Genomic DNA, 288,358 nt, shown 5'->3' with positions numbered 1-288,358 from the left:
ATTTGCATTGCACAGCTCAGATTGATTATTTTTGTTGTTGTATATATTTCAACAATCCCAAACTTTGGAAATCAGTAGCACAGATGTTGTAAAGGTTTGGTGATCTGTTGTGGAACAACTCCATTGAAGAAGATAGCAGTGGTTACTCAGACCTCATTGCTGGTTGCAAAGGGGCCGCCATAACAGTTCAAGCTTCAGGTCCTCAAAAATGCAGGCCCACCCCTGATCTGGGGTCAACCGTAGAATCTGAACAATGGGAGATTTAGGGATGATAAAAGGAAGAGCCAGTGTGGTGTAGTGGTTAAGAGCGGTAGTCTTGTAATCTGGGGAACCGGGTTCGCGTCTCCGCTCCTCCACATGCAGCTGCTGGGTGGCCTTGGGCTAGTCACACTTTTCTGAAGTCTCTCAGCCCCACTCACCTCACAGAGTGTTTGTTGTGGGGGAGGAAGGGAAAGGAGAATGTTAGCCTCTTTGAGACTCCTTAGGGTAGTGATAAAGCGGGATATCAAATCCAAACTCTTCTTCTTCTTCTTCATACAGTGAAAATTCCTGTATTCAAACAGTGGTCCGTCAAAGGCAGAGGCTGCAAAAAACGCCACAGTCCATTGGAAAGTAGAGGGAAATTTGAGCACCAAACACCTTTTCTTCTTATATTCCCTAGTGGCATAAAGCTCAATTAGGAAACACTGAAATCAAACCATAGTATTTGTCTAAAATGCTGCAGACTTTGGTGAAAGATTCCACCCCCCACAAAAAGGTCATCTTGCAGCCAAACGAACAATGCCTTCATTCTCCTTTGTGCAAGAGGACACATCTAAGTAGGCACAAAATGAGAACAAATGGCCAACTTGCTCTGGAAATAAATTAAGCCCTCCCTTTGTATAGATACAATCACATGCAAAAATATAGAGAAACAAACATTCCCTGCCACACTGTCCTGCCCTTTTAGGGTTTCATTTGCTCATTCATCAGCCTTGGCTTGGTGACGCATTATCAGTATCATGTTCCACCTTGATTGTTTCCCTTGTGTTTGACTAGGCATGAGTTCTTACAGATCATTGCCTGTTTCCACAAAGGAGTCCATTTCAGCTGCAAGACAGCAAGCGTGCCGGCCGTGTGCTCCACAGAGCACGTAGAGCAGCATGACTCTGTCACCTTCCACTAGCAAAAGAACAAGATGTTTCAAGTGGCAGGTTGGAATTTCACTTCCCTAAGGAAGCAGATGGCGCAAAGGGTGTCACAGGTGGTGTGCAGCTCCTTTTAAGAGGTTAATTAATGTGGCAGTAAAGTGTGATATCCTTAAAAGGGTGGGGAGGGAAAGAGACCAGAATATCTATTGCCAACTCACACACAGGACATCTCGCCAATCATATTCCCACAGGGTAATGGAGCACTATGTACAGTGGTACCTTGGGTTAAGTACTTAATTCGTTCCAGAGGTTCTTAACCTGAAACTGTTCTTAACCTGAAGCACCATTAAAAAAAAAAATTAACCTGAAGCACCACTTTAGCTAATGAGGCCTCCTGCTGCTGCCACGCCACCGGAGCATGATTTCTGTTCTCATCCTGAAGCAAAGTTCTTAACCTGAAGCACTATTTCTGGGTTAACGGAGTCTGTAACCTGAAGCGTATGTAACCTGAAGTGTATGTAACCTGAGATACCACTGTATATCATTAGCAAACTTGGCTACTTGGGGGCCTAGGGAGAGCTGACTAAAATATCTCCCTTCATTTCCACCACCAGATTCCCTGTTCGTAGCATAGGCATGGCAGCCTCCATTGTGGAACTTCGTTGCCAACCAAGGCTAGTGCATAGGTGCTGGACAGAGGGCTCCTGGGAGGAGGAATAGCTGAGGACTACAAATTTATCAGGGGCCAGGTCTGTTCCAGGTCTTGCCACCATTCATTTACAAGATCTGTTCTCTGATGCTAGTTATATTTTATTTTATTTTTAATTTAGTTTGGCATATTTGCCCAATCCTGTGAACACCAGTGTTCTCAAATGTTTGGTATTATGCCTCCATCCCACTCTGCAGCAAGGCCCCTACACTATGACGTGCATCTCTTTGCAATTCCTTCCTCATCTTTCTTTCCTTGTGAGTTGTTTATTGCTGCTGAGATTTGCTATCTCAGCGGGACAGCAAGAAGAAGAAGATCATAAAATACTTGCAAAACATCAGTCAACAGAACATTTAAAACCATTGGCCAGCTGACCATAAACAAATCACTCGGCCTCAGCCTGTTGACAGTCTATACAGCATTTGCTTTCATGAAAGCAGTTCAGATATTGTTTGCTCTAAGCACAAACGCTACCACCTTAAATGCCATTACCAATTGGGCTTTTCCAAGATCAGCTGCTCATTTTCTGCCATTTGACTGAGCCGTGCACTGGCGGAGGAAGAGGGGGCGGGGGAAGCACACCGCCCCCGACAGTGCAATCCCGGTGGGGTGCCCGTCCGCGCTGGGCGCCACGCCCTCGGGACACACGCCATGCCCCCGGGACATGCGCCAGCCATGCCCCCGCCTGCTCTGCACCACCCAGTGCCAGAGCATGAAGCTCCACCACTGGGGTCGCATTCTGCATGCTAGCCAACCACTTTTTGTCTGATCTGCATTTGCAAACATGTTGATGAAAAATGGACTGGTGTTTCCATCTCCTTCAAACCCCACATTTGGCTCCCCCCCCCCCTTAAAGGCTATCTCAGCATTTACCCAGCATGTGCCACACAGGTGAAACTTGAAGAATACTGAAATTTCTGGAAAATGTTGGGGAACACCTGGGGAACATACCCCTAAGAGCTATGTTGTGCACCTAACACTATTGTAGGAGCATTTCTGTGAGAGAGTGAGCAGAACGATGGACACCTATGCATTGCCAAAAAAGAGAGAATGTATCAGCAATAAATAAATAAATAAATAAATAAATAAATAGACACATATTTACATAAAATCTGCATGTGCTGAATTAAATGCAAATCTAGACGTGCCTATAATTTAAATGGAAATACACATTATCTCCCGATAGTGGGCAGGACTGTGACCAGGTGACCAGTGTTACCTGCTAAATGTTGAAAGGCAACTCCAAGGGCCCTGGTCTGCCCTCTTAAGGTTTCGTAGATTGGTTATTTCCACAAATAACTTAAAAACCACCCACCATTCCAAAATATTGTGACAGTGTACCAAAAAAGGGGCATTAATTAAAACAACAACAACATATTAAATCCATCTGTAAAACCAACAACTGTTTTTCTTTAAACCAAACTTAGGCCCAACAGCCCTTCCAACAGAGCAGTGTTTCCTGATCTGTGAGTTGCAGCTTGCAAATGGATCAACCTAAAATAATCATTGCTTTTGGTCCTTAACTGGTATGAATATGACCTACAACTTTTTATTCCGTTGGCCTATTATAATGCTGTTTTGAAACTTGCAATTGAACATGAAAAAGGCTCAAGTCTTGCATTTTAATACTTGGGAACTGTTCTCTGGCCACAAGGTGCTTGCCATCAGAGGTGAATTGTAATAGGCACTCAAAACAACTCCCTGTATGGGTGCCTTGTGGTGAACCTCCACTGCACCCCTCTCCGGGATTAAAAGGTAAAGGTACCCCTGCCCGTACGTGTCCGACTCTAGGGTTGTGCGCCCATCTCACTTAAGAGGCCGGGGGCCAGCGCTGTCCAGAGACACTTCCGGGTCACGTGGCCAGCGTGACAAAGCTGCATCTGGCGAGCCAGTGCAGCGCACGGGAACGCCGTTTACCTTCCCGCCAGTAAGCGGTCCCTATTTATCTACTTGCACCCGGGGGTGCTTTCGAACTGCTAGGTTGGCAGGCGCTGGGACCGAAAGGCGGGAGCGCACCCCGCCGCGGGGATTCGAATCGCCGACCTTTCGATCGGCTAGTCCTAGGCACTGAGGCTTTTACCCACAGCGCCACCCGCATCCCAGGGTGATCTGAAGTCTACTGAGCTGAAATAAGAAATATTATCTTTGCCTTATGTATTAAAAATGATCTGAGACCATGTCTGACAACTATCAAATTCCTCATTGGGCCTTCTCGTTGGCAAAATGCAAGTTCAGCCATCCCACTGGTACTTGCCAAAGTGGCTAACTTATTTAAAATATTCATAGTTTCTTACATCCAACGCTGCTTTGTGTAACCACATATTTGTAGAATACCTTTTTATAGCTTACGAGGCAATATCCTGCAATCACATGGCTGGTGATCTTCCGTTCCCATAAACAAAACTGTGAATAACTTTCTAAGCACTATAAATATTTTAACAAATGCCACATTAATAGGAAGGTTAAGTAAATTTTTGCTTGGATGCCTCAAGTAATGGTTATAAAAGAGGCAAACTTTCATTAAAATACATGAAACCATTGGCTGACAAGCAACTAAAGTTGAAAATTCATGTGATAATAAGATGGGTCCATACCAAGGACATTTGGACTTGTTGGTTAACATAGCAAAATGATTGGGAACCACTGAAATAGAGGACTGAACTCGGTAAATTGGGGCTCATTTTATGGAAAATGTCCCCTGTCTGACATCCCAGAGAGCTTCTCCCAGTCAGTGCAGGCAATACTGAGCTCAGTGGAGCAATGGGTCTGGCTCAGTATAAAGCAGCTTCCTAGGTTCTTATGTACAAATTGCTCTCATTCCTGTGCTACAGTCACCCAGCAAAGGTTGTCTGCCTTACATAGTGTGTTTGGTTCTAGCATAACATTAAGAGATAAGTTCAGCAGTGGGCAAGCGCTAGCTAAAAATGCTGAGCCAGTCCTGGGACAGCAGGCAGGCAGGGTGGGGAGAGGTGGCTGTTTGCTTTCTTTTCTTCTCTAAACTTTGAACTTCAGGAAATCAATGGGCTGCAGGTGGCTGGAGAAGAACATGCTTTCCTGTCAAAATCATTTCCTGCTCAGTTCTGTGGATACCGAAAGCCAGCAAGAGGCTAAACAATTTGTTCCCTTTGTCCAATGGCCTTGACTCACATTTGCCTTCAGTTCCGTTTCTTTCTGGATGCTCATATCAAGTTGTGTGCAATTACGCAGGCAGGACAACAGGGCAGTCGGAGGAGATGCTATGACTATGATATCTGGAAATTTTCAAAAGAAAAGGACAAGAAAATAGCCCTGATTGGAACAGAACAAAGGGTGCTACCCGGGCCTCTTACTCTTCCAGTATCGGAAAGAAAAGTCACTTGGTTATTTGAAAACGTGCAGACATTATTATCCAGGCATTTAAATCCACAAAGCTACCTTCTTGATTCTGGGAAACTCAAATGACAGGAACCTGCTAGGTAGCACAAAGGAAAGTAATATTGCTATTCAGAACAGCTTCTGCTTTTCATTGACTTTCCTCATCTGTGGCTCTCGGTCTGCTTTGTAGCTGTCTGCCAGGTAATTTCCATTCATTACTTGTGGGATAGTATGTACTCAGCCCCAAGTGTGGGTCCCTTCCAACTCTACAATTCCTTGATTTTAAGACTCCAAAATTTATTAAGTTCAATAGTGATACTAAAGATGGGTATTACCTATCCTAGGTAAAGGTAAAGGTACCCCTGCCCGTACGGGCCAGTCGTGACCAACTCTAGGGTTGCGTGCTCATCTCACTCAAGAGGTCGGGAGCCGGCGCCATCCGCAGACACTTCCGCGTCACGTGGCCAGCGTGACGAAGCTGCAACTGGCGAGCCAGCACCGCACACGGAAATGCCGTTTACCTTCCCACTATAAAGCGGTACTTATTTATCTACTTGTACTTAGGGGTGCTTTCAAACTGCTAGGTGGGCAGGAGCTGGGGCCGAACGACGGGAGCTCACCCCGCCGCAGGGATTCGAACCACCGACCTTATGATCAGCAAGTCCAAGGCACTGAGGTTTTACCCACAGCGCCACCCACATCCCCTAAGAGGCAAACTTGCATTAAAATACATGAAACCATTGGCTGACAAGCACCTAAAGTTGAAAATTCATGTGATAATAAGATGAGTCCATACCAAGGACATTTGGACTTGTTGGCTACAGCAGAACAAATGAGGATCACCAAAAATTAACATTATCTGCTTAAATCTGCAAACAGCTGCAGTATTTATGATTTCAAAATGCACCTGGGGGGGTATGTCTAATTTCTATAATTCAATCAAATATTTCCTGTGACTGGATTTAACAACATGCACAGGGTGGTATCCAACTAAGTCCTACTCCAAGTAGACCCATTCAAATTAGTTATATGCATCTGTTTCAATGGGTCTACTCTAAAATTGGCTGCAACCCACAATACATAACACAATTTTGTTGCACTCGGGTTCTGCTTAGGGGCTTCCTAGGGGCATCTGAGAGGTCACTGTGAGAGTAGAGATGGGTCTTTGGCCTGATTCTGCAGGGCTCTTGTTATGTCCTTATCTACACATGCAGTAGTATTGCTTGATACAGCCATGGAAAGCCAAAGTCATTGATATGCATTAATGCAGTATGATGGAGGTTAAACCTTTACACGATGGCCCAGATGTTCCTTTGCTCATCTTTCCTTGGTTGACTAGCAGGCCTAACTATGGCTCATTTCACCAAAATCTTTTTCAGTGCTGTCGAAATATATAGGGTTTTTGCATAGTTCATAGCCGGAAAGGAAATGAACTGTTAATTTTGTGTGGAATTTTGGAGAGTTACACAAAGTTTAACACAGTTACATCCACTCTTCAACATATATATTTCCAGGGTAGCTAACAGAACTAACCCCTCCCCATCAGAGTTCTCTTCAGGACTAAACATGATACAGAATATAGGCTGGCCCTCCGAAAGTTTCTTTAAGGAGCATGAAGGAGAAAATGTAAGTTTGGGAATTTGGACAGAGGAAGGTTAATGGGGCTAGAAAAGATGGGTTGAAGTTGGTGAAATCTACCATTTGGAGTATTTCCAGCCTCTCCATTTCATCTCCCTCCCACCTCTCCACCATTTTCCATTTCTGCATACTTGGTCCCCTTTGGGCTATTCTGAGGTTTCCCCTCCCCTCTTTAAGAGAAATGCAATGTTGTTGTCCTGCAAACTTGTCCTTTCTCAAAGCAATATTGTATACAGTTTTGCCTAATATACACATTTTTTAAAGAAAAAAAAAACCTGTATCTCCCTAATATGATGTATTTGTTTCATTAACATTTGCAATTTACGCAAAACATTTGGACAGATTTTTTGGTTGAAGCGAGATAGCAAAATTCAGAGATGTTTGAATTTCCAAAGATTATGGAGTTTCAGTTTGCATATTGTTTAAGGAAGTACCAGTTAGGTAGCTCACATTAAACCAAAGCAAATTCCTCTCCCCCATTCATACCTATGCGCTTCAAAAAAACATTTAGCCTAGCTGTGTGCCATTCTCTAAGACCACTGAATAGCCACTTACTGAAGAGAGAATTATTTGCCCTGCATGTATTATTTATCCTTGTAGGCACAAGGATAAATAAATTCAGGCAGCAGTGGATTAAGGATGTATTGATTGCTACCATAGCTAATTCCAAGTCAGACTTCAACCTACATAAAGAAAAAGAAAGTAGGAAAATGTTTGCTTTCACAGTTTATTGGTTATGTCCAACTGAAGGGTGCACTAAATGTGGTAGAATTAACTCTAAGGGCTTTGCAGTTCACACAAGGACAATACTTGATTTGGTACTTGAAAATATGCCCATTTTTTTTTAGGTTACGTACTTTCATCTAATGCTGCTCCAGTTGGCTATACTGCACTTCTAATTAGCAACTAGTAATTTCTGCCTCCCATATCAACTCTTTTGAGCTGTCCTTGGTACAAAATGTGGCTGTAAAATGAGCACTTTCCTCTTCTCTCATCTTCGGTCTTATTCAACCCTTTGTTAGCTTTGCCACTAACACTTTGGTGAATTGATTAGATGCCTCATGACTTTCACAGCTGCGTAACTGTCAGAAATCAACTTTGCCTATCATTGCATCTCCATGAATCTGCCTGTTTTTGCCTGTTATGCAGCTGTCAGCTATCAATGACATACATTGCTCATATTAAAAGCTGGTAAACTTTCCATGCAGTCCCTGTACTACACACACACACACACACGTACGTATATGTATATGTATATGATGTATATGATCTTTAGAAAGAGATGGGGTTTCTGGATCTGTCTGGGTGTCCTCAGGCAACCTCCATGCATATCCTATGACTGTAGGGTTGTAGTAGTACAACCAGAACTACCCATCAATTGTGCGCACTTGTGCACATGAAACAATATTATATTGACCCTATCGCTTTTGGAAGAGCTGACTGCCAAGGAAAAAGGAGAACCAGTATTCGAACAATGGTACAAGTAATCCATTATTTTGGCTTCTTTTCAAGACCCAGTGTAGATTTGCCTTGCAAGAAACACAGTGATGAAACTGAGATAACAGGCCTCATGTACATTTGTTTATGAAAGCACATCATGCTACCCAATCAGCCAAAGACGGATAAGAATACAGTAACATGACAATAATTTTGACTCAGGTTTCAGGGTCAGTCATTCTGGTTGCGCTAAAATCTTCGTGTAGCTTGTCCTAATTTGTAAATGATTGGTAGGGAACCTTTGGCTTTCTAGACATTGCTGAACCAAAACTCCCACAATAACTGACCATTAGCCATGCCAGCTGGGCAGGACCAGATTTAGATGAAGAGAGACCCTAAGCTACTCAACTTGTGAGGCCCCTCCCCACCCACCATTTTTTCTTAGGAAAATGAAGTTGTAATTGACCTGGGCAGGCCAGTCTTCCTGTTATATACCTGCTGGGATTGACAAGGCATATGACCCTCACCTGAATCTCATAGCTCTCCTGACAGGTGATTTGGTCTGCAGCCACAGTGTGGAAATAAAGGAGAAGATTGCCCACCAGATACCAGGCACTCTATTATTCAAATTAGGCCCCAGTGTTTTTCTTACAATCCCCTTCTCAATGAATTAATCAATTTTAATCTAGCATGTAAATTCTCAAAACTTTCTTATTTGTTAATTCGAGCAACTACTGCTCTCACTTCATTACAAACAGTATTTCTACCTGCAACATACCTGCTCCTCTTCCTTTCACAAATATTTTGTTTCCATTTGCAACTGTAGCTGGTTCTGATGAGTTATCATTTAACTCTTTGGGGAGGATTAGCATCAGACGTCATGTGCACAGAAGTTGCCAAATCAATAAACAAACTAGAAGGGTTGCTGTTAATAGCACCAGTTTTCCTATAACTTGATATTGCTGGAAAGTTCTGTTTTATCTGCAAAAGCATTTTTAGTTTGCTTTCTGTTGCCACCCTGGAACTTTTCTTTATTAGTGCCACTTTGTTTTGTACAATTCCTTGCAAATGAAGGAAAAAACCTTTCTGCTTGTATATGTTGATAATATAATTTTGGTTACTGAGAACAAACAAGATTGTACAAAAACAAAATTGGGTGCAGGCCTGGCCAGGACATAGGCATCCTGTGACAAAGGTGACCTGTGTGCTTGCTTGCTTGCTTGCTTGCTTGCTTGCTTGCTTGCTTGCTTGATTAATAGCTGTTGGGAACGTCAAGGTCCCTTCTTATAGTCTTTATATTGGACCTGGAGACTCCAATAGAGAGCTTTCTCCATTATCTACACAGCAGGGGGTGTTCAGCCAACAGGGCAAAGGCTGAGCTGAAGCATTTCCTGCTGGTTACCTGCTTTCAGCAACAGGAGTCGCTGTTTGGTAGTACCCGATTGATTAGCTATCAGATTCTAGAGCTGCCTATTGGTGGCTCTTAGGTAATTCCAAAAATACAGAGTCCATTCATAAAACACAGTGTTCATTCATAGCTTACTTATAGCCTATTGTTTTATTCTCCTCTTTCTCTGCTCCTTCTTCTCCTTTTTTTATTTTCTTTTTACTCCTTCCCTGCTCCCTCCCCCTCTAAATGTGCCACCCAACGTGCCTTTCTCCTCTGGCTAGTTGTGCATCTCTCCTCTGATGGCCTGCCTTGCCCAGCCTCTTCCGTTCTGTTTCCCTCACTTCCATGGGTCTGACCACTGAGCTGACAACACGGGTGGAGAGCTGCTGTACCAGCCACTCCTGACAATGTGAATTTGAAAAACACAACTGTGCAGTTTAGGAATGGAGCCTTTCCCTTAGTAATGCTATCATGAGACATCTTGGGAATTGCCAGATGTAAACTTACCTCATGGATACCGCCACAAACCCATCTGGAGAGAGCTTTTCATTTTTTTTTTCTTTTGCCAAGAACCTGCTCCCATTCCAAATACTTCAATCAACTTACTAGTTAGGAAAGGGGAATAAGCTGTACAGGGCGTTCGCTCTTCCCATGCCAGGAAGTTGGGACTTCCATGTCATCAAGAGGAGACACTTTCTCTCCAGGTACCATTTGCTGACACCGGAAGGAAAGGGTCACACAGGTATTTACACAGCAGATGTGTCTGTGTGTAAGAGAGAGGGCGAGCTTCTGGAATCTATTAGTTAAACAAATAAGGAAAGGCTGATTAATAAAAGAAAAGCAAAATGCATTTGAGGAGGCTTAATTCACTCAGCTCACAGCAAAGGTGCTGGAGGCCTTATCTAGCTTCCTGTTGCTTCAGGGCCATGTTGGTGTGTGTCTCCCCACTTCACCTTATCTTACACAACATAATGAGCATGACAATAGCTTCTATCATCCCAGGACAGATCAAGTGACAGAAGTTCAATTTTTTTGCAATTATTTCACCCTCTGGTGGCTGCAGTCTAAAGAGGAAATGCCCCCTTATATTTCAATAAATCAACTATAAGTGACAGAAGTGTCAATCCCATGGTGGAGCTGATGTTAGGGCACAATTGTAGAAGCTGTTTGCTCCCATTGAAACTGGAAGGAAAGAGGCACATACACTCCACCAGTTTCCCTGGAGCCTAAGTGCGTCTCATTTTCTATCTATTGCATCTGTGTTCTATAATAATAAAAAAAGCAATGAAACTCTGTGGCAGCTTAAAAGCTGACTTCAAAGGAAGTGGGTGGCAATTGTTTTCCAAGGAAGGCCTCATGGCAGACCGAAGGCATCCAACAGGAACGTATGAAGAGGTTGGATAAAATTACAAGGTTACTACAGCTCTAACATTCTGTACTTGGTCATAACAAAAGTTACGGCCTGCTTTTTTATATTCTTTGATTTACCTATCAAGAATATAAAAGCATAAATCCATTCAACAGAATCTTATAAAACCAAACAATGCAGAAAGCAATGCCTGGAGATGTATCTACGCATGTGTATGTCAGAAAAAAAGGCTTCTTAAAACCAAAACAAAAACAAAAACCTCTTTCTGAATAATTCTGATGTCAGGCTCTGGCAGACTGCTTTTGGGTGGCAAAGTGTTTAGCTGACAAGGCTACATACAGTCCCTTACTGTGCTCAAAACACATTTTGGGAGGGAAGAAAACTTAATCACTCAATTACTTGTTAAGCTTTATTGCTTTGTCTCCCCTCTTTTATTGATGCAGGCAGCAAATCACTAAGTGCTGCTCATACAAACTAAAGTACCCTGAACTGCTCCAGGGAAACTTCCCAGTTACTCTAATCATGCAGTCAGTGCCATTTTGGAACAGCTTGAACAAAGGACCTCACAACCCTTTAAAACATACACATTCTGGTAATCCTCTGCTCCAGTCAATGCTTGGCCATTCTATCTTGGCCAACAGTGAACAAATACATAAGCCAAATGCAAAAACAAACTATACCAAAGACCTTATCCTCAGTGGCGTAGCGTGGGTTGTCAGCACCCGGGGCAAGGCAAGTAATTTGCGCCCCCTAACCCGTGTATTAGCGCCCCCTAACCAGTGGATTTGCGCCCCCTAACCCTAACCCCCAGATGTTGCGCCCGGTGCGGCCGGCCCCCCCTGCACCCCGCACGCTACGCCACTGCTTATTCTCACAACACTGACACAAAAACTCTGCACATACATCAAACAAAAGAAAAAAAATCCTTCCAGTAGCACCTTAAAGACCAACTAAGTTAGTTCTCGGTATGAGCTTTCGTGTGCATGCACACTTCTTCAGATTCTTCAGATATCAAACAAAAGAATGAAAGATCACCACCCCCTTCTTTCCCCTCCTCTTCCTGATTCTTCTCCCCTCCCCCCAGCCTCACAGTGTCTATGACAGCAGTGTCTCACACCGAATGTAACTGACCTGTAGAAAGGACTCCATTAATTGAAAACAAATGTTGTATGTACCCTTGCTAACTATGAAAATCATTTAATAAAAACATCAAATAAAAAAAATACAAGGCTTAGCATCATTTCTTTTGCAGCATTTTATGTTATGTTACTGATTCTTCCATGCAACAGACAATAAATAAAGTGTGTCAGTTTTTGCACCCCCATTTTATGCAAGACACTAACTAGATTGCCTTACTGTACCCAGAGTATTGTGCCAAGATTAGTAATGGGGACCCAGAACTTGCAGGACAATCCAATATATGTTGACTCAGCATGTGAGTCCCACTGAATTCCATTTGGTTGTTTATATGTTGCTTGGATCATGTGTAGGTAAATAGATACCAGACAGCATTCTGAATTGTGTTTTCTCATTATGCCTACTAGGACTCTTTCTTAAGTAGATGCTGCCAGGATGTTCCTGGACAATCGTTTCCATGAACTATGGTTAGATGAAAATTGTAAATAAGAAGATGATGATGATGATTTTTGCATGCATACTGGACTTCAGATAAGAAGTGTTTTGACTCAAGGCACCTCTCATATTTCATCATGCAGAGATGAGGAACCTGCAGCCCTTCAGATGTTCTTGGATTCCAATATAGGGTTGTCATGTTTCAAGAAGTAAAAATCCAGACATGCCCAAAATTGGGGGGGGGGGGGTTAGACAAATCCCAAAGTTATTGAGCTGTATTTTACGGAAACGCCAAAAAATGTGATTTCTCAGTTTACTTGCCAAAGATCCAGGACAAACCCCGGATGTCACTTCTGCCTAGGCATCACTTCCACCTTTGAAATCCTGGTAACATCCGGTAAATCCCAGACATAAGGCAGCCCTAAATTCGTGTCAACCGCCAAAAGGGAATTATGGGGTAGAACTACCTAAATAGTATAGAAATTTATTCTTGTATGCAACTACAGTGGCAGCAATGTTATTTGCCCCAAAATGGAAAAAAGGTGTCCTGACAAAAGAAGAATAGATACAAAAACTCATGGACTATGCAGAAATGGCAAAACTTACCAAAAATCAAGACAATAAACCTTTTATAAATGAATGGAAATTGTTTATTGAATATGTACAAATAAATTGTAAACAGATAAGGACATTGGCAGGATTATTTTAATAACCTGCAGAGTAAATAATTCAAGTAGATGAATAAGTTAAGGTAATTTAGAATATGCAGGAAATGATGAAAAATAAATGTAAGGAACCGCAAAAAGAGGAGGAAGGAAGTCGAGTTTCAAAATGTTAAAATGACTGTAAAACTATTGAAATGTATATAACTGAAAATCATAAATTAAAAATTAAAAATAAATTCCCATCAACCCTAGCCTGCATGGCCTATGGTCAGAGGTGATGGGAGTCACAGTCCAGCAGTCTCTGGAGGGCCATAGGAAAGCCAGTCTGAGTTTACACCCATAACTGATTAGCAAAGCAATATGGGACACAGTGCTTAATGCATGGGGAACCATTTCTTTCTCGCTAAATGTTAATACAGTAACCTCCTCATGTACAGCGTTCAATGTATTCCTTTCTTTCTTAATACATTTTGGAACTAGGGTTGTTTTCCTTTCAGCCTGCAGGCAGCCCCTCCTTTAAGACTTTTAAATGAAAATCTGAAAGCGACCTGATGTGCAGCCTGCTGGTTGCTGTTTGATCCATAGTGCTTGTCTAATCCATGGGGAAGATAATAATACTTTGATTCAAGTTCATCCCCTTGCCCTTCCAGCAGAGCGGCAGTTTGTTTGGAGTCAATGGATTCCTTTATCCCTGCCGGCCTTGTTTATTTGGTTGCACTCTGTGTTTACTCAGAGGATGCGTCCAGGGGGACTGCCTATTAGCTTTGGCAGACTATATGCCTGTTGCAATCTTGGTGGGTACTTGGTACATTCTGCTCCCCTGCAATGAGGAAGTTATGAAGTCTCCACATTTTCCAGCCACTGGAGAGAAAATCTGGTAGATCAGCTGGTGCTTTGAAAACTGGTTGTCCTGATCTGATCACGCTCCTTGATCTGCATGCAAATAAGATCTCATTATAGTTTAGTGGGTCAAAAGCATCTTTGGTGCAAGCCAGCACTGGTGACTAATTGAGCCCATCCTTGCTCAGTGAATATATATATATTACTCCTAATGTGATTAAGCTCTCCATTTCAGGACTGCGAGCATTTGCCGACAGGATGGGAAGTAGGCATTTATTTCCCTAGCTAAATAAAACTGCTTCGCCTAATGAATGCCAAGCAAGCAGGGAACAAATTTAAACACTGCAAGGCTTCTTAAAGCACCCTTTAAAATGGTGTCTTTTTTGTTGTCAAAAAATACATTGATGGCACATTATAGCTTGAAACTGTGGCTACACTGGGTGATTTGGACAAAATGTCCAATGCATTTAATAAGCAATGAATTGAGCATTAGGGTGGCTGCACCGAGAGAAAGAAAATATGTTCCCATGTGGTAATAGCTAGGCTGCTTATAGACCTTACCTAAGTAGCTGCAATATCCCACACCCCTTTAATTTCGCTGGCATATTAAGGGTCTCCAGTAGGGATGTCCTGCTCTTCTTTAAAAGAGGGTTTTACAGACAGACAGACAAACAGACAGACAGACAGACAGACAGACAGACAGACAGAGAAAGAATGCACTCCAGGGCTGTCCCACTAAGCATTTTTTCATATGGAGCAACTTATAAAAACTTTGTGTAGAGGAGGAGAATGATAGCCAGATGGATAGGTGTCTGTTAGGAGTCCTGTGGCAAGTCCCCCCCCCCCCACCACACACACATATAGTTTGGGGGTTGGTTTTTGCATCTGAGATCAGGGTTAATCTGACCTGGGATTACATGGACCAGTTCCAAAATGGTCCCAAACCAAACTGAGGACGTTGCACAGCCCTAAATGTAAACTGTAAATAAACACACCGGGGGTTTTTGCGGGGGTGTGGAGGGTGTGGAGATACAGGCAAAGGCTCTCGCCTGTGTCTCCATCTCCCCACCCACCCAGCTGCATATTTTATCAGAGTTTTAAACCCTAATTAAACATGCAGTCAGTGGTGATGGGAAGGTAAAGGCTAGGTGGGAGTGTCTGCCTGCAGCTCCTTATTCTCCTCTCCACTGACTATGTTTATTTAGGGTTTGAAACCCTGGTTAAATATACATTCACCTGATCGCAACCACTCTTTTTGACAGCCCTGGATTGCTCCCGGTGGACCCAACCCAGGGCTAAATGCGCCTGCCTTGACCCACTCCAGGCAAATCCTAGATGAACCAGAATCTGCCCAGTTTGGTTTGGGATCTGGGATTTGTCCAAAGCCACTGCACAGCCCTAGTAGCAAGTTCAGCATCTTGTTCAAGCCTAGAAACCAAGCACACCATAAGGGCAACTAAGAGTTGGATTAGTCATCAGATTCTTAGACAAACTTTGCTAAGTGCCACCTCTAGCAGCAAGTTTCAATGGAATCCCTATGTTCCTTCTTGGCATCCGACTTATTTGTATATATATATTACTCCTTCAGGGCAGATTAGCCTTTTGTCATATATAAACACCTGTTCTAAATGCCTGGTTTCATGTTCCTTTACTCATATTTTACAAGTCACAGATTCCCAATTAAATGTCTGTAAAATTAGCTATCCTGAAGCCTTTAAAGCAGCACAAGAATGGGATCTGTTTATTTTAGTTGTAAACAATTGGTCTTTTCCATAATTGTTGGCAAAATCTCACTTATAAATTTTCTTTTGTAGATGGAAACTCAGAAAGTAAGCTAAAAGAGCTTGTTTAGTTTTGTTGATGCTGCTGCTTCGTTAGTGTGACTAGTTTGAAACTCTTTGCAGCAATTCGACTCTAAACAATTTGCAGTAAGCCTGAAATTGCAGTAATAAGGTTGGTTTGCATTCATCTGTCGACTCAACAAAGGAAGAGTGTGCCTTCGTGGGTGAAGTCAAACCATTGGAGAGTTGCAGTGCCTGCTGTGGTTGTAGAAACTGATACAAGAGAGACATCTTTAGTTGAAGCTGGGACAGATGGAGGCTTCTGGTTGTGCTGATGCGGGTATACCATGCCGTCTCTTTTTTCTGTGCTCCTCCCAGTGGTCATTCCTCCTCTGGTCAGTGCTGTGGATACACGACCTGACTGTCTACAGGTACTGCGGTTGTAGGCAAGGGATTTCCACACAGCGGGGTTAATGTTGCCAGCCTTCATGTCACATCTGCCTCCATCTTTGTAACACAGAGTTGGTCTGCCATTGGGCCTGGTGCTGCCTGTAGAGCGCATCCTCTGCAATCCTACCATCTTCCGTTCAGTGGACAGGATTGAGCCAGATTAGAGACAGATTAGAGAACTGGGCCAAAACAAACAAGATGAACTTTAACAGGGAGAAATGTAAAGTATTGCACTTGGGCAAAAAAAATGAGAGGCACAAATACAAGATGGGTGACACCTGGCTTGAGAGCAGTACATGTGAAAAGGATCTAGGTGTCTTGGTTGACCACAAACTTGACATGAGCCAACAGTGTGACACGGAAGCTAAAAAAGCCAATGCAATTCTGGGCTGCATCAATAGGAGTATAGCATCTAGATCAAGGGAAGTAATAGTGCCACTGTATTCTGCTCTGGTCAGACCTCACCTGGAGTACTGTGTCCAGTTCTGGGCACCACAATTCAAGAAGGACACTGACAAACTGGAACGTGTCCAGAGGAGGGCAACCAAAATGGTCAAAGGTCTGGAAACGATGCCTTATGAGGAACGACTAAGGGAGCTGGGCATGTTTAGCCTGGAGAAGAGGAGGTTAAGGGGTGATATGATAGCCATGTTCAAATATATAAAAGGATGTCATATAGAGGAGGGAGAAAGGTTGTTTTCTGCTGCTCCAGAGAAGCGGACACGGAGCAATGGATCCAAACTACAAGAAAGAAGATTCCACCTAAACATTAGGAAGAACTTCCTGACAGTAAGAGCTGTTCGACAGTGGAATTTGCTGCCAAGGAGTGTGGTGGAGTCTCCTTCTTTGGAGGTCTTTAAGCAGACCATATGTCAGGAGTGCTCTGATGGTGTTTCCTGCTTGGCAGGGGGTTGGATTCGATGGCCCTTGTGGTCTATTCCAACTCTATGATTCTATGAGTCTAAGCCAATAATAAAGACATGATGCATATTTCAAGATGCTATATCATTGTTTAAGTCTGTAACAGATATAGGCTACCCATTGCTAAGACCATTCTTAGTAATGATGCTTCAGGTTCCAGCTTTAGTTGCTAAATCATTGACAATGTATTGAATTTTACAAATCCTTTAACAACTCCTACTCCCAGTTTCTTAAAGGGTAAGATCAATTATCTGTCTAAGCCACAAGTACAGTAGTGAAGAATGCTTAACACTGGGGATATTCTTTTCCATCTGCTCATCTCTCCCCAATGGTTGACTAGCATCCTCCCAAGAATGGCATGGCATGTGCAGCTGAAAGCAGTGCTTATGCATCCATTGACCCAGCAGCTCACCAGGGCTCTGCCAGTGCAGCCCCACCAGTTGTAAGAGTTCTGTGAAGCATCTGTGGTCTAACGCATGTACATGCAAAAGGTCCCTGGTACAATCCCCAGTATCTTCAGCTAAAAGCCGCAGCAGGTAGCAGATGCTGGGCTAGATGGACAAATAGTCAGAGCTGGTCTAAGCCAAATTTGAGTGTTTCTGTGGGTAGGAGCATCCCACAAGCCACTCAAACCACATGAGTGGGATTTTTGTAAGCCACCTTCATGAGATGGGACCAATGACAGGAGCAGTGGCTCTCACACCTCTTGCTGTGGTTCAGCCTGTACTGAGAGAATGCCATTAGTTTCAGAGCTTCAAGTTCATGTGTTCATTAATCATTGTGGTTAGTGATCAGCGGTGCAGTGTATTCAGGGTCACTGGGGGTTGAAGATCCATTACTATTTTTGCAGCAGGGTCTCAGCAGGGTCCCTGTTTCCCACATCCTAGAGCTGTCCCATCAACATGAAAGGGGAGCTTTGTAGCCACCGTGAGCTCCAAAGCTCAGCATTTAGGAACACAGAAAGTACAAGGTGCTTCAGTTTTAAGTGAATGGTGTGCAAGTTTCGTTGCATACAATGGAGCTTCTCAGAAAACACAACTTAAGTCATTACAAAAAGAGATATTGTAGCACGCCAAATCATTTTCCCATTTATGGGCACAGAAAATAGTAGGTCTGGCTGAAAGCAACGCAACCTAGGGGCCAACTTGAGTAAAATATGGGGGAGGACAGGCAAACCCCATCCTGAATAATCAATCACATGGTGTGGCATGCACAGACCATTTGAATGGCAATACCCATCAACACTGGGGGGGCTTGGCACCCTCAAATATTTTGGGGGGGGGGGGGCAAAGGGACCTTGGCCCCAAGAGTTTGTTCCTATTCAACACATGGAGATTTGCACTGATTGTTGCAATGCATCCCTCATCATCATTATTACTGTATAATGTTAATCTTAGAAGGTTGCATAATCTTAGAAGGTTGCATATTCTTAGGAGGGGTGTGGTTGTAAGCGGACATTCATATATATATATATATATAGTTTAAAAAAGTTTTAACATACATTATTATTTGCATTACTCCACAAATAATCTCAATACCTTTATGGGGGTTCTTCAAACCCCCAGACTTCCCCCCACCCCTCTCCCCAGTTTCCAATTGTTATCTCTTCTCTTTTCTGCATCTAAATACCTTTATCCAGAATATTAAATTTCCTTGCTAATATCTTTTGTCAGATTATATTACAAGTGCTAGTCCAATCCTGCTACCATTTTTAAGTGTTTGCAATGCTCCTTCATATATTCTACAAAAATAATCCATTCTTTTTAAAATTTATTGTCCTCTTGGTGTCTAATCTTCCTGGTCAATTTCACCATTTCGGCATAATCCATCAGTTTCAATATCCATTCTTCTTTCGATTGGGTTCTTTCTTCCTTCCATCCCTGGGCATACAACAATGTGTGTGTGTGTGTGTGTGTGTGTGTGTGTGTGTGTGTGTGTGTGTGTGTGTTTTGTTTTTGTTTTGTTTTAGCTTTATTAACAATCTCTTATATCGTATGACACATTTCATATAGCATATCTCATATAACATATACATATGTATTGTGCATCTTCTTAACATATATATAATCCATGTAAGCAAAAACCGTATACAAGTAGTATTCTGTTTACTTACATAAATTAAACTGATTCATATTTTTACTATCTTTTGTTGTCTTATTTTTTATTAACATGAATTAAAGAAAGAAAAAAACCAGAAAAAAAGAAAAGGGTGTAGTTGGACTTCCTCTCATTTCCCGGTGAATTTCCCTTATTCTAGTAATGAATATACCTATCATTACTGGGTTATTCTTTATATTCCTTCTAATACATTCTTACAACAGTTAGTACCTTTTGACTTATTTTTCATATGTTTCCTTATATAAGGGTCATTCAAATGCTGCCATAGATGTTATACCACTGTTATAATTTTGTAAATATTTCTTATATACAACATTCTTACCGCTGTCGTCCCATACATAAATAGGATCTTCTTCTCCTTCGGTAATTCTTTTCCTATTATACCTAATAGAAAAGCCTCTTGGGGTTTTTTAACAAAAGTTATTTTTAACATTTTTTTAACTCATTATAAATGATTTCCCAAAAGGCTTTTGCTAATTTACAGGTCCACCACATATGATAAAATGTACCTTCATTATCCTTGCATTTCCAACACATGAGAGCAGACATTTTCTTATACATTTTCACAAGTCTTGTAGGAGTTAAAGACCATCGGTAGTGAGGGGACATTCTTGTGACTGTCATGCAAGGTCCCTGTGCTTCTGAATTTGACACTCCACGACTGGTAGTGATACAAGGCAACATTTTTCCTTTGTCTTTTCCATAGGAATTTAAGGAAGAATTCTATGGCCCTTTTCTGCTCATGAGCTCTTCCATGGTGTCCTGCTCTTCGCATGAGGAGGAGTGTTTGTTTAGCCAGCAACGCTTGCACACAAGAAATTGGCAGGCAGTTCCAAGCTGTTTCAAGAGGACTTAACTTATTTAAAAGAAAACAATAACAAAACAGCCTCTCCCTCGCCAGAAACACATGCTAAAGTATTCTCCTGTGTCAAACTGTTGACAGAACCCGTGCCATAAGGTGAGTCACTCTGCAGCGGGACTGAAATAAACAGACTTCACGGCTCTGCCCACAAAAGGATTGCAAATCACACAAAACAGCCCTGAGCCAGGTAGAAAGATGCAATTTATTGCCTCCATCTTTCCCTGCATCCTTAGAAAGTGAGACGAATAAGTAGATGAGCATCTGTGTTTCTGAGCAGTCGTCTTATCATGAGAGCAGCTCTGTATTTTGTGAATTCACATTTGTTTTCCCTTTGTGCTTCCTTTCAGAGGGCAGTGCTTCACAGGAAGCCTACATCCACTTTCAGTCGGCAGGGTGATATTTTTTTTGCCGCTTATTCTATCCCTTCTGTACTGACTGTATCCTTTGTGTACTGGCAAACCATTGGCAGTTCCACAGCATGGGCAAGAAGATTGGCTAGGAACATAGGAAGCTGCCATATACTGAGCCAAAACATTGCCCGCTAGTCTTGATGGCTATGCTCTGCCTCCACAGGCTATAATGCTTCTGAACTGGTGTTGCTGGAAGCCACCGGAGGGGAGAGTACACTAGGGCTTGAATCCTGCTTGCTGGTTTTCCACAAGCATCTGTTTGGCCACTGTGAAAACAGGATGCTGAACTAGATGGACCATTGGCCTGATCCAGCAAGCTGGTTCATCTAGCTTAGTATTGTCAACACTGACTGGCACTGTAGATTTCTCTCAGGTTTCAGACAGGGACAGGCCCATTCCAGTGAGGCAAAAATAGGATGGGCCACCCCTGAGGCAAATGGGAATTGCTGCCTCCTGGTCCCCTGCCATGCCCATCCCTGCCCTGCTCTGGTTTGGTGGGAGCTGGGGCACTCCTCAAAGCATTTCTGCTCACTTGGTTTCTCCTCCTGGGGGTGGAGAAGACGAGTGGTAATGCCGCACTCTGGAATGGCTCCCTCTCAGCGGTGGAAGTTGTGGATCAGGCAGAGCGCTGCCTCTTGCACTTTCGCCACCTTAGGTTGGCATTTTACCCTGCATCATGGGTGGGCCGGCTCTGGATGTGGTCTCTCTCAATCCTACTTGGAAATAATGGGTGCTGATCTTGGGAATTCATGCAAAGCAGAAACTCTGTCACTTAACCATGGCCCTTCCCCAAAGGACACCCACACCCCACAAGCACCATTACCTTTTAGGGCTGCCATACATAAACAGTGCTGAAATGTCCAGGAAAATCTGGACATATGGCAGCCAATGTTGGTAGTGTAGATACTGGTGCATTTCCTTAGAAATAGCTCAAATATTCATATATATATATATATCGTGTATATATATATATCTCAAAAAGTGAAAATCTGGACACAAAAGTCGTTGAGCTTTGAATATATATATATTCAAAGCTCAACGACTTTTGTGTCCAGATTTTCACTTTTTGATATATGGTAGCACAGTTTGCATCATCAATGAGAATACTCTTTAGCTAATACAAGGCAATAATTTATTACATACTAGTTATCATTTTAGCAACATGCCAAGTTCTTTTCTGCCATGTTACCTACAGTTGTCCAGGGCAAGAATGACAAGGTGACAGGATCTGTTGTTGCTGCAGCTGCTGCTGTTGATTTACTGGGGGTGGGGGGGATATTTGCATTATTGCAGGTAGAGGAACTGGAAGGTGTCTCAGCAGGCTTCATGATAAGTCAGTGTAAATACTTTTAATACAGTTTAAATACACAGGGTCAACCTGCCCCATATGGCACTACAATGAAAGTTCATAAAGAATTTCAGGTTCACAGTTTTCCCCATATTAAATACGTACTGTTAAACCAAATGCAAGATGAATCTTTTGGAAAATTGGAACTCAGTTAATGAAATTACACATTCCCTTAACTGTTCTATTCTTCTGGGGTGGCATACAGTATATAAATGTTTCAAACTGGGCTATAGATTGCTGTTGACTTGGAGAGGGAATAATTGAAGCATTCTTCAAAAGCAACTGACCCACCCACCTCTGCCAAAAGGATGAGTCATCAACACTTCCATGCGATTGTTCTTCCTTTAGCTGCATATATCCTGAATTACTAATTCTTCCTATTGTCCTTGGATTAAGGTGCTGAAGTCAAGCACTTGCAAAACACAATGATAGAATCATAAATAAGTACTCAACTAGACAAAAAAGTGTTTATTTATCTTAACAGTTTTTACCTTGTTCTTCAGTCAACAAGTGTCAACGTACAATCAAGAAGGTGTGCTTCTAGATGGAGCTTTGTTGTGCATTCGGTGTGTTCCTACACATAAGTTTTTTGCACCATCCACATGATGTTGCCGTCTTCAGAATGCCACCCTGCACTTTTATGACATTTAATCTGGATTTCCTCTTACCACAGAAAATCTGTGGAGTAAAAACAGCCCATTATACACCCATAGTCACCGCCAAGGTGGAAGCTCATTAGTACTTTGAGCGGGGGCGTTGTCACATGTGTGGTGATGTTTCAGTGCCTGGTCCCTAATAGCCACACCCAAATTTCCATTGCTCTGAGCACAACCTATTCATTCTGCTTCAAAGGGGCCAGTGAGGACAGGGTGTGTTCCTCTGATACAAGCATACCTACATCAGCTGATTGCCACATTCTGAAGGCATGTCAAAAATTCAACAACCCAGCTCAGAGAAGCTATTCTCTCAAGATCTCAGGGGAGATTACCTTCAAGACTGTAATAGCAGCACACATGTTGGAACGTGTGTGTGTGTGTTTGTAGAGCTCTTGTCCAACGCCGCTTTCCAGTATTTGCATATCATTCCGAGAGAAAGAGAAAAAAGCATGTCTGTGCCCAGGTACAGAATTCCCTACGTGTATGCCCCAAACTGGGACGCAGGTGGCGCTGTAGGTTAAACCACAGAGCCTAGGGCTTGCCAATCAGAAGGTCGGCGGTTCGAATCCCGCGACGGGGTGAGCTCCTGTTGCTCGGTCCCTGCTCCTGCCAACCTAGCAGTTCGAAAGCACGTCAAAGTTCAAGTAGATAAATAGGTACCACTCTGGCGGGAAGGTAAACGGCATTTCTGGGAACTGCTCTGGTTCGCCAGAAGCGGCTTAGTCATGCTGGCCACATGACGCAGAAGCTGTACGCCAGCTCCCTCGGCCAATAAAGCGAGATGAGCACCGCAACCCCAGACTGGTCAGGGGTCCCTTTACCTTTACCTCATGCCCCAAACTGGAAAAGGTAATGGAGGCAGGTGGGGGAGTAGTGATTGAGAGAAAAACAACATGCAAATATTCCATCAAGGAGCACCCACCGGTGAGGACAGGAAGCAGCAGAATACCCATAAAAATATATGAGATTAAAAATAGAGCACATGTATGGTTCCATACCAACCAAGTTCACAGAGAAACTGGATCTAAACGGCAAGGGCTTGTTTGCGACACAGGCTCCATGTGGAAGTGTCCTAAGAATAACATTGGAACAGTAAACGTTTGTGTGTTGTTTAAATAGCCTGTATAAATAAGTGATGATGGTAACAATGACGATCAATGAAAGAGTGCTGTGTGTGTGCAGAAAAGACACCAGTTTGCATATGTATGTGCAGATGCAAAGCTAAGAATAATTACTGCAATTTAAATAGAAATACCGTATGTCTCAACACTGTGGCTAAGACAGGGACTGTGGATGAGCCACCCCAAGGGCCTCACTCTCTCTCTTCTCAAGGTTCTTTATTTTCAAATATGACTTGATCTGGGCTTCCCTCCATTGCAGAGCATGTCTTCAAGGAGGGGGCCTTGCCTTCTGTAACACAGAAGGGGGGGGGGTCACCCTGGTAACAGTTTGCCTCACTGGCTGCTCCTTTGTTCACTCAAACAGCAACTGGCTCTCCTATAACTTTCTCACTCTTTTGAGACCCTTGTGTGGTGTAGCAATTAGAGGTTAGGGTTAGGAATGGGTAGACCAGGTTCAAATATCTTTTCGGCCATGGTTCTCACTAGGTGACCTTGAGCTAGTTGTCATTTTTCAGCCTCACCTTTGACACAGAGTTTGCTGTGGGAAAGCTGGGATAATAAATATTTGTTAAACAATTTACAATTAAGCCATCTCTCCTTCCTTCCTTCCTTCCTTCCTTCCTTCCTTCCTTCCTTCCTTCTTGAGATATTATAAAGTTGATCCGCAGTAATTTATTGATCCAGATAAAAAAAAATTAAAGCAGTATCCTCCCAACTTTGCAGGGTGTTTTCACTTATATTAACTGAAATCAAATTGATAGGGATTTTTAAAACTAAGTTCATTTTTTTCTGCTGCTACTTGTCTGATGTTTCATTCTTTAATGCAAGTTCAGATACGACATTTTTGCCAATGGTAAGCCAGTCTGCTGCTTTCACAACAGGAACAATATTGTTTGCCATGAAAGGTTCCCATTCCTGCCAAGACTCATCCAATGTGTAATATAGAAAAATACAATACATTCCTTGAGCTTTAAGTTATTCCTATGAATGAGTGAGTGAGCTAATGGGTACTCTTCACATAATATATAGCTGTGATCTTCAAGTCATTTGTTCTAAAATGACCCTAAAATAGCTAGTGGCTTTACTCACTCCAGTGTATACAGATTCCATCAATCAGATTCCAGAGGGGTGGCTACAATAGCCCTGTGGCACCTCAAAAAACTAACAAGGTGCAAAACAAAATGCCATAATAAATTTGTTAGCCGTTAAGGTACTACAGCTCTCTTTTTGTTAATAAATCAAATGCATCATGTATATATCCATGGACTAGTTCTGCTGTCACCATGAATTACAAGACAACAAACATAAATATAGCAGGAAATCTTGACTCCTAGATAAGCTTTATCACATGCTATCAGCAATGAATTTGAACAACTGTGGCTGCAGATTTACAAGGGAATAAGGGCCCTTGAACTCCATCAAACCTACTTCCGAATAATCATGTATAGGATTGTGTAGTGTAGGAAACGATCCAATTATTTATTTACCTATTTTTTGCATTTTTATCCCACCTTTACTCCCAAGAGCTCAAGGCAACACACATGGTTCCTCCCCCTATATTTTATCCTTACAACAGCCCTGCAAGGTAGGTGGGGTTGGCAGCAAGCAGATGGCCCAAGGTCCACCCAATGAGCTTCATGGCTGTGTGGGAATGTGGAATATACAGGGCCGGATTTAGGTTTGCTGAGGCCCTAAGCTGCTGAAAGTAATTGGGCCTTATATATGTCCAGCTGTTCTTTGTCAACAACAAATTGTTGCTGGTTTTTTGTGTTGTCGCTTTTTTGTGTTGAATATATGCTATATGCGGGGCCCATTACTTACATCATAGGAGCCTACACAAAACACTGTTGCTGAATGTAAAGGTAAAGGTAAAGAGACCCCTGATCATTAGGTCCAGTCGAGACCGACTCTGGGGTTGCGACGCTCATCTCGCTTTATTGGCCAAGGGAGCCAGTGTACAGCTTCCGAGTCATGTGGCCAGCATGACTACGCCGCTTCTGGCGAACCAGAGCAGCGCACGGAAACGCCGTTTACCTTCCCACCGGAGCAGTACCTATTTATCTACTTGCAATTTGAGGTGCTTTCAAACTGCTAGGTTGGCAGGAGAAGGGACCAAGCAACGGGCGCTCACCCCGTTGCGGGGTTCCGAACCACCGCCCTTCTGATCAGCAAGTCCTAGGCTCTGTGGTTTAACCCACAGTGCCACCCGCGTCCCATTGCTGAATGTAGGTTTTATTTTATTTTATTTCTTTTTTATCTTATATTTTGGAAATGTACATCCAGGTTTTTTCCCCTTTAATTTTTTGGGGGGCCCCAAGAGAGTGGGGCCCTAAGTTATAGCTTGTTTAGCTTATATGTAAATCCACCACTGGGAATATATATCAGCTTCTCTCAACCATAACAAATATTTATTAGTGTACACAACCAATCCAATCTGCTGTTTTGATCAGGTGAGTTAAAATAGTTCTGCAGCAAAATCAGGCTGGGGGCAGTGGGATAAGTAAGCCAACATAAAACACTGAAACTGGCAATCCTGAAGCTTCCTCCTTTTTTTTTCACTGACAAACTCTGCTTCATAAAATGTCTGTTTTTAGAAGTTTGCTGCCACCTACAGACAAGTAGCCCAAGAGATCTGCATGACATCAGTTTTAAAGAAGGATATAAGCAGCCTACAGACGCTGTTGCTCCATTGGTTTGAATGGACTCTTTCCTTTTTACCCAACATTCTGCTTTGGGGGGGAAAAGATAATGTGCGCTGCTGGCAGGTCCTTTTATAAATTAACGCAAGGCAGCGTTTTAGCTTCAGGTAGCAAAGAATAGCTCCCAAACTAACAACTAGTGCAGTGGGGGTTCAATATAATGGCTTCCAGATGCTGCTGGACCACAACTCCCATCATCCCTGACCATTGGCCATGCTGTCTGGGGCTGATAGGAACTGGAGTCACAACTTCTGGAGGACACCATGTTGACTACCTCTGCATTAGAAGGCAGAATTTGTAGAGTAGGAAGGGTCCCTGAGGGTCATTTAGTCCAACCACCTACAATGCAGGAATCCTGCCCACAGACATCCATGGGTGGGCTCGAAGAAGAAGAAGAAGAAGAAGAAGAAGAAGAAGAAGAAGAAGAAGAAGAAGAAGAAGAAGAAGAGTAGTAGTTTGGACTTGATATCCCGCCTTTCACTCCCCTTAAGGAGTCTCAAAGTGGCTAACAATCTCCTTTCCCTTCCTTCCCCACAACAAACACTCTGTGAGGTGAGTTGGGCTGAGATACTTCAGAGAAGTGTGACTGGCCCAAGGTCACCCAGCAGCTGCATGCAGAGGAACGGGGAAGCGAACCCAGTTCACCAGATTACGAGTCCACTGCTCTTAACCACTACACCACGCTGGCTTGAAGCACCAACCTTCTGGTTAACAGCCCATTACACCACAGACTGAGAACTGTTAAATCCCGAATTCAAAGAGTGCTTCAGCCATGACCTCCTTATCTATAACAGAGAGATAAATCATAACTACACAGGCAATAACCTTACAGAGTTATTGCAAATATAATTGAAATTAGCAAATTAGAAATTTGCAAAGTGCTTGGAATACTGAGGGAAAACGTACATGTTTCTGAGGGGTGACAGCGGCCAGCTGTTATTTCTGAAACTTCTTTTTAAACCGACTTTTCCATATAATAAATAACAGCTTGTCAACTGCTTTTCTCTAGAATACCTCTTAAAAAGGTCAATAAAAATATCATTAACCTTTCTCCTAGAATATCATTAATAAATGTGGGTTTTATTCAATGGTTTCCCTCTGGTGACGAAAGGCTCCTAAATCCAGTGAAGCTCGTGTCAGCAGAACAGGAAGCCTATTTTTGGGAAAATCGGTGTCTTCCTCTGAAACACATACACCCCCTACACACACACCTGATGTCCATGTTGTTCTGCCAAGAAACACAGTCTCCTGTCGCGTACTGTTTCAGACCATTGGTCCATCTAGCTCAGAAATGACTAGCATTGACTCTTCAGAATAGGGTATCTGCCAGCCCTACCTGGAGATGCCAAGGATTGTACCCAATACCTCCTGTATGCAAAGCAGATGTTCCACCATTCATACCTTGCAAGTGTCATGGAATTAAAAGGGACATCCCATTTTTTATTTTTTTTTGAGAGCATGGCAGCCATTTTGTTTGCTTTGATCTCGTGCAATTTCATGGCATGTTTTCCCTCCAAAGAAAGCACTTTCTTTGAGGATGTGATCTTGCATGGTGCCCCAAAACATGCGGTTTTGGGTGCCGTGCCAAAAAAATAGCACTTTGGGGGGTAGGGAAAGAGCAGCACGAAATCACATGAGAGCATGGCAACCAAAATGCCTGCCATGCTCTCATGATAAAAACAGGAAGATGGATATGTGATGGTCTTGTAGTAAGGTTAAAGCTTACTGGGAAATGATATATAATGAATTAAAAAGGATGTTCAAAATAACTTTTGTAAAAAAAATAACAACACCAGAAGCTTTTCTTTGGGGAATTCGAGGGACAGAACTACCTAAATTGTATAGTTTATTTATGTATGCTACTACAGCAGCAAGAATGCTACTCGCCAAAAAATTGAAAGAAGCAGAAGTCCCAGCAAAGGAAGAATGGATACAAAAACTTATGGAATGTGCAGAAATAGCAAAACTCACCAGAAGAATAAGAAATCAAGACAACAAACATTTTATAAAAGAATGAAAATGGTTTATTGAATATGTACAAATAAACTGAAAACAGATAAGGACATTGGTAGGATTACTGTAATAACCTGCAGTTTCATAAGAGTATATATTTAAAGTAGATAATTAAATTAGCAAATTAAATGAATTTGGATATGCAGAAGATATTATAAAATAAATTTAAGGAACCGCAGAAAGATGGGGAAGGAAGTCAAGCTTTGAAATGTTAAAATGATTGTAAAATTAATGAAATGTATAAACTTGAAAAGTATAAATAAGTATCACATTTTGGCTTCAAAGTGTTGGAGGCTATGCTTTCTCCAATAAGATACCACCAGGAAGATCAAGGGCTTGCTTCTTGTGATCATGAAGTGTTACTTTCTATTAGATTCCATGTAGTGTTGAGACGGGAATCTTCTGCATGAGGAACTCCATGTGTGCTTTGAATGAGCTCCGGGAGTGAGTGGTTATATAGTCTGCAGGTGGCATGCATTTGTGGTATACAGGGAATTCAAACCCCCATCCCAGCTACAGGACTGCTGTGGCATAGCAGTTGGAATCATGCTGGCAATATTACAGTGAGCTCACCTGTGTGAGGGTTCTGTGGCATCTTTGCTTCTGCCAGTTTCTGCAGTGCACATATGGGGTTGAGTGATGTCATGGAGGTGTTGAACCATCATTGTGGGTGGATGGGATGTCACCAGAGCACTGCACCATTGTTGGGGAGTGTGGGCAATATTGCTATGGCTGCTGTGGGTCATCTGTGAGTGTTGCTGATTCCCCCCCCCCCTTTTTTTCTATCAACTTTGCTGCTGAGAGGGCAGGTGATCATGGTTACACCACACCACTGCTTTTTTTCTGAAGGTACGCAGGGTACGCATACTCCTAAACATTTTGTGAATCTAAGTTTGGCCTCATTGAGGGGCAGTATTTCAATATGAGTAGGAAAATGAGAGTACCCCTAAACACTTTTTGGGGGGGGGGAACACTGCACTACACCAATGTTATGCTGGCATAAGTAGCCATAAAACATTGGTGGGCTACAAAATCAGGCTGCTCAGGGCTGAAAACCTAAAGGAAGGCTGAACTGGAAGCTGAAAGAAGTGAGGTCAAATATAGTCCTGAACTTTTTGCTTGCAATGGTTTGGCATTCTGTTGGCATTCACAGCTGCCTTCAGCCCTGGCTACCCTCTCCTGCTTTTCCCATCTCCAGACCTACAGCCAGTGCTCTCAAGGTGCTGGCCCCATGATGGCACTAAACACTTTATCTCAGAAATTAATACCAGCTGACACACCTTTCTGATTAACCTTAGTGCACTGATTCCTGTTTCAGGAAATAAAACATTGAGGCCTGCTTGCAGGGTGATATAAAATGTGATATTTTTATTTATTTAGGGTCCTGGATTTAAAATTTCAGACATTTTAAATGGTCACCAAACACTGTAAAACAAGTCATATTGCATCAAATTAAGTACCAAAAGGAAAGAAGGAGGTGTTGTATTTGCTGTACTGTACAGGACAACACATTCACCATAAGAGGGAAGCAGAGATTCAATTTTACACTGCCACCCTTTCCCATCTTCCCTTTTTCTTCCAGCTGCTGGATAAGCACCTCGAGGAGATTGTGATTTGCAGAACAGCCTGGGATCTTGCAATGCAGTGGATGGGCTCTCGTACCCTCCAACGTTTCTCCGATGAAAATAGGGCCATCCTAAGGAAAAGCAGGCCAAAATCCAAAAGCAATGAGCTGTGAGAGCGTGGCTTGGCAGGTTCTGCAGTGATCACCTGTCCTGGGCAGGAAGCACTGGATGGGAAAGCTTGCATAGAGGAATCAAGAGCTGTTGGAGCAAGATGACAGGATGCATCTGCTGGAAGAGACAAATGCCAGCAAGGCCATAAGGCTGTGGACTTGGGAAACAGCCGCACCCCACTGGGTACAGCAAGGTACAGAAAGAAAGGAAAGCTGGGAGATGAGAGGGCAAGAGAGCGCATGGACAGAAAGACCAGAAGGGGAAGCCAAGAGAACAGACTCAAACCCCCAGGAGTGGGGAAACCTGGTGGAGGAGAACTAAAGCAGAAGACAGCTGGGCTTGTGCTGACAGTAACTACTGAAGAAAGGAGGGGAGGACAAGAAGATAGCTGGACCAGAGAGGCACCACAGCCTCTCTGGAGGAAAGTAGCCCAGTTGTATGATATAGGCAATCAGTTGACCCGGGGCTTCAGGTAAATCACCAAGCCATGACTTGGGGAGAAGGTTCTGTGCATGGCACAAATGGAGTGTGTCACGGTCCGGTTCATGGGCGATCGAAGTCCCAGCTGGGGACGTCAGGACCAGGGGCAAGATGACGGGGTAGGAGCAGGATCGGGAGTCCAGAAGCCAGGGGTCAGAAAGCCAAGAGTCAGAGGGTCAGGAAGCAAGGAGTCATGAAGTCAAGGGTCCAAGGATCAAGGAGTCAAACACAGCAAGGCAAGGAACGTGTTGCTGTGGCAAAGAGCCGAAGGGAAAATGCTACCTTGTATCCCTTCCCGGCTCTTGCCACCAGGTGCTGTGCGTTACCAATCAGCCTCACCTGTGTGGCCGCGCCTTGCCTCTTCAGAACAAACTTAGGAAATCCCCAGTCCTGCAGAGTCCTATTGGTCACAGGGCCTGGCTCCTGCATGCACACCTGACAGAGTGGGCCTGTAATTGTAAGCAAGAAACCAAGTAAGGACATTTTATGCAATGTTCTAGATTGCAGTGGGTAACATGTGGCCCTCCTGATGTTGCTAGACCCCAACTCCCATCATCCTTGACCACCGGTCATGCTGGCTGGGGCTAATGAGAGATAGATGCTGTTGGCATCCATCTGTCTCAAAAGACAATGAAGTGCACTTCTGGGGGTGAAGTCAAACCGCTGCATTAGCAGCATTGAAGTGACCTCCCTGAGGCACAAGCCTGGGCAGTATTATGGAGGTCCTGGGCTGTCCAGACATGAAGACCTCTCTCTCTCTTGGCCTTGTTGTGGTCCAAAGGAGAGCAGAACAATACATTTGGCACCAGCTTGGCTGCAGGAGTTGCCAGAAAGAAGCGTACAAGGCACTATCCAATCATCTTAGGGACTCCATTCCAGATATGTGTAGGGTCTACTCCTGAGCCTTTTCTTCTCCTTAAGATATCCTGCAAAGCAGTACAGGTTTAGGATTAGACTTTTCTTTCTCCTAGACGGGCTGCCTTCCCAGGTTGATCAGTCCTAGCTACCTGGATACACTGGATAATAGACCTTGTGGTCAGTGGGTTTATGGTCTAAAATTCTGTTTATATGGTCATCCACATAGTTGTACACTGTATTAAACAGGAAACGCCTCTGAATGGATTATGTTGTTTTTATTCTGTGTTCAGCATTTACTAGTGCTCTGAGGATTTAAGTTGTAAGGTCAAGATGATTGTGGAGGGTTTGTTTTTAAAATCAGAGATTTTCAAATGACAGGAACTAATAGAATGCTTGATTTTATGGCCAAGGATATCCTAATTTACCCACCTTATTTGTCACTTTAGTGGCATGCATCTGAAAACTTTCTTTTTTCAGCATGGAATACTTCTGGATGCGGCCAGATCACCTGAGGACTGCTTCTCCAAATGTCAAGAAAGCAATTCCTTGACTTGAGTACTGAAACATGAATATTGCTGCAATCATTTGAAGGACCATAGACATGTCTGACTTTAGAGGATCTGTAGGCAAGGTCCGCTAACAAAATAATGTGCCCACAATGTGGTTTATGTGTTGCTTAACACTTGCTTACACAATCAAAACTCAGGGGCTGTTGTTTCAGGGCTGTTGGTCTATGATGGTATGTCATCTGCTCAGATCTAATCAAGTATATTGTGTCTTTTCAAAAACCATTCCTGTTTCTCTTTGCACTCAGTCCCAGAATGATATGCGACCAATTGCAGGAAAAAGTGAAAACTTGGGAGGAAAGTATATCAAAAGGTCCAGGTTTCAGTACAGCGGTACCTTGGTTCTCAAACTTAATCTGTGCCGGGAATCTGTTCAACTCCGGAAACCATTCAAAACCAAGGCACGGCTTCTGATTGGCTGCAGGAACTTCCTGCACTCAAGCAGAAGCTGCGTTGGACGTTCAGCTTCTGAAAAACGTTCACAAGCCAGAACACTTCCTTCCAGGTTTGCGGTGTTTGGGAGCCAATTTATTCAACAACTAAGCCATTCGAGAACCAAGGTACCACTGTACTTAAGTGTTGGATTCATATTTACAAAGAAGAGCACATGAGCATACCAACAAATACCGTAGTTCACTCACGGGAATTCACTTTAATATCAGTATGGGTTTGATGACAGTTGCTGTTCAGGACAAGCCAACACACCTTTTACAATACATATCTACAGTCTCCAGGGAACCCCCTTGGGAATCAATGTGCTGCAAATAGTACTATTTTAAGAAAAAACCTTGCCATGTGGGAGTGTGAAATAAAAATCTGCAAATTGGGCATTGATGTTGTCACATATGGCTACAGTTGTTTACAATCCTATGCACTTCTCTAGGGGTTCATGGTGATCTCTCTTGTATGCTTGCATTTTTAATACTGTTTCAGTGTTACATAAGGAAAATATGAGAGTATTTTTTTTTAAAACAACCAGCACCACCAAAACAAATAAATGTTTTAGTGCATTTATTAGGGAGGAAACCAAGAAAACTCCACTAATACATTTTGAGGAACATCCTAATTGATGAATTAATTCAGTGCATGCCCTATGTCATTCTTGCATATTGCTAGACATAACCAGTGCTTTTTTTTCTTTAAAAAATGTTTAGGGGTACAGTACTCTCATTTTCCTACTCACATTGAAATACTGCCCCTCAATGAGGCCAAACTTAAGATTCACAAAATGTTTAGGGGCATGCGTACCCGTGTCCCCCCAGAAAAAAGCACGGGACATAACACTTAACTGAAATCATAGAAGTGAGGCTCAGATCAAAGTATCTAGTCTACACGTATGTGGACTACACACTGGTGAGAGAAAGGCACTCTAGTTGTGCTCAGAAACACTCTCCTGTCCAACCACCGGATGTGGGCAGGAGGAAGAGAGTAGCAGCTAATGCATGATGCTGGGGGCATAAGGGCTCTGATGCTGACAGCAAAGATTAACTCCAGATTGTGGGGAGGAGGAGGAGCAGAGATAGACGGAGGGGATAAAAGCCAGTTATCTTCTCGGGTTGTGGAGCCAGGGTCTTCTTCCAGAGACCATTCCTCTTTCCAGGGAGGTTGCCAAGTTGAGGCAATGATGTGACTGTGCAGAGGGCAAGTCCCAGGCCTTCCCCAATGGTTGCTTGGGAAGAGGGCGGAGGGCTTGACAATTCAGCCCCTTAATAATGCCACCTCGTCCCTCTTGGGACTCTTTCCCATGTCAGTAAAGGAGCCAAGCGATTGTGAAGCCCGGCTGGGGAGGAAAAAGTAAGGCTCCTGCGGGTCTCCGGCTTCCACGAGGCAGTCGGTGCTCGGGTGCTAAGCCACCACCAGGCTCTGCGCTCCGGGAAGTGGAATGGCTCGTATTTCCCTCGGCGCTGAAAAGAAAGAGGAGCTCCTCCCCGAGAGGCGGAGGCGGCGGCATGGCCGGGCAGCCCCACGACAGACCCCAGGACTGCCTTTGCTGCTGCTGCTGCCGCCGCCCCCTCCTCGCCGCTAGAGCTCCTTCTCCGGCCCGGGCGCTGCCGCTATTGTGGCGGGCCTGCCCGCCTTGACAGAGGCCGCGGCGGTGGGATCCCCGCTCGCCAGCGCCGGGGTGGGCGCCTGAGCGCAGGAGGCGGGCGCTGAGGCGGGGCCGGGGCGAGCGCAACAAGGAGGAGGAAGGGGGCGGCGGCTCCGGAGCCAGCGCGCCTGCCCGACCGGCGGCGAGAGCGACGGGGACGGAGGAGCTCGGGCGAGGAGGAGGCGGGTCTCCGGGCCGGGGCGGCCGGGCCCCATGGGCGGGTGTGTGGGCTCCCACCACGACTCCTCGGGCAGCCTCAACGAGAACTCGGACGGCACCGGAGGTGAGAGGAGGAGGAGGAGGCGGCGACGGCGCCAAGGGGCTGGGGCTTCGCTCGGCCGCGGCGGGGAAGGGGAGCGCGCAGAGGCGGCAGCTGCTGCTCCTCCACAATGGGGAGAGAAGCCGGGAGGGGCCCACACGCCCTCCCGCGGCTTCTCTGTCGACATCCCTCGCCTTCCTCGCTCTCTCTCCACCCCCCCAAGAGGCAGCGCCTCGCTTCCCCCTTCGCCCCTTCCCAGCGGAAGGGAGGGTCTTCTTTTCAACTTTCCTCAACTAAAAAGGGTCTCCAGGCGCTCGCTTAGGGGTATTTCTGGGCCCGGGGGGCAGGGGCTGGGCGTGAGGGGCAGGGCCCTGACCTGCAGGGGGCGAGGTGGACAAGGTGGGATAGCCCACCCCCTTCCTTTCTCGTTGCCCAGGTATGGAAAAGAATTGTTTCCCTTCTGGTACTCCAGTTGCCAGAGTCTCCGCCACCCACACTTGAGGCACCCACACCTTGAGAAAGGCAATTTAACAATCCTCTTTCTCTTCTGAATACTTTTAACTATTTTGAGCTTCGTTGTTATTGTTATTATTGTTGTTGTTGTTGTTATTGTTATTATTAAAAGTATATTGTTTGTTTTTATGGTACATCCTGCCATTTGGGGTGTGTATTGAGAAGTTGAAAGGTAGGGTATAGAAGTCTCTTCATAAATTACCGGTATGTGGGCCACTGCCTCCCTTCTCTTGACTTTGCTTATTCAAATGTACATGATGAGAAAGTGGCTTTCTTCTTGTCAGTATGGCTTTTCTTGAACCTCCCTTCCACATACTTAGCAGATACTGTAAACATATATTGTGCCAAAGGATGGAATTCTTACTGGAAACAATCATCTTCCTTAAAGTGGACTGAACTCAAAAGTTGTAGGTTTGTGTACGGTAATTCATATCTGCCTGTTATTCAGCTTTGCAAAGATTTATATGTTGATCAAACTGATGATGGTGGTGATGATGATGATGGTGGTGGTGGAGTTTTTTCTCTGAAATGGTTCTACTCTGTCACCTGAAGATCACTTACCTGCCACTTTAGGGTTTTGTACCCAGTTTTCTTCTAGTTATATGTTGATACATCTCCCCCGGTTTAAATAACTTTAAATACTGTCTACCAATTTTTCTTAACTGCACATGTATTTAAAAGGGCAAATCATGTGGCAACACCAAATTTCCATTCTCCTTTAACAGATGGTTATTTCAGTCACCATATCAGTATTGCTCTCTAGTCTATAGTATATTATTGCTTATGGATTTGTGTTAATATCTTGGGACTTTGTGTTGTTAGATGCATTTTTAAATGCCAGAGTGTTACAGTTCACAAACCTACTTTATATTACAATTGACATTCAGGGGTAATGTTTGTATGGGATAAATTTCTGAATTGTCAGGGTTGCATGGCATTTAGCTATAGAATTCCCATTAGAGGAGATTGGATTTCGGTACCTACACCCTCAAACAACTTGTAAAAATTGAAAAGACCTGCTTAATAAGTTATCAAAACCAAGGACAATGGGGGATAATGTAAAATTAACTAGGCTTAAAGTGGAAGCTGTGATGTAGCTGAAACCATGAACTGTACCTAGATAATTCACTATGCCTATGTAATGTCACCCATTATTAAGAAACTACCACACTGGCTAAGTATTATGAGGCAATGCAAGGTCATAGAAGATACACCTGTAAACCATGAACTTCCTGGCTTTTTTATGTTATCCTTCTGATCATCAAAGTAGGTTTTTCCCCCAACACAGGGTATGATATATCTTAATATAAATTTATAAGATAAACGATTCAGTGGAATTGTGGCTGCTTATCAAGATTTCCCTATTAAGGTTTTGTGAATATCTTACATACATATTATACATTGCTGTATTTTGGTGCAAAGAGCCTAATATCCGTGTTACAACAGCTGGATTTTCTAGGATGCCCATCTGTTCAAATCATATACTAGAGTGCAAGCTTGAGGATCAAAGGATAAATACATTTAAAGCTATTTCACTAAAATGAGATCTAGTATGATTCCACTTCAATTATGTGGCATCCAGGCATGATTCTTAAATGCATGAAAGTTTCTGCAATTTCTATGTGTACGCATGTGCGTATCCTACGTAAGGTTTTCTTTCCTAAAAATAAAATATATGATTGAGCCATTCTATTAAAAATTAATGTACCGTAATCTACCAATCAAGATGTCAAAGTACACCTTTCTCTTGTTCTCAAAAGGTTAAACCTTTCTTAAATATGTGATTGTGGTAAGTGTACAATCTGACTAAAAGTCTCTCAAGGGAAACTCTTTTGAAGTTTCAAGTGGGTTGCTGAGAACACTAGAGCACAAGTTTTGGAACAGCCTTACTGAGTTTGAGGCTAGGCTTGCTAGCCCACTAGGTCACTCTGTCTCTAATTTCACTTGCAGTGCTAGGTCACAGAATATCAATTTACAGGCTCCTGCAAATTATTACGATGAGATCTTGTGCAGTAGGAAAACATTTTAGAGGCAAATCTCAAACCAGAAGCAGATATAGCTTGTGAAATTACACAGAGTCCAGAGGTAATAAGAAGTTATTACTGTTCATAAGTCACCACTGATCAATGAAGTTCCTGTAATAATCCCTTTCTCTCTTATTACTTCCATCAAATATGCAATATACTGTAGACTTTGAAAGACATTAAAATTCGCTGGATGTCGTAATGCATACGTTAAGTACATGGGTGTGCATGTGATATAAAATATCAGGATACATCTTTTCAACCACTTTGGTATAATTTTGATCTCTCTTTGCAGTTTTCTGTGATAGACATCAGTGCAATTTTATAATGGAGGAGGACCTGTGCCTTCCAGATGTTGGCAGACTCCCTTCTCTCATCAGCCTAAACCACTATGGTCAGTGTTCAGTGATGATGGGGGCTATAGTAAAGACACAGGTCCCCGCTTAGCTGCATTATGGGGAAATAATTTGTCCAATATAAATGAGATATGGTACTGAGGCAAAAAAAAAATGTATTGGGTGGCTATTTATTTATTTTTTCATTTATGAGTTGGTTCTTAGAAATCATTTTTGTTTTCAAGGGGTTTTCTAGCTTCGTCTGCATGAGGAGGAGCCTCAACTGAAGGTAGTCTGCTGGGTAGCTGTTTCGCTAGCAAGCAGTCTATGTTTGATATTATTATTTATTAAATTTCTACATCACTCCTCGTATGAGGGTTACAGGGTAGTTTGCAACATAAAAACACGTAAATTTACATCCCATCTTAATAAAGCTGATATATATACTACTGCGCTCAGGGGGTTTCAGGCAGCCTTGCCTCTGCTCCCGGAACTTGCGGGGCTGGGGGCGGGGGAAGCCCGAGCTTCCCCAGCCCCCAGAACAGGTCGGGGAGTGGCGGTCCCCCCTCCCTCCCAGGGAAAAGCCCGCAGGGGCCGCGCAAAGCTTGTGTGCGGCTCTTGGGGGCTTTTTCTGTCTGCCTCCCTCTTGCATTCGCTCCATAGGATGCACAGACTTTCCCCCTTAGTTTTTAAGAGGGAAAAAGTGCATCCTATGGAGCGAAAAATACGGTACATGCGATCAGATCACTAGGCTGCATCAGATCAAACTGACTGCTATGACATTTTGAAGTTCTCTCTCAGCTTTACTGAACTAGGGTTGCCATATATTGAAGAGCAAAAAAGAGGAGAGCCCAAGCCACTGCCAGCCTGAGCTGGGAAAAGAGGCGTGGGGGGCTACCACACTAGCACACCTCTTTCCCCTGCTCAGTCCAGCAGTGGCTGCGGCATGCAGAGCAGCCTGAGCCACTGCCAGCCCAAGCAGAGGCAGGACCCCAGCTCCTACCTGATGTTCGCTGCAATGGCCTCGCTTTATTGTGGCGCTTCCTCTTCTGCAGCACAGCGTCATCCTGAGCATGCATGTGCCCCCCAGCCCCCCCCCCCAAATCTCCCAAACCCGAACATTTCCTGGACAAATGGCAACCCTGACTGAACATCATTTGGACTAATCTTGTGCTGCAGTGGTTTAGATTATTCCATTGGTGTGCCTAATTCAGAATCAGTTCAGTTTAGTCCCACACTGATTAAATATATTCTTTCTCCTGAAGTGGGCAGTTACAGGCTTTGCAGCTTAATTTTCCCCCGTTGGAGTTTTTGTTGATAAACTCTTTATTATTCAACTCACTCTGTTAAGGATATATCTCATTAGAAATTGTGAGTGTTTGTTTTCTTTTTTCAAAGTTCAGCAAGGCCTTCTGTTGCTTGTACAGAACAAAGAGAAGAGCTCCATATTTGAAATATGGGCCTTGTAAGCCATTACAGATTTAAGCCTGTGGTCTGCAGCTGTCTGCTGCTGTTTTTTCTGACACATGCCTTGCCTGTTCATGGTATGAAGCTCGCTAACAGTTCAGCTTCATTGATTTGTTAGCATCCTGTCTTCTGAAGTATCCTAAGGTGACCAGTGACTACCAGTAAGAATCATATAATTGCACACACTGGTGACATGTTAAAAAAACCGCTACGTGTAAAGCCTTAACTGTAGTGCCAAATATAGCACTTGGACTGTACTTTTGCTAACTGTTGAAAAGAAAATCCCTACATAAATTCAGAGTAGAAGTAGGCTACTTATTCAGTAGTACTGACCATGTTTGAAATGTCTGATGAGTTGGAAAGGCGAGTTTGCATTTAAAGACTGCTTTCATTTTCTGTCTCTTCTCTCTGTATCAGATCTGTGATTGTCTTGCTGCTATCTGTCATTGGAAGTCTATCAATTTTATGAAAATCAGGATAGATAAGTCCTAGGGTGATGATTCCACCCCCAATACTTTTTTCCAAACTGGTTGTGTGGTTGCTTGCTCTTCCATACAAACTTGAAGCCTTGGTGGTTTTGCCTCCTGCTAAAAAAGAAAAGTGAAATCAGTCTTGTTTCTAACCTTGCTCTAAGTGTGGTATATAAATAACAGTTGTGTGTGTGTGTGTGTCAATATATTAAACTTCTATAATGCCAATTCTACTGTTTCGAGGGTGGCATTAGAATGCTTGTGAGTTCTGAATTTTTGACATGACCAGTTTTAGCTCATTGCTTGCGGTTGTTCTTCCTATCGAAGAAAGAAGCCAAATTATTTGTTTAATGAAAGTCTCATGTCTTAGTTTTTCTAATCCATTTGTGAGGAGCTTCTCGACCTCTGCTAATAAGAATTTGGGATTGTGATGGGGGGTTTGTGCACCCTCCTGCAGAAACTGGGGTGAATAGAAAAAGGGATTGCCACACAAGCAATTCTTGTGAAGAACTCTGCCTCCACTGTGCTGTATTCTGATGCCCCATTCTCTATCATTTATCATAGTAGTTGCCCCTCCCCTATTCCCAGTAGGTTTCTTGGGCCATTTCATAGTTAAGGTAGAGGCCCACCCTTGAAATAATGGATTGAGGGAAATGCTGAAACTGCATGTGATGAACTAGTCTTTCCCGCACCGCCAATGTGGAAGAGATACAAAATGTATACTTGTTTTACCATTTTGTTAGTGGGAGACTAGTCCTACAAACGTGACAAGCAAAGCTAAGCCTGGATTAAGTTCCTTTTCTAGAGTGGACTAGCAAGAGCATGAGGGAGTGGGGAGCGGGAAATTAGTGCAGTATCAACACATGGTTAGAAATGCACTATAAATATCAGAAATGCATTATTATTATTTGCTGCCCATCAGATTGAGTTGCCCCAGCCACTCTTTGAAATTCTTTTGAGATTTTATTAAGATGTACTCATGTATAAATAGAGCCAAAGCAATTTGGAACTGTGCAGGCAAACTCTCTCGACTTGAATTTAGCTTCGGGAATTGTAATGAGCAAGATTATACATGGAGTAATGGAAGTCCGACAATCATATTCCCAAGGCCTCTAAAGTTGCATTCTAAGGCTGTGGGAGTGGACTGTGCCCTTAGTGATGGTGCGGTTGTGTAGCAAGGGGTTTAATACGATGTATGCATGAATGAGCAGTGTGCTAATCTAAGCGGAGAAGAGTTGGTGATCACTGCCCCATTGCCTGACTGGATGCAGCTCTGTTGCACTAGAAATCCTTAACAAAATATGTTGCAACTGGATAGTGTCTAAATAACTTCATTTCTCCTATTTCCATTTCCATTTACAATTAGCATTGCCCATCTTTTGAATGGCCTTCTACATGTATGTATCAGAACAGCAGTTGTGCATTATTTATTGTAATAGAAACTTTCCACAGTTTAACATTACATGGCAGTGTTATTTTAACTACTGGGTGCTAATTGTCCGATAACATGGTTTCTGCTCATTCTCTCAAACTGTTCCTTTCATGAACTATTATTCATTATTTCGGTAAATGTAGGCCATGCATTTATACTATTGCAAGGAAACTTAACTGGTTAAAAAGTACTATTTCTCTGTAGTTGGCGGACTCCACCTCAGCGAGGTTTCCAGCAACTCCCGTAGATTCTGTCTTCATTTTCTCTTTAGAACAAGAGAAGCAAATGGGCTTTAAAGCTCTGGTGGGGGTTTCCATTCACTGTTATGCAGATACAATGCTGTCATTGTGATCTAAAGTTTTAAAGTGATTATAAAAGCAGTATCATTGCTTAAAACTGTTCTGTTCTTGAACTGGACTGTTAGAGGATGTGTATGTGTGTTTATGATATCTATGAAAGACTGTAGCTCAGTAGGAGAGCATCTCCAGGTAGGGCTTGAAGTATTTCCTTTTTTGAAACCCTGGGAAAACCAGTGTAGACCAATGGTCTGGCTTAGTGTCAGTCGGCCTTCCATATGTCTAATAGCAATATTCTTGCCTCGGAACTGGGAAGCTATCTGCCATCAGCCAGGGACCATTAGGAGGTCCTTCCCAGGAACAACATGGCAAAGGGGAGATTAAAGTGGCCCCATACCTTGGCCAGAAAAGGAGCTGCTTCAGGGACCTTTATTCCAACCTCCCTGCCAAAAAGAAGACCCTACAGTACTTCAGCGGCAAGTTGCTGTGAGACCACAGAACTGAAGGAAGGTATATTCTGGCCATATACATTGACTAGGGGACTAAGGGCTACTCAGTTGTGAGGTTTGGGGGTGGGGTATTATTACAACCATAAGCCATCCTGAAGATCATTCATTTGTAGGGGGGTAGTATATCAGAGAAATTACTGTAGCATTGACAGAGCAATCCTGTGCATGCTTACTCAGAAGTAGAACACACTGTGTTCAACGGGCCTTAGTCCCATTGGTTGGTATACATTAGTTTGTTCTGAAACTCAATAAAGTACCCTATTTTTCCATGTATAAGACAACCTTTTTCTGATTTTTTTTGTGATAAATTGAAGGTCGTCTTATACACGGGTTAATATGCTAAGTAAGTGAGGGCTGGTGCTGTGGTGGTAGCAGGAAAATGTTGGAGAGGAGGCTGCTTACCCACTCTTCCCACCTTAGGAAGAGTATTTGGTGAGTGCCAGTATGCGGTGTATTACGGCACCAGTTGTGTCAGCCAGAGTGGGGGATGCTCAAAAAGCTGCTCAACAGCTCAGCAAACTTACAAAAGCAGCTCAGCAACTGTTGAGGGCTCCCAAAAATAGGGGTCGTCTTATGCATGGGGTCGTGTTATACATGGGAAAATACGGTAATATTCAAACAAAAGCAAACACAAAAATATACAAAATGAAACCATATTGTGTTGGTGGGGTTGTGCATTTTTTTGTAGCCCAAGACTGTTACGGAATCACTGTTGTTTCCTAGAAATAAACTGAAAGTGTTGCTGACCCAAGATCGGTGTAACTGTTCTAGCAAAATAGGTAGTTGTGGACCTCTTACAGAAAAGTAAAACATTTCAAGAACTCTGTGTGTATTTGCAGTGAAGAAATACTGTGGTGTTGAATAAGCAGAAGTAAGTCCTTTGACTCAATGGATGGATAGTTTGGAAATGTTTTCTAAGGAGTGAGGTGAAAATATTTTGATTTAATAGACATAAGTTATTGACAGTTAAGATTTCATCTTCTTTCTTAGAGCTCGGTGTTTTGAATGTAGTGTGGAGGTCATGAGTTTCCAACTTGATGCTAATTTTGCATATCTTACTGGTACAGTACAAAACTATGAACAGTCGAGACCAACATTTTCCAAAGTCTAGATTATGACTCCACTTGGTTTGATTAGTAAGGTTGCAGATGCACAATTTGTAAGATTAAAAAGGTTTGTCATTCTATAAAGTTCAGCTTTAGGTACCAGCAGCCTTCATATTTACCCCACTTTTTAAATGAAAAGTTTTTCAGTAATCCATCACATGAAGCAAGCAAGAATGTTAGAATAAGTTTTAAATGTTACATTTTAACTAATGCTTACATACTTCTTGGTACTTTTTGAGTGGTAGCTAACATTCACGTTATTCATAATTTACAGGAGCTAATGGTTTTAGTTCACTCTGTTATAACCACAGACTTGTTCCGTAAATTAATTTCAACCATAAATTACCATAAATGTAGCATGTGACCACCATAGAGAAATGGAGGATTCTCTGCAGTTAATTATGAATTGTGAACAAGCCTTTTATTTTATTTTAGGTGGTGGAACAGTAAAATAATTACACGTTGTCTCTTCCTATGATTACTGCCGTTTGTTGTAAATTCCAAAACTTTAAAGATGCCAACATTAAAAAATGCATGTTTTAACTTTGAACGTTAAACAGTTTTGGGTGGTTTACTCAACCTAGGTTTACTCAGAGTAGACCATGCACATTAATTTAATTAATTCAATACCAGGGAAGATTCTGGAGCAGATCATTAAGAAAACAGTCTGTGAGCACCTAGAAAGGAATGCTGTGATCACCAATAGTCAGCATGGATTTCTGAAAAATAAGTCATGTCAGACTAACCTGATCTCGTTTTTTGACAGAATTACAAGCCTGGTAGATGAAGGGAACTCAGTGGATATAGCCTACCTTGATTTCAGTAAGGCATTTGACAAGGTGCCCCATGATATTCTTGTAAAGAAGCTGGTAAAATGCGGTCTTGACTATGCTACCACTCAGTGGATTTGTAACTGGCTGACTGACCGAACCCAAAGGGTGCTCATCAATGGTTCCTCTTCATCCTGGAGAAGAGTGACTAGTGGGGTGCCACAGGGTTCTGTCTTGGGCCCGGTCTTATTCAACATCTTTATCAACGACTTGGATGATGGACTCAAGGGCATCCTGATCAAATTTGCAGATGACACTAAACTGGGAGGGGTGGCTAACACCCCAGAGGACAGGAACACACTTCAAAACGACCTTGACAGATTAGAAAACTGGGCCAAAACAAACAAGATGAATTTTAACAGGGAGAAATGTAAAGTATTGCACTTGGGCAAAAAAAATCAGAGGCACAAATACAAGATGGGTGACACCTGGCTTGAGAGCAGTACATGTGAAAAGGATCTAGGAGTCTTGGTTGACCACAAACTTGACATGAGCCAACAGTGTGACGCGGCAGCTAAAAAAGCCAATGAAATTCTGGGCCTCATCAATAGGAGTATAGCATCTAGATCAAGGGAAGTAATAGTGCCACTGTATTCTGCTCTGGTCAGACCTCACCTGGAGTACTGTGTCCAGTTCTGGGCACCACAATTCAAGAAGGACACTGACAAACTGGAACGTGTCCAGAAGAGGGCAACCAAAATGGTCAAAGGCCTGGAAACGATGCCTTATGAGGAACGGCTAAGGGAGCTGGGCATGTTTAGCCTGGAGAAGAGGAGGTTAAGGGGTGATATGATAGCCATGTTCAAATATATAAAAGGATGTCACATAGAGGAGGGAGAAAGGTTGTTTTCTGCTGCTCCAGAGAAGCGGACACGGAGCAATGGATCCAAACTACAAGAAAGAAGATTCCACCTAAACATTAGGAAGAACTTCCTGACAGTAAGAGCTGTTCGACAGTGGGATTTGCTGCCAAGGAGTGTGGTGGAGTCTCCTTCTTTGGAGGTTTTTAAGCAGAGGCTTGACAACCATATGTCAGGAGTGCTCTGATGGTGTTTCCTGCTTGGCAGGGGGTTGGACTCGATGGCCCTTGTGGTCTCTTCCAACTCTATGATTCTATGATTCTATGATTCTAATGGTTCTATTCTGAGTTAAGCAACTTGTACTTCCATGGTAGTGTTATGCAAAAAGCACAGTGATTTATTATTTCACTGTATTGTCATGAACTTGGTGGAGTCATCAAGAAATGTGGTGGTCTCTCTCCAATTTTCTAGCATGTACCCTGAGATAGCTAGAATGGAATGAATTGCACTGCCTTTGGAACTTACTTTTCCTGTATAGATTCCCACCACAGTCTTCTTTGCCCCATTTTCTTGAAATCAGTTATCCTGCTGCTGGGCAGAACCACCAATCTGCTGAGAATGTCTATTTATCTGCTTTAAAATGTCAATAACTACAGTGAGTATGTTTGCACAACTGAACACCTCTGGATTTTAATCTCCCCTCCCCACCCACAATTGTATTTGACTCTTTTAGAGTTTCAGTTTGAATGCATTTTTCTCATTTCTTCTGATAAAGGTTGGTGATCTATACAGGCTTGAGTATATCTTTCTTGCAACAATGAACGTGGGCTATGAATTTGAAAGCTGCATCTTGCATTTTATGTTTCTGTCATCTTCCTTGGCTTTGCTTATAATTTTTTGTTTCTAAATTTTTACAGGTAAGGCAGAATATATACCTAAAGAACAGGGATCCCTCAGCATTCTAAATAATTTAGTAGGATAGCTATTCAGTCTCCTTCAATATAGGAAATTCTGAAGGTGGCAACATTATTAGTTATTCCTTTTGGGATCATGTGTGCGTTTATTTCTTTACTTCTGCTACTGGATTCAGTAGTGCTTTGTGGTTGTGGTAAACACCTAAATTTGCAACATGAGCTGCTAGCTGTCAATAACATCCCAGCCATACGGAACATACATTATATTTGCAACCTGACATTTCTGACTGGTTTTTGAGATGTGCTAAATTTTACCTTGCTGGATTCTGTAGGCAGACAGCTCTCCATATGGTCACAGTTACGACATGGCATTTATAGGCAACTATCTAGTGTGCATGTAACCGCCTGAATACTGAGGTATGTCCTGCAGAATTACACATTAAAAATATTAAAATAGCAAAACACTTTCCTCACTGTGACAGTTAAACTTTACAACTCAGTCATTTTTGCTGAAATGGTGTTGTGAGGTCTCTTAGAGTTAATTCAACATACTTCGAAACATCTGTGATTTGCTGTAATATGACCAGAAAAAACCCCTGACTAGTATTCTTGTTAATTGCATTGACCTGAACATGGTCTTTTAGGGGTGTAGTTGGATGCACAATAGAGATTTTGCAGAGATTACAAATTGCCTGTTAAACAAAAATGAATGCAACAACACAAGAAAATTATTTGGAGATGAGCAGACGAAATTTTTTGAAACACATTTTGAAACTGTGACAAAGTAATGTCTTCATTTGGTGATATAGCAAGAAGAAAAATGCAGGAAACCATGTAAAGAATGTACCATTTTGAACATATTATAATTTCTGCACTCGAAACATAATCTGCAATATGATTTGCATTTGCATTGCCAGGATTATTGTTTTATTACTAAAAAAACCTTAAAAGACACAACTTCCATTTGTTTACACAAAATAAGACCCATTCTTATTCCTCCCTTGTGTGGTTACCATTTGTTTAGCATAGACATTTTGTTGTCCAATTACAATCATGTTGCTCCCCCCCCCCCCCTGATTTCTATGAGCTGCCCTGGGAGAAATTTAAAAGTGGCTTCTTAACATGAATCAGGAAATGGCCTATCTAGTCAATGAGATGATTCTCATTGATATTTTCTGGTCTACCTTGTTCTCAAATTATTGGATTTCTTTCTACATTATGGATTTCCTGTAGCTTAAAATGTAGAATGGAAAGTAGTTTATCAAATATACATGAGGAAAACATAAGATGACAGGTTTTTTTAAAAATGGACTTCCTTTCATCAAGAGGTAGTCTTGCCAGAGGTTAAAACATTGGCATCTTATGTAGGTAACATGGAACTGTGCCACAGTACAGTCATACCTCGTGTTGTGTCCGCTTCATGTTGCGTCTTTTCGCATTACGTCCCACAGCAGCCTGGAAGTACCAGAACGGGTTACATCCAGGTTTTGCCGCTCGCACATGCACAGAAGTGCTAAATCGCACTTCGCGCATGCACAGAAGTGCCAAATCGCGCCTACGCAGCGCTATGAGTTGCGGGCATTTCACGTTACGGGCGGGCCTCTGGAACAGATCCCATCCATATCACGGGATACCACTGTATCTTAATATGCCCTAGTACTCTTTTCATTACCTCTTGGATCTACCTTTATTAACACTTAGATGGCCTTCAGTGCATTGAGGTTTGCTGACATTTGTTTATACACAGCTCTCTTAACTCTCTTATACACAGCATTTCAGCTGGGTTGAGGTCTGGATTTTGACTAGGCCATTGCGACACCTTGGTTCTGTTCTTTTTCAGCCATTCTGTTGTAGATTTACTGGCATGCTTGGGATCCTTGTCCCGTTACATGACCCAATTTCAGCCAAGCTTCAGCTGTTGGGCAGATGGCCACACATTTGGCTGTAGAATACTTTGGTATACAGAGGAGTTCATGGTCGACTCAGTGACTGCCAGGTTCTCAGGTCCTGTGGCTGCAAAACAAGCCCAAGTTATCACCCTTCCACCACCGTGCTTGACAGTTGGTATGAGGTGCTTGTGCTTATATGCTGTGGCACTGTGAATTATGGCCAAACATCTCCACTTTGGTCTCATCTGTCCAAAGGACATTGTTCTAGAAGTCTTGTGGTTTGTTCAGATGCAACTTTGCAAACCAAAGCCGTGCTGCCATGTTCTTTTTAGAGAGACAAGGCTTTCTCCTGGCAAACATTCCAAACCATACTTGCTCAGTCTTTTGCTAATTATACTGTCATGAACTTTAACATTTAACAAGCTAACTGAGGCCTGTAGGTCCTGAGATGGAACTCTTGGGTTTTTTGCAGTTTCTGTGAACATTGCTTGGTCTGCCTTCGGAGTGAATTTGCTGGGGATGTACACTCCTGAGAAGATTGCCAACTGTCTTGAATGTTTCCCACTTTTGAATAATCTTTCTCACTGTAGAATTATGGACTTAAAAATGGTTGGAGATGGCCTTAAAACCTTTCCTAGTTTCATGGGCAGCAGCACTTGCTTCTCTAAGAGCATTGTGTCATCTTTCCCCCTTGGCATTGTGTTAAAGCACACCTGAATGCTCCAGACCAGCAATCTGCAAAAACTTAGGCTTTTATAGAGGTGGGCACATTTGCTGATGATCGCTTAACCAAGGGCATTTGTTTAACAGCCCCTGTCTGCTACTTAGCCTCTTGATACCTATGGAAGCAGTAAGGGTGTACTTAGTTTTTTAACACATGATTTCTGCACCTTGGCTTTATTTCTGTATACCCAGAGCAAACTTAGTTGGTCTCTAAGGTGCTACTGGATAATTTTCTTATTTTTTAATTTATTTCAACTACGTCAGACCAACACGGCTACCTTGTTGTTGTTGTTTAGTCGTGTCTGACTCTTCGTGACCCCATGGACCAGAGCACGCCAGTCACTCCTGTCTTCAACACGGCTACCTACCTGAATTTAAAATTGACTGTAATTCTTCTACTTCATTGTTCAGTACATTCCAGACATTAAACCTTTACTATGTTGGTCAGTTGCCCCCAGTGTGCTCTAAATGGAAAATTTTCTAGACTGTAAAAAGCCCAATAGAAGTAGGGAAACTTTGCAGCACCATCAAATGTATTTGATGTGTAATGCAGTCAACTCAGGTATAGTACAGTGGTACCTCTGCTTATGGACGTGATCCGTTCCGGGGTGCCATTCGCACCCCGAAAAGTCCATAAGTAGAGCGCTGCTTCTGCGCAATGCAATAGAGTGCTCTTGTGTATGCGCGAAGCGTGCAGAGTGCACATGCGGCGAAACCCAGAAGTATACACTTCCGGGTTTGCCACGTTCGCAACCCGAAAATCCGCAACCTGAACCTAACACAACTAGAGGTATGACTGTATCTGGAAGCAAGTCTGTCTCCCTCTGACAACAAAGCACCTTCAAGCTACAGAGTGAATGCAGACAGCCGCCCTAGCAGTAGAATCACTAATGCATTGTTGAAGGAGTAGGAAAGGTATACCAAAATGTGACAGTGTGTGGAAACACTAAAGTTGAACTTCATGTAGCTCCAGCTGTGTGTCTAATTTTGATGCGCTCTTCTCTTTGAACACGTGAAGTTATAGCTGAAGTGTTTTAATTACCGTATTTTTCGCCCTATAGGACGCACTTTTTCCCCTCCAAAAATGAAGGGGAAATGTGTGTGCGTCCTATGGGGCGAATGCAGGCTTTCGCTGAAGCCTGGAGAGCCCCACCGCCAGCCCCACAAGCTCGGGGGACAGTGGGAAGGCGGAATGCCACCACCCCGCTGTCCCCCGACCTGGTTTGGAGGCTGGCGGCAGGGAGAAGCCCCCTTCTCCCCGCCGCCAGCCCCGCAAGCTCGGGGACAGCGGGGAGGCACAGCGCGCCATCCCGCTGTCTCCCGACCTGGTTTGGAGGCTGGCGGCGGGCTTCCCCCTCCCCCAGCCCCGCAAGCCACCAGAGCGTTGCCGAAGCTGCGCACAGCTTCTGCATCGCTCTGGGGGAGGGGGAAGCCCTCCTTTATCCCCCCCCCCAAATCTAGGTGCGTCCTATAGGGCGAAAAATACAGTAATAGATAGTGGGTTTATATCTTTTTTTAACATGAGCTTATATGATTGATTAACAAAGATTGATTAACAGTTAGTTAACTTAATTGTCTCTCTGTATTAATGAATATTTTAGAAATCATACGATTTGGGGTTGAAGAGATCTTATCAATCCAGTCCAACCTCCTGCTCTGAAGCAAGACAGTGATTATATTATCTCTGCATGGAATTGGTCAGAGCTTGGGGAGCTGCAAGATCCACTTTAATACTCTTGAGGTCAGCTTTCCTTCCTCCCAATAACTACAGGCTAAAGCAATTCCTGCTCAGAGCTGTTGGAAGGGCATCCATGAGAAGTGGAAATGTTTTACTGTCTTAAGAGTTAGTATAATAGTATCTATTTTTTAAGAAGAACAATAAGAAGCCTGAAATCCTTTGGTCTGGTATATTGATCAAGTGAAATAAAGGATTAAGTTCCAAATATTTTAACAGTATTCAGTAATTTTAAATTTTCTAACCCTGGTATGTAAAAGGGAATTATACATTCCCTACTGCATACATCAAGATTTGTGTGAGGATGCTTGGCTCCTTTCCTGGAGCAGTGGCATAAGAAACATGATCTCTTCTAATGAGGCACAAATGGGAGGGAAGGCCTAATTTTACTGAAGTCGAAGGTAAGGCTTTGGGTGAATAAAATATGTTTGGACTATATGTGGATGTGAGAAGAGGTTCAATGTTATGAAAATATGTGCATTCTGATTTTCTGTAAACAAAGTATTCTGAGGCTGTTTATGGGATGCCTAGATCTGTACCTACGATGCATCTCAGCAAGACATATTGTGATTATGTCCATGGTCATAGACTAAAGCAAAACACATTTCAGTAGAATATTTAGAATTTCAGCCTAATTCAGAATGATTGCTGTTGAACTCCCATAACAAAGAAAGGGAGTCATAACCTTTTACTGTTTTATTTTTATTTCATAAAATTCATATACTGCTTAACTGTAATTAGAACCTCCAAGTGATTTACAAAGAATGTAAGATACACATTCAAATGGTCAGTAAATGCAAACTTTTTTTAAAAAGTGAAATTAATTAAATCAGCAGTTAAACATTTAACTAATAATAATAATAATAATAATTTATTATTTATACCCCGCCCATCTGGCTGGGCCTCCCCAGCCACTCTAGGCGGCTTCCAAAAAAATATTAAAATACTATAATACATCAAACATTAAAAGCTTCCCTAAACAGAGCATATTTAGCCTTTGCATTATCATGCTGAATAGGGCTAAAGTTTCTCCTTAATAATATGCTTGTTACTTAGCAACAAAATATGGAAGTAGAGCCTTCAGGATAGGGATAACTGAGAATGAAGCACAAATTTGCACCAGTTATTTCCGAAGACATAGCCCAAGGAAGGAAGGCTGCACAGATGCTCTTTTACTGCACAGTGACTCTGCTGAACTTTATGTACGCAGTAATAACTGAACGAAAATTCACTACAACTGCAGTAACAGCAGCACTGTATGTGCAGAGAAGTTCAGAACATGTGGCAAACATTTGTGTAGACATTCACACCACAGAGGTTATTTTAAAAGTTAGCAAGTAGTCTTGCTGGCGAGCCACTGTGACCGAGAAGGAAGGGTGTTGTCAGAGAAGTGGCACGCATTTTAAGCCATTACTCCCCTTCTTCAACCTCCCTCCCCCTTAGTTGAAATAGGGCTGGCCCAAGACACTTCATTGCTTAAGGTAAAAATAACAAGGTGACTCCTCTCCCCATCCCATGTACCAAAGCTGCCCAGACCAGCAGTTGAATCTTGGCTATGAGATAGCCGATTGTCTTCAGATGCAGTGAAGGATGCTATCTTAGGCGTTGCAGGACAGGTCACGCATATCTGCCCACTCCATACACACCCTCAGAATTTGCCACCTGAAGTGCCTGTCTCATGTCAGGGCCAGCCGTGACTAGGAGGTAGTGTGAGAAGCAGGGAGATGAGTGTGCAAATAAGCATATGCTCCCCCTCAGTAGTGCTGAGCCTGGAAGTCAGGGGTTGACAACTTGGGAGCCAGAATGGTACCCCTCGGTCAGATTTAGTTCAGGGATTTATCAGTTCCCTGCTTTAGTTTACTGCAATGAATGCACAATGATAGGATATCGTTTTATGCCTGATAAAGCTTTTGACTAGCTTTTACAAACTATGCAACTACAGAGAGGTTTTTTTTCTTGCAATGCAAATTCAGTTGGAAGCTTGAATTGTTTGGATCAACTTCTGCCATTCCAGATGTCTCTTACATACCATGAATTTCTTTGGCCGTCTTCCTATGTATTCTTTTTCCATCAAGGGTTTAACAGAGTAACATTGATGCAAGTATGTGTTGTTGTTATATTTAATTGCCACTGCCAGCAACTTTTGAGTAACCTATTGGCATTTATTTGTGTCAGTGATGGGGTCTTGAAATTTGGCTATGTAAAGTTCTCATTAATCAAACTGACTGCCTTGTAAAAGGAGCTGAGGTTGTTTCCCATCTCCACTGAAAATTGAAGTGTTTGTGATATTGTTAGATATTTTTAAATATCATCCCAGTCTACTGAAATTGATAAAGTTACTTTCCTAAAGAAAGTTTTGTAAGTTTAATTTACATTTGTTTACATTTTCTGTGAGATATCTTATCAGCTGTAGTTCTATTTGCAGAAAAGATGAGGCATTCAAAATTCTGGTTTGTGAATATTTTACTAACTTTAAAACATTTACTACTTTGATTAAAGGAGTATGTCCATTCTCCCCATTCAAATGATTTCATCACTAACCGATTGCTAAGTACTGCTTTGACTGGGCAGAGTAATTAATGCTTAATATTGGCAGCAGTCAAATCTGAGCTTACACATGATATTGTTGGATTTTTTCCGCTAATCTTTTGACTAGAGTCCTAGAATAATTGTGGTTTTTTATTAGGCTGCTTAGAGGATTAAATAGATGCCACTAAATTCTGTTGACTTTTTTTAAAAAAACAAAAGCAAAAAACACCTCATCATACTGTCAGTGCATTCTCCAATGATAGCTTCTGTGGTGACAGAATAATCTGTATTTCCCTGCCACAGAAAAATCCAATATTTCCCAGTTATTTGGGCCATACCTTTTTTTAATAGGGAAAATATATTATCCAACTTACATGCAGTTCTTTTGTACTACTCTCTGAAGTGGCAGAAATCATGTGGTGAGACTTTAAAAAGTAACACTAGAGCTCTTGAAGGCACACATAAGAGCATTCCATGGTCCTTCTGAAGTGCATTTTCAAAAAACTTGATTTTACTCCCCTTTCATTATATAAACCACCAATGTTGTAAACTGCTCAATAGAGCAAAATATGATTTTTAAGTAGTAATAGCAGTCTCCTTCAGTGCTGAAGAGGCCTAGGACTCAAATTTCAAAGCTGTGTCTTTCAGCAAAATGACTAGGCAACATGGTAAATGATATTCATGTATTTATGCAAGTTATTTTTTCTGCTGTTTATGTAAAAAATTGATTAATGTTCAGAATCAAGCACAGGCTGTTCCTGTACTTATCCTCCGTTAAAGGGGGTACTGTGTGCTTGGTACAATCGTTTCTGTATCTCAGATCTTGAGAGGTGCTAAAGATTTAATGAGTGACCTCTGTCATATTCCTTGATGGGCATCAGCATTTAGCACTTTGTTCTGGTTTAAGAAAAATATAACATTCAGATCATATGTAAAATATAGAAATTAAAATTGACCTTCCTGTTCTTAAAAGCAGCCATTTATAAAGATCAAATACAAAAACCCCAACCTACAACCAGCCATTAAAATTTGACCAAACAAATTTTATTTTATTGTTCTTTGAAAACATTTAATTAATGAAAAGAACTATTTTTTTCTTGCTCCTCTTTCAAAGCAGTCAAATTAACCTGACTTGAGCAACACCAAGTAATTAAACCATGCCCCAACATTTCCCTGCTAAGAAAGGTTTATCCTGATTTCTCTTATTTCCTTAATGTACCAGTAGTTCTTGTCATCTCATTACGAGGCAGTAATGATGCACAAATGTGAGTGTAAAGTGGTATGGCCGCCTGAGATGGATTAATTAAAGTTTCTGGCACTAATTATAATAACTACTGCTTTTTATTGTTTAAACCTTATTAAACTCTGCAATCCCTTCAGAAAACCAAGGCTCAGAGAGTAAATTGTGTATGCTGAAAACCTAAGCAATACCCTCTTTGAAATTTATCCCCTTCTGCTAGCCTGCCAGTGAGGTTATCATATCTGCCAAGTCTGGGAAGATAAATCTTGGCTTGACTGTCTAAACTGATGTTCATTCTGTACCTAATAATAACACTTTTCCTCTTGTTCATGACTGTTCAACTGTACAGTGATTTTTTAATATATATTTTAGGTTCAGCTACAAAAAAATTGTTGCACCTACCTATTGAAGTGTTGGGTGTTTTCCACTGGTTCATATGGCAGATGGATTATCAAAACATGTTACAGAATTTTTTTTTATCATAGCAGTGCAGAATATGGTCTTTAAAGGATATATTTCATATCAAAATACCATATCTCACATAATCTGGGTAGTCAATTGTATGCAAAATCCCATGACATGTTTAGGAGGAAAACATTTTTAATGCAAAAGAAGTGTCCTGTCTCACAAAATGTTGCCTGTCATCATTATTTTTGCCCTCAGCTATTTTTTCCAGTTTCTGCAACCCACTTTTCAGACTTTTCTGTCCATTGTAATAATAATTGGAATAAAGCTGTCTACAAGAGTTCTAGTGTAGTTTTTTTATGTGAATGGTGCCACGGACCCCCTGAGTGGGTCACACAGACCCCCTGGAGTTCACGGACCACCAATTGGGAACCACTGATCTCGAGCATTAAGGTATTTTCCAAGTTTGTTTTTCCATGTGGATGCAGATATGTATTTGTCCTGGAAGACACTTTATCCTTGGAAATTGTTTTAAAGGTTTTCAGTAAAGTAAAAAATGAGAGAATGTAAAGGAAATATGCACAGTTTGATGGTCACAGCTTTCAGTTTGGTTCTGGCCCCAATACAGAGTGCTAATAGTTATCTTTTAAAGCCCTAAATGGCTTTGGAACAGGATACCTGAACCGTATTCTCCTCCCATATATACTAGCCTGGGCCTTAAGATCTTCATTGAGCGGCATTCTCCCAGGTACTGGGAAGTGATGTACTTTAACTGTGTGTTGAATGCACTTTAAATGTATGGTGTGGATCTGCCCAAGTGACTGATGTTCGTGAAATTTTGCCCTGCAGGAGTGGATACTTCTCCTTTATGGTAGGTCTTCAGCTGCCCTTGTTTTAGTGATAATTCTGTGCTACAGCAAGTCTTTTACTGCAGCCGGTTGACCTAAGAATGCCAAATTTTGCCTTTTAAATTACCGTGCCAAGGTGAATGGGGGTGGGATGGGAATGATTTGAGAATTGAACCTCCAGCTGTTTGTAGTTGAGTGTGAGAGAAGCAGCCTGACATTTGAGGAGCCCAGAGAATGTTATCCTCTCATTATACATTCAGTATGCAGTCTTTTTGCAACTGCAGGTGGCCAGCATGGTTGCAGGCATGCAGAGTTCCTGTACTGATCTTCCAGTGACAGAGGTGTTTTAAGAAATTACAGTGACATGATTCTAACCAAAATTGAAACACTGTGTTGTACATCACTAGAATTTTTAAAAATGGAGTGAGTTGAAAGTTATGTGAAGTATTCTGTTGGCAGTTTAACTGAACATGAAATAAAATCCTGTGGAAGTAGTAGCTTTTGAAATAAGGCAAAACAGTGATAGTGCTTCGCTGATAGGAGCAGCTATAAACTTAATCATTGCTAGTGAGTCTGTCAGCTAACATTTCCGCTTCAAGCTTATGCCAATCTTCTAATTAAGTGATGAGCTCAAATAGCTGAAGAGAGCTATTAATGGCATTTAGTTAATTGGCTCATGTGATCCTACCAATAAATGTCACAGTGGGACAAACTGTTAATGTACTGTTAACTAAAACCAGTAGATCTTAGCTGAGCTGGGAAGTAGCTTGTAGATCATCCCTTCTAGAGAAAGGAATAATACTTAAGAGTCAAGGATTGAGAGATCATTATGTGATTCTACTAGCTGAGAAGATTTGTGTCTCAGTTGTGGCTGCTGGGCACTCAATTCAGCTCCAATTTAGGCTTAATGGTGGTAGACTTACAATGGATTTTCACCAGGCTTCCTGCCAGCATTGTGTGTTTGCCCAACAAACCTGGATAGAACGGTTGCATCTCATATCTTCCAAACTAGTAATCTAATGATAATGATAATAATTTATTATTTCTACCCCGCCTATCTGGCTGGGTTTCCCCTGCCACTCTGGGCAGCTTTCAACAGAACATTAAAAACAGAATAAAACTTCAAACATTAAAAACTTCCCTAAACAGGGCTTCCTTCAATTACTCTTATTTATACGATAATAAAATGTGCTCTCAATCCCAATCCCAATACCACTTCTGTCAGATCAGAGAGGGTTCAGTGTACACCAGCAGAATTCCCATTTTAGCCTACAGTGGTACCTCGGGTTACATACGCTTCAGGTTACAGACTCCACTAACCCAGAAATAGTACCTCGGGTTAAGAACTTTGCTTCAGGATGAGAACAGAAATTGTGCTGTGGTGGCAGCAGGAGACCCCATTAGCTAAAGTGGTGCTTCAGGTTAAGTACAGTTTCAGGTTAAGAACAGACCTCCGGAACGAATTAAGTACTTAACCCGAGGTACCACTGTATATGAAAAGAATTGGAGATTTGTTGTGACTCATAATGAACAGGCAAAATCCCCTTTATTCTTAAAGTGCTTCAGCTGTTGTGTTAGATGATCTGAACTCTAAGCAATCTTATCCTTAGTCATTTGTCTATTCCACATGTATATTCCACAATATATTCTCTCATTCACTATAATGAAGGAAGAGAGCATAATCAAGATTTAAATAGAAGAGGACCTATGACAAAAATTAGTATCCTGGCAGCATGCAGGGTAAGCTTCTCAGCAGGATAAATACCTGGGGAGAAGAAAAAAGGTGTTGAGAAACAGCAAGAATGTTGGAATTGCCTGTAAGCCATTTCTATAATTAATGTTTGGGGGAAGCAAAAAATAAATAAATCAAATCATTTGGTATATGTTTACATTCATTGTGTTTGTATTCAAAGATGAGGCTAGCTGTTACTAAACCCAAATGCTTACTGAAGTTGCTGTTTAGAATCTGATGACATACTAGTGGGATTCAAAATGTTCCATTTAATTGTTCTTTAAAGTGTATAAAGGTGGGGATGTGATGCAGGGAGGGAGTTTGAAAAGCTTTCATACACTTGTCCATAATAGTTTGGAGTCTGCCAAATTTGCACTCAACCTATTAATTTCCTCTAAATTCAGTGTGTGACTACAGTTCTTGTATATTTGAGGCCTTCCAACAAGCTGGTTGTTTTGTGAACAGTTACATCTACTGTTCTGGATTTTATAGATGGTCAGCACAAAAGGCAACTTGTTCTAATTGCATAAAAAATAAAGAAGCAGCAGATTTGCATGGTCAAGTATCTAAAGAAAAGACTATTATTACCCTACAGTCCTACCAGCATTCACAACTAACCCCCTTTTATAATTATAATCGGTTGTAGCTTATTTTGAGATATAGTAATTGGCCCTAGGTCAGACAATAAGTGTTTTATGACAGAGCAAGGATTTAAACCTGGGTCTCCGACCCACGTCCAACGCTTTAGTCACTACACCAAAACATATAAGGCACACAAAATATGAATAGGACCAACCTGACTTTTCAGATGATTCATTACTTGCATTTTCTGGCAGCATTCTCAACCTTAGATAGTTCGCCTTAATTTTCCTTTGCTTTGAGACCATTATTCTGTTAAATATTTTAATGAATTCACAGCCTGCTGAGCACTATACCATATTTTAACTGGTAAACATAAAACGTATCTTATTGGATGAATGAAGTTAAACTATATAATCTGCTAGCTGTAAACTAGGGATGTCTGTTACTCTTTTCAAAAAGAGATAATTGACGTTTGTGCAACTCCTGTGGAGACACATATTCGTCTTCTAGAATATATCCTGTTGGATTTCCAGTAGCCGCTTAAATGCAGCCAATGTGACTTGTTTATACAGTACCAGTGTTGGAAGACTTTCCATTTTTATTTATTTTCCCCCATTTATGCTGTTGTTTCTAGCTCTTGCTACTTAGAAACACAAAGTATTTGTTGTGAGACGTATTCTTCGAAGATTCCTACAGCTCACTTGAGTGCAAGTTTCATTTTAGATATTCTTTGGAGAATTTGGCATTTGTTGCAAAAAGAGTCAGATAATTGTTGCTTAGTTTTCCTAGCTTCAATAATCAACTAAACCAACTAAACATTGAAATCTGGTAACTTGCTCAACACTGAAGAACTACTGACAACTTGTATATTTCTGTTTGCACAAACATGATCAGCAAAAGATTAGGCAAATATTTGTCTCCTCTTTCAGTCACGTCTGGTGAATAAGAGCCATCTTATCCTCAAACATTCAAAATTATGAAATGGCTACTATAATATTGACAAGTATTTTTGCATTTTATTCACTATCCTGCTTGTAGTAACTACATGAGTGTTCTATGCAGCAAAAATGTAAAATGTGTTTGGTGATGAGAACACAGTAAGGAAATGTTTGTATGTATTCCTGGTGTGAAGCACTACATGTTTAGGAATGTGCATCTACCCTTCACATTCATATATGTTTCAGAGGTCACCAGTTTAAAAGGCCGAAAGCATACAGCAATGGGAGACAGGCTCCAGTGGAAATCCACTCCTTATATAAAAATATTGCATTTAATGATGAACAATTCAGCGTATTTTGATCATATCTGGTAACTCAGAAATGGAAGAGTGAAATGTATTTTTTCCTTTTGTGACGAGATGCTCTTACTTAATAGTTGGCTCTTGGGGCAATGGCATTCTGAAACTTTTTTTTGTTACAAATGATTAATCAGACTGTAACAGATGTCACAAAAAGTGAAGAAACCCAAAAACACTGTGGAAGATCAGAATGGAGTACTGTTGAAAAGGCATTTGAGCTGGGGAGGAGATAACCAAAAGTTGTTACTCAGTTTGAACAGCTCTCAAGCAGAGAAAAGGAGCAAGTTGTTTCAACACAGTGCCTGATTTCTTCTCTTCTCCCCCATCCCCAGTTGCACTAGGTCGTAATCAGCCCTTGAAAAAGGAAAAACCAAAATGGAAAAGTGATTATCCGATGACAGATGGACAACTGCGCAGCAAAAGAGACGAATTTTGGGACACCGCACCTGCTTTTGAAGGCCGCAAGGAAATCTGGGATGCCTTGAAGGCTGCAGCACATGCATTTGAGAACAATGATCATGAACTTGCACAGGCAATCATTGACGGTGCAAACATAACATTACCTCATGGTAAGTATGCCCATAATGGATGGACTTTAGCAGCAGTGAGTAGAAAATAATTTTACTTAGACAACTTTCCAGATGACCAGGTCCACATGTAAATGAATATAATGACTGCTTTTTGATGTTAATTATTTAGAAAGGTTTAGCATTATGACAAAGGAGCCTCAGTAACCTTCAAGTTTACACATCCCCCACCTTCTGATAGAACCATGAGGAACAGATTGTGAGTTTCATCTTTAGAGTTGTGTATGTTTCCTCTCTGACATCATCAGCCAGGGTTAAAATTGTGAGTACAATATACACCACAGCTCCACAAATGCACAAAGTGATTAGTATCAAATAACAAATTTGTGTTCTACTACTCCATTGTCATACAGTCGTACCTTGGAAGTCGAATGGAATCCGTTCCAAAAGTCCATTCGACTTCCAAAACGTTTGGAAACCAAAGTGGGCTTTGGATTGGCTGCGGGAAGCTCCTGCAACCAATCAGAAGCTGCGGAAGTCCCATTGGAAGTTTGGCTTCCAAAAATAGTTACTTGTGGGTTTGCAGCATTCGGGAGCCAAACATTCCATAACTAGACTGTTCAAAAACCAAGGTACTACTGTACTCAGTTTGAGAGACAGTACCTCTTTTCTTTGAAGCAAGAGAAAGACCTGGGAAAGACTGGCATGACACATCTCTAGAAATCCTTTCTGGGGACAGTAGAAGTTCCTGGTAACCCTCTGAAAGCAGTCATTTAAGCAATTGTTCCTTTTTTGCTTGTAACTGTTGGATTGTTACCAACCTTTATGCTGTAAGGAGAAATGGGCATGTGTGTTTAAAGAGCAGGGTTTGGTTCACATTCTTGCTGTATCATCTCCTTCCTTTCCCATGTCTTGTAATTATTTGAAACCATCGGTAATATGAACATCTATACTCCACTTTCTGAAAAGCCCGCTTTTATAACCTTTTTCTAGGCAGCCTCTTAGCATAACCCTTTTTCTGATCTTCACCAGCAAGTACTGTTAACACACTGAGGATGAATAGTTGCTTAGTCAGGTCTCAACTGTTCTCTTTCACTTCTGCTTTCTCTGTTCTTTGCCTCATACCTCAGCTGATTTTTCCCTACTGAAAGATAACTTCCAACTAACAGTTAACAAGCCCATTCATTATGGACTAGAACCACCAGAAAATCAGAATCTGTTGTTTCCCAGACCCAATCAAGATGGATTTACCTTATCCTGGCCTTGTCTGTAAAAATTAGAAGCGCTTGTGTCTCCCTCCAGCTTTCAGAACCTGTTACCCAGCAGCTGCAGTCAAACCTTGGTTCCCAAACACCTCCAATTTGGAACGTTTCCACTCCCAAACACTGAAAACCCAGAAGTAATTACTTTGGTTTTCAGTCATTTTTCGGAAGCCAAACGGGCTTCCGGAATGGATTACAACTGAGGTTTGACTGTACCTTGAAATATGCCTGCAACAGAATAGGAGCACGAGACCTGAGACTTGTGACAGTTACACTCTGACATCAACAGTTCTGACATCACAGAAATCATTTTCAAAGCACAAGCCATGAATGGGCATATACATAGTATTTCTGCACACCCTTATATCTTAATAAAGTCACCATTATAGTTTAAGTTAAGATTTATATGTGTGTATTCTAGCAGCTTTTCATCCTACAAGGAATGAACTGCTCGGGGACTCGGTTTGAGGTAAAAGGAATTAAGAGCTGGTGGGAAGTATCTAAAGCAGGGGTGGAAAATCTTTTTTGGACTGATGGCTACGTTACCCAGTGGAAAGCTGTTGGGGCTGCATTCCAGACATGGGTGGGGCCAACCCCAAATTAGCCTGGGCATGACAGTTCACAGTCACACATCCTTAATTTACACACACACACACACACACACACACACACACACACACACACAGACCCTTAACACAGATGCTCTGTCTATTTCTCCACCCTCCAGTCCTGTGCCCAGAGAAAGCGACTCCTGTTTCTCAGTGCACAGAGAGGAAATGCTGCAAGCTGCTCTTGCTGGGTAGCAGCTCCTAGCAGCTTCTCTGTGTACACACTTTTCTCCATGCAAAAAGATGAATCCTTAGAGAACCCCTGGAGCATCTCCTCTCTTTGTTGATGCACAGCTGTTTTCTGAACAGTGGGAGGGGGAGCTTTTAAACAAGATAGTGCTCAGTTGTTCAGGAAGGAGCTGAGCAGTGACAAAGAAGGAGTCACTTAGTTGGGCTCTTGTTGCGTTTGCTGAGGGGTGGGACTTCAGGGAGGGGCCTGGGTGAGCTGGAGCTGGCTCATGGGCTAGAGGGTCTCCAGTGCTTGACTTAAGGGACCCACAGCTAGGATCACATAAAATATATTTGTTATGCATGCTCTGGCCAGTGTCACCATCCAGTGAAGCAAGGAATACTGGGTCAGCTACAGCATCTCTGTCCCAGCAAAACCACTATCAAAGTAAGTTCAGCTTGGCCTCAACTGGATATATATGCCACTTTACATCTTGCATAAACACAAGAGACCTACTGGGTCCGGTCAATGGCCAGACTAGGCTTATTCAAGCAGTGTTTCATTTTAACAAGTAGTTATTACTCCTGCTTAAAGAAGAATCTTTCCTTCAGTTCCTTCCTCGCTTTTAACTCCTTTATGAGGATGAACAGTGGATAATTTTTCCTGTGGACCAATACAGCTTATAAAGAATTTTATGGTGCCCTGGATACAAGATGACACGGCACCAAAAGTAATTATTTTTGGCAGTGTCATCAAAGTTTGTTATTACCTGGTTCAGAACACACATTTTTCAGCTCATACTATTCAGCTATATTACAAATTGAATAGCATTTTTCAACAAATGTTCACTAGCTTGAAATATAAAACAAACTTTTCTGCTTGTGTGCTTGGTGTTCAGCATACTAAATGCCCAAAGTCACTGCTTTATAGGTGCATGCATACAAGTTATTTAATATTAAGGTTTTATTTCTTGTAATTGTGGCAAACTTTCAAGTTCTCTTCACTAGGCAAGATGTTGCCCAGAGCAGATGTAGGAACATAGGAAGCTGCCTTATAGTGAGCCAAACCATTTGTCCATCTAACTCAGTGTTACAAGCTTCGAGCTTGTATAGTAAACTTCTTACAAGAATTCATACAGGGCAAAGGAGATTTGGCGGCAGAGTAGAGAAAATGTGAATGAGCAAAAGAAAAAGAGCATGTGCGCACAACTGTACAACATATGTTCAATTATTACCTCTATTGACTTCTCATAGGTGCAGGTTCATTGTGCCTCCCTTGAAGTAGCTACTCTGGCCCCAAAACCGGATTTACTTTTTCAGCAAAAATAGTGAACAATTTTTTGTAGTGGCCCACTGAATCATTATCCTGATCTATGAAGGAATGCTCTGGTGACCAAGTTTAAAACTGCAGTTTCAAAAATTACATTGGCACAGATTGAAAATTAGCCCCAAGAGTAGTATTTGTTGTTTTCCCATTGGTATGAATAATGGTTTATGGAGTACAAGAGGACAGGTCCTGCCTAGAGGGCTTACATTCAGCTGGTTCAACACAGGAGAGAGAAATGGAGGCAGGGTTGAAGAAGGAAATAACAATCAGTTTCACTTTCTTATACTTAGATTTAAATACAATAGGTTATGGTTTCCGGGGGATTGTGCCAATAACTTCACGGGAAAGAGCTTTTGAGAAGGGAATTGAAGGAACTGCAGTGGGACCACGCAGGTGATTTGGGAGGCAGTTCACAGCATAAGAGGCAGGAAGGGCGACAGGATGAAGTCATTAGATGTTACAGGAAGCCTGACTGTCTTGGTCAAGGATACATTGGGCAGAGAAGGGGAGAAAAGTGAGGGTGAAGGCACGGTAGGGCTTTGAAGCTGAAATGAAGAGGGTGAACAGGAAACCAGTGTAAGAATTTCAGGAGGAATTAATCAGTGAGTTGAGATGGGTGCAGAATTTTGGCAGCATAGTCCAGGATAACAGTAGCTGTGTGAATCTGGCAGAAACCTGTTCCTGGTTGGCAGCTCATTAGCCGGCTTAAAACTAGTAATGTGGGCTCCAGACAGAAAGATGATGCATCTTTGCAATACTTTGAGATTAGTTAATGCTCCTGTTTAGTACTTGCTGTTTCCTTTAGCTGTCACAATTTTAAAGAAAGTTACTATGAGAATAAAACAAATGGTATGAATGCCCAGTTTACTGAAACAGTCAGTGATATTCATATAGGTTTTGTTTGAAACTAGCTTAATGAGGGATGTTGCTAGTGCTTTCTTGAATTTCTGCTTGCTTACTCGTTGGTTTTGTCCTTTTAAAAATGTGCTCTAGGGTCTTCATTCTGAGTGCCACATTTGCACAAACAAACCTTAATGAGGATGGTGGTTAGAATTCAATATAATCATGTTTGTGAGCATGACAGCTAGAATGAAAAATACGGTCAAGGTCTATTTAGCATACTGCAGATCTCTTTCCCTCCCCTATCTCCCTCCAACATTATAGAAATCCAGCTTCAACTGCTACTAATTGAATTGGGGGCAGCTTTCATTCTGTACTGTTGTTGCTCACAAACAGTAATATATGAGTGTTAAATTGTATACCTTCAACAGATTTGCTGTTTCCAGGAGCTAGCTCTTAACTCAGGGATTGCCAGCATGGTGTCTGCAAGTGCTAGTGTACCCACTCTCAAAAATCCACAAGACAAGGCTGCTTGCTCTTTCTACTCAGTTCCTATATGTACATTTCATTGGATATCAGGACTGAAGGCATGCTTCCAACATTCAGTTTCATTGGATGTCCATGAGTTCTACTGTTATTTTTTATTGTTTTTATGAAAGATTTTCTGGGGTTACAAAAGTACATACATCATCTCTGTTTTCAGATCATAAAGTCCTTTCTACGGATCAGTTATATTTGATGTGAGACTTTAATGCTGTATACAGTATAAGGTTGGGGGAGAAGAGAGGTAGAGGGAGAGAAGGGGGTAGTAAACTTTCATTCTTTTACATAGTATATGTGCAAGGTGTCATCATCACCGTAGGTAGGTTCTCTTTCTATTCATTTATTAGTTTTCATTGGTGCTGAGAGAAGTGGGGGGGGGGGCATGGCTTGGTTGGTTGCCTTCAATTGACTGCAGTGAGTTTTGTTTGCATGGCGGTGGGGGCTGTTGGGTCAAGTTAGCCAAATTGATTCATAGGCTGTCGGAGGGTTCTTGTTGAGGTCTACTGTTATGAAAGAGGAAGAAAAGGCTTTTTATCTAACTACTTTTTCCATGCCATGCATAAGAGAAGATAGGCAAAGAGCTTTTTTCTATGAGCAATGCATCAGTGTCTGTTGACACATATTTGGGGCAGAGGAGAGGCCAGTTAAGTTGTGTAGCTTAAAACCATTGTGCTAGCATAACTGTTATGTTGAATACTGCCCTAGATTTCCTGTAATGTGTTGAAGTTTGTTCTTAAATTCTCCTGAGAGTAGTTAATGTTCATTTGAATACATAAAATTAGGCAGTTTTTTGTGGTCTTGTGTAGCCACACACAGGATTTACGCTTGTGTTGGAGTAACAACTTAGAAATGTCTGGAGCTAAAATGGCACAAGAAGGCATTCAAGCTGCTCCCCTTTAGGGAGAAGCCCCCAAAGTAGATGTCTGTATCGAGAGCTGTGTTAGAAACAGAGATATGAAAGCTAGGAGCTAATGGCACCTTAAACCTAGGTTGTGGGCACCACAATGGAGTGTCTTGGCGCACTTTCTTTATAACAAGAATACTAAGCTGAAAATCAGTGAATCGCAGCTAGTATCTTATGTTCATTTTTCACTTGGTCTAGTCCTCATCTGAAGACTGCAAAAAAATCCCAAAGCCATACTTCCCCTGCCCACCCGCCCTAATATTCTTATGAGGGTCCCTTCTCCAGTCTTAAGAGAGTGGCTGGAAGTGGGGAGGCAGAAAAAGGTCCTCCTTTTCTTTCAGCAGTGGCAGTTTTAATCTGAAATCTTAGGCTCAGTACTGCACCCAGAGCTCAGAAACTGCTCGCCTTAATGAAATTTCCCGTCACAAAACGCACTTAGAACAATGGGAGTTTCAAACGTTGCTCAAGAGGCAGATGAATGTCTTCCTGCTCAGTTCTCTTTTGACTGCTGCCAAAGCAGGAACATCAAAGAATGTTCTCGGCCATAGCTATGAAGAAAGTAAAGTTCTTTTTAATGGCTTTGTCATTCAGACAAGAAGCAGGCAAAATGTGAAGTGTACCACCCTCAGTTTGTGATTGATACTCCCCAGTATTCAAGGATTATTTTTAAACATTGTTGCAACTTCCACAACATCTCTTATCTGCTGAGCCCATTCAAAATGTGTTTCAGAATTGAATTAGAAGCAAGAAGGAGGCACACATTATCTTAGTAGGGGTTTTTTAAATGGAACATTGCTCACAAAGCTGGGGGGGGGGTGTTACTCTCCACTTTGAGTGCTGCTCCTTGCTCCTCACTGGTAAGAACTATCCAGCATTTCCTTCTATCCTGTCACTGACTGGTTTTTACAGCTGGTCACTTTAGCTCTTGTGCCTTCAAGCCAAGTCTTAATAATGTCTGTCCCTGTTTCTTTAAAACTAAAGTGCCCAGCTTCCACAATTCATCAAATTCTATTGCTGTTTTGCTAAGCAGCTCAGGCAGAAAATTATGTGCATTCTTAGATACTTGCTTTAAAGGGCAATAATATGTTGACCTCCAAATGTAAATAGCAAACTGCTTCCATGGAAATTATTGAAATGCCTTTTGAGAAATGTGTATAAGTATGGCAGATAATTTTAGAGAAATGCAAAGCTGAATAGTGCAATGATACTTTGTTATCATTGTCTTGTATCCAGCTGCAATTTTTTTTGCCCATGAAAGCTGCTCTGCTAATATATTAGAGCTCAGCCCTGGTGAATCAGAGAGTGGATAGTAATGCAGTAATGTGGTTAGGAGGATTAAAGCATGAGTACGCTTTTCTCTAGTTTATAGATTCTTGTGTATCAACAGCTCAGATTATTATATGCATCCCTTTTCATATACTCATGCAAAGAATTGTAAGAAATGAAATTAACTGTGGTGGAGTCTCCTTCTTTGGAGGTCTTTAAGCAGAGGCTTGACAACCATATGTCAGGAGTGCTCTGATGGTGTTTCCTGCTTGGCAGGGGGTTGGACTCGATGGCCCTTGTGGTCTCTTCCAACTCTATGATTCTATGATTCTAAGAAACTGGAATATGCAGATTTGTATAATTTCCTCACTTGGCTGCCATTATTCTGCCTGTGGTGAAACTGTCCACCCTCTTCCTTGTTCCTCACACAGTGAGTGGAAGGCATGACGCAAACCCTGACCTTGTGAATGCTGAAACAGGTGTTAGGTTCCTGGCAGGGCCAGAGGATTTGACATATCTGAACACAGAGAGGAGGAGGGTACATAGGAAGAGCAGCAGGTCTACCCATGGAGACCTTCTCATTGCAGCTATGGTAATATCTGCGGTTGTCCTTCACCATCAATGCTCTGGTGGCAGAGGAGGCAAAATAGAGATGGCAAAAACAATCTGCTGTGTGCCAAGTCCTCCTGTTCCTTCAACCCCCCCCCCCCAAACCTGCCAAGAGCTGCCAGCTGGTGTACTGATTTCCTTTCCATTGTGGCCAATGGGAAGGAAAGTCTTTTTTTTTTTTAAGCCAACAAAAGATGCACCCAAAAAGGAAAAATACTCCCTTCTGCCCTGCCAAAAGAAGTCCAGCCAAGGCATTGGGTTTGACAATTCTTCTGCCTTCAGTCTTCTCTTCACCCACCCACCCTGGATTGCTGTGGACTTTGCCTGTGGGCCATAGGCAACCACAGCACAATTCATTAGGGTGTGCATTCACTTATTATTATTTGATTATTTCAGTGAAGAAAGAAGAGGAGGGAATGATAAGGCAAGGAGGAGATACAGAAATAAAAAAATCTATCAAAACAAGTCCAACACAAGTAGCCAAAAAACAAAACAAAAAACAGATTTTTCCTGCGGAGAAAAAGACCTGTGCTAAGCTGGACAGGTTTTGGGCAGATCTGGATGGCTGAGGGCATCCTCTTTGTTTGTGTATCACAAAAGTAGCTCCTCACCCCCACAGATATTATCTCCACAAAAGGTGGCCAGGAAAGCTTGGATGCTGGCAGGGCCATGGGGCAGAGATGCATATATACAAAAGAAAAAGACTGGAATGGATCTGCAGCTTCTGCCTGCAGAGGAGGGAGTTCTTCTTCCCTTACTGCCACCACTGGAGCCAGTCACCCCACTGCTGTTTCCAGAGACAGTTGCAGGCAGAAATTGCAGATCCATTGCAGATCCTTTCCAGCCTTTTTATTCTGCAGTGATACCTCGGGTTAAGAACTTAATTCGTTCTGGAGGTCCATTCTTAACCTGAAACTGTTCTTAACCTGAAGCACCACTTTAGCTAATAGGGCCTCCTGCTGCTGCTGCGTGATTTCTGTTCTCATCCTGAAGCAAAGTTCTTAACCTGAAGCACTATTTCTGGGTTAGCGGAGTCTGTAACCTGAAGCATATGTAACCTGAAACATCTGTAACCCGAGGAACCGCTCTACTTATCTCTCTCTCTCTCTGCTTCCCTTGTTCCCCATTTTTTAAAAACATTAGGGTATGCCTGGGCACACCTAGCACACCTCCTGCACTTGCCTGTTCTGTGGACTTTCATAGAATAGGAAATGTTGGCTTGTTAGACGTTAATTAGAATTAGAAATGTGAACACTTCAAGGTTTTAATGCATATGGGAAGCCATCTAGATATTTATCTGCTTGTTTTTAATCTGTCTTTACATGCTTTTACTGTTGTACATAGCTATTTGCCTTTTTAGCTCTCCTCTGAACATTCTTTTAATGGCATAAAATCTTACATGACTCAATAAGAAAACATAAATATCCCAAACTACCATTTTCTATTCAGAGCCTAAGATAAAATTGTACCATAAGCCCAAATTTTTCTTGCATCCTTTATGCAGAAAAACATAGGTAAGAAAGTGAAATGTGTTTTAATTCCTTTATATTTTTCACTCATAACTTGTTGGGTTGGTAAGTTACATCTACTCTGTATTTCATTTTTGAGCTTTTTGTTTTAAAAAAATCAATATTCACAAGGAGGAAAAAGCACTCACTGTGGTATAGCTTCTCAGTAATAATACTTAAACCTCTGGAGCTGGGGGAAGGAGGTGGTCATTACACACTGTTCAGGAGTTTAAGCATAAACAGTAGTAGAATCAAAGAACATCTCAAGGATGTAAGGTTGATTTTATTTAAAACTTTGTCACTTAACCCTGTTTCTTTTTCATCTCTTCTGAAGGTGCTCTTACTGAGTGCTATGACGAACTGGGAAACCGATACCAGCTTCCTGTCTACTGCCTGGCCCCGCCCATCAACATGATAGAAGAGAAGGGTGATTTAGAGACTCTGGATATTCCCGATCCACCACCTAACTCGGGTCATGAATGTCAGCTTCGTTTACGCCTCTCAACAGGCAAAGACCTCAAACTTGTGGTCCGCAGTATGGACACTGTCTATCACATGAAGAGAAGACTGCACACAGCAGAGGGTGTGGAGCCCAGCAGCCAGCGGTGGTTTTTTTCAGGCAGGCCCCTGGCAGACAAAATGAAACTGGAGGAGTTGAAAATACCAAGGGACTATGTGGTGCAAGTCATTGTGAGCCAGCCCTTAACAAACCCCACCCCGGTGGAGAACTGACTTTGCCTGTATGTTTCTCTTTTCCTTTTCTGCTCTTCTTACCACGTGGGAACTTTTTCACTATTTTTGTTCTCTCCGACTGGTGGGTTGGTTCTAAACAATGACCAGCAAAAATTCCATCTGTGATGGAGCTTTAAGGGGGAAACACACACACATGCAAGCACACACACACGTTCCTAAACTGCCCCGGGAGACTTTGCCCAATTTAGGAATTCTTGACACCACAGTAAGACGTTCTTAACAAAGTAAATCTGGAACATGTGTGTGAAAGAGATCCTGAAGTTTACAGAGGATGATGTTTAAAAAGTGGTTTGAACTATAAGTGAAGTACTGATCCATAAAAGGGAAAGGCACTTTTAAAAGGATTAAACCAAACTGAAGTATTTTGTGAAATCAGCATCACTTACAGTTCAGCCAATCAGTGTAGCTGCTCTGGTAAATCTAGTATGCTGTGATAATTGTTGGGATTGTGTCTATTCTAGTTTCACATTAGCTCTACAAGGCTAATATTTAAATGGGATGGTGAAGGATTCTGGGACAGACTATCAGGTGCAATCTGATTAGTATGGATGATCCCAAATTAAAGTTTTTTGGTATATACTGAAATAGCAAGCAATAGTGATTTGCCATTGCTGGCTTCAGTATGTGCTAAATATTGCTCTCTGAAAAATTAGGCTATTGTTTAGCAAATATATAATGTTACATGGAATTGCAGTTACCGTATACTTCTGTATCTAGTTAAAAAGCTTATTATTTGAGGTTCACCAGCCTGAGAAACAAAAACAAAAGAAGGCACAGGACTTATTTCACTTAGTATGTTAGCCGATAATGTTTAGGCCCAATATAGTGATTTTAAACCCCCTTTATTCACAGCAATAGCTATTAACATACTACAGAAGAAAAGCACAGGAAGCCCTGTCATACACTTCTGTAAGGTAAGGGTGTGCAACTTGCTTGACAGTATCATATATCTCCCCACTGATCTTTATGTTGCTGGGCATAACTGGGACTCAGATGCATCATCTTATTCTGCTAAGTGATTACACACACACTTGACCCTTGGGGGAAGAGATGGGAATAATGATGGAAAATTAGGAAGATATTGTAGATTGTTAAATCATCTGATCTTTCCTTTATACCATTAGATCTTTCAATATTTTGGGGGGAGTTGTATATTGCAAGAATATTTGTATTACTATTCCACAAATATCAGGGGTTGCTTACCAGTGGGCCTCCAGAAATTGTAGGATCCCAGTCCCAATCAGCCCCAGTCAACATGGGCAACGATCAGGCATGAGGGGGGTTGGAGTCCAGCAGCATCTGGAGGGCCACAGCTTAGTTGCTCCTGACCTAAACACTTTTGTATCTTGCTGGTGATGGGTAGCTTACAGAAAGAAGTGGATTGAGTTGGTTTGTGAAAAGCAGTGTGCATATTTCAAGTATTCTTTATCTTCCCACCCATGGCTTCAGTTACACTTATTCACACTCATTCATATGACAGTGTATATGCAGTGCATGTATGTCAGATTGATGGGCCACTTTTTCTACTTGGCAGATTTATCTGAAACATCACAGTAACCTTAGCAATATCACACAGCATTTTCCCTTCAGTATGTGAAAGCAAGCCATTCTTTAGAGTAGGAGGTATATCCTTTTAAGAGGGATATACCTCCTACTTGGGCAAAATTGATAGCAGTCCAGTTAAATTCTGTTGAGTAATACTGAACAAATCAGTCCTAGCAATGTGCATCTTTTGAAAAGAAGTAGACATAACTGTTTTGTTTAGATTCTCTGCTTTTTGTTGTCCCTGACCTGGTTCACACATGACACGAAGCCAAACCATGGGCTTGTCGGAAAAAGAGCAAACGTGGGTTCCCAGAGAAAAGATTGTGGCTGCTTTTCTCCTCCTCCCCTTGGTTACAGCTTGCGGTTTGTCTGGAGCAAGAGAAACCATGAACTTGGGTTCAGACGGAATGCTCAGCCAAGCCATAGCTTAGCTCACAGCAGTGCAGCAGCAGGACTGGAAGGGGAGCAAAGTGACAGTGATTTTCTCTGGGGGAGCCTGCTTGTTTGCACTAAGCTATGGTGCAGCTTAATATTACATGTATACTTGATCATTAGTTCTGTTCTTTTGGTGCGGTCATGTTTCTGTTAGCACCACTATTATTAATCATTTTTCAAACAGAACTCATTAATATTCTTCTTGCTAAGCACTGAATCTACTTTACAGTTATTTTTATCTGTGAAAAGGCATGTTTTTGGTCCACTGATGGAACAATCTAGGGTGGACCTCTTCCTCTCTGCAGTGAGGAGAGCTACAATACTTAAGTGTCCTATAACTAACCTAGCCTTACTCGGGTTATCTTGCTGTGATAACTAGAAACTAGAACAATGAAACATAAAAATTTAAAATTATATCGCATTTTCAGTGTAGGGTAGGTTGCAAAGTTTCTCAACGGAGGTTTCTCTTTTTGGAAATCAGTTCAGACTTGGAACCACTTGCCATATGAATGTATCATTGTGTGTCACAACCACAGCATTCTTCTGGGCACAGTCGAATACTGCAGGGTCTTTCAGTGTAGTTTTGGCCAGATGGCAGCAGCATACAGCAAAAGGGCATCTGTCTTCTAGGGATTTGTTAGGTTTCCCCACTTTCTCAGATACCATGTTCACTTGTGCTAATATTAGGAGCAAACACTTATATTTTAGAAGTTCAGAAGGATGCAGATCCTTCATTTGTCACAAAGGGTGCATGCTAAACAATTGACTAAAAAGCTAAAATATTTAAGGCAAAATCTAATGTCGTTGTGACTCTTTTTGAAGTCATTCCACATGTACTGAAGTGAAAAGGAATGCTAGACTGCTGCATAAAAACTCTAAATGCTGATTTTTGGAGAGGCATCCTAGGTGTTGATCCATTTAGTTGGTACCAGTTAGTTTCTTTGTAATTTCTAAGTAATAAACTTATTTTGTGCACACCACAGCCATTACATATCACAAAAAGTATACCTTGCAAAATAAAAGTATGTGTCTAGTGGTCTCATTTTTCCCAAGTTAAACGGACAAAAATAATTTATAGATATTAAAATTGAATTGAGCTAAAAATAGCCTGATAACTTCTGTGACTACTTCTGCCCTTTTCGGAACGTGTTCAGGATTACTTGAAATGTTTTCAAGCCATGTTGCTTGATGGCTGGGCCAGCTCCAAGTTTGTGATGTGAGGCTCACTCAGCCAGATGCCTTCCAGTGGGCCACTTCTCATACTTCTGATGCCTGGAGGAAGGCAGTAGTAGCTGCTTCTTGCTGCCATTGACAGAGCGAATGAGCAAGCAACAGTCACTGCTGTTCTCAGCCACTATTGCCACTTGCTTATCTGTGTGGCGGGTGGAGGTTTGCCAGTCATCTTTGACAAAGGGGTCGGGCATCAGTTATGGTTTCTGCTGTTCTTCAGTGGCCAGTGTTATGGGTCAGGTGATAATGATGGGCCCATGACAGCTGCTTAAGGATGCTGACCCATGGCACTGGCCATGCTTGATGAAGATGGGTTTCCAACATGCACTCAGGTATTCAGCATGTATTTGGCAAAGAATATGAGTCCTCGACTGTAGAATGCTCTGTGGTAGTCAGACTTTTCTTAGGGAACAAGTTACAAGAGAGTGTTGGAGTAGCTCCACTTACCTCTGCCACAAGTTTGCTTCCATGAATGCAGCTCTACAGTTCTTAAAAAATGCAGTCACCTTCTCCGACAAATATTTTCACATCGGTGTGTGTGCGCATGTGTGTGAAGAAATAAAAACGTGTGCTTGACACTTTTTAAGCTGATGACATGTAAATTTCCAGATGCTGCTGCACTGAAAAATGGGAGCTGCACTCCCACTTCAGCAGTTAGAATGGAACAGCTTAAAAGGAAAAGGTCATTATCCCTACAGTTGGAATGGTGGTGAAATTCCTCCAAACTGTGATGGACCATATTGGAACTTGTGCACGCACATATGTGCACAATAAATCAATATACCTCCCTTTTGTACTGATGGCAGGCACTCAAGGATTGCTTGTCTTTCATAAGCATAGTGGTGACTTAACCACCCCTCAAGCTCTAAACAAAAGTAACTCCTCAGGTATCGTGAATAGTTTTTACTTTGAGTGGAAATTGCATGCATCTGTTAACCAAGTAGGAGTCTTAGTTTCTTGCTTACTCTTACTCTTTCCTGCTCTAGAAAGAACTGGGTTTTTTAGGGTAAACTTGATTATAAGTCAGGAATATCCCTTTCACCTAATGTTGTTCACCTTCACCCAGCAGTTAGAATAAGCGAGGCAACTGGATTTTCATTGTTTTTAATCTCCAAGGCCGAGCAATTTCATTTATTACTTTTAACAGAAGACTAATTCAAGTAAGCACTGTTGCATGCATTTAACGTTTTATCAGCATGCAGATTGGATTCTGACCTGTGCCAGCTCGTTCCCATCGTTGGAGTCGAAGTTTTGCCTCTTCTGCAGACATACATGCACACACATACGTTCTAAAGACAGAACACTTGGCATAGAGCTACCAAGGGCAAACAAGCAAACAGATACAATATTGTTCTTTACAGTTTAACACATTTATACGCCATTTCTGATTTACCTTCTCCCCTTTGCTAGTGAATTATATCTACAGACATATGGTGGTGGCAGGTTTGTTTAGCACAGAGCTTTGGTTTTCATGCTTGTTATTGCAGACGTGTGACTAGTACATGACCCAGAAGTAATGGACTCTCTGTAATCTGTCTTGGATGAGCTTGAAAGGCAAAAGGACAGTAGCACTGTTGATACTGCATTATGTAAAAAAGCGGGTTGCGAGGAGAATGAATGCATAGGAGACACATACTGCTTACTGTGCTCCATCCTATTCTGAAAACAAAACATGTGACTAGAGCTTTGGCTTAGTACATTAGTTGCATTGGCATTACACAAAATTCTACCACGAGACAACGAGATTAAGAAAATGATCACATTAAAAGCCATGATTGTAATTCCCTTGATCTCTAAACTTTAGAGAGACTAAGGAGGTATTTGGGAAACGGTGTAGTGTGAAATTGCAGTGTAATAAACTGGGTTTTGAGAGGATTTTGATGGACAAAGATAATACCTCTTTTTTTCAATACTGTAGTTTCATTATTCATTTTACAAAAATAATCAGGATTCAGATTGATGTGATGAGAGCAATATATTCAGCTGTGGCACAATGTGTTTTGATAAAACAAGATTTTAAGTGTCGCTCGTAAGATGGGCAAATGGGCCTTCATGTTTAGTGCATTGCTCCTTAGGGAGAAAATATAACAAAAACATATCTGGTAGGTTAATGCAATTTTGTGCTGTTTTTGAAAATCATTTTAGGATTGCAGTCATTGACATATCTCTTAATTTGTCTCAGAGTGTTAGTTATGCATATCGGATGCCTAAAACTATTTGGTTTTCCTTTGGTCTTTACATGATTGTCCCTGGCTAGGTTGTTTTTGCTTAAGATTATCTGGAGCTTTCTGGGGGTGCATTTCTTCAGCTGTCTGCAATAATATTCCATTTTCAGTTTACTTCTCTGACAACCCTTTTCCTGAGTGTTGTTTTTTTAAACAAAAACACAACCACCACACACACAATTTGTACCCAACAGTATGTAAATGGTGTAAAGAAATACAATATATGGGAGTTGTAGAACTGAATTTAGAGGCAAACCATGCCTTTTCAACATCTTGTATTCTAAAGCAGGAAGATACGAAAATGCAACACTTGTGACGTTACTGATTCTTTTGCCTAATAGCCATGTATCCAAGACTAGTGTAGCTGGTTTAAAAATATCTCTGTGTCCAAGAAGTATTCTTAATTTAATTCAGCGGTTTATTTTTATTTCCTTCCTGTCTCTTCGCTTTTCTTTCTATGTAGACTCTGGTCCCATTTATAGGAAGCCTTAAATCCAGGGCTGTGACTCCCCTTTTGAAAGAGGAGTGCACTGTGATGCATGCCAGCAAGCTTATTTAAGTACTAAGAGTATGAAGGTGGCTTAATGGTTTGGTTTCTGTTTGTTTAAATGCGGTTGGTTTCTTAAGGAGGTTGGAACCCCATTGCCCTGAATGGCAGTCTGTGATGAAATAGACTCATGTACTTCGGCTGAGGACACTATGTATTAGATACTTCTCAATATTGTGCTAATTATCTCTGGATCAGAGCCATGTTGTCAATTAAAAAAAAAAATGCAAGCATGGTCGTTTTCATTATGAATATTTAAAATTCACCTGACACTTTTAATCCCCCTTTTTCTGGCAATTGAATCTAGCCAAAGATGGGAAAGGATTTTTTGATTATTATTTTTTAACAATTTGCTGGGTCTTAAACTCAAAAACAGTGAAATGGTCTTCTGTCAAGGGTCTTACCAGTGCCTCTCCTCTCCATGTCCTGGGAACGTCTAGAAACTGGAGATCGCCTTTTGAGCAATGCCTGAAATTGTGTACTAGGCAGCTGGAGGTGTGTAAAGACATTCTTCTCTAATGTGTTACGAGCAAATTACTTGGATTTAAATGTCCTATTTGCCTCTTGGTAGTGGCTTCCAAAGATGGCTGGTACCATCAATTTGTATTTCTTGAATAAAAATCTTCTCTTTTCTGGTAAATCTTTTTTTGTACAGTGTTTGTTCTGTGCCATGTATCAAAAGAAGCATTCATGTTACATAGGTGGTTGGCAATTGGGTACCAATACAGAGAAACACAGTTTTCAGTAGCTAAAAAGGGAAGTCTGATTAGGGGAATTCCTATGATGTGGCACTTCCCCACTCCTCCTCCATGCAACTTTTATAAAACTAAATCTTTTAGCTTTGTACATGCAGGATGCGCGAAACTTTTCTTATAGTCTCCTTCAGCCCAAAGGTGAAATGTCTGGAAATGCAGTTAACATTTGGGTTAGCCTTTTCAAGGTGCACTATATATTTATACTGTACCTATGTTGTGCTGACATTGCAGTAGTATGTGCACACCTTTAAAATTCTATAGCAAAGCACAAATAGGGTTTTTTTGACCAATTAAATGAAGTAAATCAGTGTAGCATCATGATTTCCTAAAAGTCAGGAATATGCTGTATAGTACTCTATGTATTAAACAGAAAGGAAAAACAACAACAAAACCTGGTTATTATTATTATTTGGTTTTTAAAAATAAAATTGGTACTGGAGATGCCTTGCCTTAAAATACAAACTGTGTCCTTTTTCTCTTAACCCAACATAGCTGCAAAATGCCTCTTGTGTCTCTTCTGTCTTATTGGAGTCCTTAGGTCAGTGAACGGTCTGTATCATTACAGAAATGCTTTGGTATACCCAGCTAGCAAAATATAAGATCTTAGTAATGTCAGTCACTGGCAAGCCAATCACAGGCCAGCAATTAACCCTTTATATCATTCTGGGTTTAGTTTTTAATTTCTAAAACAGCTAGCCATGCATATGAGCATAAACTAAATATGGCTTAGCATAAATTTGATCCAAACCAGTCAATCTGATTTGAATCATCCTTGTTAGGAAGTTCAAATGAGCTGCTGAATATATTAAAATTATAGCCACCTAGATAATTGCCTTAAATTCAGGAGCCCTTAGGGAGGTGGGGGGGGGGGAGAGAGAGAGCAAAGAAGCAGACACTAACTGCCTTTGAGAAAAACCCAGAGGTTAAATCTTGACAACTAGAGATGGTGGTTATTTTGCTGATATCTCTTCATCTCTGGGAAGAGTAGAATTTAAGCAGGTATAGCACGACAACTAAGAGTACAGGATCCTAGTTTACACCTTGCTGCAGCCATTCATTCACGAAGTAACCTTTGGCAGGACACCTTACATTGCAGTTACCCCTTCAGAATTTGGTGTTTCTCTATTTCCTTTTAATTTTTGCCTCACAGGTTATGCTTTTTTTCAAACTGCGAGTTATCTGAATGTGGGAGGGGAGGGGTTTCCACTTTGCTAACCTTAATACAAAGTAGTTGTTATTTCCATTGATCTAAATGAACATCTTGTAGGGTAAAACATTTCCTTGTCCCTCCGTGCATTCTCACGGTCTGGGGGATGTCCTCTCAAATGATGTTCTTGTGGTGCCCAGATATCTGATTGTTTTGATCACCACTCTACCTAAAAGATGTCAAACTTTTCCAACCCTTGAGATCATCATCTGAAGCTCTTTCTGTCATTCTACGTCCAAGGGAGGTCCAAAGGATGGCAACGCGAGAAAAGGCCTTTTGTAGTAGCCACCCATTTTACCCAGGGAAGCCTGCCTGCAATTGCTTCGGCACCAGGCAAGGACATTTTTGTTTTCCCAGGTATTTGGCAAGCACTGAGGGTCTGAACTGGCCATGACAGAACAAGACCTTGAGGTCGTAGTGGATAGCTCAATGAAGATGTGGACTTAGTGTGTGACTGCTGTGAAAAAAGAAAACCTCATGCTGGGGATCATTAGGAAAGGAATTGAAAATAAAACTGCTGATAATCATGATGCTGTTATACAATCCATGGTCCAACCTTAATTCTGCATCAAGTGCTCTCCCTTGGGTCCCACTGCTGTCTGAGAAGGGTCTCAGCAAAAGCCTTCTTGGTTATATTCTTCTGCTGTTTTTAAACTCTCTTGGGTTTACAACTTTGTCTGTAGGTGACACTTTAAACTCTTGCATCATATCAGTGTATTACAATAGAGTAATGGACATATTCAGCTAAATGTTTGTGCTAGTGCAGTGGGACTTGCCCACTCCCCAGGCATATCCTGCACCTTCTCCAAATTTGTTCTAGAGGGTTGGGAAACTCCACAGAACAGTTTGGGGGGAGGGGAGGAGAGGATGGAAATGTTCTATTGTGCCCAGATAAATCCCTGCACTGATAGAACATTCCTCCTAGTGCTGCATTGAAAAAAGCAGTGTGTGCATTTGTGGCAGGAGAGGGGGGGAGAGAGATGGCCACAGATTCTCACTTGGGGTTTTGTCAATGGAATTGTCCCATTAGCGGAAGGACGTCTGACTACACAATGGGATTTCTTCTCTTCCGCTGCCACCAGCCCCCACCCCCACATGCCATGTTTTGGAGAGTTCCCTCTATCCTCCAGCGCAGGCTGTTGTGGTGGGGAGCAGAAAGAGGAGGGAGGAAAGTCAGTGTGGGTCTTCTTGCAGTAAGAATAAACAATCTAGCATGGATGGCTCTTTTTTGAAAAACCAACCTTTATTTATTTATTTAGAAAGTTATTGTGTTTATATAGCCCAACACACATTTTATTCTCACTGTTCTCTTCTGATCTTTGTAAACAGCCTGCAAATTGTTTTTAATGAGTGTTTATCGTGTGTTCTGCTTCATGTGGTGTGGAGACGGGTTGTTTCGTTTTTTAAATTTCTGGCTGCCGGGGAAACAACACTCTTTTCTTCCATATGTAATTAAAGGTCACTGAAAGAAAATTCAGATAATGATTCTGCTTCTGCCACTGCAGCTTCAGCCTTAGCTATCTGCTTCCTCAGTTTCTCCCTTGCCTTCCTCTGTTGTCTGTCAATGCAGAAGATAGTGAACATCCTGAACTCCTTGTAGTTCAGTTGCTGGTGATGGAAAAGAAAAGGTAATATTGCAGTTTAGTGAAATATTAACGGCTAGTTCATAAGCAAGTATTCTATGGGAGGAATGTGGCGTTTTCCATCCTTCCCTTTAAGTCTTCTCTCTGCCCTTCTGAGGTGTCTTGAAGGTAAACCTCAGATCTCTCTAGTCAATAATTTTTTTGTTGGCATTGTGGCCTGCATTATCAAATGGACAAGTGGAATTTCTTACATGTGTTTCTGTAACGTCTGCTATAATTAAATCTGAATCTTAGATGGGTAAGCAAGTCTAAGGTTAGCATGCCTTTCATGTGTGTGGTATGGTTCCTGCACACAGAGGAACCAGCAGCTTCATGAGGAGCTGCCAAGTTGATAAAAGGGAGCTCAGGATTGTGCATGGTATTCTTGTGAACATAAACTAATCCTACCATGGACTTCTGAATGGGGTTATAAAATGGGGGTGTGAAACTGGATGTGGCTGGCAACTGGATGTTTTTACCGTATTTTTCGCTCTATAAGACGCACCAGACCATAAGACGCACCTAGTTTTTGGAGGAGGAAAACAAGAAAATAAATATTCTGAATCCCAGAAGCCAGAACAGCAAGAGGGATCGCCGCGCAGCGAAAGCAGCAATCCCTCTTGCTGTTCTGGCTTCTGGGATAGCTGCTCAGCGTGCATTCGCTCCATAAGACGCACACACATGTCCCCTTACTTTTTAGGAGGGAAAAAGTGAGTCTTATAGAGCAAAAAAATAAGGTAATTAAAAAAAACACCATCCCATCATGCAAGTTTGACAGGTGGGCAGGACTGCAACCCACCTGCCAATCACATGACATCACAGAGAACAGTGGTGCGTGTTGTTGCAGTCTTAGATGAGGCTTCTTCAGTCTTCAAAGACTTATTAAGATGGGGCAATATAGGTGGGGAGGGGAGGAACCTACACATGGGCATAGCCAGGTTTTTTTTGGGGGGGCAGGACTTTTGTTAGGGGGGGAGAACTGATGTGATTAGTCAGTTAAGTATTTTTATTGTTTTACTGCCCCGCTTGGCTATGCCCCTGAACCCACATATCCCCATGCATTTGTTCTCTCACTCTCACCTACCAACAGACACACACAATGTTTACCTCATCACCAGAGATGTCAAAGTCCTTGAATATCTGACTCAGCTCGGTTTTTTTAATATTAAAGAGGAAGCGAGTGGATTGGAACTCTGCTGGGCCAACTGTGTGCCCTCCATCGATGTCCAGCAGCTCAAACACTGGATGACAATGACGATACATGAACTGCTTTTCAAGGTGGTTCTGATCCCAGAAAGAGAAGTTAGAGTAGAAATTAAGTTTCTTTTTTAAAAAAAAAAAATTCCAGCAGTATAAAACCCAAGCATTGGCATGTATGTTACTCTGATGTTATGGGGGGGGGGGGAATATGACTTTTTAACATTCCTCATCTGCACATTTCGGGTATTTGTGTTTTGTTTTCTTTGAGGTTGCTATTAAGAGCAATGGGACCATTGTCTCAAATGGTGAAACTAGGATAAACCTCGCTGACGAGAACAGAATTTCTAGTCTCCAAAATGCAGTGGTTCGTGTAGGAACTGAAGCACTAGATTTGCCCAGATCAGTTTAATGAAAGATGAAATTGAGGTTGTCCAAGAACTTTGGAACTGGCAATGCATTGAGAATCCTGCACAGTATGATGTCTCCTCTTGGTGTGTGTCCCTGCCCCCCACTTCCTCATGTGCTGGCTTCAGTGCAAAGATCCAAATCCTCCCTCAGATGCCAGCTTCAAAGTAGAGCTCTGATTTAAATATTGGTTTACTAACCGGGATCTTAAACCGCAATCTGATCCAGCTTAGTAAGCCACCATTAAATCAGAGTTCCATTTTTTGAATGTACTGGAGACCTCTGTTTAACACAAACTAGCATCTTTGTATTGGGTGGGTGGATGCGAGAGAAGGAGAATGGGAGCAGTGTGCAGGCCTGACAATTTCCAGCTTCCTCAACCATGATCATACCTAATCAGTGGTTGGCCAAACTTGGGCCTCCAGCTGTTTTTGGAGTACAACTTCCATCATCCCTAGCTAACAGGACCAGTGGTCAGGGATGATGGGAATTGTAGTCCCAAAACAGCTAGAGACCCAAGTTTGGCCAACACTACATTAGGATGAACAAAGGCATGGGCTCACAATCTTTTGTGGCCCAGGCACACATAGGGAAATCTAAAACCGTCATAGACACTTCAAAATACCCATTTCACAGAAGAATAAATAAAATGTGGGAACAAGCTACCCCTCCCCAAGGCAAGCAAATGCACTTTAAAAGGGGGGGGGGAGCTGCAGGGGGCATTGACAAGCACCACGGCAGGTGTCTGGGAGTGTAGTGACACCAATGGATATCACATTAGTGATACCAGAACTAAGGTTTGTTTTTTTCTTAGTGCTCAGTGGGCATGTATCCTCTCTGGCTCCGTATTACATTTAATGCCCCCTATTCAGCTAAATAGAATCCAGAACATATGGTACTGAACATTACTACTTTTTCTGCTGCCAGAAGCATCTCCCCTACCCCAGCCCAGCCTGGAATTGCTAAGTTAACTTTACCTCATGGGACATTATGATGCACACCAACATGTAGAATTCATCAAAGTTGACCTCCCCTTTGCCATCCCAGTCCAGTAGGTCAAACACCAGCATGATCTGAGCCTTGCTCAGGTCAGTTACATAGTGGAGAAAGTTGTAAAACTGCAGATCTGGGGGAAATCCACATAATAATGTGTGTTTTAAATATGTCCTTAAATACATCTTTAATTGCATATTCATATCAGAATACGATGTGGTTTCCCCACAACAGAACGACCAAGAGACCTCTTTTCACTGCCTTGGAAATCAGAGCATGCTCTTAATATTCAACTTTATCTACAAGAAAGGAGTAAGCACTTTCCCAGGAAATGTAAGTTTAGGCAATCGGACTACAGGAGAAGGTGATTGGTGCAGGTTGCCTCCATTACTTTAAGACTCAGTGAGAGCACCTGCTTGTGGGAACAAGCTACCCCTCCCCAAGGCAAGCAAATGCACTTTAAAAGTGGCAGAGGGACATGGCAGAGGGACAGGGACAGTTTTTAGGCCATATCTCATTGCTCAAGAGCAAAGCCAAAATCCACACAGTCTTGAGGCATGTGCAAAGTTCCAGTTATACTGAGCATCTTGGTAACACACTTCCCTAGCAATAAATGTTCCCACAACATGGAAATCAGCTTCCCCCTTTGGATTGATTGACACAAAACGTTTGGCGTGCATGAGTTGGAAAGAGACGTACGGTTTCATTTGCCTCGCGTAATCCTCAAAGTGTATGGGCAGTGCAATCTGAGGTCTAAAAGTGGTCTCAGAACTAGTACCGATGCTCATTAAAGAGCCATCAATTGACGGTGATTTTACTTGAAAACACATACTCATCATAATGTGCTTATATTCAAAGCATGTTAGGAGAGGCAATATTCAGAAAACAGCCACTCCTACGTTTGCCCCAGGAATGGATTATGAGCAGATGAATTCTGAGCTCCAACATTGAGGAGCAGCTAGATGCAACAATGGCACTTCAAATCACAGTATGCCAGCAGGAGGCTGAACCCTCCTGCAGCCATGCTTTGTCGCTCAAAATAGCTTTTTAATAAGCCATTTTTTCTTCCAGTGTGGGTTTCTTCTGATTTTTTAAAAAAACTATAGGTTTTTTTTTAAAGAAAACCTGTATATTTTCAGCAGGTGGAAGGCAAAGGAAAGAGTTCTGTTCTCCACAGCCACCCGCCTTACACTTAAATCTGCAAACCACACCCTGTCAAGTTATAGGAATTTATTGTCAGACCCAGTTCTGCATGTTGGGCTGCTGCTGTTAAACCTAGTTTTGCCCTCTGAATTCCAGATACTAGGGACAACGAAGGGAAAGTTTATGCTTCCACACTTTGTGTGTAAACTTCCCAATGGTAACTTGCCCGCCCAGCAGTGCTAATAGTGTACCCTCCCAGATATTTGGTCCAGTCTGGGGTGGTTTCTTTTTATAATCTGGCTTGTGGCCAAACCCCTTAAGAATCAAAGACCACAGACTTCATTTCTGAAGACATCCTTCAGAGTTCATGCGCTCTGCTCTGATCCCCACTTCCCTCTTCCGATCAGTTAGCGCGTGAAGTCCCTCTTTCTAGCTGATCTGAGGGGCAGCAACTGCTTGAAGGCAAAGTGAGATGATGCTGGGAGTTTCAGTTCACACCTTTGTGGCCTAACTTTAGCTGCTGTGTGAAACTTACCATTCAGAGAATTATTTTTGTGAACATCAAGCAGTTGAAAGTAGGACGCCAGTGCCCTTGCGTTTCTGACAGATAACAAGCAGTAGATTTTATCCAAACACAAAAAGTGCAGGAAGCATTTGGGTTTCAGCTTCATTTTGCCGACAATGAAAACCGTTCACCTGCGGAACGCTGGCAGGTATTCACGGCGACGCCTGCATCACAGTCAAAGAATTCCACCTTGGAACCAGAACAGGAGGATGAAAAGAGGGGGGGGACCCCACCTTCTACCATGTTCAAAATGGGTGCTCTCTGCCATAACAGACCCAGGGGCAATACATTACCGAAACTGGAAATGATCTTGGAGCAGTCCACAGGAAATTGGGGGGGGGTGGTTTCACATTGAAATCAGTTGGATTAAGGCTGGGAGCGGAAACTCTGAGTCTCCGGACTACAGCTCCCATAATCGCTGACCATTGGTGGTGGTACGATGATTTGGAGTCCAATGGCAGAACATGCTCCTGCTCCATGGATTAAGTATTGATCCGCGCATTTTACCTTCCCTCAAATTGCAATCTTCAAGGTGAAGGTAGAAACAGAAAAGGGATAGGGGCAGAAAGTTTACTGCACAGGTTTGGGCTCCATTGCTTGTGTGCCCAGTAGGAGGGTCAGTTGAAAAAAGCAGACTGGCTCCTGCACCTTTAATAATCAGGTAGAAGGGCCAATTTCAGCATGTGTGACTAGCAAAGCAAGCAACACCTGCATCAATTCCTCCTCTACACAGCTCTTAAAGGTGCAGGAGCATCTTATTTTTTTCACCTGACCACCTCTGAGTCTTTTCCACAATCCTGATGTAAACTTTGCATGGACTGCCCTTTAGTATTGTAGACTTGGAAGGGTCGTCTTGTCTAAGGAAATGTCATGAGAACATCTTACATTTCCGGGTAACGTCATCCTTCACCCAGAGCCCTCTAGAGTGGTGTGTTAGCCCACAATGGCCCAGATAGGTTGGAGGGATTGAGAGAGAGTGAGTTGCTCAAGGCCACTCAGGGAGGTTTGAAGCTTAACAGAGATTTGAAAGTGGCTTTCTCACATTATCAGCTGCCTGCTCTCATTGCAGGGGCTACGTGGGGTTGCCCCCTGCTGGTATCAGTCATTGTTAATCTTTCTACACGGGCCATCGTGAAGCTGTAACTCAGGACATTGCAAATTACTTGTTTTTGCAATTATTATTTTTTTAAAAAAAATGTATATCTTGCTTTTCATCCCCCAAAAAGGAAACACGAATTACAGCTAACAGCATACAAAACCCCCCAACATCAATGTAAAACATAAGGAATAGTAACAACTTATAACCCACCAAGCCGAACAGTCTACCTGCCACTTATGGCAGGCTCTCAGGGCTTAGATCTTTATTTGTGCTTTCTTCCTGGAGCTGCAAAAACAGGGTTCAATATCTGACAGGCTACAGGGCTTAGAAATCTGTTTTATACAGAGTCAGACGTTTGGTCCATTTAGATCATACCATCTACTCAATACTGGGAGTGAGGAACCTCAGTCCTGGGGGTCAAATGCTGCTATCTAGGCCTCTCTTGTCGTTGGTCCTCTCCCCAGGCTATGGCTCTCAGTGGCCTGGCTTCACACCTCATTCCCCCCCCCCAATTTTTTATTCATTTTATAACACTAATAAACAACACAAACAGAAAAATAAACAATACAAACAAATTCTTGCCTTATTCTTATTTTTTCTAAACATTGTTAGGTGAGCTTCCCCAAGTCCCCCCATCTGATTTTCATTTTACCTCATCTTTAGCAGTTTACATATATCATAATTTTTAAACATTTTTTATCACACTTACTTTTACCATTAAAATATTTACATATTATCCCTTACAAATAATACTGTTTTAAAATACACTATCTTCTACTTCTAACCCTACAGCCTATATCCACTTCCAAAGGTATTCTAAGATTTAAATATTAACATATTTTTTCAGATATTCTTTAAACTTCTTCCAATCTTCTTCCACCGTCTCTTCTTTCTGGTCCTGGAGTCCCCCAGTCAGTTTGGCAAGTTCCATATAGTCCATCATCTTCATCTGCCATTCTTCGATAGTTGGTAAATCGTGTTTCTTCTAATTCTTCGCTAGTAATATTCTCACAGCTGTTGTAGCATACAGAAAAAAGTAACATCCTTTTTGGGGATTTCACCCCCCACCATACCAAGTAAAAAGACTTCTGGTTTCTTAATAAATGTGCTTTTCAACACTTTTTTCAGTTTCTTATAAATCCTTTCCCAGAAGTCTTTTACCTTGGGGCACGTCCACCACATGTGGTAAAAGGTTCCTTCTTTTCCCTTACATTTCCAGCATTTATTATCATGAGTATGATACATTTTTGCTAGGCTTCACACCTCATTAGGTGTGTTTTTTGCCAGACATGAATGTGTCCTTTAACAATGCTTCTTGCTTACGTGGATGGAGAATAGAGGAGGATGTATGAGCATGTGTAGAAAGTGGCCCCTAGAAGGGTGGTCAGGAGGGAATGTGGCCCCTGGGTGGAAAAGCAGAACTCTGGGGTTTCAGACCAGGAGCTTTTCCCACCCCAGCTGGAGATGATTCAGTTTGGTGGGTCGCGAGAGGCACAGCCAAAATGGCAACAGGCAAAGCTAGTGAAGATAGCAAGTCCTGTCATTTCCAAATTCTGTAATTCCAAGCAGTTCCTCTAGATGTCCCTATTCATTTACATTTGTTAGTATGTATGAGCAGCAGAAGTGGTCTGTTTCTGCCAAGACTACTGTACCAATCTAGTAGAATATATGTTCAAGGTCCAATTAAGTCAAAGTATATGTTTCATTTAGTAAAACTGGTTCATGGATCTCAAAACAGGTTTCTCTAACATTATCCTGTCAGTCCAGCTGCCAGATAGTACCTTTGCAAAACCCCATTGTGAGATGAGAGGTACTAAGCCAATGGCAGCCAAAGGGATGTGATACTTTAACCCTCTGTGAGGTCATAGTAGAGTTGCAAGCTACGTGCCAGAGTAACAAAGGTCATCAGTGTAAATCAGGCAATCCTGAAGCTGGAAAGATCATACAGAGGCCTCAGAAACTACAGAAGTGAGCTTAGAAGAAACCAAAGGAGAGAGCAGGGCCCTCAGAAGACAGGTTCAGCAAACGGCCATTGATTACAGCTGTAATTGGCTCATATTTGTTTGCTGTAACCCTGTCTAACTTACTCCTTGACATTTTTGCGAGGTAAATTTGGCATGACTTATAATAGGTGTGTGTGTGTTATGTTGTATGAAGCCCAGTAAAGACATGCTATTCTGAATAATTTTATATTACAATCAGAGGTGGCCCACCCTGGCCTGTTCTGCCACCTGAGGCAAAAAGGGAATTGCCTCCTCCTGCTCTCTCCCCACTGCTTCCGCCATGCCACGCCACCACCACTTCAACACCCCAGCTCCCACCAGGTTCGGCAAAAGCCAGGGGGTTCCACAAAGTGTTGCCGCTTGGCTCCTCTGCCTTGGGGTAAGATGATTAGCAGCACCGCGCACCATAACGCCTCCATGTGGCCAGCAAGAGGGTGGCGTTCTGGTGGTGACAGAACAGTGGAGTGAGCAGAGTGCCACCTCTTGCACTTCCACCACCTGAGGCAAGCGCTTCACCCAGCCTCATGGGTGGAGCGGTTTCGATTACAGTACAGTGGTACCTCGGGTTAAGAACTTAATTAATTCTGGAGGTCCGTTCTTAACCTGAAACTGTTCTTAACCTGAGGTACCACTTTAGCTAATGGGGCCTCCCGCTGCTGCCGCTGCCCGATTTCTGTTCTCATCCTGAAGCAAAGTTCTTAACCCGAGGTACTATTTCTGGGTTAGTGGAGTCTGTAACCTGAAGCGTCTGTAACCCGAGGTACCACTGTATTCTGAATTAGGTGACTAAGCCACTGCCACCAAACCACGGGTACTGGTGGTAATATTATTAATTCCGCACAAATATTGGTTGTTTACAAAGACACCCATTCAAATACCGCTTCTACCACCCTTCAGGAACGCAGTGGGGGGGGTCTGTGTGTTTTTGCAACTCTAAAGCTAGCATTGCTAATCAATGCAGAGCTGCAATTTACAAATCGTTATCTGAATAAGAGACTCTCTGCTCAAGGATGACATTTACAGCTCCACCATCTGAGCCAAGTCTGCTCAAAGGGAACTCCTGTTCCATTCAGTGGCGCTCCCTCCCAGGTAAGCGGGGTTGCTAGATCGCTTCTCGTAGTTCCTTTAGGTCACTTTCCCCGACACGTACATTCTTAGTTCCCTTCGGACCATTTCCAAAGAAGTGATTTAATCTTTAATCCTCCCGGGTTTCCCAGAGTTAGAAAGTGTGCCGGCGGCGCACGAGATAACGTCCCGCTTTCAGCTTCAGCCTCCTCGCCGGGCGGACTGGAGCTCCGTTGGAGCTCGTCTTAGCCACGAAGCCACTTGAGTGCCAGCCGGGACCGCTCGCTTGCTCGCCGGGTGGCTTCCCTTCCTGGAGAGACCCCTCTTCTTCCCGATCCCCAGCAAAGGAATCGGAAACGGAAACTACAATTCCCTTGGCCCCTTGCGAGGGGTGTTTGCGAAGGAGGGACGCTGTGGAAGCGGCGGAGGGCTGCTTGGCCGAGCAGGGGGCGGGCTCACACGGCTCCGGGGCGGGGCCAGGAAAGACACGCAAGTGGCGGCTCCGAGAGGAGGAGGCGGGGCGAGCGGGACGCGGAGGGCTCCCGGTGTGGCCAGGACGGGGCGGGGGCAGAGATGCGCGCCCAAGTCCCAGCAGGTGAAGCGGCGCTGCGAGGCCACTCCACGCGCTCGCCTTGAGCGCTCTCTTCCTCGGCCGGGCCAGAGCGGCCCCGGGGTGGCCGCTGCGGAGCGCCGGCTCCTGCGCTCTCCGGTGAGGGGGCGCGCCACGCGTGGCCGCGGAAGCGCAGAGGGAGGCAGCCGAGCAGGCTGAGCCGATCCTTTCGCTTTCCCAGCCGAGGCAACGGTGCGTCTGCCGGGCAGAAGTTGTTCTTGCGCGCTGCTCTCCAGAGCGGCTCTGGGTTCGAGAGCTGCCGCCCAACCAGCCGGTGCCTGCTGCCGCTCGCCTCTCGCGGACTAGCCGACCGCAGCGCCTGCTGGCTCGCCGGACCCGTTTCCCTTCTGCCCTCTCGGTTTATGGTCGGACCATCGAGGGCCAGCCCGGGGCAGTGCCATGGCGTTCGCCAATTTCCGCCGCATCCTGCGCCTCTCTGCTTTCGAGAAGCGCCGATCCAAGGAGTATGAGCACGTTTGCCGGGACCTGGATCCCAACGAGGTGTGGGAGATCGTCGGAGAGCTGGGCGACGGCGCCTTCGGCAAAGTGTACAAGGTGAGCAAGAAGATGCGGTGGCGGGAGCGAGTTCGAGTTCGGCGCGCCTTGTAGGCGCGTGGGGTTTGCTTGGTGGGGTAAGGTAAAAGAACCGGCAACTTCACGAAACGAAGAAGGAAAGGCTGACGCATGGGATTTCTCGAGTCTCTCTCGTATTCACAAGAACACATTGCAAACCGCGTTAGGTAGCAAATGTATGCGGTTCGGAGGGTGGCGAGCCGTGACACGAGACTGTTTTCCTCAAGAGGAGCTGAGACTTCATTTTCACCAAAGTCACGTGGAGTTCTCCCCAAACACTTAGGGGTTTCGTTTCATACCTACAGGATAAGTTGTTATACTTCTGTTGCTTACTCTGGGAAAGGGGGAGGGGGTAAACTATCTTGTAGCATGTCACTTTAACAAGTAACTCGTCCTCTTTGAAGAAGTGCCTTTCCTTCTCTCCTTCAGTGCTTCAGCTCCTCTGTGAAGCTGGATTTGGGCATTCATAAATGTGAAACTTACCTGTATCCCGTGGTGTGAGTTAACTTTTGCATCGGGAACACACCTGAATAGATCAGAATGGTCACTGCCTTCCCCAATCCCCCTCCCCCGGCTTTTTAGTAGGTTGAGGAATCCTGCAAACTCCACAGCTGTGTGCATACGGATTTTGTTTGGATAACTTTACTCCTTGTACACATGGCCATCCTGGATAGAAAAATATTGTTCCTTACCAGTGTGAATAATACAGTTCAGCGATTGAAAGGCATTAATTATTGAAAGGAGAAATAGGCAGAGACCTGCTAGATCCACCCAAAGGCCTCTCTCTGGTCCAGCATAGGCCAGGCCACTGGCCAACCAGAAGCTGCAAGAGCCGGCCCTAAATACTTTGCTGCTTGAACCAGTTAAAGTGCTAAAGCACAGCCAAGTTATTCTGGCACTTAAGGTAGAAAGCTCCTCTTCTCCAACAGTAAAAGTACAATAAATATTAAACTAAATAACTTAATAATTTGATGCCCCACCATGGCACCCAAACACAGCTGGCCAATGGTAGGGCCCGTGCCTGAACAGGATATGAGTTCAGTTGCCCTGTTTTGCCGATTTCCCCCAGCAAGTGGTATTCATAGGCATCCCGCCTCTGGCCCTGGAAAGCAATCACAGCTAGTAGCCTCCCATAGCTGCTGTCACATTTATGCAGCCTGCAAAGCCTTGAGAGGAGGTTAAATCCTTCTTCCATTTGGTTAGTAGCAAAGTCTTACTGGGTTTCGTTTCATGTAGGAATGGTGTTGGGCAATGGGGGATGAAAGAAAATATTCCGCAAAATATTTTTTTAAATTTATCCTTGCTTCTTATGAGAGTGGCATTCATGGCAACAGGTGGGGATGGATTTGGGGATCAAGTGTCCTCTTTCTATATGTCCATGTGGTGCCCCCCCCCCTTGCAGGAGCACATGTCTTGCCAGAAGTCTGTAAATCATATAGACTGTGTGTTCCTTCAGGGGAGATGTGGAGTAATCTTGGATTAAAGAGGTAGTGCAGATTGAGGGGTGCCCTGCATTTTGTCGTTCTATTCTGCCTGCCTCCGATCCAACACCTCTCTCTTAGATTGTAAGCTCCTCTGAGCAGGAACCCTAGAAGCTCAGCCCCAGTATGTTTCAGCAAGGCACATCAAGTTCCTGTTAGTAGGGATTTCTAGATGGATGCTTTGACAATACTGTTCATCAGTCTTCCCCAACCTGGCGCCCTCTAGGTTTTAAGATCTACAGCTGTTGTCAGCATGCTGAGAACAGCTGTATTTTGTAACGCCTAGAAGGCACCAGGTTGGGGATGAGTTATAGTCAAAAACATCTGAAAAACTCCAGGTTGGGGAAGGCTCCTTTCTGCCACATAGATTTTCTCAGGTGAGTCAGCTAATTGGGTCCAATTCGTGATAATGGGCAGCTTTATTTATAAAATGTCAGGGAGATGCTCTACAGATCGCTTGCTGTTCCAGATGTTGGTCTTAGTGCTTTATATTTACATATATAAAAATAGCTTCTTGTTCAGACCTCTTTCCTCCCCCGCCCCCACTTACCCCATTTGAGCGCCTTCAGGTGTTGAATCTAGAGCTGTCTTCAACTTTACTAGACAAATCCTTTTGGGGAGCCTGGATTGACTTGGCAAATCTTGTTAGTAATAGTGACTAGAAGCTAATGAGAGGCCAGCTGGGCTCATTTGCAGGGGGGATATGAATGCTGCTAGATTGAAGACAGATTTCTGGGAAACAAGGTTAGCAAGAGCCTGATTGGGGCTTGGGCAAGTAGAGGTGGTACTGTCAGGCGAGGCTAGTAATGGAGTCTGGCCATACGTTAGACTTTAGAGATGAAGGGAACTGGCTTGGATCCCTGCCCTTGGTGAGTGCAGTACAAATTGCTGAAATGGCTGGTGTAGTGCAGGGACCGCAGCTCCCTTTTTGTGGAAGTAAGAATAAAAAATTGACCTGTTCTTCAGCAGTTCATAGAATCATAGAATCATAGAATGATAGAGTTGGAAGAGACCACAAGGGCCATCGAGTCCAACCCCCTGCCAAGCAGGAAACACCATCAGAGCACTCCTGACATATGGTTGTCAAGCCTCTGCTTAAAGACCTCCAAAGAAGGAGACTCCACCACACTCCTTGGCAGCAAATTCCACTGTCGAATTGCAACAGATAACACTGCCACAATTGCACAAGGCAGACTTAGCCAACCTGCTACCCAGCATGTTAATTGGGGCTGAGGTGAGTTGTAGTCCAAAACACCTGGAGGGCAGAAGCTTGGCTAAAGCTGGCTTAAGCAATATGCATGCAAGGGTACTAGGCTTGAGGAGGGCTAATAATGGCTCATCTGACTGCATTTCAGTCTAGGTTCTTTGACAATTCTGTTGGCTACGCACAATAACGGCTGTCAAGAATCCATTGTGGTAAACTATTTAAACCATGTGATGCATGTGTGTTCCCACTACTCTGGAAGGCAAGAATTAGTGTGTCCATCCAAACCACAAGAGTAAAAAACCGTCTTTCCTGTTACAATTCAGAAAAGCAATGAACTTGTGTGTTTAGCAGAAGCAATGGAGATAGAGGCTGCCACTTTCAGACTGAAATGCTGCTGCAAGTCAGAAAGTAAGATGAGACCTGCTGGATCAGGCCAGTGTCCCATCTAGTCCAGTATCCTGTTCTCCAGCAGCTGATACTCAAAAGCATACTGGCTCCAACAGTGAAGGTAGAACATAGTGCTTGGGGTTAGTAGCCATTGGATAGCCATATCCTCCATCAATTTGTCTAATCCTCCTTTAAAACCAGCCAAGTTGGTAGCCACCACTGCAAATGCCCACCTATCATAGGGGAGTTGCTCTATCCCAGTCGCCCTTTTCTGAACATTTCCCAACTCCGCAATATCTTTTTTGATGTGAGATGATCAGGACAGTACACAGTATTCCAAAGCAGTCATACCATAAATTTGGGTGGTGGCATTATGATGTGGATAATTTTATTTTCAGCTAGTTGTCCCTGTTCTGTTTTTTGTTTTGTTTTTTAAAGACAGGATGGGGGAAGCACTGCACTCATCAATAAAAGAGAAAGAAACAGGGAATGGGAGAGGTACCCAGTCTGTGATACCAGCTGGAGGAATGTGTCACTCTGGGAATACTGTAGCTCACTGTTAAAAAGCATTTATTTGGAAATTAACATCCATTTAAATGGATCTTTTCAAATGTGTCTAAAGGCCATGCTCTGGTTATTTCCCTGCATGAATTATCACAACTAACCCCCCAACAGCCTCCCTGACCCCCTTCCCTTTGTTCCGTGCATGTCTCCTGCCAAGACTGTCCATCTCCCCAGTAGTTGTGGGCTCTGGCCCAAAAAAGCTTAACTTTTAAGACACCACAATCTTGTACTTTTGGTTCAGTGGGGCTTGCTTCTTATAAATTGGCATTAGATTGCAGCTAAGCCAACAGACATAGTTGCCTCCCTGGAATAATTCTGATTGAGTGCACCACTCCTCAACCCCATCATTGTGCCATTCATACCCAACATGAATTTCTTCTCCTTACTTCATGGTCATTTAAGCATGATTTCTCTTCATGGTCTTTTAAACATGATTTTTTCTTTGGGCAAGGGCTTCATTGTTCAAACAAAAACCCAGGGAATGAGCTCAGCTTCCACTCCTTTCTTTGTACTTGATCAGACTTTTCCATTTCCTCCACCTCCTTTCACTCCTTCTTTGTGCCCCCTTTCCTGTTTGCTTGTTTTTAAATCCAGCCAAAGTCAAGCAGAGCTCCAGTGGGCGAGAGATGCAGCACAATTGCCACTGCAAGCTTACTCAGAAGTTGCCCCACTGCTTTCAGCGGGGCTTACCTCTCAGGAAAGTGTGGTTTTTCCCATTGAAATAGTGGAATTTAAGCATTTTGGAGGGCCAGATTATGCCCCCTTGCCGACATGGGCAGTCCTTGATGTATGAGTAGCTTCTTGTAAAAATTTTGGGTTGGAAGGGAATTTAATTGTGCAAAGATAAACAAATTTAAGATGTAGTCCTATGCACACTTGCTTGGAAATACGTCTCACTGAACACAGTTGGACTTACTTCTGTGAGTAAGCATGCATGGGACTGTGCTGTAAGTAACATAAGATGGAAGACTTCCCTACCTCACTTCTTGTATAACTGAATGGGAAGAGGGCATGGCAAGCTTGGGTGCCCGTAGGCTCCAGAGTATGCCCGGTGATGTCACTGGTGCTGAGCCACAGCCCAGAGACCTTTGAGCCTGAACAAACAGGGCAGATTGGGCCTTCCCTGCCCTCCGAATGCCATGGCGAGGGTGGCAGCTTTGTTGTCAGATTATCAGCTTGGAATCCTTGTCCAGAACCTCAGACTTCTTGTACATGCAGTTCTCTTAGTAGTTGATTGAGAGACGGGGTGAGGAGTACGTAAAAGACTCCCAACAGAGTGATGATTAAATCTAAGAAAACTGAACTACATAGCATATTAGCAACATGCTGTATAAGAACATCCATTTTGTTTAAATGCTGTGTAATATAAACCATATATATTTCATAGTGGGACTAATGCAGCCTGGGTGGTGGATAGCTGCAGCAGCACCGGTCCCCTAAACTGAACTGTGGCCGAGAGAGCTTCAGGTATCATTCAGTTTCTCTGAACTGGCTTTCTATGAATTAATAACCAGCCTGTATTGAAAAGTCTTTGCTTCAGATCTCACCTCAACCAAGAATTGGGCAAACTGTCCTTTGCTCAGCCTCACCTCCAAATTTAGAGATAATCCTCCCTATTTTACAGAGTTGTTATTATGAACATGCATAGCATACAGTCATAGGAGTGACTCCTGCTGGCTTCAGTGGGGCTTAGGATTGGACTGTAATTCGCACCCGCAGCAGTCATCATATAGCACTTGTTTTTCAATAAATTAAGGTGTACTGTATACCCAAGACTGCATGATTGGCGGTGGTGTCATAGGTGAATCATGATTGTGTCAAGCAATTTGAGGCTTCTTGGTCATCCGTTCTGGGTGATTTATTCACATCTTGTTGGCATGTTAAGGATACTCTCCCTTGCTTGTGTTATGAAATGAAAATGAAAAGCTTGGGGGAGGGGGAATGGAATGTATTTTAAGAAGTGCCTATCATCACATATGTTTACTATAGATACAGTTTATATACCTCTCCATGAGACTTCCTCTCAGCCAGAAGAGGGACTTCCTGGTTCATTTTAAAACACCAAGTGGAAGGCAGAGATTGGGCCAAGGTCACTCAGTAGTTCAGAAAGTGGTCTTTAGCAACCCTCACGCTCTCTTGAGGTCACTTGTTGATGCAGCTGCTGTGAAATTAATAATAATAACAACAACAACACAGGCTGCGTGCAGGTGGGTAACTTTCCTGCTCTCCAGAGAACAGTGGACAAGAAGACAAAGGAGCTGCCATTAGTGTCCCCCTTCTTTCAAGTGGGCATTCTAGCTCTAGCATCTTTCTCCATTCCCCATGGAGCAAAAGAACTATACAAATGTATCTGAACTCAGGAGAGGAAGGGGCAGGTGTATTGTGTAAATCAGTTCCTCAACAGGGATAGGATGCCACACACTATGGTTGAGATGGACTGATCCATGCTGGGGGGGGGGGTAAAGTGGGCTTGAGAACCCTGAGGGAAATGGATGGTCCTCCAGGCATTGCTGGGCTGCTGCAACTCTCACCAACTCTGACCTAGTGACTGTTCTGCCTAGGGCTGATGGGAGTGCCAACAACATATTCAGGGTCAAAGGTTGCCACCCTTGCTCCTTATCCTGTTGGACCGTCTTGCACTGCCTCCAGATGATTCAGTAGGAGCAGCAAGGAGGGTCCAATCCTTTCCAGGCAGGGTGCAGGAGGCTCAGATGCCTCTAAGCTCTTGTTCCCCCTGACAACCCATTGTACCAAGCCATAGACAGCTCTCAGCCAGTGTCTTGGAACAACAATTATCCCAGTAAATCTGGAATAATGTTATGACATCCAGCAAATGGCTCAGTAATTACTGCGGTTTTCCCAGTTTAATTACAAATTTAATTAGGCTAAGTTTGGCTGTCCCCAAGGCATTCCTCATCATGTCCTCGTCATCATGTCCTGTGTCTGCCAGCAACGCACAGAAAATAATTGTTGGGTGCAAAACTTCCTGACGAATAAGCACTCTGAATGTTTTACATTGAGGAATTTGGGTTGCATGCAATGAGTTTATGGGAAAAATATATTGCCCTGTCTTTTTAAATGAGGCTTATCAGCTGCCTTTAAAATGTGTAACTTGCCTCTCACTTTGTCTTTCATCATCTTCCCCAACCCATGCATATGTTGAGGGGGAACTTGATAAGAAAACACATCTCCCATCTCAAATTGTGAAAACTGGGACAAAAGAAATGCTTGTTTTTTTTAAAAAAGGGAAGGGAATTAAGGGGGAGTCAGTGGTGTGGTGGTTCACTGCTGAGCACCTTTGCAGTGTAGATTAATTTTAATGGGTGTCTCTCTCAGCAAAACAATACTAATTTGATTGGTTTTCTGCAACAGATGTTACCGTGTCAGCACAATGCCCTTAAAAAGAAAAGAAAAAACATTTAAAATAATTTTATTTCTACACCATTGAAGCTTTTTAAAAGACAGAATAAAGCAGACCTTTTGGTTAACTTGCATATATGCACGGGAATCAAAGGAACTATTGGTGTTACTGGTTGAAGCAGATACACTGGGAGAGATTTTGCACAAGGCATGTAACTGGCAGGTGCAACACTTAGTGGAAAGCATAAGACTCTTAACTACTGAAACAAAGTCTGCTTAGCGTTTATGTTGATCCAGTCCAAAATCCATTCAAAGCAATTAGAAGCTCTGCAGAGGACTCTGGATCTTGCAGTTCTGTACATCTGAGCTTGCTAGGTATGAGAAGGTAATCCCTTGTAATTTAGAGAGTCTCTGAAGTTTGCAAGATGCTCTGCACGTCCTTTCCATCTCTGTCTACTAAAAATGGCAGCCCATGGCCAAGTTCCTTCCTGTTCCTCCTTAACATCTTGCTCTGTGCCCTGTGTCAGGACTCCATTGTGCTGTGCCTACCACCCCCACCGCATCCACAATTCCCCATAAACAGCTGCCACTTGTGAGTGCAAAGAACTGCCCATCAAGAGACAAGAGTTGAACCTGACATGGAGGTGCAATTTTTTGGCAGTGGCCCCATCCCTCATTGGTATATATGTATATCGGTCTCCAGCAGAAGGGATTGACGCTCCTTGCTGCTGCCAACATTTTGTTCTTCCTTTCCTCAGACAGTAAAAACAGATGCCCTGAGGCATCAAGAAGCTGAGCATGACTCTCAGCGTTATGTAGGTGGGGCTTTGTTAGCTGTGAACCAGGCAAAGGAAAGGTATATTGTGTGATGGGCCGTTTGAAATGCTTGGCCAGCTTGTATGATGCTCAGACCTATACCACAGTGGTGGATGCTCGAAGCAAAATAGCCCAAAGAAACTTTTTACACATGCAGGCTGAAGGTCAGCTTGCTAGAATGTTGTTGTACAACTGCAAATGCTGGAGCAGGAAAGTTTATCTGCATTTTTGAGCGTGCCCCAAACCAGGGCTGCCCGCCTTGCTAAAACAGCAGGGATGCATCTGTGCCTCTTGTGAAATGCTATCGCTGTGTTCCAGAGGCTACTGATGAGAAACCTACGCCCCTGATAACTCGACTGTGGCAGGATGTGTTTTGCTAGTGTGGCCTCTTGACACTGCCTGTTTCTGCAGCAAACAATGTACTGAAGTAACTTCCTGCTGAAAATGTGGTCTGGGTTTTTTTGTTTTTTTTTTTGTAAAGTTCTCTATTCTATTGGTGTTGCAATATACCCTAACTATAGCAATTCTCCGCTTTCCATTTCAAATAGCCATTTTCTTAAGTACGCTGAAAATGTCTCTCCCCTTATCCTCCATTCAGTGCAAAATCATCATTTTTTAAGGCTGCAATACTAACCGTGCTAACCTGGGAGTAAGCCCCAGTGAATTCAGTAGGACTGACTTCTGAGTAAATATAGGATCATAGAATTCTAGTGTCAGAAGGTACCCCAAGGGTCATCTAGTCCAACCCCCTGCAGTGCAGGATTCCCAGCTGAAGAATCTCTGATAGATGGCCATCCAACCTGTGATTAAAAATCTCCAATGAAGGAGAGTCCACCACATTGCGATGTTGAACAGCTCTTACTGTTGCTTACAGCAAGTTCTTCCTAATGTTTAATTGGAATCTCCTTTCTTTAACGTGAATCCATTGGTTTGGGTCTTACCCTTTGGAGCAGGAGAAAACAAGCTTACTCCATCTTCCACATGACCATGGGTAGGCAACCTAAGGCCCTGGGGCCCATGCGGCACAATCGCCTTCTCAATCTGGCCTGCGGATGGTCGGGGAATCAGCGTGGTTTTTACATGAGTAGAATGTGTCCTTTTATTTAAAATGCACCTCTGGGTTATTTGTGGGGCATAGGGATTTGTTCACACACACCCCAAATATAGTCCGGCCTCCCACAAGGTCTGAGGGACAGCGGACCGGCCCCCTGCTGAAAACGTTTGCTGACCCCTGCACATGGCAGCCCTTTGAATATTAGAAGATAGCTATCATATCACCTCTCAGTCCTCTCCGGGCTAAACATACCCAGCTCCCTCAAGTGTTCCTCATAAGGCTTGGATTTCAGACCTTTGCTATCTTGGTTGCCCCCTCTGCACATGTTGATTAGGATTGTGCCATAATTCAAACATTTGAGGTGATTATTTTTAGAATCTAATGGCTGGGGAATTCCCTACACCTCCTCGAATGATCTGAACACTGCAAATCCCCATCTCTCCTTCCTCCCTCCCCCAACCCAATCATTTTGTCAGATGCAATGTTGTCATTTCCTAGCTGAATGAAATTTATTTTGACCCTACCCTAGTGCTACATTTCCTGGATTTCGAGTACAAATATATCCCTGGCAAATTCTGTATGTGACAATTACAGTTCAGTGCTATTTTCCACTAAAGAATATATATTTTATGTTGTGAAATAAGTTACCGTATTTTTCGCTCTAAAACACGCACCCAACCATAACACGCACAAAGTTTTTAGAGGAGGAAAATCTGTAGGCATGCCACCCGTAGGCATTTCCTCCATAACACGCACAGACATTTCCCCTTACTTTCTAGGAGGAAAAAAGTGAGTGTTATGGTGCAAAAAATACGGTACTTTCTTCCTGATTACGTGAATGAGCTCTAAAGGCTCCCGATTAGCTCCAAAGCCCATGAGCCAGCCTGCTTCACTTTGGATCAGAGCCACCTCTATTGTGAGGTGGTCCAAATATCTCGCAGGTGGGGATTATTGCCTCCATTCCTCATCTGAGCTTTCAACCGATTCACAGAGAGGGCTGTGTGTGGTAGTTCCTTGACATTAATTTCCATACTGCAGACCTCTGCTGTAACTGCTGGACATCTCGGCCTTTTAATGCAGTGGCTTGCGTTTGAAAGCGAGCAGAAATTGAGATTTCTGACATTAGTGGTAAAGCTTCAGCAAACTCTCCAAGAGGAAAATGCCAGCATAGCACTGGTGGCACTGAGATGCTTCAAATATTCCAGGGATTCCTGCGTGCATTATGTGAGACCTGAAACTCTTAGAGGGTAATGTTTGACTGAATTAAGCAGAGTCTTTCTTGCATGGCATAGCTCTGTCTTGAACTTCATTCCTATTCTTTTGCCCACTTGAGGCCTTCTGGCCTTCACAATAAGACACAGAAACCCTGGGGCTTGCTGAACAGCTATGTAAGGTTAATGTGGATGAAATACTTATTGTCGTCAATTCGTGGGCTGTTCTCCCTGTCGTCTCCAGGCAAGGCGATAGGTATTTGCATCTCCTGTGTTTTGACTTGCCCTAGTTAGCTTTAAAGCAATTCTGATAAGCTCTTACACAAATGGTGTCATATAACAGGTGCTTTGTTCCATGGCTAGCATTCTCTGCTTCTGAAACATCCAGCTACAATGACTAGAGAAATAATAGTGCCACTCAGCACAGCCTTTCCAATTTTTGCTTTATTCATGTAGCTTCATGTTTGTAGCAATCCTATGTGGCCCATGTTGACGTTCTAATCTGCTTCAGACATTCTATCTGAAGGCCCTGAAATGCCACCTCCTTCCACAAAGCCATTGACTCTTTTTATGGGCAGGGGGTGGGGTGGGGTGAATACCTATATCTGAAAATGCACTGCACTTTTTAACTTTCCAATATCCCTCCCCCACCCACCCGCCTCAACCCTCTTCAATTTGGTTTTCATCCCATTCATTCAGCCAAAGCTGCACTTTGGTGGCAATCCAAACTATTGGCATTTAGTGCTTAATAGAGCAGCATAGACACTGCCACAGTTCAGCCACTTGTGCTGGCAAGGGCAGAAGGGGTGGGTGGGGACAGGGCAAATAAACAACCACCCTTCTCTAGTCCAACTTCCAGCAGGGACAGATCAGTCTCAAAACACCCCATTTCAGCCATTTCTGCTTGCCACCAGCTGTGGGCATGCCATCAGCAATAGCTGCTGCCCACCCCCTGTTGGGGAGGCACATTAGGGCATCCCTTGCTGGTGGAGCTTCCCTCCAGCAGAACTAGGCAGGACAGGGTGAAGAGACATCTCTGTCCCATCCAAACCCCTGCCAGCACACCGACCAGAAGTTTTCCTAAAAGCAGCCTGCTTAAAACTGAAGACTCATTGAGTTATCTGCAGCTTTCAATACCGCTGTTAATCCACACTCTTAACCTCTTAACCTCTCTCTTTTGTATTGGTTTTTATGCTACAATGCCTTCTTCAAAGAGCTCTTATCTTGCTTTTTTCCATTTAGTTTCTGTCATTAGCTTTGTTCTTCCATCACATAGTAGGTTTTCACAGACATTCCATAAATTAAGACCAATTGATAGCCTGTACTTCTCAGGGCAACTTACAACAAAATCACAATACGAAAACAATGGCAGAAATAATAGGTAAAGGTAAACATAGCCAGCAAAAACCTGTTGGAATGAAAATCTGGTACTGTCATTTTCACCTGATGGTTTTTTAAATGTACCCATTACCACTTGTCAGGGGTTCAGGGACAGAGGCACAGGTGAGGGGGGAGACGGAGAGCGATGGGGAAGAATCCCAGGACTGTGAGGAAGAGGAGGACAATGACTTGAGGTCTTCCATGAGTCTCTCAAGTGAATCGGAGGATTCCCAGAAGGGGGCGCCCCTAGTCAGGCCAAGGGGGTTCACAGGGGGGACATGCCAGGGGCAGGGAAGCAGCAGGGAAACCCTGAGTGGGAGTGGGAGATCGGGGCCGGCTTCCCAGCAGGAACGAAGTGAAGAGAGTGGAGTTCCCAGTGTGACACACGGAGCAGAGCAGGAAGGAGACAGGGGAAGGAGATCGGGGCAGAATGTCCTGCCGAAAGAGGCGGAGAGTAGTACAGGGAGTAGTGTAAGTGTCAAGAGGAAGGTCAGGGGTAGCGAACGCGCGCCAAGTTCAAATGTGGAGGCGCGCGGAAATGGAGAGAGCCCGGAGGAGGAGCCTGGCCCCAAAGCACGAAGGAGGGGGGAACAGGCATCTGAGGAATCCGCTTCAGGAGAGAGCAGGAGGGAAGGGACCCAGGGGGGCAGAAAGACCCTGCGGAAAAGGAAAGACAGGAAGAGGTGGACTAGCACAAGCCTCTTAAGCTGGTGTAGGGGCGGGACCGATTCAGAGGGGACTTAAAACGTCTAGGCTAAGAGACGCGGGGCTGCGCGCCTCGGTTGTGAAAGCAATAATGAACTGCAATAAACATCCTTGTATATAAGAAGAACCTGGCGTTGGTCTTTTGTGAGCTGAGACCTGAGGCAGCCCTGACACCACTTTTATTCAAACAATATCCATCTCTCCACTCTGTTGTCTTCTCCAGTTCTTCCTGACCTCTTTTACTGTCTCCCCCACCCGAGTGACAAAAACCTACCTAACTCAGTATAAATAAAAGCAGGTTTTTAAGCTACATGATTACAGAGCAACAGTATAGTATCTTCTTATACTCTATTTGAGACAGTAAAATTGTGACTGCTTTCATACAACCACTAGATAATTATCCTTTCCTATATGCAGCTGAATACTAAATATTTGCTCAAATGCACTTTCAGCCAGCAAGCATACCCATCACTTCACCTCTGTGGTTGATGGATTACTGAAATTGGGAAGAGGTCAGGGTTTCTGGCTGAAAGTTCCCATATAGCAGTGTGTCTGAAGCTCTGAACTGTTGTCCAAGTTTTATTTGGAATTGTGTTTGTAAATAGGACCGCTTTCCACTGCCGTGGTTCCCACCCTGGGACCCATTGAAGAAGGCCTGCTTTTTGGAGGGGGGCACTACCAGTTCACAGTAGAACTGTGATGGAGAAGATTTCTCATAATTGGAAGAAGAGAAGTGGAAGAACTAATCTTGCCACAAGGACCTACTTAATCTGACACATTTCTGGCATGTTTGACAAAGAGTAAACAAAAACATAACCTCACTGTAGCATTGGCTGCCTAAACCCCATTCCCTTATACTGACTCATGCTGGCCGTGCAACCCTCTGCTCAGCAATGTGGTTCCAAAGAAGTCAGTTGCAATGAGTTGCTAGGAAACATCTAGCAAGTAGGGGAAATTACCCTCTTGATCAAATATTCTTCCTCATCCCTACACCCCAAAACACCCACCACACACCCACACATACCCTTCTACAGGCCAGGTTTCCTCCTAAGAGGAGTGGGACACAGCTCAGTAGTAGAACACATGTTTTGCATGCTGAAGGATGCATGTTGAAGCGCAAGTCTCCGAACGTTTACATGGCAGTTCACTCCTGTACACAATTCCTCTTTCCCTTCCTCTGTTCTAGAATGGATTGCATTAAAAACAAACTAAGCATTCTCGCTACCTGTCACCATACAGCCTTGTGCCACTTCTCCAAGTCGGTGCACACAACATGGTGAGCCCAAACTATGGCTTAGAGAGAACATGTGTGCTCCCTGAGCAATGCTTGTAACCCTTTGCTTCTCCCGGCTCCGTTCTACTGCTGTGTCACTCTGAGATAAGCCAAGGTTTGACTTAGCATGTCATCCAAGCTGAGACGTCGCTAGGCTCTTCCCTCACTACCCGTGAGCATATGCCTAGGCTAATGTACGTAGGATTGCAGCTTTAATGTTCCTCATGCTACAAAACTCCCTTCAGACAACGCATTGGAGAGAGAGACAACCCTTATCCAAAATTAGAACAGCATACTGGATCAGACCAATGGCCCATCTAGTCCAGTATCCTGATCTCACAGGTGCCAACTTGATGCTTGTGGGATCTGAGCACAGGAGCATTCTTTGCCTCCTGGGGTCTCCAGCAACTGGCATTTTGGAAGCATTGCTTCCTCTTTTTTGCAATAAGGGAGTTTGTTACATCTCTTTTGTGACTTTGACCTTAGAATGCTGTGGAGGAGCCAATCAGTGAACACTCCCAGACATTGCAGAGCATGCAGTGATAGGCTTCTCCCCTGCATTCTGAGGTGAAAGGCACGGAAGGGCTCTGCTGTAGGTTCCCCCAGATTGACTAGAATGCCTTTGAAGTTCTTCACTGCCCTTCTTGGCAGCAGGTAAATTATTACCTATAGTTCTGAACTCCTTTCCAGGCTCTGAACATTCTTTGCACATTCTTTGGCTCATTCACGTGTAAGTATGATTCATTTCAGAGCTGTCAGCGGTTGACTTCATTATGTGGTGCTGTAATTGTTACTAGCATTTTTAAAGATCTTACTCCATTATTTGGACTACACAGATAAAATGTGCTGGAACCCATTACTTCCAATGAATTTATCAACATGGCACAGGAGTAAAAGTTTGAGAGATGGCACTTTATTCTTCCACTTTTTTTTTCTTTTTTTTTTTTTTTTTTTTTTTGGAAGATGAAATTCTTGTTGAATCAATGCTGATCACAGCTTAGCTTCTGTTTTGTGGATGCTCTGAGGAAATGCCACTCCCTGTTCTCATCTAATAACCTCTTCCCAAACCACTTCTCTAAAACCTCCCTAATGAGTTATTATTAAGAATGTGCACCCTTGCTTTGAACTCATCTATCTTGTTTGGTATGCATGTGTGCCTATATCTCTTTATGTATATACTGGCAAAGTCAGTCACCTCTCCTGGATTGTTTACATGCAGTGGTATATATGAGCATAGCCATCCCTTGGAAAGTAATGGTGTGTATTCCAGAATGTGGTGAAAAATGGGGGCATGCATTTTAAATAAATAGTTACCTCTTAAGTTATCACCTAATTTAAGTGTTTCCCTCTATATATTCAGTTGAATGTTGAGGCTTCTTGGTTACTGGTTGCTGTACTGTAATGTACTGCAAGGTAAACATGTTCACTGTTGGGATACTCTAACATGGCACCAATTTCAAACTATCTTATGATCTGGCTGTAGGGTCACACTGAGGTAATCAGAAAGCCATTAACCATCTTGGTGTCCTCCTGTGATAATCTGAAGGATCAATTACTTGATGTATTGTGAGCAGGGGCATGTAGCGTGCAAAGATTTGTTCGTTCCAAAGAAAACTGCTTTGGTTTGGTGCTTCATATTGACAGCTTGCTTTGGTTAGGATCCCTAACCTCCATCATTGCAGAGTCGCTGGTTCTATAGGCACTCCCATTTAACAATTACTTCTCTGGCACGTCTTGTTTTGCTTGCATGTGTTAACAGAAGGTCTTTCAAGGCCTCTGTGGGAGCATTGCTTGGAACAGGAGCATTTCTGGCTTGGCATGGGGCATGGAATCCATCTTAGAAACAAACCTTTTAAATGGATTTGCCACTCTCTGAACCCCACAATATGTTCTGTGGTGATTCTGAATTGCAGGGGGGGAATCTATTTTGATCTTTGACCTGGAACCTTGTGCAATTTAGTATCAGTACTTCTGCATTCTTCAAAATGCTTTCTTGCTTTACTGGAACCTAGAGAAGCTTTCACCTTGGGCAATTTTGAGGCGGAGGCATAGTGGTGGATTGCAGTTTCTTCATCTTCTCAACACACCCACCCAGCAAAATAAAAATAAAAATGGACAGTTTCTATTCCTTATTTGTATACTGAACAGACGCATATGCTCTACCACCAAAATATCATTTCATGAGCACAGTATCCTTTCTTGTGCTAGGAGAATAGCAGGATAATAGCTGCCATTTCTCTCCAGGACTAAACCCTAAACGGTGTCCTCTTAATCAGCAGAACTTGATGTTTAGATTCACATGCATTGTTTGCAGTTCAGTGAATTATTTCTAAATATTATTTTTCACTCTGGCTCTTTTTTGGGGGGGGGGGTCATTAGTCTTCCCAATTCTTCTGGGTGAATGCATTGCTTTGTACCACAGAGGGCTGTGCTTCAGGGTTTTGAATCTTTAAACTCTGAAAAGTGGTCCCCTACAAGCAAAACAGCTTGGCTGCAACATTGTAGTCATGACTATGTTATCTAATGCTATGCACCTTTACACCCAATACTGTAATCCTTTTAACCTGATAAATGCACACTTGTTGTAGAGGGTGTCTGAATGTACTCCAAGAAAAGCTCCCTTGCCCTGAAATCATTCCCCCTGCCCAAAATGTAAATTGAAATTTTCAGGAGTATGTGTGGACTTCCTTTGAATTAATCAGATGAGATGATCTGAAAGGCAGCAGCTGCTGTTGGCCCAAAGTCCGAAGGAGATCATCATTTCATTCCTTTACTCTCAATGAAACACAGTGGCTGACTGCTGAACTTGACCGAACCCTTTTTTCCAAATGGGAATGTAATTTACAGAAAGACAAGTGTTATGTTCAGAGCAATCAGTTTGGCTGGGAATCTCCAGGTTTTAAAAAAGTCAGCTGCACCCCCAAAGGAATGCAGCATGTAAATGTGACCTATAAAACAATTCACAAATATGACCATTGATAAACAAGCATCCGCCATTGCCTTGTGAACAACAAAGTAACACTTTATAAAGCTCAAAAAAGCAACATTCTGATTGCCACACATTAATTGTTAGCCGCCCTGAGCCCGGCTTCGGCTAGGGAGGGCGGGATATAAATAAATTATTATTATTATTATTATTATTAAGACATGCTATGTGACCTAGAACAACCAAACTCATGGCAATAGAAGGAAATGGTCATTTTAGACCCATCGTGATTAAAAACAAAACAGAACCATGAGGAGCAGCCCTTCTAAGAAGTGAAGCTACTATTGCCACTGTTACTACATGCACAATGTTTGCAGTATGGATCAATAACCAATTGTGAGCCACAGTGTCATTGTGCATCATGTCCATAAAAGGAAAGGAGGCACCATGCATTTGTCTAGATAATGCAGAGCCATTCCTTGCCACTCCACAATAATCCCTAAGCAAGGAGTAAGAGTGTGCTTGCATCTCTGAAAGGGAGAATGCAGCCAATTATCAACCAATAAAGATCTCTTGGGACCAGATTATGGTGTCTCCTCCCTGCAAATACTTGCAGATGGCTCTCATAACTAACAACCAAATTCCGAACTGAACTAAAGATAGTGTTCCTAGAACAAGAGTGAGTCTGCGGGGCCGGGGCCTTAAAAGACTAATGTGATTTTCGTTGGCATCAACAGAAGCATAAGAAAGAATGCAACATTGCAGTCTTCCGATCGTTCCATCAGCCATCCATCTAGGGATGCTATAGCAGTGGCTTTTCTGCAGTGACAGGTGGTTGGACAACATGCCTCTTGAGATCCCTTCCACCTCTGATTCTCCGACAGCCTGTGATATGCAATCTTTATGAGGCAATGCAGTTCCATGAGCCTGTGCCATTCTGTGATGTTTTATTTCTCCTTTGATACAGAGTGCTCCCTGGCTCTACCAGGACAAAGAATATTTACATACTTGTGAGGAGGAATCACTAAGTACAGTGGTGCCCCACAATACGAAATTAATTCATTCCGCAATTTTTGTCGTCTAGCGAATTTTTCGTCTTGCGAATCACGAAATCCCATAGGAATGCATTGAAAATCAATTAATGCGTTCCTATAGTCAAAAAAAGTCCAAACAAAGCCAAATTTGGTACAACAACAGTTTATTAACTTCTCTTTAAAGTCACACATACTGTAAAGAGCAGTTCAAAAATTGAAGGGAAAATAAATTAACTTTATAAACAAAACATGTCTTTGTTTTTAGACAAAGGAAACAAAGCCGCGAGACGTTTTCGTCTTGCGAAGCAAGCCCATAGGGAAATTTCGTCTTGCGAGGCAAATCGAAAACGGAAAAACCTTTCGTCTAGCGAGTTTTTTGTCTTGCGAGGCATTCGTCTTGCGAGGTACCACTGTAAGTCTTATTTGTGCACCCTGCAGTGCCTTGTTAATCCTGAACATTTTGCTTATTTACTTCTATTTTTATCCTTGTACACAGAAGGCTGTGTGCTTTCCATCTCTGGTACTTAGGACGCATACACACACACACACACACACACACACACACACACACTGCTTTAGGTGCTCAGGATCACCGAAAGTTATCAACATTACCTTGTAGCAACATAAGTAGGGAATAAGCTGCTTCAGTGTGGTAGGCGCTCTTGCAACCATGGAAGAGATGCCACTCTTGCTTTTACAGTCTTGTGCTGCTAGCAGCTAGTGCACACACACACACTGGTTTTTAGAAGATCAGTTCAGATTTAAATATTCATTCATATGAAAGCTGACCGTATGTTGGACTGCTTGCACTGTTTTCTTAAAATGGAACTGCTGTGGTTCATAATCCAGCTGGCTTTGGGCAGCTTATATTTCTGGCACACGGGCACTCACCTGCTGAGTTCTCAGTATGATTTTAGGTCTTTGAACATTGCTGATTTCTTTTTTTAAAAAAATCCTTTGGAGGGAGTTTTGCTGTCTGAAGGGGAGGGAGAAAGGGAAGGTGCTTAATCTTCCAATCTGAATGTCAGCATTTTTCCTGGCTGGTTGTTCACAATAGGCATGAAGCAAAGAAAGGGCTTCTGTATAAATCACTCCTTTATTTTTAACAGTGGGGGAACACTATGGAGGCATTTTTTGGTGTCCGTCAGGCAAAACTCCTTTTTAAAACTAGTAAGAGAGGTTTTAAGTCGTCCAAAATACCACTGGATAACCGGTTTAGTCACAATGGCCACTTTTTTCTTCTCTGCCAATTTAAAGCTCTTCAGGCAACTTGTGTCTCCACTTCACAACAAAATGTTCTAGAAGGCGCTATTTAGTAAAACATTTAATGGTGCCACAAAACCCAAAAAACAATAGACATTTCCATGGTACTGGCACAACTCATTTCCATAATCATTACAGTGGTACCTCGGGTTAAGTACTTAATTCGTTCTGGAGGTCCGTTCTTAACCTGGAACTGTTCTTAACCTGAAGCACCACTTTAGCTAATGGAGCCTCCTGCTGCCTCTGCGCCGCCGGGGCACGATTTCTATTCTCATCCTGAAGCAAAGTTCTTAACCTGAAGCACTATTTCTGGGTTAGCAGAGTCTGTAACCTGAAGTGTCTGTAACCTGAGGTACCACTGTACTTTATTACCTGCTTTTTGCCCACCCGCTAATAAACTACTCCTGGACTGATCCGTTTGGGAAGTGATACAGGACTATCCAAAGATTTCACCAGTTGTGTTTTTTCCCTTTCTCTTTCCTAGCTGTGCTTTAAGGTCAGGTGTACTTTGTATTAGGCTGCCAGTACAGAACCAGTGAAGAGCTGCAAGGGTGATACTCTGCCTGGTCTTCTGCCCCTACTAAGGGGCAGAAGCTTTTCATTACAATATTTTATATGTAAATCATCTCTGAATTAAATTTATATTTAAATCAACTCTGAGGAAGCTTTTCATTACAATATTTTATATTTAAATCATCTCTGAATTATTTCAAACTAGAAACAAAACAAAAAAACCCCACAACAAATCTGATTCACTTAATAGTGAATACGCAGGTATTGCACATTGTGTGTGTGTCTCCATGTTAACACCTGGGACAGGAGCCCGTATTGACCCTTTCTACATCAAAGGCCTTGGGTTCTGCCCCTCTCTCTTGACCATATTTTCTTTTCCCTCCCACTCTGTCACCCATGGTTTGTGAGTCCTGTTTGGAATGTGGCTTTATTGGATAATGTGCAAGAGGTCATTGATAAATGACCCAACTTCTCTCACCATTCACCTCTACCACTTTTATGTGTGCCTCTTGCTTTTTATATTTATTGCAGCTATCTCCCTCCAGCAATGCTATCTTCAAATCTCCCCTCTTCCCTTCATTAAGAAATAAAGATACTGTGCTGCTGGCTCTGGACTGGAACCAACAAAAGTTTAGCATTGACCAAAAAAAATTGCTTGGGAGAATTTTGCAGGTTGGAATGCTGTGGGTGACTTGAATATGTGACCACTCTAAACTTAGTTATGTGAGTGGCTCAGATGCTTTTGTTTGTTTATGCTAGGTGTGGATCCAAGCTATGGATGTCCCAAATGAGAAAATAAGTTCTAGAGAGATTCCCCCCACCCCAACCAAAGATCACGTATGTGGCACATCCAGGAGATCAATTCTACCAGAGGGCAAATCCAACTGACCTCCCCATTCACCATCCTCCCTTTTCTCTTGTTTTATGATATCAGCCTTCCGCTGGGTGGTCATAAGAGCAGCATCACTGTTGTCCTACAAGGCAGCAGAGTGTTCTAAATACAGGCTTGTTCCCCCCAGTCATTGTTTCGCTTCCTCTGAAATGAAAACAGCTAGGCTGGCTCTGGCTGCTGGCTCAAAAGGTTCCTCTGGCTCCAGGCTGGCTTCCGGTGAACTGTGATTTTGCAAGTTCCTCTAGTAGCAGGCAGTGCTTCATCATCTCTTCTGCCTCGTTTGTTTTGCAGCAGGGGGTGGGGGTTCCCCTCTTTTTGATAGTGCTTGGGGTTTATTTCTCACCCCCTTCCCCAGTCCATGTGGAATCCAGACCTTTATGCTCTTCTGCACAGATGCCAAAATGCTGCTTTTAATAATGCTTTTAACTGTAATGCATTTATGTGTGTTTTCATTAATGTTGGCTTCTTCATGCACACCTCCCCTAATAGGTACATTTCTGTACACCTTTTTTTAGGTGCAGAACTGCACTGCAGAATTCAAAGAGGTGTGCATTTTGAAGGATAGTTCCCTTTTGGTTTGCGTATTGTTTCCAGAAGTGTTAATGAAGTAGATTCATATTCAAAACCCAAACCAAACCAAATTTCTCCCTCATCCGTGTGTATGTGTAGGCTTAGCTGCAGCAGTGCCGTTAGATGACCACCGACTTGGATGGCTTGAAAAGAGAGTTAGACAAATTCATTGAGAAGGCAGCTAACAATGGCTAATAGCTGCAATGGCTCTGCTCTGCCTCCACAGTCAGGGAGGCAGGAATGCTTCTGAATACCAGTTGATGGAAACCGCAAGAGGAGGGTGTTCTCCTGCGCTCATGTCCAGCTTGCAGGCTTCCCACAGACACCTGGTTGGACACTGCAAGAGCAGGATGCTGGACTAAATGGGCCAAAGGCCTGATCCAGCAAGGCTCTTAGTATGTTCTTATAAGGAAACAGACACAAACTGTCTCTTTTTGTTCTGTCCAGTGCAGCTATCGCACAGCATAGGCTTCCTTTCCCACACACCTCAAGTGTGAGTCCAGAACTGGAGGAATTTGCTACGCTGCGGACGCCTTCCAAGAAACTTGATTGAAAAGGAAGCTTCTTCTCGTAGCTCTCCTCTAAAAACAAGCTGTGTAAACCACGGAAGGAAAGGCAGGGCTCTTGCAAGGGGCTTGCAGTTCCTCACAAGTGAAACCTCTGTTAATAACAGTCGGCTCTTGAATTCTAGCAGCGGTCCTGAGAGGAATGGGTGGTGCCTGCATTTCTCTTCAGCAGTTTGTGGCGAAATGCCCCACCCTCACAAGTAGACCTAATGCCCCGCCTCATAACTGTTTGCATCCACTATCTGATCATCATCATCATTATTATTATCCATGGCTCTTGCAGCGAACTCATTCTCCAAGTGTGTAGATCCTTATGGATCCAAGACAGCACCACCCACACAGCAGAGGGAAGTATCAGCAGGCTCAGCTGGAAGGGGAATTCCATGTTTGGCAGATAAACACAAATCTTTGGGTGGGTAGAAGGGGAAATTAAGGGGCTTGTTTGCAGGGGATGGAGGGGGTGGGAAACTGGGAGGCAGGGAAAATGAAGTGGAGTGTTGTGGTGTGGCTGGCTAGCTGGAATCCTGTACAGGAGCACTCCACATGACAACATTTTGTTGCAGGTATGAAGACCCTGGGGGTGGGGAGGCTTTCTCCTACTGGCAGTTTCCCTTTTGGTAAGGGTCCTCCTCCGTCCAAGAAAGAGAATATGATTGACTGCTCAGACTGAGCCTGCTGACAAACCCAAGACCAGTCCAAGGCCCATATTCTGGGCTACCTTCTGAGGACCAAGGCCCAGGGGTGGGCGGGACCAGAGGCAAAAGTGGGTGGAGCGAGAAACATAAAATGTTACCTTCATACAGAAAGGTGGTTTTTTACACACAGTCATCTATGCCTCCACCCAGAAGTATCTGAGTTCAAGGACACAATTCCGCCAGTCAAAAATACTTGGTGTTTGAAGCAGGGCTGGTGAGGTGTATGGCCTGAGGAGAGGGAGCCTGAACGTGGGAGAATACCAAGGACCACATTTGGCCCCTGGTCCTGAGGTTCTCTACCCCTGCCCTAAGTCCTATACAGTAGAGTTCTTCTGTCCAGCCCAATTCTTGTGAGGATAAAGAAGAAAAGTTATTTAATTTTACTGTACCAGAGAGCTCCAAATTGTACTAAACCTTGTGGACTCTCCTTGGAAAGACAGGGTTTAGCTTAAGAATGATTAGGTCTTAGCACATGAGGATTCCAGAAAGAACTTCCAGAGAGAGAACTTTTTAATCAATTAAACCAAATGTTAACATATATGAAGAAAGCTTATTTGAATGGGAAGGGGGACTAGGAAGGGGAAAGAAAGGCATAATTGTTTTCACTTCGCTTGTTACCTTTTGTGTGCTTGAGTTAAGTCTTGGGTTTCAGAGATTGTGCAGAGTTCCAGACAAGATTGCCTGAGAAAGCATCCATTTCTTGTAATGGGTCTCCCGATCAACATAATTCTGAAGGAGACAGGGAAATGCCTTGCATTTTTTTTGGGGGGGGGGGATTTGAGACCAGTGAAAGCTGAGCTATTTCATTAGGCGAAGTATCATGTGTAGCAGTGACAAAGGAAAATCTGTCTCTTGATGCAAGTGGTCTAAGTCAGTGTTTCCCAACCGGTGTTCCGCGGCACACGAGTGTGCCGTGAGACATCGGCTGGTGTGCCGCGAGATGCCTGGAGGGAGGCGGGCGAGTCGGGCGGCGAGAGGCGGGGCGGCGGCGGCGAGGAGAGGCCGCGCCTCCTGCTGCTGCCTGGCGCTCCTCCTCGCAGCCGTCAGCGCTGCCTGGGCGCCTCCGCGCGACTCTGCCTCGCTGGGTTTGGTCTCCCAGCAGAGACGGGTCACACGCGCACCTCCCTCCCTCCCTCAGCCTGCGCGGAGGGAGAGCCAGAGAGAGGCATCGCTCCTGCGCGGCGGGAGAGGGAGCAGCCGGAGCGATGCCCCAAACGAAGGCATGGGACCGGAGGGGAAATCCTCTCCGAGGAGGATTGAGCGCAGCTGAGAGAAGCCTTTCGAGGAGCTGCCGTGTCCCCTGGAAACCCCCTTCCCAGCTCTGCCTGCCTGCCTGCCCAAAGCTTGGAGGTTCCCCGGCAAGGGGGAGGGGAAAAACTTTCACTTTTGTGCGTCCCTCCCGGCGTGACGCTGCGCGCTGACGTCACGGGGCGGGGCTTTAATGGTGGTGTGCCGCGAGATTTTTTTTCAGTAAACAGGTGTGCCGTTGCCCAAAAACGTTTGGGAAACACTGGTCTAAGTAGCCAGTCAGGAATTCACTTAGAGCTCAGTCCCACCTTCCTGCGCTTCTGAACTCCCATTGCAGAAGAACTAACCATCAGTGATGACTGTTAATAAGGGGTTAAATTGGGAAAGTGTATCGGAAATAAAACTCAGAATATTGGCCTCTGCAGAACTTCTCCACAGGGGTTCCAAGTTACAGATCCTATAGGTGGCTCTGTTTGGTCTATATCAAGTTCTAGGGGTTCATCACACAGGTCTCACATCTTCAAATATAGATGCTTCTGGATTGTGTGGGTTTTTTGGATAACTGAGTGTCAGTCACTAGCAGGGATGTAAAAGTCTGAGGTCCTCTGATTTTTAATAAAGCCCAATAAGAAAGGGCCCCAGAAAAGAATTCCAGCAACAGACTGCAGTTTTTCCTGCAGTGGCTGAGCAGTGACCCTTCTGTTTCAAGATCTAAAAGGGAAAACCGGGCATGCTTACAAGTACTTCTCATCCTGCTTTTTTCCGGGTGTTCATGACACTCCTGTAAAGAGCCATATAAGAATGATGGAAGAAGAGGGAGAGGGGAATGGGCCATATCTCTTTCTCCTGGAAAGAAACAGAACTGTGCAAATAATGTGCATGCAACCCCCAGCAAAGGGACACTCTCTCAGCACCAGTCTCCAAAATGTCCTCATCCAGACCGTGCTGGCTTTTACCTCAGAATCGCAGCTGTGTTACCAGCGTCAATAGCATGTGCCTGACTCAAGCACACCTTGAGTGTTTATGTTGGGAACTAATCCCTTTGTAAACTCTCCACAGGCTTTCTAAACAGAGACCTAAAAAGAGAAAGCAATAATGTAGATAAAAACTGGCCTCAGTGTTCCTCTAGTAGAAACATAACACACACACACATGCCATCTGATGAGTGCCTTGTGCAAGATTCTGCCTGGAAGGTCCTGTCTATGCAGAGACAAAGTTTTATATGCCCCTCCATCTGGAGAATTTATTGTGTACCGAGTACTAGATAGTGATCTGGAGTGTATGGTACTGCCCTGCATTTACACTGATTGGTTACCTAATAAGGCTACTACTAATTTTAGCTGTTGATCTGGGGTGGTGAGAGAGAGAGAGAGAGAGAGAGAGAGAGAGAGAGAGAGAATATGCCTTTATTTTCCTTAGGAAATCTTGTGCTAAATATCCCAGGTCTGGCAAACCCTGCTTATAGTCATTCTCTCGCCTGTGTTCGCCTCTGCATTGTGTAAAGAAGAGTTGGCAGGCGGGCAAAGACCGCTGACCCAACATACGATGAGTTGGGAGTTCAGAGAATTCCACTAGCAGATTTCTGAAACTCCACCACCTGGGGCTGCGATATATGCAATTGCCATTTCTCAGTGGATGAAGAGCTGCATTGTTTGTTCCTTGGGGGCCTCTTAGGCCTTGGCCAAACTCAGAGGGCAGGTTACAACTGGGGGTGTGGTACTGGTGCACGTGAACCAAAGGTTCAAAGGGGCCAGAAGCAGAGGACTGGGCTGCTGCTGGTGAGGTGAGATGATGCCATTGAGCAGTTTACCTTGATGCTAAGGGTTTAAAGGACTTGGTGGATCTTGACTGGCTTATGGCATCAGGCGACTGTATTCAGGCCAGAAATGAAGTCTAGAGGGGCACCCTTGGCCCAGAGTTTAACCTGCTTACATTGCTGTCATACCAGGGTGCTATTAGTTCAGGAGGGTAAGGCACTAAAGACCTACCTGTTGGGGGCCTGGGTTTGAGCCCACCTGCCCCCATTTCTAGTTGCCTTTCCTTAAGCATTTTGTCTGAAGTTGTGCATATTTGAGCGGAGATGGTTTAGAAATTTATTGTTTTAATACTTCACCTTATCTTGGGTAGCATCCATATTCATTATTTCATTTTAACATGTTGATTAGACCATTAGTACATCATTTTACTTGGCACATAACTCTTAACACCCAATAGCACAAATTATACTACCAGCTGTAAAGAAATAGCACCCTGTACAGGGTTCACAGTTGTGCAACTGCTGTACCAGTAGCCTGGTTCTCATGGAACACTAAACCATGGTTTAGTGCTGTGTGCATGAGTTGGAGTTAACATGAGCAAAGATTCATGTTTGTATGTGTTCCCGTCTTCTCTTTCTACGTGGCCAGGAGGAAGACTTCTGCGGAGCTGTGTTTTGCTTTGCTTTAATCTTGGCTTTTCTTGTTGTGTGAAACAAACGCTGCCAGATTTCTACTCAACCAAACATCATAGAACCATAGGTTCATTGAATTGCAGAGTTGGAAGGGACCACAAGGGTCATATAGTCCAACCCCCTGTAATGCTGGAATCTTTTGCCCAATGTGGGACTTGAACCCACAACCCTCCAGTTAAAAGTCTCCTGCTCTACTGACTGAGCTATCCATCAGTATCTCTGGTCAAAACCATGATCTCTGACTCATGCTACACAAGAACCTGAGATTAAGAGAAAGCAAAAGTCCTGGCTCACGGGAGGAGAGGTCTGTGTGTAGAAGCCCATTGCTTTGCTCATTCACTTGGTTGAAAACCATGGTTTGGTGTCAGGTGTGAACATAGAATCATAGATTCATAGAGCTGGAAGAGACCACAAGGGCCATCGAGTCCAACCCCCTGCCAATCAGGAAACACTATCAGAGCACTCCTGACATATGGTTGTCAAGCCTCTGCTTAAAGACCTCCAAAGAAGGAGACTCCACCACACTCCTTGGCAGCAAATTCCACTGTCGAACAGCTCTTACTGTCAGGAAGTTCTTCCTAATGTTTAGGTGGAATCTTCTTTCTTGTAGTTTGGATCCATTGCTCCGTGTCCGCTTCTCTGGAGCAGCAGAAAACAACCTTTCTCCCTCCTCTATGTGACATCCTTTTATATATTTGAACATGGCTATCATATCACCCCTTAACCTCCTCTTCTCCAGGCTAAACATGCCCAGCTATCTTTTTGCTGTTGGCAATACTTTCTTACACTGTTTCCTTTACTTTTATGATACAGGCCAAAAACAGAGAGACGGGTGCCTTAGCTGCTGCCAAAGTCATTGAGACCAAGAGTGAAGATGAGCTGGAGGACTACACGGTGGAGATTGAGATCCTTGCGACTTGTGACCACCCTTACATTGTAAAGCTGCTAGGAGCCTTTTATCATGACAGCAAACTATGGGTAAGATTAATACACTGCTCTCTTTGCTTTCAGGTGAAAATAGCCTCCGAACGAAGCTAGGAACTTGTGAGCTTGAGAATAAGACATTGGCTGCAAATGAACATAGATTGGCTCCAAGTAGCTTTGTGTAGAAGCCCTGTTGCAAAAGCTACTTACTGGATCCCTTAGAACTGCTTGCTGTTTTAGATCTGCTTTATAAATGCAGTAACAGTTGTGTGTGGAATGCAACCCTTTAGTTTGTGACCTGTCTACCACAATTCTTTAACCTGTGATAGGTAACTGGGTTTTGGTAAATGACCAGCTTTACCCCCATCTTTATTCCAGAGGTCACTCATTTAGCTGGACTAATACATATCTTACTTTCTTTCTTGTAAAATAAATAAATAAATGCAGCAATTTTTTTTTAATTTTTTTTTTTGCTCTGCTGCACTGCATTAAAGGCAAATCTCCATACTAAAATGAAGCTTTGTCTTGGTAATGAATAAAGTAAGTGTTCGTCATGCCAGATTTTTGTATTCCTTGTGGTGAATGTTCTTTTGAAAGCCTTCAGTAAAGCATAATGTAAGAACAGGTCTTGGGCTTAACATGATGTCAGGGACGAGCAGGGGGATTGGGGGAGGCAGGTGACGGGGAGGATGATCCAGGGGGAGGGGCCAGTGATTTGTGGGGCTCTGTGCTGCCCGTGAGGGGGCTGCCAGGGATGGAGGTAGAGGGGAGTCAGGGGGAAGTGATTGGACAGTCAGAGACAGGGAGGCAGCAGGAAAAGAGCCGGCGGGTGGGTCTCAGAAATTGAAGAGCCTTTGGAATCCCCTCCATGCTCAAGGAGGGACTTGAAGCAATGGGAGCAGCTGGATCTACCTGTCAGGAGAAGCTACCAGGTGCTTGTGTGCCCTGCGTCAAACCGGGGGGTTTAAGAAAGTAGGAATTGGCATGGCTACACTGTTGCTCCAACTGTCTGTGATGGAGCACAGGTCTGCAGAGGCCACACATTCTTAATCCCTCAAATTAAGGGCCAAAAGCCAAGATAAGAAGGAAAGGGTTTGTCTGGTGCATAAAACTAGACAAAGAGGGTATCAGGTGAGCCTTCCTGGGGAGAACATTCCCAAAGTAAGGAGCCACCACTAAAAAGGCTCGTTCTCATGTTGCCACCCTCCAGATGACCTGTGGAGGGGGCAAGTGGAGAAAGGCCGTAGATGGTGATTGCAGGGTCCAGGTGAGTTCATGTGAGGGAAAGCTTTCAAAATTTGGTGGGAAGGAGTTTGTCTTCAGGTATATGACCATTTTCTAGAGCCAGTATGAAAGGACAATGTGTTATGCATTTCCTCTTGCAAAGACAGCAGAAAGTATTCAGAGCTTTTCTTTAGAGGGTGTGTGTATTAAAAGCATAATGATGATTGTTTAAAATATTGGCTCTAAGACCTGGAGAGAACCTTTTCCAAAACATTCCTGGCTTTACGGTATGGAAATCAAAAGAGATGCATAAAGAAAATGGACCTTGTCCAATCAGAATATATGTATATGGAAGAAATTACCCAAGTTCACCTAATTATTAGTGAAAAGATGGTTGGTGGGTATGGGCAGGAGGTTTCTTACTGGGGCTTTTTGGAAGGAAGTATTTAAGCAACGCGATTGGAGTGGGCCACAGGGACAAGGAGGGGAATGACTCACAAGGTAGCCTCTCTCCCCAGCTGCCTAGAACGTTGATTCTAATCACATTTTCTTGGAAGGAGACACACTTGCTTAAAGATATGCAATCGCTGTATTCAGCCTTTTCTAGAAAGCCGTAAAAGATCTAGGTCTTTTTTTTTTTTTTAAGTGATTGGCATGCTGAACTGGTAAGTTGCATAAAAAATGGCTCAAAGGGGATGTTGTGGGTGGAACAGGTAGCATCTTGCCTGCTCCTGCTTTATTCATTGTGGTGGCCTATTACTCCTGATACAGGAACAGCTATGAACAATGGCTTCCACGTTTCAAATAAGACGTTAGCAGTTGGGGGGCTTTGCTCAGTTTTGCAATAGAAAATGCATCTGACTCCCACTTGCAAGCTGTTGCAGTTTTTGGCTCTTATATTTATTCTTCAGACCTTTTTCTCTTGCATGATGGCTTTTTCATGCACAACCCTAAAATGCTTTTCAGTCTCTCTTCCATTTGTCTGTGCGTGTGGGTGCTGTTTATAATGAGGTTCAAATCAGGAAAGAACCATTTTAGTGCATATTCTAGACCACACAGATTTTATGGTCATGTTTACAGGCCAAAGAGAGTTTCCTTCACTCTTTCCTGCAGATTTGTAACGGTGAGAGTAAAATGTGTACCATATTTATCAAGTGAAGTGTGCTTTCTTTTCAAGAGCATTAGAAAAAGCTAATATCCAATTTTCTTTAAAATATGTACATGATTTAGTTTGATTCTCTTAACCAAATCATGCCCAGGTTTCTGTCACTCACAACGGTAGATTCAATTCCCTTCTGGTGTCTGAATTCCTGTCGTCTTGTTCCCCCTCCACACACTGAGCTGGTTTGCAAGACACGGTAATACAAAATACGCCTTCGCAAAGCCGCCTGAACGTTCCAGTTTACAGGTAACAGCTCATATCCACTTTCACTCCTCTCTGTTCCTTTTGACTGCTGTGCTGAGCTGAGCCAAGAACAAACCATGGTTACAGCTTGTGGTAAGTTAAAAGAATGCTTCACTGAGAGTTGGGCTGACATGGTAAGCCAAACCTAAGCCAAAGCTTAGCTCAGAATGGTGCAGCAGTAAAAATTACGAGAGAGGAGCAAAGTGGCTATGAGCATGATCTTGCGAAGGCAAGGATTGGCTTACCGTATTTTTCGCTCTATAACACGCACCCGACCATAACACGCACGTAGTTTTTAGAGGAGGAAAATCCGTAGGCATGCCACTCATAGGCATTCCCTCCATAACACGCACAGACATTTCCCCTTACTTTTTAGGAGGAAAAAAGTGAGTGTTATGGTGCAAAAAATACGGTATGTATCATGCCGATGGGGCTCATTCGATAAACATGTGGAAGGTTGCAGGATTGCGGCAGGTGACTCCGCTGCCCACCTGTGTGTGGCTAAGAGCCCCACTCCCAATCTGTGTGTGTTCAGTGGAACATAATGGCAAGTCCTACTCAGGTGTGTAGTTGGGAAACGTGGTCATGGCATAGCTCCTCATTGAACGGATTGGCTTCATGCAAGGTCAGCACACACAGGTTGGCAGCAGAGCCAGCAGCTGTGACACACTCCCCTCCCTGTCCTAATGTGTGAAGCAGAACCATGCCATTATCTCCTGCAGAAGTTTATTTGCCTGGAGCTAAGCTCTCCTCTATAAAGACATGTCTGCATAAGGCTATTTTCAATCATCTTGTCCTTGCAAGCAGTGCTGCACCTCTGCTGTGACAAACACACATGCTGGCAAATTGTCTCTTATCCTCCAAATGGCAGATTTGGGGTGATGTGTTTGTGGCTTGTAGCACCATTGTGGTTAGCAGGAGCTCCCAGGGTAGAACAACACCCTCTGCAGTGCTTTCTGATTCAACTCCCCCAACACTTCAGGTTGTGGCCTGCAGAAATAATGTTGGAAAGGCAAGGAACTCCAGTGTGGGCATGTCCTGAGGAAGAAGGCACTTAGCAGTTCTTTGGAAGCTGTCACGTCTTCAATAAAAACATGTTTTTAAGGTCAAAATGAAGCATCAGGCCTGCAGTTCAAGCATCAGCATGTAGATGCTCATGAATCAGCAAAGCTCCTATCTTGTTGTTTTATTAATACAGAACAGTGCTTTAAAGGAAGTTGATTAAATTAGAGAGTTAGCTTTTGGTACAGGCTTGCTTGTATCCTTTTGAAAATTATGACTTAGCTCTCTTTGTTGATTAAAATGCAAGCATATCTGGATTTTAACCAGGCATCCGTTTTGAAGAGAGATCGCTCAGACAAGGCCATCCCTTATCAGATGTAGGTTTTACTGGCAAAGTATGCATTTTTCTTTTATTCATTTGCAAATTGTATTGCTTTGTATTATTACGCATTAATATAAACAGCACACCATCTCACGCAGCCTAGCCTGTAACTTTTCCCAAAAGCTAACAAGAAATTATACAGGAAGAAATAGTTAAATGTGAACACGGAGGGTCGGAGAGAGAATTGGTTCAGTGCCAAAGTATGGAACTGGGCTGTCCAGTCACTAGCACCATTTGTGAGATGGCTGAGGACATCCACTGCATTCTGAATGACGCTGCCGCTGCTGCTGCTGCCGCCGCTGCTGCTGCTGCCTCTCAGTGGCTGCCAACCACATTGTCACTACTGTGGTGTGTTTGCCATGCCTGGTCCTTAAGGGGCTTGGAGCAGCCAACAGCACCATCCAGATTGCAGCTGTTGGGACTGGCTAGGCAGGTGTAAGGAAGATGAATGGGAATGACATAGTTTCTCTTCCTCCAATCCCAGGGGACCAAGCTGCTGCTGCTGCTTTTGGTTTATGCATGGAGCAGTAAGCAGGAGACAGCCACAAGAAACCCATGGCCACTTTGTAAGTGGTGCAGCTTCTTACCTAGGGAAGAACAATATATAGATGACCAGAACATGCATTTTCCTCCTCTATATGTGGGCTAATTGAAGGAGGCATGTGTTGCTACAACACTTCCTTCTGGTCAGAGGGGCAATAATACTATGTCCCCAGTACTAAATTTCCCACATATTTCTCCTTGTAGGCTATTTTGTTCAGGAAAAAACAAAGCATTATGCCTGAGCTCCCTAGTGAATAGCACCCTTGTATTGTAAGAGAATAATGGCAAAATGGAAGCAATCTGTTTTACAGAGAGCTGGTTATTTAAATTCCACCTACTGAATACTTGTGTGCCAGACAAGCTGTTGACATTTGAATTCTCTCTCTCCCCCCCCCCCCTCCAAATGAGGTTTGTTTTGTGGTATTCTGTGAAATCACCAGAAATCTGCTATGGCTTTGGGAGATCATGTGAGTGCCTAGAAAGTCTGAGGGAAGCTTTTAGTCTGGAGAGAGAGTGAGAGCACTCCTGTTCAGAGAGATTGTAGTGCTGTGAAGCTGATCTGTAGTCATAAAGAACAGGTCTCCTAAATGCTTATATCAGCAAACAAGTTTGACCTGGGACCTTTTATAAGGATCAGGGAGTGCTATCTATTGTGCTATCTACTGGTGCATGCGACATGCTGGCTTCTTGGTGCATGAATATTCCATTTGCCTAGTATGAGTACGGTTTCCTCCTTTTGGCCAGAGCAGAATCCTTGCACCACCACTTGTTCAAGAGGTGCTGCTGTTTGGCCAACCAAGTTCTTTGACCAAGCCCTTCCTGTGTTGGCCATTATATGACCTATTAACCCTGAACTCCCTCTGTTGCTTGTGATTAGGTAAGGTTTATATTGCAGAAGCTAGTCAACGGGATTCTTTACAACAGGATATAAGACCTTATTCACAGTTAAGATTTCTAGGGACTTGCACTGATCAATTTGTATTTGCAATATTTTAAAAATTACAGAGCTCAGAAAAGGAGTTGCCTCTATAACAACTGACTCTCCCATCTTTGCTTTATCACTCATCTAGTAAGGTCCACTTTAGGGCCAGTCCTCTCAGAACTGATTTTTGCTGTTCAAATACTATACAGGCAATTCTGCTTATTTACACTTGCCACAAAAAGGGGTAGGATAACAAATAAGTCAGTTTTACAGACGGTTCTTGCACTAGGGTATTTAATTCATTTCTTATACGGAGATGAATTGCATATAGGGGAATCCTTTCAGAAGGCTGGAATAGTTTTCACAGAGAATTTAGCTGTAAATTCTGAGAGTTTCAGAGAAGTAGAAGGAACACACCCAATAATGTGTGTGTATCTGTCGCACACCCTACTGTTCAGTGTTTTTCCCCCTGCAGGATTAATAGTTGAGTGAATTGCCACTTTGTAAGAGGAGGGACCAAAGGTCATGAATTCTTCACATAGGAAGGGTGGTGCCAAGCTTGCAACACTAATCTTTGCTTTCTCAGCAGTTAAATTGCCATGCCAGAGAGTTTAAATCCCCTTTGGTGAAAGGAGTGGAGATTGTGTTAAAAGGTTTGAATGGGTGGAATTTATCTCCCCTGATAGAAGTTGCAAGGCTGTCTCAAAAAGATGCTAATTCAAGCATCCATTTAAAAGGCATTATTCGGATTGCTGGGCCATGAGAGTCTTTCCTTTAAGGTCATGTATTTTAACTTCTAATATAATAATGACCAGTTTAAAAGCCCCACCCCACAATAAAGGAAAACGTATTCAGAATTCCATGGTGGGATGGATTACGATGTACAGGTATTTAGGGGTGACCTTCCACTAACTGCTACCATGACTGAACCAAAAATCAACCATGGTTGATACCAGAAAGAAATGAGATTCTGACTAAACATTAGGAAGAATTTTCTGATAGTAAGAGCCATTCAACAGTGGAAGTGGTGGCCTCTCCTATCTATCAGCGATTCTTTAGCTGTGATTCCTGCGTTGCAGAGAGTTACACTGTTGGGTTCTCTTCCAACTCTACGGTTCTAGGCTGGAGTTAGAATAGAGAGTGTGACAATTGTTCCAAGTGTGGCTGGTTAGAGCCTGTTGGCTCTCCTTTCCTTATTGCAGCCAGGGCGTAGCCAGGAGGGGCCAGGGGCAGCTGCCTCCCCCCCCAAAAAAATCTAGAAAATAAAATTAAAATAACTAACTGACCAATTGCATCACAGATAACTCAGTTCTGCTCCACCTAACATAAAGCCTGTCCCCCAGTAAATCCTAACTACGCCCATGTTTGCACTCCAGCACAAAATGCAGCTGGGTGCCATTTTGGAAGAAGCACAGAAACCATCCCCAGTTAAATTTGATCATGTAGGTTTTGCTGATAGGCACAACCTTAAAAAAAAGTACTGCTTAATGATGTGTTCTGCAGAGTAGAATGTACAGAACATCCTGTTTAGTGCTAGAAGGCAAACTTTGACATTAGAACTATTAGAACCTCATACACCTGGAACTATTAGAGCCTGTACTGCAACTTAAACTGGATTTCTGAGCTGTAGGGAGACTGTGTACAAACAGTCCCCGCCCATATTTATTCTTATCTTAATTGCAAATTGTTTTTTTTTAAAAAAAAAAACTATCTAAGGTTCTGTGGCTTCCTCCCCTGCATCCTGTATTCACTGACTTTTCTAACCTTTATGCCTTAATAAATGGACTGGCACACTCCTTTCTCCTCATCCCGTCCCAAACCCAAATAAGGCTATGTAAATATCGTAACATGGCTAATATTGATCCAAGCTAAGCTGGGGTTAGTCCTCTCCAATCGTCTACAAACTGGTCTCAAACTGGCTCCACATCAAATTCTATATCCACTCAATAGTGAAGGAAGGCAGCTGAATTTAAACGAATTTAAAGCTGAGATAGCAAATTACATCACAGAGAATAACAATGGTTGTGCCTGGCAAATAGAAATCTGTAACTGAAATATGAAAACTACAGTCACAAATATACCTTCATGCATGCAGCACAAGACTAAAAAAGTGAGAATGCAGCCACCATAATCAGATTAGCAAGATTCAAAGTTATTTGAGTTGACTCATTCCAAACGGATGTGACTTCTTTGACTCTACAGTTTCTCATCTCAGCAATTCTAGGGCAGCAGAAAGAAACGGCAAGGAAGTGAAATGTCTCAGTGGGGGAAACTAGGGTTAGTAGGGTGATTCCTGCAGAGCAAGCCTGTTAAGTTGCGGGTGAACATATCAGACGACACAGAGATTCTTCAAACAGCTCTTGTTTATTCACAGGCCAGAACAGAACTGAACAGAACTGAAGGGTTCAGCCAGCCTGCTTATATAGAGCTCCACTAGAACGCAACAGTAACCATTTTCTGTAACTATCCAATCACTGAACATCACTTTCGATCCCTTATTTGCATATGTGGACCTGACCTGAACTATCTACAGTATCCCCCTGCTGGCCCAGGGTGAGAACTTCAGTACATAACAAAGCCCACTGGCTTGTTTGAAATATTTCAGTGGCATTAATATATTACATATCTGAGGGCAAGATTTTCAGTGTACATTGGTCTTAGTTGCATAGGTAGGGAAGAGAGAGAGAGAGATTTTTTGAAAGCCCCAAGTTGGAAATAGGTTTAAGTTGGCATACACTTAAACCTGGACTCCACAATAATATCCAGTTTCCTTGACCCTCCCTGTGGTGAAAGAAATGTGCTTCTCTCAATGAAGATCCCTCTTGGATTACAAGGGGAGCAGAGCTGGCACTCAGCTCCTTGTCTCTCCCAAAGATTGGCGCAGCCTCTCTAGTACTTGGGTAGGCAAACTAAGGCCCAGGGGCCGGATCCGACCCAATCGTCTTCTAAATCTGGCCTGTGGATGGTCCGGGAATCAGCGTGTTTTTACCTGAGTAGAATGTGTGCTTTTATTTAAAATGCACCTCTGGGTTATTTGTGGGGCATAGGAATTCATTCATTTTTCATTTTATTTTTTCAAAATATAGTCCGGCCCCCCACAAGGTCTGAGGGACAGTGGACCAGCCCCCTGCTGAAAAAGTTTACTGACCCCTGTCATGAATCAAGTGCCTTAGGCTTATTGGTTGTTTTCACCAACCCTGAGGGTGGCACAAGACATAACCTGTCAAATTTTGTAATATAGCTCAAGTCTGTCTTATCCTAACTAGTTAGGACCACAGCTGAGTGTTACAGCACTTACTCTGCATGCAGAAGTTCCTGTGCTCAGTGGGGCTGGCATTGCACCCTGCCTGAAACCTGGAGGGCTGCTGTCAACCAGGGTCAACAGTGCTGAACTAGATGGGCCTAGTGGTCTGACTAAGGCAACTTCCTACGATCACAGGGCCTGCTGCCACAGTGCAAGGAGCACACTGCTCAATTGGTAGCAGCCAGCAAAATGAGCCTGAGCATCGCTCATTCCACAAAGGCCTCTCCTGGAGCAGGACCTGAGCCTGAAGCGGAAGTGGACAAGGCTTAGCTATGCCTTTTGGCTTTCTCCTCTTGGAGGAATGTTGGAATGCCTGTCATGCAGTTGCTAAAGGCACCGGGGCCTCTGTCACCAAAGGAAGCGGCACACCTAGTTGGCAAACATTTGACTTGCTTTCGATTTGTATTATTTGGAGCCATGGGACACAAAGGGCGGGATTTGCAGACAAAAGTGGCAGACAGCATTCAAGAAGTTTTGAAATCTAGGAGAGCAATTACTAATAAGATTGAGCTATGGGCAGTTTGATTCTTTTTAAGAGGGTGGAGATTACATGGGAGAAGGGGGGGGGGGTGACCAGAGAACAGCCAGGTAATATCATTGCTTGCTTTTTAAACAAGGAAGCAGAAATGCAAAGAATGTGCTTTTGGCATTACTCTTTTCTTCTTTGTCTCTCTCAAGAGCCAAAGGTGTCCGGTTGAAGTCATGTTGTCTTCCCAAGCACTCATTCATCCCTTGTTCTGAGCAAATGGTTTGCACCCACCCCATATGAACAAACTGTTCACCCAAGAATGCTCCTGGATTTCTGTATCTGTTGAAGTGAACTCTAACCCATTCAGCTTCATGCAATAATAAATCTGTTAGACTTTGAGATGCTCCTAGACTCTGCCATAAGCTATCAAAGAGTCAGTGGCGGCTCCAGAATTTTCTGTGCACTTTGTTTTCAAAGCATTCCTCCCCCCCCCTTCTTTTTTACAGATGTAAACTTATGATCTATGTCAGAAATGACATTAAATAATGCTAGTAGGACTTTCCCCATTAAGTTTTCAAGTACCCAACTGTAATAAACACCTTCCGCCATGCTAAATAACTGTGTTTTTATTTGGGGGGGGGTGTTTCTAAGTACACGGGCAGCAAACAGGAAAATTACTTTTCATGGGTTTAGATACTGATTACTGAGAGTGGTTGCAGTCTCAGTGTACAGTCAGCCCTTCAGCACTAACAAGGTGAGATATATCCTGATGGTGTTGTGACAAGAACCTGGCTCAAGCTGCATTATAGATTGTGCCAGAACATGCTGTATAGATAGATTAACAGCAATGATCAGTGCATGGGAATTTATTGGTGCATGAGTCAGGAGATGCTTGACACAGTTGAAATTTGCAACAAAGCAAATTTGCAACAAAGAAACATGAGAAAATTTGCAACAAAGCAAAGCTCTATGACACATGACAGTGAACAAAGGTCACTCCACTGGGGTTCTCCTGTCGCAGAAAAATTAGCCACACCTGAGTGATAATAGAATAACAATGATAATAGAATTTGCAGAGATTGCTCACTGTAAATATTTGTTGATGTGAGTACTGCTAAAAGCGTGCATATGCAAAGTATATGCACTTCTAGTTCCAGAGTAGGAGAAACCAGTGGGGGGGGGGAAATCCTCCAAATCAAGTGAATAGTCACCTGATGGATAAGAGATGGATGTGTTTCTGTGTGTATATATGGTTTTAATTTTATTTGAGTTTAATTATATTCAAGGCAATATGCATGAGGATTTGAGGTGGTTTCCCATCCCAGCACGGACCAGAGAGACTGGCTTAGTTTTAGCAAGGTGGCTGCATCATTTGCCCTCAGCCCATGCCCTAGCTGACAATTAGGCCTCACCTACATGGGTTACCAATTTGATTAGTTCGGGCCCTGAAACTCGATTCTTGTGTCACCAAAATGATACCCCGACTTCAGTGCTGCCTCAGTTCCCAAACGGATAGCCCTTCCCCCAAAAGGCAGTGGTACTTCCAGGTCACTCAAAAGCTGAAATTTGGCACATATGAAGTCTAAGTCATTCCAAGTACAAGATATATCTTGAAACAGGGCAATTTCACAAAGGAGGGGGCATGAAGTGTAATCCTGAATATATTCCTTATAATCCAGCACAAAGCAAGCCAGTCTGCACATAGAACAGAGTGTTGAAGTTTTTGGAGTTGGCTCCTTCCCTGGACTGAGATTTGGGGTAGGGGGCACTTTTAGCTGCAGACAAAAACATAGTTCACCACTTGCAAAATATGAAGGGGTATGTGCAAAATATGAAGGGGTATGTGCATGTGATAGTTCAGATAAATACCTGAACTACAGTGGACAAATTTGACTTGCTCCCTTAGTTCAGACTCCAGTGTAGCTAATCCTTTTACTTCATAGACATGTTCAAGACAAATTATTAAAATTCAAGCCTGATTGGTTGTGAAAAGGCGTGACTTTTAGGGACTTCAGGGGAATGTTGTGATGGGCAAAACATATTATTTTTTAGCACTATTACAAAACAACAGGCAAACCCCTGAGAACCAGCTGCAGGCTTCATCTTCAAATTAAAGCAGAAAAAGGAGCACTGTGAGTTTTAGGATGCTTCTGAGCTGTTTCCACGTCAGCTCTCAACTATGACAACTATTTCATCCTGTTGGCAAGTTCAAGTATCTGCAGCAGCCCTCTCTGTTCAAGCTGCAATCCAAACCTGTAAACAAATGCGTAAGTGGAGTCATGAGCATTGAAGCTGCTTCAGATGGGCCTAAAGGTACAGGGGGCATAGGGGGGCTGGTGTTCATTTTGTGTGAGAGGGCAGTGATCTGAAAGGAAGTTTCCTGTGGGCTGAAGTCAAGGCTTTGTTTTCTCCCGTTTACTCTGTGGGAGGTCTTGGGGGACATGATCGCATGGGCGTTCAGGGTTAGGCAGACGTCAGAGTAACATAATAACTAAAGGAATCAGCTGCAAACCAGGAAGTCTCTTGTTCCCATCCTCACCTCTGCGGTGAAAACTTTCTTGGTAGCCCTTAGGCAAGCTGTGTCTCTTCTCAGCCTCAACTTCACTGCATCTGCAGTGTGAGGATAATAATACCGAACAACCCTTCAGGATTATTTCAACAACTACAGTATTTGAATAAAGAGGTTTATGAATGTGAGGCAGTAGCAATATTTCTGTTTGGAAGAGCTGTAAGTTAGACAGTCCTGATTTCGTGTGAGATCTCGTATGTTGTTTATTATAATGTTCTTAAGCAGCAAGCGCCCGAGTTTGACTTAAAACACCTTAGAATAACATTTTAGAAGTAGGGACTTGTGCCCAACAGCAAGTTGCTCTGCTGTGCCAAAAATAACAATAGCAATAAAAAAAATAGTTGGGAGTGTTACTTAGTTTTGGGGAAGAAGCAGCTGGTTTGTTCCAAGAATAGGGGTTTTTTTTTTGTTGTTCTCTCCGACAGTAAACGGGCTGTTCTCTGAAATATAATTTCCAGCTGCCCATTTAAAACTTTCTTTTTTTGACAGATCATGATCGAGTTTTGCCCTGGTGGAGCAGTGGATGCTACTATGCTGGGTAAGTGACATGAAGCATCTTAACAATGAAGCCCCTTTTGGGGTCTTTCAGCACATTGAATGTGTTCTGGTCGTTCCTCCCACTCCCATCCCTGCAGGAAAGCAGAGCCTTAGGTTTCTGTCCAAAACATGCATGTGAACAGGCTGAAACTGATCATGTGCACGCATGAGGGATTAGGGAGGGGGAAGACATCTGCCATCGAGGAGGGTATTATTTTCCACGGCTTGACTCAGACCCAACACAAGAAGCAAGCATGTGGCTGCTGTGCTTTCCCAGACTTACTGGGAATGATTGCTCCGTGTTATAGTATTTGGGGGTGAATGTGAGGAGAAGGGGTCACAGCAGCTACTGCTTTTAAAAGAGCAAGCCCACACAAAGACTGTCTTATAGCAATGGGACATAGCCTAGATTTGCTCTGGCTGAGTTTTCAAGAACAGTAGCTATGGCAGGGGGTTGTGTGAGTTTGCCAATCTTCCTGGAAGGGGGAGAAAGGGAGCTTTCAGTTTCTCAGGATCTGAGTCTCCTGTTTAACCAGGCAAAGCATATCTCATTTCACAGGTACCCTCCAGGTTTGGGGATTCGCTTTTAGAGGAAAATGGGGGAGCAGGAGGGGGAACTGAGCTATATTTCAAAGGCCTAGATCATGTCTGGCATCTATGCTCCAGGCAGCAGGTGGTGAAGCTACGTACTCTTACAGGAGGCAATGTGCAGAGGTCACAAGTCTAAACTCCCAGCCTGTGGTTTTCAGGAAAGAAGGGCTTGGACATTAAATTAATGACCAGTCATTGGGGGCGGGGGGGGGGGAGGTTGATTCTCACTGTGGTGAATGAATTCCAAGTGTGCATTTTGTATTTGTTATGAATTTCCCCCCGTCACAGCTAACCACACAGACAGTTGGGATGCAGAGGATTGGCATCCTGCAAATTCTCTTAGACAGCTTTTGGTATCTTTGGGGAAACCTATTCAGTGGCATTCAACTCTGTCTTACTCACAGCAGTCTTACATGGAAATTAAGGGACATACCCTGAGTAAAACTTAATTGAATTTCACCCTTTGGAAGAAGCATAGGAGCAAAAATGCTTGCCCTGAAAAAATGATCTCCTTACCACTACATTGAATTCTACCCATATCTCTGAGGGAATGCCAGCCCTGTTTTCTTTTTCCGTCAGGGTCCACCTACATCTGGGATGGGGAGCCAGTGGCCCCCCAAGGTGTTCTTGGGCTCAAACTCCCATTGCCATCTAGCATGTGGTCCAGCAAAATCTGGGGGGTCGCAGGGTCTCCATACCTGGCCTAAAATCACTATTTCCCTAATCAAAGTAGGTGAAAGAGAAACCACCCACTGAAACATATACAGCTCTCCCAATGTCCAAAACAAAGGCTTATTGCTAATGAACAGAAACAATTGTCTTGAAACGCCTCATCTACATTCACTGTGTTCTAGTAGAGCAAGATTAAATATCGTATGTTTGTCGTATTTTACTCTCAGCCTAGTGGTTATGTGTTAGGGCTATGAGCTTTTATATGTTGCATATACAAATTGATCAGTGAAATGTTTAACTTCAGAATAAGCTCTGCAATGGTTTCCCCCTTTCAGTTCATAACCAAAGCTGGCAGATATTTTGCACCTCAGAATAATCCACTCCCGTTTCCTTTTTCTTTTTTAAATCTGAGGGAATGTCGCCTTTGGCAGGAAAAAGGTTGCTCACCCCTGATGTCTATACAGTTGTTAATTCAAACCCAGGGCAAAAGTCAACCCTGTTCCTTGAAGCTAAACTTAGGGGCATTTTCCGATTGCCTCTGTTTTATAGAACTGGATCGAGGCTTGACCGAACCCCAGATCCAAGTGGTCTGCCGCCAGATGCTAGAAGCCCTAGACTACCTCCACAGCAAGAAGATAATCCATCGGGACCTGAAGGCAGGCAACGTGCTGCTGACCCTGGATGGAGACATCAAGCTTGGTGAGGCAAACTAGTTAGCCCTTGTGTAAGATGGGTGCAAAGCTGCTTCCTGCACACAGTGAGATGAGTGGCTGAAAACAGTGGTGCAGCGTTGTTGTTGTTGTTGTTGTTATTTGTTATTTCAAAAACAGCAACTGTAAGAGCTGTTGTGTGACCACATGAGAAAATTATGCATGCTTGGCTGCTGTAGAATAATCATTTGTTAGGTTTGTTTTCTTTCCACCCTTTTCCTCTGAGCAGCTGGGAGCCACGTTGTAGCCTTGCAGCATCCCTGAGGGGTCATTTGAGCAGAGAGACAGAGACCTACTGAAAGCTACCCAGTAAGCTTCCTGGCCAAGCAGGGATTTTCAACCCTCTCTCAAGAAGATCTCAAACAGTGTATTTACTTAGAAGTCAGTCTCAGTACATTCACTGAGACTTACTCCCAGGTAACTGTGCATAGAATTAGACATGACAAAAAGCAGAAACAATGTTAACTGGTCTCAAACAAATTTTTGCAGTGTGGAGTGCTGCGAATTCTATACTGCAATCAGTTAACAATGTGGTCTTTCAAAATACTCAGTTACATTCAATTTCCCCCACCCTCAGAATAACCAGTTATGATTTAATATCTGTTCATATTCCTCTTTGGACTGTCTTGACTCTTGAGGGATGCCCCTTAGAGAGGGTGTTCCTATTATTTTTGTACTTTTGTAAACCTTTGAGTTTCCAGAAACGTATTTATAACCTAGAATCAGTCAGTGTTGACATCAGCTAAATCTGTGAATGGAGAGGTGCTGAGGGTTATTCTTTTCAGCTTAATTAGAATATTTTTCTCTCTTCACCCTAGAATTCGTAGGGTTCTAAAAACTGTGATGAAGTTACTTTGCACAGTACACTTTTCAAAGACCCTCCTTTATAAACGGGATTGTGCTGATTAACTCTGGATGTGGACATAAATCCTCTGCATGCAAAATCAGTTTGATGCAGGCAGGCAGAGGGACATCAAGAAAGCAGTTGCTTGCTATGGTGATGTGCTGCAAGAAGCCTGAAGTGATCTTCCTGGCATGGGAGCAAAGTTCAGTTTCTGTATCAGAAGTTGGCCTCTTTTGCTGATGCTAGCTGTGATGATCCCCTTCTGAGAAGGTTTTTACAGAATCGTAGAGTAGGAAATGACCACAAAGATCATCTAGTCCTGCAATGCAGGAATATTTCACCCAACGTGGGGCTGAAACTCATGCTCTACTGACTGAGCTACACAGGGATGTTAGCATACTTTGGCCTTCCCTTTCGCTCCTGCTCAGAGTTGCTGAGCTAAAATTATGCCAGTTCCGCCTCTTTGAATGATAGTACCCACCGGAATGGATGTTCTTCAGAATGGGGATAGGTTGTATTGAGTCCAGAAAGACTTAAAGCAAAACAAAAAACCAACAACAAATCTGGGGTCACCATCTGCAGAATTTAAAGGGGAGACTGATAAATGCAACTTTTTTCATTCTGTATGGGATTGTGTATAAATTTATGTCTGCCACAGGAACTGGCATGTTTTCTGTGCAAGCTGGAGAGGGGTAGTTTGTTAGCGAGGACAGGGTGACGTTTCCTACACTTCATCACCTTTTCAGTAGAAATTTTCTAGAAAGAGGAGGAAGAATAACCCTTAACACAAAATAGAACTGCAGACAACAGCAGGAAGCAGGAGAAAACAATTGATGGTTTGTTAGGATTTTGCTGAGGTATCCAACTACTTAACTGTTAAAATAAAGCAAAATGCTCCACTAACCTGATGGGAAATGAAAGGGCTTCCTTTAGCATCCCCTGTTATTTATATGGCAGAATAAAATAAATAAATACAATTACCTTGGCTTTCGTGGGGCACAGTTAACAAAAATCTGGTACAGTATTTAAACTTCTGACCCTCATTGGGACAGTCTCTTTTGTCTATGTGAGATGGATTTTGCACCATGTGATTATTATGCATGTGTTGTGGTCACCTAGAACTCCTCTGTTTGTTGAAATCACGTTCCAGTTTGCATCTACTGATGAAAAATGTGTCCAGCTACAAGTACTCCTAGAGTTTGTCCACACTTCTGCTTATCCCGTGCCTAGAAAGCACAAGTCTGAGTGGTTTCCCCACACTCCTTTCCCAGGGAGACAAGAGGGAGTGTGGATAAGCCCTTGCACTGTGTCAGAACATTAGCCTAGGGCCTAGGCATTGTCCTGGCCACTTCAATAATCGTTGATTGTTTTCAGAGAATCTCTTGGTGACAGAAGGTAGCTCTTTGCTTGAGCTGCTTAAGGCACACAAGTAACTTGCAGCCGGTATCAGAGGATTTAACATGATCAAACTCTTTTCAGCGGATTTTGGAGTATCTGCCAAAAACATGAAGACTTTGCAAAGACGGGATTCCTTCATTGGGACACCATACTGGTGAGTAAATGAATTCAGATTAGCAAGATGCTTGAAAAGGCTACCACCAAATAAGGGCATATATATTCCAGCTCAAGAATGAAGGTGCTACCTGCCTCTTGGCTGAATTGTAAACTATCCACACGAGTGGAAGTGTGTCAGAGAATGTGTGGCCATGTGTATATGCCGTGTGCTTGGTGTTTTACTCCTGGGGTCCCCCAAATAGCACCTATGGGCACCCCAGCACCATCAGACACCTGCCAAGGTCCCCAGCCCCTCCTAGCCTTTTTTAAAAATTGAAATGTTTTTTGCCTGCATTTCATTTGTTTTTGTTTTTTTGGAGGGGGAGCATTGTAGGTGTTCTGCCTCTTTTCAATGGTGTGTGTCTGAGTATGACATGTTTTTCTTCTGCAAAACAGATATTTTGTGGTGCTCATAATGGTTTCTTAGGTTTCCAAAGCTGCCCCTGGGCTCAAGAAGGTTGAGGATCTCTGTTTTACTCTCAGTGCTGTGCAATTACATCTTTGTGTGTATTTTAATGAATTGATTCATTAGAGTGCACATGTCTGCTAGCCCTGGAGGTTGATGGGAGACAGGCTGGGCCAGTGGTTGCCACATTTGGGCTCAGAAGGCAGGAACCGGCCAGTTGGCTGGCTAGGGGCACATGCCCTGCTTTGCCCGCCAAGATTCCCTCCTGTTGAGTTGAGCCCTGCCTGCCTCCTCCCTGCATCCTCCTCACTACAAAGTGCTTCAAGCATAGGGGAGCACAAAGAGTACATCAACAAACATGCACAAGGGGGAAACTATGTTGCGTGTCCTGCATTGCTGGGGGCTGGACTAGATGATTCTTGGGGTCCCTTCCAACTCTCCAATTATATGAATCTATGCAAATATGCAAGAGGCTGGAAACCTAGATGAAAGGCAGCTTTTAATTATTGTTCTATGTGACATCAGTGAAAATGCTACAAGTCCCATAAGTGGAATGAGATGTTGATGAATCTAGGCCATTCTCTCTCCCTGCCCCTCTCTTTTACTTCCTACCATTTGGTGGAATGTCCTTTTTCTGAAGCAGTTCCAAGTGTATGAGAGCAGTGATTCACTCTAGGAATTTAATCTCTAGATCAGCCATGTTGCTAAGGGGATGCAATCAGTGAGCATTAATTTGCCATCTAAAGCAACATCCAGGCCAGATGTCATTGGCCTGCTGGTTTTCTGTCGCTGCAGCCTGTTGAGAATGGAGAGATGAATGGTGGTTGCCGGAGGGGGGGCGGGTGAACTGGATACTGTCTTTAGCTGATAGATTTAACCATTTCCACGTCCCATTTATTGCAATGGGAGAATTACGCGAGTGCTCAACTCTCCTGCAAAAATCAGTGTGACCTATAAGTGCTTAACTCTGGATAGATCATGCCAAGGGCAGTAGAAGAGGCTTCCCCCCAATTTATTCAAGAACTAGCTGCAGAGTCATATTTCTGATGCTTACAACTGACTCTAGGCTAATAACTGATTAAATATATAGATTAGCTGGTGTGGGGAGGTGTTCTTCAAAACCACTGATCAATGGTAATATGTTGGTAGCAGAGCACCCTATTCTTTGTTACTTTCTTTTTAGGATGGCTCCTGAAGTGGTGATGTGCGAGACCATGAAAGACACCCCCTACGACTACAAAGCTGACATCTGGTCCTTGGGCATAACTCTGATAGAAATGGCCCAGATAGAGCCTCCTCATCATGAACTCAATCCCATGAGGGTCCTGCTGAAAATAGCCAAATCTGATCCTCCCACTCTTAACTATCCCTCAAAGTGGTGAGAAGATATTTTTTATAGTGCATTTGCACTTCTGGGTGTGTGAGAGGGAGTCTGTCTGTTGGTCGGTCGGTCTCTATTTACCCAAACAACTGCGGGTCACCTTTGTCTAGATCATGATAATAACAAGGACTAATTTCTTCTATACAAACCCCCACTTGTCCATGTGCTCACTGAATAACCTTAGGCACAACCAATTTTTCAACCTACCCTATTTCCATGAAGTGCTTTCATGAGGATGTGGGGAGATAACCCAATGTATGCCACTCTGAGCTCTTCAGAGGAAGGGTGCCATACAAACTTAGCATATAATAGCACCAGTCTTCCCCAACCTGGTGCCTCCTTGATGTTTTGGGTTGCAACCTGAGAGCCACCACTGGTCAGAGTCGGCCATGGGTGTGAAACTGGATCTGGCCCAATTCCCACCACTTACAGGCCAATTTTCAGTTCTCTACACACATCTGGCCTATACATCTTTGCCCTTTCACTCCTTTAGAGTATTTTCTGTGCGTTCTCCAAGTGTATAGATGCTGCATTGGAGTAAATACCTAACCAGACCTTCTGGTTGTTAAAGAGAGGAGTGAACAGCCCTGAAGCTTTTTCTCCCTATGCTCCGCAATCCAAATTATACAGGATCACATTCAATGAAAATCACTGGGTGGTAGCTTCCATGGATAAACTTGCTTGTGACACAGTTTCTGCAGTCGTGTGTAGAAACTGCCAACAAGTTCTTTGTCCTGGCTTTACATAGAAGACAACATTGGATGGGAAAGCGGGGGGGGGGGCAGGATGATGTTATTATCGCTTGCCTGACAGAAGGCTTTGTATTAACACGAGCTCAAGCGTACAATTGTCCTCATGTGAGCTTGCTAACATTTGGGCTTTTTGGCATGAATTGAGAAATAGAGTGACAGCATGTAACTTGCTTCTGAACAGCTGTTGCTCCGGAGCTTTAAAGGGAAGTGCTAAATCTGTAATTAACCAGGCAACATTTCTGCGTATTCAGAAAATGTTATTGTTTTTAATATGTTTGTGCTGCTTTGTCTCAGTAGCTCTTCCTTTCAACCCATTAGGGCTAAGTGAACAATAATTTGTGGCGATAATACTGGGAATATAATTGGTGTGGGCTGTGGGGTGCTTGGAACCCTTTCCTCCCTTCTGAAGTTCTAGCCAACTCTTGTCTGTTTCTTTGTGCATAAAGGTCTCCAGAATTTAATGACTTCCTGAAGACTGCGCTTGATAAGAACCCCGAGACACGTCCGACTGCAGCACAATTGCTGGAGGTAAGTGCAGGATCCCCAGTCAATAAATGCATAAAATAGATACATACATGAGCAACTGCTTGCAGGTTGGTAGCCCACGTAGTGCAAACTTGTTTTTGGTGTGCTGATGCATAGAAAAGTTGAGCCTGTCTGCTGTAATTGTGGCTCCTAACTGGACACAAACTATACCACTATTAGAAGGTATAGCAGTGCAAATTTGACTGCCAGTGCTGACTGCTCAGCCGCCCCTTACTTTTACTGGGCCTTCCAGTTGCTTCCACCTACCCACCCTCTTACTTGACTCCAGTGTAAAAAAAGGTGACTGTAATTTTCTAGCAACACTCATACAGCAGCCACCATTCCTAGATACTTCTTTATTTTGGAAAATTCTCCTTGGCTACTTTAGAACCATGCATAGCATTTGTGTGTATTTTTTCCATTTCTGTCCAAATGGTTATGCTTTACTGTGAGCCTTTGGTTAAAAAGGAAAAGTTGTCTAATCAATAGATGGAGGAGAGGGAATCCGCATCTAATGTGGCTTGTTGGAAGAGTTCTGAGTGTATTGACTCCATGAAACAGAGAGGAAATTGGCAGTACTGTATTGTCAACCAGGGGACGATTTCTTAATGAAGTTTGGGGCCAGTTCGCATGCTTACTTGGTTGGATGACCCTCTTTCTGTGGTGCTAGGAAGTAGATGTGCACACACATCTCTGCACTATGCATGTAATGGCACAGGTGACTTGTCCGCTGCACATGGAGGTCCAAATCTGGAGTTTATTCCTCTCCAGGAGGAAGAACAGAAAGCATAAGTGGGAATTGGGGATGCTCATGGAGCACATGTGTCATACATTAACAGTGCAGTCCTATGAATATCTCCTCTGAAATGAGCCTCGTGGAGTTCAGTGGTGCTTCCTCCCAGGTTAGTGTTAAGGACAATGCAGCCTCAACAACCTGCGCAATGTAGGCCTGCGATGTGCCTTTCCTCTATGACAGCAAGATTAAAGTTGAACGAGGGTAAATGTGCCAACAGACTTTGAGACTATTCTGCTTAGTTTGTATAGAGGGTTTTTGCACTGTCGTCAGGTATGTTTGTACTTCTGCAAGCCATCTTGGTACAGAGCACATGGAGCTCTTAAGGACCAGGTCACACACTCCTTTCAGCTGCTTGAGTTGCTCATGGGAACACTGTTCTTGTGTAAGCATTGTAATGGGGTCTGGGGGCTTATGGCTATCAAGCTGTAACAACTTCCATGTTCAAGAACATTAATATCGAAGGCCCCATCTGCACAGCCCATTTAGAGCAGTATCATGCCACTTTAAGCAGTCATGCTTTCCCAAAGGATCCTGTGAAGTGAAGTTTGTTAAGGGTGCTGAAAGTTGTTAGGAGAGCACTACTCACCTCACAGAGCTCCCTGGGAAGATGGATTGATGTTTAGCTACTCTCCAAATTGCAGCTCTGAGATGGGAACAGGGATCTCTTAACAACTCTCAGGACTCTTAACCAACTGCAGGTCCCACGGTTCTTTGGGAGATGCTATGACTGTTCAGAGTGTCACGGTACAGCTTTCAGTCAAATCAATCAGTTTATTTGTATGCTGCCTTTCCAAAGTTAACACCACGCTCAAGGCAGCTTACAACATATTTTTAAAAAATTGCATAGCTACAAACATAACAAAAGTAGTCATAAACAATAAACAAAACAACAAAAGTGCACAACCAAACCGAACAATTTCCACATAGATCGTAAGATTCAAAATAAAGATACAAAAAAATTAACAGCAACAGCCCCCCCGCAAAAAAACCCACCCTATACAAATACCCCAGGCCAAGATTCTGTTCACCAGCCTCAGCTTTTGTAGCTGGAGTCAGTCAGGGTCTCGCCCTCCCAGGTCATGTGGGAAAAGACCTGCAAGGCTGGGAGGGAGCAGGTCTTCCAGGACTTAGAGCTAATATTTATAGTGCAAATGGGAGCCAATTGCTGCCCCATGGATTGGATGTGACCCATGAGGATTTTTGTCTGCCTCACTGCAATCCTGCTCAGTTTTAATCAAGGTGTTTTGAAACTCTTCCCCCATAGTTTCACCTGCAAGGGGAAAAGAGAGAATTGTTCCCCGCAGTTGTGAGAGACAAGTATTCTACATCTTTGCATTTTTTTCTGCTTGGGTAGTTGTTTTCTCCAACTATCTTAAGCACAACTGTGCCACAAACTTAGCTGAGCCCTCACAACACATGCAGGGGTCGAATTGCATTACAAAATGCCCTTCTGGTCCCTGTATTGCTTTCTGGAGAGACTGTTTTGCTCCCAAGAATACAGAGATTTCCTGCCTGTGATCTAGCATTTCAAAGCTAGAGAGGATGCAGACTGCCCATAGCACTTGTATGAGAGATTACATTGCTTATGAGTCTACTTGCATGAATGAATTCGGGCAGGGGTGGGGGGAGCAGCTGAAAGTGGCCCCTGAAGTCCCCTTTGAGTCATCATGACTTGGGTTGCAGGACTGTTCATTCCAATATGGTCACACGTTCTTGGTTTTCAGCATCCTTTTGTCAGCAAGGTCACTACTAACAGAGCCCTACGTGAGCTTGTGGCTGAGGCAAAGGCTGAAGTGATGGAGGAAATTGAAGACAATAGAGAGGAAGGAGAAGAGGATGACTCACCAGAATGTGCATCTGTAAGTTTCGTTCTTTCTGTCATCTTTCATTCTTTCTATCTATCCTGCTGCATGAAGGAAATGCATCTTTTTAAGAAGGAAGGCAAACCCCAACACCTGCGGGAATACACAAAATGCTTATATTTTTCAAAAAGCTTTCACAACGAAAGCTAGCTAGATACAGAAAAGTCAACTGAGGACCACCTTTGACCTCTGCATTGACTGTGTTTTTCTCGGGATGGGGGTGGGGAGCCACTTTGTTGTTTCTCATGCAGGTGGACAGGAAAAATGCCTCCTTGGTTGGGGAGCGATTCCTCCTCACGCAGCAGCCAACAAGCCCTGGAAACAATGTGATGGGCAGAAAGCCAGTCCCTTCGCTTTCCTCTCGTGAGAGAAGTCTCCTAAGTTAATGCTGAATGTGTCTCTTCATGTGTAACACTCACTATATGGCTAAAACGGCCACATGAGAAGATGTTGTCCACTGCCTCCTTTGCCCCAAGGAAAATCTCCCTGTGCCACTTGGTACTAAAAATGTGTTCTATGCCCTGGATCCTGGTGGCTGGTATTGGGCTTGGCTTGTGCAGATAGGAGGCTATGGGAGAAGTTGTATTTCTCTCTCTCTCTCTCTCTCTCTCTCTCTCTCTCTCTCTCTCTCTCTGTGTGTGTGTGTGTGTGTGTGTGTGTTTGTTCATTCGTTCATTCATTCATTCATGGAAGCAGGTCAGAAACAACTGGCAAGATTAAATATGTTGTTGATGGCTGATGCCAGGGTTCCAATCTAAAAGAGGTCTGTTCTGACCCAGGGCAAGGGATGCGGGGGGCATGTTCCTTATCCTACATGGGACTTTTCTGTGGAGAAAATGATGAAACTGCTTCAGGCACAACGCCGTTCCCTGGAGCCTGACAAACCAGACTTTGGAGTTTTTGCAGACTTCCTTCGATTGTCTAGGACTTGGACAGAAAATAGACAAAGTTTCAAGGGGGTAGTTGAAATCGCCAAGAGAGGTGCGTTTTCAACATTAATGAAAACAAACCGAAAACTCTTCTCATGGAAGCTCTAGTTGTCGGAGCAGAGTCACTGCTCTGTGTCCTATACCTGTACCCCAACCCATTGTTCCCTTAAACTCAAGCACCTGGTGCCAGTCCTGAGAAAGAAGTTAAGGAGTGCTTCCTCTCTGACTGAAGCTTCAGTTAGGAAATGCAAGCCTGGCTCCTCAAGGGAGGTGGGGGCGTTGAGGACGAGTGGCTGTGTGTTTCCTTCTCCCTCCCAATTCTGGAAGTACCTTTAGAAGTGGGAAGAGCAACACAACTGCTGTCCCTGAGGGGGTCCTCATCTGTGGAGGCTGAGGACTCAGTGTCAGGAATTGCAGGCAGGTCTTCTTCACTCCTCCTTCCACTCAACCCCCAAGATGTAAGGGAGAGAGTAGAGTCTTCAATTGTTGCTTAAAGAGCTCCCAGAGAATCCAGTGGGACAGAGTTTCCTAAGAGACGACACCCATGACAAATTTTTAGAGCTTGTTGATGGTACTTGTTTTTTCTGCCAGTTTTATTCATGTGTTTTTATCTTCTAGCTTTTTAATTATGTAAACTGCTCTGCAACCAGTTCCGCTCTGGTGAAGGATAGCATATAATATATTTTTTTAATCAATTATTGAAATAAAACTAAAAGTAGAAGACAAAAGATCTGCTAGTTCAAGGTTTCAATGGTCTCCTTACACTACAAATATTCAGAGGCAGAGGACATTTTAGTCTTGTTTCTTTTAAAAAAAACAACAACAACCCCAGTACATTTCTCAATGCATATGTTCGGTATTTGACTTCTCAGTTAAGTTTTTTAAGGAGAACGAAGTCAAAATTTATGACCTTTCTTTTTCCCTTTTCTTTACTTAGCCCCTTGATGCTAATAAGAGGGATTCTTCTGTGCCAAGCCAGCTAAGTTTGCAAAAAGAGAAGTCTCCAGAAAACGGCTTGTCACTTGTGGCCAATGGACCCATGTTGCCTCTACAGCAAGTCACTGAAGCCATAAATGGGAAGGGCAACAAGGTTTCAAAGGAAGTGGCTAGCGACGAAAAGCCAGGCAAACACAACAGCAGTACAAACTTGTCTGGAATTGAGGATTACACAGATGAAGCCAGTGCCAAAGAAAAGCCAGACGCCAGCCCCCAGTTGCTGCAACTCAACAAGAACGTTAAGCCAGTCGAGAACAGGAGTCTTGTCTACCGAAATAAGCACACTGAACCAGTAAGCAAAGATGATTCCAATGTGGAAAGCCGGCCAGAGAGCAGCCTCCTTGAGACGCCGGTTGAAGATAAGCTCCCCAATGGGAGTTTGAGTTCTTCCTCTCAGTTTGAGGATGGCAGCTCCAAGCAGGACTCTGATTCAGGTAGCACCTCTGCCTCAGAGAGCATGGACCTCAGTATCTCCTTGTCTACCGACCTGTCACTGAACAGAGGCAGCGGGTCCCTCTCTCTTAAGGTAAGAATTTGGGCTCAACAAATGGGATTTGTGTAGCATGGAAACCAGGCTTCACTCAGCAAACCTTTGAGCAAGATGTCTCTCTAACTCATTCTCCAACGAACTGATTCTATCAAGGGGTCAGGACACAAAATTTACTCCTACATGAGATAGCTGATTCTTAAAGTCTTTCCTGAGTTATCTTCCTTGAAGAGTCTGATAAAACCATTATTGGGCAGGTGGTGATAAATCTGAATGTTGTAATATATCCTAGTTCCCCTGTGATTGTTAGTTCCCAACTTTAGTCACCTTTGTTCTTGTTAGGCTGTGATATATATGTGTGTGTGTGTGTGTAATTTTCTTTAATGGTTGGTTCACCATAATAAACATTCGATTGATTACATAGGATGCAAAAATGCAGAAGATGACACTGAAACGGACCAGGAGATTTGTTGTGGATGGAGTAGAAGTGAGCGTCACTACCTCAAAAATCATCAGTGAGGATGAGAAGAAAGATGAAGAGATGAGATTCCTCAGGCAAGCTGAAAATCAGGGGATTTTTGTTTGGGGTGGAGATATGGGCACACCAGGCTTTCTAAGAATATAGTTTTCTCTATGCTTTTCACTTTCCCCATAGAGTTGTATGAAGTGGTAGGGAACCAGGGGACTCATCATGCAATATATTTTGGGCAGTTAAAAATATAGCATGAATGCTGCAGATCTGTAAAAGCATGATCTCCTTATGAGTAACAGGGAGTTATGGCCATTTCCAGAGCCTATCTGTTTGCACAAATTAAGGTTGTTGCTATATGGTGTATATAGCAGCTGGTTAGAAGTGTTTGTGAAGCTAGACCTGTTTTTGTTCTGTTGCTTTTAAGTGCCACTTCTGGTGGTTCTCCTGCTTAGTGAAGTGACTGTCTTCAAATTCATAGGTTTCCTCTCTGACATGGCAAATGGTGGACATGAGCAGTCAAGGTGCTCACCAAGGATGGTGTGGACCAAAAACCTGGCAGCAGCACTGCCATATAGCCTGGTGCCAGGCAGTGAACAGCCTTGAAACTGCTCTGGTCTGTGGTCCAGAGCCCACAACATAGTTGTTTTTTGGCATAAAATCAATATAAATACTGACCTATGAGTTCAGGACTCTTTCTTTCTTTCTTTCTTTCTTTCTTTCTTTCTTTCTTTCTTTCTTTCTTTCTTTCTTCCTCCCTCCCTCCCTCCCTCCCTCCCTCCCTCCCTTCTTCTCTTCCCATCTCCTTTCCTGAACTAGGGGATCAATAGGGACTTCACTGTAGAAGTACAGCAGTTTCTGATAAGTGTCTAACAGCAAATTCAGGTACTTCTCTTCACAGAGCTGCAAAAGCATACTTTTCGAAAGCCTTACCTTGTTGATAGGTCTACAACCTAAACAAAATCTGACAGGTGACACCAACTTTCTAATCCTCGACTTAAAAATAATCAGGGGAGACCCACAACTATAGCTTGTAGCATTTGTCTGAACCCACTGGCTTCAGTCAGTGAGGTATTCTTCCTCATAGTTCATTGTGGGGCCATATTGTACGTCTATTTATTCAAAGTGTCTGTACAAGGAAGGTGAATAATTCAAGGCCAGCGGACAGGAAAGCAGCCCCTTCTCAATATCCTGCCTGAAAGGGACAAGTGGTGAGAAGTGTGGCTGTGACACAAGGAGGCAGCAACTCCTTGAAGCAACGATTCTGACACTAGGAACACTCAGTCCCTGTGGTTATTTTAGTATGGATTGTGCTCCTTGTCTCCCCCTCCCTTTTTTTAGCTTCCAGAGACTGCCTGCCCTGGCAGTACAGGGAGAACTGGTCCTCCGTTCCTGAACTTCTTCTCCACTTTAATCCCACAGGCGCCAGGAGTTGCGGGAGCTGCGTCTGCTTCAGAAAGAGGAGCACCGGAACCAGACCCAGCTGACCAGCAAGCATCACCTGCAGTTGGAGCAAATGCTGAAGCGCTTTGAGCAGGAAATGCACGTACGTGGCAAAGAGAAGCCAAATTCCTCTCTCTTATTCAAAGATACCGGGCCGCATGCTGGTGGGAAGCAGTGGGGAGAGGAGAAACACGCCACTCACAAGGAATATATTGTATAGCCTGTTAGCCAGACTAGGCCGAAGGCTAGCCACTAGGAATGAAACTGGAGGCCTGTTGATGGAATCATTAGCTTTTCCCTCCATGTGCTGGGGCTATGTGGCGAGGGGAAGGGCCATTGTAAATGGACATTTCCATCCGGTCTGGCGTTGCCTGTGTTCTGGTGCTGCTCTTGTGGCGCAAGGCCTTTTCTTTGCAGCAGTTCAACAAGAAAAGTGGTCACCTTGGGTGCTGGAGAGGTCTGCTGCAATGGCCCAGCTTTTGAGGGGTCAAAAAGAAATGTCGTGGAAACAAAACAATAGGCCTTGAAACCCTATGTGAATCTTTCTCAGTTTCAAATATATTCCACCGCCCCCTTTTTTAAAAAAAGGTGACATTTTCTTCAGGCTATTCCCCCCCCCCGCAATAAATACATGTGTACTTTTACATATTCTGGAGTCTTTCAGCAGAACTTGTTGATGTGGTGTTCTTTCTCTTTCTGTCAGTTTAGTGTTGATTTTAAATCTGGCCAAGAAGAAAAGTAACATCTCTGAAGCCATGTTATGGCATTCCTGCAAAGAATAGCTTAGCATAGGTTGGATGCTTCAAAGTGCGTGTTTCTTCCTGTGTGTGAAACCTGACAGGATAAGGAGACAATGCAAGATTGTCATATTTTTAATTGAGGAACAGTTTCAGCTTGTTCCTGTATGCCTTCAAATTTTCTGGAAATCTTGCTGAATCAAAAATAACGAGGCACTTGCTGAAACTGCAACGCAACACATTCACAGCTATTGTGGCACTCCCCATATACGTATCCTCATATGCCTAACAATTTCCCAAACTCTCTCATGCAGGTATTCCACATTTTCATTTCAGCTTAAAAGCGAGGGCACATATTTGGGGGCTGGAGTCCCCAGTTTTCTGCAGCATGTGTGCTTGTTCCATATTTTAAGTATTGCTAAAGCCAGCTCCTCCTTCCTTTCCCTTCCCAGCCCCCACGGCATACAGTTAAAAAAATGGCAAGGGGTGTACAACGGGGTTGCAAAAGGTTATTAGGCTTTCAAGGATCTGTGCCAGTAGATTGACTGAGACTGACCTTAGGAGACCACAGGTAAACTTTTTACAGGGCTGAGCTGGGCCCCTGACAAAATCCCCCACACAAGGTATCTCTAGCAATGCCATGTACTGTGCTCTGTTTAAGGGAACTTCAGACAGTGGCGCCTGTCAAACCCCAGAGAGACCCTGCTAGTCCATGTAGCCAATCCTGAGCTAGAGTGACAAGTGGTGTGACTTGGTTCCTTCCCAGCCTTCCTTTAAAGTGGAGTTCAGTATGTCAGTAGCTCTGTTTGCAGCAGTTAACTATGTGACCCACACAATGCATTTTCATTAGGACTCTGCTGTGCTTAATCCTCAGTATGTTTGGAAAATGTTTCCATTTCTCACCCTTATGTAAGTTAAGATCTCTCTTGGGAAGAAGGCTTTCTGAAGGTGTGAATGGTTTTGGAGGAAGTGCAATAGCTACACAGGCACTGTGGTATGGAAAGTGGGGCGGGGGTGGGGAAGTATTATCTGAACCAGAGGGAGTAGTGTAGAGTTTGCACATGCAGACTGTTCCATTATTGGGTGTTTCTTCAGCCACCCTCTCACTGAGTTGGTTTAGCCCAAATATTCTTGTAAAACTCTGCCGAAATCCTGCGCGCTGATTTCAGTCCTGTTGCTGGCAGATATTTCTCCTTCTGTGAGGAAAAGGCGGGCGAGCATTCTTTCCTGTTCTGCTTCAGCCACAGCCTGTAAGCAGATGCAGCCATCTCATCTGCTTGCTCCAGCTCATGCCCTCCAGGCATCTCTGCTGCTTAATGTGTCAGAGGGCGGTGCTGCTCAGGAGATCCAGGTGTGTGGCAGGAAAGAACATTGTCACACACACATCCAGCTCCTAGTCTGCTCCCTGCTGTATATATGTGAGGGAACTAGAAGGCTACTGCAGCTTGTTTACTATTCTCTTCCGTTTCTGTGAGGTAGCTTACACAGAGCAATATATATATATATATTAAAAATATGGCATGCAAAGAAACAATATCAACAATGGAAGCAATTAAAGCAACTCACATTTCTCACAAATTGGCTTTTTTACAAATAATGTTCACAAAACCTTCAGTGTATGAACTTATTTTTTTAAAAATCGCAATGCCGTCTCATAAAACATATTTTTAATCCTTTGCTTATTGTTTAGAACAGGTATCTTCAGCTTTTTTCAGACCTACCATTTAACCCAGAGATGCATTTGGGGACTCATTTCTTAATCTTTTCTTAATATATTTTCATGGTGGCAGTGATCCTGTTGCAAACCTCCTTGGATCAGGTCACAAACCACTAGTGGGATCCGACCCACAAGATGTAGACCAGTGATTTAGAAACTCTGGTTTGTTATTCTGGTTTCAGAATAGTGAGGCAAGCTTCCCTAGGCTTATGAGTTCCATAGGACAGAGGCCACTACCGAGAGGGCCCTGTCATGGTCTCTCACCAGTTTTATTTCATATATGGGGGGAAAGGACCATAGCCAAGTGGTAGAGGATTTGCTTTGCATGCAGAATGCCCTAGGTTCAATCTCCAACATCTCCAGGTAGGTCTGGGAAAGCCCCCTGCCTGAAACACTGTTGATGTGTGAGGTGCTCATATGGGAAGAGAGACTCCCAGGGACACACTGTCCCCAGACAATGTGCCTTCAGTATTTAGAACTGCTAATGCTCAGAGATGCAACAAGATTTGGATATGTTCAAAAAAGTTTTAAGGTGGATTCATTTTAAGTTGTGCCTTTGCACTTTGCTTTATTAATTAAATGATGAAAAATACTAACGTAGTCAAATCTCTCAACTATGTATAAGGAAGCCTGAATGTCCTCTTTGGTCTCGTACAGACAAAGAAGAAATTCTATGACACCGAACTGGAAAATCTGGAACGTCAGCAGAAGCAGCAAATTGAAAAGATGGAGCAGGACCACACGCTGCGCCGCCGTGAAGAGTCCAAGCGTATCCGCGCTGAGCAGGAACGAGATCTTGTTAAATTTCAGGAGCAGCTGAAGCAAAGGAAGAAGGAGGTAAGAGTCGACGTTGGGCCAAAATCTTGCACAGGGAAATCTTAGATTTATTTGTTGGCACTGGCCTATCTGAAAGCCCCCTCAGTCGTCCTGCTGTCATTGGCTGAGGCACTCTCATGTCACAGACAAGCTGTGGAAGGGAAGGGAAGCTGAGGGCAGAGCTCCAAGATTTAGGGGTGCTGAAGAAAGGGAGGAGAGTGAACAGCAAAACAGAAGCTATGCAAATGCACACAGACAGACACCTTCCCATCCTCCATTGTCACAGCTCAGGGGCACATTCCATCCAGGCAAAAGCACTTGAGGAGGTGGGTAGGGGTTCAGCCAGGGCAGGGAGCGTGACCTCGAGATTCCTGAGGGCCAGGTAGAGGCCAAAGGGTTACATTCTGTCCCTGGGCCCTGAGGCTTCCCTACCCTTTTTCTAAATTCACTTGTATGTAATTATGCTGCCAGGGAAGAACGTAAAAGTAAGAACCACCACCACCCAGAAACAAGAGACTTAAGAAACACTAACAGAAAAATAGGTGAGGGTGAAATGAAAGCAAATCAAAGTGATAGCATAATGTCAGCATAAAACTGGAGAATTGAAAGCCAAACCATCAGGTGACACGGCCAATGTGATAAATCACTTTTGCTCAGACTTGTTAGGAAATTGGACCAGTAAGAACTTTTCTTGGTGTCTTTCGTTTCAAGCTCAAGAGTGACATTGAGAAGCTTCCACGACAACAGCGCAAGGGGACCATGAAAACAAAGATGGAGGAGTTTGCACAGAGAAAGCAAGTCATGGTAAGCTCTAGAGATATTAAGTCTGTGGTGGGGCCAAGAACCATATGGACACACTTGATTCCCTGCCTCCCAGTTATCAGGATGAGGAAGCAGAATCATACCACCCATCCTGCTTCCACTCATAAGAAAAGCTTTAGGCATCATACCAATAAGAGCATCTCTTTTGCTACTGTCTCCTTTCTTCCAGGAGCAAGAGTTTGAAGCCAAACAGGCTGAGGATCTGGAACAGGCCATGAAGAATATCACCACCCAAAATCGGAAGGAGATCTGTGACAAGGAGCGAGAGTGCCTCAACAAAAAACAACAGCTTATGAGAGGTGAGAGGGTGTCATCGCCCCCCCCCCCAAAAAAAAGTGGGGAGGAGATTTCTCTAACTTGGTGCCCTCCAGATGTTGATGGACTACAGCGCCCATTAGTCAGGCATGCTGGGGCTGATGGGGATGGGATTCAAAACACCCTCAAGACACCAGGTGGGGTGAGTTTCCTCCCAGGAGAGTTATTGACGTAACTATAAGTGAGCAGGTAAGATAGCGCCAAAGACAGTAGCAAAAAGCATTCCACGTTATGCCAAAGCGTTCAATAGTAGTAATATTAACGAACGATGTAATTTGGAAAGAATAGCCAAGCAGTCTCAAGTTGCAGTTTTTTCCCAATAGCTTATAGCCACAATACAGCCTTGGAAGGGGGAAAGAGGGTATAGCCCTTTTCTCTTAACTGCAAGGATTCTCTAGCTGCCTTTCTGTCCCTTCCGCATCCTTCTTTCATGCCTTCTGCACCTACTGCCCAAAGAAATTCCTGCCTTTGTTATCATCTCACCCCTCAAGTATAGACCTGGCAGCACAAGGAGTTGCAGGAGTATAAATGACGTAAAGGGACTGAGCCTGGGGTCAGACTTCATTAAGTCCAGGGTGGTCCAACATGCGATCCAAGGGCCTCATGCTGCCCACAATGCCTTTTTGGGCGGCTCTCGGGCAGCCTTCATGCTGCCTTCACGTTGCCTTCCCAAAGCTAGGTAAGTGACGTGCTGGGCTTTCGGAAGGAGACGTGAGGGCTCTGGCAGGGTCTTGGAGTCCTCCCACTTCCTTACCAAAACCTGGCTAGCACTTTCCCAGCTTTGAGGAGGTGGGGGACACCAAATGTTGGCCTCCCCCCATGTGACAAGGCAGTGTGCAGTCTATGGGTTCCATAGTAATCTTGTGGCCCACTTGGTATGAAAAGCTAGACCGCCCTGCTAGTCTGTGCTTCTTTTTCTCTTTCTTGCATACTATCCTCTCCCTTCCTTGGTCAGCTTATCCTACAGTTTTGCCTTGAGTATTTGGTTAGGCTGAGGTGGTGGTTGTGCTTGGAAAGGGAAGTGACTGGATTCTCCAGTGGAGGATGGTCCACTAGGGCGAGTGGGGAATAGCTCTGCCCACCTTATTTGACCCTCAACCAGCCTCCACCTTCTTGCCTTCTCGCTGGCAACCAGTCCAGGAAGTGGCATTGCCAGTCATCTTCCTCCTCAGTATCAGTGTTGCCGTTGTAGAATTTGGCAGGGAGGAGGATGGGAATACAACTAGAATTGCTTGGCCTGCTCTGCCTGTCTTTGGCTCTAGCTTCATTTGCTGTGGGTCTTGCTGCCTTCTGCCCTACTGCTCCCCATGGGCACCAGCCACCCTTGGGAAGTGCCTTTACCTTCTGGAATCGCATGTGATTCATAACTTCTTTGCCTATCCCCCCCCCCCCCCCGTGGTAAAGTGTGTAATGACCATATGCCATTTTATACCTATTTCTCAGATCGGGAAGCTACCATCTGGGATCTGGAAGAGCACCACCTACAGGAGAAACACCAGCTTATTAAGCAACAGCTGAAAGACCAGTATTTCCTCCAGAGGCATGAACTGCTCCGGAAACACGAGAAGGTAGCAGAGTTTCAGTCTGATTTATTTTCTTTAATGACTCTAATGCTTCCTACGGATGAGCAAGGTGTGGAGTTGCTGTGAAAGAATTGACCTCAGCAGATTTACAGAAAATGGCCTCCCTGTTGCTTGCTTGCATTGGGTGTGAGTACTGCGTATATTTAACCATAGTCAGTGCAGTCAAACGTGGAAAGTCTGGAGAGGGAATAACGGTGGTCAGTTATAGGAGTACAGTTTTGTGCTTATAGATTCATAGACTCATAGAATTGTAGAGTTGAATGGAACCCAAAGGATCATCTAGATCAGTGTTTCCCAAGCTTGGGTCTTCAGCTGTTTTCTGACTACAATTCCCATAATCCCTGACCACTGATCTGGCTAGCTAGAGATGATGGGAGTTGTAGTCCAAGAACAGCTGAAGACCCAAGATTGGGAAACACTGATGTAGACCAACTCCCAGCAATGCAGGAATCGCAGCTGAAAAATCCCCGACAGATGACAATCCAACCTCTGTTTACAAACCTCCAATGAAGAAGAGTCCACCACTTACTTTAGGCCAGCCTTCACCATTTTGGTGCCCTCAAAAGTTTTGGACTACAACTGTCATCAACCCAGGCCAGCACAGCCTCTCTCTCATGCAATTGGTTTGTTTGTGTGAGTGTGTGAGTGTGCTTCAATAGGACAAATGTCAAAATATTCTTGCCATAGTGTCTGTTGCATTTCCATCAGCTTTTATCTGACTGAGCCCCTGGAGTAAGCCATGGTGAATCTTCATAGAAGTGGCTTTGTTTTCCTTAAACTAAACCTGCACTATCTTTGTCTGTCCCCTTTGTGGTCTGTTGAATATTACCCTGGGCAAATATCCAATGTCACCATTCGCTTTGACTCTAAACTTGCAACATTTATTGTATTGACTTACCCCCCCAACCCTGGGCTGCCGTTGCTATTCCAGGAGCGTGAGCAAATGCAACGGTATAACCAGCGAATGATGGAGCAGCTGAAAATTCGGCAGCAGCAAGAGAAAGGCCGTCTCCCCAAAATTCAGAGGAGCGAAGGGAAGACCCGTATGGCCATGTATAAGAAGAGCCTCCATATCAGCTCCAGTGGAAGCGCCTCAGAACAGAGGGAGAAGATAAAACAGGTGAAGGATAGCACTAGAACCCTTGACAGAAGGATTCGATTTGTGGCACTTGCATTCATTCATTCATTCATTCATCCATCCATCTATAGATGGATCTCCAATGAGGTCAAGGTAGCACACACAATTCCCGCCCCCCACTCATTAGTTAACCGCCACAACAAACCTGTGAGGTAGGTTAGGCTGAGAGGCAGTGACACTGCATTTGGATTCCTGCAAGCGAGGACTGTTAATCATAGAATTGTAGAGTTGGAAGGGATGACGAGGATCATCTAGTCCAACTCCCTGCAATACAGGAATCTTTCACCCAATGTGGAAAGGAGGATTGTAGACTATACATGGAGGGTCCCTTGCTCAACAGCATGTACTTCCAGAAGCCACTGGTCCAGGCTGCTGACAGATATTTGCTCAGTTCCATCTGATATCACTGACATTTTAAGCTCCAATGCTATATAAAGCACAAGTTAATACTGCCAGAAGGTTTCAGACAGTGGGTAGCTCAAGAAACCTTCCTGCAACACCTGTTAATGGTTTCATGGAAGGGTGGGAAGGTCATAGCTATGCCCCCTGCGTTGCTCTGGCACCTGTGGTGCAACCAATACAAGGTGCCATGGAATCAGATCATATTGTGCTCACACCAACAGATATCAAAGGAGTACATGTATTTGAGGGTCCTACTCCTAGCGCAGAAGCTGAGAGGGGGCATTTCCCCCTGAAAATAAATTGTTCTCACATTTGTGACCCTCCATGTCTTCGTTGTGCAGCATTCTAGCTCCTGGTATATATATAAAAATGTAGGGAGCCATGTTTAAAATTCCTGTGAACATAGCCTGGTGATTTAAAACCACAGTGAACGATGGTGATGTTGGGTTGCTCCCTTCTGTTTCAGTTTGCACAGCAGGAGGAAAAAAGGCAGAAAGCTGAGCGACTGCAGCAGCAGCAGAAACATGAGATGCAGACGAAGGATATGAGTGCCCAGTGTGAGAGCAACATGAATGAACTCCAACAGTTACAGGTAACTTAACACCGGCTCAGCTTTACGTATGCTTGGGCGGGGTGTGGCATGCCACTAGTTTGGCTCATAGAGAAAAATCTGCCATCCATTCTGAAAAGTTGGTTCATCCTACCTGACAACAAAACCCTCCCAGAAATGGAAAATGTGCTTCAGTATTTCTTGTTTTTGCTTCTGGCATGTCGTGACATTTTGCATCCTATCTTTCCATAAAGATGGTATATATATGGAGGCTATCTTATTTAATCCTCACAGCAACCATGTGAGGTATGATAGACACGGAGAGAGTGAATTTTCCAGAGCCTCTCAATGGGGTTTGTGGCTGAGCAGCCTCTAACCATGACATTCATGAGCTCCAAATTGAGTGAATGCAAAAGGTTTCTGGAATGAGCATAGAATGAGTTGGGATTTTGTTGCTTTTGAAGTAAATCTTGTTCTTTCCTGGTCTTGGAAACTCAAGTCAGCAGGGATGCTGGGTTTGATACTGACCTTTTTGCTCTTCAGAGCTTCCCTCATTTGTTTTTCTTCTGATGTTTTAAATCTGTATAGAATGAGAAGTGCCATCTCTTGGTTGAACATGAGACCCAGAAACTGAAAGCTCTGGATGAAAACCACAATCAGAACTTGAAGGACTGGCGGGATAAGCTGAGGCCACGAAAAAAGGTGACAGCTAAAGAAAGTTGGAATAAAACTTCAAACACCATTAGCATTTTTTGGGGGGGGGTGGAAATCAAAGGTTCAGTATTGAACTTTTGACTTTCAGATCAATTTGCCAAATCAAATACTCGGGGCGGGGGGAATACTTTGTGTTCATTGAAATGCTAGCAGTAATTTTTATTCCAGTCTATTTTTATTGGATTTAAAATTGTTTTTATATTTGAAAGTGCTTTATATGTTGTTATTGTCTGAGATGCTTCCTAAGAAGCTATTCAGAACTGCAATGAAATAAATAAACCATTTGGATTTGGAGGAGGGTTGAATTAGGACAACCTATTTCTGAAATGTTGCAAGTTTAGCTTTTTGGATTTGGTTCTCTCCCCCTCTAATTTCATCTAATTTCATCTAATTTTGTTTCATTTTTGACAACTCATGTACATAAGCCACGGTTGGGGAACCTCCATCCCATGGGCCAAACTTGGTCTGCCAGATCATTTTTGGGAAGCTGCACTCACCCTCCACCTGACATCATACCTGATGGGTGCATGGCTGCACGCCTTGCTTAAGAAGGGGGAAGTGGCTTCCATTCCATGGAAACTCTTCCCTTCTAATGCTGCTCTTTGAAACCCCCCAAATTGGAGATTCAAAGAGTAGCATGGGGCAGCCCCAATTTTCAGAGGGTTAAGGAGTAATGAGGGTTAAGGAATAATGAGGAAAAGGGCTTTCGAATTGCCATTTGTAAACAGTCCTGTACTGCTCTTTAAACATCAGATTTTCAGAGGTGTAAGGAGCAGCATGGGGATGTTTGCAAAAGGCTATTAAACAAGGACATCAAAGTGCAGCATCATGTGACATCACTATGATGTCTGCCAGGTCTTGAGAGATTAAGATCTTGCCCCTCCTGGCCAGAAAGTTTTCCCCATCCCTGATGTAAACTGACAGGGATCCAGGTGGCTGAGAACAGTGAAGTGATTACAGCTTGAAGCATTTCTCCAGCTGAGCTCATTTCTCTTCGCATTTCAGGCTTTGGAAGATGAACTGAATCAGAAGAAGCGAGAGCAAGAAATGTTCTTCAAACTCAGTGATGAGACCGATGGTCAGCCTTCAAGGTCGCCAAACAAGCCTGCCAAATTTGTCCCATTCAGTTCTGCAGAGGCTTCATAACCCTTGGATTAGTGGACAGAAAGGCAATCCCTGCCTTTGTCCACAGAGAAGTTGACCCAAAGGACTGTCAGGGCTCCCTTTTCTCATGCACCAACTCTGATTTCCTCTTTTGTCTGAGACAACCAGTGTGGCCTGAGGTCTGTTCCCCTAGAGATGAGACAGCTTCCCATTCATGTGGCCCTGGCTGGTGCTGACCAGTTGCACTTGGAGAGTTGTGGATGAGCTTCGGAAAGTAGAGCTAGTGGGGTTGTGTGCAGAGTTCACACTGCTTGCTGATCCCATTGCCCAGACCTTGGGCAGTTTTCTCTCTTAACCATCTGTCGAAGGGATGAATGTTGGTGACCTAAAAGATTGTTGATGGCTGTCAAGTGCTGCTGATAAACTTGCCTGTTTCATTTTCTAACTAGTTCTCCTGTTAGGCCCAACTTGCTATGTCTGTCAGTGGATCTCACTTAGCCTTTTAGTCTTAATGGTCGAACCATTTACTGCCTTGAAGGACTGGGAGTTCAACTGCACAGCTTACAAAAGACAATGAGAAATTGTTAGCTTTTATTGTGGCCTCCATCTTTGTCAGTTAAACAAAGAGCTCCTTCTCCTCTCCTTCTAGGGCCTAGAATCTAGGCCGTCCCATTGAAACTCATCAGTTTCTCAGCTTGTTTTGAAGTGACCCAGCACACCACCCTGGTAACGTGTGACACAATTTCTGCCCTTTCTCAAAGTTACCACAGCCTGAAACATACAAGTGGAGTGTTTAAATCAAATCTGTCCCGAGTCAAAGGCTGACCAAAAAGGCAATGAGAAGCTTATGATCCAACTTAGAGTGCAATTCAACAGTTGCGAAGGCTGCATATACATGGTCAGCTGTGGAAATTGCTGCCCAGTTTTGGGATGTTTAACTTCGCACACCTGCCCCAATTAATAAGCCGTGCAGAGGCCCACACCGTTCAGATCCTAAAATGGTGGGTAACATAAAGGTCTGGCCTTTGCTCTTCACTTTCCCCTCCTCTTCCGTTGTGAGGCAATGGGTTTCTTTTCCCTGTGTTCATCAACAGGGAGTTCTGTCTCTCCTGTCTCCATTTCTCTCCCCAGCCCAATTGGTCCAGAAGGCAAAGCTTGTGCTCAGGTTATGGCAAGAGCTAATGGCTGCTCTTTCCAATATAATAAATAGAAGAAAAGTGCAAATGCCTTGTAGCAGCAAGTTTACAACTGGCCTAAGGTTAAAGGCATCTTGTTTTGCATCATCTCATGTGAGTTTCATAGGACATCAATTGCTAGCTTTTAGTTTTAGTTTTTTAAGGTCTACTGTATAAACTATTGGGTGTGCTGTGATTTGAGAACATGGTGTTGGCCTAAACCATAATTTTGGCCAGTGTGTATCCCTTTGCTGCTACCTTTGAGTTTGTAGCAAGCCAGAATGATTCAGGTAAGAGGAGCCCCATACAGCAGAATAGAATGTGATACATTTGAAATGCTGAAGATAATCAGCATATCATTATCTTTAAGTCTTCCAAAGGCTGTTTTTAAACCAAAGATGTGTTATTTTCCCCTCACACCTTGCCCACTCCCCATTTCACTATTAAAATACATATTTCAGGAAATGTCAAGACTTTATCAGTTTCACCAATTTGCATTTCCCTAGACATTAAATCTATATTGAAGTCTTGATGCTTTGCACAGTGCAGTTCACACAATCCTCCATCTGGGTCAGCTGTTTGTGGTAAATGCTTAAATTTGGTACTTCATTCAAACAAAGTCTTCACAGTTCATTGGTACTTCATTCAAACAAAGTCTTCACAGTTCATTGTGCCGTCTCAAAGCACTTAGGTTGGCAAAATGCTCCAGTGTTCCTTTTTGTGTATCACTCAGGACTTTTCCAGCACTAGCTCTGTATAGGAAATAATGCTTTTCTTTCCCTGTCTTCCTATAAAGCCATGTTGCTGTTAATGTGATTTCTGTTCTCAGAGTTAACTTGATGGAATGGAAACAGAAGTCTAGCAAATGCATCGGCTGCTGCCAGGCTGCAGTTTCACTGTCTTGTTTAAGAGACTCCGGATTCTGGATATTTTAGAGGCTGGAAAATTTGCACCCAGAAACCATGGGGTTACCGTCCTGTTCTAAATAATTGTGTTTTGAGATACTGTCAGGTGAGACTGAGAGAAACTGGAACAGAGCCTGTGAATGAATGGGTTGTGTCCTGAAAACTCAAAGATCCTAATTTTCTCCAAACCCGATAGCCAGTTTCTTTTCTAACTTTATGTCGCAAATTTTTGATAGTTTGCATTGTGCACAGGCTTGTGTATGCTGTGGACACACCCACATGCAGCTCAATCTCCTTGTAAGTCAGCCAGTAGTACATCTAATTGTCTTCATCCTTGGCCAAGAAATCAAACAAGAGTTGCTAATTTTAATACTGCTGCAAGTTTGTGTGTGCTTATCTTTCTTTGTGTGCCAGTCTGGTCTTGACTGCTACCAAGCGCTGCTGTAATTTTACAAAAGTGCAATATTTACCTCGTGCAGTGTTGCAAGGATGTCCTGCTCCTTTTGTGGCAAGAAAGTGTCACTTTTCTTTATTTTTCTCTTTCCCTAACCCAAACAAAACCAACTTTTTCTTTCTCTTCCTTGGCATAAATCTACAATATTTTTTACATGGGGGGGACCTGATTCTTCTACCCAAAAGTGTTTTCTTTTTTGGGGAAACCACTATGATGTAAATAATCTAATAAAAACATTACCACGGTGAGCGCCTGCATTTGCGTCCTGAACACTTGTTGTACTTGTTGCCTGTGGGTTTTGGTCAGCAGTGCTGACTTGTATTTGTACATAAATTTGGCTTGAGCGTAATGGAATTTGATTCCTGCTTACCGAGATTCAAATCACCCTACAATCAACAGCTTTCGGGCTTGGAACCAAACAAACTTTTCTTAAAATATATATTATCTCATTTTGAGAATGTGTGCATTGAAATGTGTTGGTAATAAAGCTATTAATTCTCAAAGCTAGCTGTGACCAGCTGGAGCTGTTTTTAATTTTCTGCTGCTAAGCATCCAAGAATAGCTAAAGGGTGACACTGTTTGGTGAAGAGGGAGACCTGCACCTACCATCATCCGTCACATCATCTCCCATTTTGAATCTGCTGCCCTTCTGTTTTGATATTAGCAATTATTGAGCACCTACAGTGCCTATAAAAGCATGTGCAAAGTCTTGGGATGAAGAGCCCCGTATAGTCACCTAGCCATTTATTATACAGTACATGTGCTAGATAGTGTTTTCATGTGGAAATTGCCATTGATGGGTCAGTCATCTTTGCTGAGTAGGGGTTTCACAATTCCCTCAATGCGATGGAGTTGCTGGGAATTACATGACATCGTTCTCAAAATTCTGCCCATGCAGAGGGAATATTGTGTTGAATATTCTGCTTCCGAGGTCAAAGAAACCATTAGATGCTGTTGTCATGGCCCTCAAGTAGATTGTAATTGATCAGCAAGCACAGATGTTGTCATGACTAGCCCTGAAGTTTAGTAAACATCGTTTATTATAAGTAGGAACCAGTTGTTCTAGGAGACCTTACATTTAAGAAAATGGTACTTAAAATGCACACATGTACTGAAATACATGGAAATAGTAAATTACAGTTTCTTCCATTACATATTACATGGTGTAGAAGACACAGATTCACATATTGTGCTATTTTACAACTTCGGCTCCAGATACCCACAGTTTCCCTCTGTTTTTGAGCTCCAATTGTCTTCCTGGAGCTTGAGGAAACCAAGTGAGATAATACAGAGACTGTCAATCAAGTGTCGTCTCCCCTCCCCCCTCTCACATACACACACGTGAGCAAAACCATTTGTTGTTGGGCTGGCTAGCTGTTGTATGATCTGTCAGAGGTCACCAGCTCTGATCCATGTTCTGGGCGATGCTGGATTTTGGCCCTTGTGGAAAGATACCATAACTGCCAAGGTAGGAAAGGTGGTCGACGTTTTCCAACATTACACCATTAAGTTGGATTTGTGGCGCTGCAGAGGGGTTGTGGGGTGCTTGTTGGTGCAGCACTTTGGTTTTTTGGATATTGAGCGATGGGCCCATGAGTGTGTGGTGAGGCACCTGTGCACATGCTTACAGGCGCAAGAATTGGCCCAGATAGTTATTCTGCTATGCCACCACCATGCAGGAAAATGTGGCATTTCCAGGTGACAAATTTCAAAAGGTGTTTTCTGTAACCAATAAAAAGTCTTCTTGTAACGTAAGGCTAACAAGTGGTGTAAGTTTCTATGGGCTAAATAAAGCCTATTAAATGTGTGGTCTCTTAAACTGATATGTACATATAGAGAGGTGGAGGGAGGTTTATGTCTGGGGCAACAGGAACAGATGGCAGCAGATGTATCCTATTTCTGTGCAGAGAGAAAATGAAAACAAGATCCAATCAGGGTGGAAGTCTTTCCAGCTGATACGCTGAAAGCCAGTATACGGGTAGAATCCAGTACATGAGAGCAAGTCAGATATTAAACTATCTTCTCATATAGCTTGATACAACAGCAAGTCATTATGGGCTGCCTTAAAGCTCTGGCTGTTGTGGGATAGTCAGGGGAGGAGACTAAATATCCTGGCAACAGAGCTAGAGCAATGCTGTGATGTGTTGAACACAACTCAGTGATCATTCTGTTTGCTGCATGTGTAGACTTCTCTGAATTTTGACTATTTTATACTGTTCCCTTGCCCAGAGCAAAATATGCATGATGTACCTACTGGCAGAAACTGGCTTTCGGTCACACAAGTCTAATTCTTTCCTGATGCATAAGTAGTCAATGTATATTCCTGGAGCCTAAAATATGGTGTTTAAAAGGAGGTGTATGGCCACCAGTTTTAGACAGTAATCTTTTAAAGGTAGCCAGATGTTCTGATGCGATATGTACTAGAAATGAAAAGCAACACAATTCTCCAGTAGTCTAACTATTAACTCCATCTATAGACTAAGTAGAACAAAACAGTAAATACGTTTTTCCGGGGGTGGGGGGGGGGCCTTAACTGAGGAACAGAGGAATATTATACATCATTTAGTAGGCCCAAGTTTATGGGTAGGCTGAGAGCAACAGCTTGAAAAATGAAGCAGGGAGTATCTCTTTCCATAATAGTATTAGAATTCCAGACCTGATGGAAGAGAAAATAATTAAGTTGATTTTAATATTCTATTGCTAATCAGGCTGCTATTAAAAACAAGGTGTGCAGAACACTCAGGCTATTTGTAGTATTTCTCTAGCAGCACCTTTCTCCTTGCTGCCCCCCCCCAAAAAAACCCAGTTCCCCCCAAACAGAATCTTAAGCACCTGATTTAATTACCAAGGCTTTGTGAGAGCAGCTGGTGGAGAATCTGACTGGGGAAAATAACCTGGGCACACCTGCATCCATTTTCAAATCAGCTGGTAGAGGTGGCTTCTCTTTACCTCTGAAATTAAAGCATAGTTTGGTGGCTTGCTGAATATGAGATGCACCATTAACAAACAAACAAAAGGTAAGGGCTTGCACTCCATAACCCTGTTGGCATTCTTTGTGGAAACTTGTAGCACCCTGCTCAATGACGCAATGGTTGATTCTGAAGTTCAGGCACCCTTTGTGACTAGTCCTATAACTACACTCCCTGGGCTCAAAGGCTTGCTCCCTATTTTGTGGCATTTTGGGTGGTAATAATAGATTTTGGAATTGCTCAAAATAGAAGAGGCAGTTAAACCCGTAGCCATGCATGCTAAGTTGACTTGCCTCTTCCTTTGCTTAGCACAGGGGTTGGCAAATAAGGCCTGGGGGCTGGATGCGGCCCTATCGCCTTCTCAATAGGAATTCGTTCATTTCCCCCCCCAAAAAAAAAAAAATTTAGTCCGGCCCACCACATGGTCTGAGGGACGGTGGACAAGCCCATGGCCGAAAAAGGTTGCTGACCCCTGGCTTAGTGTATGGGGTGGTTTCTCTCTGATGAAAGCTTATTTATTGGGCGTCGTGCGGAGGGATGGGTAAATAGCACCAAGGAAATACCATTGTTCCTGCTGTGAAGGAAGTAGCAGCATTTCATTCCTGCTCCACTACACCACTGATAGCAGTCCAAGTTTCATCCCCAGTGTAATAACAAAAAAGAGTGACTTCAGACATCACAGGAGATGCAAATTAATTTTTTTTCTGGTGTGAGCACTCTTCATCCTTTTGTATAAAGTTGCCTTTTTAAATGCCTTGAGCCATGAGCTAACTGCTATTGGAAATAAGATGTAAAAGTGCTTTCTAACTGTGCATCCCAGTTTATGGCATTGTTAATAAGAATGCAGGAATAAGAGTCTTGATTCCTGCCTTGCAGGGGGTTGCAGTCAGTGAGCCTCAGGGTTGCTTCTAACTCTACAATTCTATGCTTCTATTAGACCAGTTCTGCCCCCTTCAGTGTTAGCCTTTACTGAATTACATATTTAACTGCTGCGGCCATATAATGCGCATTTCTTCAATGTGTCCATTAGAGGGCACCACATTAAAACATTGGGCTCGACTTAAAGTTTTAAGAGATGTTCCTGTCATAATCTGATTTATACTTATGGTAAACGTCATCAATAAATGGTGTGTTTTAAGGGTTTGTTGTTTTTTAATCTTTTGAGGAATTTGTTGAGATAGGGCAGTTTGATGTGAAGGTATGAGCAGGGACTAGCAAAAGGACTGACCAGTTGTTCTGCTGCAGGAATGTTAAATGTTGGTATCCTAGCACTTTAACTATGACATCACCCCATTCCCTCAGAGGCCAGCATCATGAAGTCAGCAGCAAGGGCATTGCAACTTTCCAGTTTAAAGATTCTTGAAAGATTCCCAGTGGTGGTGTGAACTGAGCCACACAGAGCTGTTATTTAAGCACAGTGGACACCCAAAAGGAAAAAGGGGGAAATAAAGGTGAGGGGAAATAGAAATGAGGATTATTCAAAAGGACTTGGTGAAGAAAAGAATTCAAGCAAGCCCACTGAGACCTAAGCAAGTTTAAGCTTTACTTTGCTGTTAACTTGGTTACACAGAGAAAGAAACACCAACAACCCTATACAGGAGTTTGTGTGTGTAAAAAAAAAAGCAGATGGCAGAAATGACTAGGTTTGTCTGCCTAAGAATCTGGAATGTGTATTCTGAAATTAGAATTTACCGTATTTTTCACTCCATAAGGCGCACCTGACCATAAGGCGCACCGCTTTTTTTTGGGGGGGGGGGATTCAAGAAAAAAAATATTATTTAAAGGGAGCACTGAGCAGAGCCTGTATGCATCCCAGGCTTTGCTCAGCGCTCCCTTTCATGAACCACGCAGAGTGTGTGTGTGGCGGGCTGCCCTTCTCCCTCCTCGGGGAGAAGCCCCCAAAAGCCACACACACACTCCACGCAGCTCTTAAAAGGGAGCGCGACTCTTGGGGCTTTTGCAGGAGGTGGGGGAACTGAGAGAGCCTCGCTCTGTCCCTTCCCCCACCTTCCGCAAAAGCCAGGGATAGCCGCACGAAGCCTCCCCAGGGCTTGTGGGGCTGGCGGTGGGGGGAGCCTGGCCTTCCCCCAGCCCCAAAAAGCAGGTCGGGGAGCAGCGGAAAGGCTGCACGCAGCCTTCCCGCTGCTCCCAGAGTTTGTCGGGGCTGGAGGGGGAAGCCCGGGTCCCCCCCCCCCCAGCCCTAGGGACCACACATTCGCTCCCTAAGACCCGGGTTCAGTCCCCAGATTTACAAATCAGTCCCCATACAAAATCCATTGAATTTGAAAAGTGTCCCCGGATTCATTGAAAAAAATCTGGTAGCCTTATGGTAACATCTTGCGAAACTATTATCAATACAATAATAGGCAAGTAAAGTGGATTGTTTCTTTATTTGTTTATCTCCCACCTTATTTTCCAGGGCAGCAAACAAAGCTGAAAACACAGTATTTAAAAGCAACATATTTTACCTACTTTTGCTAACAGTCATAAGACACCCAAGATTACTATATAAAAATAGCAACAGCAGCCAAAATGGAGCAGCATTGAGCAAGCCATAAAACAAAAGATTATACCCAAAACCTTTTTGAAAGATGTTTTTGCCCCCTCGCCCATACAACAACACTACATTAGTATTAAGCAATTTTCATGCAAAACAAAAAACGAATGCACATGAATTTTGACAGGCAGTGGGAACATCCTAATTCCTGTACCATATACCCTGGAATCTAGGTGCTTGTTAACATAAATACTGGATGCATATGATGGTACTGATACACACGGATGCTTTCCATCCCTGTTGGAAGACAGTCCTTCTAACAAATAAAATCTCATCCAGATTAAACAGCACTGTGAGGCATTCTGATGCTTAAGTGCTTTCCCATTGATCTTTGGCTTTATCTTGGCCTCACGCCAGTTTTCTTGTAAGTGGTGCACTGGAGTGGCTTTGTGATGGAGGACAGAGATATGCAAGGGGAATTTATTTTAACAAGCTGCTGCGAGGATAAACATTATTAATCTCAATTAATATTAAAACAAACCAAGGGACTGCTGACTACATGTTGGTCACCAAAAGAAGGCTAAAGGCATGTGTGAGTGAGTTTGTGTGGTATTAAACTATAGAGAGAGAGAGAGGTAGATTGATCTTACGCTTTTGTTCTTAATGCTTATTCCCTACTGAAATAAGCTGTCTAATGGTGTTGTGGATTCTCCAAAAGCTGTTGCAAAACTGGTCAGGTTTCATAGAAACAAATGTTTAAAACAGTGATTTCTTCATAATGGCAGAAACGTGACTAAATACCCAGTGTCTATAATCAGTTATTTTACACTTCATAAGCTTTTACCTAGGTGCAATTAACATGTTCATTTAATTAATTAATGAATACCCTGTGTTGAAAGGATATAGTTATGTATGAGTGTGCAGGTGGTATGAAAGTTGGGAAAACTAATTAAAAATACATTGAACAAAATGGTGCATATTTTGTTTCATAAGAACAAAGTACTGCATACAGTTAACACCCTTAATTCTTAACTAAGCTGGTGAGAATGAAAGTCCAAATGTATGTCTTCCAGGTTTTAGTGAAACTATATTTTCCCTTTGTTAGGTCTCCCATATCCTGCAGAAAGAGTTGTGTAGGACACAGGAATTTATGGTACAGCGTTATTGGCTGATAGAGTTGCCAAGTTCTCATCTGGAGATGATGACGACTGTAAAATAGGTTCTCTTCCTTTTTGCTTCATTTATGCTGCAATCTTATGCACACTTACTAAGAAGTAAATTTCATTGAAATCCATGGGATTTACCTCTGAGTAAACATGCTCAGGGGGTCTGCTGTTAAATTCCCTTGTATTTGCATGGGAATAAAGTACTGATTGCAGTGTTGCTTTTGGCCAGGGTGAGGACTCTGGGCTTCCAGATACTTCCATGCGGCCTGGAGCTGATGGGAGCTGTGGCCCAAAAACCTGTGGAGGGGCACCAGGTTCCCTATCCCCAGCTGAGACCATTTCAGAAAGTACAAGGTACTCTGATTGGCTTCTCTCACCTCTCCAAATCTCAAGAGTAGGCCATCTGTCTCCTATTCAGCCATCAGGTAGACCACACAAAAACTGAGGCCTAGTTTTTTTTGTAAATCCCCAGAGCCCCACCTTGATAATGTGTGTGTGCATGTGTGCGAACGAACGCACTCTCTCCTTGGACCAATTAAAATTAGAGGTGCCATTAATTACATCCTATGTCTGAGCTGGGAAAACTACATTTCTCCCTAATACCAAACTTGCTAGCACTGAAATTTGAAATTCCAGGATGGATAGCAGTTCTACTTGAAATAGGGAGTCTGTCCAGTTTTCTCCAGTTGTTGTGTAGGCGACAGGCAGGGTTAAACACATAACAGTCCTTAGGGCTGTCTGCCAGAATTTAAAGCTGTCCTTTTAAAACTGAAGCTGGTACAAATGTTACAGTTCAAGGACAATTCAAGTCAGGTTTATTGCATTGCTCATACTTTGTAAAATCATCTAGGGCATTAAGAGACGATGCAGCCACTGTGCCTCATACTACACCACACCACACGGCTCTTTTCCCACCCTTCTTTCCAACCTGTTACAATGCAGATGTGCAGTGGCCTTTACATGGTCCCCCAAACAATGCAATTGCTGCTTCCTCCATTTTTGTTCCATGTGTTATTGGAGGTTGTGCAAAGTTCTGACCAAAGGCTTTCCTAACACTTTATAACATGCCATACAAGTGGTACCAGACCATTGGTAGGAATGTAATTTGCAAATGCTCTTAAAAAAACCACTTGGATCACAAGTCCTTCCAATGGCCCCAACTGGTACAAAAGCAACTTATAGAGGTAGTAGCAATTACACTACTCGGTGCCAGTGGATGCTAACAGAACTAAGTCCTCAACTACAGAGGTTATAGAGATATGCCTTGCTATATATTAAATTATACTGTTTTGCGCTGAGTGCTGTTGCTGCTGAAGAAAGGGGGATGTGTTTCAGTTGCTGCCAAGGACACAGATGAGATGTTTATAAGAGAATCCAATTAATCTGAAAGTCAGTGATGTGCCAGCACTAAATCTGAATTCCCTTTAAAATGTAACTAAGCATTCCCACAGCACTCCTCCCTACAGGGGTGTGTCTGCGACCTTCACTGGACAGCTTTCAGGGAATGCTAAAGATGCACTTCTTTACCCCAGCCTTTTGACACCTGAGGTGCATTTTTTTCAGGACCTACCCTATTTGGTTTCAGCTGTGCTTAACACTGGATTTTTAAAGTCACAAGCCCACAGACCTTTTAATGGAAACAGACTGTTCAGACGGAGGTCCTGGAATATTCCGGGGACGGCCAGTCACCCCTCCATGGCCCTGTATATTACTTCATTTGGCCTGTGGTGTAGCAGCACGTCCCTACTGAGTTTACAACTTGCATGAAAGATACAAACAGCTGCCTCATACACTATGTGGAGCTGAGTGAACACTGTTAATCTATAATATATGAAAGAACCATGTAGATACAGACTCCTATTATTTGTTGCAGGCTTCAAGGGGTGGGGACTAGGGGCATTTTTAGTTGCCATCCTGTGTGTCACAGGCAAGTCCCTCAGTGGAGGGTACAGGTAACCTGAAATTTATGTAGGGATTACGTTCCAGGGATAGTGCATAAAAACAAAACTGCGTGTAGTCAAAACAATCCTCTGAAAAACAGAAAACGCCACACAAAAACTGGTGCATGATGACTGTGTGGTATAGTGGTTAAGAGCGGTGGACTCGTAATCTGGGGAACCGGGTTCGCTTCCCTGCTCCTCCACATGCAGCTGCTGGGTGACCTTGGGCCAGTCACACTTCTGTGAAGTCTCTCAGCCCCACTCACCTCACAGAGTGTTTGTTGTGGGGGAGGAAGGGAAAGGAGAATGTTAGCCGCTTTGAGACTCCTTCGGGTAGTGATAAAGTGGGATATCAAATCCAAACTCCTCCTCCTCCTCTTCTGTGTTGCTTAGAGAAGCTTTTGATGTTTAATAGACTATTGTATTCTAATATTTTGTTGGAAGCCACCCAGAGTGGCTGGGGAAACCCAGCCAGATGGGCGGGGTATAAATAATAATTTGTTGTTGTTGTCGTCATCCTCTTCCAAGCATGGTATTGCTCCAGGAGATGATCGGACAGGCTTTGGAAACCGATAGAGATTTGCAGATGACATGGTTAGCCTTGGTTAAGCTTCAGAAGTTGATTGTGTGAACTGATTGGCTGCTGGTTGTTTTTGTTCTGAGAAACATGGTGATTGGCAACTGCCACTGTTGTTTCACAGCTGGAGCATTTCTGGATAAGGTCTCAAAGTGTCTGTAAAGCCACGTGTGATTTTGAGGCTGTGTTCAACAGAAGGATGAAAGTCAGCAATCAATTCATTCATGTGTTTTCATGTGCTTGGGAGAGCAAACTGATGCAGATTCCAACTTGCTGGCATATTCTGTCCATCATCCTCATCTTTGTCTTCTGTACATGATCTTAGCTGCTCTTCTTTGTCTGCAAGTGCAGCAGCATCAGTTGTGTGCACATTTTCCAGGTCAAAGTGGATCTTAAAGCTTTGAAGCCAACTGGGGCTGGCTTTGAACACCTTCCCAGGCTACCCATCCTCAGCAAAAGGCTGGGAGAGTACCTAGAGGCTGAGAGCCTTCTGTCACAAAGTGAAGCCATCAATAGGTATGCATTTACAGTTCATATCTTCACGCAGGAAGTTTATCGCCTTCTCAGTCTTCACCAAAATCTTGTCTTCAGTTATTTGAGCACTTGTTGCCACAGCCTCACAGATTCCCCCCCCCCAACTTTGATGGCATAGCTGCTAGATTCACTGTGGCCAAAATTGCCGGCCAAGGTGCAGACAGACAGGCCACCTCTCAAGCAGTTCAGCACAACCAAGACTCAGCTAGACTGGTAAAGAAAAAGCGATTTATATGTGTTGTGTGTGCGGTATAACATTGTGCCACTAGATGGCGACGCGGAGTTCCATTTTTTCTCTATCTGTTTTCCCCCTTTAAATTTATGCCGCTTTAAACTGAAACGCTTCTTTTGATGCGTCTAGATCCAGCGTTGGAACCAGTCGTTGTCCTCTTGTATTGCACAGCAGCTGAGGGAGCTGGCTTATGTTTCGGGGCCATGCTTTTTAATCTCCCAAGGCCCCACGCACCCTCTCCCTACAGATCCCAACACGATCCCCTACGTGAGTGCACAACGGCGGGTGGGATTGCTGAATCCACCCCTCAAGACCCACCCGTGTAAAGCGTGTAAAGTTGAAGCGGGGGGGGGGGGACAGGAGAGGGGGCGAAGTTTTGCAAGGGGATATTTACTCCATAGGAAAGACTGAGGGAGAGTTGTGGAAAAGCTCAAAGTGCTTTATGCGGCGACGGCTCGAAAGGCGACCTTCGGCCTCCCTCGGAAACCAATTGCGCCGCCTCCTGTCGCGACAAGGAGCGTTTCAAAGTGTGGCAATTCCAGATTCAGACGAGGATTAATTGGTGCCTTTTCCTCTTCTGAGAAAAAGGCGACCCCTGCGTTTGACCTCGGCTGCTTTCGAGCTCTCTTCCTTCACTTCACAAAGAGAGAGAGAGAGGCGGGCGAGTTGGGGGGTCAAATGGAGGTTAAACTGGTCCTTGGGATTGTGTGGAAAAGACTCGCTCCTCATATTAATGTAGTCCCTCTATTTCCCCCTTGCTGTTCTTGGTTATGGGTGACGTGAAAGAAAGGCAAGGATCGTGCGCGGGTTGGTTGTTGTGTTACTGGCAGTGGGCAGGAACGTGTGGATTTGCCACCCAACTCCAACTTCCCACCGGTGTTCCGGCCACAGCTGAAAAGTTGCGCCTTTGCTTCCACACACACACACACACACCCCGCCCCCCAGCACCCCCAATTCTCAGTAGCACAAGCGAAAGGCATGGCGCAGAGAGGCGCTTCTGCGTGTTTTGCCTGAAAGCGCTGGCGAGCCGCACGGTGGTCGTGGCCCTTTAAGAAGCCCGGGGAGCTTCTGCGCCTGAGTGGGATAGGCTGCTTTGGCAGGGATGGGCTGGGAGGAGCCCTCCTGCATCTGCAAACTCTGGCCAGGGAAAGAGCGAAGGGGGTAGAGCTGGGGGGGAGGAGGAGGAGGAGGAAGAGGAAGCAGAAGCAAGAAAGGGGAAAGGGGGCGGGGGGGACACGGGCAGGCGCTGAGGGTGCTGTGGGGCTCAGGCTCGCCTATCCCTTAGCAGCGCAATCTCTGCAACCGCTGCGTTTAAAAGTTTCTGCGCTTTGCGTCCAGGAGCGTTGGCTGCGCCGACCCTCCCGGAGGAGGGGTTTCTTTCGTCTTATCTTCCCCTCTACCCGTCTCCGAGATTTACACTCCTTCCCTCCCCCCTCCCGCTTTATTTTGTTACTTGCTTCTGGGGTTCGGGTTGCAGAGGACCAGCGCTATGCCCCGGAAGAGTATCTTGGAGGTGAAGGTGCTGGACGTGCAGAAGCGGCGAATTCCCAACAAACACTATGTGAGTGAGCATGGCATGTGTGTTTGTGTGTAAGTGTAACCCGCGGTCGGGTGGGGAGAATTGCTGAGAGCGCCTTAAAATCCTCTAGCCCAGTGTTTCTCAACCTTGGGTCCCCAGATATTGTGGGAATACAGCCGTTCATTTTCCTCACATGCTGGGACAGATCTGCTGCCCTTGATACAGCTGCTTTGCTGGGATTTCGCACGGGCATCTTCTCCCTGCGTGTTTTTTTTTTGGGGGGGGGGGCGTTGGCTGCAGCTCCCTAGCTAGCAGAGAGGCGATGGGGTCGCCTCCCCGCAGCCGCTTCTGTGCAGTCTCTTCCATTCCCTCCTGGATCCACTGTGAGTGCATGTTGTAGCTGGAATAGTCTGTCTGTGCACACACACTGCAACTTCCTAGCAAGCTAGGCAGGAAGTTCTTGCCGCCTGGCTCTTTCTTTTCTTTCACCAGCGCTGACATTACAAAGGCAGGATTGTGCATGTTGACCAGCCCGTCACTTTAAATCTCTGGCCAGTGCTCTGGACGGGTCCCATCGTGGGATGGGCAAGCATAAGTCTCCCTTGGCGTTTGCTTTTAATGGTTTGCTTGGAAATTTAAACTGCTGGAGGGGATCTGGAGAGCAGCTGCTCTCCTGGCAGAGAAATCTACATGGGTTTCTTCTTTCTCAGAAAGGAAAGTAGTGGCTTTCCTGCCAGATTTGTGTTCAGCAGCCTAGAAGTGCATCTGTAGGGTGTGTGAGAAGTTTGCTCAGATTTCGTTATACGCCAGGCAAGAAGACCTCTGGTACTCCCTGCTTTTGGGCCCCCTATGCTTTACAGGCATTGTAAGGCTGTGGGAACCTGGCTGCAATGTGTCAGAACTGTCAGATTCTGTTTGGAGTGTGTATCCATTGGGGCTGGTGACTGGCAGGTTGGGTGCTGCAGCTTGTCATTTCCACTAAACTGGGGTATGCCTGCTGAATAGCAAACACCTCCCCTTCTTGCAGGGTCTGTTCTCCTGCCTGTTCTGTGCTGAATCCTTAACACAAATATTTCGTGCATTATAGATTGCAAGGGAACACAGTATCTACCCAAAGAGTTGACTGGCAACTCTGTTAAAGAATCTATGGCAATGTTTAATTCATTCACAACACACACACACACACACACACACACACACACACACACACACACATTAGGAGCCGGAGGGGTGAGACTGTGCAAATAGAGAGAGCAGAGATGGAAGGTTGTGCTTCACATATGGGAACCTGATTGTTTCTGAGAATAATGAAAAAGGGAGTTAAGTTAGGAGGCAGCCAGGAGGATGCAGAGGAGAACAAGGAGTGAATGGTAGCATAGGATGAAACATGAGTAGAAAATGCAGGTCTTTTAATTCCATATCCTCTTATACTGTACAAATTGGTGCAACAGTCATTCACTATACCTACCTCTAATGGTGTAATGATCCCCCCCACCCTTTTGTGATAAAAAGCTATGATACTGCGATAGTTTTATTTTCATATATTTATACTGTTCTCAGCAACAATTGTCACTAGTATAGGCTTTGTTTTAGAATGTCATAACAATCTGACCTTTTATTTTATTGCATTTATATCCCACTTTTCTCCAAAGGAGCTTAAGGTGGCGTACAGGGTTCCCCATTTTTATCACCACAAAGTAACTGTGAGTTAGGCTAGGCAGAGAGAGATGGACTTGGCAGAGGCCACTTACCGGTAATCAGCTACTGAGAAAGAATTTGAACCTGGTCTCTGAGCTCCAACTTTGTTCTCTCCAGATGTTGTTTGACTCCCAATTCCCATTAGTGCTAGCCAGCACAGCCAGTAGTCAGGAGTGATGGGGATTTACAGTCCAAAAACCTTTGGAGGGCACCAGGTTGGGGAGGGCTGCTCTAACCACTGCACCACAGCGACAATCTGCCAAATTTTCATAGTGGAGAAGGCAACACAAGGAAGCAGGTGGGGAGAGGAAGATAAAGAAAGGAAACAAGTAGTGGGGATGATCTATAGTACAATCCTATGCCAATAAACTCTATTGTGTCCAGTAGAGCTTAAAGGTACCCCTGCCTGTACGGGCCAGTCGTGTCCGACTCTAGGGTTGTGTGCCCATCTCACTTAAGAGGCCGGGGGCCAGCGCTGTCCGGAGACACTTCCGGGTCACGTGGCCAGCGTGACGAAGCTGCTCTGGCGAGCCTGCACCAGCACAGCACACGGAAACGCCGTTTACCTTCCCGCTAGAAAGCGGTACCTATTTATCTATTTGCACTTTAGGGGTGCTTTCAAACTGCTAGGTGGGCAGGAGCTGGGACTGCAGACGGGAGCTCACCCCGCCGCGGGGATTCGAACCGGCGACCATGCGATTGGCAAGCCCTAGGCGCTGAAGATTTACCCACAGCGCCATCCGCGTCCCTGTCCAGTAGAGCTTACTCCTTGTTAAATATGTTTAGGATTTCAGCCAAAATGCAGTTGCAGACATGTGCTTTAGAACTGGCTGCAGTTGGAGATGAGATTCTACTTACTTAAACATATTAATTATAATTAATTAATTAGATTTATATACCACCCTTCCTCGCAAGATCTCAAGGCGGTTCACAGAATAAAAATACAAGGCATAAACACCAGTAAATAATTAAAACAAAAACAACAAAGCAATACCCCCTTCCACAAACACATTTAAAAGCCTCTTCTACTAGATTGCTGCTGCTTTTTATAATGCTTGCTTTTTAAAACACCTTGCTTATAACATGACATTACCTTATGTATCTTATTAGACTGGGGCAGAGTTAGGTCTTGCTTTTACTCTTCACTATGGATAATTTCTTTTGTTTCTTAAAACTGAATGGTGCCTTTACACCAAATGATGCTATAGTGCTGGCCACATTCATCCTTTGAAATACATTCCTGAGTTGACTGGAATAGGTTTTTTTAAATCTTTGGAAGGATCTGCCAGTGACTACAGATAGAGATGCTCTTAGCTGTGTTCTAGTTCTGTCTGGGACATCATAGTATGGAGGAAATGCATAATCAAAGGGGGGAAAGATGGTAGGCTCTTACACATAAGAGAAAAAGTGAGTCATTTGGGAAAAGACAATCCTTTAAATCAGAAGGAAAATCAACAAGAAATTGTTGCCTGTAATGAAGGATAGGCGAAGTGAATCAGTTTGGTATAGCTCTTGAGTTCAGATAGACATAAGATTTGATTATCATACCCCAGAGGTTTTCAGCCTTTTTGAGTCCATGGCTCCCTTAACCAATTACATTCTTTCTGTGGCACCCCTGTGGGGCTCAGGAGTCCAGTTGTGTCACCCCTTGCCTGCAGAGCTGACAGCCTCTCACCCTTTTTTGAACACCCTCCCTTGTGGAGTATTCCCTCAGCCTCTTCCCTCCCCTTTCCTTGGGTGTCCTCGGGGCAGCCGCCCCTTGTCTCTGAGCTGACCCCCCCCCGCCCCAAAGAGAGGTGTCTCCCAGAGGCACCATTCACCTACAGAGCTTGTGGCCTGGGCTGCTGCAACAAACAGCTGTGCAAGCCTTTGGGAGGCAGAGACAAGAGAGGGCATCAGAGCAGGGAGGGAAGGAAAGAGGGATGGAGGCCAGTGTTGCCCACGGCACCCCTGACCATCATTCAAGGCACCCCAGGGTGCCACAGCACACTGGTTGAAAAACACTGTCATACCCTAACGACCTGTTGTTGTTTAAGTGAGGCAGTCCTGCTTTCTAGCTGACTGTAGGGTTGGGCGGTTGTTTGTATCTTGGTCAATTCAAATGCCATGGTTGCTACTGCAGAAACCAGCTCTGTAATTTGCACTCCCTCCTTCCTTTGAGTAGATTAATTCCTTGGTCCCCTTTCCCAGCTCGGAAAGTTTTGGAGGTGGAGGAGGAAAAGGGGCTTGTACCCAACCTCCCAGTAAGATGCGGTGTGAGGTCTGGAACTTGTGTTGCAATCCCTTATGGGAGTAAGCACCAGTGAGCACAATGGGACTCCTGTGCGAAAATGCACCGGATTGTTCTTAAGGGTAAGGTCCTGACAATCAATCTTCGCTTGACTACCAAGGCCCAAACCAAATTTGTGGGTCTCCACTGAGTGCATTTGCATACATCTTACTTGTGCAACCTTCATACTGGGATTGTGTGTTATGAAAAATCCACTTGCACACAAACTGCCTTCTTGGATCAGACCGAAATATCCATCTAGTCAAGCATTTGGTTTCCATCTGCTCACCAGATGCCTCAGCGTGGTTAATTGTGATTTTCGATTTTAGAAGCAAATATTCAGATGGGAAATACACTTCATGCTAGCCAATGTGTGTTCTCAAACAACACTTGTGATGGGAAAATTGGGGCGGGAATAGGAATTCTTCCCTGTAAATTTATTCCTCACTTTTTTTTTAATTATAAAAAAATCTTAATCAGTGTTGATTCCAATTGGGCAGCACTGCTGGGGGGGGCAATGTACTAAAAGTGTGTGTGTGTGGGAGAGAGAGAGAGAGAGAGAGAGAGAGAGAGAGAGAGAGAGAGAGAACCATTTGCAGAGGAGAACTGATGAACACGGAAAGGGTGAAGCATCTTTCTGTGCTGGTTCTCACCTGCAAATACCCCCCCCCTTATTAGTATTATAAGGCAAATAAGGATAATAAGGATATGGTGGCTCTAGAGCCTATATTTATTTTATAGCATGTAGATCTGTCCAAAGATTTCTGCTGGCCATATATATCCAATGAGTTCCTTCAGACAAGTTCAGCTCTTTGACTGCATACCTGGGACTGTTTGCACGAGCAAGAATATATTGTGTGAACTAGGTCTGAGGCTCATTGTTATTTACACAGATCTTTTTTTCTGTCTTGCCCTTCCTCCAGTTATTTATGATGGAAAAAATACTGACTTCTCCCTTTTGGAGTAGCATGAAAATGGTTGGTGATGTCATAATTCCTCTTCAAATTACAGTACTGCTCTAAGTGAAGGATTAAAGGCTGCCTTCCCTCTTGGCAAATGTGAGCCTTCCACTTCTTCCAGCAGTGGAAAATATCCACCACAAATATGTTTGCTCTCATTTGATTCCTTAGATGATTCTTTAACAGTTAAAAGTTTTTAGCCCTTGAAAAGAGAATGAACTTGTGATTCTGTAATTCAGCTCTGACAACCTTTGCAGGAATATCTTGTGTTGTGGTTGATTTGAAATTGGCTGCTGCTGACCTTTACACACCAAGACTAGACCTTTGTTCTTTATCTTCTACCTGAGCTAGGAGTCTTTCACCCTATTTTTAAATGTTCTCATATGCTTTCCCCTCGTCCCGGTGGATGAAAATACAGGATGAGATTTCCTTTGGAATCCATAGTTTTTCAGCTTGCCATGTATTTCCATCTTTTGAAGGGCAGGTGTGAAAATAAAGGGCAATTTTAGGAGTCTTCTTTTGTCTCTGGAATCCTATGGCGTTTTGTTTCTGAGAAACCTTCACACCCACACCCACCCCACACACATTTAAATTGATGTGATTATACCATCTACCTGCAGATAGAAGACATCTCCAAACATATTCTTATCTAAGAGGCTTTGTGAATTAAGAGGTCGCCTGCAATGAGATCTTCCTACTTTGGTACATGCACTGTTTCTTCACTGGTGACATTCCAGTGATTCCAGAGCGCAAGTACCCCACTCCAACAATAGTTGTGGAAAAATAATTAGAATTGTTCAGAGAAAGCTTGGAATGGGAAAGAATCGCAAGGCCATTCTCCCCCCCCCCCCATTTGATCATGGACAGTTGTACATGCATACAGTGACCACATGAAGAATGGTAGACCAGTTTGTACACATAGGCAGCCTGCAACCATCTCTGTGCCCAGGTGCTAAAAAAAGTACAGTTGGACAATGTAGTTGCACTAAACTTTCAGCCATGAAGCTCACCGTGTGGTCATTGCCAGGCACACTGTCTCTCAGCCTAAACTACCACACTGGGGAGTTGCTTGGCTAAAAAGTGGACAAATGGTGTAAGCTGCTGCCTTCAATTCGTTGGAGGAATAAATGTATTTTGAAGTAAATCATGTTTCTGTTTCTGAAACCCTGTGAACTAGATTAACGTTGAAGTGAAAGAGAACAGTGTTTGCCCTTGAATCGGTACATAAGAACAAGACAGATTCCCAAAGACAGTTAATTATATACACTCCAAACCTATTTTTACACAATAAGTGGAGAGGCTGAGTCATCTTGCTGTTGGCTACCTACAAGGCTCTTTCTGTGAGGTTGGAGCCAACCGTAAATAGGCCTGTTAGGCCTTCTCAACTACTTTGAGCACAAACCTGCCTTTCTCTTCCCTGAAGGCAGTTTCTTAGTATTCATGAGTTTGGAAAACTCCCTACTTTCAGAGTGTCATCGTCTGACCTAGAAATGACCTGTGCATTTCCCCACCCACAGACAGACAGACAGTTGCACTTAACTATGGAAAGTTGTATTTTCAGCTGTGGGGCAATAATGGGGAGACTGGTTCTCTGAGAAAAGGCTGAGGAAAGTGTGGCCTTGAGTAACTTTTGGTACTCATTTATTGAGTGCTTGGAAGATCTGATGTTTGAGAATCTGCTTCTGTCCTCATTTATCTCTGTGGCAGCTGTAACAGAGAGCAGAGTTGCATGTAACTTTTGTTTCTTCCTCCTCCCCACATCCCCTCAGCTTTGGAGAAACCTGCTTCAGATGAACTTGTTGCATCTAGTTAGTGGAGTTATGATATCAAATCTGTGTTTCAAAATGAACTTAACCTTTTCTCTCATCTCATGGTTGATGAATGGGTCAACACCTGTTTGGGCAATGGGTCAGCTTTGTGTTTAGGGATCTGAACTTTTGCCTTGGGTTGCCTAACTGTCTGAAGACAGATATTGATTGAGTCTGGGAGGAGTGTAAGTGTGGAGGAGGAGGAGGAGGGCAAAAGTGAACTATTTAGTACAGGTGTGGGAAGCCTTTGGTCCTCTAGATCAGCATTTCCCAACCTTGGGCCTCCAGCTGTTTTTGGACTACAACTCCCATAATCCTCAGCTAGCAAGACCAGTGGTCAGGGATGATGGGAATTGTAGTTCAAAAACAGCTGGAGGCCCAAGGTTGGGAAACACTGCTCTAGATGTTGCCAAATGACAACTCTTATAATCCCTGGCCATTGGCCGTGCTTGCCAGCGCTGATGGCAGTTGTAGTTTAGAAACATCTGGAGAGCCAAAGGTTCCCCACTCCTGAATTAGTACCATGGCTCCAACTGATCTAGATTAATCCCTGGATTTCTCAGTGGCAACCTCAAAAAGTGGAGTGTTGCACCTCTTTGCAGTGTGCATGCAACTGCTGAGACTTGAAGGGAAAGGCTGTGTGTTAAGAGTACAAGGCCTGTTACCCTATGTCTGTGCCCTTAATCCTCTCAAACACAGTAAATAAAGCACAAGACACTTTCGTCTTTACAGAAATATCTGTAAGCTGGTTCCTTTTCTATAGGAACCCTTACCTGGGGCCAGGGTTCAGGAATACAATTAAAAGAAGTATAGATACCACAACATACTGCTCCACAACTTACAAAATGGAGGTGCTAATCTGGCTCTGAATTTAGAGATGAGCTAGGAGCCGGTGTGAAGTGACATATGTTGGTGTGGTTGGACTAGAAGATTGGCAATGCTAGACTTCCAGTGTTCTTGGGAATTGTTAAGAACATTTTTCTCTTCTACAGCTGACAAAGGGTTACATCTTTTTGTAGCTGTTAACAGTTTTTCTTCTAATAATGCTAGCAAGTAGATGAATGCATTGGAAATAAGCTCTTGATGGATGTCTTAGTAATGGAGTTTGCTAGTGATGCCAGACCAGTAATGAATGATGGATGAGAAAAGTAAGTGATTGAAATCTTTATTTTTAAAATATGAGGACAGATAAAGCGCTCCTTTTGTAAGATTATGCATGCACTGCTCCAAGCTGCAGCTTTTTAGTTGGGGGCAGTGACTGGTCAGCACAACATTGCTGATTCTATTACATTGAAATACATTGGTATTTCCTGCAACGTACAACCAAACCACTGCACTATATGAATTACAAGTGGCTGGACTCGTGTGTTAGCACTCATCTGAAGGCATATTGGCTCATGAATTGGTCCATGTGCAGAAATTGCTGATATGATATCCCCTTTTGTTTAGGTTGATGACTGTAAGGTGAGTTGAAGATACCCCCCAATAGGTGCTTTGTAATGTCGACTTTGGGTGATTTAGGCAGTTGTTCAGTGCTGAGCCGTGCCAAGAATCGGATTTGGTAGTATAGGAAGGTATGAGATGTGGCCTGGTGCCTTATCTAACAGTACTGGCATTGTGTAAACTTACATCTGGTCCTGAAACATGCCGCAAAGCTGCTACCATGAAAATTCGGAAATGTGAGTACAGATGGAGCATTACTCTTCTGGCTTTCCTATCTCTAAATAGGCAGAAAATGGAGGGGTTGTCCTCCAAATGAAACATGGGATCCCTGATCCACGATTTCCATGGCTTGTCCTGCATTTATCCCCCAGTCACTGATAAAGTCAAATTTTATTTTCTAAATCCACTTGTGCACACTTAAAATGTACTTGTTTTGCAGGATGTGGTTGCCAATAAACTGAAAGTATTTGAAGAAGAAAACAATACCCCCTCAATGTAAACTTTGGTTAGACTCTGGCCCTGTTGGACTCCTGTGGTGTGTCTTCCTCTTACCGCCTGGTTTGTCTCAAGGCCACCAGCTCTGCTCTTGCTAAAAGGTTCTGGCACTTGGTTCCCCTGTTGATAATGCTAAGTGATGCCACATCTGATGAACTTGGTAAATTCCCCCTGACTTCTGGTGTAAGTTCATATTGAAAGAATCATGTGGCTTCAAGAGTGGAAATGGGGGTTGTGACTCGCTGGGTTTTATTTCTCCTTATTCAGTTGCTTTGAGGGTTCCCCCCCCCTCTCTGACAGCTCTGTTACAGTTGGACAGATACCATTTGCATTTCTCTAGCAGCTTGTCACTCTTGGCAGTTTTCCTTTTGGCTATTTTTCCCCAGTCCCGTTTCCTTCAATATGTGGTTGCTACAGCTAGTGAAGGGACATGGAAGATTGGGAGGGAATTGTATTATATAGATGAGATCATACAAGGAGGTATCTGTGAGGAACAATATTCTTTTGAGCCAGGACTTATCACCCAGAAGGATATTTTCCTTCTCCATATGCAGCAAGGTTTTAATTAATTGGGGGTTAAGCTTGACGATACAAAGACTTCTTAAAACCCAACTTGGTTAAATGCCCATCATGTTTTAAATGTTTGTAATATAATGCACAGGCATATTTTATATATAAAACCACAAATTAAACACATAATTAGCAAGAGACAGCACCTCCCATCTATGTTGGAGATCAATCCTAGTAGCATTTTATGTTGTTGAAAGTGACCCCCCCCTTGAAATATACATGGAGAACGTACCACATTTTGATTTTCATATTATTCACATAAGGCACCAGTGTAAGAGCAGGGCTTCCAAGTGCCAGGCAGATTCTTAGGGGAGCAGTTTCTGAGGTAATGTGGTCCCAAGCTATTTAGGGCACAGGTGGGTAGAGTTCAGATTGGTAGGATCTACTTTGCTTTTTACTAGATTCAAGAGATAAAGAATGATGAGCCCAGGACTTTCTTTTGAAGACTAGAACTTCCACGCACAAAATCCAGCCCTGTTTATTTCCTCCCCAATTTTTCAGCGACATAATTGGTGGTGGTGGTAAATTATTTTGTTCTTAACATTGGTCAACATTTGGGAGTCAGAAACATTTGTCCATAGTGTATGAAATAAATTATGATTATGATTATGATTATGATTATGATTATGATTATTACTACTACTACTACTACTACACCAACCCAAGCTCTATATAAAACTGTTTAAGAATAGATGGTGACTGGAATCTGAAGGGCTACTTCAGATGTGTCTCCCAGGGATCACCTGTACCCAGTAAAATGCATTTGTTTAATCCATGCCTTATTGCTCCCCTCCATTTAAAGAAGCCAACTGCCATGCAACATGTGACAGGAGACTGCCCTTACGGAAATGAGGCCCTGAAGCTCCCTTAGGCCTGTAGAACTTGTTGCCCAGTTCTTTGGATCACAGGTCAATATTTGGTAAAGCTCAGACTTAAGTTGTCCATTTGAAGAAAACTTTATGGAGTACCTTTGTTCTATTTTGACCTTTTGCTATGGTCACTTCCTCAGCATTTTCCCATCCGTATAAATGGGTGTGGGTAGAAAGGAGAATGTTTTGTGACGAGAATACTCATCTCTATAGTGGATACATGACCCAAAAAGTAGGCGGGAAATAGTTTTTACCAAATTTCCAATTCTTACTGATAAGCAAGCCCTACAAATTAGCCAGTTGATTTTTCCTTCTACCTAGAAGTCATAGGGCCAGTCCACACATTAGCTGGTACGGTGATCTGAAGTTAGGACATTGGGTTTTCAACAGGGGAGCCTTCCTTTAGATGTAAGAAGAGCCTGACTGGATCAGACAAACGCCTGTCTAGTTCAGCCTTCTGTTTCCACAGTAACCAATGAAATGCTTATGGGAAGCCCATAAGCAGGACATGAGTATGGTGAAATTTGTGGTGTGCAGTATATGTGTTCTTGTCATGCATTGGATGCTGCTTTGAGCAGGTTGCTAGTTACCTCATTCAGCTCCAGTGTCCCACTATGCATATGAAATTATCAAAATGGTGAGTGTTGTAAATAAAAATATGCCCTTTTCCCTTATGGGGTATCCAAGAGCCCATATAGAGTCCTTACATAGGTTCCCTATTGGTAGGAGAAAATAACAGAGGCCAACCAGAGAATATTGAGAAGCAAAGCAGCTAGTAAGCTTGATCTTTATTGATCTGTTGCAACAGGGTACCCCCCTCACACGCAGGAGAGGAAGAGGACCCAGAACAATAGCCTGCAAGGCCTTATAAAGACTTTTGAAATTCCCCTTCTCTAGATCAGGACCACCCCCAGAAACATTATGCATACATCACAGAAGGGGTGTGACCTAAGACCACCCCTCAGATACATCCCACCTACATCACAGAAATTTAAATGTTGTTTTTCTCTTCTCCTTGTTTATCTCCTGTCTAGCAGGTTCCTTGATTGGATTTTCTGGGGAAGCCTGGCCATTCTTTTGTAATGCTAAAATACTTATTTCCTGGGCCAGGTCACAGGCTCACACCTTATTCAAACACAGATTAAAGGAAGAGACAATGGGGAGGCTTTTCCATTTTTAACCTTGCAGAGAAGGGATTTGGTCAGTTTAGGAATCAAAATGGTTCCAGGTTTGCCTTCCTGTACTGATCTATGTATGTGCAGTTATGAACATTACTATATATCTAAGACCATAAAATTCCTATCACAATATTCCCCCCTCTGGGGCTAGAATTTTTCTTAAAAATTTTTGCCCCACAAATAATAACATCGTATGTTGTAAATGGATGTCTTTGTATGAATATATCATATAAAAATAACACATGTTGCGTTTTGCTACTAAATTGCTTGTGGCATTCTAACACTTTGGGAGAGACCATTTACTCAATAGTGTTCTATGCTTTACACCTAGCAGGAAGGTAAGGTCCACTAATGACTGAAAAGTGCAGTTTGCTTCCCCCCCACCATTTTAGTGTTCTCAGGTGTCAAGGTAGCTCTTCTGTGGTCTCACACTGACATAGTGCTACAGCAACACATCTTGTCTGTTGAATCCCCTCAGGGCTTTCATTTAACCATGTCGCCTGGCATTCACCATAGCTGGCACAGGTTTTGGGCATCTCGTGAGGGAGAGGTCTTCGCCTTGGCCTTTAGCTATGGGATTTTATTATAGGCTGTGGTCTTGGGCTCATGAGAAGTTGCTCACTTGCACTTAAAGGACCAAAAAGCTAATTGCAGCCTGGATACACTTGCCCAATTCAAACTGAGTCCAATTTGAATTTATCTTGCCCCATGGTTCTCAAGTCTTCAAACCAATCTGTTAAAAGAAAACCATTCTTAACAAGGGCAGTTGTCCAAATAAGTCAATTTAAGTCTATAAGGAATCATTCCTGCTAAACCAAAGCATATCCACCTTCATGTACCTGGTGTTTTATGGGTCCAGAAGTTTGTCATTGGCAAAAAGAGGTTTAACACATATTAAAATGGATAGGGAAAGTTGGCAGAGTGCCAGGTGGAACAATGTGGTTATAAATTGATCTAAACATTGGACTACACAATAGTGTGAGCTATTAGAAAGTATAAAATGCATGAGAATTCTCCATTGGTGTGTAAGCAATAAGACATTAAACATAAAAACAGTTACACACAGGAAAAAAAATTGCCCCCCTTTGTGGAAATCACACTGTCAGACACATTTCAACATTCTTACATAATAACACATAATACAAAACAAAATAATTAAATATCTGTTGCATATCTTGACACAATTGCGATCTTTTACGTATGTATCTTTTGAATCCTGGAGCAGAGGCTTGAGGTTCAAGTGAAAAAATGTCCTTGCAATTCAACTCCTCCCCCCTTTGTCAGCCCCCCCCCCCCGTCAGTCTATAGCCTTTGAAAGAGATAGCTGTGGGCACTTTGAAAACTCTGGTCTTGTGATAGTGAAGAACTGAGTTGAGGGGTTGTTGCTGCTTTTCATCATTGCACATCTGTAGAAGTGATATCCTGTAAGGGGGCAGGGTTTTGGGGAGACTTAAACACAGTTAGACAAGAAAGGGGCAAAAGGCAAAAAGGATGTCCTCCAGTTTCCATGGGAAGCTGCAAATAATAACAATCTTAGTGGATGAAACATTTTATTCATTATCACATTTCCATATAATTACTGTTATTATCTGCTAAGTTTGTTTGCTTTCCTTCACTTAATTTTTGTTGTTGTTGTTCTTTTCATATTAAAAATAAAAAATTACTCCACATGTAGAGAAAGAGAACTGTAAAAATACAAAGGTTAAAAAATAAAAAGAAAGCAAAAAATTAATTACCAGTTAGATGAAAATGGACTTGAGACAAAAACATCAGATTCAGAAAATAACTATTATTAAATAGTACAAAGATATTATCAAAACCACACAGATTACTACTGGACTGGGGGGAAAAAGGGAAAACAATGGGGAAAACTTAAAATTCACCATGTGCTATCCAATAAAAGAACTTCATGAAACTGACTTTCAACATGTGATGAACATGTCCCCAAAGTAAAACACACACACACAAATGACCTATGAGGAACCAAAAATAAATAAATGCTAAGACACACAATTAATAAGCAACCTGAAGTAATCTGTTTTGGCATTCTAACATCCCAAATGAAAATAAAAGAGTGTTTCTTGATGTGACAACATCAGCTGTAATGTTAATACTGGGAAATGAGTTAATACCAATAAAAAAATGAATGGCAATTTTAAAGTTGTGCAGGTACCTTGCACTAGCCAAAATGACAGAATTAGTAAGAAATGCTCAAACAATGTTTGGTTGTGCTTCGATTAACTTCATAGACATCATGGAGAAACTGATTAAATAAATGAAAACAGATTATTTGTAACTTAAAGTGTCAAAGCCACAAAGAGATAGAAGGAAATCAACTAATGTAGCAGGGATTCAGACTTGTTTTGCTGAACAGAAAGAAAGTGACTGTTTGGCTTTAAGTGAAGAAAGACAAAAGGAAAAACAAATGCATTTACTTTTTATAGAGTATTTAAATCACTGTTTGCATCCCTTCATTATCATTTGTGCTGTGGGAGAAAAGAAGGGACACTCTGTTAAAAGGGAAAATTATTTCATGTGAGAGGTCTGTCAGGAAATGCTATTCCTAAAATGCATAGGCATATACACATACACACACACACACACACAAAAAAAACTTATGAAATTTAAATCCCATTGGGGGGGGGGGAGAAACTACTCAAGAGAGGAACTCACAGTGGGAGTGCTTTGATATTTACCTGTGAAAAGAATTTGGCATGTCAAGTACTTAACTATTGTCTTCCTGGAGCAAAACACATTAAGGATGATTTCCCTCAATGGCTCCCAAGTTTTACATAAGGAAATTTGTATAGGTTTCAGGCTCTCCAAACCTTCTCATCCCCCCCTCCTTTCTCTCTCTCTCTCTTTTGTAAGCTGATCTAGCCTCTGTGCATGTGCAGAGTTCATGTCTCAGCAAACCTTTTATACCATTGAAAATGTTGCATCTTTTGGCTCAATTAGAATAAGGAAGGGAAAGGTAAGGAGTAGATTTTAAAAATAGGGTTAGATTTTAAAACAACAAAAAAGAGAAACTCAGCAATTTAAGAATTCACCAAAGCTAGCAATTTCAGCCCAAGCTTCCTTTATGTACAGGAAAGGGCTATCATTATTGGTCATTTTATCTGGTCATTCGCGGAACAATCAACCGCTCTCTTATTTATGAGTAAAAATGGCCAGGTAAGGAGTGGTTTTTTAAAATAGGGTTAGATTTTAAAACAAAAAAGAGAAACTCAGCAATTCAAGTATTCACCATTCAGCCCAAGCTTCCTTTATGTACAGGAAAGGGCTAATATCCCTCTGGCCATTCGCGGAACAATCAACCGCTCTCTTATTTATGAGTAAAAATGGCCAGAGCGTTAGAATTCATAGGATTTTTTAACATTCTCAGTCATTTCAGCCTTACCATTTGCAGACAAAAAATTATTATTATTATTATTAATATTATTTTCTGCGCCTTAATTTACAGGAATGTCCAAGGCTAATTGTACTTGATTATTCATTTGTATGTGCTTAAACTTTGAATTGACTTTTAAGTTTGATTAAAAAAAAATAGTAGACAAAATGATAAATACTGTAATCACTCAAATGCTTGATATTACCAGTTGTGCTTCAAAACATCATGGCTTTTACCTCTCACCTTTAAAACTAAAAAGCAAAGCTAGGCTGAATTTCAACTCCATTACCACACCAGAATTTAAGGATTACCCTCCAATGCTTGCAGACACATGGTCTTCCACACAGCCACAAATTGGGAGAGTTGAAAGGGACCCTGGGGTCATCTAGTCCAACCCTAAAATACAGGGTTCATAGCAAGATTTGTACTACCAGAAACACACACATTCACCTCTCACCTTTAAAAACAAAGAGCAATCTGGGCTGGATTTCAACTCATCAGCCACAAATTGGGAAAGTTGAAAGGGACCTGGGGTCATCTAGTCCAACCCTAAAATACAGGGTTCATAGCAAGATTTGTACTACCAGAAACACACACATACTTATGTACACAGACACAACTGGGGAAGAGATCACAAGCCATGCGCCTATCACAAACCATGCGCCTATCATGTACTAAGGAAAAGGAAAATAAAAGTACCCAATTCTATACAGATCTTGAAGCTAGTTTGAGTGAGTGTTTACTTCCTTAGACTAAAGAGTGAAAATTCCTATAGAAATTATCTTTAAAAGAAGATTGAAGTTAACATTTTTCCTAAGATAGGGAGAGGATCTTTTATAAAGCAAAGTTTAAACAGCCATAGATTTGATTTAAAAGGAATACAAGAGTGAACAATTTTTCCTGAACTTGCAGAGGAATAGTAAGCCTAATTTATGCCCCCCCCCTTTGCAGTTTCCTTTAAAGGAAGCTTACTCGGGAGTAAATTTACCTGGCACAGAATGAGAAGGAGAAAGGGAAAAAACCCTGAAAGAGACAGAATGAAACAAGGGGGGACATTTTCTAAGAAAAGAGGCCAGGACGTCTTATAGAGACTGATATCAGGAGCCTTACAATAACTCTTCTGTCCAACCAGATCAAAGTTAAAACTGGACTCAGATATTTTTCTTAGAAGGAACACCATACTTTCATAGGCATATGCTTAATGAAATACATACACTGCATCTTAGCTTGAGAGAGCAGTTGGCTCAACTAGGCTTTTGCAGCAGAAACATTAGGTTAACTTAGACTGGAACACAGGTATACTTGCAAACTCAAAAGTTACAACAAAACATTTACCATTAGACTTAAATCGCCCTCCTCACTTAAACTAGAGGAAGGAGGTGGGGTAATTCCCCTTTCAGAACACAAGTAGCACGTATACAGGATTTTACCACTTGGGAGGAAAACTCTTTTAGAGCCTCTCTCAAATAACAAACATTTGCACACTCCATTCTCCATTTTGTCTTGCTTTTAAGATTGATAAGGCTCAACATGGCTTCCTTAGATTTAGAATTTGGAGCAAGCTTGCATTTTTATTTTAGATGGCACATTTTAGATAAGCAGCTGCTGGATGTTACCTAAGTACAATTTAAACACAGGAACAACGTTTCTTAAACACAAATTGAAGGGGACTGTCAGAGTCCAGGCGGGAAGTAAGCACCAACTGGGCTTCTTTCACGCCAGGGGTCTGGGGACTATTTTTCTTTTGACTGAGGTGCACCCATTTTCAATTAAAAGGGTTTTGGACCTGGGCAAAACTCCGAAGGGTCCGGAAAAGGGGAAACCTGGACAAAAAAAACTTGGGGATACCTGGACAAATCTCCGATGGGAAAACTTGGGGATCCAAGGGAAAAAACCTGGGAATACCTGGACAAATCTCCGAGGGAAAAACCTGGGGATCCGAGGGAAAAAACCTGGGGATACCTGGACAAATCTCCGAGGGGAAAAACCTGGGGATACCTCACTTAATCTCTATTCTACAACTCACAGCAACCTCCCTGCCTTTTACAATCTAACTCAGAGTCCCTACTGAACGCTTGCACACTTGCAATGCCAGATTGAGACTCAGAAATGACAAAGAAGGAAAGGAATCAGGTGCCCTTGCTTTCTCCGCTCACAGGTCATCTCTAACAAAGATCGCCATGGCAGAGGTGCGGCTACACCTGGGAGTTATAGTTTTGGGAATTATAGTTTTCAGTGCAGAAGAAATTGCACAACCTTTCTGGGCAAAACTCCGAAGGAATAGGTTGGCATACAGAGTTAAGTGGAAGAAATCACACACAACCTTTGCCTGGGCATACTCCGAAGGGCTAAGGCTGGTGTTGAGATCGAGGGGACAGAAAGGAGTAGAAGGCAATTTTTTCAAGAGTTAAAGTGAGGAAAGAAGTAAGGATTTGAGAAGTATAGGTTTGCTGTGGTTTGCAGAATCCCACCCCACTACCCATTTTTCCTACTCATACTCACTTCGCAAGCGCTGTCCTGGTGATCCCGGGATCTCTTGACTGGTTGTTTAAGGCCGGCCTGATCAAGCTTTGCTTCCCCTGGTTAGCCTCGCTGAACTCCAAGTTATTGCCAGACCCTGGGACCGATGGAAGACTGGTTATTCCTCCTGGCAAACTGCCTGGTGCGCGCTGGATAACCAGTCCTTCCTCCTCCCAGAATCCGGGTAACCAAAAGTCCCTTCGTGCGTGGTCGCCATCTGTTGTAAATAAAAATATGCCCTTTTCCCTTATGGGGTATCCAAGAGCCCATATAGAGTCCTTACATAGGTTCCCTATTGGTAGGAGAAAATAACAGAGGCCAACCAGAGAATATTGAGAAGCAAAGCAGCTAGTAAGCTTGATCTTTATTGATCTGTTGCAACAGGGTACCCCCCTCACACGCAGGAGAGGAAGAGGACCCAGAACAATAGCCTGCAAGGCCTTATAAAGACTTTTGAAATTCCCCTTCTCTAGATCAGGACCACCCCCAGAAACATTATGCATACATCACAGAAGGGGTGTGACCTAAGACCACCCCTCAGATACATCCCACCTACATCACAGAAATTTAAATGTTGTTTTTCTCTTCTCCTTGTTTATCTCCTGTCTAGCAGGTTCCTTGATTGGATTTTCTGGGGAAGCCTGGCCATTCTTTTGTAATGCTAAAATACTTATTTCCTGGGCCAGGTCACAGGCTCACACCTTATTCAAACACAGATTAAAGGAAGAGACAATGGGGAGGCTTTTCCATTTTTAACCTTGCAGAGAAGGGATTTGGTCAGTTTAGGAATCAAAATGGTTCCAGGTTTGCCTTCCTGTACTGATCTATGTATGTGCAGTTATGAACATTACTATATATCTAAGACCATAAAATTCCTATCACAGTGAGTGTGTGGGCCAGTCCACGATTTCAGTGTGCATGAGTCATACTGATCACGGAATGATTAGTTAAAAGGTTGCTGGGAAAGTTCCCCTTCTTTCTTAACGTCTTCCTGGGATGTGCAAATCAGACACACAGTCCCCTTCTGCAGTATGATCAAGCATGCAGAGGCTATCTCTGGCTAATAAAGTGTTCCATTTCCTCTAGAGGACTCCCAAGATGCACTTGGTTCACCAAAAGGGCTTGCCGCAAAGCAGCCAGCATGACATCATTTAGGTCTTTGGCCCCCAGAAGTTCTGGCTCGCTAAGCATTCTATAGCATTTCAGTAATGGATCACTTTTGGCAGCCTGCCTAGAGAGAGAGAGGGAGGGAGAGAGCCTTCTACTGGGGCTGGAAAAGCCTGTATATCTTTGTTGCTTTCCCTTCTTTATGCTGCCTGTATTTCAAGCCTATTCTCATGAGACTTTAATCAGATTTGTGGAAACTACTTACAGGGGACTGATTTTATTTAAAGCTCAGAGTAGTTAAACAAAACCTGGGAAAGTAAGAGATTGCAATACAATACTGGGGTGGGGGGTGGGGGAGAGAAAAGTGTGTGTGTGAGAGAGAAATCCACATCCATCTTGCGAAAGCGATAATTTTGACTTCCTACTTGGGGTTTTCAAAATGGTATCTTTGCTAGGGTTGTAAAGGACTGGGGCTAAGCTGGACCAGATCTTCAGGGGTGCTCTTTTCCTTCAAATGGGAATTGATGCATCCCTAGTCTCTCTCTCTCTCTCTCTCTCTCTCTCTCTCTCTCTCTCTCTCTCTCTCTGTGTGTGTGTGTGTGTGTGTGGCACACACAGATACATGAAATTCAGCAATATACAGCATGGAGCATCTGGTACCTGTTACTAAGGGGAGCTTTGTATGTGATTCTGGCCATTGAAGGCAAAGAATGGAGAGCCGGAGTAGAAAAAGTTATAGAGAGGGACTTGATTACAACATGACAAATGTTAAATGTGTAGGTGCAACAGAGAAAGGAGTGGAGGAGATGGGGGTAGCCTAGGAAATAGAATGGATGCTCTCCAGAAACAGAAGGTTGTGTGTACATGCGGGGGGGGGGGGGTGTTTCAGGGATTTGTGGAGAAGGTAGCAAAAATGGTTGAGCTGTTCTTGTAACTGAACTGGAATACCAGCCATAGAGAAGTATGTAACCAAGTGCAGTTTATAGGTACCACTTCCAAGCAGATGGTGGTCCTTCTGCACATGGGAGTCACTCCTGAATTGTTACTGCAGCTTCAGGGGGAGGAGAGCAAAAGGAAAGAATGAAATAAGCTGCAGGCTCCCAGTAGAGGTTCCATTTTTGTGACCTTGTCTGAGGTGGGAGTGACCTGCATAGGTAAGCTCAACCAGTAACAAAAGCTTTGAGATGGAATAAAGTTAACATTTAATATTTATTTTCACAAAATATACAGAGAAGCTTTATCAGAGAGAAACATACTGGTATATGCTTCTGTTGGTCAGAATGCTGGTTAATAGTCCAGGATGAACTGTTGATGTTTCTTTGTTGCCATGGAGGCTAATAATTAGGAGATGGCTTCCTGATCATCAGGAACTTCCCTGTGACCATCAGGGCTTGGAGAGGCTGATTTCTTGTTAACTGAAGGGAGTGGATGACAGCTGTGTGTGTGTGTTTGGAGAGGAGGAGAAGCTGCTGTTTGCGGTTTGGAAGAGGTGGAGAGAGGAAAGTTTCTGGCAGGAGCTAGCAGAAAGTGGGGATAGCCTTGAGGATGGGCTGTCCATGTTTCTCTTTAGACCAGGGCTGGGGAACCTGTGGCCCTAAAGATTAGACTACAGTTCAAATCAGTCCTAGCCAACACGGCCAATGATTAGGGCTTATGGGAGTTTTAGTGCAACAGCATCTGGAGGGTTTGAGGCTGCCCATTACTGTCTTATGAATCTGTATTGCTGAGGCCCTTGCTTACTCTCAACTTATGTTCTGCTTCTCTATATAAAATAAGGTGCCTTTTATAGTGTTTGTTTTAAGGCGCTCTCATCCCTGGGAAACCAAGCCTTGTGGTACTGGAACTTTTTATTTCTCAGGGATGTGAATTCATGGTACTGTGGAGAAAACTTTGTTGCCCCAAGTCAGTCCACCCCTAAATAGCTAGCAAGGCTGGGTAAAGTGGTTTCAGATTCTTAGACACAACAAATATTGGATGCAACATGCTCTTTTTCCCAAGAGGTGAGCAAACAGTGACAGCAGCAGAACCCCAGGAGGAGATATGGCTGTTGTTTGGCATGGCCAACAGCCAAGACTAACAGCCTGCGATCTCTAAATATTTACCAGTTTTCCCAGGGCAGTAAATTCTGCAAGTGGGTGGGAAATGAGCTAACTCTGAAGAACATTCACAGGGAGCATATTCCTGATGCTTTTAATCCCTGTCCGCTCTGTGCTGCCATTGCACTTGGGCCTTTGGGATTGTAGTGTTGGTGATAAATTTACTTAAGTCTGTGTGCAGGAACTGGAGGCCAAATTTAGATGATAATGAAGCGAGGCGTGCTCTTGTCCCTTTCCAAAGACTCAAATTTGTGGCTACAGACAATGTGTATGAAGGATATCAAACTGCTAGTCATAGATATTGATGAAAGCAACTACTTAGAAATGGGAATGATTAAGCGGTATAGAAATGTGTTAAACAGGCAAACAAACAGTTGTGAAACAATGTCAGATACATTAATTTCGCCCATGTGAGGGTTCTTCATTGTGGGGCTTCATTTACCTTGAGCATCCATTAGGAAGATCAAACCAAAATGTTTCCCAGCAGCACAACCCTGAAGGTTCCAGGGCAGCGTGGATAAAGCGTTCGCCCCACCCCACCCTATAGCAGTGATTGTACAGTACTGCCTGCAGTTGCTGCTGAGCACCAATTTTTAAAAAACTCAGTCCACAGTGAAGCCAGGAAGTGTTCCCCTAACTGTTACAGATGTTATCACATAGCTGGCTCTTATTTGTTCTATTGCATCATTATACAGCCAAACTAGAAGCCCTGTTCACACAATTGTGTGCCAACTGTGCACTGATTGTAAAGTGGGGCTGTGCCTTTCAGCTCTGTCCCTGCGAGCACATCTGTTTTCCTGGAACAAAATTGCATTGTGTGCGGTTGCCTGGAAAGAAACAAGAAACCTGCAAGGTTCTGCTTGCTTTTAGAGGGGCTCCATGCAGCTGGCACACCTGCACAGCTGGGTGGCCTGATTGTGCAGAGCAGCTTCATGCGTGGAGCAGCTCATGCATTGAGTTTTCACTTACAGACTATTGTAGACAATGCACAGTTGTTTTAGGAAGCAGGGTTAAAAGTGTGGTCCTGGTCCTCAGTTAAAACACAGCAGCTGTGCATGTGAGGAATGTGTGAATGACAGTTAATGCTTTCTGACCTCACTTGGGCTTCTTGTGGGTTAATTTTGAAAATCACAGCTATGGGGATTACAGATAAATCTTTAAAAAGGGCAAGAAAGGTGAGTAAAAAGGACTTTCGTTAAAGCAGCCCCTTTCAATACAAAAAAAGTTTGCATATAAATGATGCAAAGAAACCACCCCCAGCTACTGCCCTTTCTGAATAGCTGTCCAGACAATGATCATCTTCTAAGGATTAATTAAAGTATCTCTTTAATGGACTATGGAAGCATCGTAACAGCATTTTGATGTGATCCGAGTTCCCTAAAGTGTCTTTCTTCTTCCCCACAGGTATACATTATTAAAGTCACCTGGTCCAATGGCGCCACTGAAGCAATTTACCGACGGTACAGCAAGTTCTTTGACCTGCAGGTAAGATTATTGCTGTGTTTTTGCCGTATTCTGGGGTTCCTGTTCTGGAGGCTATAATCTATTATCTGACTTATGTTTGGGATGGCGCAGAGTATTTTGGTCAGGTGACAGTTTTACACTTTTGCATAACAGCTGCCCTGAATGGAGTATGAAGTCCTGTGGCTGGTTCGTCTCCTATGGTTTTGCATGCTTATTGGAAGTGCCAGCGTTAATGATGATCCATGTCACACCTTTCCTTCTTTCTGAGAACCACCCTCTTGGTTCCAGACATGCTGGAATTGTAGAGTTGTAGGGAGACCCCAGGGGTCATCAAGTCCAACCCCCTGCAATTCAGGAATCTCAGTTAAAGCATCCATGATGGCTATCCAACCTCTGCTGAAAAACCTCCAGGGAAGGAGAGTCTACAACCTCCCGAGTACAGAAGAGGGCGAGCTTGGGGGTTGGGGGGAGGCATGTTCCCAAATGCAAGGAGGCTGCCAGATAACTAAAGTTAAGATCTTCCTCTTCAGAAATGCTTTTTAAAGACATGTTTTGATGTTCACTGCAGATATTGGACTTCAAAGTTTTACTGGAACCGGGTTATGTTTTATTGCTCCTGTTTCCTTTTTGTGTGTTTGAGTTTTATTTTTGACTGCTGCCTTTATTGGAGGTTTTACTTGGTATTATGGATTGATTTTAATGTTGCCAGCTGCTTTGAAATTCAGTTTGGCCAAAAAGGAGATTAGATGTGTAGGAAATAAATGAGAGAAGCAGCAGCAAAAAGCTACTTCACAACTTTGCCAGAGTTGCTCTGGGTCTTCCATGCTCAGCATGTGAATGTTGCCTTTAAAACTGCAACTGCTTCATTGCGGAGGAGAACTTGCTTTCTCTGAAGCGTCATATAAACCCTAAGTTAAGCCCAAGTGCTTCTCGACTTGAGTTACATGGGTTGGGCATAAGAGTCACGTGCAAGGTCACAACTGATGCATTTTGGCCTGCTCTTGAGGAAACCTAGATGTAGTCTGGATTCCCTCAGTCTTTCCTTCGTGCGTTCCATGGGCCTTCTGTGTTCAGTGGAGTCACTTGTATCTAACAGTTAAGACAAGGATGGAGCTGTGTTTGATAAACAAGGAAGGTGGCTAGTAGACTTTGCCCCACTTGCCATGCAAGTAACACAAACCATTTGCTGTGAAGGTGTGGTGGATCTGTACAATTGGGCAAAGGCTCACTTGTTTATTTTATCAGGATTTATCTTATTTTAATCCCTTGCGTGTTAGATTTTGACCCATTTGTCTTCAAGCTCTGGTTTAAATCACATTTCTAAAAGTTGCAAGATGTTCATGTCTTCATAATGTATATGTGAATTTTGTCTTTTTCCTACATGCCTTAAAGTAGCTTTCAGTAAAAAAAAAAGGGGGGGAGCCAGTTGTTTGGAAAGTGTTAGTTTTCATACCCACTACTGCTTCAGATGTTGCTTTTCTGCCTTAAATGATTGTAGAATGAGGAATTATTTTTTTCCAAAATTGTGTTGAATTGGTGATGCTTATTTCTGGTGCTTCAGAGTTTGGATATTAGCTTAATAGTGTCTAAATGTCTAGCATGCTGAATTAGGGTGTTTGTTGCTACCAAATGTTTCAGGCCGTAGTCTGATGTGGTTACTTGGCACATGCAGAGTGTGTGTTTGGGTCCATCGTTTTAAGTGACATTTCATTTAGCTCCTGCTCATTGTGAATGGAATCCGTTTCTGGTAAACTGGTGATCACAAAGTTTTTGTGAGTCTGGTGGGTCTAGTATCCAGTGGTTAGGATTCCTATTTTGATACAAGCCCCTTCATTCAGCTCCTTTCTCCAGTTTCTCCGTGAACAATGACCCTAATGAATTATTTTGCCAGTAATGCACACCATGGAATGTAGAAAGAGAATTAATTCATTGCACAGCATTATTGGCAGCATAATGCATTGCAGGTTTCTGGAAAGAGAATACATTATATTACAGAGTTTTCTTGTTTTTCTGCAGCACAAATGTGATACCCAGTTCCAATTTTAATGCATAACTTTCTCTCTCTCTCTCCTACTTTTGCCCAGTGGTTTTGTTATTTTCATATGTAGTAAGTTAATTTTTGAGGAGGGTGGTTCGGATGCTGCTAAGGGTAGACAAAACCACAATGGAGGGTAGGGCTGGCCGATATCAGCATTGCGGTATATCACCAGCAAAATCTGTCAGCAAATATCTGGCGATGTACCACAATGTTGAAAAACCAAGCTGCATTGGCCTCAGCCTGCAAGGCACCAGGTGAAACTGCCGCAGGTCTCACCGCGGGAGCTGAGGCGGTTTCACCCCAGTGCCTAGCAGGCTGGGACAACGCAGCTCCCAATCCTTAGCTGAGCCATTTCCAGTGTTCCCCCTGCTTGCGTAGGAGCCAATGCCAGGCTGGAGGATCCTTTAACTGCTCAGCTGAGGGGAATGGCAACCGCACATTCCTCAGCTGAGCAGTTTAAAGATGCAGAGGGAGGAACAAGCTGTATTGGCGCCTCGCCGATGCAGCTTTTTTCTCCCTCTGCGCAGTATGAGGGCAGAGTGGGATGGTGGCTTCGCTTAGCGATATATCGCTGGTGAAACCGCCACTGCTCCTGAGTCGCTCTGCTAGTAACGCTTGCTGGGGGAAGTCACTAGCAGAGGGACTCAGGATCTGTGGTGGTTTCACCAGTGATATACCTCTGAGTGAAGCCAACATTGCGGTCTGCTCCTCATACTGGTCCTGGGCGATCTATTGATATATCGCCTAGGCCTCATGGAAGGTCTGATTTGATCTGAAAGTTGGTGGCAAAAGCCATGCAGAATATTCCTATCTAGTTCTGGACATAAGATGAAGAGTGTGTTTTCCAAAGGGAGATGAGCCAAGGACGCTCGCTGTGCTTTATGAGCCAGAACACAAACTCGGCTGCATAGACGAGAGGAAAATCCCAAGTGAGCACCTGTTAAAATTGCTTCCATAGCCTCGTGATCTGAATCTGGACATTATAGCAAGTCCCAAACCTAAGGACTGGTTTCTTGATCGAGTGCCTTGCAACAACTTTTTTTTTCACCTGGAGTCTGCAAAGGTGGTTTACAAAATTGATTAAATACAACTGTTCAGAGGCTAAAAATCTACTGGATGACTCAAGTTCCTTTGAGACTGGGTGGAGGAGAGAAGGTGTACTTGCAAGATCTCAGCTTGGGAAGGTTCTTCATCAGCCATTTGTTTTTGTTTACCTATAGTAATAGAACAGATAAGTGCTGCAATTGTTATCTGTGGTTTCTTCATTATGTTTGCTGTACTGTAATATGAATGGACCACCAGCAATTACATCACAGAGAGCACTTTCAGATCACTTAAACACAATTAAGTTTCAAAGGACTTGACTCATATGCATTAGAGAGGTATAGAGGCTAGTGTGTTAGACTAGGCGTCAGGAGACCATGTTCAAATCCTCAATTATCATGTTACAGGTAGGTAGCCGTGTTGGTCTGCCGTAGTCGAAGCAAAATAAAAAAATATCCTTCCAGTAGCACCTTAGAGACTAAGTTTGTTATTGGTATGAGCTTTCGTGTGTATGCACACTTCTTCAGATACACTGAAACAGAAGTCACCAGACCCTTATATATATTGAGAGGATGGGGAGGGGTATCAGTATTACTCAGAAGGGTGGTTCGAATGGGTGATTGGCCGATAGGTGTGGTAAACTGTTGACGACTGTAACGACTGCAATTGGTCTTACAGGAAAAAGCAAGGGGTGAGATGGCTAAAAATCATGTATAATGAGATAAGAATCCAATGTCTTTATTCAGACCAGGTCTTTTCTTTCCATGGTTTTAAGGTTGGTAATAAGTTGCAATTCAGCAACTTCTCTTTCCAGTCTATTTCTGAAATTCTTTTGTAATAAGACAGTTACTTTGAGATCTTGTATAGAATGTCCTGGGAGATTGAAGTGTGGTGTAGTGGTTAAGAGCGGTGGACTCGTAATCTGGTTCGCGTCTCCGCTCCTCCACATGCAGCTGCTGGGTGACCTTGGGCTAGTCACACTTCTGTGAAGTCTCTCAGCCCCACTCACCTCACATTTGACTCTGGTTGGGAGATGCTCTCGGTCTGCTTCCACCCATTGGGAAGGTTTATGAGCACAACTCACCTTTTTCTCATCTGTTTATACTGCCCCTCAGTATAAATGCCAGGGATGATTTCCAGCAGTGTCTGCCTGCTTGTGGGACAGATTTACCCCACACTGTCCCCTTTTTATCCTCCCACCTGCCCCCACAGTGACCTCACATACCAAAAACCTGCTCTGGAGAGTTGGGTGAAGCCTTCAGAGCAGATGTGGGGGTCAAAACACTAAGCTTACCTCCCAACACAGCAGCAGCAGGACTAGGGGAGCAGTAAAACAGCCACGAATGTCTTTCTGGGAACCGACATTCTTGCTTGTTTATGGTAACCATAGTTTGGCTATGAGGCCCCTGTGACCTCATTGTTGTCAGCATATAAACAAAATAATACAGTGGTGCCCCACAAGACGAACGCCTCGCAAGACGGAAAACCCGCTAGACGAAAGGGTTTTCCGTTTTGGAGGCGCTTCGCAAAACGAATTTCCCATAGGGAAATCTCCGGGACAGCGGGGAAGCGCAGCGCGTCTTCCCCACTGTCCTCGGACCTCCTCCGAAGGCTGGCGGTGGGGCGGAGAGACATCCCCCTGCCGCCAGCCTTCGGAAGGCTGCTCCGAAGCCTGGCGGTGGGGCGGAGAGACCTTCTCCCCACGCCAGCCTTCAGATGGCTGTCCTGAAGACTTGTGGTGGGAGGAGGGTTTTCCTTCCCACCGCCAACATTCAGAATGCTGTTCTGAATGTTGGCGGTGGGGAGGAAAAACCCTCCTCCCACCGCAAGCCCCGGGAACAGAGGAGAAGCGCTGCGCCCCTTCCCCTCTGTTCCCGTACCTGTCCTGAAGGCTTGCGGTGGGGAGAAAAGCCCTTCTCCGCACCGCCAGCCTGGCAAGCGGTTTCCATAGGAACGCATTAATTGATTTTCAGTGCATTCCTATGGGAAACGGTGCTTCGCAAGACGATAAACTTGCAAGAAGAAAAAACTTGCGGAACGAATTAATTTTGTCTTGCGAGGCACCACTGTATAGCACCCCCCCATGACAAAACAATAAAAAACCCTTCACACTGGATCTCTTGTAGACTCGACACTTGCTATTCTAGCCTAGGAGTTTACTGTTATCATTTTGAAACAGTAGCTCAAATGCTTGATAGTCTGCAATCCTAATTATTTAAGAAGTCATTACAAAAAAAATCCCTTTGCAGCAGGGATATTATCTTGTGGTACTGCTAGCAGTACCTGTTCCTCATTTATAAATGCTGTTTTGTTACTTATTTATTCAGATTTTAAGAGGATGCATAATCCTTAAAGGCAGGAGTGAAGTAGATGAACCCCAATATTAGTAATTTACTTCCCAGTATGGTAGCAGTGCAAGTTCTATAAAGCAGGTAATCTTCTAAATAAGAAATCTTAAAGGGGCAGGGGGAATAGTCATAAATATGCTTATTCCAGTCACTTTGGAGCTGCAGTATCTTAGAAATCTTTCCCCTGAATTCTCCCTAATACATAATAATGATGTATTACACTCTAGTTGAAAGCTGGCTCCTTGGTCTTGATCCATTAATAGCTTTCCTGCATTGGCAGCTAGCAGAGAGCTCATTCTACCAAATGCTCTGGTGCCAAAGTAGGCCAGCCAGGTTTGGAATTGGCTTAAACAGACAGACACACTAACTATCTGCTGCTTGTATATACTGCTGTGAATGGTATCCCATCTGATTCTTACTTTTGGAAATTTATTTGAGAAATACCTCCATAAAAAAACTGCCAGGCTGCTAAAGCAGCACTAAGCAATTTGCACATAAGAGAAACACATCAAAAGTACATAGCTTTGGGGAACTTCTTTTTAAATCCAAGATCATAACAGCTCCATTACTACTACTCAATTTACTACTACCTAAACTGAAGATTTAAAAGAAGCAGAGATCCAGCTTTCAACACATTACTGGGCATGGATTGTCTATGTTTGTGTAAAATGTATGGTGGGCAGTGCTTTTCCCCCCAGGGGGTATTCAAGTGTACACAGTACAGTACTGGCACCTCGTTGTTGTTGTTGTTGTTGTTGTTGTTGTTGTTGTTGTTGTTGTTGTTGTTAAAGTAAGTGCCACACTTCTGTAACAATTTCATGGGGAGCACTGGCACCTATTTTCCCAGAAAAAAAGCACTGGTGGTGGACATGATGGTATGTGCGGGGGAGGGGGGATATAGAGTTATTGCCAACCAAGTCTTATTCAGAGTAGGCCCACTGAACGTCTACAACCCGTAGCCTTAGTCACTGGTACCCTTTTTGCATTCATAACAACATAAGCTTCAAAACCTTTTACATGTGAAAGCAGGTTCCTGTTCAGAAAACGGGAACACGTCGTTGTATAATTGCACCAGCATTTGTAGGGCAAGCTTTTGGAAGAGGGAGAGCAGTTCAGTGGGCATGGGTGTGTATTATTTGTGTAAAAGACAGCTGTACCCTAGGGGTTCCCAAACCTTGAACCCAAACCATTTGGAGAGGTAGGCTCAAAATGAACAAGTTTATTGCCTTGGTTGGAGATAAATCAGTAGCAAAACACTTAGCATGCGGGCAGGACTCCAGAGTCCTAACATCTGCAGCAGCATCTTCCAAATGCTGGTGTGGACTACCTGTTTGGACAATCCCACACAAAAACAAGTCTCTGCATCTTTTTAATGCTAACATGTCAGGGAGAAGTCTAGGTTAGGAGGTTCCTCCCTTGTTTTTGTATGTAGATTTTTTTTTATGTGGACAGAAGTCAAAAAGTGCAATTTTCAAGTGCCAGGAAGCCCATATTCACAAAAATTTTGTATATGTAGTTTTGGTTCCCAATTGCCCTTTAAACGAAAATGCACCATAATGTCTCTCTCTCTGTGTGACTTCATTGACGAAGTAGTCTTTTGTGAACGTATCCAAGAGAAGGCGGTGTCTGTCTGTTTGTTTCCCAATTCCGAGAGTGATGTGGTGGAAGCTCACCATCACCTAAGGTGGGTGTGCACTGGAAAAAATACTTATTTTGAAACACGTGCTGTGAACCTGAAGATAGGGCAACTTTTTTAAAAATAGGCTTTTGGCTTTCAAGAGTGAGATAGTATTTCCTCTCATCCCTCACTCTCTGGGGGAGTGATGTATGATATATTTGCATATAGAAGCCCTTCACATCTACACTGCTACAGTAAAATTTAATTGTCCCTCCCTGGTTCTAAGTTGAAGAAGCCTGAAGTGTGAGCTAATGTTCTAAAACCCCACAGCCACTTAATTAAAAGCTACAGCAAAGAAGTCCAGCTAGTCTACTGCTAGTGGAGTCTAGCAGCAAAAACCTGTCTCATGTTCTATAGTTGCTGTCTCAGACCATGATAAGAGACACCAATATCACATCATCCCTTACCTACTGGAGGTCCATTAACCATGGGCAGGGATTGGCTGGGTTTGGAGGTGTGGCTTGGATTATTTGACTTAATTTCCAAAGAGTCTGTCTCTCTTCTCACCACAGTCTGGTTCAAAACCTGTGGCTGAACCATATGCTGCTATGCTACAATTTGTGCTTGAGGGTGGCTACCTGGTTGTATTCTAAATGCCACTTTCAAAAGGGAGTATGGTTTTAAAAATGAATCTGAGATTCTTGCTGACTTTATTGACTAATCAGATCAATTATCCTTCTCAAAAACTAAGCAGAGTAAACAAAACAGGCTAGAGGTACTGAAACGAAAACAAAATGCGGGACTTCCGGGTTGACGCGATCTGGAAATGGCGGATTCCCTCCGAGCTCCGGAGGGAATCGGCTCCACTGAGGATGGGTCTTTGCCGCGCCGGCGACGCGGGGACCCTTAAAAACCGCAGGCGCGGAAGCCTGCGGACTGAAGACTCGGCGGGTGCCTTAAGCGCCCCCCCTGATTCGCAAAGAGCCTTTTTAAAGGCTGCGGAGGGGATACGGGGGTGGCGTGGCACTGAGAGTCGATCGCTACCTCGGTGGAGCGAAGCCGCGAGCCATAACCAGAGAGCGCTGACTTCCTTCCTTGAAAATTTGGACTGAAAGAATCGCCCGTGAGTAAGACGGATTGGGACTTTATAAAAATTCTACCTTGAATTGGAGACGAGCGGGGGGTGTCTAAAAGGAAGTCCGCACCCCCCCCTTGCAGACGATCTAAGCAACGGCGCAAGAGCTAAGCTGGAGAGCCTACCCCTGGTGGGGTGAGTTAAAAAGGACATTAACTTCCGAGATTTAACTAAGGGAAATTTTTGGGCTGGAGAGTGGAGTTTTGGGAACCTTCTTTTTGCTTTAAACAACCCCCCCTCCCGGGCCCGGGAACGTCCTGCTTTGGTGCCTGTGTAAGAGCTGCGGAGTTTGACAGCTGTCAAAGCTGTCAAACGGCCGATTTAAAGTGGAAAATTTGTCATCTAAGATCCCTCTGGACTAAGACGAGTTATAATTGAGCTAAAACTGTTGGAAACAAAGTAATAATAATCAGTTAAAGGATTGTTGGTGAAAAGGCTAATAAGTAACCAGATTCCCCCTAGGGGGAATTCTGTGAAACTACAATGGATACAATGGCTGTGGAAGGAAAGTTACTAGTGGAAATCGAAAGGATGTTTCAATTGGTGGGAATCTTACAAGAACAGAGCTTGGCCATGAATAAACAACTTGAGACTATGACCTTGGGAACAGGCAACTCTGCTCTTAGTATTGAGGACCTCAATGAGAAAGAATCCACAGCTGAATGGGAAACAATACCTACAGAGCTGGAAGAGACTAAACAACAAGAAAAAGAAGAAGTAATCCTGGGAAGCAACAACCAAAAGCTGACATCTGCGGAACACAAGCAAGGAAATGCTGGGAACATATCTACTACAACTCTGCGAAAGACACAGAAGAAGAAGGAGGAGGTCCCGGGACAAAATGGAATACAGAAAACTAAAATAAAGAAATACGATTGGGGCCTCCGTTTGGACTTTGATTGTGAAGAGATAGGCTTTGTGGAAATTCTCCAGCAGTTACTTTTGAACCCCCTTGTGGGAAGAGGATACATTTTGATGGTGAAAGAGCTTTTCCCAGACCTGACGACTGACATAAAGGACTACCAACAGGACAGGCGGAGAGGGACTGAAAGGGATTTGAAAGCCTCGGACGTGAGGAACCCAGGCTGAGAATCTCGAATCTGGATCTTTATTGGGAAGGGACAAAAACCGGGGATGGGAGGGAGGGAAGAAGAGACTCTTAAAAACTCTTAAGACTTCTAGGTTTGGTTAATATGACTCTTAATTAAGATAAAATGAAAATCGATGGAAGAGAACTTAAGTCCAACTTAGGAAAATTAATTTTTATTATAAAAAAGGTAATAAGATGAATAAGAATGTTGAGAGGAGAAATACCAACTTGCTGATATAATCTTGAAACTGGGATGCACGAGGGGAGGTGGGGGGAAGTCAGGGAACAAGTTTATGAAACGGGGATTTGCTGATTTTATACATGTTTTTGTCTTTAGTCTCTTCTTTGTGTATGTTTTGTCTCTATAAAACCAGAAAACCAAATAAAAATTTTATAAAAAAAAAAATGAAACGAAAACAAAATGCAAGGAAGAGAAACTACTTATCAAACATAACAGAGCGCAAAACAAAACAGTACACACAACCGAAACTACTTTTTGTTATATGTAACTTTGCATTCTCTTAAGCAAATATTTTCAGAATAATGTGTCAAAGAAGAAAATGGTCAATAATCTTAAACACAAATTACAGAAATAGCAATGGCAAGCTAAAAATACTGTATTTGCTTAAGTTTTTAAAAGGTGCCAAGTTATTCACACCCTTTTTTTAAATGTAGCACCAGCCATGTTTATCGTTTTGTTTGATATAATGGTCTTTTATATTTGTCAATTTTGTTCAGTTCCAAAACACGGTGCGTTACATTAAACATTAACATTACTGGGAATTAGTTTCTTCTTCTTTTCATGCCTTATCCTTATCAGCTGTCAAATGAAAGGTTTGATTTATTTTTGGCCCTGTGCACATGTGTGAATTGTGACCTGTTGAAACAAGTACCATTAAATCTAAGTAATAAAATCGCATAGGAGTTATTCTACAGCACTTATCTTAGTAGCATGCTCAGTTCTTTTGTGTGCACAGTGATGGAAGAACAATAGAAGTAGCTGCTGCATTTCATTTTCTTAGCTCACCTGTTCTGTAAGAGTAAATAGCACAGAGATACTTACTACAGTTGTTTCAAGGGAATGTGCAATAAAAAACTTTTTAAATGATCTCAGTGGGTATATTAAGCATGGGAACCTTGGAAGGAAGTGATCGTGTCCTCCTTGGTTTAATGATTCAGAGGCAAGGGAAATCTGAGTGTAGTTGGACATGCACTCTTTACTTCTTAAAGGCTGATTTCAAAAAGCTTAAGGAGGTGCTGGGTGAGATCACATGGTCAGAAATATTCAAAGAGAAGGGAATCCAAGGTAGATGGGAGTTTTTTAAAGGTGACATATTGAAGGCAAAATGCAGACTATTCCAACAAGAAAGAGTATGGGAGGACTCTAAAGAATCAGTGTGGCTTCATTAAAAAATCCCTCTCTTTTTTGGAGGTTTTTAAGCAGAGGTTGGATGGCCATCTGTCATGTACAATCTAGTTGAGATTACTACATTGCAGGGGGTTGGACTAGATGACCCGCAGCGTCCCTTCCAACTCTACAATTCTATGATTCAGTGTCTAAATAAAAGGAGTATAAATATCTCTCTGTAGCTCCCATGACACGTCTGATGACTGGATCTATATGGAGTGAAAAATGTGAGGCTTTCAGGGAAATTATTAATTGCCTTATGCACTCTGCAGTGCTCATTTTTTGCTGATCCTAGCAACCCATTTATTCTGTACACTGATGCCAGAATTGGAGTTTTGTGTGGTGTGTCATGTGGGTACAGCGCTGTGCCAAGAACTTGAAAGAAGGAAAAAGACACACAGCTTTTGTTAGGCAAGGACTTACTGTTAGTGAAATCCGTTATACCATACCCAAACTTGGAATCTTTAACCAGTTAATGGGCTTTTTTTTGTAAAAGTTTAAAGTTGTCTGTTTGGTGCACCTAAGGGAATTACTCTGAATGTTTGAAGATCACTAGAAATGTATAACCTGTTCACAGTGGAAGATAATACTATTATATTTACACAAATATTACAAAATATTTGAGATGAGCAATATTCTCCCTGTATTTTTTCTTAGCATGGCAGACCATTGGAGGTGTAAAATAAAACTAAGGCTTCCCTGTGAAGGGGTGTGTTTATGCACATGCATGCATGTGTACACTCTGATGTTTGCAAGTGAAAAGAACCTGGGGTTGACTGAATGCTAGGGCAACAAAACAAAGCTCTTGTCTTTTCTCTGTGAAGTGTGAGTAGCTGCTATGGCCTGAGAGCCAGGGAATGTTGTGAGACCTTACACAGAATGGTGGTTTTTTTCTGAATACAGTTCCTTTACAAAGCAGATAATCTAAAAGAAATAGACTATAACAGAGAATACCTTTTGCTAACAAGCTCCTATAATGTTGTAGATTGATCTACACTAAGCTCATGGAGGGGATGCAGAGGGGAAACCTCTCTCTCTCTCTCCCTCCCTCCCTCTCTCTCTCTCTCTCCCTCTCTCTCTCTCTCTCTCTCTCTCACACACACACACACACACACACAAACTCTCACTCTCACACTCTTACACTCTCACTCTCACTCTCTCTCTGTCCTGTGGCAGAACAGAAAACCTGAAATTGTACTTCAAGTTTGATGTGATGAGCAAACACACACATGCACAGTTGTATCACTGTTTTCCAAGTAGCATGCAATACTGTAATATACAGTGCTTGCTAAGCCTCTGCTAAATCTAAAACAGCACTTTTAACATTTGGTCTTCACCTTGATTCCAGGGAAACCCAGTCCATTTAAAACTGGAAACTAGATTCCATTTTGTCTTATCTGGGGAGTTGTGTATTATTCCAGTAGCCTTCCTTTTGCATTCTTCTCATGGGCTTAGCACTGATGAGCCTTAGATTGCAGAATCTGGTTACTGCACATGCTTAATCATATCTCTTCCTTGGGTACTTCGACCCGCCAGCAATGTGGGCTTGCCTGCTTTTCTTTGGTTTATTCAAGTTTGTGCGAATGATGGCCTCCTCTGAGATACAGCCTTGCACTGACTGAGAATCTTTTAAGACATATGGGGACACCGTATTGTACATGATGCTTCTGATTCATGCGTTCCAGTGACTTGGTAGTATGGGGGCAGCTAAATAAACACGTTGGAGAAAGGAAAACATGATGAGTTTCCATCAAATTGGTTCCAGCAAGCTGCCCTTCCCATTTCTAGAACTGCATCAAGTCTTTTACAGTATTGCTTAAGTGTACAGATTTAATTCTCAGGCACAAGAATGCTGTGGTTCTTAGGAAGATGCACGAGATCATATTAATAATCTGCATATTGGAATTGCTTGAAATATATACAAGTTAAATGCTGCTAATCTACTAGGCTTGAATTAGAAGATTTATAGGCGCACAGCGTTTTTAAAGCTCTGTAACTTGGAAATCCTTTTCATCACTAGCAGTTAATGGCAGTGGCTGTAATACTGTGATATATGGGATGCTTATTTGACAACTAATAGTGTTTGTATTCTACCGTTAGTAACAGAGCATGATACTTTTTGTGCTACCTGTTGATGCCAAAGGTAATAACTGTCTTTTACTGAGGCCATAGATCAAGGGGAAAGAAATTAGAGAAAACATAGAGCTTTGTTCCTCTCCACAGGCTCAGTTTGAATTCCTGTGGCTTATTACACACTTTGAAATGTTTTCATAGGTATCTGCTCTGGATCATTTTCAAATACAGTACGTTGCTGATCCTGTAGTTGCCATTCCACTTTATTTAAACTACTGTAGAATGAAGATAATTAAAGAGGAATGGGGAGAGATAGTTGCCAAAGGGAGAAAGGATCCTCTTTTGTCCCAGAGTAAACACTTGGTTGCCAGGTGCCTTCTGCTTCTTCAGGAGTTGGTTGAAATGAAGCAGTGGCAGCACTGGTTTAAAGGGCCCGGGTTCAGCATCTAATTCCTCTTCTGACCCCAATTCTTGGGTAAAATGTGGAGTTTGCTTAGGACACTAGGCTCCATGAAATGAGAGGGTAGCACTGATGAATGTAAAGGGTGCTACTGACTACAATATACACACTGACTCTCCCCTCTTTGTTCCTAAACTTCAGCACGTTTATCTTCTTCTCCTTGCTGTTAAGTTTCCTGACGATAAAATGAAGCTTGCAAGGTGGGGGCTATGATGTGAGGGGCAAAGCTATGGTACTTTTGGCCTTAGCCGAACATCCATGATCAGTTTTTATGTTGGGTTAATATGGAACATCACGATGTGATCCCTTTTTGTTTTTCATATGATAGAATAACTTTTCGTGGTATAAGTGTAATTTTGTTGGACATCTTGAGCATGTAAATGGTAGAACGGGATATAAATTAAAAAATTGCATGATTAAGTGTGCTAGCTGAATCCATGGCCAGTATCAGTTAGGAAGAACAGACAGCTTACTGATATTCTCCTGTTTTTCAACCATCCCTTTTATTTTATCTTTCCTACAATTTTTGGATTCATACCGTGATTTGTTTCCCATGACCCTTGCATGTTCAAAAGATTTGCTGCTGCATGGAGTAATCTTCGATCCAGCATCTGCCTGCTTGGCTAGTTAAGGATTTTGGCAGAGAGCCTCCATGAGGAACCAAAGATGTGTGACAGAGCGGAGTCTTTGTGGTTTAAGCCGAGAATGGCTGAACTGTTGGCCTGCTTAGCTAGGCACTTTTTCCTTTTCTTTTTCCTTAACCCACCTTTTCGGCAAAACAAAGTTCAGATTGTGACAGTTCTGACCACCCACCCAGGTGGGTGCTAGACTGATGAAAAAGGTGTTACTTCTGTAAAAGTACAGAAGTACTTATTATCTTTTGCTGGGGGGAAAAAGTGGGAAGTAACAATTTGCTCTAGAGATTATGTTCTCTGTCTCTTCCTGGATGACTAATTTAACTGTCAAAGCTCAAATACCCACTGAGCAAAATATTGAAAATAAGCAGCACCCAAGATTCTTTCTGATGGTTTTGATCAGTCCGAGAATGGGGGAATTTACTATCCGAAAATAAGGATGGATTAAAACTGAGACCATTTGATCAAATTAAAGATAAACTGGGGGGATGGCTACAATATCATCAGATTAATGAATTGTATAAACTTGATAAGAAAAATGGTTTTGCAACTGAAAAATCAAAATTGGAAACGGAATTGATAGATACAAATGTTAAAAATCTCTCTAAAATGTATAATTTATTGTTGGAATGGCATACAAAGGATGAACAAGTTAAATCTGTTATGATTGATTGGGCAAGAGATGTGGGTCACAATATAATGATGGAAGATTGGGAGAGGTTATGGAAGAAAGGGGTTAAGTTCATGGCATGTACTGTATTAAAAGAAAATATTATGAAAATGATGTATAGATGGTACCTAACCCCGTTGAAACTAGCAAAAATCTACCACACTAATGATAACTTATGTTGGAAATGTAAAGAGAAAGAAGGCACTTTTTTTCATATGTGGTGGACGTGTCCCAAGGTGAAAGACTTCTGGGAAAAGATTTATAATGAATTTTAAAAAATGTTGAAAAATCTATTTATTAAGAAACCAGAAGCCTTTCTACTTGGAATAACAGGACTGGAATTGTCCAAGAAGGATGTTAGACTGTTTTTGCATGCCACTACAGCAGCAAGACTTTTATTAGCCAAAAAATGGAAATTGCAAGAAATACCGACAATAGAAGAATGGCAGATGAAGATGATGGACTTTTCGGAGCTGGCTGACCTGACTGGAAGAATTCGTGACCAGAAAGAGGAGGAAACACAAGAAGACTGGAAGAAATTTAAAGAATATTTAGTGAGATACTGTAATATAAGATAATTAGGAAATCCCTAGAAGTAACAGATTAGGCTAAGGGATAGAAAATATTAATAATAAAGATTATCATGGATGAAAATTGGAAGTAAAGTTAAGAAGTTTGTAATGAAAGAAGATACTGATGTTATAAATATGAAATTGGGAACTGCTAAATATGTCATAGGATGAAATTCAGATTGGAGGGTGTCGAGGAAGTCTTTTAGCAAAGTAAATACACCAGGGAATAAGAAGAAAAAATTCTTTTTTTATTTTGTGTGTTTTTATTGTTGTTAAGTTTTTATGTTGTGTCAAATGTAATGTTTTTCTTTTATGTTTTTGTCTATGTGTTATAAGAGAAAACTAATAAATCTTTTTTTGGGGGGAAACAACAAGAATGGGGCAAGCTCACTTTTTGGAACAAATGAATTCCAGTAATAAGGATGCCGCTTTAAAGTTGGTTTTACCACATACACTCACACGTTTCTGTTGTTGCCACAGAAGTAGGGAAGGGTGTTTAATATGTGGATAGCGTAACCAAGGGGGACTTTCTGGAAAAAAGAATTGTGATGTAAAATATGTGGCATCCTATTCTATATGAGTGTGTTTGAAGTGACACTTCCCATGGGCACAAACACCACTGGTTGCATCCAATTGACAAAACATCTGAAAGCTTCCTTATAAACTTGCTCAGTGAAACACTGTTGCTAGATTCCCTATTCGGCCTAGGACCCTCATACCTACGGGACCGCCTCTCCTGGTATGTCCCATGGAGGACCTTACGGTCTTCAAACAAAAACGTCTTGGAGGTCCCGGGCCACAGGGAGGTTAGGCTGGCCTCAACCAGAGCCAGGGGTTTTTTGGCCGTGGCCCCGGTCTGGTGGAATGCTCTCTCACAAGAGACTAGGGCCCTGTGGGACTTGACATCTTTCTGCAGGGCCTGCAAGACAGAGCTGTTCCACCAGGCCTTTTGCCAAGGCACAGTCTGACCCCCTCCTTTGGTAATCCTCACAGAACTCTAGCCCAATGGTTGCCATTAATTTGATTTTGAATTGATTTTCAAATGAATTGATTTTAGAATGCTGTATTACTTTTATTGTTGTTAGCCGCTCCGAGCCCAGCTTCGGCTGGGGAGGGTGGGATATAAATAAAATTGTATTATTATTATTATTGTTGTTGTTGTTGTTATGAATGAAAGAAGCAAATAGGATTACCGTATTGGCTTGAATATAAGACGCCCCTGAATATAAGTTTCTCCCTTAATATTCTGCAGGCACTCACACCCGTTCTGTTTTACCGTATGTCTGTTTCAGCAGAAATATAAAAGCCAATTTTTGTAAGGTCACGGATTTAAGCCGCACTTTAACTTTTCACTGTCAGAATTTTTTGGGGGCGGGGAGGAGTGAGGCCAATATGGTAGTTCTTCTCTTGCTTAGACCTTTGGGAGATAAGAGCCTATACAGTGGTACCCCGCAAGACGAACGCCTCGCAAGACGGAAAACCCGCTAGACGAAAGGGTTTTCCGTTTTGGAGGCGCTTCGCAAAACGAATTTCACTATGGGCTTGCTTCGCAAGACGAAAGCCCATAGGGAAATCTCCGGGACAGCGGGGAAGCGCAGCGCTTCTTCCCCACTGTCCTCGGACCTCCTCCGAAGGCTGGCGGTGGGGCGGAAAGCCCTTCTCCCCGCGCCAGCCTTCGGAAGGCTCCTCCGAAGGCTGGCGGTGGGGCGGAAAGCCCTTCTCCCCGCGCCAGCCTTCGGAAGGCTGTCCTGAAGACTTGCGGTGGGAGGAGGGTTTTCCTTCCCACCGCCAACATTCAGAATGCTGTTCTGAATGTTGGCGGTGGGGAGGAAAAACCCTCCTCCCACCGCAAGCCCCGGGAACAGAGGAGAAGCGCTGCGCCCCTTCCCCTCTGTTCCCGTACCTGTCCTGAAGGCTTGCGGTGGGGAGAAAAGCCCTTCTCCGCACCGCCAGCCTGGCAAGCGGTTTCCATAGGAACGCATTAATTTATTTTCAATGCATTCCTATGGGAAACCGTGCTTCGCAAGACGAAAAACTCGCAAGAAGAAAAAACTTGCGGAACGAATTAATTTCGTCTTGCGAGGCACCACTGTAACAGGGGTGGGAAATGAGCAGACCTCCAGATTTTGCCAGATTTCAGCTTTCCTAATCTCTGACAATTGGCATTGCTAGCTGGGGAGGATGGGAGTTCGAAATCAAACATCTGAAGACCAGAGGTCCTCCATCCCTGTTGTAATTGAGCCTCTAAGAATCAGTATAATAATTAGAAAATGAGGAAGGAATGGTAATTTGACAGAGGTGGGGCGGTGAGACAATAAAAAGTTGGTTCACTCGTGCACGTTTTATCACTTTGAGGACTGCAATGAGAACTTGGCTCATTCACAGATACATCACAGATCAAATACCACAGTAGTCACACAGTGTTTCATAATGGGGTCTGTTTACAAATTCAGCTGTGAGTCATATGTTATTGAACAATCACATAATATAACATGCATGTGTGAAGCGGCCCCCAAAAAATTTACTGGGAGCAACTAGTGTTGAGGAAGAAACTTCCAGGATAAAAGCAGTCTACGTGCCTAAGAAGTTGACTAGTTCTGGAAATCTCATTCGTTTGGGTTCTGCTCAACTGAACAGGGACACAGTTGAAGAAGTGCAGAATTTTCTAGTTTAGGTATTCGTGACTGTAGGGCTCAGCCTTGTGAGAAAAGGTTCATTGATTATAGTAGGATTGTGGAAAGGAAGCATGTGAGACTGGAAGACTATTTATCTTCTTTGTTTCATTGTCGTTCTGTCACAAAATTTTTCTTCCAGAGAGAGTAATTTACCCATGGTAGTCTGCTGTGATTAATTATGCAGGGCATATTGATTATTTTTCCCGTGTATGATGTTTTAAATGCCTGGTAACTGCCCCATTTTGTGTTTGCATTTGTTACACATTCTATAGACTTCAACTCGCATGCTCATTTGCAGCTGGAAGGTGTTCCAGACACTGGATGTTGATTGGAAGAGCTTCACTTTTTGCAGGTATAGAAGGGGACATGTCGTACATAGGTGAAATCAGATCTCTGTATCAGGGGTTGGCAACCTAAGGCTCATGGGCCACAAGCAGCCCACAGGGGTCGTTAAACCGGCCCATGAGCCACCTTGGAACCGAGCCGCTCACTTGGCAAGTCCCCGCGCGCTGCGCTAAACCGGCGCAGCATGGAGCGGGGACTCACTTCCGCGGCACCGGAAATCACATCTGTGCAGACGCTGGAAATCGAGTCTGCGCAAATGTAGAAATTGTGGGCGCATGCGCTCCGGCCCATGGAGGGATCTCCGCTGGAGTGAACCGGCCCAGGCGAGGTAAACCTTGCCGACCCCTGCTCTATAGCCAGGCTCTTAGCATTGACCTGTCCTCATGGATCTTGTTTGTCCACCAGTCCTCACACTTGTTTTACCGTATTTTTTGCACCATAACACTCACTTTTTTCCTCCTAGAAAGTAAGGGGAAATGTCTGTGCGTGTTATGGAAGAAATGCCTACGGGTGGCATGCCTACGGATTTTCCTCCTCTAAAAACTACGTGCGTGTTATGGTCGGGTGCGTGTTATAGAGCGAAAAATACGGTAATTGAAATTCATGTTTCTTTCTGGAGAAAAAATTGTAACAACTTGAGATACTGGGACAAAGCAACAAACATATATTTACACACACATTCCTTTTGGTTTAACATGTTGTTTTAAGGGCTTTCTATGTTCACTCAGGTGGTCTGTGGCATGTCTGTAAAAATAGGATCCACCTTGGGTCTGCTTTCATGTCCTACTTGTGGGCTTTCCAGAGGCATCTGGCTGGTCACTGCTGGGCTTTGACCTGATCCAGCAGGGCTCTTCTTACCTTGCTGGTCACTTCTATGATCGCTGCACCCACATAGGAATTGTTCTAACCATGTTAGATAGCTCCACAAGAAGGAACTGCACGAAAGTGTTTTCTGGTGGTTTTAGCTGCTTTTCATGAGCCTGCTCTTAGAGTTGGATAACATGAGTTATGAACTGCAACAGGTAGAATAGGATGTGAGTACCAAGGGTTATAATTGGATGTACATGCCTTTTTATTTCATTTGCTTGGACCCTAACACAGTCCATGTGCTCTCTCCCTGGGTTCAGGGGCTTTTTTTGTTCAGGAAGTAGAGTACTATATTGGGGTGGGTACCAATTATAAACAAGTAGCATGTTATTTTGTGTTTTCAGCTATAATTATTACTTACCTTAAATTGGTCCCCAGCTGTGTCTCTTATTGTCCAGCTACAGGGAAAGGCAAAGCTCATTATCAGCTATGTAATGTTTGCCTAAAAGGTATGGGAGCTTTCATTTTGTTATAAATAATTGTTATTGCCATTTTTTTGTTGGCCCATCCATGTTTTGAGTTTAGTTGGTCAACAAAAAAATGGTTGCAATGATTCTTTCTATGCATCTGGCAGTTTGGGTCCCCACTGAGAAATAACTTGAGGTATTCCTGCCTTCTTACAAGACTTCAGTCTGCTAATAATGGCATCCTGGCTCAGTTGAACTGTTCCTAATATCCTTTTGTGGCAAGTCTGGGATACTTCTGGCAATTGCCGTCTGTACAATGCTGCTCTTTTATCTCTGGCTTTTATATACTGTACTGGTGTATAGTTGAAGGAGTCAGACATTTTTGATGATTCTGCTAAAGAAATTGTCTTTTTAAAAAACCCTGTCTGTCTCCTCTCCAGTTCCATAAAACAGAAGCTAACTGCATGTCTGCTCTTGGCTATAAAGAAAAAAGTCTCAATTTGCTGAGGGGGATGGGGAGAGAGGCATGTCTAACTTTTTTCCTGTTTCAGCTTTAGCCTTTCAGGTATGAAGCTAGTACTTAACAGGGCTACAGAATTTCCTCTTGCTGTTTACATTTCAGTTGATGTGACAAAGCCACTCATTTAAAAACTGATAAAATTTAAATTATACTTATAAGCCAACATTTGTTATTGTTGATAAATAAATGACAATTAATATTCTAAAACTTCTAAAAGTTTTAGTAACTTTTTCCTTTTATGTTACAGATTTGTACACCACTTAATTGTAATTCTAAGTGGTGAAAACTATATACAGGGATCTGTGACCAATGAAGTCACTGCATCCGTCGGCTCAATGGGACTTCCTCTTCTTATGACCCCCCCCATCTGCTATGGAGGGTTGGGGAGCCCCCAGAATAAATCTGGGACGATGCAGGGAGAAGATGCCCCATTGTACAGGCAGGGAGTCCTTGCACTACTAGCAAGACAACTTAATTGGATACAATCCTATGTTCTAGAAATTATTTACTATACATTATGTCTAAAAAATCCAGTATTGGAATTTTGGGCAGACAGATTGGAACATTTATACAGGGGTCAGCAAACTTTTTCGGCAGGGGGCCAGTCCACTTTTCCTCAGACCTTGTGGGGGGGCTGGACTATGTTTTGCCCCACAATTAACCCGGAGATGCATTTTAAATAAAAGGGCACATTCTACTCATGTAAAAACATGCTGATTCCTGGACCGTCCGCGGGCCGGATTGAGAAGGCGATTTTTTTTAAAAAAAGATATTTATTGCATTTTTTAAACAACAAACAAAACACCAGACATATAATCACCAAACCACTTACAGAAAGAAATAAAAGAAACAAGATTAAGAAAAAGACAAGAAACCAAACACAAATACAGATAAGATAAAATCCATTGTTCATAGATCATATTTTCATAATCTTTGGACTTCCTCGCATCACCCTTCCCTGCGTTCTCGGTCACAATTACAGACAACAAATTATTACCCTATTTTAGTTCTTATTTTATAGGTCTCATATATTATGTCTCAAATTTTGAATAACTTTTTTGTAAATTGGACTACTCAAATTGAACATAATATTACTTCGAGTTTCATCATTTCCTTGAACATCACATAGTCACACATATCTTACAGCATAATACTGCTGCCTTATTACTTTCAGTGGTGCACTCTCTTAGCATTCATACAATTTGTAATGTTTTTGTAAATAGTCCTTAAATTTTTTCCAGTCCTCTTCCACCGTCTCTTCTCCCAGGTCCCACATTCTGCCAGTCATTTCAGCCAGCTCCATGTAGTCTATCAGTTGCGTCTGCCATTCTGCCAGTGTGGGTAGATCTTGGGTCTTCCAGTGCTTTGCGATGAGTATTCTTGCTGCTGTTGTTGCATACCGGATTGAGAAGGCGATTGGGCCGGATCCAGCCTCCGGGCCTTAGTTTGCCTACCCATGGTTTATAATCTGTCTGTCCCACTGAACTCAGGGGGACTTACTTGTAGGTAGATGTTTATAGGATTACATCCTCAATCTTCTCTTTCCTCTTTTCCCCAGTTAACTGGGGAGTTTATTTTACTAATAGAGTATAAAAAACCTGCTTAAAAAAACCCCAAGGCAGCTTCATTAATAGTCATCAATTCTCTTCATGGTAGGGGTAGGAGTAGGTGAGACGTGTTAACAGTCTACTCTCCACCACCCTGAAAACAAGCGCTTTCTTCATTCTTTTTGCACGTTCATAGTTGGCAAAGGGAACAGCTTCCTCCCCACCACCCTATCCTACCACCCTTTTTCTTTAAACCGGCAAGGCTTCCCAAGCCAGTGACTTAAGCATTCCAGGGAGTAGTGCCTGTGGTCTACTTTATGCAGTCCCCCTCCTGACATTCTCATTCTCAGCCCACATAACAGAGGCAGGGAATGGTAAGAGCCAGGGGAGAGAGGGGTCTGTAGCAGTCTGCAGAAGGATCATAAGCCCATTCAGAGCACAAAGCAACTATAAACTGGGTTTCAAATGTATTCCCAAGAACTTGTTAGAATAGTAAAGGTGACAGAAACAGAACTGTTTTTCTCAGCACACTAGAGGTTTCATTCATTAGGATGAAACTCTCTTCCCAGCTTATTTTCTTCCCTTTCTGTTAGAACTTTGCAGCGTGGGTTTACAATATAAATTTTATATACATATACTTTCAAACTAGTTTCCTGAGACTGCAATGGTGGCTGCTCCTTCACTGTGCCACCAGATAGGCTTCATTGTCTTTGTGTGGTTTCAACAAGTGACATGGTTGGGGAACTCGCAGAAAACCAGAATTGCCTTTTGTTCCGATTCAGTGCTAAAGAGCGGATTTTTGCAGGGAAAGTGCCAGGGCAAAAAGAAAGTAAGTAAGAAAAAGTGCTTGGACATGGCGCTTTAAAGCACAGACCTGTGCCTAAAAAGCTTGGAGCAAAGTTGTAGATGAGCCCCAACTTCTTGCTGTTGGTGAATCCATGGCAGGCACGACAAGGGGAGCAATGGCAAGCAGTGCCAAAAGACGAAAGGCCTTTTTTGAGCAGGAGAGTGCTGAAGAGGAGACATTGCAAGGCCATTTGCTTTCTGCACGTTGGAATAGGCAGCCTCACCCGAGCCGTACCACAACTACTCATCCACCCCCACTGTGGACTGTAACAGCTTCAGGCTGATTTACTTCTCTTTTCATTAGATTTAATTGGGTGGGTGTCAGAGCTGAGGTCAGTGCAGTATAGTAGTTGAAGTTGGCTTTAATGTGTTGCCAGTGCATTTCTGGGGGCAGCCTTTATGCTATTTATTTTTTGCTGTTTCCAGCTGCAGTCTTTGTACATTTTTCTTATGCTTAAGCTAGTTAGAGCAGTTTATAGCTATATGTATAAGGTTTCCAGTGACTTCATAGGAAATTCCTTACGGTGTTCATGCTGTTGCCATCCTTTATAGCTTCTATTTTTGACTTGCTTTACCTACTGTTCATCGATGTATGAGATGCTCCGTGTTCTCCTATAGGCTCCTTCCAGTATGGTCATTAACAGTGCAATCCTATGCATATTTACTTAAACGTAAGTCCTACTGGTTAAGTAGTGATTACTCCCAGGTAAGTGCATAGGGTTTGCAATTGCCTTTTAGGTGGTTGAAGCAATTAGCAATATCCTTATGCATGGTTTTAACAATCCTTTTTATGTGTATTGTTTATGTATAAAAATGAACTTGGGAGAAAAAAACCCCACATTTTATTCGAACTAGTGAATTGATTTGCTATTCTTTAAGACTCCAGCTAGCATTTGATTTCTGGTTCGGTTTTTGTTTTTTTAATGATACTTTGCCCCCCCCCCCTTCAGCAGCAGTTTTGGAAAATTATGAGTACTTTTTGCTAGAATAAGTAAATAAATATAGACAAATACATAGACTATAACAGACATGTAATTTCAAAAGCATGGAGCATGTAGTTAGTTGGAAAATTGTCCGTCCCGTATATTCTTATATACTTCCAAAACATTCAACTTCCAAAGCGCGGCTTCTGCAGCCAATCAGAAGCCGTGGAAGCCGCTTCGGACATTTGGCTTCCAAAAGAACGTTCGAAAACCGGAACACTCCTGGTTTTCAGTCGTTCGGGATCTGGAACGTTTGACTTCCAGGGTGTTCAGGAGCCAAGGTACGATGGTATATCATTCCAATCTTAAGTCAAGAATTCCAGATTAAAGTATATAATACAGGGAATAGTCATACCAGTCTGATATGACTCTGCCAATCTTCTTTTGTTCACTGGTGATTCTGATTTGTACATTAATTTTTCCACCAATGTAATTCTCCAGAACTTCCTATTGTTGTTCCTTTGTGACCTCTTTCAGTTTCTTCCAAAACTATGTGGTTGTTAAAAGAGCTGATGCTAATAAGTTGCCAATAAGTCATGTAATACATCTTATTTTCAGAAAATGTGTACAGTAACTCCCAGCTGATGGACCATTTCTGGCTGGCTTGTGGTACTGTCTTGTATTTCCTAAAAAACAAGCAACCAGAAAGTTTGCATTTGTGATCAAACCCACAACATGGGGTGGCATCTACCCCTATTTTCACAGTCTGTCCAGCAAAATGGGAACAGCTGGTGATCAATTTTGCATAATTCTAACGGTTTGGTGTATTGTGGTGCCTTTCCCTTTTGTATACTGTGTCTTCGCCTAGTGTAAAGAACTGCTGGGGGCAACACTTGCCTCCAGAAATAAATTGGACTTATGCAAAAAGTCTTGTTGATTTTTATTATTTTTTTAGGAAAGTGATGAAGCAATGCACAGAAAAGTGTGGGCTAGCAGTTGCTTGATTCAATGTCAAATAACCTTCCTGCAAGCAAATAGGGATGAAAGTTCAATAAACAGGTTTGCATGTGACCAGCATCTATAAGTCAGGAACAGGGAACACTTTGGCCTGCAGCTGATGTTGATCTCTAATTCCTATCATTCCTTCTTTGAGGGATCTAAGCAACAAATTTTGGAAAAGGTTGAAGAGAACCTACTTGCATCCCACACTCATACTTAACACCACATTTCGGCTTTCTTATTCTCTGAAAGGTATAGATTGTTGTACAAAGGGTTTCCTGTCATTTTACTGCTACTTACAAAGCCTGACCACGCACCCTTTCAAATGGTGATCACTCTGATTTATGACTCTGGCAAATTCCCTGTTGTGTTATGACCAGTGGGTAGGACTTTCTTTTATCTTTGAACTTGGTTCCACAGTTGCACTTGGTCTGCTGAAGGAACTACTGTAAATTTCTAAAGCTGTGCAATGCTGGCTCTAAGCTTTCTTTGTCTTAAAGTTTTGATAGAAGAGAAACATTGAAAATAGGTTTTCATAAAATTCAGTCTCATCCCAGCACACCCTTCCTCAGTGCTTATCGCAACTTGTCGCTAACTGACACCTGAAGCCCTAGTTTTAAAATTATTTCTTCAATTTCCTACCTCCACACATGCTCTCAGTGCTCAAACTCAGGCAAATTTTGCCATGTTGAATGCACAATCAGGGAACAAAGTGTTGCAAAACCTTGGGAGTGATCGTTGCCAACTAAAGAGTTGCCACTTTGATAGCAAGTACATCACCTTAAACCTTATGGTATCATTATAACAAGCTTGTGGGCTTTTATTTAGTGAATAATCTTATGTGCATTAAGTAATCCAAGGACATAAGAATAATCAGCAGAGGTTCCTGACCCCCCCCCTCCGCTATTTGAAGAACGAGCGAGCAAGCGAGTAAATCAGACAGACCACATGGAGTCAACTCTGCCTGCATCCCGGAGGTGGGCTGCCACATCACACAGGACCGGGTAGGTGGGTGGGGGTGGGGAGAGCAGCATTCTTCCCATTCAGCAGTTTAAAACATAAGCTTGTGGCTGAAGAAAAGCTAATAATCCACTCCAAGCAAAACAGTATCTCAGCTGTCTATAGCCGCCACAGGTGTTTTGTGTTATAAAGAAACAAGGCTGGATGTCTGGAGGTTTCCAGGCTTTTGGTCACAGATTGTTTGGTTGTCCTTGATGACACAGTCTTGCAGCTCTGAAACTGGAATGGAGGATTTGAAATTATGTTAAGGGAAAAGAAACAACTAAATGAACGGCTGGCAAGAACGGATTTTGCTTTTCCCTCGGTTACTAGGCCAGATGTTAGTAGACTAGAAATTGGAAAATGCCTCTTGAGTCAAAATTATTTCTAAGCTTCTTGTGGAAATGTAGGGGCATTTTGTTCTGCTGCAAAGGGATTGAAATGTTCTCCAGTTTTTAAGATCCCTGATCTTATTCTTCAGCATATATGAACCTGGGTTGTCTTATCACTATATTTTTATGCCTGTTGCTTGTTGTTAACGGTTACCTGTTTCATGTGATGGGCATGTGGTCATGGTCTACACAGGCAGCGTGCAACCCATCACCAAGTATGTGATTGTTTCTGCATTGGAATTCCTGAGTGCTGATGAATCAAAATGGCCAAAGTCCATTCCTCAGCCTGTTCCCTTGTAAGGACCTAATGTCAGGACCACCAATTTAGAAAGCCAGCTCTGTGCTGCTACATGTTGATGGTCTGTCATTCACAGCAGCCAATGTCTGTTATCCATCTTCTGTTGCAAGGAACACAGTTCAGAAAGAAGGAAAATCGTCATATATGGTGAAAAGCTTGGTAGTGGTTTTGTAATCATGAACTTCCCGTCCCAAAATCATTGTCGCCCCTTCAGTTTGAGATATGTTAATATCTCCTTTCTGCCCTACACAAAGGAGCAGTGTGGTGATGAGTGATAGTTCATCATTTACCCAGTGTCTGCTGTAAATGTTAATGGCCTTCCCATACCGGAAGTGTGTTAGTCATTTACATCCTTTCTCCATAAAATGGCCCAGCACGATTTTAATGTGAGCAGATGATAATGTTGCATAATCCTTTAATTCTACAGGAAAATTGAGCAACAGGGGCTTGCTACAAGCACCAAAACCCGTGCAGTAACTACAGCTAGCAGGGAGAGTATATTGTCTTTAGAAAATGGCATGTTTAATGTTTAGGTGGTGGCTTCTTTAATCAGAAAAGCAAGCAAACAAATACTTTGCATGTCTGTTTCAAATATATTCCTGTGGAGAATGCACTTGAGTCCTTCCACTTTTGTTATGCTATCTGTGTCTTTGTTTGGAGCCCTGCGGTGTCTTCTACATAAAACTGAATGTCTCATTCAGCATTTCATGCATGCTGTTTTGCAGTGCTTCAGAATAATCCAGGCATGGCCAGTGTAACCTGTTGGATGCATCAGTTTACATGGCACGTTGCACTGCCATCTTGAGGGCAGGAGGAAAAGCATACTAAAAATAAGTATGGATTCTGTTTTTTGGACATTTGCCCTCAAGATGGCAGCTGTAATTTAAGGCTATGAGATGCTGGTTTATTCCCTGCATGTTCCTTCTGAAGCATCAGATGAGCTTTACACTTTGCTGCTGCCCCTGGATCACGGAGGACAAATGAGTGAGAGAATCTGGTTCATTGTCAGAGGTGCTGTTGGATAGCTGGCTTTTGACTAGTAGAGGTAAACCCCTGACCATTAGGTCCAGTCGCGGACGACTCTGGGGTTGTGGCGCTCATCTTGCTCTATAGGCCGAGGGAGCCGGCGTTTGTCCACAGACAGCTTCTGGGTCATGAGGCCAGCATGACTAAGCCGCTTCTGGCAAACCAGGGCACTGCATGGAAACGCCATTTACCTTCCTGCCAGAGTGGTACCTATTTATCTACTTACACTTGACGTGCTTTCAAACTGCTAGGTGGGCAGGAGCTGGGACCGAACAACAGGAGCTCACCCCGTCACGGGGATTTGAACCGCTGACCTTCTGATCGGCAAGCACTAGGCTTTTGACTAGCATGGTAGTTTAAAAACAGGGAAAGCTTCTCCCTCTGCTGGAAACCCAACTTCAGTCTTCTTGATTCATCCCGAGGCAACTTTAATGAGAACAGGGGGCTGAAGGGGCAGAGGCAGAAGGAGCTGAACTGCCTGGGTTGTTTACCAAGTGTAAAGAGTTGGAAAAGAGGGTTTCTTTCTTTAGGAAGGGGAAGCAGAGGAATACTGGATGTAGGAATGACTTTAAGGGGAATTGATTTGGTGGAATTTGCTTTTTGGTGGAAAGTGTGCATACTGTTGTAACAGTGAATGGGAGGGTCAGCAAATATGTGGAGTTGGGGCAGTTCATATCCTTTCTCTGCTCTGTATTAATTGTACCCATTGACATTGCTTGTCTCCATTCTGTTTGCATCTCCATTTCATGCTTTCCAATTGTTACACATTTTTAGTCTGGTTTGTTTTGATCTGTGTTGGCCTGATACCATTGCCAAAAGGTATTAATTGTAGAATTGTTGAATGTGTTACACCTTAGATGAAGATGTGGGGTTTTTTGTTGTTGTTTTGTTGTTGTTTTTTTGCAAGTAGGGGTTCTTCCCCCTGACCTGGCAAGGGTGGACTTGTAGCACTGCCATTTTCTGGTGACAGCAGTTCCCTCAGTGTCCAGCCAGTGATTCATATTTTATCATTGACAGAGGCAAGCAACTGTTAAGTCACCAGTCTGGGTGATTTCCAGGAAGGGAATGATATTAATGAGGTAATCACTGCTTGCTTCAGTGTGCTGCGGATGAAAGAAAGCTACAGTTCTGCAATGAATTAAAGTTTTTGGATTAACCCGTTGAAGGATTTGTTTACCGCCCCAGCACTGGAGGAAGGAAAGGAGCTTGACCAGATTTGTATGATAGTCCCAAACAACTTGAGCGATGGCTCTTGTGCAAGGATAGTAAAAATGGTGCTCCCCCCCCCCCAGGATATTGCTGGGCCACAACTGGAACAACTGACCATTGCCCATAGTGGCTGGGACTGATGGCCATTGGAATCCAGCTTCTTGGCTACCTGTGTTTTTTATCATTTTATTATAAATATAAATTCATTACAAAACAATATATACTTAACATTACATTACATATATTACATACAAAACATACCTGTGTTCTATTGTTCACCATATTTTTGACGCACATATGTGAATATGCGTTGTAGACGAAGTGGTGCTATGCTGAAAATTGCGGGGACTTAAAGAACAATGATGATGTACTTCTTGTGGACTCCCTGCCCTGGGAGGTTGACCTAGTATCTTCCTATTAAGTAGTGGGTTGACATAGCAGCCGGCACAGCGATTTCTTCAAGTAGCTCTTTATTAAGACAAGCTGGGATAGAACTGACTGTGAACAGCTCAGCCGGCCTGTATTTATAGGCAGCCGGCTGTCAACATTGTAACCACAACAGCTCAGAGTTCCCGCCTAAACTAACTGCCGCGGAACTATCTACAGACCTGAGTGAAAACTATATACAGTATCCCCCTGTTGGCCCAGGGTGAAACTACACTGCATAACACCCCTCCCCACCGAGATAAGGCGTTAGTTACAATCGTAATGGTTTCCTTATATACAGCACTACGCGTAATGGTTCAATTAGGCACAAAAGCATATCGGTTACATTTCCCATACTTAGACCAACAGTGATACCTGTCCAACAACGTAGTCCTTTAAATGAGTTGGGCGCTTGGAAACTCTGCCAGACCGCCGGGGACTGGTAGCCAAGTCCGGAGGGCCACACAGTTCTCGCTGAGGCTGTGGTGCGACCCTAGGTGGCGTTGGAACCAACTCCCCTGGATCCGCTGCTGTGGGTGGAGCCTCCGCAAGTGGAGTGGTCTGAGTCTGTTCTGAGACGGCTTGGTTCGGCTCCACGCTGGCAGTTTGCGAGGGAGGTGTAGGTGGGGCCTCGCCATCTGTACGTGTCTCTTCTGGAGCCGCAAGCGCAGTTGGGGGCACCTCGGTAGTGTCTAAGTCGCCAACCCTGCGCCTAAGCTGGTCTATGTGCCGTCGCCACAAACGTCCGTCTTCGAGTGCCACCTGGTACGAGCGAGGTCCAGTGACTCCCACTACTGTGGCTGGCACCCAAGGAATGTCCCCCACATAGTTCCGGGCAAAGACCTGGTTTCCTGGGACAAATGACCGTGGTGTGTTGGCACAGCCTGGGGGTTCAGCCACGGCAAAGTCTGGGTGTAGCCGGTCGAGCGGTGACCTGAGGCGGCGGCCCATAAGCAGTTCAGCAGGACTCCTCCCTGTGGCCGCATGAGGAGTGATGTGCTGCACGAACAAGTATTCGGCGACCCGCTCATGCCAGTCTCCCCGGTCCAGGCGCGCCAGTGCCTCTTTTGTCGAGCGCACCATTCTTTCCGCTTGCCCGTTGCTGGATGGATGAAAAGGTGCCGTTAGGGCATGGCGGATGCCCAGTCCCAAAAGATACCGCTCAAACATGCCTGACGTGAACTGCGGTCCGTTGTCAGAGACAAGGACATCAGGACACCCATGCGTTGCAAACAGGCCTCGCAGCACCCGGATGACAGCTTCGGTAGTGGTGGAGGGCATCAGGGCGACCTCCAGCCATTTGGAATAGGCGTCCACCACTACCATAAAGGTCCGGCCGTGAAAGGGGCCAGCCAGATCGATGTGCACCCTCGACCAGGGCGTCTTTGGCGTCTCCCAGGTGTGTCCCTTAGCTGCCGGTGGTGCAGGCCTCGACTCTTGGCACGCTTGACAGGCGGATACCCAGGCAGTGATGGCATCGTCCATATTAGGCCACCAGACGTAACATCGAGCCAACGCCTTCATTTTGACAATTCCCGGGTGGCCAACGTGCAGAGCCTCCAGGACGCGCTGACGGAGTCCCTGGGGAATCACGACGCGGTCTCCCCACAGCAGACAGCCGCGATGAGCTGAGAGTTCATGTTGTCTGGTTGCGAAGGGCTGGAGCTCCGATGCAAAAGGCCCTTGTGGCCACCCCCTCCACACCCAGTTGAGCACCCGGCTGATGGTGTGATCCTGGGCAGACGCGGAGGCCACAGTGGCAGCCGATACAGGCGCTGCCGGAAGATCCTCAATCAGAAGGAGCGATGAAGCTGGAGCCGGGTCTTCCACAAATGCTGGAAGAGGGCAACGGCTGAGGGCGTCGGCATGGCCCATCGATTTCCCCGGGCGATGGATGAGCTGGTAGTGGTAGGCAGCCAGGAAAACAGTCCATCGCAGCATGCGTGGTGAGAGGACCGGTGGAGTTGGACAATCACCGGCGAGGAGGCCCAGGAGTGGCTTGTGGTCAGTGATGAGGTCAAAAGTCCTGCCATAGAGGTATTCATGGAACCTCTTCACTCCAGCCACAAGTGCCAATGCCTCCTTGTCGAGCTGGCTGTAATTCCGTTCCGCCGGAGATAGTGTCCTGGAAAAGTAGGCGAGCGGTGCTTCTCTTCCATCTGGAAAACGGTGACTAAGGACAGCACCGATGCCAAAAGGTGAGGCGTCGCAGGCAAGGACCAGCGGTCTGGATTCACTGTACTGTACCAGCACACTGTCTGAAGAAAGGAGAGCCTTGACCGCGTTGAAGGCCGCCGTCTCTCGATGACCCCAGGCCCAAGGCGTCTTAGTGCTAAGGAGTCGGTGAAGAGGCTCAGCCACTGTGGCTTTGTGGGGCAGGAACATGTTATAAAAGTTCAGCAGCCCCAGGAATGCCTGCAACTCCATTTTGTCCTTCGGGGTGGGGGCCTGCTGGATAGCGCGGATCTTGGATGTGGTTGGATGAAGGCCGGAGGCATCGATAAGATAGCCCAGGAACTCTACCTGTGGAACGGCAATCAGGCACTTCTCCCTCTTTACCTTGAGCCCGGCCTCCTGGAACCTGGTCAGCACGGCACGGAGGCGCTCGAACAGCTGCTGGTGTGATTCTGCAGACACCAAGACGTCATCAAAATATGGTACCACGCCCGGAAGGCCTTGCAGGAGACGCTCCATAAGGCTTTGGAAGATGCCAGGAGCCACACTCACCCCGAACTGCAACCGGCGGCAACGGAATGCCCCCCGGTGGGTGACGATCGTCTGGGCTTCAGCAGTGGCATCATCGACTGGCAGTTGTTGATAGGCTTGGGCAAGGTCCAGCTTAGCGAAGACCTTACCCTCACCCAGGGAATGCAGCAGGTGTTGGACAACAGGAACCGGATAAGCGTGCTGCTGAAGTGCTTTGTTGATTGTGCACTTGTAGTCAGCGCAGATTCTCACCGACCCATCTGGCTTGACAGGCGTGACGATGGGGGTTTCCCACTTTGCGTGGTCAACGGGCTCCAAAACTCCTTGGGCGATCAGTTTGTCCAGTTGTTCGTCCACCTTAGCCTTGAGAGCAAAGGGAACCCGGCGTGGCTTAAGCTTGATGGGGGCGACTTGTGGATCAAGGCTAAAGGAGATGGGCGTACCAGTATATTGTCCCAAGGTGCCGTCAAAAACCTCGGCAAAGTCTTTGACCAGACCCTCAGTCTCTGCGTTAGAGATGCAGTTGATGCCGGTGACTTCCAGGCCGAGGGCATCAAACCAGTCTAGCCCTAGGAGGCTTGGCCGCTGACCTTCGACCACCACCAACCGGAGCAGGCCCGAAAAATCCTTGAAGGCGATCCGGAACCGGCCAACGCCTACCACGGGAATGTCGTTTCCCTGGTAGTCTCTCAGGTGTACGCGGTGAGAGTCGAGTTGCCTTTTGGATACTCTGGGTACCAGTCTTTTGATGGTGCTCCATGACACGACGGACAGGGCAGACCCGGTGTCGATCTCCATGTCACATGGAGCTCCTACAATGAGCACCGTGACGTTCAGCTTGCGTCGCGTAGACGAGTCGGTTTGGCCAATCGTGGTTCCAGACGGGCAGCGGCAGTTGGTGAGAGCGAAACAACTTTCCTTGGCAGACTGGAGTGAAGACTTGAACTTGCGAGTCGATGAAGGGGGGGTGTCAGACGGAGCCGATCGGCAGACCTTAGCGATGTGGCCCCTTCTGGAACACCTCCTACAGATGGCGTCTCTGAATCGACACTTGGCATGGGAATGGTCGCCTCCGCAGCCAGCACATTCCGGTTGGCCCTTGGATTTCTGTTGGAGCTTCCGGCGCTCCCGCTTTGTCTGGTGCACGTCATCGTCTTCACTGGAGGATGCCTCATCACTGCTGGCCTCTTCATGATGCACCGGGACTGGCCCCCTAGCAAGACGCGGGCTGCTGGACTTGCGGATCTCCTGGGCGGAGCGTTCAGCAGCTTCTGAGGCCACAGCCTCCTCAATGGCTTTCTGTAGCGTGAGGTCTGGCTTGGCTAGGAGACGCCGTTGCAGATGGATGTCCCGGACTCCGCAGACGATTCGATCCATCAGGGCATCGTCTAAGTCTCGGAACTCACAGTGCATTGCAGCCTGTCGCAGGGCGGTGGCGTAGTTGTTGATTGACTCCCCCTCTGCCTGGTTCCGGTGGTAGAATGCATGGCGGGCAGCAATCTTGGACGGCTTTGGTGCGTAGTGGTTGCGGAGCTTCTCTTGGATCGTGTCCCATGGTGTTGCCTGGACTGCTTCAGGCGCAACCAATGCTCGGGCCGTCTCAAACACCTCAGGCCCACAGAGGCTGAGAAATAGGCCCCGCTTCCGATCCACTGATACTGCTGTCAGCTCGTTGGCTTGGAGGTAGCAGTCGAACCGAGCGAGGTAGGAGTCCCATGACTCAGAGGCTGGCGCAAACGGCGGTAGAGGCACAAGTGAAGCCATGATTCCGATGCCGGCGTGAAGGGCGATGGATGGAACACAGTGCTCTAGCCAGAACAGTCAGCTCTGAATTGGTTCTGCCCAGTGATTTCGCTCAGTGATTTCGCTCAGTGATTTCGCTCTGTGATTCAGCTCAGTTCAGAGGCTGGCCGCATCTGGCTGTGCTCTGATGTCCATCCATCCCACCTTCGTCGCCAGTATTAAGTAGTGGGTTGACATAGCAGCCGGCACAGCGATTTCTTCAAGTAGCTCTTTATTAAGACAAGCTGGAACAGAACTGACTGTGAACAGCTCAGCCGGCCTGTATTTATAGGCAGCCGGCTGTCAACATTGTAACCACAACAGCTCAGAGTTCCCGCCTAAACTAACTGCCGCGGACCTGAGTGAAAACTATCTACAGACCTGAGTGAAAACTATATACAGTATCCCCCTGTTGGCCCAGGGTGAAACTACACTACATAACACTTCCCTAATGAGCTCTAGAAAGCAGGTAGTGATCGTTGTTTCATTGATTTGGCTGAAATTGGAAACTTTCTTAATTTGAGGTGTGTCGTCCCCCCCAATTCTTGCCTTTCATGTGATGCATCATGATTTTATTGAAGTTTTGTTGTTTTTGTGAAATGCTTACAAACCTATCCTGTGGAGCAGTATGAATACACAGGCAGTTGACATTTCAGTAATGATGCGTGTGAACAGAGACCCTGAAAATTTGGCATCTGTCAAACATAGACCCTGCTAAGTATGTGAAGTAATATTGGAGGGCAGGGTCTGAGATGAGAGGAGTCTTGTCTTGGTCAGAGTTCTTTGGATGTGCCTGGCTGTCCCCCAAAGGTTCAAAGTGAACCCCTGACAAGCCGTATTCTTATTACGTTTGTTTAGTGTTCTGCTTCTACTCCTCTCAGAACATGATGTATTGACTGTACTACAAGTTTGCTTGATGATTCACTGTGGTGCCATCTCATAACAGTTTGGAAATAAACCTGCTTAATAATTGAATCTGATCACCAGTCCATCTAGCTAAGTGTTGTCCACTGGCTGACACAGACTCTCCAGCATTTTTGCCTCTCCCAGTCCTGTGCAGAAATACTGGGGACTGAGCCTGGGGACCTTTTGCACACAGAACATGCACTTTGCCATTGAGCCATGCCCACCCCCATCCCACCCTCATGTTGAAAACTTGAATCTCCTGGGATGTATAACTCCTCTGAAAAGTTTTGAAGGATTTGATTCCATTGACATGAGCATCAGAAGGTGCAGATAAGAATCTTGCAAATTTGAATTCATTGTTGTGTGAGATCAGGGGTTGAGAATTTTTGCATAGTCTTGGTGGCCAGCCAGAAATGTGTTGTCTCCAGGACATGCCCTTAACACAGTGGGTGGGGTCTCAAACCTTGTGCCATACCCATTAAACACTTGCCTTTTGAAGTCAAGAGACAAGCTGAAGCGTTGCTGAAACAGTCAGAAGTAGAGGCATGCCCACCTTGCTGTGTCTCTGCCCCCTCTTGAGCAGCCTGAACCCCACAGCTGCCACCCAGCAGGCATGACAAATAGTTATCTGCCTTTTTTCTTCACCTTGGAGCTGAAGAGGACAGGTGAAGGTTTGTTTTGATGCTCTTCTGGCACCCATCAAGTGCAGAGCTTAAACAAATAACAGGCTTCTGGTCATCTTTAAAGCAGGGGTAGGAGAACTATCCCTCCCACTCTCTAGTGTTACTGTGATGAGGAAGCCTTGGTCTAGTCTTACTCTCTAGAGGCCAGCTAACTAGTCATAATGGCTACTCAAGGGAGCATGTTTGTTGAACCCTTTGTGAAATCAAAGAAAAGTAACCCACATTACCGACATCATGGGGGAGCTTGTTATCAACTCCAAAACTTTTCCCAAAACAGAACATTATTCTGCCCTCTTGTGGAATCTCCTACCTCCCCAATTTCATGCTTGGCTTTCTTCCCTGCCTGTCATTGTCAAATAATGATAAGTTAATGTAAAATTATATTGTGTGTACTTTCCCTCCTTTCTCTCTCTCTCTCTCTCTCTCTCTCTCTCTCTCTCTCTCTCTCTCTCTCATCTCTTTTTTAAAAAAAGTGTGTGGGAGGGGTTGCATTTGTTAGGTGTTCCTTTTGCTGTTCTTTTAATTTTCTCTCTCCCCCCTTTTTTTTAAAGATGCAAATGTTGGACAAATTCCCAATGGAAGGAGGACAGAAGGACCCTAAGCAAAGAATCATACCCTTTCTGCCAGGTTTGTAAGGTGAACAATACAGATCTATCCATTGGGATGTTGCCTCTTTGCTGCCCCTTCTCCTCTTTGTATAACAGGACACCTCAAGACACTAACAATATACTTCAAACATATACTTATGTGTTCAGTACCCACAGTTGTTCAGGGAAGTTTTTAATGGTTGGTGCTTTATTGTGTTTTTAATATTTTGTTGGAAGCTGCCCAGAGTGGCTGGGGCAATCCACTCAGATGGGTGGATGAAGTTGATGATGATCATCATCATCATTATCACCACCATAATCATCTTAAAGGAATAGTGGCACACGCGCGGGCTTTTCTTTAATACCTTGTCTACTGCTTTTTGGAATCTGAACACTGATGTGGTCTCTGAAAATGCCTAGAGAAGTATGGAGGGGAGCCCTAGAGCTGACATGCCAAATGCTATAGCCAATTGCTGGCAAAGGAACTGAGGATATGTTAGAATAGCTGATTGCTGCAGTTTTAAAATCACCCGAGGTGTTTACTGTTGGGAGGATAGCCTTTCCTTTTGGACCTCTCCTGCAATTTATTTGTTTCATTTTGTGTGTAGGTTATACACAGTGGTTTTTGTATCATTAGGACTTTTTGCTGAGGATTCAGATATTTTATCAATATGTCACTTCTGTTGTGGGTCTGTTTCTTTCCCCTCAATCCAAATTGCACTTTGCTGTTGCTTACCCCTCCTGCTCCTGCCAATTTAGCCAACTGTTCTAAGTTCAGCCTGAAATGTCATTGTGCGTGTGGGAAGGACATATTTGCCTAGTGCCTGCTACTGGCTCAACTTTTGAGAGATACACACTCCTCATGTCCATTCCATTTTTATTTTTAAAAACAGCAATAGCTCCTCCATGCTACTCCTTTAACTAAAGGCTTCCCACTGTATTTCATTCAGTGGAATCACTTTGACTAGCTTTTTTAAATATGTATGTTGTGGGGGGCGGGAAAGAAACTAGTTCTGGCTTTTTCCCTTTGGAGATTAACAGCTCTTTTCTAGTGCAGCACTTGTGCCTTACAGATCTTTAAAAGTCTTGGATGATACTGATTGTTTGCATCTGCTTCAGTCTTGTCTCTAGTGTGGTCTTGGGTTGAAACAACTTTGGTCATACTGGTGGGTGACTTGAATCAGGGAATAGTAGATGGGGAGTTAACCCTTGTTGGTTTTCCTGGAGTTCTCAGCAACTTTCATGACCATTATATCATTTTGGTCCATCTCTCTCGGTTGAGACTTGGAGACTCAGCTTTGATTCTTTCTTGAGGGACCAGTTCAGAAGGTGGTGTTGTGGGACTTCCATCTCATGGCCTTTAGGATGCTGCAGAGGTACCATCTTATCCCCCATAAGCTTTTAACACCTGTGTGTAACCACTAGAGTGTCACCCAAGGCTTGTACATGGACAGCAGGAGCATAAATCTGAAGCAGCTAGCACCTACAGGATAAAAAGTCATCCCAAAGCCAGGCATGGCTGCACCAGTAGCAAAGCTCCCTTCTCATTTTTTCCACTCTTGAAACATGCAGAAGAATAACACACTTTTTATTTTACCCAGAAAAATTGCAAATTTTAGCAGGCTGGTGGATGGATGCTGTTCTGCATCTGTAATGTAAAATGGAGCCTTCCCGTTAATTCACAGAGGGAGTTGTGTGTGTCTTTAAGTGACTGCTGATAAGCTCAGCAAAGGGAGGCTGTTTTGGTGTAAACCCCTCTTTGCTTCACAGCCTTTTTTCTGATGCACATCTTAAACCTAGTTCTCACGGATAGTAAAAGATTTTAAATGTTGCATGTTTGATTGCTTTAAATGTTGCATTGCTGAAATTGTGAAGTTGCCTTGAAGTTATGTATTGGGAGCATTATATAAAAATAAACTTCAGACTACTACACCGAGGGGCTGAAAGGATTCATCATATATATATATATATATTCTCTGTGCTCAGATGTTGGGAGATGATGGTTTTGGTTTTGTTCTGTGAACTGCCCTGAGAGCTCCAGGTATAGGGTGGTATATAAATTCAAATCATCATCATCATTATCATCATCATCATCATCCAGGGAATTGGGCTGCAATGCTGTTGGTTTGCAAATGGCATGCTACTCTTTCCATCTGCTCATCCCAAGGGAAGCCGTGGAAATCCTGAACAGATAAGTGTCAGAAGGCAGAAGCTAAATCCAGAGTCGGAAGAAGTTCTGTGGGTTAGGAAGCATGCTGTTCTGGATGGAAGTATGCAATAATTTAGACAGGGCTTCACGCTCTTAAAAATTCTTGGCCCAGACTATATATGAAAGCACACGTGCTACTGGTGACTAGCCTTTTGCTAGGTGGAGTTTTGCATCTGGCCAACTAGATCTTGGAAAAAGCAGATCTAGCTTGAGTTGCACAGGCTTCAGTTAGCCATACTAGACTGCTTCACACAGGGCTGTCTTCAAAGATTCTTCAAAAAATTCAACTGGTACAGAATGCATCTGCTTATGCTGATGCAATATTAGTAACAATAGTGGCCTATTCATTTCTGGACTCAGCTTAAAGCACTGACCTTTTGGAATCCTAAATGTTTGGCACATTAGATCAGTGCCAGAGGACATGCTCTCAGGTTCATTGTCATGGTGAGGGTCTTCTGAGTAGTGGCCCCCCATATTTGGAGCTTTCCCCTGGAAATGGTATGCATAGCTCTGGTTTTTTAAATTGATGTTTTAGTTCACCTGTTACTGAGATGTTGCATGCTGCGCTTTTAAAATTGCTGCTCTGAGTTTGACATTGGAGTATTCTTACTTATGTGTTTAAATTTCATTATGCTTACAGTCACTTTTGTAAGTTGCCTTTGGAAGACTTTGCTCTGAAAAGCAGTGTAAAAAATTCCTTAAATACCATACATACAAAAGTTAGTTTTCTTCATTCCCAATTGTAGTTTCCTAACTCCTTTCTCGCAATTCCCATATCCTTCGATTCCCCTTACTTGTCCTCTTCCTTGCTGACACTGGAGATGATTTAGCAGAAGGTCAGCAAAGGAAATTTTGCTACATCTGGCACTGAAAACACAGAAGCTTTTAAAGAGATGGTCACAGTGAGGTGTTTAGGTTTAGGAGAGAGCAAGTGAATGGGAATCCCCAAACTGGTACTTCCTGATTTCATTCTAGCACCACAAATTTCAACCATTTTCCTGCTGCTTAAGGTGGAGGGAGTCTTTTGGGCTCGTATGTCTGGTAAAGCCCTTTAAAAAATTAGATTTTGCACCTGAGTGCCTTTTGTATATGTGGGTGTAATTGCAATTTAGCAACCACCATGGCTACTTCCAGGAGGTGCATTCTGGTTCCAGCTGTTCCATAAATTGTGGTATCAGCAAAACAAGACTAACTCTGGCTTGGATGCAAAGAAAAAAAGTTTGCTGTGCAATTTTCCATGCCAGCAGAGTGGGATTGGGGGTGGGGTGGGGGGCAGGGAGCATAGTACCAGGCCCAACTGACAGCATCCGAGACTTGGAAAAACAGGAATTACATTTCGGCTTCATTCTGTTTCTGAAGCATTGCAACCTATTTTTGGAAAGCAGAGGAAGGCTCGCTTCCAGAAAGGTTGCCCTGACTGGTGTGTTTTGCCTGCTAAATGCCTTCCCGTTTCTTTCTTTTTATGAAATATTTTTACACTGGAAAGCAGGGATGATGGCAAAGTTATCTGAAGCTGAACTCAGAGGAGCTTTTAAAAGTCTGTTCCAAAGGGAATGGAAGCTGTACAAGACCCTGAATCATTCTCTAGCTTGGATTTTAATCCCAGCTGGATACGTTTTACCAGCTTCCCGGGCTCACAAATGCTTTGGGCCACCGGGATGCAGATCTTTCCTGGCCAAGCACAGCCTTTGTCAGCCAGGGGCCAGGGGATCTGCGCCTACCAAATCAGTACACCCAACTCAGGCTTGCAGACTCTGCACAGCTCTCTGAGATTGTCCTGGCTGCTCTGGCAGGAGCAAACCCTGAGGTGGAGCAAAATCCCGGCCACTGCCAATGGCCATGTCCCTGCAGCATTCTAAATCTCTCCTTATGCAAGCCATTGGAGCAACCCTCCTGTGTTTCCAAGACCAAATGGATTGGAAATTCAAGAGAGGAGGGAGAAACAGAATAGCTTATGTACAGCAGAAATGTTTATGTTGGGTGCCCTTCCGACTCTCCCCAAAGAAGAAGCTTGGGAACGGGGTGGGAGACATCTGGGCCAGAGGGGTAGCATATTAAGCATGTAGCCCAATGGTTAATATTACGGAGAAATTAGTCCTATCTGTGTTCCGCCTTTTTTAAAATGGTCACACACACACACGCCCACACCCTTATAATTTGCTTTTTCTGCATCCCACTCACAATAGCATACTAGCGCTTGAATTTCATTACCAGTGTGGGTATTTGGCTCCTGCTTTCTGTTTCAAATATGCTGCTTTCTGGGAAGCCCTGATTGGTAACATTATACATTGTGGTTTCTGTCGCCTGAAAAAAAAAATGTTTCCAGTGATCCTCCCCATCCAGCTGCCTCTAGCATTCTTCACAAAACTATAACACATTCAGACTTGAGGCCTTTGATAGGAACCAAGGAAGCATTTTTGATTCAGCATGTAAAATATTTTTCTGTGGGGAACAAATGCCATTGGTTCTAGTTTTGCTTCTTATAGCAACACCCAATCAGTTCTTTCCCTCTTTTTTTTTTAAGTGAAGATTTAGTTTTTTGTGTGTGGGATTACCTCTGAAACCATTAGGAAAGACTTTGGTATTCAGATTTGAAAAAGTTCTCTAAATGCTACCATAAAACTGTTTCTGTAATGGAAATCATTCCCTGTTCCTTTCCTCACTGCTCATGTTATAGATGTGCATTTTTTAAAAGACTGAGCAACCATTATGAGAATGAGGACACTACTATTATTTAGCCAGCAACGAATAGCAGGGGTCTGGGCCTTAAACACTGATATAAACAGGAGCTTCTCTTGTGTGGTGTTTCACCATTTCTATAAGAATGAAGTTTATCAGAGAGTGGGTTTGACCTTGTTCAGATGTGCGCTACAAAATCTTCTTGAAATTGCAAGAGTTCAGTGGTACCTCAGTTTAAGAACAGTCCTGTTTACAAATGATTTGGTTTATGAACTCCGCAAAACCGAAAGTAGTGTCCCGGTTTGCAAACTTTACCTCGGTCTAAGAACGGAATCTGAACGGTGGAAGGGCACCGGCGGCAGGAGAACTCATTAGGGAAAGCGCGCCTCGGTTTAAGAATGGTTTCAGTTTGAGAACGGACTTCGGAACGGATTAAGTCTGTAAACCCAGGTACCACTGTATAGAGTTTTCCTCTAGTTACTTCCGGAGGTGGCTCTGTAGTCTGTAGATCCAAGGCAGCCTCCTTTGATTGGAGGAAAGTTGGAAATACTTGGTATGAAAGATTGTATCTTGCGCAGTTGGCATTCAACAATATTTAGTTCTTTGGGAATATTGAAAAGTTCTCTCTATGAATCATGAAAACTATTCATGTGCATAACAGCTCAGACCAGCAGAGTCCTGATGTGTTGGTTTAGTTGTGGGTTGTGTTTTCTTATGCCACAGGTGTTTGTTTGTTTGCTTTTAATACCCAGATGGCTCTTGCATTGTTTGGAAATGCAGAAGGTAGTATTTCAAGCCTTTGACCAATCTAGTGTCATTTCTTGCTCGGAGCTCTTAGATGTCCAGAATACAAACTGCAAACTACTTGAAAAATCCAAGGAAATATGAATCAAGGTAAAATACCCTGAAGTTTTTGCATCATTATTCTCACTCCATTTACACTCTGCTTTAGGGCTAAGCAAAGTTCAAATAAATAGCAGACAAGCCTTTTGAAATGATGGTGAGATGATTTAGTATCATTTGACATTTCCAGCAGATCTGGAGGTCACACAATAAGCTAACATCCATCCTAACAGTACCAGGAAACTTCACAGACCAATAAATTATGATGATGTGATAGGATATTGATCATGTAAGGCGGGGGTGGGAACCTTTATCAGGTTTGACCTCTCATCAGTCTCATGATACTTTCATGACATCACATGATTGACAGGTAGGTTGTCTCACGCATTTGTCACCTTATGTGGTGTTCTGCAAAGCTCCATTCAGGGGTTTGAAAAAGGCTTATTTCTCCTCTCGCCCTGGAAGGCATATGCAACCAAAGTGAGCAGACTTTCTAAGGTGCCCTGATTTCAGAGGTTTAAAGGAGCAGTGTGAAGTGGCTCCTAAAGGGCTTTGCAAGGTGCCCACGCAGGAAGGACAAATTATATCAAGCTGTAGATTTATTTATTTTTAATAGCCTCTGTCCTGATTCAGATGCTCAATTTCTGGCTTTCTGAACCTTAGTTCAGTACATGAGACCATGTACTCCCTCCTTGCCTCTCCCTGTGTTTCTTCCCATTCTTGGTACTTACATCCTGGTTTAATTAAACAACTGTTGTAGTTTAACATCTGTTTCCTAACCAGGACCTCAAACCTATTTCAGCCTAAAATGGTCGTAGGTATGTATAGTTTATTTTTACGTCATGAACTTGCAAAATACATAACTCTGCTCACAAGCTGTGGTAGAATAAGAGGCTGTGCCCTCTTCTGAATGTCCAAGCAACTGTGCAGAATGCTCTACAGATGAAAGGTGAGTTGGTGGGGAAATTGAAAGAGGGAGACCCCAAGAAAGAAAGAGAGCTGAAACAACAAATGAGCTCCTCTAGATTAGCTATGTGTAATGTCTGCCAAATCTTTCAGGAAGCAGCTTTTATAAGCAGAACTAAGTTTTCCAAACTCCCTATATCCATGGTGATCTAGAGGCTGTTCCCACCAGTGTTTCCTTGAAGGGGCTGGATAGAACTGTATGGAAACAAAACTTTGCCCAAAGCCAAAGTTTTTAACTTTGGCTGTGAAATTGCTTTTGTGGAAGCTTAAGCTGAAGACCATGGCGGACTTCCAAAGGAGAAGATTTAACAGGATAAAAATGTTGAAGTTAGATTGTTATCTGCTTTCTGCCTCCCTCCCATGCTGCGCTGCTTGAGATCCTGTTAGCCTTTTTTCCATCAGATTTCTTGAACACTCCCTGTAGAATCATAGCAACTTGGAGGGGGCATGTACTTGTGTTCTTATTTTGCTCAGGCAAAGCTTCAAGTAGAGTTCAGGTGCACCCCCCTCCCCAAGACCAGTGAAAAGTTGAATCTGAACCATTACTGTCAGAGTGAGGCACTTAACCCTCATGTGCATGACATGGTAAGTTTCAATCTTTGGACTTCTTGGTTCATAGTGCTGTCTCTTAGCCACTGCAGTATATCATCTCCGCATAAGAGAATAGTGAGTAGAATTATTAGTACAGCCTTTCGTTTGCTGCCTGGACTGTCTGGACCCAATTAACTTTGATTTTGTTTGCCATTCCACCTTATGCTGTGCCACAACCATGCAGCCCCTGGCAATACATTTACAATTGTATTGCTTTCTCTCGGAAGGATGTGTCCCTGTAACCAGCGCTCACAAGGCCATTTAATTTGATGTTGACAGTAGGCCGCTGTGCCACTCTTGTGGCAAGCACTCTTTGAAGCTGTAGCCGCATTGCATATCTGCCTATTCCAGGCAACTAATTTTTCCTCCTGGAAAGAGATGATGTCCATATGTTTAAAAGTGAACTGGAGGCCAAGCCAGGCAGGGTGTAATTTGAGAGGTGATGAAAAGTGTATTTCTTTCAAAAGTGTAAAAGTGGGATGGGAAGAGAATGGTGAGGAAATACAGTCACAGTACGTAATTACATTCAAAGGTATGGAGGGTGCACTTTCTGCATAGAATGCAGCTTCTGCCAAAAGATAACCTTGCTTCCTAAAAAAAGGTGTAGCCAGCTGAATCACTGCCCACCCTGAATGCTATACAGGTACAAAGAGGGATGGGACTCACCATCCAACATCTGACAGAAACCCCAGTGATGGGGGGTGGAAAGTTTTCCCTCTATCCTTAAAAATGAGTTGTTTAATAAAATTGCTTGATAACCTAATAATACAGCAAAATAAAATTTTCAGGCCGCCTAGTATGACTTAGTACAATGCTTGTTAAATATGAAATCAGAGTTGCAGTTAAACTTTTCCAGGCAACTATCTCTAAGGAGAATATATATTTATGCACATAGCTCTTAATGTATGTTAGTATGTTAGCAGCCTTTGCTCCTTTGTGATGAGACAAGAACTGATTTAGTTTGAAAACAGCTCGATAATTACCTAGCAGAAAGTCTGTCTTGACTCTTTTCAGCTGAACTTCTTTCTCTGCTCCTAGAGTTTAGCCTTATATTGTTTCCATGTAGGATTTTCCCTAATACTCTCAGATGCTGAAAAAGCAATAACCAAATGAATTGATGTAAGCAAGGAGATTGAGGAAGTTAATGTAATTGGATATTCCTGTGCAGATTTTTCTGGTGTCTTTGACATTCCCCGCTTGGGATGTGAAGCCTTACCTCTTCACTGGGGATTGTACCCATACATAGCTTTGCTGGTTTCCTTTATGTAGCATGCAACCTATTTATGTGATGTCTAAAATGACCCCAGATATTTTTGTTATAATTGCTGGAAATAGTTTTGCATTCCAACCCATGTATACTTTGAGCTTTAAATATTAAAAAAATGTGAGTGGTGGTACTTGGCTACCCTTTAAATCACGGATGGGGGACCTTCCAGATATTGTTTGATTCTATCTCCCATTAGTCCTATTAGCCAACATGAGGAGTGATTAGGGATGATGGAAGCTGTATTCCAGTGACATGGAGGGCCACAGGTTCAACAATATTTGGTGCTTGCCATATTGGCTACTGAAACAACTTAGCTAATTGAAATGATTGCCTTTTGGGAAACGGCTAACTTGCAGTTTCTTAAAGTGACAAACTTGAAATCTTTCAATAGTTGACTTTGTAAGGAGCGGGCTTTTAAAACAGCTATACATTATTTTGTGATTGAGAGAGAGGTTTTAAAAAGCAAATAAACAGACCTTTTCTATCCCTGCCCTTTGAATGCTCAGATAAGAAGCCTCTTGAGCAGGCATTTTGGTACATGGAACCGTCCAAGGAAGGGAATATAAATGGCTAAATGATTAAAGGATTTGCGATTGCAATCTGCCTTGTCTGTCTCTAGAAACTGAAGTTGTTTGTTCTAATGTGGAAGTTCTTCACATATGGCATATGATGCAATTTGTGGTAGATTTACAAACCTCACCATTGCTGTGCTCTCCATCACTCCTATTTCAAAGCTTGGATGCTTAGTCCAGCTCTTTTCAACTGACCAGGATTGCTGCCTTGGAAATCCTCTGTTGTGGGAATGCAAGTGCTTATAATCCATTTTCAGAACAGCACAAACCTAAATAGCAACATTTCCACACATTGGCATTGCCCGCTTTAGAAATAAAGACAACATTTTATACCTGAGGCTATTATACTTGCAGATGTCGAATGTAAAATTGAGAACAAGTCAAATCTCATTAGGAATAAGGAAGCGTATTTGTATGAGTATCTTTTAAATGACTTGGCTTTGAACTCTTTCCTAAACACAGTGCTGATGTTTCTGTTTCATGGTTTTCTTTCTTGCAGAGTTGTGCTGAAAGTAAATGGCTAAATTGTGCAGAAATACATTCTTTTTTTTTAAAAAAGTATGGGGTCAGTTCATGTCATAATAATGTGGCCTGAATAATTGGAGGGTGCCTGCCTCTTTCAAGATTGCTTCTTTAATATTTATGTCTCTTGGAAGGTTTTGTGTGTGGGACATTAATGATTGCCTTTGCAAAGGAAACCGCTGCAAAGGGGAGAAGGCTACTGTGGTGATTTTTTTAAAGTGTAACTGCCCTGAGACTTCAGAATAGGGCAGGGCATTGTATATAAATAAAATGCCTGCTCCTTGGAGTGGAGGGAGAAGGAGCCAGTAGCATTTCTACATCTTAAGATGCTGGCAGAGTTCCTGTATCTGTCACTTCCCCTAGCAGTCAAGGAGAGGAGAAATTTTGTGTATATTTATGACTAGCTGGCTTCTTACAAACTCTGCTATATACCTTTATTTAATTTATCAGGTTAAAACACGCAACTGCTCTCTATATACATAAATTGATTAGAATGTTTTTAAATATTTCTAGGAAATTTGTAATATTCATATTTGCAAGGCTATATTAAAGGCTTGCTTGTAACTAAACTATAAACAAATCTTGACGTTACTGGAAATCCCTTGTTTGTTTGACTTGTATGCTACTTAATACAACAAAATCTCTAAACTGTTTGCATAAAGTATGGTATCACGAGCAATAAATAAATAAATACATAATATCCAAAATGCATTAGTAACCCAGTAAAATATTTCGTGAAAAATTACTACAGAAATGTTCCAGCCGTGTGATCAGAAAATAGAGACACAGAAAGGCTGAAGAAATGAGCATGTTTTTCGTAGGCATTTAAAGCCAGCACAGTGGAAGCTTCCCAAATAGTGTTCTAGACTCTGAAAGAACCTGCTTTTGCTCTATCACATTATGACACACTAGAATGGTCTGGCCATCAGAGCCTTCTCTAAAGGGTGTACAGTTTGTCTGGGTCTGTACAAGGGAAGGTGGTCCTAAATTGTTTTTTTTTTTATTATTATAATTTTTTATTAGTTTCACAACATTTTTTAAACAATACAAACAAATAAAAAGACAAACAAACATGTATAATTTCATAACCTTTTTTCTGTAACCTTCGTTTCTCGGACTCCCCCATACCTCCCCTTTCTGCATCCCTGTTTCCAAGATTATTTCAGCAGCTTCTAAGCAATTTTATCAAATATGTGTCCTCTTAGTCCTTTCTTTAGCTTAATCTTATGTCACTGTTTCCCTTTTTCTCTCACCACCTCGGCACTTTAGCTTTCGTCAATTTTATAGTAGCTCTTAAGATAAATTTTAAATTTCTTCCAGTCCTCTTCCGCCGTCTCTTTCCTCTGATCACGGATTCTGCCAGTCATCTCAGCCAGTGTCATATAGTCCATCACTTTCATCTGCCATTCTTCCACAGTGGGTAGATCTTGTGTCTTCCAATACTTTGCGATGAGTATTCTTGCTGCTGTCGTCGCATACATAAAGAAAATTCTGTCTTTCTTTGACACCAATTGGCCGACAATATCCAAGAGAAAGGCTTCTGGTTTCTTAGGAAACGTACTTTTAAGTACTTTTTTCATTTCATTATATATCATTTCCCAGAAAGCCTTAATCTTCGGGCACGTCCACCAAAGGTGGTAGAAAGTACCTTCAGCTTCTTTACACTTCCAACACTTATTATCAGGCAAATGGTAAATTTTTGCTAGCTTGACTGGGGTCATGTACCACCTATAGATCATTTTCATAATATTTTCCTTTAAGGCATTACATGCCGTAAATTTTATACCGGTGTTCCACAACCATTCCCAGTCAGCAAACATAATGTTATGACCAATGTCCTGTGCCCACTTAATCATAGCCGATTTAACTGTTTCATCTTGTGTATTCCATTTCAGCAGCAAATTATACATTCTTGACAAATTCTTGGTATTGGGTTCTAACAATTCAGTTTCTAGTTTTGATTTCTCCACCTGGAAGCCAATTTTCCTATCTTGTTTATAAACCTCCATTATTTGATAATAATGGAGCCAATCTCGTACTTTAGGTTTCAATTTCTCATGACTCTGTAGTTTCAGTTTATCTCCATCTTGTTCCAAAATTTCCCAATACTTTGGCCATTCGGCCTCCATATTGAGCTTTTTCAATGCCTTAGCTTCCAAAGGTGACAACCACCTAGGGGTTTTGTTTTCCAACAGGTCTTTATATCTTATCCAAACATTAAACAATGCTTTTCTAACAATATGGTTTTTAAAGGCCCTATGCACTTTGATTTTATCATACCATAAATATGCATGCCAACCAAATGCATTATTGAAACCTTCCAAGTCCAAGGTGTCTGTATTCTCGAGGAGCATCCACTCTTTCAGCCAGCAAAACGCTGCTGCTTCATAATACAATTTTAAGTCCGGCAGGGCAAATGGTAGTCCTAAATTGTTTTGGCTTTAAAAGTCAGTAACAAAGAATGCTCCAACTACCGTACAATTGCACTCATTTCACACATTAGCAAGGTTATGCTTAAAATTCTACAAGGCAGGCTTAAGCAATATGTGGACCGAGAACTCCCAGAAGTGTAAGCTGGATTTCAAAGGGGCAGAGGAACCAGAGACCAAATTGCAAACATGCACTGGATTATGGAGAAAGCTAGAGAGTTCCAGAAAGACATCTACTTCTGCTTCATTGACTATGTAAAAGCCTTTGACTGTGTCGACCACAGCAAACTATGGCAAGTTCTTAAAGAAATGGGAGTGCCTGATCACCTCATCTGGCTCCTGAGAAATCTCTATGTGGGACAAGAAGCTACAGTTAGAACTGGATATGGAACAACTGATTGGTTCAAAATTGGGAAAGGAGTACGGCAAGGCTGTATATTGTCTCCCTGCTTATTTAACTTATATGCAGAATTCATCATGCAAAAGGCTGGGCTGGATGAATCCCAAGCCGGAATTAAGATCGCTGGAAGAAATATCAACAACCTCAGATATGCAGATGACACATCCTTGATGGCAGAAAGTGAGGAGGAATTAAAGAACCTTTTAATGAGCATGAAAGAGGAGAGCGCAAAATTTGGTCTGAAGCTCAACATCAAAAAAACGAAGATCATGGCCACTGGTCCCATCACCTCCTGGCAAATAGAAGGGGAAGAAATGGAGGCAGTGAGAGATTTTACTTTCTTGGGCTCCATGATCACTGCAGATGGTGACAGCAGCCACAAAATTAAAAGACGCCTGCTCCTTGGGAGAAAGGCGGTGGCAAACCTAGACAGCATCTTAAAAAGTAGAGACATCACCTTACCAACAAAGGTCCGTATAGTTAAAGCCATGGTTTTCCCAGTAGTGATGTGTGGAAGTGAAAGCTGGACCATAAAAAAGGCCGTTCGCCGAAGAATTGATGCTTTTGAATTATGGTGCTGGAGGAGACTCTTAAGAGTCCCATAGACTGCAAGAAGATCAAACCTATCCATTCTTAAGGAAATCAGCCCTGAGTGCTCACTGGAAGGACAGGTCGTGAAGCTGAGGCTCCAATACTTTGGCCACCTCATGAGAAGAGAAGGCTCCCTGGAAAAGACCCTGATGTTGGGAAAGATCGAGGGCACAAGGAGAAGGGGATGACAGAGGACGAGATGGTTGGACAGTGTTCTCGAAGCTACAAACATGAGTCTGACCAAACTGTGGGAGGCAGTGGAAGACAGAAGTGCCTGGCGTGATCTGGTCCATGGTGTCATGAAGAGTCGGACACGACTAAACGGCTAAACAACAACAAAACCTTGAAAATGACTAATGGGCAGCTGGTGCTTTTCTCTCTTTTTTAACGCAAATGACACATGTGTACAGTAAGTTGCCTCACTCAGCACTCTAGTGCTGAATTTTGCACGGGCTGCGACCTCTGGTGCAGGTGCAAGGATCGTCCCACATATAATGCTGTGCCGTAGCCTAATTGCGAGGTTGCCAATGCGTTGGCCACAATAGACAAACTATTCCTGTACAGCAGGGGTGCACAACCTGTGGCCCTCCAGATGTTGTTGGACCACACCTCCCATCATCCCTGATCACTGGCTATGCTGGCTGGGGCTGATGGAAGTTGTAGTCCAGAAACATTGGGAGGGCTGCAGGTTGTGCACCTGGTACTATACAGGAAAGGGAATATTTGTTGTGCCAGCCGAAGTTGGTAGTAGGCGTTATGAGCCACAGATATCATCACCTGGGCCTCTTGATGGCTGAGATGGTTCCAGGAGCACACCCAAAGTGCATGCCTTTTTCTACAGAGAGAGTGGAACTCCATCCAGAAAAGATAAATAACCCAGGTCCTGTACCTGGGAACCACTCAACGACAAGATCTTTGTCTTGTCAGGATCCGTTCTCATTAATTAGCCCCACATACAGTAATAAAAATGTGGCACTAATGTTGTTTAAACTGTATCAGACCAGATTAATTGGTACAGGAAGCATAGCGGTGTGTCTTTCACCAGCTGAAAATGTGAGAGCTGTGTTCTGCTTTCTGTGAGTCCTCACAGAGCACTTGTGCTTTTCCTACTCTATTGTCTGCTGCCTTAAAAAAGCCCCACAAAAGTTTAAAAGAATGCAATATCTCTGGATCAAATAGAAAAGCCATAATGTTCATGGATGTGTTGAAGAAATGAACATGCATTACTGTGATTGCTTGTGCAAATGGCTAGAGAGATTAACTGGCCATTTACTCTGATTGCTTGCATGTTTTATGTGCACACCAATAAGAAAATGTGAGTTATAATTTTTCTTTCAACTCTGGTGACTGAGTGAATCTTGGAGAGACGCCAACCCAATTGCTGTCTGAATTCTAAATATAGAAAGAAGCACTGCTGACCCTAGTTACTGGAATATCCAGTTTCTACCAACTGGAAAAATATGATGAAAATTCCATGATGATTTTAGTTGATGTAGTGGCACATTACATTTTATAATTTGTGGCCACAGAGAATTTGGACCAAAATTCTTGTCAATAAAACAAGGGCCCCACCCCCAAGATAATGAAATTTGTTCCATTGTGGATATAAGAAAGGAGCCAGCACCTCAAACTTTTCCATGAAGGACTTCTTCACAATCTTGACTTGCTGACAGATTGATTCAAATTTCCATGTTCCTTGCTTCAGAACTGCAGCTACGATGGTGGGAAACTTCATATGGGCTGTTGAACTTGGAAGAAAAAGTTGTGAACGCCTTTTCTACTACATCATATTTTTTGAAAAGTTACTCCTTTGCGGAACTCCTGTGCAGTTGTCATTCAGGCTCTGTACACAGATTCTTCCCTCCCTGGGGTGGTTCAAACATTCAGGAGTCATCAGATCCAATTGGGGTACAGTCCTGCATGGTGCTATGCAACTTCAGAAGGCAAACAGACAGTCATTAATTTGAAAACAATTGACTATCCTAATTTCTTCTTTGAATTTGCAAAACTAGCTCGTTGGGCAAATAGATTCTAGGCTAGCTGTCTGCCCCTCCACCTGTGATAACTCTTACTAGTCAAGAGTTTGACATAAACATGTGCTCAAATGGGTAAGGACAGAGTTATTTCAGCCAGGGCTGGCTCAAGATACTTTGCTGCCTGAGGTGAAGGACAATATGGCACCCTTCCCCAAGGCACATACAGAAGCCAGCTGGACTGGTGGAATTCCAATACTGATGAAAGGACAGTTTCTTCTACTGCAGCTGAAGATAGCAGGCTAGTGTAGCAGGCCACATGGCACTCCAAGCTCTGTCCTCCTGAGGCAACTGTCTCACTTAGGGCCAGACCTGTCTATAGTAAGCATTTTTGAATGTTTCCTTTGGTCCTCTCTCTTGGAGTACATACAGTGCACGTGTACATGAAAAGGAGTGTTGGCTTTCTTAGTTCAATGCCACTCACACTGGAGGAACAGCTCCCATCTTACTTCCATCTCAAAGTATATACATTCTCACCTTACAAGCATGGCAGTTTTGAGGTCACCTATCCAAAAAGGCAGAAAAGAAAATGGAGCAAGCTTTTATGGACTGGAATCACCATTGCCTTTTTGTTCCAGCAGGAACTTCCAGACAAAGCAGTTTTACTCGTTATGAGGGACAGGTGCACTTGTTGCAGGGAGCATCTTGGTATATCTGTGGCAAAAAGTGTAAATCACTGATACATATACTTACAATCAAGGCTTCCACACATATCTACAGGGGTATTTTAAGGAATACATAGCTGTGGTTTTCACCTTGGGTTTGCTGCAGGAAACTCCAATATAACTCTGGTGTACCTGCTGCAAACAGGTTTGCTCTGTAGTATGAGTCAACAGATTAGGCTTCCTTCCCTTCTCTCTCTTTTGTTTGTTTATCTTGATTGCTGCTAACTGCTGTTTTATTTCTTATTGGTTTTTTTAAAAAATTGCTAGTTTTTGAGCAACATTAATAGTATTTTTTTAAAAAAGGTGTAGTTGAAAAGGTTTTTTTTAAAATAAATAAATAAAAATTCATCGGTTTGCATTTCTAACCTGTCTGATAATGCACACACACACCCTGTTCCACTATCCTTAGTCATAACTAATTTCTGTTGAAATCAACCAGGCAATGTTCCAACAGGGAAGAAGCATTCAACAAATAACACTGTGAACTTGAAAAAAGAACTAATTTATATTTTCAGAGTTTCCACAATCCCTTATGGAATGAATGGCCAGCAATCTAAAATCACAGCTATGAATGGAATTATTTTCATGGGATTATGTTAATGTGATTTGCTTCTTCCAGTGTAACATTTGCTGTGCCATGTGTCTGAGTGCCCTTATGGGATATGTCTGTGCTTGAGCCGCTGAATAAAGATAGCAATCAAGGAGTTCTTTGAGAAGTGAGGTTCTAATGAACCAGAGGATTACCCAAACAAGCAGTGACTTGCATTGTTCTTTGTCTCTCCTTCCGTAGGCAAGATCCTCTTCCGCCGAAGCCACATTCGTGATGTTGCTATCAAGCGTCTTATACCCATTGATGAGTACTGCAAGGTGAGTGGCGTTTTCTTCCAAGTTTTGTGCTGATTGTTGAGATACATTGTTTGCAGCTGGTTCCAGTACAGCAGCCTTCCCTGCTCTAGTAACCTCCAGGTGTTTTGGACTACAATTCCCATCATACTCGTGGTCATGCTGGCTGGGGCTGTTGGGGTGCTGTAGTCCCAAACATCTGGAGGGCACCAGGATACACAGTAAGTTATCTTTTCTGTTTTGTCTTATTATATGCTACCATAGCTTGTGTTAATGCATTTTCAGTTGAGTAAGAACTCATCAACGATGACCTTGAATGCTTCTTACTCTGCAGACTTACCCACAGAGTAGTTTTGCTGACATAATGAAGCACTTTTGACATTACAATGCACTACATAAATGGTTAATAACAGTGCTTTTGTCTAGGAAAAGAAGGTGCTGGTACTCACCATGGCCCCCCTTTTTCTCTCCCTCACACTCTCTCCTGTCCCCCCTCAATTAATTGAAGCACCACTTTGTGACCCCCCTCTCACTTCTTCAGTCTCTCCCCCCACCTTGCCCTGACTTCACATCCACCCAACCTTCCAGCGTACCATTGATTCCCATCAGAAAAAAGCAGTGCTTACTAAGATAATTAATAAATGTTGCCATTGTTTGTTATTTGGAAAAAATCCTTTTCATGCCAAGTGACAACTGCTCTCATTGTTGCTTGATGATGATGGCTTTGTTGGTAACCAGCCTCCCTCCCTCAAATGAAAGCAACTGCCTTTAATGGTTTCAGAGTGTGTTAGGTTAGCCTACTCCCCTTTTGAAATAGCTTAGTTCGAATGGAATCTCACTTGAATATTATTCAGACTGCCTCCTTCAGTCCCATTATACTAGTCCAGGGGTCAGCAAACTTTTTCAGCAGGGGGCCAGTCCACTGTCCCTCAGACCTTGTGGTGGGCCGCGCTGTATTTTGAAAAGAAAAAAGAACGAACAAACGAATTCCTTCCTATGCCCCATAAATAACCCAGAGATGCATTTTAAATAAAAGGACACATTCTACTCAGGTAAAAACACACTGATTCCTGGACCGTCTGCGGGTGGGATTTAGAAGGCAATTGGGCCAAATCCGACCCCCAGGCCTTAGTTTGCCTACCCGTGTACTAGTCATTAGAACAGAGATGCTTCTCAGTTTAGTATGGAAGGAAATAAGAAGCACCTATGGAACGGGGGTGTACACATGTGCATGCTAGTGCAGGAACGCATATAAATATTTTTAATTAAAAACACAAAGAAATGGCACAGTTCTGCAGGGATGGAATTGGTAGGACTTGCCATGTATAAAAAGCAATTTGTTTTTTATATTAGGGGCTGATGGGATGGAGAAGTCAAAAGTCTGCATTGGATTCGGCAGAATTGGAGTGGTGGGGTGTTGGTCATAGGGATGCTTAAGCCAGAAAAAAGCACAGTGTGCATTGCCCCGTATTTCTGGGGAAGATACCCCAGTGGTCGTTCAATTTATGTGATATCACTAATCAAAATTATATTGCAACTGTTTCTTATATTGAATTCTCTAGGTTTTTAACCTTTTGAAGTTAGAAATGCATTAAATAATTAGGATATCATTATCTTCCCTTTATCTCTCCTACAATCTGGGGAAGTGTGTGTGTGTGCGCGCGCTTGTTTTGTTTTGTTTTATCATATGTGTGTGTGTTGTGTTGGGGTTGCTCTTATAATCTGTAGTAAAATAATAATAATAATAATAATAATAATAATAATAATAATAATAATAATAATAATAAAATTTTTATTTATACCCCGCCCTCCCCAGCCAAGGCTGGGCTCAGAGCGGCTTACAAGCGATAATAAAAACAAGATGAATGATTACAACTTAAAAACAAAAATAAAATACAACATTAAAATAATGGAACATTAAAATATTAAAATGTAGCCTCATCGCAGGAGAAGGAAAAGAAAAAAGAAAGGGAGGGAGGGAATCAAATTGGCTCCAAGCCAAAGGCCAGGCGGAACAACTCTGTCTTACAGGCCCTGCGGAAAGAGATCAGATCCTGCAGGCGCTGGTCTCATGAGGCAGAGCGTTCCACCAGGCCGGAGCCAGAGTTGAAAAGGCCCTGGCTCTGGTTGAAGCCAATCTAACTTCCTTAGGGCCTGGGACCACTAGGGTGTTGTTATTTATGGACCTTGAGGCTCTCCGTGGGGCATACCAGGAGAGGCGGTCCCGTAGGTACGAGGGTCCTAGGCCGTGAAGGGCTTTAAAGGTCAAAAGCAGCACCTTAAATCTGACCCTGTACTCTACCGGGAGCCAGTGCAGTTTGAAAAGCACTGGGTGACTATGCTCCCATGGCAGAGACCCCGTGAGGAGCCTCGCTGCAGCATTCTGCACCCTCTGGAGTTTCTGGGACAGCTTCAAGGGCAGCCCCGCGTAGAGCGAATTACAGTAGTCAAGCCGGGAGATGACCGTCGCATGGATCACTGTGGCCAGGTCAGGGCGGGAAAGGTAAGGGACCAACTGCTTGATGCGGCGAAGGTGGAAAAATGTCGCCTTGGCTGTTGCTGTAACTTGCGCCTCCAAAATGTGTGTGAAATACATGTATGTGTATATACAGTTTTCATTCATTCAGCTTCTGATATGCTTATTCCTCTTGTCACGGAATAGGTTAAAATATGCCCAAATAGGCACACCTGTGTACACACACATTTGCTTTTAAAGAGGAAGGAAGTCCATAGGTGATGAGGCAGCAGCTGGCTCCTGCAAAACAATGCTATTGATGACATTAAATTTAATAAAACCATTTGACTTTCTATCATCTATAATGTTGTAGATGTGATCTAACCGCCTTAGTATTTCTTTCTTTTAGTTAATGATAACCAGGTAACAAAGACTGCACTCTTGGCCTTCCAACAGCTGACACTTAACTCTGTATTTGCTAACAGGGAAGGATGGGTGTGGAGGAGGCTCACACAAGGAAGCCTGGCTCGCCATGATATGGACACCACTCTAGCAGTTCAACCTATCTGCTGCTGTTTTTCCATGCTTTTCGCAAGGCAAACCACCACAGGGAGGAAAATTGTATTCCAACTGAGCACAGATAAATAAATCACATAGATGACTGTGGTTTGTGGATATACAGCAAATGCTGAGCGTTACAAGAATTAATTGCGACCACATCCTTTTCAGAAGCTGCATAAGCAACAATCACTCCACTTCTCTTCTTTGCTTACTTGGGAAAGGAGGGGAAAGCATCATTTCCCAGTACAATCTTTCAGAATCATAGAAATGTAGAGTTGCGCGGGACCCTGAGGGTCATTTAGTCCAGCCCCTGCAGTGCAGGAATCTCAGTTAGATTATACATGACAGATAGCCATTCAACCTCTGCTTACAAACCTCCAAAGGAGAAGAGTTCAGCAGCTCTCTTGGGAGTCAGTTGAACAACTCTTATTGTCAAAAAGTTATTCCTGATGTTTAGTTGGAATCTCCTTTCTTGTAACTTGAATCCATTGGTTTGTGACCTAGCCTCCGGAGCAGGAGAAAACATGGGTTCAGGTGATCAGGGCACTTGCTTTGGTTTTTTAATACACACAAAATCACTTTCTCATATATATATATATATATATATATATATATATATATATATATATATATATATATATATGCTTTCACACACACACACACACACACACACACTCACACTCTCTCTCCCGTCGTTCGGTCCCAGTGCCTGCCAACCTAGCAGTTCGAAAGCACCCTTGGGTGCAAATAGATAAATAGGGACCGCTTACCAGAGGGAAGGTAAACGGTGTTTCCGTGTGCTGCGCTGGCTCACCAGAGCAGCTTTGTCACGCTGGCCACGTAACCCGGAAGTGTCTGCGGACAGCGCTGGCTCCCGGCCTTTAGAGTGAGATGAGCGCACAACCCTAGAGTCTGTCAAGACTGGCCCGTACGGGCAGGAGTACCTTTACCATACACACACACACACACACACACACACACACACATATATATATATATATATATATATATATATATATATATATATATATGGGTGGGTGGCACACACCTCTTACACAGGTCAGCTGTGACCAGGAGTTCTATGGCTGCTACAATTATTTATGTATCTGAAATATTTGTAGGCTACGTTTTAAGGTCAGCCCCCTCAAGATGACTTCTAAAATGTGGATCCACAATATATAATGAGTACTAAATTGAAAACCATAAAACACACAAAAATAACTTCACTAAAGAAAGAGAACTAGCAGTATCACTAACTGCAAACAACATTTGTCCCATTAAGAATGAAATCTGGTGATTAAACTAATGCAGCTGCATGCAGTGGTACCTCAGGTTACAGACGCTTCAGGTTACAGACGCTGCTAACCCAGAAATAGTACCTCGGGTTAAGAACTTTGCTTCAGTATGAGAACAGAAATCGTGCGGCAGCAGTGGGAGGCCCCATTAGCTAAAATGGTACCTCAGGATAAGAACAGTTTCAGGTTAAGAACGGACCTCCAGAACGAATTAAGTTCTTAACCCGGGGTACCACTGTATTGTTTAACAGTTTTTGTTGGTGGGATTTTGGTGTTATTGTTGTTGTTATTTTGTATCTTCATTTTAAGATATTATTATTCATGATTTATGTGGCAATTGTTCAGTTTGATTGTGTTTTGTAAACCTTTTAATATTGCAAGCTGCCTGGAGCAGTATAGCGGCATACAGATAAAATGTTGGTGATATACACCATCCAATAAAATCCTTAAAAAGGCAAGTGTGGGGCAGGAAGACCAGTAAAAGACTCTCTTCCAGTTGGGCCACAGGATCATAGTCCAGGACTCTGCTGAGGTAATTACCTCATAAGGAACGAAATGTTTGGCTATCTTACCACACACATCACAAAAGTCGTGGCATTTCCCAAACCATCAATCTTCTGAGCAGGTGCTGAGGAATTTAGGGAGCGGCAGCCTAACGCCCACATCAGTGACATGAATGTCTACTGTCTTATCTGTTCATTGTACAAAATTCATGCCTTGGAAGGCTTTCATCAAACTTAGTGGAGGAATACATATGTATCCCAACGCCTGTCTGTTCTTCATCTTTCCCAGCATTGTATGCCCCTTCCTTTACTTTGCCAGATATTGTATGATCTCATAGGAGAAAAGGAAATAGACACCATAATAGCCCTGCCTATATTTGTCAGCTCCATAACCAAGGGGTTCTGATCCATGCTAACCTTTTGGTTAAAGCTAACAAAAAAGTACAAATAGTCATAGTAGCTATGATATGAACGCAAACTGTGCATTACATTCTGCAGTGAACAGAAGCTACTACAAACTGACATAATAAACTGCTAGAATACTGATCACATTAGGTACTGTGGTTTTGGAGTTCTGCCCAAACAATAAATTATGGATATTTTTACAAACTGGCCCCAGTTTATCAGTATTTCTTACATGGTAAATGTTGAAGCTCAAGGAGGGGTGCATACAACTCCCAAAAGGCCACAGCAGTTTTAGATATGTCACGATTTTGGGAAGATGTTTAATTAGCTTGCCCCTTATGAGGTAACCATCTTGGCTTGGACTCTTGCCCTATAACTTTGCAAAGCAAGAAGAGAGCAGCCATTTCATATTTCCCAAAGTTTTACATGACCTGAACCCCTCCTTACATGAGGAGTTGTTGATAAATTTGGGAGAGCAGGTATTTCTTGAGATCAAAGAACTGATTTCAGAGTTTTAAAATCACAAGTATTTGTGTAGCCTGGTTAACATTAAGCAAAATGTTTTATTCTAAATTATCTTACTCACTGCTTCACATCACACTTATTGATAAGAGAGGCAGGTTGGATTTGTAAAAAGTAATTTTAACAATGGTTTGCAGCGTGGTTATGTAAGCATGTTAGATGTGAAACACTTTAAATGTGAATATCAGGCGAGTCTCTGACTCCTCCCTTGAGCCGTTAAGAGGAAGTGAATACAATATTATGTGAATGAAAATACTGTGCAGCCCAAATGATCACAATATAAAAAGTAGTTGCTGTTTGTCAGGATTCTTACGAACCCTTGGTGCTTAGTAGGTCACTTTTTCTTGGGCAGCATAGATTGAGGAATGAGAGATGAAGTATTGAGGAGGATAGTATATCAAGGCACAAAAAATGGATCAGATTGTTGATGGACCACCAGACATGGGAATAATTTGTGTCAAAGCAGAAATAACAACTTGTGGTGAATAATAAGCAGAGGATCGTTTGGTCACCTGCTGTTGATGAAGAATGGTGAAATGCTGAGGAACTTCATTTTGACAAAAATAAAAATAAATCAGAGATCATGTTGTCTATAGTAAAACCTTCAGTTCTCTAATTTCAGTCTGCAAACTCTTAGGTTGAATACTTAAACATTTTGCAGATCTTGCTCTGCATCATTTCCCTGATTTATCCAACACCTGTAGACAGAAGAGGAAAGTAAGTGTTCTGGGCTTTGGTCCAAAAGAAATACTGATATTCCAAGTACTGTCCCCTCAAGTTCCTGCAGAGACAATTAAGTTATTGCCTGTTAGCTGAAATCTCACCTCCAGAATCAGTTAGGCTGCAGGAGCCTTTTCTGAGTGTAGGTGGAAATACAAGGTGCATCTAAGTAACAACAGCTTTCCAAATTGTGTCTTATGCCACACAAAAATTGGGAAAGGTTTTTCTGAGTATGAAGCCCCTCTTCTGTTATGGAAGCAATATGCTGTCCTTAGTAGTAAATGAACAGGGCCACTTCTGCTGTGACTTGCATGTGTCTCTAAAAAGAATCATATTCTCACAGCGTGTTTTATTAAAGCTACTCCCCCTACCTATATTTTCAAAATTTGGCTTAGGAAAAAGAATTGTTGAAAGTGACCATATAAACCCTGGAACTATGCTGCTAACACCCAGTTTTGAAAACCAGACCTACTTTTTGGAAGGTGGGGAAATGGCAGAGAGTGAGAGGCTAATGTCATTTAACAGGATTGACATGCTGTCTATGGAAGTTCTGAAGAGGTCCAGCTTTCAGTTGGATGTGACAGAGGCTGAGTCGTGGACCTTTGGGATATTTAGGAACATTAAGATGACACGCTAGCTTCCATCCAAAGCATTGGAATTAATTTTGAGGCACTGATCTGCTGTTTGATGTTTTGTTTGTTTATTTGTTTGAGAGATGCTCTGTAAACGGTCCTCTGATTTTTAGCAAGCAGTTAATGGCATTGCTGACAATATAAACCAGCCTTCTGCAACCTGTAGCCCTCCAGAAATGGTGGATCCCCCAACTCCTATCACTCCCAACCAGCATGGCTAGTGGTCAAGGAGGATGGAGCTTGCAGTCCAACAGCATCTGGAGGGCACCAGATGTGGGAAGGCTGATAGAAACTGATCAGATGCTGTAGCACGGAAACCAACATTATGGGCTACTCAAGGTCTCTTCATGCCATGAGATGCCAAGTGATAGGTGGTGGTGTTTAAGGTAGGGTAAACAACAGTGTGATCAGTTCCCCATCTAACTGGTTGGCTTTGCACTCGAGAACAGTGGGATGGTAGAAAGGCCACAATCTCCAAACAGTGTTAAAATAAATTAAGCAGCTTAGTTCAGGAATTGACTGAGCTCTGGATCAAACTCAGAAAGTTCTATCTCGCCTTTGCTGGGGGGTTAGGTGGGCCATCCTCAGCCCCTGCCCCTCATCTCAGAAACAGGGACACAACACAAGAATCCCGTAAAGCAGATCAGCAAGGATGGCTACAAGATCGTGGTTTCAGAATGCTTTAAACATTCTTAAGCCCCGTACAATTGCTGAGTATCAGTTGCGGTATTAAAAAGCATGCAATCTCTAAATAATTTTTCATAGTTCAGGATGGGAAATATTAGAGTTATGCCAGTTCTCTTTCATCCCATCACAAAAATATCCAGCAGTGGTCCATAAAACTTACATCACAAGGCTCTTCACAGTATGTGCAATAGTAATTGTGATCACAAAGAACTTTACTTGGAAAATGCAGTATCTCCATATAAATAGAAGTGCGGGCTCTAAGCAATGCATGAGAAATTAATGTAGATTTATTGTGCTAAAAAACATTATGCATAAAATCCAGTGCTTTAGTTGCAAAAAGTGCTAGGACACTGCTGCTGGCTTTTCTTTTTTTACATCTGTCGAATGGCTCTAAGCAGGGATTGTAGTGATTTACTTATTTAATAATAATAATAAAATCAGAATCTGTACTTGGAAATTAAAGTTCCAGGAAAACTTTTGCAATGGAGGATCACAGTGGATAGAGAATGTGCCTGGATTTTCTAGCTGGGCTAGGCACAAATTGTCTCATGTTCACACACTTAACAATTGGCAAAACAGCTCTTCATTTTCCAAATGTGTGTCTTGTTTTTCAGGCTCTGATTCAGCTGCCACCATATATCTCTCAGTGCGATGAAGTTCTTCGGTTCTTTGAGACAAGACCAGAAGACTTAAATCCCCCCAAAGAGTAAGTTTGTTATAAGTAGCTTACACAGCTGCATTTCAGAAATGTTGAGAGAGAGAGAGAGAGAGAGAGAGAGAGAGAGAGAGAGAGAGACATATGTAGCCAATGAACAACCCTGTTCCTTAAAAAAAGACAGCAGCATTTGTGTTTCATATTTTCCAGAGTACAGAAACCTCACACATCAGGTATGCGGTCACATAACATCAGTGAACATATAGTACAGATATCAGATTTTTAAAAAAACACTATTAAAGAATGAATGAAGCAGCTCAAAAGATAAGTTAATAATGAAAAAAAATGGGAAAGCTAGAAGGTCAAAGAAACATGCAGCCTATGTTGCATACTGAGTTGGAAGGTGGAAGGGACCTTGAGGATCATCTAGTCCAGCCTCTGCAATACAGGATTATTCAGCTGTTCCATATGGGCGTCAAACTTGCAACCTAGGCATTATCAGCATCCAACTCTAACCAAGTGAGCTATCCAGTGTTTAAGTTACCAAATTCAGGGATGGGGAACCTCCAACATGTGAGCCTAGACTTGCCAGGACTCCCCATTTGGCCTTCCAGGCCGTTTCAGCCAAGCCATGGAACCCTGAACTACACCTGACATTATATATGATGTCATGTACAGTGGTGCCTCGCAAGATGAAATTAATCTGTTCCGCGAGTCTCTTCGTCTTGCGGTTTTTTTGTCTTGCGAAGCACAGCTCTTAGCGGCTATTAACGGCTTAGCGGCTTTAAGAAAAAGGAAACAAACTCGCAAGAACTCGCAAGACGTTTTGTCTTGCGAAGCAAGCCCATAGGGAAATTCGTCTTGCGGAACGACTCAAAAAACGGAAAACTCTTTCGTCTTGCGCGTTTTTTGTCTTGCGAGGCATTCGTCTTGCGAGGTACCACTGTATAGGGCAGGTTAAGACCTGTCTGAGCTGAACAGGGGTTTATTGGCATTGGCCATCTGCCAATCAGAGTCACTTGCAAAACTGTATGTAAAACACTGTGTGTAAGGCTTTGCAAGACCCAATGGTCAGCTGATTGCCCAGTCCTGCTGAGCCCAAGCAAAAAGTACCACCTGGCATAATGGTGAGATCAGGTGATTGACATGTAGCTCCAGCCCCCTGTCATACTTGGCCTGTGAGGGGTGGGGGAGGTAAAAATCTGACCTGCTGGTGAGTTCTAGTTCCCCACCGCTGATCAAAATAAAGGCAATTTCATTAAAGAGAGAGACACTGCCACTTTGAAATCTGATCTTTTATATCTGTGAGGTCAATTTCTCCAATACATGGGGGAGGTGCACTCCCTTCATTTACTTGCCCACATTTTTAAAATTGAACTTTTACTATGAAATATAAATACAAAAGCATAAGATGTGGTTATGTGCATACAACCAATATATATGGATTGTAACTATCATGATTAAATACAATTTAAAGCATAGCTGGAACTTTTAAGAGCTTGCCTAAGTGTAACTGGAAACTTTTGACACATAATATGATAGTGAAACTGCTATGTGCTAGAAACCAAATTCTGTTATAACTATTAACAAAGTTGTGTGAGCCAAGATGCATTCCTTCTATATTCCCCCGTACCAAAATGCATTTAATTGAGTCCTGTACTACAGCCCAATAAAGGGCAGACTCCCTTATTCAGTAAGTGATTATCTTGCTGCCTGCCTTCCCTCACCGTAATCATGTGTGTCAGTTTCATCATCCTTATTATTTATTATTTATGTAAAATATTTGTGAATCACCTATAATCCTAGATTCAACTGGTCTACAACAAAATAAAATACAGAATAGAATACATCATACATGCTAGCCACTTGCCTAGATAATTTTAGCTGCAAAGAATAAAGAAAACTGATTTTTACAGGCATACAAAGGATTATCCACATCTGTTCTGTTCAGTATCACTGGCCTTTGAACTTTCATAGTTGGATAGTAAACATCATAGGATATATCCATCTGAGTCATACTCAGAGTAGAGCCATATGGCTGATGTGACTTATTTCACCTGATAGGACTTAATTACACACAACCATATAACTTTACAGAAATGCACAGTAAGCTGTCAGAGATGCCTTTCTCCACCCAGAGCAATGGAGGTTGCCTACAGCCTGTGGTGGTTTTTTAAAATTTAGGAGCAACCCCAAGCAAATTCTGTTTTCCTGTTGCCAGTTTCTTGAGCAATTTATTCTGACAAACAGTAACCACATGTTTGTTTTCCACCCAAAACAAGGAACATCAGCAATCTCTCTCTTTTTTCCCTGCATGACGCAACACGGTCTTGTGACTATAAGCTGCTTGAGGCCAGAAGCTCTTTTGTTGAGGATTCAGAGCATAAGACACCAACCACTATCTCATTTCTGTCTTTGTATGACACTAGAGCACTTAATTGTGCAAAGATATAGATTGTGCAAGTTGACATGGAGAAATGTGTATTTCAGAGGAATGAGAAGAGAGAGTTCTGTCATTATCTGTGTTAGAACATGGAGTCTTTCAGCACCCAAGTTGGCCGCAAAGGGTTGTTCTCTTTCAATACAGGCAGGCTTTATGTTTCCATTTGCCTTTGGGCGCATATTGTTATTGCTTTTCCTCTTTGATTTCTCTTGATGTCTTGGCTTGTCATAGTTTCTTTTATGACTGCCAGTTAGTTGATTAGATTGGTGCAAGGGCTTAGTACCCAGTAACTAATAACATGCTGTCAGCCTATGTTTCCATCCATCCTGCATTTAAGATGTCTTTGCCCATTAACCCTATGTCCCTTTGCTAATTCATCAACTAATGCAATGAAAAACATAAGTTGAAGACAGGCCTGCATCATGCATAGCTTCTGCATCATTCTGGAAGTGGGTGTATGCTGTGGGCTTTTGTTAAAACCTTTATAGAACCTCAGTGCTCTATACTGTAGACAGGAGGGGTTAGATTTTGAAGAGGCATTTGTTCAGAGCCTGCCCAGACTTCATTTTTACTGCACAAACAAGACCAAGTCTCAAGTATATGCAGTCTTGCTCCTGACCATGGAGTTTGTATGTGCTAGATTTCTCTCTACTGTATGTGGAATTTCTTTTAGATCCCACATGCAGATAAATACTTGCACTAGCCCAAGTTGTTCCTTCCTTTACAGTTTTCTGACATCTGTCTACCTACTCATATTTGGGGACTGGCTCTTTGAACCTTCCTGCATTAACCTTCTCTTTGATTCCATATGACCTGCCTTACTATATGTTGTTTTATTCATTCCATTGTAATACTAACAATATGCAAAAAATCTACAAGTCCAATATTCAGAGGTGCTGCTGCAACTCCGAATGTCCTTGTGTGGGGGAAACCAAGACCACCTCTCCCTTCAACAGAAAACCCTCCAAATAGTCCTCCTTATTGAAGAACTTCAAAGCCCATTCAATGTCTCCTATGTGGAATTTCTTCTGAAATTGACCAGGAAGCTGAACTACAATGAAGTAGAAATTGAATAGTTCTTTTGCAAAAGTTGGGGGGGGGGCTTGTGGTGGTTTGAATGAGTCAATTTTTAAAAGAAAATGTCCTTTTTGCTTATTTGGGACAAAGGTGTTCTCCTTTATAGATGGAATGGAAAATGTTGCCTGAATTACAAACTTAGGCACAATTTTTTTTTTGGTGGGGGAGAGGTAATTGTACTTCCTTCTTTGTCTTCTTATCCTCTTGCTGTAATAATAATCTTAAATTTAAGATAAGCTAATTTGTACTCACAGAAACCTCTTGTCACACATTCACAGATAAATCTTTTATACATTTGAGCAGCTAGGATGGATAAATATAATAAACAACAATATTTGTGTTCTTGTGCCTGATAATTACATTAGAGTGAGGCTTAATTTATGCATCCTTGTGTAGTGATTCTCTGAATGGAGTGAGCCCTTTGCTGTTTCCTTTGGCCTTTTGCTAGAAGGATAATAAGAAAGAGAGGACTTGTCGTTCTGAGTGGCTTAATAGATTCCTCTCGGCTGCCAGCAGCAAGCTGCTGTTGTGTCTCAAGGACATCTCTGTTGTGTTTCATGGCCCAGCTGGAATACTCGATGGATATTTATTAGCTACAATTCAAAATGTTAATTAATAAAAGTCCTTGACTCTCTCCTCTGGAGGGACTGGTATGAACAGTTTTCCCAGTGCTGCACCACTTGATATGCTGCAAACCTACCAATCACACGATGAAACCCACAATTAGGTGAATTGTAGTGCTGCATCTGGGGCTTGGCCGGATGTCATAACTCATGGGTGAGATAAACACTTTCTTTGGGACCTTGAATTGGAGCCAGGTCTTGCAGTAAAAGGAAGATGCCTTATCATAAAGTAGCAAATATGTGGTGAGGTGAAGCACACATTATCATGTTGAAAGCCAAATATAGCAATCTTTCTGATAATGGTTTGTTCATATTAAAAACTCCTCCACCTAACTAATCTTTCTTCCTGCTTCATTTATGCATTCAGGATTGTAGCCTGATTTCATTAAAGTTTCCAATTACATTAGTTCCAGAGGATTACTTGTACAGGCTCAGTGTTCACATAACACTAAGTCGAAACCATTGCTTAGCAGGAATGCACATGTTCCTGAACAGAAGATCACAGCTGGCCCTGCAGTTCTGCACTGTGTGTGCTGCTGCTGTCCTACTTGGAGCTAAACCATGGTTTGTCTCCTCTAGACAAACCATGGGCTGTAAATCAAGAACAGACCTCTTCTCTCCAAGAACTTACATGCTTGTGCATTAGTGCCAAACCATGGTTTGGCTTGGTATAACCTGTGAACCAATCAGAGACTTCTGTTCAAAAAAAGAAAAGTAAAATAAGGCTCCAGTTAGTGCTTTAGGCAAACATATTTATAGTTATGTAAGCCTTTGTGGGCTAGAGCAAGGATGGGGAACCCACGGGACTCCTGATGACGATGGACTCCAGCTCTCATCACCCTTTGCCATTAGCCATGTTGGTTAGGACTGGTCATCTAATTGGGCCCAAGGTTGCATGGACAAAGTGGGAAGGCAAGACTGGGCATCTAGTAACAACTTTTGAAACTTACTGGTCTAGGAAAGCAGTAAGGCTGCTTGGATGGATCTGTGAAAGTCCTAGGACACGCAGGAACTGAAAGCCTCTTTGTATTCTTTTCTTTTCTCAAGTTGAAATAGGCTTCCCCCTTCCCCCACTAGTGGCATAAAGGAGCGCAGCAGTGAAGCTGTGAAAGTCTGATGTGTGCGACAAAAAGCCATTGCTGAGTCAAGGGATTTAGCTGCTAACAGTCCTCATGCTGAGAGCCTTGAGCTTTCCATGCACAGACTCCTAAGTGGCTATTAAGAACAATCTGCTGTACTCTACCAGTGAGAAGCAACAGACAGGACAGATTAGGCTCTTTGCTGGCTTCCTGTTCTTTCCAGTAACTTGTCTTGGAGACCTGTGTACATCCTTGTCATCTGTGTTCCAGTAATGTTAACGAGGGCAGAGCCATTCCTCTTAAAAGGAACACTATAAATATAATACACTGTGAGTTACACCATGGCGGGGAGAAGGAGATGCGAGGTTTTTGTCTGCAGCTACAGATCTGTGGTGGAATGTGCTTGACAAACATTTCTAGTGGCTTATCTAATTTTTGGTGCCTTATCTATAGATCTGCAGGATCACTGAATAGGAGGCCTCTGGGGGTTGTGCGTAAAGCCTGCGCTTTGATTACACAGCATCAGAGCCTTGCCTCTGGAATGGATGTTCAGAATTTCAAACATCCACAGAATTTAAACTCAAAAGATACATAGTGAATTAATTTGTCTAGTCCCTTTGTTAAAGCTATCCAAGCTGGTGGCCATCACTAAGTCTTGCGGGAAGAGCGAATTCCATAGTTAACTCTGCACTGCGTGAAGAAGTGCCTTCTTTTGTACGTCCTGAATCTTCCAGCGTTCAGCTGCGTTGGATGGCCTTGCATTCTAATATTACAAAAGAGGGAGCAAAACTTCTCCCTATCCGTTTTCTTCACACCGTACATAGTTGTGTACACGTCTGTCATGTTTCCTTTTACTCACCTTTTCTCTAAACTAAAAAGCCTCAAATTCTACAGTCTTTCCACATAGGGGAGTTGCTCCATCTCCTTAAACGTTTTTGGTTGCCCTTTTCTCAACCTCTCCAGCTGTACAATATCCTTTTTGAGGGGAGGCGACCAGAACAGGACACAGTGTTCCAACATGGAATTCGCCTTTTTCACAGCTGCTTCACACTGTCAACATCTTTCTTGAACTCTCTTCAAAGGATTGAGTTATTCTCCTTCATACCTGATTTAAGCCTTAGCTTGTTCTTTAACCACCTTCCTTGACCTTATCTTTATTTAGTTTCTGCCCTAGAAAAACTGGATGTAGTAGTAGCCACGCTTTGATTAAGGTAGCAATCTAAAACTCTCAGATTCCTTTGGCTTAATCCTTTGGGCTATTGCTTGCAGGTCAGCAATACAGTTTTAAAATCCTCTTTCTACCATCTTTCTTCAAGGCTGCCTCTGTGTGTATGTTTGAACCACTCCAGGGTGGCTTTTGTGCTTGCCTTCCCTGATTCTATGGAACACCAATGTTTACACCATACACCAGTGCTTGTTTATTTTTATAATTATAAGACATTTTGAGCCCTAGATGGTGAAAAGTGGGACTATAGATTTTTAAAATAAATAATAAACACACAAACACATACACAGAGTCAGCTGACCTTATTTGCCTGCTGAGCCAGGCTCAGTCCTTGTTGGTGGTGGCTGTTTTGCAGGGTCCCCCCTTCAGATTTTATGTAAGCTCCCTCCCTCCCTCCCCAAAGAAATGTCTGCTGAGTCTAATGCCTTCCTATTGTGCACAAATGGTGTCATTTTGGCTATAAAAAGAGCCACATTTCATAGAAGGAATTTGCTATTGTATAGCATACTTAGAGACATATAGCTAGGTGAAGGCTGAAACGGTATTTGTAGTAACTGATTGCTTCCTGCAGCACTGCCAGTAAATCAAAGCGAGGGAGCCAGGAGGAAAGACGGGTCAGAAAAAGAGTTCAGCTAATGTGAGCTGTCTGGTCAAACTCCATTTTTTGCATCAGTTGCAATTAACAGGATTTTACTTAGGGTCAGTTTTAAATGTGATGGTGCTGATGTGAAAGTTGCCAAAACTCATTTCTCTCTCTACAGTGCTTTGTGTAACTGTAAAAGATTATGACCACACACTCACCCATGTATATGCAGCCTCTCTTCAGGGCACCATAGCTACCATCTTGGCACAGGCTAAGAGACTTCTAAATACTACTCCAGAAATGTGAAGCACTCATTTTTAAGTGACCTCTGTGTAATCCCCATCCGGCAAATTTAAGTTGATCCTTCTATGTGCTACATTTGAAGCTGGTGATGAGCAATATCAAATACCTTCCGTCATTTTGGAAGTGGTACAATATGGACTATAATTTATATTATATATTAAAAATTTAAGCCTATTTTTCAGGCTGTATATATTTTGCACAAACATAACTTCATGAGACAGATTGTGCTAGAGATTGTTTCTGAGTGCTCAGTTCAATTGCAGATGTTTTGTGTCCTGTTATGGAAGACATCAACTTTTTATTGAGAATTGTTCTCTAAACATCCTAGGGTTTGTTCCTAGAAGCCCAAAGATGGTACCAAGATTTCTGTATAGAGCAAGTGTTGAAAGTCTCCCATTAGTAGCCTTCTTGGCCAGAAAAAAATGAAGACTTGCCTTCTGTTTTGAGCATTCACTTTGTTGATCTTGTTTTTCTTAGAATGAGATGCAAAGACAAACACTGGTTTTGTTTCAAGATTGTCCTCATTTTTGGTAATGACGGGGTTCTGTAATTATTTTAGGGCAGATTGATTAGTATCCCCCTCCGCCCCTGGGAAAACAGACCTGTGAGCTAAAACATGTAACATCCCCATGTTCTTTCACTTGTTAGCCTTTCTAAGAGGTATTTTTATGGGCCAATGCCACACTGCTTTCTCCTGTTGCAGAGTGGGGTGATTGGCAGAGGGGAGGAAGCTGCAGGTTGCTGCAAGCTTACTGCAGTTTCCTGTCTTGTCTTGAGTTACTGCTCTCAGAGGTGTATCTGGTCAACCCGAGAAGGTCCTGGCAAGAAAATAAAAGTGCAGCCTCCCTTCCCCCTCCTCATCCAGACAGGAAGCATAGCAGAAAAGAGATGGGAAGTGATGTGTTACACTTAATACATTTAGCAGACAAGAATGAAAAGCAACCTTTTTCAAGGCACTGAAATTGTATGCTAGACAGGAAGAACTCAGTTGGGTCCCCGTTGGAATCTCTGTCTCCCCTGGTGCCCAACAAGTAAAGAAAATGCTTAAGGCTGATACTGTCTTGATTATTACTGCCCCTCTGCTGATTGTCTGCTTCATGAGATTCTGATGGGGTTTAGATGTAATGCCAAACTGATTTGGTGTTATGTGTACAAGCAAGCCTGAGCCTCTGACGTCTACACCCCGTACCACCCCCACCCATTCTGGCGAAGTGACAAACTGTGTAAACCTTAGTTTGCTCACATGCCTAGGAACCAGGCTCATGCCTGCTTGTGTATGTAATACTGTGGATTCCATATGATTGGCTATTTATCCTTTAGGCTTCTGCCTTTCCTATCATGTTTGCTGATCAAGCTGTGGTTGACATTATTACATCTTGTCTGAGCTGCTGTCTGTATTGGAGAATCCTCAGGCCCAGGAAATTTACTTGAATCCATATGTTTTATTGAGTTGCTCTTTGGCCCCTATGTCTGGTTTCTAAGGCTATGAGAGCGCCAGCTGTTTCTCGCCAGAGTCTGTTGCTGGCATCCCTGGAAAGAGGAATGCAGTCTGCAGCACATCCTGTGAACGGTCACAGATTTCAGTTCTCTTAACATAATTTTGCATAAGAAAAATGTTTTCTGTGATTTGGTGCAGATGCATTGCCCATGTTCAAATTTACCGTATTTTTCGCCCTATAGGACGTACTTTTCCCCCTCCAAAAATGAAGGGGAAATGTGTGTGTGTCCTATGGGGCGAATGCAGGCTTTCGCTGAAGCCTGGAGAGCGAGAGGGGTCGGTGCGCACCGACCCCTCTCGCTCTCCAGGCTTCAGGAAGCTCTGCGCAACCCTGGGGAGACCGGCTCCGAGGGTTGCGCAGAGCTGCTTGCAGTCCCGGGATCAGCGGACTTCTCCCCATAGCCAGCCCCACAAGCTCGGGGGACAGCGGGGAGGCAGAGCGCGCCTTCCCGCTGTTCCCCGACCTGGTTCTTCCAGCCCCGCACCTGGGGGGGAAATAATTTTTTTTCCTTTATTTCCCCTCCAAAAAACTAGGTGCGTCCTATGGGCCGGAGCGTCCTATGGGGCGCAAAATACGGTAATGCTAAACCTGGTTTAGCACTACACAAATGTGATTCCTGCATTGCATGTGGTTGGACTAGATGATGTGTTGGGTCCCTTCCACCTCTACATTTCTATGAGTCTATGACAGGCACCCCCAACCTGCGGCCCTCCAGATGTTTTGGCCTACAACTCCCATGATCCCTAGCTAACAGGATCAGTGGTCAGGGATGATGGCCGAAGATTGGGGGTGCCTAGTCTATGAAATGAGTCTAATGAAAGGAAACTTTTCATTAGAAACAGTTCTGTTGATACCAGGTACATAATAAACCATTTTACATGGCTTGCTTTCAGGTGGTTTTTACCGGGAGGTAAATCTCCCTATAGTAACAAAATAAAAGATTGATCTTAGTGCGCTACATGTTCTTAGAGCTGTTTTTGTGGTCCCAAGAATCTTGTATGGGAATTGCAACCACTACATAGCAGCTTGTGTGAAATAGCTGTCATGGCTAGAATGGCCACATCAATATGAGGCCTCTCTATCAAGTGAATGCAGTTAGGCTTTTACTGAGAAGTTTATGTTAAAAGGAGGGGAAAGCTTAGTTGACAGCTATCATTTTAGCTGGTGTTGTGAGTCTGCCTGCAAACCCTGCATCGGGTCAGTGCTGCACGTTTGTCAAATTAAAAGCACATGTTGGCTGGGTGAAAGGCTGGTATCTTTGTCACAGCTTTCATTTCTTGGAACAATGGGGTGATTCAGGGACAGACACTGTATTTGCAGGAACTGTTTTGAGGTTTCTATGTACAGACAAGTGATGTGTATATTTTATGAAACAATTTATAAAAAATAAATAAACCATTAGCAGCAACTTGAATGTGAAATTTATATCATATATAGTTATTTTTATTGAGATGTGTAAACTGCTTATAGATTTCTCAAAATATAAAGTGGTATAAAAGAAAAATAAATACAGTTGCAGATTCTGGACCAAGAACTATCCAAAGTTTGGACCCTTCTTCATGCTAACAACTTACGTACAGTCATATAGACTGGGCTTGTTACGTTGTCTTGTTAATCAAGTTTATTTTCTCTTTCTCAGGGAACCAATTGGAAAGAAGAGATCTGGTAAGGCAATTACGCTTGTTTTATTCCCCTTCTTGATCTTTTATAAAGCTAATGGAATTGACCACAGCCAGTGACCAGTTGACAGCTGGACTGAACCACGTGCTTCCACAGGCCATCTGTATTATACGACAGTACTTCTCTTTGAAGTGCTGTTTCTCTTTCACTTTTGTCCTTCTGTCATCCTCTCTTTTGTTTCTACTTCTATGAGGGTGATCCCATTACAGATCTGGTCCAGGAAGCCAAAAAGGTTCCCCACCCTGTTCTACCCTGTCGCAGTGTATGAGAGCAGATTGGCACCGTAGCCCTCTGTTCTGTTTGTAGCTAGGATTGCTGTTTAGCCAAAATGTCATTGTCCGTTTTTGAAGTTGGCTTTGGTCAATGAAGGCAGGTTAAACATGGCACTTGAAGTGTATTGCACATGTGATGAACAATTATATGCTAATAGCTGTCAGTAGGAGTGATCAGTAGTCTTGTTTACTAACTTGGCATTTGGAGCAGCTATATTCTGTGCTGCTGCATCACTCCCACCTTTTTCCCCAGCACAGCTGATTATGACTCCTATCTGTGCATGTCTCCCATCTTTCACTGCAACACCTAGTCTAGTTGCAGTTTACACTACATATAGTTTGCCTGTAGGCTGAATGATGGTTGAGGTAGGCAGTGAATAATAGGAGAGGCTGCAGAGTTTGCACAGAAGAAATGAAAGAAAGAGGAAAATAGAAACCTGTTTAGAAGCAAGATGTGTGAAACGTGTTCTTAGAGGGCTCTTCCTTTGAGTTCAGAAAATGCTTTGAGCCGAAACTTGGGCATGCATCGTTGTAAACATCAGCAGGAGGCTTTGTTCTGCGCTGTTCTGTTTTCTTTTGTATTCTTTATTGCATTTGTCAAAGAAGACCAATTTCCTTTTCTGCTTGCTGTTTGGTGCCTGGAGCTGATTGCGGCAAACAGAGGACCTCCAAGGGCAGTATTCCCAACTATAATCTACAATGGATTCATCCTTCCGTTTTAGTCAAAGGAGAATAACAATCACACACATACCTGCTTGCCAGTAGCAGTTTGTGCTTGAACATGCAAATCCTTCTGCATTGGCTCTGAAACTCAGTGCTAGCTGATTGCACTCCCAAACACCAGCAAACCAGGAACCCCGCCCTGCAGGGCAGCTAAGCACCTGCCTGCTTCTTTCAGCTTTCTTAGTGGAGTACTATGTACTTCTGAATTTTGCCAGCATGAAAACACAATGAACTTTATAATAAGTTTATTTATTCCCAGTGCAGAAATACCGGTCAGCTTTGTTTCTGCAAACCTGAGTAATTTAATACCATGGACTATATTCTAGTTTACAAATACACCCACACACAACATTAAAGGAAGGTAGAGATATTGGAGCAGATTCAGGTAGTCACATGTCGCTCAAGAAGATTGGGCACATATTCTATGTTGCTGTGATCTGCCAAAGGATTACTGCTTGCTCAAGTTTGTTCTTGGTTTTTACTTCAGTGAACTTCGAGTTCTCCCCAGATTGCTGGTGTGTGTCTGTGTCTGTGTCTGTGTCTGTGTCTGTATCTGTGTGGTGCCTTTTGACCACATGAAGATCTGCACTTGCAGTAGGAGTTCATTATTAGTATTATGATTATCCTGCCTCATCTTGCCGAATGGAGACAACACACAGTTGTTAATCTTTCATTACCTTTACATCTGTGTATTTATATTCTTTTTTGTGTCCTCATTGCCTTTCTCCACCATTTTGTTCCTCCATCAGGACTTATCCAGAGAACGGCTTCTTTCCTTCTGAGAGGTAGTAACAGCAGCTTGTTGCTTGGGCCTTGCTTTCACGTTTCCTCCCTGCTGGGCAACACGTGCTGTTCCTCTTGGGCAGTCTAGGCTCCTCTCTCTTGCCACTGCTTTGTCAGGTTGCTGCTTCCCGTTGGGTAGGGGAGTGCTGGGGTGGGTAGGGGATGTTTATTAAAAAATCTCCTTTAAATTGCACTGAGGATAAGCAAATGAAACCCAACTAGGATGGTTTACAGCCTGCTACGTGGCAACTCTACTGCTTTGCTGGTGGTGGTTTCAAGGTTTGGGTGATAGATGGGAATAAATTACACTGTGGCTTTAATGGAGGGAAAAACTGGAGTTGTTGAGTGATTGGGAGCATTGCCACATCTGACACAAATGAACAGCTTTTGCACATTTGCATGCTCATTTAAATATATGCAAATTGCCATTGATCAACATTTAGATGCAAATACTGATACTTAAAAGTTGTGTCAATCCTACCCTTTGCCCTCTTTTTAATGGAATCTGGAAAATGCTAAATTCTGTCTAGATTTGCTGCTTAGAAGGGAAAGTTTAGGTGCTTAGTTGTGAAAGGTGTTGGCATCTAAACTTTTAAGTGACAATTCCACACTCAGCCATCCAGCTCATTGTGCATATATACTTGTCCTTAATTTAGCTAGTATGCATGTTCTAGGGTGGCTATTAATTTGTTTTTATTTTTTAAAGGCTGTTTTTAGAAGGCTGTTTTTAAAATCTTCTTCTGCTGGGTAATTGTTCTTGGCAGCCCACTTGGCCTAAATGGACGTGTCAGGTGATTATGTATTGATCAACAGGAGTTAAAGTACATCTCCACAGTCTGACAAAGCTTATCAATAAATGTGAGCTGCAGTGGAAGCCTCATAGGATTCTATGATCATTCGTAACTTGTTCTTTGGGTATGAAAGGATGTGTGAGTGTTTGTGTGAGGGGGGATCAAAGCCGGTTTCAGAAGTCAAAAGAGGGCATAAATTTTTGCCCAGCCTACAGCTCGGCCTTCTGCAGAGCATGAGATCAAATAACTGAACATATCAAGGAATCTTAAGTGACCTATAACTTTTTGTTGTTGTCTTTGGAGTAGATGAGAAATTGGTCTGGATCCGTGACTTAGCAGGCAATCTAACAAACAAGGCTAATGTGAGGAAGTTCAAAACCTAGATTTGCAATTTTAAGTAGACCCATTCTTTAGCTGTAATCATGCCTTAGTCATGAGGCTCTTTCAGAGCGAAATATGTTGTATGTATGTCTCTTCCGGTGACAGGTCACCAATTCACAGATCCATATAGCATTTTCAAGTCCAATATTTGTTCGTAGAATCCATTTGTTTCTTGTCCACGTTGAGTCTACTTCACACAGGCATGTTCATCTAATCCTTTGGTGATTTCCAACCATAAGTGTGATCTGTCATCACTGAGGTTGTTGCGTGATATGAAAGTCCCCTCTGTTGTGAATTGTGATCAAACAGCAATCCTGGCTCCTGTTACCTTCTCTCAGGAGGTTAAAAAAAGCAGTGCTACTTTTAAGAGCTCATGTTTGTCCCAAAGAAGGCCACTTTTCCTGTTAACGCAGCCTCACAGCTTAGTGGTTGAGAATAATTGTCCTGAGAGAGAATTGCTGAAAATAATCCTCACCTTTTCCGCTCAGTGCTGTTTACTGCATTGTGTTGCTGTTTTAATAGGTAGTTTGGAGGTGCCAGAGCTGCCTGTTGAAGCTGCAAATAGCCCAAGAACACGATGAGTAATTATATAGGGGGGGGGGGTTGGGATCCGGAAAAGGGTTCCTTTCTCTTCATCCTGTGGTTGTTTTTCTACTATGGCCAAGTCACTCTGTGCTTGGGTCTAGTCAGAGTGGTAGTTGGCCTCAGACAGGAGATGGGACCTACACTCCTACAGCACAGGCATTATTTTCTCAAAGTTATATTTGTTTCTTCTTGGCAACATATTCCAATACACTTCACTGTATTGGGAGCTCTACTTAGTAGTAAGTAGGGCTTTGCATTGCTCACCTGGAATGCTGAGGGAAGTTGGTTTGGAAATGCCCTTTTATTCCTTACAGTGGGCCTTCCTTTTATTCCTTACAGTTCTTTTTTCAAGTCTCATACAAAACTGACTTTCCTAGAAATTGAATTGTTTGGCAAGCTTAGAATCCAATAAACTAAAAGCTGCTACAACCTTGCCAAAATCCTTTGATCCTTTGGCTGTGCCACACGGTGCTGTTCTTTCTGCAAGGCTGCCATGTCTTTCTCTGCTGCAGTTTTCATTGTGGAGTTTCCCATCTGTTTTCTCCAGTCAAACCAGTCCATTTTGCTAAAACTAGCTTTGTGGCCCTCATTTGAGTATTGACTATTTTCACTGCCCTCCAGGATCCCTGTTGCTCAGTTTTCTTTAACCCTAGAAATAGTTGAGGCCCCCTATAGGTCATTTCAGAAATTTCTGAGGGCTTTGGGCTCTCTGGTTTTTCTGATTGTCCGGCTTTTATTACATGAGAGTGCTTTGCTATCTTCAGGAGCCCAGAGAACCAATAAAAAGTGTTCCATGGGAAAGCTCTGCTTCAATCAAAGTGGGTTTTTAAATACTCGCCTCAAATTTCCTCTGTGATGAAGGTGCAAGTGGGAACTAATTATGGAAGTCTTGGCTTTCTAAATGATATCTTTTAAGTGTTGCCTTTAAATCTACAAGCCAAAGAAGTATCAGGGTTCTGGGTCATAAGTCCAGAACTTGATTGGGATTTGCATGCAGGTCTTTGAGTGACTTACTGTAGAACTGCAAGGTTTCACACTCCCAGTTGCTTTACAGTAGTAACAACTGAGAAACTTTCACCTAGATTAAAGGTAAAGGGTAAAGGGACCCCTGACCATTAGGTCCAGTCGTGGTCGTCTCTGGGGTTGCGGCGCTCATCTCGCTTTATTGGCCGAGGGAGCCGGCGTACAGCTTCTAGGTCATGTGGCCAGCATTACTAAGCCGCTTCTGGCGAACCAGAGCAGCGCATGGAAACGCCATTCACCTTCCCACCAGAGTGATACCTATTTATCTACTTGAACTTTGACGTGCCTTCGAACTGCTAGGTTGGCAGGAGCTGGGACCAAGCAACGGGAGCTCACCCCGTCGCGGGGATTCGAACCACCGACCTTCTGATCAGCCGGTCCTAGGCTCTGTGGTTTAACCCACAGCGCCACCTACGTCCCTTTCACCTAGATTAGGTTGCTTTAAAAGGGGGGGTCAGGAAAGGATTTTTGTGTGAAAGGGCATGTGAGCTTGGTTCTGGAACAGATGGCCAAGCATGCAAAAGGAAGGGAGATAGTAGTAATGGGGGACTTCAATTACCCGGATATTTGCTGGACGTCAAACTCAGCCAAGAGCATAAGGTCAAACAGATTCCTCACTGGCCTTGCAGACAACTTCATTGTCCAGAAAGTGGGAGAAGCAACAAGAGGAACAGCCGTTTTAGATCTGGTCCTAACCAATGTTGATGACTTGGTTAGTGGGGTAGATGTGGAAGGATCATTAGGCGCGAGTGATCATGCTCTTCTGAAGTTTACTATACAGCGGAAAGGAGCAGCCAAGCATACTAGGACTCAATTTCTTGACTTTAAGAAAGCCGACTTCATAAAACTTAGGGAAGTGCTGGGTGAGATCCCATGGACAGCAATACTAAAAGGAAAGGGAGTTCATGATGGCTGGGAGTTTGTTAAGAGGGAGATAGTAAAAGCACAACGTCAGGCAATACCATTGAGACGGAAACATGGAAGGTGCCTAAAGAAGCCAGGGTGGCTATCTAAAGAACTTTTAACTGAATTAAGATTAAAAAAGGATGTGTACAAAAAATGGAAAAGGGGGGAAACCACCAAAGAGGAATTCAAACAAACAGCCAGCACGTGTAGACACAAAGTCAGAAAAGCTAAAGCACAGAATGAACTCAGGCTTGCTAGAGAGGTTAAAAGCAACAAAAAAGGCTTTTATGGGTATGTTCGTAGCAAAAGGAAGAACAAAGAAACAGTGGGGTCACTCAGAGGAGAAGATGGTGAAATGCAAACAAGGGACACAGAAAGGGCTGAACTCCTCAATGCCTTCTTTGCCTCAGTCTTCTCCGATAAAGAAAACAATGCCCGACCTGAAGAATTTGGAGCAAATGATTCAGCAAAGGAAACACAGCCCAGAATAACTAAGGAGATAGTACAAGAATATTTGGCTAGTTTAGATGTATTCAAGTCTCCAGGGCCAGATGAACTGCATCCAAGAGTATTAAAAGAACTGGCAGATGTGATCTCAGAACCACTGGCAGTCATCTTTGAGAATTCCTGGAGAACAGGCGAAGTCCCGGCAGACTGGAGGAGGGCAAATGTTGTCCCTATTTTCAAAAAGGGGAAAAGAGAGGACCCAAATAATTACCGCCCAGTCAGTCTGACATCAATAGCAGGGAAGATTCTGGAGCAGATCATTAAGCAAACAGTCTGTGAGCACCTAGAAAGGAATGCTGTGATCACCAATAGTCAGCATGGATTTCTGAAAAATAAGTCATGTCAGACTAACCTGATCTCGTTTTTTGACAGAATAACAAGCCTGGTAGATGAAGGGAACGCAGTGGATGTAGCCTACCTTGATTTCAGCAAGGCATTTGACAAGGTGCCCCATGATATTCTTGTAAAGAAGCTGGTAACATGCGGTCTTGACTATGCTACCACTCAGTGGATTTGTAACTGGCTGACTGACCGAACCCAAAGGGTGCTCATCAATGGTTCCTCTTCATCCTGGAGAAGAGTGACTAGTGGGGTGCCACAGGGTTCTGTCTTGGGCCCGGTCTTATTCAACATCTTTATCAACGACTTGGATGATGGACTCAAGGGCATCCTGATCAAATTTGCAGATGACACCAAACTGGGAGGGGTGGCTAACACCCCAGAGGACAGGATCACACTTCAAAACGACCTTGACAGATTAGAGAACTGGGCAAAAACAAACAAGATGAATTTTAACAGGGAGAAATGTAAAGTATTACACTTGGGCAAAAAAAATGAGAGGCACAAATACAAGATGGGTGACACCTGGCTTGAGAGCAGTACATGTGAAAAGGATCTAGGAGTCTTGGTTGACCACAAACTTGACATGAGCCAACAGTGTGACGCGGCAGCTAAAAAAGCCAATGCAATTCTGGGCTGCATCAATAGGAGTATAGCATCTAGATCAAGGGAAGTAATAGTGCCACTGTATTCTGCTCTGGTCAGACCACACCTGGAGTACTGTGTCCAGTTCTGGGCACCACAATTCAAGAAGGACACTGACAAACTGGAACGTGTCCAGAGGAGGGCAACCAAAATGGTCAAAGGCCTGGAAACGATGCCTTATGAGGAACGGCTAAGGGAGCTGGGCATGTTTAGCCTGGAGAAGAGGAGGTTAAGGGGTGATATGATAGCCATGTTCAAATATATAAAAGGATGTCACATAGAGGAGGGAGAAAGGTTGTTTTCTGCTGCTCCAGAGAAGCGGACACGGAGCAATGGCTCCAAACTACAAGAAAGAAGATTCCACCTAAACATTAGGAAGAACTTCCTGACAGTAAGAGCTGTTCGACAGTGGAATTTGCTGCCAAGGAGTGTGGTGGAGTCTCCTACTTTGGAGGTCTTTAAGCAGAGGCTTGACAACCATATGTCAGGAGTGCTCTGATGGTGTTTCCTGCTTGGCAGGGGGTTGGACTCGATGGCCCTCGTGGTCTCTTCCAACTCTATGATTCTATGATTCTATGGTACTGATCACACCTTTCTTTTGCCTAAAGCAGTAATGGCCAAACTTGGCCCTCCAGCTGTTTTGGGACTACAATACCCATCATCCCTGACCACTGGTCCTGTTAGCTAGGGATGATGGGAGTTGTAGTCCCAAAACAGCTGGAGGGCCAAGTTTGGCCATCTCTGGCCTAAAGTATAGAGGGGGGAATAAACTTTTGCAGCTCCCCTTTAGCAGCAAAACATGGAGGTGGACAAGTTATATAGGAAATGCACCCAAACTATGAAAAGAGATCAAAGGTTTAGAAGAAAAGGTGATTTCTAACTCTCCCACCATCAAGCACCATCTAATTAAATGTTTCCCCCCTTTCCTTTGCTGTTAAGATGGGGGGTCAAACTTAAAAAAGAATTTGCGTGCATGTAGGTTAACCAGATAGTAAATGTGGTGTAAAATAAAACACATAAGAACAAGAATCAGTGTGTGATCAGTTTACTTTGTGTCTTCTGAACAGAAATATTTCATAGGTGAAAGGAACGGGGCTGGAACATGTTAAAAGCAAAAGTGACTTATGGTCTTTGCAGCCAAGAATAGCATTGCCCCTGAGACTGCAGTCGGGTACTTTTATGAGAGAGCAAGTCCCCTTGAACTCAGTGGGATTTACTTCAAAGGAAACATGCATAAAATTGGGCTGTTACTTAGAGTGTATGGGATTAAAGTTCCTCCTTGGTGCATGTGACATTGCACAGAAACAGAAGGGTTTGATGGCCATAAGAAATGGTCCTCTAAGGAAGCATGTTTCGTTGCACTTCTCTCTCTCTCTCTCTCTCTCTCTCTCTCTCTCTCTCTCTCTCTCTCTCTCCTCCCTCTTAACATTCGGTTTCGGATACATTTATCTTTGTGAGTAAACACTGCTGCCCCTTAGTGGCTCTGAATTTATTTGTTTTATTTTTAAGCAAACCACAGATTTCTTAAAGAGTTTATTTTCCCGTAGCTTCTTTCTTTGCATGGATAAGCTGAAAACATTTTCTGGGCCTTACAGGTTTTCCTTTTTCGTTTCTTTTCCTTTCCTTTATCTCCTCTGCATCTGCCCTACAAACAGCAGCCAGGATGATGATCTGGAATACAAAGGAAGAGCCATGTGTTAAACTGCAAAGAGCAGCTGAATTCTTGAGGTCTGTGGTCCTTGTAGCCCAAAACCACATCCTCCGGAAGTACAAAGCTTGAGTTCTTGCTGGGCCAGATGGAGTGACCACAGGAAATGACTCCAGATAGTCATCTTTGGCAAAAAGCCATGCAATACCCTAATGTAAGGGGAGAGTTACTCTCCCTTGCAATTAATGTAGATTTCCCCACCACCAGTTGAAATTAAGCTCTCTAGATAGGCTAGCTGTGCTTAATTGGAAATATCCTAATTGCAACATAGATTTGAAAAAAGGCTTTTGAATTACCACCCTCCTTCTTAAACATTTCATCATTTTTTAACAACCAAGTTAAGAGTGAGGCCTTGCAAGTTTATTAGCGTAATCAGATTTTTGCCCCAACAACCGTATACTGTAGCCTAATCCTGCAAAGTTTTGAGTTAGTGGAATTTTTGCCGAAGACTTTGCTCAGGACTCTGCTCTCAAAGTAATTCTTCCTACATCTTATTTTGACTACAGTACCCAGTCACTTTCCTTGCATGCCCTGATGTGACTACACTGGCTACCAATTAGTTTCCAATTCAAAGTGCTGGTTTTGGTCTATAAAGTATTGTGTAGTTTGTACCCAAATATCACAAGGACCACTTCTCATATGAATCAACATGGGCATCTGATACCCATCTCTATGCTCTCCTCTGAGGGAGGATGTGGAGGGTGGTGGCATGAGAATGAGTCTTCTCAGCGGCAGCTCCCTGTTTATGGAATGCTTTCCCCAGAGGGCATGCCTGGTGCCATCAGATTTTAAGTTTATTAGACATTCATAGGGTGGGGTGGGTGGTATCTTTGGTAAAGTAATTGCTTCAATAGCTCAGAGCATGCGGCAGTGGTCTCAAGTAAGTATCAAGAAGGACCGATCTGAACCAATCTCAATTGCCACCTGCTTCCATCTCTCCATCACCTTGCCTCTTAAAGCTCACATTGGGCTCTTAATTTGTTGTCATGATCACGAGAAAAGCACATTATAGTCTGTGGCACATGTGGAGACCAAGTGTTTGTCTTGTTCCCTATGACACAGGTGGAGATTTGGCATCTGCGGATCCCATGGTCCTGGAGCAGTATGTGGTGGTGGCAGATTACCAGAAGCAAGAAAGCTCTGAGATTAGCTTGTGTGCTGGCCAAGTGGTGGACATAATTGAGAAGAACGAATCTGGTAAGGAGAGCTCAATGGAAGCTTTAAATTAGGTACATGGTTTGAGATTTCAATAAGGCTTTTGACAAAGCCCCCCTTTATATTCTTGCAGAGAAACTAGTAAAATGTGTACTGGACAAGATAATTGTTAGGTGGATTTGTAGCTGGTTCACTGACTCCTCTGGAGGTGGAGGACTCTCCTTCATTGGAGGTTTTTAAGCAGAGGTTGGATGGCCATCTGTCATGTAAAGCTAAAAATGCAAACGACCCCTAGGCGGTTAAGTCCAGTTGAATTCGACTATGGGGTATGGCACTCATCTCCGCTTTCAGGACGAGGGAGCCAGCATTTGTCCACAGACAACTTTCCAGGTCATATGGCCAGCATGACTAAACCACTTCTGGCACAACAGAACACCGTGACGGAAGCCAGAGTGCATGGAAACACTGTTTACCTTCCCGCTGCAACGGTACCTATTTATCTACTTGCACTGGTGTGCTTTCGAACTGCAAAGTTGGCAGAAGCTGGGACAGAGCATCGGGAGCTCACCCCGTCGTGTGGATTTGAAATGCTGACCTTCTGATCAGGAAGCCCAAGAGGCTCAGTGGTTTAGACCACAGCGCCACCTGCATCCTTCCTTTTACCTTTACCCGTCATATACAATCTAGCTGAGATTCCTGCTTTACAAGGGGTTGGACTAGATGACCCTCGGGGTCCCAAATCTACAATTCTATGATTCTATGAAAAGAGCTTGTAAACAGGTTCTCCTGTTCCTTGTAGGTTTCAAATGAGATCTGAAGCCCAGTGCCTGTTTTGTGGAGGTGGATGGGGCATTTAAGCAGGCTGGCACCTATCTATATAGGAGGGTCATGCAAATATCAGCTTGTGATGACTAACATCTGCATGCAATAAATGCCAAGGTTTAAGGGCTTCTATTGCAGCCTCTGATACACAAATCACTCAGCTATATGCTTTAGGTGGTATTGTCCTTGGCAACAAATTACATAGGCACAAAGCTCCCATTTCAGAGTCACCATATTACATTAATAAAAGGACCATGCCATTCTTAGTTGCCAGTCCAGCTTTTTTGATGGGAAAGAAATGTGCTCACCTTCTTACAATTATCTTAGTTTATTTAGTAACTTGACCCATTGTAGAAGGAACTACACTTAGAATTAAATTAATCTCTTTCTTTCCCCACCCAAGGAAATAATATATACAATACTTTTGCCTTCCTTATTTAAGTAAAATAAGAAGTAGCCTTGAAAAATAGGTTTGGACTTGCATTTTGACAACAGAGAAACTTTCACTACAGGATTATACTAGTAGGCGATTTGTTTTTTTCAGCACAATGAAGCAAATTACTTGCTGCTCAATTTCTATCCACCAGCCATCCATTGTGAAGCAGTGACACCGACGTTGTTGCTGTTTCAAAGCACACTGTGCTGAATTTTTATGGATAATTTTAAACTTCACATTATTCTCTTATTGAATAGCTTTCTATAAATTACCATCTTGATTTGCTTCGATGTCATATAGAGGTCAAATCATTTCATAGTTATTCCCTGAATACCTTGTGTTACCATTCAGAATAGGTTTTTTTATGAATTCTGAATTCACATAAAAAGATAAGTGCACAATAAATTGAATTACTGTATTAATTAAGCTGGGTTTATTGTCCGAGCTCAACAACATAAAGAGAATGATAAAGAAATAAAATTATCTTTGTGTAAAAGTCAGCTCCCAATGTTCTGTCATTCTCCCAAACATAGTGTTATGCTTAGTGTAACTAAGAAAGTCTTAAGGCAGAGCTGTGCAAACACAGTCTTGCTTGTTTCTCTGCAGCTTCCATTGGGTTCTGTGGAACATTACGGGCTGCCGTCTAGGACCTAGTTGAGAGGGTTGTTGACTATTTTACACTCCAGAATCAGCAGCAGGTTTAGCTGGTGTCTCTTCACCCCTGAAAACAAATGGCTTCCATTTTCATATGACAAAAACTACTACCTGAAGACAATATTGTGGAGGAGGCAAAATAATGCCAATCTCCCCAGCTCCTGACAGGCTAAAGAATATCCCTTCTCCCCTTTCTGAAGGCTCTTCCAGTGCTGATCTACTGCAACTTTATAGCAGGTGACATAAAACTTTATAAGCTTATTGGAGGTGCAGATACTGAGCTCTTTTTATACAATTCTGAAAAAAATATAGACCAAGTGATTTAGCATTTAAGGACATCCTGACAATTTGATGTAACATTTGCAATGGGGACACAGTATAGGGTATAGCTATAGGGTATAGCTATGATTATGTCAATGGCCTTTTTAAATATGTGATTATTTTAATAATAATAAAAATTCAAACACTGTGTGAGCTTCTAAAAACTTAGTGTCTGTAGTGTGGGAGCAGCTGAGATGTGATAACTCTGAGGACGTTTTCTCCCCTAGCCTAAAATAGAAGACGAGCCAATTCCTTGGAGGTTGGTTTTATTTATTTGTGGGTTAGAACATGTATTTTAATGTAAACACAGAATTCCAGGACCTTACAACAGATGAAAGTACAATTTTATGAAAACATTTCCAAAGTAAGTTTTTTTTATTAAAAAAATCATTGCTTTGTGAAATAGAACGTTGACAGAATAAAAAGATACTCAGTAACTAGTGGAAAGCCATGAAGGAGGGAGACAACTGCACTTCACAGTTTAAGATAATACATTATCTTGGTCCAGCCACTGAGAAGGTGTTCTTCTCTTGTCCCACCCAGCTGTTTCTCCACAGCTGGAATGGATGGAATGGGTTCAGTTCCAAAGTGAGAACTTAATGTGGCTTTTCAGCTAATGCTATTTTCCTTTCCCTTTAGGCTGGTGGTTTGTGAGCACATCAGATGAACAAGGATGGGTCCCAGCTACATGCTTAGAAGTTCAGGATGGAGCCCAGGATGAATTTTCAATGCAACCTGAAGAAGGTGAGAAAATGGCTTAAGAGAAGCTCCCCAATAATTCCTGGGTTTATTATTTGAACTGCTCTAGTCCAGCTAAATTTTTCAGGCTGTTGTCCAGGGAGCAAAAACTCCAGTTTGGTTTGCATTTTAAAAAGTCCTAGTATCTCTCCTCTCTAGCAAGCTCCCATGAAGGCTGAACTGGATATCACTGACAGAGAAGGTGGTGCTAATGAGCTTGCTTGAGCCTTTCCCAGCCTTCAGTATCCAACTTTTCCTCCATCTTTGAGCCACAAGCCACACCAGCCTTTGATATGAAGAGCACACATTCTGAATTAAGACCCCTAAATGGGTGCTTTGTTGGGTATTTTTTTTTTTAATGACAGCTGCTGTTATCCTATTGCATTGCACCTGAGTAATATTTGCTATGGCTGTCCTCACTGGAAAGTCCCAAGTGGTTTACATGGACCCCACGGTGCTTTCTCTTCCCCTTACTGCTCAAGTTCACATGCACTTCTTTTCAACAATGCTGCAACAGCGGGTGCTCCTGTGACATTTTTACTAGGTCCTCCCCATGGTGGCTTCTTGTGATGGAATGAGAAATGCAGAGACAGACATCAACAAAATGGGTCAAAAGTGCACAACACTTTTTGAGGAACTTCTTGAGTTTGTTGTGATTTATTCGTTCCTTCCTTTTTTAGAAGGTGCAGATACTGCTTATTTTTAATATGACACCTTTGTTAAGCAAAGCATCCAAGTCTTTCATATGAGCCGTGGAGGGATCAAGGTGCATTGTCTGGTTGTGGAATTGTCTGCTCTATTAAACAAGACTGATACTTCCAAGGAGTGAAGAGCTGCCTCCTTACACCCTGTTTTGTCCCTCTCCTGCTTCCCCAACATGCTCCTCCCAGTCCCATGGAGATACTGGTCTCTTCCCAGGCACGTGGGCCGCCGTCGGACTCTTGGGGACTTGTACACCAGTGGATGGGGTCAAGGTGGATGCTGTGGAGATTGCTTTTATTGACCTCCATTTGTGCTTTGGACATTTGTCTACTTCCCGTTTCTGCATGTGCTGCCCATTGTGGTGTTTGCATGCCTTGTTGCATGTAATATATTACTTATTCACTGGGAATCCACCCTTTGTATTTCCTTGTGTGCATTGCTAGTCATATATGTTAAACCCCCCCCCCCCTCTTTCTCCTGCTTCTGGTACTTACTGTGTCAATGCCTCATGATTTAGGAGTTCTACTCTTCTGTGCCAGACTGGAGAGAATGTTAAATGCTCCTTTACATTCAACTTGCAAGTGCTAAAAAATGCAAATTGCATTGGGTGGGCTGATAATTACTGGGCTCACAGCTGGCATGGTGAGGGAATTTTTCTCTTTGTTTCCCCTGTTATGGTCTTAAGGAAAATCTCAGAAGCCATTATTTGTTCTCGGAGACATTTCTCTCCCAAAGCAAATACCACCTTTCAAAAGAGGAATTTCCTCAAGACTGCAAGGCAATGTGCGTGCAAAGTTTAAATTCTCCCTCCATATCTGCTGTGAGCCTATAAATTATCACACACACACACACACACACACACACACACACACACACACGCACGTCTGGCTGATGCAATTAATAAGCTCACACTAGCATGTTAAATATGAAGATACAGTTAATGTCTTGTCTGGTTGCCCTTAGCTGACTCAGATATTTGCTTCTTGCACTGTGTTTCTAGCTTATCTTAAATCTAGAAGGAAAACAAAGACTGGCACAGACCTGCTTGATGTAATCGGCCACATCTCAGAGTTTTCGTGCTTTGGCTGCGTTTCTTATAATTCCTGTTCCATCCTGATGCCATGACATCTGTCTGATGCTCTGCTGATGTGCTTCTGATTTGTCAGGAAGTACAGTGTGGAGGATGTTGGTTGTGTGTTCAGGCACTTGAACCCATTTTATGGCTAAACTTTTCAAGTGGACACATCCATCCACTGAAGTACCTCATTGTGAAGTTGGCGGTTCAAGGTTATGTTAGTCTAACCAAGTGCTTGTCCGCACTTTGCTTGTCCCAAGCATGGGTCTGAGTGGTTTTCTGCTTGCCCCACCACTTCCCCGGAAAAACCTGCACTTTGCAACTGAATGGAAGGAAACGTAAGTCCACGAAAAACCTGCTCTGAATCAGCAGTAAAGAGTGGCTTTTCCTGGAGAGTGTGGCAACTCAAACTGAAGTGTGGATGAGCTCATATACTGCAGTTCTGTAAGTGGAAAGGACTGTGCATGTTGTTTCAGCTCTTCCTGCTAGAGATATCATTAAACTAGCTGTGAAACTGATTCCTGGCTCTGCACGAGGCATTTCTAGAAATAGGGACTGCAGATGAGTATTGAATGCCAATGGCAGTCTTGCTGAGGCAGACTAGCTGGCATCACTTTGGCAGCTGTGCATAGGGAAAGCAGGCCACAAAAGCATTGTTTGTTATTTGTCAGTAATGCAGGTGGTGTGTGTGTGTTTGGATTTCTTGCTTCTCTTTCTGTAGAGTTGTCATGATTATGTTTTTAGTGATACCAAGTTCTTCCGCCTAGTCTTAGCTAGCTGTTACTTCCTTTTCCTCTGGATCATCGCTGGAGATTGGTTAAAAGCCTTATGACTCTGGTGTTGGCATAATGTGCATTCCCCCATAACTTTACTCACAGTCTGGTACTAGGGAGGATGGAAGGCAGTGGCAGCTAACCTGGAGTTATTGCAGGAGCTGCGAAATAGCTGCTTATTGGAGTGGTGTGGTTCCTTGAGTGCTATAACATGGAATGAGCATGGTCTCTTTAATTGCACAGGAGAAGCTATCTGTGAGTCTCTGGTGTTACAGCGCTCATGTGAGTGGAGCACTCAAATGAACACTTGTGCACCCAGATAAAGCTGCTGAAACAACATCAGAACTGAGGCTTAAGGTGTTTGGTAGGTAGACACTTGGGGCTAATGGAAAAACAGATTCTTTTTAGAACAGGCCTGTGCAACACCCCACCCCTGACAAGCCTGGCGTACACAGCCCACCTCATTTCCACTGACCACCTATTACAGCTGCCTGTCTTCAGTTGGAAAAACAAAGAGGTTGTCACGCACCAGGCAGGGGCTGATAGGGTGTATTAGACTTGTGGGAGGGTATTACAAGTTTTTTTGGAAGCTTGTGTCAGGTGGATAGGCTCTCGACCCCGGTGTGTGAGGCACCCGATTGCCAACCTTCCCATGCCGTGTAATCCAGTTCAGAGCGCTAGACTTAAATAAAGTTTGAAGCGTTTTCAAAAGAGGGACTTCTAACAAGCTTTGTTTTCTTCTCTTCTATTTTGCTCGCAACAGAGGAGAAGTATATGGTCATTTACCCCTACACTGCTCGGGACCAAGATGAAATGAACCTGGACAAAGGGGCTGTTGTGGAGGTGATCCAGAAAAACCTTGAAGGATGGTGGAAGATCAGGTACCTTTCATTTGGGGTTAATGAAGAAGAATCAATGGGAGGCAGGCATGCCCGAATATAAGGGGCAAGCTACTTTTATTTATTTATCACTGCAGTCTTGTGTACTAAAACCCAATGATGTTTATCTCTGTCTCTTGCAAAGCACCCTTAGGAGAGGGTAGCTTCCATCCAGGAAGGGACAGAAGGAAAGATCAGCTTAAGACACGCAAAGCTCCAACAATGACTGATGTAGAGGAATGCATTTTGTGGCATTCTGCTCTGTTTCTAGGAAATAAAAATTAGATAACACAAGCTCTTTGAGGAAGAGGAGTGGACACACAGAGGCAATACTTTAATGTTGAAAGGAATTGCTTCTTACATTATGAACAGATGGCATATTGCCTCGGGACAATGAGATGCCCTGAAAATCTCATTGGCACATTCTGGTATATAAGGTGGTCCCGCCAACACATTTGTGGGTTTCGGAAACATGTGAAGGAAACTATCCAAAAGATAACGGCATGATGTGCCACTGAAGCTACATTTTCATACCACAAAATGGTGGGTGCAAAGAGGTGGGTTCTTTGGCTATTAAAAAAACCCCTTTAAAGATGCTGTAATGCATAGGGGGGAAAGGTACTCAAATGGTTGAGTTGGGGGAAGAGGTTGTAGAGAATGCCCTGAACCATGCTCCTTTATTGGCTTAAACTGCATGCTGCTGCAGTTGTCTTTGCAGTTAAGGGCACTTACTTCCTTTTAGTGGTAAAATGTGTTTATCACACAGTCTCTGCTTTAAACCAAACCAACACACACAGCACTGTCACAATGACTGCAGCTGAAAGTGCTGGATTCTGCACAGGTTGGTTCATTAGATGCAAAAAAGTGTGTTATTTTAGTACCTACTTTTCGTAAGAGACCCATTTCTCCACTTCTGACTCCAACATAATGAATCTGCAGACTGATGAGTGAAATCCTCCAGCATCCTTAAATTAAGGGGGAAGATCTCCCATCTTTCTGTTCTTTTTGCTTGGTATATTTCTTGCTCCTAAATCAAAGCATCTCTCTCAATTGTCCACTCTGTTTGCTGTTGAACAAGTCAACCATCCATCAGATTTTTGCATCTGTGTTGCCTAAAGAGGCTGCTGTTTGGTTTTGGTTTGTTTTTCTTTTTAAAAAACAATTCTGGCTATAGAAAGCGTTTAGTACAGCTTTGTTCACCACTTGAGAATCAGCTGTATCCACCAGCCTTGTAACGGGACGGCTAAAATATGGTTCACCTTTGCAATAGAAAATGGTTGAAAATGTATGTGTTAATCAGATGGGGCAAAAATACAACACTCTGTTTACAAGTCAACTATAGCCATATTGATCAGGGCCATAACAGAACTCAAGCAGAAATAATGGGCAAACTAAGCACACACAAAAATGCCTTGATGACTATGATCTAACCCTCAGTTGGTCAACTAGAGGTCTCTTCTGGCTACATTAGTTGTAAGTCTTGACACTGGGCTGACACTGACAAAGCGTGTGTCGAGGTAAAGCAGAAAGCAGGCTTTGATTTCTGTAACCTTCCAATGAACCTGCAGCATTGGCAACCACTACACCAGGAAAAAAGAATGTGTGTTGACATTTTAAACTGAGGAAATTTGCTTCAAAGAATCTCGAGTCTATTAAAGGCGCAGCAGCTGGCGTCATCTGATCCTAGCATCTTTGCCTCTGGCCACTAAGGTGGCATTTTCCTGTGGCTGGCACCAGTCCCTCCTCTCTGGCAGATGTCCTTGGTGGATGTGGTTTCTGAGTCACAGTAAACGTTTAGGGCTATTGTTTTGTTTTGAGTTTCTCTTTTAATGGTTTTGATGTAAGAAAAGAAGACAAACGGCACACTGGAAAAGTGGCGACCTTTGTATAAGAACTGGAAACACCAAGAGTTAGACTGCTTTGCATGTGACAGAAAAGTAGATGCACCTGTTATTACCACATGCCCCAGTGTTGTTTCCTGTTATACCTTCTTTTTTTACATTGTGTTTATGTGCCACAGAGAAATGTGATTGGCCCCAGATCTCTTATGTATATGCAGTGTATGCATTAGGGATGGGGAACCTCAGGTCCAGGGGCCAAATGAGGCCCTCTAGGGTTTTTTCAAGGTCACACAGCCCTCACCAGTCCTGCTTTGCACCCCCCCCCCTTGAGTGTTTTTTGCCTGGCTAGAATGTGCCTGGATTGAGAGGGATGTGTGAATGTGTAAAAACTAATCTAGTGTACAAACAGCAAATTTCACATTTGCTGCTCTGACTGCTTTTGCCTGTGGTTTCCCAGAAGGGGGTGTAGGCTGAAAAAGTTCCACCCACCCCCGGGTGTCTACATGGTAAGAGTACACAGTTTGCCTCTAAGCAATATAGCAGAGGTGGGGCAGTCTTTGGCCCCTCCAGATGCTCTTAACATCCATCTCCCACCAGCCTCATGGCCAGTGGTCAAGGATTATGGGAATTGTAGGCTAGCAACATCTGGAGGGCCACCGGTTCCCTCATCCTTGCATTTGAGGGACACAGCAATATGTGATGTGGCCCTTAGGCACGCCCACTAGACTCTGTGACATTTGTCATGCTGCTTCAAAATAAGCAGAAACGATTCTGGACTCACTACATTAGAGTAGTCCAATGCATTTCTAGAAGGCACGTAATGCACAGGTAACAAATGATCAGAGGGTCTTCCTCTATTGATTTAGAACCCTTTTTGTGCCTCTCAAGAACTGCTATGAATCAGGCTGGCTGTAGCCGTGATAGGAACGAGACAGAAGTCTAAATACATGCACCCATAATGGGTTGGAGACTCCTGTGTTCCAGATTAGTCTTGCTGTCCCTGTATGCCATAATCCATTCCACATCTGGAGACTGGTTATTACAGCACAGTATACTGCCAGTATATAGCCTTTACCCCCCCAATGAGGTACAGCCACCTTGGGCATCTGTATGGAAAGATGGGAGATAAATCAGCTTAATCAACAATAAGCAAACATTCATAATTGTGAAGGTATGGGGTCTTGAAAGATACTTGAGTGTGTATCTCAAGAAATAGGGTGAGTGGGTGGAATCTGTATTGATCAGTCTGATTTCTCAGAATGTTGATTTAGAACCCTTTTTGTGCCTCTCAAGTACTGCTATGAATCAGACTGGCTGTAGCCGTGATAAGAAGGAGACAGAAGTCTAAATAATTTGACTATTCATGTTGCTGCAGGTATCAGGGTCAGGAGGGCTGGGCCCCAGCGTCATACCTGAAAAAGGGGAGTGGTGACATGCTTGCTCCAAAACTGGGATCTGCTACTTCCGCCCACTCCTATGCACTAGACCTGGATGGAATCTCCCGGCAGCAGAACTCTGCGGGCCGAGACAAGGATGGGCCAAACAACCAAAGAGATGGACGGTTTGATGGTCGCCCATTGCCAAATGTGGACCTTAGGAGAAGTAAGTTGGGAAGAATGAACAAAGCTTTTGGGTTCTTTGTAGGACATGCTAGCCTGGTGTGGTGCAGGAAGGTCTTCGTGGCTCTTGAGAGCTAGTGTGGTGTAGTGGTTAAGAGCAGTAGACTCGTAATCTGGGGAACTGGGTTCGATTCCCCACTCCTCCACATGCAGCTGCTGGGTGACCTTGGGCCAGTCACACTTCTCTGAAGTCTCTCAGCCTCACTCACCTCACAGAGTGTTGTGGGGGAGGAGGGGAAAGGAGAATGTTAGCCGCTTTGAGACTCCTTCAGGTAGTGATAAAGCAGGATATCAAATCCAAACTCCTCCTCCTCTTCTTCTTTAGTTTTGTGGCTTCATGAGAATTATAATTGGAAGAACTGGGGTTATTTAGGTCAGTTCAGCAAAGCTGACAGTAAATTTTGGAATTCTTTCTAGTGTGTGTTTGTATTGCATTCTACTTCCGCTGCTACTCCAATGAAACATATCTCAAACTTGGTGGCAATTGTTTGAACATTATGCATCTAGGGGGATGCTGTTCAGGATTTTAGTGTAGGTTTGTGTGTGAAGAACCTACCCATCCCGTCTCTGTAATATATGGACTCACACAGTCTCTCTTTCCCTCTTGCTCTTTTCCCCCTCAGACTGGACTGGTGGGGTCTTGTTAGTTCTTCTTAAGTATCACTTTTTGAAGCATGTTTTGATATCCTTTAATCACAATGAAATATTTTCTTGGCAGAATCACCAAAGATGAGACAGAGACCCCCTCCTCGTCGAGATCTCACAATAGTAAGTATTGCCCCCAGTTGCTTTAAGCTGGGGAGTTCTGGTGCATTATTAAATACACAGAACAAAAATAAGCTAGACCAGTGGTGGTAGAAAGGGACACAGCTTGTCTTGCCGCATTTTGCATTTTGGCATAGATTCCCATGTGCAAACATGTCCGTGTATGTAACTTGCTTCTTAATGAATGGATGAATATGGAAGTGATAAAATAATGCTCTGGTAAGGATCAGGCTATTGCCGCAATATATAAAGGGGGAAATAGTTCTTTCTACATGCATGCCCTGTGCAACTGAACCCATGCACAAAATTCATTGCATGAGAAGCTTCCCTAATATTCCTCCTTGTGATCCACATGTGCAGTGGTTCTACCTTATATAGCTGGTGCAGGAGTGAGGCTTAACCCCCCCCCCCCCAGATCTGCTTTCTTCTGTCAAGGGACTCTTGCCTTACGAATGAGTATATACAATTCTGTTTTGAAGTAGCTGCACGGGCCTTTTCTGTTGTGTTTATGGCCAGCAGCCACCCACAAAATATACTTCTGTTGTGGCAGTTTCCATAGCACAGGTGCTCTGGAAATAAGCCTACTTACCTACCATATGTGACAATGTACAGTGTTACCTCAGGTTAAGTACTTAACTCGTTCCGGAGGTCTGTTCTTAACCTGAAACTGTTCTTAACCTGAAGCACTGCTTTAGCTAATGGGGCCTCCCACTGCTGCCGTGCCACCGGAGCACAATTTCTGTTCTCAACCTGAAGCAAAGTTCTTAACCCGAGGTAATATTTCTGGGTTAACGGAGTCTGTAACCTGAAGCATATGTAACCCAAGGTACTACTGTACACTGCATGCATATAGAGTATATATTCTTAATCCGTCATGGGAGCATGGACTAAGGAAAGCTTTGCTTATAAGCTTTATGCATTTGTTTCTCTATGCATACAACTTTCCCCTCAAGTTCAGGGATTGACCGAGGAAACGTTGCCTTCCCCATGAGGCCCTGGAGCACACACAGCTAGCAGGGTCAGCAGTTGAGATATGTCTGTATAGATGTTCCTGAAATAGATTTTGTTTTTTAAAGCAAACTTGGCCCATTTTCCAAGTCATTCCTTTTATAACATAGTATTAGAAAGTGACTATATTCACTGATAAAAGAGTCTACAGATAGTTGAAAATAAAACCCCACAGAGGGATCTCTTAGGGTAAGAAGATCCCTTGGGGAAAAGTGAGGGCGTTTTGCTTCTTCAGCGATAGTTTTCCCAGGAGCAGCCATTCAAAGCAGAGCTGAAGCTGGGAATACTTCTCTACAGAGCTGAATTTTAATCTGAGCTGCACAAGAATCCATGAGCTTCTAAGGCTCTCCTCCCCTTCGAGGCAAGCAGTATGACGTCTGGAAGTTCATTTCCAGGCCCAGACCTGCTACACATCTCCAGCATCTTTAATCCCGTGTGGCCTCTCTTGAAAGATGAGCTTGTCAGCAGTAACTGTAAAATCAGTGAAACCACATGAACCTGCCAGCCAAATGCTACCTTCCTTGTGGGCTAACTTGGAGGGCAGTGGGGTATATTGTCCCTTGTCGTCTTCGGACAGAAGTAGGCTGATGTGTGTTGTTTCTGCAACAGCCCCGTGGCCTCAACCTGCCGAAGCCTCCTGTGCCCCCGCAAGTGGAAGAGGAGTATTACACTATTGCTGACTTCCAGACTACTATCCCGGACGGCATCAGCTTCCAAGCAGGAATGAAAGTAGAGGTGAGGCTGCATCCTGCCCTGCTCTTCTCCAGGCCCTCTGGGGCTTTCCATGGGTCCGCATGCTAAATCCTTTGTGTTTGCAGTAGTTGTCTGATACAATTGCTTTATGCTGATGATTGACAGGGATGAGCAGTGCTTTTTTTCCTTAAAAAATGTTTAGGAGTACTCTCATTTTGACTCAAGAAAATCACCATTTTATAGTTCAAATTGGGGAAAATAAATACAGTAAATGGACAAAGTACAAAGATTTACAAATTGTTTAGGGGTATGCGTGCTCCTGCATCCGCCCCCAGAAAAAAGCACTGGGGATTAGGGTCAAATTTCTGTCCTTATATCGGTGAGTAAGGAAGGATAATCCTCCCTGGTGTGCTGTGTTCTAGTCTGACTGGTATGTTCGTATTCCGTTTTAAAAGGTGTGTGGAACAGCTCACCTTTACATCCTCCCTCCACACATGCACAGCAGCCCGTTTCACTGGGAGATGGAAGTATAAAAAGGAGGTATTCTCTGCTTGTATAAAAAGGAGGTATTCTCTGCTTCTCCACCATGAATGGAATGTGTGCTGAAACTGCAACCATCTTTCAACTTCTGGTAATGCAGGCAGTGATCTCCTCCAGCTGCCTGCTCACCCTGAACTTTCACATTTTCCTTTGCCAGATTTTTGCCTTATCAGGTTAAAATATTTGCATACAGCTTACTATTTATTTATTTATTGCATTTCTCTCCCACTTTTTCTTTCCCCATCCCCAATTAAAATTACATTTTAAAAATATTTTTATTTATTTTATATATGCAACCACTATATTCAAGAATCTTGAAGTGATTCGCTCCATAAAAACACACACACAGCTACAGTGTGTGTGTGTGTGTGTGTGTGTGTGCGTGTGCGCGCGCATTTAGAAATGGGGATGTTAATTAGCTGTATCAGCCTTAAAAAATTGGAGTTTAGTATCCTGCTGGCGGTACCTCATCTATGGCTCATTGCTGACACCTAGTGGCCAAGTAGTTTTCTTGGCCAATTGGATTATTGTTCTGTGTGTGTCCACGTTTGCTTGGAGAAGAGAGCTGACTCGAAAGGTGGTCTGCTACTTTTGATGCTCTGTATACATATGCATGTATGGATGCTCCGGTACAAGAGAGTCATTCCCATTTAATAGTGCAAACTAGCTAGAAGTACATGATTATATTTTGTATGGCACAAGGGCCTCAGCCATTTTATACATCATACTGAGACAAGCCCAGTTGTGTTACTGAGTGTTAACAAGGAGTTGCAGCCAATCTATGACTCCTCTTGCAACTGATGCATGCATGACATCCACATATTACATTTTTAGGTGTGCACAAACACAAAATAACTTGTACACCTATGAAATGCCCTTTGTGAAATGATTCTCGCCTTCAGACAGTTAGATAAATTCAGCAACAGAAGATTCCGTTAAGCAGAGTGAAGGGCCAAGGTTAGGACAATATAAGAGGTTTAAAGAGCAATACAAGGAAGCTACAGCTTTCTGCAGTTCCTTAACTACGAGAGGAAATGCCAAAAGATTCAAGGCTGAAATGAGACTCCATGGCAATTTAAAAAGATGGTTTTGAAAGTGGAAGCTCTTCCTTAATCTCCACCACCACCTTTGCTTCTAGAATTGGGAGGGAGGCAGAAAAGAAATTGCTGGGGCATGGCTTCACCCTTGGGCTGGGGGTTAGCCACTTCTGTTCTTAAGTAACCCCCTCAGCTTTGATGTGAGCAGTTGAAGCAACTGGTGCGGCAAGAGATCTAAGGCATAGTGTTTCTCTTTCCTTCCGCAGGTCATTGAGAAGAACCTGAGTGGTTGGTGGTACATCCAGATAGAGGAGAAGGAAGGCTGGGCACCAGCTACTTTCATTGACAAGTACAAGAAAACTAGCAACGCATCTAGACCTAACTTCTTGGCACCGCTGCCGAATGAAATGGCGCAGCTCCGGCTTGGCGACAGTGTGGCAGAGAGCAGCTCTAATGGAGAAGCCTTTGGACCGTCCAGGCCTCTGCCTGAAGCACCACCCAATGACATAGACAGTGCAGGGAAATGGAAAGCAAAGGAGGGTTCCAAGGGTGCCCTGCCAGAGAGCAGCGATGCATCTCTCTCCGTGGGGTACGAGGAGATTTGTGATCGGGACGCCGAAGAGAAGCCGAGCCTCCCTCCGAGGAAGGAATCCATAATTAAATCTGAAGAGGAGTTGATAGAAAGGCAGCGGTTGGAACAGAGGCCACCTCCGAAGCCTCCTGGCATGATTTTGCCTGCGATTCCCCCCAAGCAGGCTGTCCCTCCAAGGGACAACCGGAAGCCAGAGCTCAAAACAGAGAAGGGGAAACTGTTCCAGCTGAAAAACGAAATGGGGCTAGAGTGTGGGCACAAGGTGTCTCCCAAAGAGGTGAAGAAGCCGAACCTTCGGCCCACTGTTAAGCCTGCCAAGCCAAAAGTTGAGCCCCCGGAGGACAAGCCTGAGCTCGGGACCCCGAACCCTTTCCTGAAATCAAAGCCTCAGGTCAGACCCAAGCCAGCAGCAGCCCCTAGGACAGATCCCCCTCAGGGAGATGACAAGCTAGACATTTGCAACCTGAGGAGCAAACTCAGGCCTGCCAAAGCGCAAGAGAAGCCTTCTGACCAGGACCCCACGGCTGGCGAGAGTGCCTTCAGTAACAACGCACTTCCTGTGGAATCTTCCGTCCGGTCTCAGGAAAGGCCAGCTGTGGAGATGAGGCCTCCATCCAGACCAGACAGCCAAGTCTTCAAGGAGGCTGCTTCATCCAAAGTTCCTTTTGGTTCCGCAAAGCTGAGTGAGGCCGATTCCAAGGGTAGCTTTCCAGCTTCCAGGGAACCACCTCAGCGGCCCGTAGTGCCACCCAGGAGGCCGCCTCCTCCCAAGAAAGCCTCCACACCATCGCCTGCATCTTCGTTTGCCCCCTCTCCGGAAAATAAAGCTCCACAGAGGGAAGTGCCTGAACTGAGAGCTGCCTCTGTGCCTGGCAGGCCGATGCTGGTTCCACCAAAAGCCAAAGGTTTCCTGCCAGCTCCGTGCCAAGATGATGCCAAAGCGAAAAGCGGCCTAGGCCCAAAAGGAATCCCCAAGCCTGTGGAGAGGGAGAGAGGATCCGTCCCCATCACCAGTTCAGACATCTCCAGAGAAGCCCTCTATGTGGCTGTGGCAGATTTTGATGGCGATGAAGAAACCAGCAGCTTTAAAGAAGGGACCTTGTTTGAAGTCCGAGAGAAGAACAGCAGCGGCTGGTGGTTCTGCAAGGTCCTTGCTGGAGCGCCATGTTGGGAAGGCTGGATTCCTTCCAATTATCTCAGAAAAAAGCCATAAGCCCCTCCATTTGTCTTCAGATTAAGCAGTAGCTCAACATTCCCCATTTTAGTATCAAAATATTTAATTAGTTTATTTATAGTTTTTCATAAGGCTGGCTCTATTATTATTTTTTTAAGTATCTGGGATACCATACATTCCAACTTGTGTCATTTCCAAGAAAGAATAGCAAGAGAAACAGGCCATCATATTAGTGTAGCTTTGCTACTGTTGCTACTCTTGGCAGCTCATTCCCTAAATACTTTTTAATAGGTTAATTCACAGAGACACACACAATTAATCCCTTCCCCACCCTCCATGTGGTTTAGGTCCACCTGCCCCTCACAGGGCTGGCTGATAAAAAAAGTGTTCTTTAAAATTGTGTCTCAAGTTCTGGAACACACAGTAGCAAACAAAACGCCTGCACACACGTTAGAATGTAAAAACCTGGGAGATGATTTGTTTTCAGCTTGGTGAGGAAATGGAAGTGAGTCCCACTAACCAATGAATGGAAATGAGAAATTGAAAAGCCACTGTTTGTGCTGAGTTCCCTTGTTAAATACCATGTGCCACATTTTGCTGTTATTCAGATGCTAATATGCCTCTGAATAAGTAATTTGATGTTCTAGGATATGCCTAGGTGGAAAGGCCTGTCCAAGTAGCTGCTAAGAGATTCTTTCTAGCCTTGTATAAGTATCTTTTGCCCCATATTTGAGCAATCCTTCTGCCACTGTAGGTCCCACATTAATGCCTCTTTTGATGTCTGTTGTGCTGACCTCTTTGTATAGGCTCCCCTCCCAGTATTATAGTCTCCCTTTAGTAAATAAAGCAGATATTATATTAGGTTATCCATATTGTTCCGCTGTAAGGTTTCAAATAACTCCCAAGACCTCCTGGCAGGAGGATTGCTAGCAGAACAAAGTGCTGCCTCTTCAGGGACAGATTGCGCAGCTGCATTCACGCCTGTACGCAAGCAGATCTCTAGTGCTGTCCTATCATGATTCCTCAGGTCTGGTAGATGACAGCTGCCAGGATGGTAGCCCTCCAGTGGGTGCTAATAATTTATACTGCAAGGCTTCCCAACCTGGAAGTAGCATCTAGATTTCACAAGGGATGGAGGTTTTGCTGTACCCCTCCCCATTTTATCTATTCCTTACCCATTTCTATTCCTTACCCTTTTCAAAAAGCATGTTTCTCACCCATGTGTTGATTTGTAGGGTGGAGACGGGGGAATGTGGATGTTATGCAGCGAGGCTAAAACAATAGTTTTTGGAGCAGTGTGAACTGCTCTGACTTATCTGTGTGGGAAGGCATGTGTCTGATCCTGGCCTCTTTAACTATGGACCATTCCAATTCTCTGTGATGCCATGGAAGGAGGGCTGGGTTCAGAGCACAATGTGCTTAATACGATATATGTATATTTTGGAGCAGTGGTCATGAGGCATCAGAGAAAGAAATATCAAATGTGCGTTTAGAAATATATATGTCTTCACATACTTTGCCCCCCTTTCATTTAATACATGCGTATGTGTATTCATCTCCAGGGTGTGAAAAGGCCAGATGAGCAATGCCTCCTGCTCTCAATCTTAGATGTTTTCAAACTTACATTGCTGCAATGGATCAGTGGTTTTATTTTCAGAAATATAAACCTGGATAGATTCACTGCTGATCTAACAGTAAAAAAAAAAAAATCATGTTTGCATTGACCAAGGGAGGGTCAATGATTTCCCATGTGTGTATTATTGGTGTGAGTCTGCCTAGTTTGGTCTCCCATGGGCTGAACCCCACTTACCTGCTTTAATCAGGTAGTATGCAGATTTAACTTAAGCCAACCTTCCCCAATCTAGTGCCTTCCAGATGTTGAACCACAATCCCCGTCATATGAGCCCCAGCCAGTAGGGCTAATAGTTAGGGGTGGTGAGAACATGCAACTCAACACCTGGAGGGTACCAGTTCGAGGAAGGCTGGCTTAAGTTAAATCTGCATACTGTCATAAATCTTCCTATATAATGGGTATTTTTTAAAAAATGGAGGATTTAGGAGTCTATCTCCTAACTTTGCTTTCTGAAAACCAGCACTTGAAGTTCACATCATGTCATTTTCCCTAAAGACATGTTGCTTTGGTCCCAGCTTAGATACAGGTACTGTCCTTTTAGTGCTGTAGTGTTTCTTCTGTCCATCCCTTAGATCAGCGGTAGCCAACATGGTACCCTAAATGTTGTTGGGCTACAACTCCCATCACCAGCTTCAAGCAACTTCAAGCATCCTTTGAGGATGTGGATTATCTAGATCCATTCTAGTCTGGATTCTGGCTTGGTTTGGAGACAGATCAGCCTTGGTTGCCCTGATAAATTACCATTGTCTAGAGAAGGATAGGGGGAGTGTGACCATCTTACTCTTTCTTGATCTCTGTGACTTTTGATACCATCCGCTATGGTGTTCTTGGACTGGCTCTGAGAGATGGGACCTGGGGGCATGTTCTTCAGTGGTCTGTTCCTACCTTCAGAGCCTGTTTCAGAGAGTAGCACTGGAAGATTGCCTGTTGGCTTCCCGGCAGTTCTGTTAAGAGGTCCCAAAGCTTATCATCTTGTCCCCAGTTCTGTTTAATGCCTATATGAAGCCTTTGGGTGAGACCATTAGAATATTTGGAGCTAACTGCCATTGATATACTGATGTCACCTAACTCTTTCTCTTTGGCATTTGAGTCAGGTATGGTGTGCAAGCCCAGAGCCAGTGTCTGGACTCAGTGGTGGGTTGATAAACTGAAGCTGAATCCTGGTAAGACTCAGGGCCCTGTGTGTGTGTGCACCTACTGTCCAGGACAGAGGTCAGTTACCTGCTGTGGGTGGGGTTGCACTTCCTCTGAAGGGACAGGTATGTAGTCTGAGATTGCTGCTTGATCCATTGTTGTCACTGGAGGCTCCAGTACCTTGGAATGCTTGGCTAGTTTTGGCTGGTGTGCCAGCTATGGCTGTTTCCGGACGGGGTTGGCTTAGCTTCAGTGGCCCATGCAGTGGTCCCCTTGCAATGGAATTGCTGCAGTGTGCTCTGTGTAGAGCTTGTGTTTGGTTGGGAAGCTGCAACGGATGCAGAATGTGGAGTCACAGCTTATGGCCAGGTTGCCTTCTGGAGAGAACTGCACTGGATGGCAAAATGCTTTACAGGACCAAATTTAAGATTTTACTGGTAAGAGTATAAAGCCCTAAACAACTTGGTACCAGGGTATCTGAGACATCACCTTATCCTCAATGTACCTGTATGTTCACTGCAGTATTTTATTTTTTAAAACTGTTTTTTTACTTTTGTTGTTGTTTTGTTGATGTATACTGTTGTAGTATTTTGTAACATTTAGCAGTTATCAGTATTCCAAAATTAATTAATAAATCGGCTAAACCAATGATCAGGGTTGATGGGAGTTGTAGTCTGACAACATCTGGAAGATACCATGTTTGTTATCTCTCTGTTAGATAGGTCTCACTCATCTTTGCATGGCCAGTAAGCAAGGTATCCTTTGTGCCATATGGGAGATGAAATTTTATTATTCACTTTTTGTGCTTGCATCTCCCAGCTCTGAACCTATGATAACTGCTCTAGTGATGTCATTTGCAACCCTGTAATGTCATCTCAACATGTACTGCCCAGGTGCTTTCCCCCTCTTCTCTGTTTGATTAAATGTGTGTGGTAGTAAACACTACAACATGATGCCAAAATAGATTGCTTTATACCAAAATAAATTACTATGAAGAGAAGCAACTTGACTCATTCCCCCACCCACCCCAGTCTCAGTTCCAAGGGCCTTTCTTGTTCCCATTTTGCTAGATCTTGAGGTGCTTCCTCATGAGTCCCAGTGCTCTTCTTCCACACACCTCTCTATCCTTGGCAAAACCTTCACAGAAGGGGCCCTGGACTGAGAGTGCTGTGTCTCAAAGCAGCCCATGACACACACACCTCTGTGCCTCATTTTTTATTATTGCACAGGATGCAGACAATAATACTGACCTAACTTGCTGGGCATGAGAAGCATTGGTGAGCTAACCCTTCCCTCAGTACTTTGTCCTAGGCCAGCCTCCTACAACCAGTGCTCTCCAGAAGTGGTTGGACTGCAATTCCCATTAGACCCAGCAAACAAGGTCAGTGGTCAGGGAAGTTGAGAGTTGTAGTCCAACAACATCTGGAATGGCACAGGCTGCGGAAAGCTGTCCTATGCTGAATTGGGGGGGGGGGGAATCATTCTAATTGTTGCCTGTGACACATAGGTGAAACTTGCCCACAGTCACACACTGTGTTTTCCTTCCACCAAGCTCACTAAATCACATCCCAGGGTAACTAACTTTACTACGGGGATAAAGGATATTCAGCCTTTTGCTTACCAAAGCCAGCTTTGCAGCCCTCTGACTGGGATGTTGGAGGCAGAGGGAGGCTGCCTAAAGGGCCTTGCCTTCCTGTGCAAACATTAGAAGCCTGTTTTAATGTCTCGTATTATGTAAACTTGTATTAATCTGTACTTTACCGTGGGTGGGATTTGGGGTGGGCGGAAGGGTTTCTGAGGATGATAGATGTAGCCTGTGTAAAATATCATGTATACTTCCAACATTAAAGGGTGGTGGCTGTTGGGGTTTTTTTAGGAAAAGAAATAAAAAAATGAGCTTGACTGGTTTCAAGCAGAATTGTTACAACACTTTTGCTTTTTTCCTTCTGTCTATCCGACGTGTCAAATGCTGTTTTAACAGAACAAATGCCTCACTTAGGGGCCTCACTCACAGTCCTAGAAAGTGGCCTCTATCTGTCTCTCAAAAGAAGCAAGAGTATTGCTTGCTCTTGGTGTTATCTTGCCAGAGCTAAGTTTTTACCAAGGTTGTACTGTTTCCTTCTCTGCCATACCTGCTAGGGTATCTGAAGAAGTGTGCATGCACACGAAAGCTCATACCAAGAACTAACTTAGTTGGTCTTTAAGGTGCTACTGGAAGGAATTTTTTTATTTTATACCTGCTAGAGAAATGGGAATAATGCATTATTTCAAGTGTGAATTTATTAAACACACATGGGGGGGGGGGGGGCCTTGCTTCTGCCAAGGCTAGACCTGTTGCAGTAACCTTTTAACCTTTTGGAGTAGTTTGAATGCTCAAGCAGCAATGGGGATACAAGTGGTTTGTTAAACGTTCTATAAAGCTTGCTCGAAAATAAAAAGTCCTTCACCAAAAGTTTTCACAATGAAAGGTAGTAAGCTGTGGTGTCCCATAAGGTCCTCTTTGTTCATAAATTACCTGCAGCGAGGAATTGTGAAGCGGTCACATGCGTGGATGGCGTCAAAGGATCCCAACTGGACTGCAAAGAGCTCCAAAAGTGTTTGTCCA

General features: G+C 43.3%; 4 protein-coding genes across 10 annotated transcripts; 3 read left to right on the top strand and 1 right to left on the bottom strand.

Annotated features, from left to right (window-relative positions):
• Window positions 1-34,326: 34,326 nt before the first annotated feature.
• On the top strand, window positions 34,327-75,084 carry UBTD2 (ubiquitin domain containing 2). 2 transcript variants are annotated; one of them, XM_081178810.1, is made up of 3 exons: window positions 34,327-34,495; window positions 58,480-58,716; window positions 68,044-75,084. In XM_081178810.1, the coding sequence occupies exons 1-3, from the start codon at window positions 34,426-34,428 to the stop codon at window positions 68,439-68,441; spliced, it is 705 nt and encodes a 234-aa protein (XP_081034936.1). In that variant the 5' UTR covers window positions 34,327-34,425; the 3' UTR covers window positions 68,442-75,084. The 2 variants fall into 2 exon arrangements, with proteins under 2 accessions (XP_081034936.1, XP_081034935.1); XM_081178809.1 differs by lacking the exon at window positions 34,327-34,495 and adding an exon at window positions 41,359-41,518.
• EFCAB9 (EF-hand calcium binding domain 9) lies at window positions 74,053-82,486 on the bottom strand. Its single transcript, XM_081178955.1, has 4 exons — window positions 82,305-82,486; window positions 80,611-80,759; window positions 79,136-79,312; window positions 74,053-78,014 (listed from the first exon to the last, which is right to left on the bottom strand). Exons 1-4 carry the CDS (start codon window positions 82,438-82,440, stop codon window positions 77,859-77,861), a joined length of 618 nt encoding a protein of 205 aa, XP_081035081.1. The 5' UTR covers window positions 82,441-82,486; the 3' UTR covers window positions 74,053-77,858.
• Window positions 82,487-87,025: 4,539 nt separating this feature from the next.
• STK10 (serine/threonine kinase 10) lies at window positions 87,026-153,915 on the top strand. Of its 2 annotated transcripts, XM_081178373.1 has the most exons (19): window positions 87,026-87,666; window positions 114,092-114,256; window positions 126,512-126,560; window positions 128,372-128,521; window positions 130,856-130,928; window positions 132,520-132,714; window positions 133,916-133,997; window positions 136,515-136,649; window positions 138,519-139,103; window positions 139,489-139,619; window positions 140,956-141,079; window positions 144,088-144,267; window positions 144,958-145,050; window positions 145,238-145,367; window positions 146,827-146,951; window positions 147,898-148,086; window positions 148,973-149,098; window positions 149,645-149,758; window positions 150,776-153,915. In XM_081178373.1, the coding sequence occupies exons 1-19, from the start codon at window positions 87,511-87,513 to the stop codon at window positions 150,914-150,916; spliced, it is 2,943 nt and encodes a 980-aa protein (XP_081034499.1). In that variant the 5' UTR covers window positions 87,026-87,510; the 3' UTR covers window positions 150,917-153,915. The 2 variants fall into 2 exon arrangements, with proteins under 2 accessions (XP_081034499.1, XP_081034500.1); XM_081178374.1 differs by lacking the exons at window positions 87,026-87,666; window positions 114,092-114,256 and adding an exon at window positions 125,683-125,766.
• Window positions 153,916-157,744: 3,829 nt separating this feature from the next.
• Window positions 157,745-287,682, top strand: SH3PXD2B (SH3 and PX domains 2B). 5 transcript variants are annotated; one of them, XM_081178393.1, is made up of 14 exons: window positions 157,745-157,906; window positions 186,650-186,730; window positions 221,908-221,983; window positions 238,501-238,577; window positions 246,948-247,039; window positions 257,460-257,485; window positions 259,245-259,280; window positions 267,226-267,360; window positions 270,191-270,295; window positions 273,603-273,720; window positions 276,934-277,160; window positions 277,896-277,945; window positions 279,560-279,685; window positions 281,487-287,682. In XM_081178393.1, exons 3-14 carry the CDS (start codon window positions 221,908-221,910, stop codon window positions 283,023-283,025), a joined length of 2,607 nt encoding a protein of 868 aa, XP_081034519.1. In that variant the 5' UTR covers window positions 157,745-157,906; window positions 186,650-186,730; the 3' UTR covers window positions 283,026-287,682. The 5 variants fall into 5 exon arrangements, with proteins under 5 accessions (XP_081034519.1, XP_081034520.1, XP_081034517.1 ...); XM_081178394.1 differs by lacking the exon at window positions 157,745-157,906 and adding an exon at window positions 163,490-163,590; XM_081178391.1 differs by lacking the exon at window positions 157,745-157,906 and adding an exon at window positions 164,450-164,884.
• The last annotated feature ends 676 nt before the right edge of the window (window positions 287,683-288,358 follow it).

The sequence above is a fragment of the Podarcis bocagei genome (genome assembly GCF_964188305.1).
Source record: "Podarcis bocagei genome assembly, chromosome: 2".
NCBI lineage: Eukaryota > Metazoa > Chordata > Lepidosauria > Squamata > Lacertidae > Podarcis > Podarcis bocagei.
Note: the sequence above shows the minus strand (reverse complement) of the source record. Positions and strands in the feature narration are given on the sequence as shown.

What these genes read in the sequence shown, in the direction of transcription:
- EFCAB9 (XM_081178955.1), bottom strand. Translation starts at nt 82,440, where the DNA reads ATGAAGCTGAAACCCAAATGCTTCCTGCACTTTTTGTGTTTGGATAAA. An exon ending in CAAAAATAATTCTCTGAATG is followed by an intron (nt 80,760 to 82,304) that starts GTAAGTTTCACA and finishes GATTTCCCCCAG; the next exon opens with ATCTGCAGTTTTACAACTTT. An exon ending in TTGACATCTCTGGTGATGAG is followed by an intron (nt 78,015 to 79,135) that starts GTAAACATTGTG and finishes TTCCATCACCAG; the next exon opens with CAACTGAACTACAAGGAGTT.
- UBTD2 (XM_081178809.1), top strand. Translation starts at nt 41,374, where the DNA reads ATGGCAAAGGGGAGATTAAAGTGGCCCCATACCTTGGCCAGAAAAGGA. An exon ending in GACCACAGAACTGAAGGAAG is followed by an intron (nt 41,519 to 58,479) that starts GTATATTCTGGC and finishes CCCCATCCCCAG; the next exon opens with TTGCACTAGGTCGTAATCAG. An exon ending in AAACATAACATTACCTCATG is followed by an intron (nt 58,717 to 68,043) that starts GTAAGTATGCCC and finishes TCTCTTCTGAAG; the next exon opens with GTGCTCTTACTGAGTGCTAT.
- STK10 (XM_081178373.1), top strand. Translation starts at nt 87,511, where the DNA reads ATGGCGTTCGCCAATTTCCGCCGCATCCTGCGCCTCTCTGCTTTCGAG. An exon ending in AGTGGATGCTACTATGCTGG is followed by an intron (nt 126,561 to 128,371) that starts GTAAGTGACATG and finishes TCTGTTTTATAG; the next exon opens with AACTGGATCGAGGCTTGACC. An exon ending in GGATGGAGACATCAAGCTTG is followed by an intron (nt 128,522 to 130,855) that starts GTGAGGCAAACT and finishes AACTCTTTTCAG; the next exon opens with CGGATTTTGGAGTATCTGCC.
- SH3PXD2B (XM_081178391.1), top strand. Translation starts at nt 164,813, where the DNA reads ATGCCCCGGAAGAGTATCTTGGAGGTGAAGGTGCTGGACGTGCAGAAG. An exon ending in GCAAGTTCTTTGACCTGCAG is followed by an intron (nt 186,731 to 221,907) that starts GTAAGATTATTG and finishes TTTTTTTTAAAG; the next exon opens with ATGCAAATGTTGGACAAATT. An exon ending in AATTGAGAAGAACGAATCTG is followed by an intron (nt 267,361 to 270,190) that starts GTAAGGAGAGCT and finishes CTTTCCCTTTAG; the next exon opens with GCTGGTGGTTTGTGAGCACA.